The sequence below is a fragment of the Triturus cristatus genome, chromosome 11 (genome assembly GCF_964204655.1).
Source record: "Triturus cristatus chromosome 11, aTriCri1.1, whole genome shotgun sequence".
NCBI lineage: Eukaryota > Metazoa > Chordata > Amphibia > Caudata > Salamandridae > Triturus > Triturus cristatus.
In genome coordinates this window covers 361244856-361533213 of record NC_140594.1, presented here as the reverse complement: position 1 = coordinate 361533213, position 288358 = coordinate 361244856, and the positions used below count along the sequence as shown (strand labels likewise).

At 45.0% G+C, this 288358-nt stretch overlaps 1 protein-coding gene across 10 annotated transcripts; it reads right to left on the bottom strand.

The window, feature by feature from the left end:
• Positions 1–53761: 53761 nt before the first annotated feature.
• Positions 53762–282503, bottom strand: LOC146784177 (synergin gamma-like). 10 transcript variants are annotated; one of them, XM_085633592.1, is made up of 8 exons: positions 282357–282503; positions 170953–171036; positions 153787–153907; positions 123873–123923; positions 97839–97935; positions 92351–92511; positions 74260–74370; positions 56402–57163 (listed from the first exon to the last, which is right to left on the bottom strand). In XM_085633592.1, the coding sequence occupies exons 4-8, from the start codon at positions 123921–123923 to the stop codon at positions 56966–56968; spliced, it is 618 nt and encodes a 205-aa protein (XP_085489718.1). In that variant the 5' UTR covers positions 153787–153907; positions 170953–171036; positions 282357–282503; the 3' UTR covers positions 56402–56965. The 10 variants fall into 10 exon arrangements, with proteins under 10 accessions (XP_085489716.1, XP_085489718.1, XP_085489720.1 ...); XM_085633594.1 differs by lacking the exon at positions 170953–171036; XM_085633590.1 differs by lacking the exons at positions 153787–153907; positions 170953–171036; positions 282357–282503 and adding an exon at positions 149585–149929 and having other exon boundaries at positions 53762–57163.
• Between the last annotated feature and the right edge of the window lie 5855 nt (positions 282504–288358).

The following is a 288358-nucleotide window of genomic DNA, read 5'->3' as shown; positions in this document are numbered from 1 at the left end:
AAACTTGCATCCCAACTTCGCAAGACATCACGCAATTAATTCATCACCGCAATCTAACACACCACACAGTTTCATACTCACACTACCACTGTTTTCGCCGCACCATCAGCGTCCGCCGACCTCCATCAGTCTTCGCCGTTGTCTACTCCGTATCCAAAGCCCTATTGTTCTTCCAGTCCTATTCCTAGTTTCCCTTCTTCTCCCCTCACTTCTAGAGGCAACCATCCGTTACTGCTACCATTTGCTGACGGTAATTTTGCTCCTTCCCTACTAAGTTCAAGGCAGATGGTCTTTTATTGCCTGCTAAAAGTGTGGAAGCGAGTAAAACAATTCAAGATTATACTTTCAATTACATGCTTTGAAGAACCACAGACTCCAAATTCCAGTTTTGTGGATTTATTATAAGGCCAAGAATAATTGAATATAAACACATCTCAATATCAGTGTATATAGGTACATGAAAATCAATACATCTACGTATATAATTCATTCGGCATAAGAGGCATAATATGATGAACTCCACAATCAAAATACAACAAAGTATAGAAACTGAGTCCAATTCTCTTTTCATTTGAGAGAAAACCAAAAATATCTTTCCCTACTCTACTCTACATGAAAGTCCTACCTGATTCCCCACTATCCTATCCCAAAGGTGTCAGCACGTGTTGACTTCCTAAGAAGTACTCACGTCAAATGGGTCTGATAGCTTAAAGCTATGCAGCTTGTTCTAAAATGCTCCTTCTCCTCCGAAAATAAGCAGAAGTCACTTGAATCTGTCCTTGCGCATTATACAGAAAGACCATGTTCAACCCACAATACGTCATATTCATTGGCATCATCCTTCAGTAAGTTTCCACAGAAGCGTTTAATTACATTTCTTCTTTTCCAGTGGCCTTGGTTCCCAGAAAAGCCAGACACGAAAGGTGTCCTCCCTTCTCGCCTTCCAGACTTCTTCAAAGACATTCCAAGTATCTCCTTAAATCTAAGAATAACTAGGTCGAATTCCAGCACCTGCAGTAGGATGAGAACATACTGTCTTCGAGCACAAAAAGGATTCATTTAATTATAATTCTTGAGCAACCAAGGAGAAACGAAACTCAAAACAACCTACAATTTGGGCCTACAATTTAGTCAACTTAAACTAAATACGAATTACATTACACAAATATAATTTCATCCTACACATTACACATACAGGAATTATACATTTCTTTAATACATCCTAAATCTACTTAAAGGTGCACACCACATTCCAAAACTAAAATAACTCGAATAAATGCATCTTAATGATCATGAAACACTGCAAATGATAAAAAATACATGTGAGTGCGTTTAAACCATGAGTATAGCGCACTCATACAATTTAGAGTGCTACAAGCTCTCTATCCCATTCACAACACCAGACCCGCATACCTGAACAGCCGCCTCTCCTTCCACGCACCCAAAAGATACCTCCGATCAGCCCAGCTCTCTCTGGCCACCGTACCACGTATCAGCAAGACTAGGACGGGAGGAAAGTCCTTCTCCTACCTCGTAGCTAAAGCCTGGAACACCCTCCACATCCAGCAATCTCCCATACATCCCCAGTTCAGGAAGGATCTCAAGACCTGGCTTTTTGGAGGACCCCAGCACTCAACGAAGCCGCCCCCTTCTCCCCTGGACCTTGAGACCGTCACGGTGAGAAGTTGCACTTTACCAACCCCTGATTGATTGATTGATTCATGTGGCAATAAAAATGTGTTAATCTAGAAATGAGGCCAGGCCTTTTACAAAGCATTAAATATACAGGCAGTGTCCTTGCAGCGACAGGAGGAAGCGCATATAGGTGCATAACTTTAACAAGGAGGCACGTAATATGTTAGATGTATGCAGCAGTATAGGCTAATCAGAAGCAAGTTGATTTCTTCTCACATGAGCAGCATGCTTCTGAGAAGGCCTGTTTCAAGGTATTGTATTTCACAGTTTTAGGGACTTCTAGTCATAGACCTCTTTCGCTTCTAAAAGTGATGGCAACTCCCAATAACGTACGTTTGTGCAAGCAATCATGGCAAGCAAATTGAAAGAAGCAACTTGCTTCGAGCTGGAACCATTGGTAATCTTATAGCACTGGCATGCTGTGGTCATTGCCACTGATGCCAGCCAACAAAGACTGCTGCAAGCCTAGATTTAGGAATGCCAGCCAGAAGGACATTTCCATAGGCAGTATTGTTAAGAACCATCACGTGCACAACATATTTTAAGTCTTGTTTGGAGATGAGAGATTTTATTTAACTTGCATCCTGAATTGAAGGCATGCATAACTGAGAATATGTTCTGCTCTAGGATAAATCCCCAGAATTTTTCATTTTTACTAGAAAAAGGGGCTCTGCCAGGTATTTTGAGGAAGGTCTTTACATGGCCTGTTTTTGAGAGTCAGGCACACTGCTCTGTTAATTGGAATAATCCATATTAATATGAAGAACAGGACTCTTCCAGTTGAGCAATATTTGTTTTTGGTTAAAGTTGAAGATATAGAGTCTTTTTGGTAGGATAAAGGCTTAGTGTTTGCTACTGCTTTTCTGAAGGCGATTTTTTTAAAAGATGCAAAAGGTTACCATCAAGCACTCCACTTATTGCTTGATTTCAGTCATCAATGCTTTAACCTGTAACTTGTCAATGTCTAGTCAAATGTATCTGATTTTATCAATGAACAATTCCGCCAACATGTTTTAACCATCACCTGAAGATAAGTGTTTGACCGAGTGCTGTATGAGTCTGGGCTTTGATTTTGGCCTGGATAATCTAAGTCTTGAAAAAGACTGACTCAGCCATATATATTTATTTTTCTATGATCTCCTTCCCTGTCAAAAAGAACAAATGTCATGGAAGAAGAGTTTTTTTTAACCATTTCCATTCTAGTCTCCTGATGCTTTTCCACTGGGTGTTTGTTCTTCAGACTAGGGTAGGGCGAAGCATTTAGTTTGCTTCCCTCTCTTTGTATGAGAGGCTATGGAGTCAAGAGCAGAGCCCAAGTAGTGTGAGGTCAAGACAGGCCTATTTTCAGCTGAGGGTTTCATTTTGGGGTAATTTCTGAGCTGCACCAGAGACAATAATATCTCTTGGCCCAGCTACCTCCTTCTTGGACATAAGAAAATCAGATTTGATTGGGAAAGGAATATATTTCTGATCGGACCACTCAACATCAAGGGATTTTGAAAACGGACAAAAACTTTGTTTGCTAAGATGGGGTCCAGATTTCTGCTGATTGTATGGGTGATGTATGAATAGATTTGAGCGAGATCATTCAGCTTCAACGATTGTTTAGGACTTGTGACAGCTTATCTATTCTGTAATTACACCGTGAGATTGAACACTTTCATAAAAGTATTGGAGTTGGGTGACAAGAGATTTGTTGACATTAAGACTGTCGTACTTTTGAATTTGGGACCGCGTAGGAGGCAGGGCCCTACCCCTGTCTATCCTGGTAGTAGTGAACCGCGAATGGTTAATGCCGTATGTACGAGTGCTTTCTGTAACGTTTTAGCTATGAATGCACTTTGTACACGCTATTTCACATCACTACGTGGGTTCCATTTTGTATCGGTAGCCATCTTATGGTTGCCCTCACATAGGCTAAATAGCATGAAGCTAAAACGGGCCTTTTAGAGCACATGTGCCTTTCCTTGACTTTTCTGTGACCTAGGCAGCTTGGCTCCGCTGCCCCAGTTCAAACTGGTCTCACGAGTTCCCCGTCCTCTGGCCACCTGTGATTAGCATCAGGGCTTGACACACCATAAAGTCTTTTCATCCTACACAAGCTTCCGGCTTATCTCTTCCACACCTGACTGTTCCTGCTTTATTGCTTGTTTCCCAAAACAGGAGATGCTCATGTTTATTGTTATGTTATGTTATGTTATGTTATGTTATGTTAAAATGGGACTTTTATAGCGCAACGGCTACTCCAAAGGAGTGTCCCGGCGCTTTGTGCTCCAGACCTAAAGAAAGAACAGGAAAACATAACAGTAAAAAGACAGGAGCCTAAAAGAGGAAGCGGACTAACCAGAGAACAGCCAAGTTTTTAAGTCCTTCCTGAAGGCAAGCAAGTTCGAGGTAGTCCGCAAGGACACCGGTAGAGAGTTCCATAGCTGGGGGGCAAGGAATCTAAAGGACCGGCCGCCAAGACGAGCCCTTTTGATACGTGGTACCCGAGCCAGAGCCAATGTTTCCGACCTGAGGGATCGTGTAGGTCGGTAGAAGTCCAGCCTCTTCTGGAGATATTTTGCACCATTACCATGCAGGGCCTTATGGGCTAGGGTCATGGCCTTGAACAGTATCCTCTTCCGTACAGGAAGCCAATGGAGGGATAAAAGAAGGTTAGAGGCACTAGTGCGACGATGCAGGCCAAAGATCGCTCGAGCAGCAGCGTTCTGGGTCACCTGCAAACGCTGAAGGAGATATTCTGGCAGACCCAGATATAGAACATTTGCATAGTCCAATCTGGATCCTATAAGTGCCTGGACAGTTATCCTCCGATGTTCCTCAGATAGAAGGGGAAAAAACTTACGCAACATTCTGAGGATCCCGAAACATGTTCCCGTAAGAGTAGAAACCTGGGATTTGAGCGAAAGCTCATTGTCAATTTTTACTCCCAGGTTCTTAGCCCACTTAGATGACTGAGTTGGAGGGAACATGTCAGCAGGCCACCATCCATGCCAATCTGGTTCCGATGGGCATCCGAAGAATAGTATTTCGGATTTATCCGAGTTGCACTTGAGGCTGTTAAGTTGGAACCAATTAAAAACAGCCCCAAGGCACTCACGGATCCTTTCTCCATCGAACTCTTCGCTCTTACGGCAGGTGAACAGAAGCTGGGTGTCGTCAGCATAAGAGACGATCCGGGCCCCATAGGACTCTGCCAATGTCGCCAGAGGGGTCATAAGGATGTTAAATAGAGTGGGGCTCAATACAGAGCCCTGAGGCACTCCGACTCCCAATGGCGGCATTTCGGCAGATCCAGGTGGGACCCAGACCGTCTGCCGGCGGTTGGCTAGAAAGGAACGAAACCAGTTGAGCACCGTCCCCCCCAGACCGATGTCGTGTAGTCTAGTGAGGAGATCCTCATGGGGGACGGTGTCAAACGCCGCCGACAGGTCTAGCATAACTAACATCACCCTGCCTCCGGTATCCAGCACCTCCTTCACGATCTCAGAAACTTCCAGGAGCGCCGTCTCGGTGCTTAAGTTGGAGCGAAAGCCCGATTGGGATTCATGGAGTAACTCGTTTGACTCCAGGAAGTTAGAAAGCACGCTATAAACGTGTTTCTCCAGGATCTTGGTAAGTGCTGGAAGGAGCGAGATTGGCCTATAGTTGGAGGGCACTTCTGGGTCAAGATTAGGCTTTTTGATAAGAGGGATGACCATGGCCTGTTTCCAGGACTGGGGCAGAAATCCCTGACTCAGGGAAAGGTTAAGAATGGGATTAGCTATGGGGTTAACGGCATCTGCCATTCTCGCTAAGAATTTTGCTGGACAGGGATCTAGCGGTGAGCCCGATTTAAGGTTCCTCATCAAGGCTAAGGATGCGGCAGCCGAAAGGGGCGGGAAGTCTAGCAGAACTGGGCCTGGAGACGACAGGAGAGTTGTCTCAATCGGCAGAGTTGACGGGTCATCTATAGGTCTCAAAGGAAAGGAATCCTGAATTTGCCTAATTTTGGTGGTAAAAAAATTAGCAATGGTGTTGGCCCAGGTCTCCACCGGAGCGTCCTGAGCTGAGATTGACCGCGGGCTGGTGAATTCTCGCACAATTGAGAAAATCTCCTTACAGGAGTTTGCCGCGTCTTCAATCCTTTTGGCAAAATAGCATTTCTTGCCCTGAAGTATTAAATCATGATATGATTTCATCATGGTTTTATAAAGTTGTTTGGCCTCAGGTTCGTACTGGGCTCTCCAAGCCCGCTCAGCGACTTTGCATTGCCTACGGTGATGGGCCAATTCCTCCGTAAACCAAGGGGCCGAGACCCGTTGGGTGGCAGACCTGGGTGGCTGTAATGGGGCGAGCTCATTTAATCTAGCAAGGAGCCAGGATTGCAGGCTCTCCAGGTCTTTCTCCAGGTCACCCGTATAAGACATGGGGTGACCCACCAGAGCCTGCGCTAGCAGATCCGGAGTCACCCGATGGAGTGCCCTATAGCTGCTACCCGCTGTCTCGTGGCACTGGCCATAGAATTCGTAGTAGATGATATTTCAAAATGAACAAGACAATGATCAGACCATAAGACTGGCAGAAGTGTTACAGCCATAATAGGTGAGGTGGAAAAAACCTGGTCAAGTGTGTGGCCTTTATCATGGGTCGGGCCAAAGATATAGGGGGAAAGGCCCAGAGTAGATGTAATATCAAGCAGCTTGATAGCATCCTGGTCTTGGTGATCATCCATATGGAAGTTAAAATCTCCAGCCAATATACACCGCTCCGATCTTAGAACAAGGACCGACATAACCTGCTGGAGATCATCAAGAAAGGATCCCACCGGGCCCGGAGGTCTGTAAACAACAAGACCCTTCAGCGCTTGCTGAGGCGATAGGGAGATGGTAAAGGCAAGAGAGTCAGCCCCTACGATGGTATTTGTGTGCGTGACCGTGCTGTGGAAATGTGGATTTTCCTGATCAGTTATGTCCCCTATCTTGGACCCCAACGGTTCTATATGCATGTTACAAGTACATGTATGTTCCCTCCAGTTCCAGTTTCTAAGACGCAAACATATGTGTGTCTACCGTCAACATGTTCTCTGTCAGATCCGCCATCAATGGGCTGGATATTCGATTCCTAAGTATGAAAGGCCACCGACTTTATATGGCTAAGTTACTCCATTTTTACAGTTCAGGCGAGTAGGCCCGATTCTGTCCTCAAAGCCTTTCCCTGCTCTCTGTCTCCGGCAGCTTCAGCTTGAGCTCGCATCTGTGACCATGAACTCTGTCTCATTCTCTGCGCGGCCCACGAAGCCTGACATCAGCCTATTCTCTGCCAAGAGCTGTATTTCACCTTCGAATTATCTATTTTGCTCTTCAGCCGATGCATTCCTGTTCAGTGATTTAAGTAAACATTCTTCCAGTTACCAAGCAAAAGGCCAGGCTTCTCTGTCTTCGCACAAGTGATTCATAGCCCTGTTGCTATGGAAAGTTTCCTGCCCCTCGCATCTCATATAGACACTTAGACGCTTGTACACGCACACAGTCAGTATAGAATAGATTCTGCCCGAGAGTCTCTTCCTTGTGGATAACATAGTTCTTTAAACATAGGATGTTAGATATGATTTGGGATTAGGTTGACTTGACCCCAGACTTCTCGTCTCCACATGTAGAGCTAAATGTCAAGTCCCCTTCACCCCCTAGTTACACGTCAATTACACGTCATGCTGCCGCGCGCGCATCTATGCCAAGTATTATCTTATAGATCCACCTATGTCTGATAATGCTAACCAATCATGTTTCTTTTATTCCTTATTACGCCTAGTTTCGATTATGTCACTGTCACGTCATTTTTCTTATCAAATGTTACGCCTTCTACATTCGTTTCATTGTAATGCACTTATTATAAAAATGTATGTCGATCAACAAAATATTGTACTTCACTTCCTGAACCCTCGTGGTGACGGAACCTGAAGGCCGCCACTCGAGTCGGCCATTTTGAATGGAATAAAGCCCATTAGAGAACCTCTTATACCACGGATTCTGCCTCTTGTTATTTTGAGCTATTTTACTTTATTTTAAGACTCCGTACGAAATTCAGTCAGGTAATATTTATTTTATTTACCACATAATGGCGCCCGAACAGGGACACTTTCTCATCTCACGCGCCGGCGGTGCGTTGCAGGCCCGGTCTCCTGCCACAGCTGGACGGACCATAAACGCGTACCAGCAGGATTTCCTGTAAGCTCCCTCCGGTCAAGCGGGGGCGACTGAGGCTGCGATCAACCCAGACGAGGCGGTGAGAAGTGCGAAGTATCCCGACCAGAGCCTAGCTGAGAGAGCAAGATCCGAGGTATACAGAGGCCCACCAGGTTTTCCGAAATCCCGATGTGCAGAGGGTCCGATGTCCGCAGTTATCGAGTCCTGTCCATTCTCTAAGGCCTTCCGTTTCAAGGAGCTACTCGGTGAGTACCATCGCCGGGGAGGCGTGTTGACGTGCACATAGGTTGTGCCGGTCAAGACGGATTTGGGTACACAAATCCGGTCTGCACTGTTTAGCAGTGTATATGTACTGTTTAGCAGTATATCAAGTATTCCGAAGTATTCAGTTATTGTCAAGAATTCAGCGTGGTGATTAGTTAAGCAGACTGTCATCATTGTCGACCATTATTAAATGTTTAATGTTTAATGTTTAAAGTATTCCGAAAATGTCTTGCATATTGTGGTATGAATGACTGTTCATTGTTCACTGTTCATTATTGTGTTTCTCGTATTAAGTAAGTTCAAGAGTAAGTATCAGATCAGTTGTTAATATGCCGCTCTTCTCGAAGTTAAGACAGATTACCACCAGAAAAGGGGTGCTTGAAGAAGCAGTTCCTATTCCTCCTAGAGACACTCCAGGACATTTCATGTACCATAAACATGGCTTAGATGCCATATTGTTTCTTGATCTATGGGTAGATTATACCAAGGGATTACCGGAAAGTCAAAGGTGGCCCGCAACGGGAACCTGGGATGCAGAGTGCATCATGAAAGTGGAGGAAGAGTTATGGAAAAGAAAGGTCAGACAGTCACAGAAAGACGCTATTGAGTTATGGCGTAAAGAATCTCATAGACGAACAGAAAAAGCACGTAGACAAGAAGAGAAGAGTAAAGAAAGTTCAAATAAAGTTCAAGAAAATCTATTAATTGAGAAAGGGATCCGAGTGAAATCAGAACAAGTAAATAGACAAAGTAATGCTCTTATGAATGGTATGTATCCCCTTCTAGCCGAAGGACTACCTAAGGCTGCTCCAGAGAGGCCAAAAGACTTGCCACCCCCATTATTTCCAATTAAGGTACATCCAAAGGGGCATCCCAGAACCGCAGAAGATGTTTTTCTTTCCTCATATCTAGATGACGCAGCCCCCGAGTATGCTAACGCCACACCACATAGACCGTCTGGCGGAGGGGTTCAACGTCAGGTTCAAGTATCTGTCCCCGTGCAACAGCAAGTTCCGACACAAGCGTCGGCAAGCACATCTGTTTCCGCATCTGTCTCCGCAGTCGACTCTACAGGGGTAACAACACCCATAGTTGCTGTGTCACGTTCAACGAACCCATTTACACCCGACGCCCCAGATGGGGCCACGGGAGGTGCTAGCAGTACTTTTACACCACCTAGAATAAATAAACTTGTCTTTCAAGAGTCAGCACATTCACGTACACCTAAGTTCGTAAGTGAACGTGCGCTTAAGGAACTCCTTGTAAATTGTAGATATGACCCGGTGGTTGGTAAAGAGGATGAAATGGTTCTGGCATCATTACGTATCAGGCGAGCCGCAGAGTATTTAGCAAGGTTACCAGGGATGACTACGCATCTGGATAACATATATCATTTTGTCCAAACAGGACGAGATCCAGGATGTATTAACAGAGCTATGGAATTCCAGAAAGTAGAGATACAGGGGGAACTGTTACGTTTTCTCATAAACTGTGTGATCAGAAATCAAGATCGTCCGGGGGTAGACCGGAATGTAATGCTTACTCTTACAAGATGGAGTCAGAATATATCAGAAGGGAGACACGATAAGCAAAATTGTATAATAGCCATGTGCCGAAAAATCCGTAAAGAAATAGAACGTATTCATGAAGAGAGATTGGGAACAGACGAGTTTGAGCAAGATGAAGTGTCCGAATCAGAGAATTCCGCAAGACAGTCAGAAACCATAGCCTATGTAGGCAGAGGAAGATCCTGTGAAAATACTAGATGTTTTTCTGATCCCATACATTCTGTATGTCCAAATAATAGTAGAACGTATCCAACGCCTGTAATAAATCTGAAGTCTCCTGAACATTCGTTTCAAGCCGCAGATAAAATACTACGAGAACGAAGGGGTTACCACCTCCTCGATTCCATGGATGAGCAAGAATTAGCCAGATCAGCCGTTCACTGGATCATTAGTCCTGAAAAATACGGTGATGAGACCGTAGCACACACGTTTCTCAATCTCAGTACAGATGAACAACGTTTAGCTGGAATCTATATGATTCAGCAACTCCTCATATTATATAAGAGCCAACATGCTGATCCTGGTCCTTTACCTGATATATTAACGGAACTACTCACGAACAGATGGAGAGGTTCTAGTAACAAGTTAATTAAAGAGATATTAGTGTCACGTAAACAGTATGTCTTTTTTGTAAGTCCGGATTCTCTCTCGCTGCCCCATAGAGAAAGAACGCCGTACTATATGGATAGACAAAATCCTTTACGAGAAGTGCACCCAATAAAAGGCGAAGACAATGAGTTTCACCGTGTATTTGTTTACACACCCATATCAAAAATGGAATTATTAGAAATGAAGAAAGTAGTACCTAGCCATGATAAAGACCCAGCGGGTTTTCACCGAGAAATTAAAGACATGTTACTGATGGGAGAGTACACCTTTCCTGATATTATGACGATATTAAAGGTGCTTTTGCCTGCTGGCATTTATGAAAAACTGAAAGAAAAAGAGTGGGAAGTGGGAGACCAAAAGATAGACTGGACAGCATTAGCAGAGGAAGAAAGGGGCCGAACTGCAGGTTCAGGGCTCGGGGATAAAGTTAAACTGTTACCAGGTTTACTAGTACAGGTACTGCCACGTTTATTAACTACAAAAAAGGAAGATTGGGGTGCAATCACAGCCTGCAAACAAAAGCAAGATGAAGACACAAGCGATTATTATGCTCGATTTGAAAAATGTTTTGGTATAAATAGTGGTATAAAAGCAAGTAGTGACTCATATCCACATTTATTTGTGACAAAATTAGTGGAAAATGCATTACCTCCAGTAAAGAATAGAATATTGAAATTCGAGAGTACCTGGCAAAGTAACACTCCGTCGCAAATGCTACAAATGTTACAGTATCATCACAATAGAATTAGGGATGAACAAGAACACGAGCATAAACGCATGAAGGATACAAAAATGAAAATGCTAGTTTCTCAGACAGTACCAGCAGATGGTCACAAAAAGGGTGTGACACATTCTGGTGATTCTGCAGTTCCTGTAAAAGGAACCTGCAATTACTGTAAACAACTGGGCCATCATGTACACGATTGTCCAGTCCTGAAACGTAATATAGCTACAGGCATTACAAAGGAGAGACCACGATTAGTGAGACAAGATCAGAATGAACAAGGAGCTATGCAGCATGGACAGTCCATGCCAGCCTCACAGCAACCCATACAGTTTGTGCCAGCTGCACCACCGTTGCCTGCTACTGCCACACAAACCGCAACACGACAACTGTATCAGACTGCACAGTATGAATACCCTGAATACCAGCGTTACGCATGAACCAGCCTAGAGAGGGAAGTTGACTTACCGCTTATCGAGATTCCTGTAGATCAAGAAGGACCTTATGTACATAGTGAATTATTAGGTCAAGATAGAAAATTCTTACTCGATACAGGGGCAAGTCGAACAACTATAAAACGTAGCGAAGTTCCAGGGGCACCCCTCTCAGGCTCTCAAAATGTTTCCCTTGGTTTTTCAGGAAAACCTATTGTTAATGAAGTATCAAAGCCTCTACCACTCACAATAGGACCTTTGACACGAACTACAGATTTATTGCTTACTAAATCATGCCCAGAAAATTTGCTAGGAATTAAAACTCTGAAAGCACTAGGAGCCATAATATGTTGTTCTCCGGAAGGAGTAAGGTTGTTTTTACGTGATTTTAAAGGTCACTATGTGTCTAGAGACATGGATCCCCGACTACAGACTTTACCAGTACATCTATGGGCACAAGGCCCTACGGATGTTGGCTGCATGAACATTACACCCTATCGAGTCACACTGAAAGCAGGAGTGGTACTACCACGAATGCGACAATACAAGTTACCGCATGATGCTGTAGTGGCTTTGCTGAAAATCATTGATGAGCTAATTGCCCAGGGAGTAGTTGTAGAAACAGACTCCAATGTATGTAATTCACCGATAATTCCGATTCTTAAACGAACTGATCCTACTGCCCCACCAGTGTACCGATTGGTTATTGATTTGCGTGAACTAAACAAGTGTATTGTACCACAATTCCCTGTGGTCCCTGATATATCATCATTATTGACAGCAATTGATTCCGAAGCAACATTCTTTACTGTAATTGATCTCAAGAATGCCTTTTTCAGCGTCCCAATAGATCCGGAAAGCCAATACTTGTTCGGATTCAGTTTAAATGGGCGCAGCTTTAAATTCTCACGCGCTCCCCAAGGATTCACAGAAAGCCCCAGCATCTACAGCCAAGCACTGAAACGAGAACTTGACAGTATCCACATGCCAGTCAATACTGCACTGCTTCAATATGTCGATGATCTGCTGATCACCGCGAGAAGCGAGCCAGAATGTGAAAAAGCTTCTCTGACAGTTTTACATTTCCTAGCCGACAAGGGGCACAAGGTGTCCCCTTCTAAGCTGCAATTCTGTGTTCAGCGAGTTATTTATCTTGGTCACTCGCTGTCCAAGGAGGGAAGGCAGCTTACACCAGATCGCATCCAGTTAATTGCTAACATGTCAATACCCCAGACACAAAAGGAGGTGCGGGCTTTCATAGGCCTCACTTCATATTGTAGACAGTGGATCCCTCAGTACGCATTTCTAGCAAAACCACTCATTCAGTTAACCACACAGGAGGCAGCCACATCGACTGTTCTCCCTTGGACTCAGGAACATACACAAGCTTTTGAAAGCCTAAAGGAAGCTTTATGTCAAGCACCTGTTTTAGCAACACCATGTTATAGCAAACATTTTACACTCTTTGTTACAGAACGCGAAGGTACTGCCTTATCAGTACTCACTCAGGATCAAGCAGGATCACGCAAGCCATGTGCTTATTTTTCCAGTACATTAGATCCCGTAGCTCAGGCTTTGCCTGCATGCCTGAAATCAGTGGCAGCGACAGCTTTAGCAATCAGACAAAGCGATGCCATAGTTTTAGGACACCCATTGACAGTACAAGTACCACATGCAGTAGAGGTTCTTGTGAACCGAACACAAACACAACACTTGACCATAGCAAGACTTACTGGTTATGAACTGACATTGTTTCAACCACACATAGAGATCCGACGGTGTAATACATTGAATCCTGCTACACTATTACCTGTAATTGGAACAGACCCACTAGCTCATGATTGTGTTGAAATCATTGAAATAAAGACGAAACCTAGACAAGACTTGACAGACGTTCCATTGTTAGATCCAGACCTGACGTTGTATGTAGACGGATCGTGCATGAGAACAAATACAGGAGATTTAGTGGCCGCGTATGCAGTCACAACAGACACTGAAGTTATTGAGACAAATTGTATAGATACTCTGTCAGCCCAAGCAGCAGAACTTATTGCTCTAACAAAAGCCTGTATTCAAGCCACAAATAAGAAAGTTAATGTATACACTGACTCACGTTATGCATTCGGAGTTGTACACGACTTCGGCGTGCTGTGGCGAGAGAGAGGTTATTTAACTTCCCATGGTGCCCACATTCAGCACGGACCCCTCATTCATGCCTTGTTAGACGCAATACATCTACCCACTGCTATATCAATTATGAAATGTAAAGCACACACGAAGGTTACTGATACCATTTCTCAAGGCAATGACTTAGCTGACAGAACAGCTAAACAGACTGCTCAGAATCGCACATTAGACATGACAAAGCCAATAGTTCAGACACCAACACAGTGTATGACAATTAAGGATCCCGCACTTGACGTAATTGACATACAGACACATGCCACAGCAGAAGAAATAAAGAAGTGGACTGAACTAGGAGGGATCCAGACAGATCAAGGATGGATGACGAAGGAGAAATCTGTATGGTTTCTCCCTGATTCCATGGTTCAAGCCATTATAGCTACAGTTCACAGTCCAGCACATTTAGGAGAGAAGGCTATGCTAGACAGCATTCAGCACATTTGGTTCAACAAACATTTACGAGCAGCAGCTAAACAAAAAGTTCGTACCTGTATGATATGTTGTCAGTTTAATCCAGGAAAGAGTGTTCCCGTAGAGCAGGGTGGATTTCAGCCTCCTGATCATCCTTTTGAAGTCCTCCAGATGGATTATATTCAGATGGAACGTTGTCGAGGATTCAAATATGTCCTCGTAGTTGTCTGCGCTCTCTCCCGTTGGACAGAGGCGTATCCCGTATCAGATTACACTGCCCCGACTACTGCCAAACAGCTAGTTCGAGAATTCTTCCCACGGTACGGTTTACCACGTGTTGTATATTCAGATAACGGCCAGCCTTTCTCATCCGAATTAATGAAACATGTCTCACTTTTGTTGGGATATCGGTGGAAATTCCACTGTGTCCGACACCCCGAGGCAGCAGGTCTCGTGGAACGACATAATCAACTTTTAAAAATCAGATTGTCTAAAATATGTCAGGAAAAAGGTGTGGACTGGATAGTAGCCTTACCAGTTGCGCTATTCTACATGAGAATGGTAGCACACTCTCGAACAGGGCTATCCCCGTATGAGGTGATCTTTGGTAGACCACCGAATATGTGGGGGACGCCTATACCTCGTAAAATAACTGATGTTGACTGTAATATGCTGACAGATTACCTGGCTTCCTTGATGTCTGCACTACAATCTTCTCGTTCACAGGTGGTCGCAGCTTTTCCTGACAACACTGAGGTGAAACCCCATGACGTGGTCCCCGGGGACTTTGTCCTGGTTCGGAATTTTGATAGGAAAAGCCAATTGGATCCTAGGTGGAAGTTGCCTAAGCAGGTCCTGCTGACGACCAGAACAGCTGTGAAGATCGAAGGACGGAAAGGATGGGTGCATTCCACCCATATAAAAAAATTTCATGGACTTCCTCCTGACACAAACAGTACTTCCCGTGTGTCTTCCCCCATTGACTCAAAGCTACCTTTGGCTGAGGCCAGTAGCACCGAACTTTATAGACAAAAACTCAGGTCCAGATCTAAACTGTCGGACAATTTGATTGTTTAAGTCCTCTCCAAGGTGAAGCGGTTGAATCTGTCCCGACATGTATCCCTTAGGTCTGTATGATGTAGAGTCCAGAATCATAATGAAACGACATGTTTATTGTAAATTACTGCGTAACCACTGTATTGTGACTTTATTAATTTTGTTTTCCTTGAGTTTTTTAATAGTTATTGCAAGTATATTGTCGCATATGTATTATCCTGTTTCTAAACGTGTTCTCAATATAACTGATGAACATTCTTTTAGTGACCTACCGCCACATGAGTTGTCCTATAGACTTGCGCTGCGCAATAACACATTCATTAGTATGTTACATCATTCCCATCAGACTAGTAATGCCACCAATTGTTGGGTGTGTGGCCGACTCCCTCCCTATCAGAATAACAAAGGAGTTCTGCCTTTCTTTCCACATCCATTTACACGCAATGGCTCCTGTGGAGCATGGTTTAGTTTATTAAATTCCATAGACCCAGACACAGCAGTTTATCAACAACATTGGATATGGGGAAATCTGAATCTAGTTTTATTCAAAGTCTGTCACCCTAATAAGGAGGGTCACCCCAGTAGAACAGGAACTGATTTAGAAAATGAAGTGTATAAATTAGGTAATTTTACGCCTAATCTTATGATTTTGAATGTCAAATCCGAAGTTGAACTAATTCTGCCCACTATGTCAGTATTTCCAGTTAAGGGTGAATTATGTGTGAGAAAAGTTGGTTCCATACATATGGGCCATAGCCAATGCGTTACTACAGTAGAATATAGTGATCAAGGCAAATCTTCATTTAGAGCTTCTCGCCATTCTTACTTTATATGTGGTCAGACGGCATATATGCGTCTGCCTCTAGATTGGGATGGTACCTGTTACATAGCATTCCTTCTGCCACCTGTTTTCCTAGCTCCTCCTGATTATTATCGAAATGTTCATTTAGTACACAATAGAGAGCGAAGAGATCTCCCAGTTGTCGATTATACTGAGACGGCATGGGACAAGTATGTAGATTTCAATAAAGGTATCTTTCCCTATATAGGTACAATATCAAATAGTAAGCTGATACGCAGACTCACCAAGACTCTTGAAGCTGTAGTAAACGAGACTATAGCCGCCCTAGGCAATCTGACAGAGGAACAATCAGTGATGAGAATTGTTGTTCTCCAGAATCGTCTTGTCCTTGACGTCATCCTGGCCGATAGGGGCGGAGCTTGCAGGGTCATCGGATCCAGCTGCTGCATTTTCATACCAGAAAATTCGCCATCTGTATATAAAGCTATAACACGCCTTCATAAGATTGTAAGCCAGATACACGAAAATCCAGGCACTTGGACGTGGTCCGGGTGGTTTTGGAATGTGATATCAGCCTGGGGATGGAGAGTTCTATCCTTCCTAGGTATTGGCCTTCTTATGCTCTTCAGTTGTTGTCTATGCCTGCAATGTGGACCAGCGATTTGTGGTCTGTGTGCCACATCGTGTATTCCACATCAAGGTTTTGGTTCAAGATCCCGGAAGAAGAAAGAAGAAGAAATGATGCTCCATGAACAAATCGATGGAATGATGAAGATTGATATCTCTTGAAGGGCAAGAAGGGGACAAGGAGGGAATGTGGAAATGTGGATTTTCCTGATCAGTTATGTCCCCTATCTTGGACCCCAACGGTTCTATATGCATGTTACAAGTACATGTATGTTCCCTCCAGTTCCAGTTTCTAAGACGCAAACATATGTGTGTCTACCGTCAACATGTTCTCTGTCAGATCCGCCATCAATGGGCTGGATATTCGATTCCTAAGTATGAAAGGCCACCGACTTTATATGGCTAAGTTACTCCATTTTTACAGTTCAGGCGAGTAGGCCCGATTCTGTCCTCAAAGCCTTTCCCTGCTCTCTGTCTCCGGCAGCTTCAGCTTGAGCTCGCATCTGTGACCATGAACTCTGTCTCATTCTCTGCGCGGCCCACGAAGCCTGACATCAGCCTATTCTCTGCCAAGAGCTGTATTTCACCTTCGAATTATCTATTTTGCTCTTCAGCCGATGCATTCCTGTTCAGTGATTTAAGTAAACATTCTTCCAGTTACCAAGCAAAAGGCCAGGCTTCTCTGTCTTCGCACAAGTGATTCATAGCCCTGTTGCTATGGAAAGTTTCCTGCCCCTCGCATCTCATATAGACACTTAGACGCTTGTACACGCACACAGTCAGTATAGAATAGATTCTGCCCGAGAGTCTCTTCCTTGTGGATAACATAGTTCTTTAAACATAGGATGTTAGATATGATTTGGGATTAGGTTGACTTGACCCCAGACTTCTCGTCTCCACATGTAGAGCTAAATGTCAAGTCCCCTTCACCCCCTAGTTACACGTCAATTACACGTCATGCTGCCGCGCGCGCATCTATGCCAAGTATTATCTTATAGATCCACCTATGTCTGATAATGCTAACCAATCATGTTTCTTTTATTCCTTATTACGCCTAGTTTCGATTATGTCACTGTCACGTCATTTTTCTTATCAAATGTTACGCCTTCTACATTCGTTTCATTGTAATGCACTTATTATAAAAATGTATGTCGATCAACAAAATATTGTACTTCACTTCCTGAACCCTCGTGGTGACGGAACCTGAAGGCCGCCACTCGAGTCGGCCATTTTGAATGGAATAAAGCCCATTAGAGAACCTCTTATACCACGGATTCTGCCTCTTGTTATTTTGAGCTATTTTACTTTATTTTAAGACTCCGTACGAAATTCAGTCAGGTAATATTTATTTTATTTACCACAGTGCACGGAAAAGATTTTTTCACAGCCAGGGCAACTCCTCCCCCCCTACCCTTGTCTCTATCTTGTCGATGGATGATATAGTCAGAGGGAATGGCTGCCGCGATGTCCGGGTGGGAGGATTCATTGAGCCATGTCTCAGTGAGCATCAGACAGGTAGGACTGGTCGTCGAAAGGAGATCATAAATCTCTTGAGTGTGTCGGTGCAACGACCTTGTATTAAGGAGTAGACAAAGATGTTTAATGCTACAATCCTTAATAGAGCGGGGGGAAGGGAGATTGCGAGTAGGATGCCATTTACAGACAGGGCACTTATGTTTACCCCTATATCGGCCAGGAAAGACTGAGTGACAGGACGCATCCCCGTCACGCAAAGAGTAGAGTTCCTGAGCGGAGTAGGAAAGCATAATGGCCAGAAGTACCTGCCACGCCGAACGCCTCCGGGACGCTGACGGGCGCAGACGGGCAGGACTCTGGCACGACTCCGGCGCAGGTCCGGCGCGTCCGCAGTCCGCGTCCGCTGCGCGGAGGGAGGGGTGAGCTTTTTATAGCGCTACTAGAGCGCGAGGGCGGAGAGTCCTACCCCCAAGATGGCGGCCAAAATGAGATCCCAGCCCTCGGCGTCAACACTCAGCCGAGGGCGGTCTCACAGTCCCAGGCAAGGGAGAGGGAGCAGGGCAAAGCGCTTACAAGCGCTGGGAAGTCTAAGGCAGGCAGCGCTAGGCTCAGGCACGCTTATAACACAAGCGCGAGCACAAGCTGCACAAGACAAAAATTAAAATGACAAGCATGAAAGTCAAACACGCTAGGTTAAAAATGCCAAAGAATAGTAGAGAGACCTCCCGGCTTCCTCCTCAGGAGGGAAAGGTAGGTAGCAGTTGTTAATCACATGCAAGATGTTCCGTTTCCCTTTTATAGTGCTACTAGAGCGCGAGGGCGGAGAGTCCTACCCCCAATATGGCGGCCAAAATGAGATCCCAGCCCTCGGCGTCAACACTCAGCCGAGGGCGGTCTCACAGTCCCAGGCAAGGGAGAGGGAGCAGGGCAAAGCGCTTACAAGCGCTGGGAAGTCTAAGGCAGGCAGCGCTAGGCTCAGGCACGCTTATAACACAAGCGCGAGCACAAGCTGCACAAGACAAAAATTAAAATGACAAGCATGAAAGTCAAACACGCTAGGTTAAAAATGCCAAAGAATAGTAGAGAGACCTCCTGGCACCCGCCTCAGGAGGGAAAGGTAGGTAGCAGTTGTTAATCACATGCAAGATGTTCCGTTTCCCTTTTATAGCGCTACTAGAGCGCGAGGGCGGAGAGTCCTACCCCCAAGATGGCGGCCAAAATGAGATCCCAGCCCTCGGCGTCAACACTCAGCCGAGGGCGGTCTCACAGTCCCAGGCAAGGGAGAGGGCCTATCGATATCTGATGTGGGATCTGAGCTTTGCTGTGTAAATAATTGCGGGCTGGCTTAACTGGAATGTGGGATGGTCATCATGACTCTGCCTTTTCGTTTTGTAATGTATACGTGTAATGGCCATATCATAAACTAAAGAATGTATGCCTGAGGCAGGAAAATCTGTATATAAGGAGAAGCCCGTTTCTGTGATTTTCAGCAGTCTCCTGAGAACATGCACGCTGTTGTACTTCTAGGACGCCTGTAATTGGTCTGCAGCCAATAAACTGATCTTTGACTTCACCCAGAAGACTCTGTGTTTCTGTAGGTCTGAAACAGGAAGAACCCCGAAGTCATAGGGTGTGTTCCCCTGCACCGCTGGGCTTAAAATACCCAGTACTTCAGTTGGCGCCCAACGTGGGGCGATTTCAGCGGTACCGGTCCAAGCCAGAGGTTCGTGAGGAGCTTCGTGTGGAAATTCTGGAGGAAGGCCGCCACTTCATCGACCCCTGCATGTCGACGTGGTCCGAAAGTCTTTTCTGCGAGGTTCTCCGCGTCCCGACGGCTACGAAGGACTGCTGCCCTGATTAATCGCCCTGTTTTGGACCCTTGACGATTTTTGGTAGAGCGAAACAATCGAGAGAGTCTTCTGGTGACGCCATCGATCATCAATATTCAGTTAAGTATAAGTGGAGCGTCTCCCAGTTTGAATTTGGTCCCCTTCGGGATCATTTTGATTTGGTGCTTGCAAGTCCCAAAGCCAGAGGACTCGTGTATTCACGAGACTATCGTATTCGATAATCCTTTGACGTTTGAAACTAGACTAGTGAGCAAAGATGCCTGGTTCTAGTGTATTTTGTAGATTGTTTTGTTTGGGTTGTGGAAGGGATTTCCAGTTAGAGGATTCATGTCCGGTTCCTCCAATTGGAACTCCAACTTATGACCTTTATGTAAAACATGGCGTGGGCCCCATTGCATATAATGAAATATGGATCCGATACACCAGAAAGGACGGTGTTTTAAGATGGCCCCAAAATGGTAGTTTCGATACAGATATCTTAGATAATTTGGAAGTTAAATTGTTTAAAAAGAAAGCCCGGCCGGCGATGTTTGATTCTTTCCGCCTATGGCGAAAGGAAGCCAAACAGAAGGAAATAAAGCTAGCGAAAAGGGATAAGAGAGAGAGAGGTATATCAGTGATGCAAGCAGCTGTGCAATTTAAAGATAATGAGGAGGAACAAATGAAGGAACAGTTACATAGACAGCACAAACTAGGGATTGATAAATGTTACCCTGTTTTGTCACCCCTTGTGCAAGATGAGACAAAAGAGAATGAGAAAGATTCCCTAATGTCCCATTTGTTAAGTTCACCACCCCCATATGCGCAAAATGCCACCGCACCTCCACAGCTTGTAAATGCGCAGCATCTAGTAAATATGCCGCAAGCCTTCCCGCAGTTGCCAGCTCCTCTTCAGCTCGCTCCTATCCCTGCAGGGCAGCCCTCTCAAGGGCCGCCAGTTTTGCTACCTGTTACCCCCGCGCTTCCTGCGACTTTGCCTAGCGCACCAGCGGTTTACCCTGGCGCTCCTTCTCACACTACCCCGGTACCTGTATCTGAATATGTTTTTCTTCCCTCTGTCTATCCCCCCGTTTTCGCCTCAACTTCTCCTTCAGCACGACGACTGGCTAATGTAGTTACTAGTTTAATGTCGCCTCTCTTTGGGTCATCTAGTGCGACACCTGGTTTACAGCGTAAGCAATTGCGCAGTCAGCTACCTGGTCCCGAAGAGAAAGAGGTGTTAGATCATTTGGCGCGTAGGTGGATTGGTTTCCCTTCACTCTATGATGTGGAACAGGTTGTTAACGTTTTTCACCAATGGGATGCCCCAAAACAGAGGTATGTCTTTGATAAAATGTGTGAATTCCTCTGTGAGGAATTGGAGGATAAGGGTGCAAACCCAAACCCACAAGAATTGTGTCGAGTGCGATTTGATTTCGAAACAGGTGTAATTGTGGGCCCCAATGTAGATAAAGCAGTTGCGACTTTACTGTCCCTCAGAAATGGCGATTGTCAGCAATCATTGTTTGACCAGGATTTCCCTGTGGGGAAGGAGGGAAAAGCGCGACAATACCCCATGAGAGAAGTACCTCCGGTATGGAAGGAAGCTGTTGCGGCTGATGCCGCTCGAGGTATTGTTGCTGCTCCAGCACATTTTCAGCGTGTTTGGGTACATGTCCCATGGAAGCGATCTGAGGTGTTAGCACTTAAACAGACATTGCCTGATCCCCGTAAAAACCCTGCAGGATATTATAAGGAGTTGTCACAAACTGCAGAATCATGTGTAATGAATCTAGCCGACATAGATATGCTGTTTGGGAATGTGGTTCCACAGCCTTTATGGGGATCCATTCGTAATGTAGATCACGCTGCAGAACTAGGGGACACATGGGCTAATATCATTGCCGCAGACACTAGACAAGTTGGTGGTGCAAAACCTGAGCCCCTCATAGCAGCGCTCCCTGGTAGAATTATTACATACATGAAGACCATAATGCCCGCGATGCGCGTAAATTGGGACAAACTATCCGCATGTAAGCAGAAGAAAGATGAGACAGTGTCCGATTTCTTCACCAGGTTTGAAGAAACGTTTATCGACCACAGTGGTCAAGACATGAGTACTGAAGGTGGCCAACGGTTATTCGTTGATAAGTTTGTGCAGAATCTACTCCCCGAGTTGTGTAAGAAATTAAAAGACTCAGAAAGTTCTTGGGCTGTTTCCTCTTCAGCGCAAATACTGGCCACTGCACAGTATTATGAGAATAGGGACAAAGATGAGAAGGATAGAACAGATAAGAAAACGAAAGAACTAAAGACAAAGGTCCTTTTGCAACAGGCCTATCCGCCACGTGGAGGACAGAATAATTATAGGCAAACGCAAGGTGTCTATCACCAGCCCCAACAGTTTCAGAATAGTCCGCAAATGAATGGGTATTATCAACCACGAATTCCTGTAGGTCCCAACCAATGTTCATATTGCAAAGAGGAAGGTCATTTTAAATATAGTTGCCCTAAATTAATGCAGCGTAACAGTAATGCGTATGGCGCAAGAGGTAGAGGTGGTCAACAAGCTCCTAGAGGCAGAGGGCGTGGAAACGTTCTCCAGAACGCGCGTCCTCTTCCGCCTCAAAATACCATAAATAGCTTTGATCAGCAAGCCAACGCGACTGGTAATACAGCTCAGTATTACAATAATGATTATTATGCAGAAGATGACAATGTAGAAGATGATGATTACTAGGACAGCCGTAGACAGAGAGAGGGAGTTGTTTCAGTGCCAGTGGATCAGAGCGGACTTTATGTTAAAGTAACTACAGCAAATGTAACTGAGCCCTTTCTGCTGGATACTGGTGCTGCAAAGAGTTCAATCATGCATTCAAAACTCCCTGGCACGCCTTTGTCTGGCGAAATGAATGTCTCAGTAGGTTTTTCTGGCGCCCCAGTTAGGAACCCGATTTCTAGTCCTATGTCTCTTTCTGTTGGACCTTGTGAGCTAAAAGCACCCCTCATTCTAACAACAGGTTGTGGTGAAAATTTGCTAGGCTTAGATTTGCTAAAAAGATTGCATGCCACGCTATATTGTTCTCCTTTAGGAGTACAACTTACATTAGGCAAGAAAGTGATTTCCCCGATGTATTTGTCTAAAAATACAATGCCACCTGAATTGTCATCCCTTCCGGATGCCCTTTGGGCTACTGGTCCCAATGATGTGGGTCTCTTGGAAATACCGCCATATGTGGTCACTTTAAAAGCCAATGTCAGATTGCCACGTATTCCCCAGTACAAGATCTCCAATGAAGGTCAGAAAGCATTGTTAGCAATTGTCAGTGATTTGATTAAGAAGGGTGTAATTGAAGAGACAAGAGGCAACGTCTGCAATAGTCCTGTTTTACCTGTCTTAAAACGAACGGACCCTTCACAGCCACCTGTTTACAGATTTGTGATTGATCTTAGAGAGGTTAATAAGATTGTTGTACCACAGTTTCCAGTTGTCCCTGATATAACTGCCTTGTTAACCATGATTCCAGCCTCCGCTGCATGGTTCTCAGTAATCGATCTAAAGAATGCTTTCTTTAGCATCCCAATTGCAGAGGAGAGCAGAGACATTTTTGGATTCAGTTTAGGAGGTCGCAGCTTCCGCTTTAAATGCGCTCCCCAGGGCTACTGTGAAAGTCCATCAATATACAGTCAGGCTTTAAAAGCGCAGCTTGATGCACTTGTTTTACCTAATGGCGCTATCCTCATTCAGTACGTCGACGATTTACTGATCGCCGCGGATACTGAAAAGATTTGCAAAAACGCTACCTTGTCATTGTTGCGTCATTTGTCTGCCTCCCATCACAAAGTGTCTCTCTCAAAGCTGCAATATTGTCGACTTCATACTGTGTGCATTGGATTCCTAATTTTTCCTTGTTGGCAAAACCGTTGTTAGCATTAACATGCAAGGACACACCGAATCCTATTCCATGGTCTGAAGAGTGTCAGAAAAGTTTTTTGGAATTGCGTAAGGCATTGTGTTCAGCTCCTGTGTTGGGTACCCCTGACTACAGCAAGCCTTTTACATTGTATGTTCATGAGAAGGATGGTTGCGCATTATCAGTGTTAACACAGCCTTTTGGTGACAGACTGCGTCCATGCGCGTATTTTTCATCAACCTTGGACCCTGTAGCGAGGGCATTGCCAAGTTGTCTGAGAGCCACAGCCGCTGCAGCTATGTCTATTCGACAGTCTGCTGGCCTAGTAATGGATAACACATTGATGGTTATGGTTCCACATGCTGTGGACACATTGTTAAACAGGACCAAGACGCAGCACTTAACTAGTGCGCGATTATCTGGTTATGAGCTGACACTGTTAGCAAACCATATACACATAAAGAGATGTAACACGTTGAATCCAGCTACACTATTACCAATTCCAGCAGACCTAGATGAGATTGAGCAACATGATTGTCTGTTCAGAACAGAGGAAGAAACGAAAGGGAGAGTAGATCTCAAAGATACTCCCCTGACTGAGTGTGATGGTACCTTATGGGTGGATGGTTCGTGTTTCAAGCTTCCAAATGGTGATACGACTGCTGCATATGCTATCACGACTTTGCACACGATTGTTGAAACTTCGCGTGTGCCACAGAATTCGGGTCAAGCAGCAGAATTGATTGCCCTTTCGAGAGCATGCGTGTTGTCTGAAGGAATGAAAGTGAATGTATACACAGATAGCCAGTACGCCTTTGGCGTGGCTCATAGTTTTGGGCGATTGTGGAAGGAACGTGGGTTCCTGACTTCGCATGGAGCTAAGATTCAGAATGGCAAGTTGGTGAATGATCTCCTTGAGTCGCTGACCCTACCGTTGCAAGTTGCGATTATGAAATGCAGTGCGCACAAGAAAATCACTGATGATGTTGGTCGTGGTAATGCGTTTGCTGATGAAGTCGCGAAAGAAACAGCAAAAGATGTAAAGACTCGAATGTATGTTGCAGGCCCTGCCAGATGGGTTGGTGATGTTGGAATGTGTGAAAACACAATAGAAAGTGTAAAGTCCCTTCAAGCTGAGGCCACAGAGAAAGAGTTAAGCAAGTGGAGAGAAAGTATGGGTAAGTTAGATGAGAATGGTTGTTGGATTGATTTGTCAGAACATAGGCGATGGTTGTTGCCTGATGCATATGTGCTTCCAGTGGTTACTATGGCACATGGAATGGCACACATCAGTACGAAAGGAATCTGTAAGTTGTTGGCTCCAGTATGGCAGAATGCTGGAATTCCTAAGTGTGCAGAGAATGTGGTCAAGAATTGTATGGTATGCTTGAAGTACAACCCTGGTAGGGGAACCCCAACTCCAGCTGGTCATTTTGCGCCTCCATCATATCCATTTGAAGTTTTGCAGCTAGATTTTATCCACATGGAAAGGTGCAACAACCTGAAATATGTATTGGTGGTTGTTTGCGCTTTCTCAAAATGGATAGAGGCCTATCCTCTAAAAGATAACACTGCTCTGTCCACAGCCAAAGCCCTTGTGAAGGAATTTTTCCCTAGGTTTGGAATGCCAAGAATGGTGTGGAGTGATAATGGAAGTGAGTTTGTGGGTAAAGTGATGAAGAATGTGTGTGAGGGACTAGGTATAAGGCAGAAGTTTCACGCTGCAAATCACCCCCAATCAGCTGGACTAGTAGAGCGCTACAATGGCGCTCTGAAACTTAAACTGGCCAAAATCCAAGCGAGCTCAGGTCTTAAATGGCCTGATGCCCTGCCTTTAGCACTCCTGTCCACTAGAATGACGTGCATTCACGGGTGGGACTTAGTCCCTACGAGGTTGTTTTTGGCTGCCCGGCCAATGTATGGGGTGTGCCAAGACCGACGAAATTCAGTGAGATCGAGCATCCAGTATTACTTGATTACTTGTATGATTTGACGGTTAAACTGCGTGTTTTACATCAACAGGTGCATGATACTCTCCCTCCGGCTTCTGAGGCTCCAGGACACCCTATCGACCCTGGCACGTGGGTCTTGGTGAAAAACTTTCAGCGGAAAACCAATGAGGAGCCCCGCTGGATTGGCCCTCACCTCGTGCTGCTGTCGACAAGATCAGCTGTTCGAGTGAAGGGGAAGAAAAACTGGATCCACGGCGCCCACGTGAAGAGGATCCCTTTGCCTCTGCCGTATGACCAGTGGGTCCAGGAGGGTATCGCAGACTCTGAAACAGACACTGTACCTCGTTTTGTGCCGTTCAGTGATGCACGCATAAAAGGCACAGCTTCAGCGCAGGAAAGTGACGATATTTTACAAGAAGCTGTGCCACCGTCAATTCGATTGGACACCACAGAGCCTGAACTCTTGTTTCAAGATCAAACAGTGCCTGGCCGTTTTCGTTACAATCTGAGGCCAAGGCCCACGGACAAATAAATATTCTTTTTCTTTTACCTTTTCATTTTTTAATAACCATTGCTCTCCCATCTGAAGGACTTTCTTGATTTTTGTTTTTCGAACCACCATCCGGGTTCAGCCGCAGGGTCGCGGTGCCAAGACTTTGGGGTACAGGCCGAAGACGTTAGGTCGATGGTTCTGGTTGGTCTAGGGCGTTCCCTGGACTGACAGGTGTACTCCTTAGCAGAAGATACTCACCCGCCGCGAGCGGCACGATTAGAGGATGGAGTTTTGTAAGATGGAGAGACTCACTGAGGAAATGAACTTTAAAGCAAGAATATGTAAAATAATGAAAACCAAACGTTTTGTATTTTTATGCCTGTTTGTATTATGTAGTATGGTAGTGTTTACTGTAGGATTTGTATTCTTCTCCTCTCAAGAGCCCATTGCCCCCACTGTACAGCCTATACCTCTTCCTACTGTCTCCTCACACTCTTTTCACCCCCTGCCTGAACATGAACAAGCTAGACGATCAGAGTTTGTGAATAACTCGTTTATTCAGCTCCTGCACCAGCACCAACTAGTCATGAATACAACCAATTGCTGGGTGTGTGGTTTAATGCCACATACCATTAATAAGGGTATTCCCTATCTGGTGCTGCCGTATAGTTACAATGGATCGTCATGGGCATTCCAGACCATGTTTCTCTATGCACTAGATTCGTACTCCCCGCGACAACCGCGTTCCATCAGACCTAGCACCAATAATAAAGCTTTAATGAAAGGAGTTGCCGATATGAGTAGAGATATCGATGCATACTCATCCATTCCAAAAGAAGAGTTGAGAGCTTATGTAGGGTGGAACGCAATGGGGTATAGTATTAGTCTAGGTGAAAGACAGCGGAAAATCTCATCCCCAATCTGGGTCGTACCCCACATAGGTCGGTTCTGTTTGCAAGGTAATGGTCAGAATCCTAGAGCTCAACTGGGAAGAAGTGACTGTACTGAAACGTACACTTTTCCGTCACAGTTTTCCCCTGCGTTTTTGGCTGCCAAGGGTACATATTTTATCTGCAATGACCGAGCATATACATGGTTGCCCCCTGATTTCTCGGGCACATGTTATATTGCAAATCTGCTACCGCCAACATTTACTGCCGCCTCTGACTATCACAAGACCAGAGTTGTGAGAGGCGTGATTAGTAAGGAGGATACTGCCGGTCAGGAAGCGGGAGATTTCTTTTTGGGTTTCCTGCCGTTTTGGGGACCTATGGTCAATAGTAGGAACCTGAGACAGCTGACTCGTGTGGTTGAATCCACTGTTAATGTTACGGCGGGTGCCCTTGGTAATTTGACAGCTGAGCTCCAAGCGGATCGCCTCATGACTTTGCAGAACCGCATGGTTCTAGACGTCATACTTGCAGACCGCGGTGGGGTATGTAAGGTTATCCAATCCAGTTGTTGCATTTTCATACCAGACAACGCTCCAACAGTCTATCAAGCCATCTCCAAACTGCATAAAATATCTGAGTCCATACACGTGGATAAAGGAGATTGGTCACTGGTGGGATGGTTCTGGGAACTGATATCTGCCTGGGGTTGGAAAGTTCTGATGGTCATTGGAATGATCTTAGCCATCCTTTTCCTGTTCTGTCTGTGCATACAGTGTGCTCCTGCGGTATGAGGCCTCTGTGCTACATTATGTGTAAGGAAACCTGTATCGAGGGACGAGCTAAGTAATAGGATGATGCTACAGCAACATCTCCATGACTTCGTGAATATTGACCTAGACTCGGATTGAAATGAGTGTAGTTATTGCCTATGTAAGGGCAAAAGGAGGGTCTGTCGTACTTTTGAATTTGGGACCGCGTAGGAGGCAGGGCCCTACCCCTGTCTATCCTGGTAGTAGTGAACCGCGAATGGTTAATGCGGTATGTACGAGTGCTTTCTGTAACGTTTTAGCTATGAATGCACTTTGTACACGCTATTTCACATCACTACGTGGGTTCCATTTTGTATCGGTGGCCATCTTATGGTTGCCCTCACATAGGCTATATAGCATGAAGCTAAAACGGGCCTTTTAGAGCACATGTGCCTTTCCTTGACTTTTCTGTGACCTGGGCAGCTTGGCTCCGCTGCCCCAGGTCAAACTGGTCTCACGAGTTCCCCGTCCTCTGGCCACCTGTGATTAGCATTAGGGCTTGACACACCATAAAGTCTTTTCATCCTACACAAGCTTCCGGCTAATCTCTTTCACACCTGACTGTTCCTGCTTTATTGCTTGTTTCCCAAAACAGGAGATGCTCATGTTTATTGGGGCCTATCGATATCTGATGTGGGATCTGAGCTTTGCTGTGTAAATAATTGCGGGCTGGCTTAACTGGAATGTGGGATGGTCATCATGACTCTTCCTTTTCGATTTGTAATGTATACGTGTAATGGCCATATCATAAACTAAAGAATGTATGCCTGAGGCAGGAAAATCTGTATTTAAGGAGAAGCCCGTTTCTGTGATTTTCAGCAGTCTCCTGAGAACATACACGCTGTTGTACTTCTAGGACGCCTGTAATTGGTCTGCAGCCAATAAACTGATCTTTGACTTCACCCAGAAGACTCTGTGTTTCTGTAGGTCTGAAACAGGAAGAACCCCGAAGTCATAGGGTGTGTTCCCCTGCACCGCTGGGCTTAAAATACCCAGTACTTCAAGACATTGATCCAAAAATGTGTACTGCTACTGGGGGACAGAGAATGGTGAATTACACTGAGGGATAGTTAAGACTGAGAAAGTTAGCTGGATGTTAGGTACTGAAAGTTAGAGTAGAGCGAAGTGGGGATACACATACAGCACTCACTGCCTTGCCCTTTCTTTCCTTCTAGGTCAAGGCTCCTGATAGAGAAACAGTCCAATAGTGGAATCGGAGAAAGAGATAAATTGGGTTGCAACTAAAACTAGCAGGACGAGATTGTGCTTTAGAATCATCATGTAAACCAATGTGGTAAGCTATGGCTGAGCAGCAGTCAATACTGGCTGCTTTGATGTGTTGTGGAACTTTAGTAGTCATAGGTGTCTGAAGTGTCATGTAATTTTTGTGGTTGAGATTATTATTAGGCAAATGTTTTTTTTTTAAACTTTTTTTTCTTTGGTACAATACATTATTGGTTTTAGCAAGCAAGTAGGTGAATGTTTTGATTCAGTGAAAGTACTCCTTGCTAGCAGTATATGATTGCTTCTATTTTGGAGAGATGAGTTGTCTGTATAGTGGCTGTTGAACGTGACATCCTTGGCATGGTTTTCACCCACTGTTTCGCCTTCAATCCTCCTGTTTTTGCTGGCCTTAGGACTCTACTTTAGCACTGCTATCCAGTGCCAAAGTGCTTGTGCTGTCTCCCTTAAACATGGTAGGCTCTAAACAGACCACAGGGCAGGGTATAGTGTATTTGAAAAGTTGGAAATGTATCTTTACTTTTTACATACCTTGGTAGTCAAAAACTTTTATCTTCAAATTGTTTTCACTACTGCAAGTCCTACCTCCCCCATAGGATAACATTGGGGTACCTTATTACATTTAATAAGTGATAACTTTCAATTGAGAGTAGGTTGGAATGTTGAGGTTGGTCTCTAAAGAATTGTATTTTAAAACACTCTTTAAAGATAAAGTTGGATTTTCAATCCCAGTTTTGGAAATGCCACTTTTAGAAAGCTCTAATTTTCTTGTCTCAATCATCCTGAGTCACATGACTAGGTGTAGCTGGTGGTTGGTCTTTGTGTTTTAGTCCCAGACAGTGAGACAAAGAGGGAATAGATGTTGGCAGGATGGACCATCTTTGTAAGAATGAGGGAGAGGAGCTGTCCCCTATCACCCTGCACATCACTAAGACACTGCCTGAACACACTCACAAAGGATTTCACACTAGTCTTTTGTGCCCCCAGACAAGCTAGGGCCAGGACAGGAAGGAAGGAAATTCCAGACACCTCTGTAGGCAGAAACTCCAGAAACCTCCCCACTTCAAATCTGACACCAGCTATAAATATAGGACCCTCAGACCCACCTCTTTCAGTGCACATCTGATGAGAAGTACTAGACCTGCATCTTGAACCCAGGACCACCAGGGTGACTCCAAGGGCTCACTGGCTTGCCTCCTGATCAGTCAGAGCCTCAGGGATAGAAAAGGTTCCAACAACCCAGAACCCTGCACCCGGAATCTGCCAGCTGAGAGTCCTTTCCCCCAAGTGGTGCCACTTGGGTCCTGGACCCTTGGAAGTGGGCCTGAAGGTGATTTGACAGCCCAGATGTGGTCCTCGCAGAACTGACACAGTGCGATGCATCGCCTCGCAGCTTCACATCAGAACCCCTGCTGCACAACACACCCTCAATGCAGGACCTCGCATTGCAGCCCTGCAGTTCCTCAGGCCCACTGCTGCATGGCGCATCCTTGATGCAGGACCGCACACTGCAGTCCTGCAGCTTCTCAGAACTGCAGCTGCACAACGTACTCTCAATGCAGGACCTCATAGCGCTTCACAACCAAGATTTAAGATACTTTGTTCAGTGGGCCTAACTTGTTCCCTGTATCCAGCCCACGCTCCATCACGGTCTGCCAGATCTTGTGATTTTGTCCCGATCTGGCACGAGCAGATAACCACAGTTGGCCCTTTGTGCTTTCAAGCACAATTTTTTATCTAAATTTTCAATTACTGCATATCTCCAGTTGTACTAATTGGATTTTTGCGTTTTAGTATCAAATAATGTATTAAATCTTATTTTTTTATAATGGATATAGGATTTCTATTGTGTTATGTTTTCACTTTGTTACGGTTTGTGTGCTGCATTAATACTTTACACATTGCCACAAAGTTAAGCCTGACTGCTTCTGTGCCAATCTACCAGATGGTTAAACACAGCTTAATTTGGGGTTGCTTATGTTTCACCCTGATAAGAATTGTGGTTGCTGCAGGAGTTGGGTTTCAACCCCCTTAACCAGTAACCTAGTTTCCTACAGTGGCTACCTGGTCATGGGTCAATGTTGATATGGTGGTGGAGAATAGGTGTGTTTTGTACGGCCTTTTGCCAGTCCACAGTTAGAATCTAGAATACCTGCCTGGCTTGGGATCCACTTATAACAGGGTACTGAAGAATTAGTATATGGGGTATTCCAACTTCACACTTCCAGTTAATAGACCAAAGTGGGCTGGAATAGAATCATGAGAATGGAGGGCTAAGAAGGAGCCAGAAAATACATTGATTAGGTTTTGGACACCCAACTGTACCAGATGGAATTTTTGGTTTCACTTGGGACAGATAGGGAGTGTTTGCCAAATAGAGAGCTAAACCTGGAGATGTGACAACATTTGTCTTACATTATTTAACTAAGATGAAGCTATGAAGTATCTAAGAATTGTTATTTGATCATTTATTTCCCTGTGTAAGTTTGAAAGGGACACAAAAATAATGAAGAATTTGATCGACAACTTGTTATTGGGGGGAGATGTTCTGGTAAAGAGTTTGAAAAGTAGGGGATGAATGTAGGGTGGTTTGGTTTGGGTTAACTTGTCTGTGTAATGTGTGACTATTGGTGAGCTAGATGTATTCAATGGAGAATACATTTTGTCAATAATATCCTTGTGGACTTTAGTTCTGTCAGGATCCTGGTTTGAATGCACTGGCTGAGAACTTCAGCATCAATTGAAAGGCAACATGTGGCTTCGTCCTTGTGATAAGAGAAGAAAGCATTACTGGGCCTGGTGTGTCAACATGTGGACTGAGAGCCTCAAAATCAGCTAAAACATAAGGCAAGATTTATGTCTGTGAGTAGTTAGGATCACTAGATCTGGCATGTTGTTTTGTTGCCCGTGGGCTGTAGCATCACCTGAAACATAAGATGAGATTTAAATTGGTGTGATCTGAATAAAAAGGACCACTAGATGTGGTGTGTAAATGTGTTACCTGAGAGTTGCCCCATCTGCTGAAAGATATGGCAAGGTTTTGGTCATGTGACTTGATTAGGTATTCTCACTTGATCTAGTGTTTCAGTGTATTGGTTGTGTACCTCACTGTCAATTTCTACAAAAGGTGAGACTTGAGCACTGATCGTCCCACTTTTGGGGTCAAATTCTTCATTACATGTAAAACAGGCGGCACCCTAAAATACTAATGTTGACTTTCCAGCTCAACCCTAAGCATTTAAAAACAGACTGAAACTGGAGTTTGAGGCACGAAGCATACAAACAGAGCCAACAAAACAAGATTGAAATAATAGTTCAATACATGAAAATAAACATTGAAAAATAATATTACAATATAACAAAAGTTACACAATTCTCCCAAATTGTCCCTGGACATTTTTGTCACTGAGGTTCGATGGGCGTGGAGGAGTTAGGAGTCATTTGGCATGCTAGCTGAATGGATGCATTACTCTCACATTGGTGTAGTCACCATGAAGCCTCTCAGTGCATCACATGTTGGGTATTCCACCACCTACACCCTCGGGCCTTCACCCTTCTATATTGTACGTTTCTTCCTTCCCTTTACGTCTAAATAATTTGTTTCCTGCCATGCAGGGGATTCTTTCCTGCAGAATCGAGTGACAGGTCTAATGTCTTTGCATGACTGTGCTACTGTGATGTTTCTGGGAGCTTTCCAGTGGGTGCCAAAGCTATTGTGTCCAGCAGGACGTATTAGGGCCTCGTTGAGAGGCAGTGATGGTGTGCCTGCAGGGTGCATAGGTCTACTCTGGGTGAGAAAGGTCAGCCTAGGGTTTAGTGTCACCTTGTTTCAGATGCAATTTCACTACTTTTGACAATTATTATTTCTGCTGACTTTCAGGTATGGCTTTCCCAGTTATTGCTGGTGTTGGCTAAATATCTTGGGTTGTGTGAAGTAAATGTAGCGCAGTCCAGAGGTGCTAACAAAATTAAAAGGTGTGGCACTACAGTTGAGACTCTTGCAGTGCCTGCTCTCCACACTGTGGTCCTCTTCCAGCTTTAAAGCATGCTGCCTCAGAGCTTGCCACTAAAACTGAGACCAGGCTGGAGCATCCTTGCATACACAGACTACCTGAACCGCTAGGCTCCTATTCTAAGTCACTTTTTACAGCTCGTCTAAATGACGCTCAATATGTCACATCAGTATGTATGCTGTGCTCTGATAAACATTGGCTCCCAACCTGAACCCATTATGTGCGGGGTAGGCTGGGAATATTAACTACCAAATAACAATGGAACAGAATACCATAACATAAAAATTGGGGGAACAGAATATCGAAATAAATGTTTTTGTAAGTTTTCTATACCTGCCTCCCAACATACATACCTCAGTGATGTAAATATCTTCAAGGTACATAGATGTGGAGTTAAGAATAGTAAATCCTTACCTCTCTCCGTGCCCTTACATTTTAATATTGTATCCCTGGATATTGGTGGTAACGATATTCTGTCCCATCAATATTTGACTTTTGGTATTCCCTACTACCACTATTATCGACATATGGGACACACTAAAGTATAAAAGACTTGGATATTTTAATGGTGACAGAGATTTGGTTGGATTGTTTGTTAAGCTCTACACCAGGGATAACTCAATATACAGCACGGGGGCTGCTTGGGGCCCCTTCTGGTCTTTACATGAGGCCCCCACTCCTCGGTGAACAGCAGCACTGGGCTGCGGTTTACTTATCTTAGCACTAACATTCAGAAAGCTGCTAAATGGGCAAGCATTTATTTAGGGACACCTTCCACTTTAAAGACATTGTGTAACAAATATGTAAAATATGTCTCTTAAAAAAATAAGTCTCTTCATTCAAAAAAGTGTATATTTCATTAACATGCAGAAGTGTTTCACACTAGTACATCAGATTATATCACTGCATTGAGATGCATTTGATAAAAGTTATTGTTTTCAAATATGAATTTAAAAACATTCATGCTTCCACTGCCATGACAGCAATCCCAGTAGTGAACCAAGGGCCGGATTTACAAAGATTTCGCGTCAGGTTTGTGGTACTTTTATAACGAGGATCTGACGCCAAATCCTTTTCGTGATTTACAAACCAATGCAAATTGGGCTTTGCATTGGTTTGTAAGAAAAAGAAACGCAAACCAGCGTGAAGCGCTGTTTTGTTTTACTGTGCCTCAAGAAGGCATTCTATGGGTGGCAAATGGGTGTTCCAGTGTAACCACCCATGATTTTTGACACAAAACCCTGTCTAATAACAATAATAGACAGGGTTTTACACCAAAAATAAATGTCACTTCAAGCAGTCGTTTAAACGAACAAAAGCTTTTAAATCTCCTAAATTTTCCCACTTTGCATGTGTGCTGCACTGCCCAGCACGCATACGTAGTAGAAAAAGTGTTAAAGTTATTCTAAGCATAGTATTTTTTACTAGAAGGGCATGGTTCCAGTACAAAACCAATGCTAGACACAAACAAGCTCCTTTGCACCAAGGTGCAAATGTGTATGCATGGCGCTCTGCAGCCTGATTTTGTGCCGGCACAAAGGAGAGAGGAGGAGAGTGCCATATCTCTATAGATATGGCACTGTCCTATTATCTCCTTCTCATGCAACACAGGGCAGTAACTTTGGGTGCTGCACTGTGTTGTGTGAGGGATACCTACTTCTGGGCCCAAGAGTCAAGTCATTCGTCACGTGCACCCTTTGGGTGGGCTAGTTTGTTATTATACCTGGAAAAACATAATAGTTTATTAAATCAAACACAAGAGAAGGTTTTGTACCACCAACATCTTGAACACGGATATTTCAAGGTGCTCACATTTGTTAGAATGAGGAAAAAGGGGGTAACGTGAAATGAAACAATTTGCCTAGGATCACACAATTTGGGGAAGTGGGAACCAGGGATTGAATACAGGCTTATGGTTTTATACTGTGCAATTTAGCCACTTGATAGATATCTCTTTCGAGCTTTCATTTTACATCAAAAGTAAATGCTTTGGCTTTGATTCTTATGCACATGATAGCTAGAGCAGGGTTCTCCAAAGCCTGCCCTAGAGGGCCAGATCCATGCCAGATTTTTTTGACAACTACATTTATCTAAATTGGGATATGCTAACAATCTGGCATGGATCCAGCCTTTCAGGTCCGACTTTGGAGAACCCTGAACCAGAGCATGAGTGGCAAACAAAAGCCACAAGAAGACTTGGCTTGTTTTGGGCAGTAGGATCCAAGAGAACCTTGGGCTTAGCCAGAGCCAGGCACCTGGATTGAGCTTGGCCCTAAACTTTAGTGGCTCAGTTACCTCTATCACATAATGGCAATAAGGGAACAAAGGCAGAGGAAGGATAGGTTTAACCCCTTCGCTGCCAGGCCTTTTCCCCTCCTGTGCCACGCACTTTTTTGGCTATTTGGGGTAGTGCGCGCTGAGGCCCCTGTAACTTTTTGACCACATAAGGTATCCACGCCAAATTTGCATCCTTTTCTTCCAACATCATGGGGATTCTAAAGGTACTCAGGGTTTGTGGATTCTCCTAGAGGGGTCACAGAAATGAGCCAAAATACAGCAAAATGTTGGTTTTTTTTTGGAAAAATTGGAAAAACGGGCTGCAAATGAAAGCATCTGGGTTTTTCCCTGCAAATGTTATCAAAAAAGGGTTTGTGGGGTTGAAATCACAATTTTCCCAGATTTTCGGGGATACCAGACTTTTGTCAGAAACCCAACATTTTTTACACAGTTTTGGCATTTTTCTGGGACATAGCCTAATTTTGCTATTTTTTGTGCTTTTGACCTCCTTCCAGTTAATGGCAGAAATGGGTACAAAAGCAATAATGGATCCTCGAAAGCTATACATTTTCGAGAAGAAGACAACATTCTGAATTCAGCAAGGGGTCATTTGTGTAGATCCATCAAGGTTTTTTTATAGAAACTAACAGTTAAATATAGGATAAATTGAAAATTAGTTGAAAAAAACAGCCTTTTGTGTCAACGTTTTCACCTGTAACTTCTTCTAATTATGACAGCTCTTTAAAAGCAATATACCATTACATCCGCTGGACATTACTGGTTGTGGGGATATATAGGACTTGTAGGTTCACCAAGAACCCGACGAACCCAGAGCCAAAAACTGAGCAGCAACTTGCAATGGTTTTTTATTATGTACCGGGTATATAGTAATTATTCTGTAAAAATGTGTACATGGAAAAATCGGTATGAAAGACAACTATGTATTTCTGAAATGGGAACAAAATATAGAGTTTAGAAACAGTAGATATTTGCACATTTCTGAAATTGGGAATACTCATATTAGCATGAGAATTATCAGACATTTTTTAGAATGACTTCTTTTTTACACAATATCTTTCATTTGGAAGACAGAACTGCATCGAAAGTCAATAGATAATAACAGTTCCTTTACAAATCTGAATTACTCTAAGTCTCCCGATAAAAATGGTACCTCACTTGTGTGGGTAGGCATAGTGCCCGCGACAGGAAACGGCGCAAAACGCAACGTGGTCACAACTCAATATCGCAGTGAAAATTTACCCTTTTTTGGCAAAATGCCTAGCTCTAGTTTTTGAACCCTAGCTCTGCGGGCACCTTGGGAAACCTAGCAAACCTATACATTTTTGAAAACTAGACACCCAGGGGAATCCAGGATGGGGTGACTTGACTGCCTCCCACCAGGGTCTGTTACCCAGAAACCCTTGCAAACCTAAAAAATTGTCAAAAATACACATTTTCCCCACATTTCTGTGGTGAAAGTTCCGGAATCTGCGTGGATCCACAAATTTCCACACACCCTGCGTTCCCCAAAGTCTTACGAGAAAAACGGTACCTCACTTGTGTGGGTCGGCCTAGTGCCCGCGACAGGAAACTGCGCAAAACGCAACGTGGTCACACCTCAATTTCGCAGTGAAAAATGACCCTTTTTTGGCAAAATGTCTAGCTCTAGTTTTTGAACCCTAGCTCTGCGGGCACCTTGGGAAACCTAGCAAACCTATACATTTTTGAAAACTAGACACCCAGGGGAATCCAGGATGGGGGAACTTGACTGCCTCCCACCAGAGTCTGTTACGCAGAAGCCCTTGCAAACCTAAAAAATTGACAAAAAAAACAAATTTTCCCCACATTTCTGTGGTGGAAAGTTCCGGAATCTGCGTGGATCCACAAATTTCCACCCACCCCGCGTTCCCCAAAGTCTTACGAGAAAAACGTTACCTCACTTGTGTGGGTCGGCCTAGTGCCCGCAACAGGAAAGGGCTCAAAACGCAACGTGGTCACACCTCAATTTCGCAGTGAAAAATGACCCTTTTTTGGCAAAATGTCTAGCTGTAGTTTTTGAACCCTAGCTCTGCGGGCACCTTGGGAAACCTAGCAAACCTATGCATTTTTGAAAACTAGACACCCGTGTGCTTCCAGGGAGGCATGGCTTGCGTGGATCTCCCAACGTTTCATTACCCAGAATCCCCTGCAAACCTCGTTTTTAGCTGAAAAAATCACATTTTTCACACATTTTTGTGTGGGAAAGTTGTGGCATCACCGGGCTCACTCAAATTTCCCACCACCCAGCGTTCCCCCGGGTCTCCCGGTAAAAACGGTGCCTCACTTGTGTGGGAGGCACAAGTATCCGCGACAGGCAAGGGCCCAAAACGCAGTGAGGCGACATCAAAATTGCCTATCTCAAATCCACCTGGTTTTGCAAGGGGGGTCACTTGGGTTTTTGGCCCGGAGCTCGGCGGCTATCTAGGGAAACCTACCAAACCCACACATTTCTGAAAACTAGACACCCAGGGGCTTCCAAGGAGGTATGGCTTGCGTGGATCCCCTAACGTTTCCTTACCCAGAATGCCCTGCAAACCTCAAATTTAGCTGAAAAAATCACCTTTTTCACACATTTTTGTGTGGGAAAGTTGTGGCATCACCGGGCTGACACAAATTTCCTACCACCCAGCGTTCCCCCGGGTCTCCCGATAAAAACGGTGCCTCACTCGTGTGGGAGGCCCAAGTATCCGCGACAGGCAAGGGCCCACAACGTATTGAGGCGACATGAAAATTGCCTACCTCAAAACGGCCTGGTTTTGCAAGGGGCGTCACCTGGGTTTTTGGCCCGGTGCTCGGCGGCCACCTAGGGGAACCTACCAAACCCACACATTTCTGATAACTAGACACCCGGGGAATTCCAGGGTGGTATGGTTTGCGTGGATCCCCCAACGTTTCCTTACTCAGAATGCCCTGCAAACCTCAAATTTAGCTGAAAAAAATCACCCTTTTCACATATTTTTGTGTGGGAAAGTTGTGGCATCACCGAGCTGACACAAATTTCCTACCACCCAGCGTTCCCCAGGGTCTCCCGATAAAAACGGTGCCTCGCTCGTGTGGGAGGCCCAAGTACCCGCGACAGGCAAGGCCCCAAAACGTATTGAGGCGACATGAAAATTGCCTACTTCAAAACGACCTGGTTTTGCAAGGGGGTCACCTGGGTTTTTGGCCCGGTGCTCGGCGACCAGCCAGGGAAACCTACCAAACCCATACATTTCTGAAAACTAGACACCTGGGGGATTCCAGGGAGGTATGGCTTGCGTGGATCCCCCAATGTTTCCTTACCCAGAATCCCCTGCAAACCTCAATTTTAGCTGAAAAAAATCACATTTTTCACACATTTTTGTGTGGGAAAGTTGTGGCATCACCGGGCTCACTCAAATTTCCCACCACCCAGCATTCCCCCCGGTCTCCCGGTAAAAATGGTGCCTCACTTGTGGGGGAGGCCCAAGTACCCGCGACAGGCAAGGGCCCAAAACGCAGTGAGGCGACATCAAAATTGCCTATCTCAAAACCACCTGGTTTTGCAAGGGGGTCACTTGGGTTTTTGGCCAGGTGCTCGGCGGCCACCTAGGGGAACCTACCAAACCCACACATTTCTGATAACTAGACACCCGGGGAATTCCAGGGTGGTATGGTTTGCGTGGATCCCCCAACGTTTCCTTACTCAGAATGCCCTGCAAACCTCAAATTTAGCTGAAAAAAATCACTTTTTTCACATATTTTTGTGTGGGAAAGTTGTGGCATCACCGAGCTGACACAAATTTCCTACCACCCAGCGTTCCCCAGGGTCTCCCGATAAAAACGGTGCCTCGCTCGTGTGGGAGGCCCAAGTACCCGCGACAGGCAAGGCCCCAAAACGTATTGAGGCGACATGAAAATTGCCTACTTCAAAACGACCTGGTTTTGCAAGGGGGTCACCTGGGTTTTTGGCCCGGTGCTCGGCGACCAGCCAGGGAAACCTACCAAACCCATACATTTCTGAAAACTAGACACCTGGGGGATTCCAGGGAGGTATGGCTTGCGTGGATCCCCCAATGTTTCCTTACCCAGAATCCCCTGCAAACCTCAATTTTAGCTGAAAAAAATCACATTTTTCACACATTTTTGTGTGGGAAAGTTGTGGCATCACCGGGTTCACTCAAATTTCCCACCACCCAGCATTCCCCCCGGTCTCCCGGTAAAAATGGTGCCTCACTTGTGGGGGAGGCCCAAGTACCCGCGACAGGCAAGGGCCCAAAACGCAGTGAGGCGACATCAAAATTGCCTATCTCAAAACCACCTGGTTTTGCAAGGGGGTCACTTGGGTTTTTGGCCAGGTGCTCGGCGGCTATCTAGGGAAACCTACCAAACCCATACATTTCTGAAAACTAGACACCGAGGGGCTTCCAGGGAGGTATGGCTTGCGTGGATCCCCCAACGTTTCCTTACCCAGAATCCCCTGCAAACCTCAATTTTAGCAGAAAAAATCACATTTTTCACACATTTTTGTGTGGGAAAGTTGTGGCATCACCGGGCTCACTCAAATTTCCAACCACCCAGCGTCCCCCCGGGTCTCCCGATAAAAACAGTGCCTCACTCGCGTGGGAGGCTCAAGTACTCGCGACAGGCAAGGGCCCAAAACGTAGTGAGGCGCACTACGTTTAGGACCCTTGCCTGTTGAGGCGCACTAAGTTTTGGACCCTTGCCTGTCGCGGGTACTTGGGCCTCCCACACGAGTGAGGCACCGTTTTTAGCGGGAGACCCGGGGGAACGCTGGGTGGTAGGAAATTTGTGTCAGCCCGGTGATGCCACAACTTTCCCACACAAAAATGTGTGAAAAAGGTGATTTTTTCAGCTAAATTTGAGGTTTGCAGGGCATTCTGGGTAAAGAAACCTTGGGGGATCCATGCAAGCCATACCTCCCTGGAATCCCCCGGGTGTCAAGTTTTCAGAAATGTGTGGGTTTGGTAGGTTCCCCTAGGTGGCCGCCGAGCACCGGCCAAAAACCCAGGTGACCCCCTTTGCAAAACCAGGTCGTTTTGATGTAGGCAATTTTCATGTCGCCTCAATACGTTTTGGGCCCTTGCCTGTCGCGGGTACTTGTGCCTCCCACACGAGTGAGGCACCGTTTTTATCGGGAGACCCGGGGGAACGCTGGGTGGTAGGAAATTGGTGTCAGCCCAGTAATGCCTCAACTTTCCCACACAAAAACGTGTGAAAAAGGTGATTTTTTTCAGCTAAATTTGAGGTTTGCAGGGCATTCTGGGTAAGGAAACGTTGGGGGATCCACGCAAGCCATACCGTCCTGGAATCCCCCGGGTGTCTAGTTGTCAGAAATGTGTGGGTTTGGTAGGTTCCCCTAGGTGGCCGCCGAGCACCAGGCCAAAAACCCAGGTGACCCCCCCTTGCGAAACCAGGTCGTTTTGAGGTAGGCAATTTTCATGTCGCCTCAATACGTTGTAGGCCCTTGCCTGTCGCGGATACTTGGGCCTCCCACACGAGTGAGGCACCGTTTTTATCGGGAGACCCGGGGGAACGCTGGGTGGTAGGAAATTTGTGTCAGCCCGGTGATGCCACAACTTTCCCACACAAAAATGTGTGAAAAAGGTGATTTTTTCAGCTAAATTTGAGGTTTGCAGGGCATTCTGGGTAAGGAAACCTTGGGGGATCCATGCAAGCCATACCTCCCTGGAATCCCCCGGGTGTCAAGTTTTCAGAAATGTGTGGGTTTGGTAGGTTCCCCTAGGTGGCCGCCGAGCACCGGCCAAAAACCCAGGTGACCCCCCTTGCAAAACCAGGTCGTTTTGATGTAGGCAATTTTCATGTCGCCTCAATACGTTTTGGGCCCTTGCCTGTCGCGGGTACTTGTGCCTCCCACACGAGTGAGGCACCGTTTTTATTGGGAGACCCGGGGGAACGCTGGGTGGTAGGAAATTGAGGTTTGCAGGGCATTCTGGGTAAGGAAACCTTGGGGGATCCACGCAAGCCATACCTCCATGGAATCTCCCGGGTGTCTAGTTTTCAGAAATGTGTGGGTTTGGTAGGTTTCCCTAGGTGGCCGCCAAGCTCGGGGCCAAAAACTAATAGGACCCCCTTTGCAAAACAGGTTGTTTTGTGATAGGTAATTTTGATGTCTCCTCAATAGGTTTTGGGCCCTTGCCTGACGCGGGCACTAGGTCTACCCACGCAAGTGAGGTACCATTTTTCTCTGAAGACTTTGGGGAACGCAGGGTGGGTGGAATTTTGTTGACCCACGCAGATTCCAGAACTTTCCGACAAAGAAATGTGAGGAAAATGTGTTATTTTGAACACATTTTTAGGTTTGCAATGGATTCTGGGTAACAGAACCTGGTGAGAGCCAGTCAAGTCACCCCATCCAGGATTCCCCTCGGTGTCTAGTTTTAAAGAATGTACAGGTTTGCCTACGTGCCAACTGCGCTAGGGCCCAAAATCCACAGGTATGCACATTGCTAAAAAAAATCGGAGCCCAGTGGGTTTCTGCCTCCCTGGGGGGGAATCGGGGAAAGGGGTTTCATTCTGATATGCCACTAAAGGGGCAGAAATACTGTGGCTATTTTTTGTGGGGGTGGGGGCATTGGTATGACCATTTTGGGCAGCCCCCACCCCCACGCATAAAAAAAGCCTGCGTACTCGCTGGCGCCTACTGGGCTTTCTGCCCCCCCAGGGGGCAGATCAGGGGCCACTGCCACCATCTGCCCTCCCGGGGGGGCAGATAGACTGGAATTTCTCTGGGGGTGGGGTGGGGTATTGTCATGCCCATTTTGGGGAGCTCCTACCCCTACACTAATAAAACAAAAAAATCCATGGTTTCTAGTGGGCATTCTGAGCCCCCAGGGGGGGCCAGATTGGAGGCTACAGCTCCCATCTGCCTCCTGGGGGGCAGAAAGACTGTCATTTTTGTGGGGGGGGGGAGAGTGGGGGCATTGGCGTGCCCGTTTCGGGCAGCCAACACCCCAAAAACAATTGCGCAAAAAAAATCCCTGGTGTTTAGTGGGCTTTCTGCCCCCCCCGAAGGGGCAGATTAGGGGCCATTGCCCCATTTGCCCCCCGGGGGGGCAGAAAGACTGTGATAATTGGGGGGTGGGGTGGGGGCATGGGCCTGCCCGTTTTGGGCAGCCCCCACTCCTATTTTTTTTTTTTTTTACAATTCCCTGGTGTCCAGTGGTCTTTTTGCCCCCCCCGGGGGGGCAGATTGGGGGCCAATGCCCCATCCCCCCTGGGGGGGCAGAAAGGCTGTAATGGTGGTGGGTGGGTGGGGGCATTGGTGTGCCCGTTTCGGGCAGCCCCCACCCTAACAAAACAGAAAAGAAATCCCTGGTGTCTAGTGGGCTTTCTGCCCCCCTGAAGGGGCAGATTAGGGGCCAATGCCTCATCTGCCCCCCGGGGGGGCAGAAAGACTGTGATTATTGGGGGGTGGGGGCATGCCCATTTTGGGCAGCCCCCATCCCTATTGTTTTTTTTAAATAAATTTCCCTGGTGTCTAGTGGGCTTTTTGCCCCCCGGGGGGCAGATTGGGGGCTACTGCCCTCATCTGCCCCCCAGGGGGGGCAAAAAGACTAAACAATGCCCAAAATAAACTGGGGGGAGCAAAGGCCCTTGCCCAAGGGGCCGCTCCCCCCTCCCTGGTGTCTAGTGGGTGGATCCCTGCTTGGGAATCGCCCTCCTGTGGCGGAGGGGGAGGGGTACCATTGGAAAGGGGAGATTCTCCCCTTTCCAACGATACCTCTCCTGTCTTTCTACGTGCTCAGGGGGCTGAGATAGCCCCCTGAGCACGTAGAAAGTGAAACTGAAATGAGCCTCTTGGCTCATTTCAGTTTCACTTTCACTGCAATGACGTCGGCGCGCCGCGCGCGCCGATCGTCATTACAGTGAAAGGGGGGGGGGGGCCTCGGGAGCTGGGGAAGCTCTTCCCCAGCTCCCGAGGCTATTTTGGCAGAAAGGGAATCCCTCTGGTGCCCGCAGCAGAGGGATTCCCTAGGGAATGCCTCATGACGTGCTGGACACGTCATGGGCACACAAGGGGTTAACTATAAAACAATTTGGTGCATGGCACATTAGTCCTTGTTTCAAGATTCATAACTTTCCCACTACACCGAATTTTAGTGAGTGGACTAGAGACTGGGGGCCTGATTTACAAACTGCACTTTGTAGTTTTATAGTATTACAGTAGTTCTACAAAAAATACTACAAATTGCTATTCACAAACTGCACTTTTGTAGTAATTTACACTTGGAGTATGTTTACTACTTTTCAGTATTCGCAAATTGCACTTTTGTAGTAACTTACAGTAAATCCCTACCTCCCTTATTTTCTATGGGAGGGTATTGCAGTACCTGTGGTTGGCCTTGTGTAGTGCTGGACTTACTACAAAAGTGTAAGTTACTTCCAAAGTGTAAATTATTACAAAAGTGCATTTTGTGAATACCACAAAGGAAGTAAATTTACTCTAAAATGTAAACTTGCTCAAAATTGTAAATTCGCTTTGTCAATCGAGCTCTGGATGTTATATCAAATGATTGTTGGGTTACAGTTCAGTTTTCTTTTCACATACTACCAGTGTTTTATTTAAATGTTTCCCATTTATGTTAAAGGAACAGAGAAATATGTTCAAAAAGTGATTACCCAAGAACAAACAACTTGTCACAAGGGGAGATCGAGCTTAATAAAATAAATGCATTCTGCTCCCACAATGTCTGTCTTGCTCATTACACAACAATTGGGGTGTGAGGGGTTCTGATAGTGAGACTCAGAGACTTCTCTTACCAAGGAAATGCCACTGTGCTTTGGAACCTGCCCATACTTTGTGTACAGTGTGCCTGATTCAGAAAGGTAATTTACACTTTTGAGTAAGTTTAAACTTTCGAGTATATTTACTATTTTTCAGTATTCACAAACTGCACTTTTGTAGTAAACTTACTCAAAAGCATAAGTTACTACAAAAGTGCAGTTTGTAAATAGAACTTCGGAGTAAGGTTTTTAGTACTACTGTATTACTACTGTAGTACTACAAAGCATACTACAAAACTGTTTGTGAGTATGGCCCAGAGTTCACAATCAGCATATTTTGGCAAAGTGATAAAGCCAGGATTATACATCAAGTCTCTGGTGCCATGGCTAAACATTTTGCACTGTCCCAAGTCTAGCAGTGGAAGCTGGGTGCTTCTCTGCCCACCTCAGTGAATTAGTGAATTGCATACCTTGGTGAGGGGTCTTTGTCAAAGACTATGACTTGACTACATTTGAGAAAAAAAACTTTATTTAGTTAATTAAAACCACAAAGGTGTGCAATACCATCAGACATACAAGAACAGAATACATCAATACAATAAGAGTTGAAATTGAAATTTTAAAAAACAATACAATACCAATAAAAAAACTTCCAGGATTATAGGGCAAGCTTCACCTAAATGATAAGACCTCAAAGATAACCCTCAGATAAAACAGACATGTATGTGGACCTTTAAATGTGAAATCCCATTTCTGATATAGGGGCTTTACTATAGGTTATGTCCTATGTCACATGAAAGTCCGCTCCTTCCCCCTTGAGACTGTGTTGTAAATGTTAGCAGCATTACAAATAGGACCTTCCACCTTTGCAGTTATCAAGTTAATTGCCTGATGCTTGCATTTGACTAGGGCAAACAACATTTGCACACCTTTGCCCTTTAAGGCATACTGTTCAGTCTCATTCATCTTCCGACAACCGCCTTTTTAGAAAGCCCGATCTTAACCATTTAATCTTTCACCTAACTGTTGCAGACTTATACATACAATGTGTGTTAGAGATTCGGACTTATACCCACAAAAGCTACAGCTAATATTGGAGTGGTTATACATGGCGCAAGCTTGTCCAAATTCTAGAATTGGAATTAGAAGGAGCCGCAGGCGTATGCAGGAGTGCCTAACTGGCCTGGCCATGCTGGATACCAAATATGCCGGGGTTGAATTTTCTGTGTAAGAAGCAGCAGGTATAGAAGGATGGGGCATATTAGCATGGGCAGTATCGCCGCTTTAGCGGCACTTTTTGCCGCTAAATCGGCAATATTTCTATCACCCTATCAGCAAGCTGTCGCTAACAGCAGTTAAAATAAAATAAATTACAAATAAACGTTTTTTTTATTTTTCAACAGCACGTCCTGAACTAAGTGTCAGGATGGGGCAGAGGCAGTGCTGCCAAGTGGCAGCAGCAGGGAGCTGTGCGCTTTGAAATGTGCATTTCTCTTTGGCCGCCATCTTGAGATGCCAGCCAGACATGCACATTTTAAAGTTCTCTAAACTAGCTGTCTAAGACAGCTAGGGTAGAGAAAGCGCAGGCCTCCAGTACTCTTAGAAGTGCTGTGAGAGCCTGCTCCATCCAATCCTGGCACTGCTCTCATGCTGTGAGAGCAGCGCCAGGATTGGGTAGTGCAGTTTCTTGCTTTCGGAGCTTCCAGAAGACACCCGAAGGAGGAGGACATCGCGGTGCAAGTGTTGGTATGTCTATTTTATTTTTTGTATATTTTTTTGTGCCCCCTTACCCCACTACCCTCAGTACAAGCCAGCCACCACTGCAAATCTGCTGTGCAAAAGTTAAAAAGCAATGGCGCCATCACGCATCCCTGCTTCAACCCTCTGCTCGTTATTATCTTTTTGATAGATGCTCGTTATGTGCCAATTTCACTTGCGCCCAGGTGTTCCAATATAGAGACTGAATGACTCTCAATAACAGGGGCAGAAGCCCCTATTTTGGGAAATTAGTCCAAAGAATTGACTGGTCCACTCCGTCAAAGGCCACTTTATAGCCTACAAAGCAAGCAAACAGGCTAGTCCTTTTTACTTTTAATGTCTCCCGAATAATTAGAGAGTGACTGAGAATATTATCTGAGATGCTATTGGCTCCCCAAAAAACAGTTTATGTAGTGGGTATTAAATTAGTGGACTCAGTCCGGGTCTCCAAGTCTTTTAGAAGTGCTTTGGCATTGTATTTGACCGCTTCATCAAGCAAGGCAATCACCCTGTAGCTGCTAGATATGGCGAGGTCATCTTTCCAAAAATCGGATGAAGAATGGAGCCCTGCCATGATGTGGGAACACATTGTGTTTCAAATGTGTATTATTCTGCATTTTTAAGGAGTGGCAGCCAGGAGGCCAAATTAAATTACAAAAGATACTTCGGGAGGCAGTTAGGTTCCGAGGCACCATCCGATGTAGGACCCTTAATTATCAACCGCATCACGTCCTCCTCCACAGAGGAAGGGACATAGACTGGTGCAGCTGGGCAGGCCCACCCCTATGCCTGCAAAAACAACAGTTGATGTACAGAATGCAGAACAATGTCATACATTCCCCCCAGTACAGAGATCTGGGTCCAAATCCAGCGTTTTTTTGCTCACCATGCCATTCCAGTTTGAACCCAGCCATATGCAAACCAGTCTTGACCCTGTGCCTCATGGGAACAGTCCAGCCCGAACTGCCAAGCCAGTTCCTCCCTGGAACGGAAACAAGCATCCTAGGACCGGTTTCTGGGTTCCACCCCTCTTCAGCCAGGATAGCTTGACTCCAGTGGCATGGAGAGCACGGGACTCACGTCTGAGCATACCCGTCCCACTCGGGGTGACAAATGCAAAAACAACAGTTGATGGACAGAATGCAGAACAATGTCATACATTCACCCCAGTACCCCTATGCCTGGTCAACATAAAATAACTCTATATGAGAGATCAAAACAGGCTCGGAAATTATGCTACCCTGGTTTGCAGACTGCTGTGTGCTAGGCCTGTTTATGAATTGCCCAAAAAGTTACCCACTGGAATTCCATGTTGGTTTCCTTTGCCTCTCATATCTTCTGCTTGTACTATCACACAGTGTTCGGACACTTCTGATATTTGTCAAATCAAAAGATAAAGCTCTAACTTGTTTAACAACCTTGTTTACATTTTTCTTTAATTTCGCGGATAAACCAAGTGCTGTGAGGTTTGAATCCTTGGGGAACAAGGAGCCTGATTCTCATATTATGTAGGTAAGAGTGTAATAATGCGTTTATCAAGTGAGACCAACTATCAGACAGATTTTGCTGTAAATCAGTAGGGTTGCGTAGAGCATGTATAAGATCCTGAATACACTCATTACCAAGCCAAGAATCTTATCTGTGTGCCTATGATAGGAGACCACCCAATATCCAATGTGCCTTAGAAAGTGTGGGCCACTTGGAGCTCCAATAGATTTGAAAAGTTGAATGCCTTTTTAGAGAGTAAGCGGTACAAGGCAGTTGAGCGGCGTGGTCACCTTCCAATTGAAGGGTAATGATAAAAGAGAAGCTCTACAGAAACAAAGGAGTAGTCTAAGACTGAGTTTCAATGTCTAGAAAAATGAGTGTCCTTCATTGGAACGTCTCCCTCAACCCTGCAATTTACAGACCATAGATTATAGACATGTAGCATCCTACTGAGCAGGCGGCCCATCAAATCGCTACATTGAGCAGGTGGGGGCACCCAGGGAATGCCCCAGAGATGATCCATCTGGCTAAATATTGGGTACTCTGATAAATTGTATGCAAGGTTTAAATTAAAGTCACCTGGTCGTATGATGCATGTATCAGGGTACCCAGAGGCATGTTTGCTTATAATTGCAAGCAAGTGTTTAATAGCCACAGCTTTCAGCTGAGCAATAGGATGCAAACATACATTGAGAAGGAGCGGAGAAACAAAAGACCTCCTGCTTGATAGATTAATTCAATTAACTGTATATTCTCATTACAAGTGTCAGTGTTTGTGGAGTATCAGTCCTATGTGCTCGAAATAAAGACACACAGCCCCCCCCCCGCATTTTGCACTGCCCCCAAGTTACTCTTAATAGCATTTACATGAAGTGTACGGTAGCCAGATAAAGTAGGCGGCTCACAGAGCCAGGTTTCTTGAATGCAAATAATATCGTTCGGTGCGAGAAATGAGCAAGAATCTGCATCGTGCAATATCTTAGGCTGACCTGCAACACTCCATGATGACTGTTAGTGTGGGATGACGTAACCCTTGCTGGGGAGAGAGCCTTAGCATAGCTCTGGATGTAATTGTATTGCTACCCATGTATTGTTGACTCTTGGCTAAGGATTAATACCAACCAGCCCCAATCCTTCCTCATCTGCTGAAACTGAGACTGATTTTGAAGAATAGAAAAAAGCCTCTCTGACCCCCTAGTACAGTTTATTACCAAGTCACTAAATACCTGTGGTGGCTCAGATGCACCTATGCGTTTTCTAAAACCGATCTGGCGGAATTCCTTGCATGAGAGATTACCATAGAGATCTTTCTAAAAGGGTAGGGATACCCGGCCTGAGTCGGCAAGGATAGGATGATTCCCTAGGACTGTAATATAGCCCTCTGTTTTATGACCTTCTCTAGATCATCTTTACTCCTCCAAGTATCCTTGGTGGATTCTTTGTCAGGAATCACAGCCTCAAGCACAAATTCAATTTCTGTGGTAATTGGGTGGACATCTGGTAAATGGTTTACCAGCTTGAGAATATTCCCTCTGTTTAGTATGTCCTGTTGCCCCCCCTTGATTTATATTCTGGAGTGAGGATAAGAATTTGAGCCTGAACCTCTGTGGCACTATATGCATCTTACAATGCATTAGGGGCGGTAGTGACAGGGAGAGAGAAGTGCCCAAGCAGGAGCGGGACTCCAGAGGCGGGTTCAAATGTCTGCCTTATCACTGGGTGTTTGACTCCCTCAGATTGTGCAGGGTTTGAAGCCTCGGCGACTAGATTTTCCTTAATGTGAATGGCCTACCATCCCCACTGAATGGCTCCTCTTTTCAATTTACGGGGAGTTGCCAATTCACCAAAAGGTGGCTGTAGTGTAGTCACTTGTGAAGATGTTAAGACAGCAGCTATCTGGGGGTTTCTGGATGCCTATTCGCTGAACATTGCCATCTTTACGTGCTGCATTTAACTGTGAGGCATATCCAGCCTTTAGTGGCTGGATTAATATGGGTTTTATCAGTATTCATAGCCATTGTACTGGTGGGCAACGTAGTAGGGCCAGTTTTGCTGCATTCATCGATCGGATAAACTTTGGTGTTAGTTCTTAGGGCTCTAACGGAACTTGGCAGGGTCTTCTGGCGCTGGGACTTTGAGCTCTTGTGCACTTTTCCTTCGGTTTCGTTGTCAGAGAATTATAACCCTTAATAGGCTCTGCAAGGGGGTGTATAATGGTGAGGGCCTCTTTGCCATCCACCGGTTGTTCCTGTCAGGGGATTGAAGCCAAAGCCTTTATTTAATTCGTAATCACTCCCGTGTCAGATTGAAACATAGATGCAGAAAATAAAAATTATTATTTTACTCGGGTACGCAAGAAAAGAAAAATGTAATGAGCGAAAGTGTTCCAACCTTTCTGGAGTGAAAGAACGGTGTAGTAAGCACCATTGATTTAGAGAAACAGGGAATACAACCCACTAACAATGAGGTTTTGAGTTCCAGCCGTGAGATCACTAAATACAGAAGCAATGAAAGTCCTATGATCATGTCAGAAAGGAGGGCTAAGGAGAGGATTGGCCAATTCGCTACTTCCGTAGCGAAGTGATCTCATGTTTCCTCCCTCCCCCCTCAAAAACACTAAGCGTGGAAAAGAGGGAAACAGAGATAAAGCTTATACCTATTGGCGAAGAGGACCAAACACAAAGAAAAAAAGGTGCTCCAGCAATAGGAAGTTGAAAACAAAGGGTGCCGCTCGTCAAGTTTACTAGCCTATATATATTGTTTGCTGAATATTCACAGGAATGGTTTAGGATAACGAGTATTGGTAAATGCAGATATGATACCTGAATACACATCACAGAAAAGATGGCTCAGCATTTCATTTGGCCTAGAGCACCTTTAGAAAAAATATTGCACCTGCATCACAAAAAAAATGCACATTGTATAATGGATGACTTCTAGCAGCCTTAAACTCCATGGGGAGAAAATGGAAGTGATGGTGGTAGGAAATAACCCCTCCAGGTGGATGGAATTGAACTGGCCTGAATCCCTTGGCAATCAACCAGTTCGAAAATCAGAAGTCAAAAGCTTAGGTGTTTGGCTCGATGATAAAATGACTATGGCAATGCAGCCAAAAAACTGGCAACACCATGCTTTGGACATTGTGGAAACTGCTCAGATGGCTGCCAGGGCCACCACAATAAATAGCAGTACAGGGTTTAGTCATTTGCAGAGTTACCTATAGGAACTCACTGTTCCTAGGCAGCCCAAAGTCAGTCATGAAAAGACTGCAAGTTATACAAAATGCTGCAGCACGTATCCTACTTTAAACTCCCAAATGCCACTCTGCCACCTCTGCCCTGGCAAGCCTTCACTGGCTTCCGGTAATAACAAGCATTGGCATAGCCAATAGGTCTCGCCTTTGGAACCATATAAGTGTTTAGCCATGCAACAGTTGCATAAATAAATACTTATATGGTCCCAAAAGCGAGACCTATTGGCTATGCCAAGGGGGCGTGCGGCCGCGAAAGTGAAAGTAATCGCGGTAAAGCGCGGCACGCGCGCCCGCGCACATGCACTGTAGCTCTAGGCTGGCCTGGTAGCACTTTTTGGAGCCCTCTCAATAAGTCTCGCCAGACAAGCGCATGCGCTGGGTCAGGCGCGACCTAAAAAGGATACACTTTAAGGTATTGTGCATGGCCCATAGAGCAGGATTCAAAATTTACTTACTCCTTGCAACCCCACTAGACTGCTATGATCTAACACACAATAACTGTTTGCAGTCTCCAGGATAATGAGAGCCAGGAGTGGAGGAAGATCTTTTGCGTTCCTAGCACCTATACTGTGGAACACACTCCCACAATACCTAATTCAAATTAAATCTGTATTAGAACATTGGAATGTTGAGCGCTCCATTGAAGACCTTGGAGTGCTCCGGGCTTCTAATGGCTGGTAAAAGCCCGGAGCATCAACATTCCAATGTTTGTTCACAGCTGTTGGTGTGAACAAAGGCCTCACAGAGCACGAAGGGATTTCAACCCCCTCGGGCTCAGTGAGGCCTTTGTTTTACAAATGAGAACATTTTGCCCTCCAGGGGCGGAATGCTCGAATAGCCTTAGAGCCCTCCGTGGCGGCTCTACTGCCCATTAATGGCCTGCTCCCTTGTTAGAGGTCCTCGTCGAAAGCTGGAGCGGGCCTTTAATGGCCGGTAGAGCTGCTACGTCGGGCTCTAAGGCTATATTAGCTTTCAAGAAATTGGTTAAGACCACCCTTTTTTCACCATGATTTTATTTACCCTCTTTTACTCTGGTCTTTTCTGCATAAAACTTGGTTGTCATAGCACAGGGAGGCCCTTTTGGGTAGCCATGCGCTTAAGAAAATCTCAATGAATAGAATAGGCCAAAGTCTAACAGGGGCATACAAGATGGCTATGAAAAAACAACATGGTGCTGTTCATAAATATTTGGGGGGAGTGGGGGGTGATGGCTTGCCTGCCAGGTGGGAGGGTAATCTGCTCCCTTGTGCAGATGTCATGACTGGTGGAGGTCCAGACTGCCCCAGGTAACAGCCTTTAGTCCGGGATTCTGGTGTAGCCATGTGCGTACTCACACCTGGCCTTTTTACTTGGAGCCTTCCAAGTAAAACGGCCAGGTGTGAGGGAAGGCGTGGAGGGAGTTGTGGGGCAGACGACTGGTGAAGATGTGTCTGATTGGAGACCCTCGTGGTGCTGCACCCGTCAGTTGGAGGCAGGTTGCGCTCCTTCTTTCAGACCCTGCCCTTGCAATAGTTTCCTCTGGATGGACATCGCCACCTGGTGCCACTGAGCCCAGAAGTAGCAGGTCGGGTAACTGCAGAGTTGATAATTCCAAGTTCAGAAACACCGGACTACTCAAAATGGCCTCGAGACGAATCCCCTAATGGGATACAGTGCTTTTGGCCAATCACAATGATAGCCTTTCAACTTGTCTTTATTAACTAAGTGATGCTGAGCGAGAAACAAGAGTTCGTGAACTGCTAATGTAAAACTTGCCCTGTGCTGTCTGGTGTTCCATGAGTCAAGGTATCAATATAATTTCAAAATACTGCCGATTACATTCCTGTCTAGAAAGATGTACCCTAATACTGTGCTTGCAATATGCACCTATTGTTTTTGAGGAGACAGTGAGACACAGATGGCTACCCCAAAAGAAAGTTAGTCGCAGTTACGCAAGGAATAGTGGGCCATATGTATCAAAATAGAGTTTTGAAATCCGCAAATTGCGATTTTCAGCAAAATTTGAGAATCGCAAAATGCACTGTATGTGGGATTTGCTAATAATTTTGCGAATCCCACATATTCCTGTATTTGTGAATCGCAAATTGAGATTCGCAAATACGGAATACCTTCTTATTCATTCCTATGGGCTAGGAGGCCCATAGGAGCGAATGGGAAGGCATTCTCAAGTTGCGATTAGCAATTAGAGAATCGCAAATTGAGAATGCAATTTCACGGATGCCAGGTTGTCAAACAGACACCCTGTTGCACAACTGAAATGTGCATGTGTGCACATGTGGCACACATACATGCCCTAAGGGCATGTATGTGTACCACATGGCACTTAAAAAATGCAAAATAGTGCATTTTTAAGTGAAAATGCAATTTGCCACCAACTTGAAGATGGTGGTAATTTGCTATTCCTTAAGGCCAAATCGCACTTTCTTTTGTGCTTCTTACATTGCACTTAAGGAATCGTAATTTGCGATTCCTTAAATGTAATTGCAAAATAGGGAATCGCAAAATTTGCGATTCCTTATTTTGCGAGGGGGTTTTTATGTGATACATTGTTCACTGCTAATTTGCGATTGCAAACACTGAAATTCTGCGAATTTCAGCGTTTGCGATCGCAAATTGGCTTCATACATATGGCCCAGTATTCCTAAAGGATCACTAATTTTAACTTAAAGGCTACAACGAACATAAAAGCTCACCTGAAACGATTATTAGGGGATGTGGTTCAGCAAATATTACACAGTCGATTTAGGCACACCATCTGACTTATGGCAATTTGTTGAAATCACTACATAACATAAAATAAAGAAATAATTTTGCAGTCCTTTAAACGTATTGGACACCTGATTTTGCACTTTCAAAAGCAGAGGTATGGTCTAGAACCTTGGCGTACACCTGTACTACACACATGGTGTCTTGACACCTAATGTTAGAGTAGTTTCACCTACAATTTCTAGAAACAGACAGGGTCCTCCCGTGACTGCAGCTGATGAAATACCGTCTTCCCAATCTTATGTCATATAACAGAAATGAATACACAAGTTGTTAGAAATGTTTATACAAATTGTGAAATATTCCATAAATAAAATGTTTGTAACACAGGTGATATAGAATATAACATGCAGTGTCATGCAGCGTACGCTGATTGGTCAATACTTTCCTAGGATGCATGCTTTGTCTGTCACTGGTCACAAACCAAAGCCCCATTTGTTGATTGAATGATTGCCCCATGCTGAACTCCTCCATATGCCTCGCACTAGGCACCATTATCTCATTTTTTGCTGAAGCTTTTTGGAACTCACTCCTCAACCACTCCCTCCAACCAACTCCCTTCCGTAAACTATTAACACGCATCATTTAGCTTAATTTTTGCCAATCACAATTTTTGGAGCGTATAGGAATGAAGAAGTAAGACGCGATCATTAACCTCGCCCCCAATGAAAATACAACACACACTATGTTCATTCACAATTACTGTCTAACTCCTCTGCCTCTGCCAGTGATTCAAAGACTGCAAGACTACAGTTCAACTTTTCTCGTAATAAAATGTCGTAACATATACACAAATATAAATTTGCAATAAAAACTTTGACCATCAAGACTGTATTGGCCATTACATCAGGTGGAGAATTCCCCGGGGCAATTCCCCATTAGACTGGAAGCCTTGAACGCCAGTTTCAGCTCCCAACAGGGTAGTGGTGGCCAGTCAGTCATTTAAATTCCATGTCTAGCAGAATTTGAAAAAGCTAACATTTGGCTGCTGTGTAGTTGCTATATAATTTCTCTAATCAGTCAAATAGGAGGAAAGAACTTAGAAACATGAGTTGTGGTGGGCCTGGCTTGCAGACTAGTTTCAGCCTTCAGTGGGGGTCCCCGCCACAGCAATGTGAACTTCCCCAAAATGATCTGTGGGACCAGGCACTGAGCTGTGTGGCATGGTTTAGTAACCTCCTGCGCATTGATCATCTGATGTTCCCTGGAAACAGGATATCCTATCCAAAAAAAAAAAAACCTTTGCTTCTCCCACAAATGCCTCCCTCCCTCAGAGCACCAGCAGTCTTAATCTGCTGGCTTGATGTAATCTGGGCTGATATGCAAACTCTTACAAGGGCTTCCCAGTCCTTCCCTGATGACTATGAAAATTCAAAATAATTGACAAACATCTAGTACACAAAATGATCTCATGTCTATATAAAATCTACATCCACTTCTTAGTCACGCAGCGGGACGCTAAGGCGGCACTCGCTCACACACCGATTACATTCACAAGCATGGGCAATCTTCAACCCAAGGAGGACTGGTCAAAACAAGAGGCAATATCGGAACATGATTGCAATGTAAAGAGAACAGGTAAAGTGTTGCCACAGAGACCGACGGAACAGCCCTCCTCACTGTGCCTCACATGCACTTTTAATTCGAATGGACCCCAGACTCATCCATACACTAGGAGAGTTTAGCACACATTTGCCTCTTTGCAAAGAACCTCATCCAGAGAAATTGTAGTCAATCATCAACAGTCAAACATGAGTGTCTTCTGATGCGCCTACCATCCATAATGACAAGCACCATGAAATGAGACCTGTCCTACTGCTAGTAACCATAATCCAGACTTGAATGAAAATATCTTCCCGTTACAGAGGACAGTTCTGGACGGTCTATATATGCTTGAAGTGCAGGCGCGTCTCGTCTGACATCTGTCACAGCTAGGGTCTGGAAGCTTGGCTCAGACTTGAAAAAGTTTCTCTAGGATGGGGCAACAATTTCGTAGGTGTTTCTAAAGCACCTTTGCTGATTTCCAGTACTCAGGAGCAACCACAGACCAGTGGTCAACTGTGCAGTTGTTGGATGTGGACTTTACAATGAACATTTGTACTGCTCTGTTTGTGAATCTAATTCAGAGATTGACGGCCTGACTCTGAAAACATTTTTTGCACTAGAGTGTCATTTATGAGTGCAAAAAAGATGAGTTTGTCCTCAGAAAATGGAAATCCTTAATCACAGAATCAGAATTAGTGCTTTTCTCTCTGCAAATCCTACTCATGACTGAGAAATATGGCGATTTTTCCATAATCTGAAACGTAGGTTTATCAGTGGGTAAACGGGTGACCCAAGGTGGCCATTGGGGAAGCTGTAGACCCCCAGAAAGTGTAACTTTCTACTGACAAGCATTTTGAATATTGTTTTCCACCCAATCTGCAGAGGTAAATGTACTCTTTAAAAAAATGTAAGTGGGTCCGACAATGGTCTTGGGAACTAAAATAGTTTTTAGGGGTGTAGCGGAGTGGGTTTCACTACATAAAAATGTGTTCCAGACAGAGAGAAACAGAAAAAGTTACACACACCTATGCAAAGGCAAATGTGTACACTACCAACTTGAGTGGACTGCTCGCAGGAGATGCTTGGGAGGAGGAGCATGCATGGAAATCAACAATTAGGTTATATCGCCATGTGCCCACTCGGCGAATTTTGACTCCTGCAAAATTTAGAATTCTAAGCAAAAAGCTGGTGCTAACATACAGTGCAGGTATTTTCACCTTTTTCAAAACCTCATTGTGAATCGGGCACAGAGTGATATAAATCCAATACTTAAGCGGTGATGCTGGTCAGTCCTCGGACTGTACAGACTGCACGTAAAACAAACATTACAGGGCCTGCGAAATAAGTCAGAAGAGCAAATTCCCATTGTAGGTTATCGGAAGAATTTATATTAAAACTGCCACATCCTCACAGCACACAAATCTGTAGGTATGCGCATATCAAAAATACAGCTTGTATAAAATGACACTGTTTCACGGTTCATGCCCTTAGAAAAGTAGAAATATGGTAAACAAATGTTGGAGGTGGAGGTAAGACAGCACCCTGACATTTTCTGTACATTTGTAAGCTTGGGATTGTCTTTTATACTGTCAGGAATGGTGTGAAGTCTAGTGCAGGCATTATGCCAGCAACAAGCCACTCATTGAACAGAGAAAGGGATGTAAATATAATGTAGATTGGTCATTTCTCCAAAAGTAGTTTTCCACTTTGACCCACAGAACAGGGTTGTTAATATCCATTAAAGTGCAACGTTCTCCAAAGTAGTCAGACTCAATGTCAATTTTCATTAAAAGACAACATTCTCAACTCCACACTCCTCAGTCTTGCATGACAATGGCCACTGAAGGACAATGTTCTTCAAAGGGGACAGTCATCTGGTCTTGCGTCCATTTTGGCTCCTCGTCCAAGTATATGGTCAGAGAGAGGTGGTCAGGAAGGGCTTTCAAGAACGTTCATTGAGCAGGGGAACTCTGTTGGTGCTGGTCGTTGCGTACAGAGATCACATCTCTTTTGGCATGATGACGTTGGCAGTTCGGTATCCACGCAATTCAGCCAAAAGTTTGCACAGCTGACATGATACCGGTGTCCCTTATGCATCAGCAAATCTTTTCCGCTTTCTGAAGTATCCTGGGAACAAGAGAAAGGTGAAGAGCAAATGGAATTAAATCTTTGAATTAAGACATCCATGTGCAGAGGACCACAACTAATTCATCATAAAGGCAATTAACGTTTCCTAGTTGGACTGCATCATCATCTCATTCAGTACTAAACAAATTACTTGAAGATAGTGTCATCAACATATTTTATTTTATTGTGAGGTTTTGCAAAACGGAACATGAAAACACACGATAGACAGTAAACAAAGAATTATAAAAAAACAGTGGAATAAAGACAGAGAGGCACTAGAAGGTCCAATCAGGAAGCGCAAGCCTGGCTAGCAATTACACTTTAGTGTTCTGATGTTTATGGATGAACATTAGCGGAGGCTGGCGGTACTGTTGATGGATGCATACGTTTAGTTTTTTTATTTTACAGGTCTGGTCTTTCTGTATCCACACCAGTTGTTCTCTCCATTGTACTCAATTTGCAGAAATACTTGTGTTTTTGGATGAATGTGCCATTTATTTGCATCTACTGTTCAGGCTTTAAAGTTTTTCTCTCCTAGGCCCTTCTTCGAAGATTCAGCCTGCGCTGCTTGGAAGGGGATGAGGAAGAAGCCCAGCGCTGCATCAAAACTGCAAGCACAGAGACAGCCACACTCAAGCATTTGACAATGCACTCCTAAGTAACAGGAACAACTCTAGTTTCCTGGTCCTGCGTGATCTCTCCGTAGCCTTGACGCTGTCGATCATCCAACACTCTAAAAACTCGAATGGGATTTTCAAGAACTACCTTGAAATGATTCCCATCCTACCTCACCAATTTGGTCCACAAGATCAAAGACATTTACTCTCCCAGTGGAATACTCCCACACAACCTCCTCTTTCCAGCCATCTTTAACTTCTACATGGAATCCCTCGGATCCTTTCATGTAGACAGCAGCATTAGGATTCATCAATACACAGATATCTTTGTGCACGCTATTGCTTAGATAATCTGCATAACAATGGAGCGGCCTCAAATCTGGGGGAGTCAGGGACAGTGTTAACCACAAAGTCTATAAGGTAATGTGTCCCTAGAGACAAGATTCAAACAGCAGTTCAAAATGCAGTTAATAAGAAAGGGCTGATTCAAAAAGGGAGTTTGAGAACAGAAATTTAGAGAAAAACCATGAAGGTTTATTACAATTTTAAAGTGCAATACAGAAAAAGGGAATATGCATAGGCAGCATTGAACAAATTAAAGTACACAGAAGTTAATTGACAGAAACACTCTCAGTTACAGAAAAAATTAGGTAAATAGTCCAAGGGCTTGATTATGAGGGGGTCAGTTAATTCCGACCCGTGCATAAACGCCTGTTAACACATGGGTCAGAATTACGAGTTTGGTTGTATTTAAGGCATCCAATGATTATTGGATGTGTTAAATAACTCAACCTTCGTACATATTCAGCAGATCAAACCTGATGAAATTTAACAAGGGAAAGCATACAGTATTTACCATATTATGGGGATTTTGGTGTGTTAAACACCACATTCTGCATACTAGTCCCCACAAACTCATAACAGCAGCTATTTATCACACTCGAGAAATAACGTACCGTATCGTTATTTATCTGGTGCGATATATAGAACCTATACTTGTAATCAGGGACTAAGTCTCAAATGTGCGTCAAATCAATAGAAAATCAGGCAGCATTCCTAGAGGATCAGGAATTAATCATGGCTCACACACAGATTCAGGGGATTTTAATGGCCATTTTCAGCATAGGAATTCAGGGAAACTCCAAAGTTAGCATATTATGAGCATTTTTACAGCAAATCATATTTCATATTTTGTAAACGTAGCATGCACCTACCATCTTAGCACTACCCCCACTACATGAACACGGATTTGCCGCTTCTGACCTAATGCCATCCGAGGTGTCAGAACAAACCAGTCACATAAACAGCAGAAAACAATTGTGAATTAATGCAATGCAGTGTACAAGCAGAAAGAGCCTTGGAAAATTGCAAAAGGCTTCCTCCAGCGAGTTCTTCAAGAACAATGTATCATAAAAATAAACAGTGCACATCTAGCTGCATGTGGTGTCAAGTGAGAAATACAGATACAAAATGAACATCATGATTTGGCAGCCATTTTAACAAAGATGGAGACAAGGCCTGGTTAGCCTAAGTCTAAAAAACACACACAAAAATATTATAATGATTTTATTTCAAATGCAATAACTCTATGTTAATACACACATTTGTTTTTTACATTTCTTTAATGTTTTCATTAAACAGACATTATTCTCTTACATTTATGGATAGAGCAGCAAATGTATTATTTATCTTATTACAGTTTAGCAATTGTTTTGCTTTACATTCAGGTCAACTTTCCATGTATTGCTCCATAGACACAGAGATCATGAATTTAACCTCCCAACTCCCTCCCTAAACCAGCTTCATCTATCTTTTGTTTTGTTGGGTACATTAGGTGTCACTTCCAAAAGTCAGTGTTCTATTACTGCTCAGACTACATTCCTTTTATTCAGCATCATTCTGATTATCACTAGTTTGTACATTGATCCTTTAGGTATCCTCCGTTTCCTGTCGCTCCCCCCATCACGGTCTTGTTGTTTGGGGTCAGTCTTATTAACTCTTTCATCATCATTCCCCAAGTCTGCAGTACCTCTGGTAGTTTCTGGCCCCGGCTAGTTTTCCTCATGTGCTCCTCTTCTGCTGTTGCCCATTCTTAAGGTCCACTCTCCACGTATCTATGGCTGGTCCCTGTGGGGTTAGTCAGTGTATTGCTATTCGTCTCTTGGCCACCATGAGCCCTAGTATTAAGAACGTCTACTGGTTTTATGTTTTGGGTTTCTAGGTAACAATCCCAGGAGATATCTCCTTATTTCTAATGCTACCTTCCACCCTGTCACTCTGCTAAGTTGCTCTATTACTTTTGTCCAGTATTCTTGTATTGTGGGGCAGCACCAGACCATATGTATGAAATCAGCCCCCGTGTATCGGCACCCAGGACACCTCGTGTCTCACATTGTGTTTATGGTATGCAGCCGCCTAGGGGAGAGATATGTCATGTGTACAATACTGTAGTGTATCTGTTTAAACCTGGCACATATTGATACTTTACGTACTTCCTCATGTATTTTTGCCCAGTCTGCCGGGGTCAGTGGTTCTTCGCTGGCTGTTTGCCACCTCTCCTCTACCCTTAGTGGTTTACATTGTTTGTCCGCCCTTAGTGCTCTATATAAGTGGGTTACTAATTTCTGCCCCCGTCATTGTGATCATTATGGTTAGCATTTGCGTGTGTTCTGGAGCATTTGGGAATGTTGGCTAGAGCTGTTAGGTCGAGGCTGCCAGTTTTGCGTATTTAAAAAATTGTCCCTCGCCCAGCGCGAATGTTTCAATTGCGTCTTGGTATGTTGTGAACCTGCCCTCTGGATATAAGTCTGCCAACATTAGGCAGCCCCCTTCTTTCCATTTCTCGACCGACATTGTCTGCGCTACTTGGGCAAACTGTGGAATGATACAGATGTCTAAATCTGGCACGTAGGGTGCTTTTTTTCACACTGTCCTGTCCCTTATCCTGGCCAGTAACCGTATCAGTGGGGGAAGTTATTCATGTATACCCCGTCCTTTCATGAGCAGTGTTCCTAGTTGCTGCCTTCTGCAGGTGCCTGAGAACAAGGTTCTCTCCCAGGAGGGATCTGTGACTAGCCATTGTATTGCATGCTGTAGCTGCGATGCGAGGAAGTATGACTCTAGGTCTGGGATCTGCAGAGTCCCTCTATCCCACTGCTGCTTCATTACATCTAGTCCTACCCTGCAGCTATTCCCATTCCATAGTAGCTGTATCAGCAGAGCGTCCAATTCCTTAAACACTTATCTTGGGAATACCACCATCTTGATCAGGGCTACTTTGCCCATCAGGGACAATTTCAGTGTGTTCCAGAACTGTATACTAACGTGTAATTCTTTTACTATCCTTCCCATATTCAATTCGTAGAAACGGTCTTCCTCTCTAGTGATATGCATGCCAAGATATCGGACACTATCCGTTGCCCAAGGGAGTTCTAGCAGTGGGAGATGTGATACCGCGAGTCCCCCTGCTCGACCTATCCAGTATTGCTGAGATTTAGTCTTACTATTTCGGAGGCCCGAAGCTCCCCAAAGCTTTCCAGTGCTCTCATTAACACTGGTTTTGAGAGTGTTGGGTTGCTCAAACATACTATGGAATCATCCGTGTAGAGCTATACAACGTATTCCAGCTCGCCAATTTTTATGCCCCGTCCTTTCAATGCTTCTCTTAAATGGCATGCTAGTAGCTCTATTGCTATGGCAAATATCAGTGGAAAGAGCGGACATCCCCGTCGCATCCCTCTTTGGAGCGTCATACTTTCCGACACGTGTCTCCCTGTACGGACCCTGGCCGTTGGTTTCGTGTATAATAGTTTTACCCACTCAATGAATTGGGAGTCCCAGACCCATTTTATACAGTACTTGCCATATATATTCTCATCTGACCGATTTGAATACTTGCTCAATGTCCAAAAAGGCCAGTGCTCAATCTTCTTTACTAGAGTCTAAGGGCTGCATGATATGCATGAGTCTGCAAATGTTCCTAAGGGTATTCCTGCGGGTTTGAAACCTGACAGGTCTATGTGTATAAGTTGGGGAAGATATGGCAACAGTCTATTTGCCAAGACATGGCTTATTATGAGCTTAAGGTCAACATTTAGCATGGAAAATTCGTTATTGTTGGGTCATTCCCGGGTTTGGGGACTACCACTATACGTACTTCCCGCATTGTTCTTGGCAACTCTTTCATCTCCCTTGCCTTTGTTAACACCCCCATCAGCCGGTCTGCGACCAATCCAGGGTACTGCTTATAGAATTCAGCTGTGTTCCCATCCGTGCCTGCTGACTTTGCTTTTTTCATTTTTGGGATTGTGGCTTTTAATTCAGCTTTGGTCATTGGTGCACTGATGGCCTTTTGGGCTTCTGGATGTAATCTGGGTATTTCTATCTCTTCCAGGTATGTCTTTATATTCAAGGTGCATGTGGCATTTGAGGTTCTGTGTATACCTTTTCCAGGTGTGCTGCAAACACTGCGGCGTTAATTTCATGTTGTGTATAGGCCAGGCTATCCTCTCTCGTATCGCCAGTAGTGGTCTGGGTTGTGTTTCCATTTTAATCAGGCATGCCAGTAGATGGCCAGATTTGTCTCGCTCCATGTACCACAGTCTTCTGTTCTTATTCCTATCATACTTATCAAGTCTGTCCCATAATTCCGCAACCTTCTGTTGCTGCGCTGTCCAGCTCTGGGGGCCCTCTTAGTCTGTGGGGAGTGCTACTTCTAGTTAGGTCAACTCAAGCTCTTGCCTGCTTAGGTCTTGGTCAGTAGTTTTCTTCACTCCCACCTCTAATGACAAATATACCCCCCTTAGTACTACTTTCATTATGTCCCATTCTGCTGCCCTGCTACCAGCTGTCTTCCAATTTGTTTCAAAATAACCTTTCAGTTCAGCTTCTACAATAGTCCTATAGACCTGGGGAACAACCTTTACAACGAAACTTTGACAACGCGTGCAGTTACATCGCGGATTTTACAACGAACGCAATGTAACCACGCGATGCCATTACAACGCAAGTCTTTACATCGACTTGCGCTAGATGGCGTGCTAACATTACAAATAGTGTAGTTTACTATCCCAACACCTTCCCTACTGTTAAGTGGACTGGAGTTGGAATAGTAAATTACGCTTTTCTAATGTTAGCGCGCCATCTAGCGCAAGTCGATGTAAAGACTTGCGTTGTAATGGCATCGCGTGGTTACATCGGTTCGTTGTAAAAACCGCGATGTAACTGCACGCGTTGTAAACACGCGCGTTGTTATGTCATACATCCATAGACCTGATCGGTGAGTGCCTCTGCATTTATCCTCCATAGTGGTATCTTTGGCAAGGGTCTGCACAGTGCGTACACTATCTGTAGTGGGGAATGATCTGAAAGATAACTGGCCAGGTATTGTGCATCTGTTACTCTGTGTATGCCCGTTGCCTGTATGAAGAAGTAGTCTATTTGGCTATGGGTTTGTTGCCGAAGTGTGGCAAGAGTAGGCTTTTTGGTGTAGGTTACGGTGTCGCCAGATATCTGTGAGGTATAGATTGTTTGCATCTGGCGCATAGCCTCTCTCGCCTTAGGTTTGGCATCAGTTTTTTGGGGAAAACCTATCCAGTGACGCGTTAGCTGGGCAATTATAGGCCCCAGCCACTATGAGTTCCATTTCAGGCGTAATGTGGGCCTGTCTAAGGGATATCCCCAGGAAGTCCCAGTCATCGCTGTTTGGGGCATATACATTGAATAGGCACATATTATGGCCGTCTAGGTTACCCTCGACCAGTACGTACCGACAATTTGGGCCCAAGCATGTCCTCTCAGTTTTGAAGGGGAATCCCGGCGCTACCCATATTAACGTGCCTCTGGCATAGCCTGAGTAGGACGTCACGAAGATCTGTCCTCGCTAACAACTTTGGATGTATTTGAGACTATCACCCCACAAGTGCATTTCCTGAAGGAATGCTATGGAGACCCTATATCTTCTGAGATAAGCTACTATTCAGTTACGTTTGACAAAGTTATTAAGCCTTCAGACATTCCATGTTACAAACTTGTATTTTTGTTCATTACCCTTCATGTCACTGATTTATCACAAGGTCTCCCTCTAGTTTCCAAGGAAGGTTTTGTCTTGGGATGTATCTGAGATCGACACCTTTGTGCACCTTCCACTGCATATTATGACATACCTTCTTTCTGCTGGTTTGTAACTTCTTAACATAACTGACACATCCCGATCCCCTCCGCCCCCCCACCCACAGGCAGTAGTTCCACATTCCCTTAGCTCAACAGTTGGCCTAAGAACAGGTGACTCCGCCCCAGACCTATATTGTCCCTCCCCCTCCCTAATACTTCACCCTTATCCCTTCAAAGATTCAAATCAACACTATCCAAACTAAGTAGTCTCTATTGTGTGGCCGGTCCACCAGACACAGTGCTATCTCACAAGACCAATTGGGCTTATCAAGACTGTGGTAGCTGAAGTGTCCTTTGAATTCAGTTTAGCAGAACTCAGCTTTTCCTGCTCCTTCCTTCTCTCCCCCCCTCTTGCTCGTTACCGGCGGGGGTTTTGACTGTCAGCGCTGTAACTGCACATTATGTTTCCCCAATATACATGTCTACTCACAAGTTTTTGGTGCAATCTCCTACGATTTCTAGACCCACCCTACGTTGAGTTCAAGATCCGTGTCCCCTATTACTCTTCTGGGATCCCATCAGTCTGGGTCTCTTGTACCAAGCAGAGTGGGGAGTACTGATTTTGTAGTGGTATCGTTGCTGATTCCGTCTGTAGTGTTCAATCATCGCCGACCAGAATACACCCTACTGTGGAAATGTGCCTAAAAGTGGACACACTGGTGCAGGGTCACCCTATTGTCCACGGGTCCAAAGACCAACAAAATAGAGATCGGCACTGGAGTTGGAATAAATAACAAGCTTATTAATCACTCATGAGTGGGACCACGTCCACACAACACTCTCAAGTGCTGCAGGAGGTAGTACACTGAATTCACAAACCATCATCCCTTTTATACCGGTTTTCTGCAATGTAAGCATGTGAACCGAAATGGAAAGAACAGTTTTAGAAATAGCTATCAGCAAACAAGGGCAGATGAATAACCACTTGGCCAGCAAAGTGGGAGGGGGAGCATAAATGCTTATGGCAGCAGTAAATGGTCGGCAGTTAACATCTGAGACCAAGTGCACTGGCAGCTACATACCCCCAGCATGTACAATGCTTAAGTTGAATCAGGAAGTCAACTAAAATAGATAACACAAGCAGAGTGAAAAAGATGAGCAGCAGAGGACGGAAGAATTACGAAGGAAACTAAATGGACACCACAGCCAAAATGGCTGTCGCTTATGCCAAGTAAAATATTACACATTTCTACACTGTGATCTGTGCTTCTTGTGAGGTCAGTCTCCGCTCTTCTACATTCCGACGCTGACTACAATGTCATCTGTGCCTTCATTGCTCGTGCCATCCTTGATTTTGGTCTGGTCCAGCTAGTCCTAGGGAGTCCATCCAGTCTATTGCATCTTGTGGCGTTTCGTATAAGTGGACCCTGCCATCATATTGCACTTGGAGTCTCGCAGGGAACATTAGGCTGTATTTGTTATTGTCTTCCCGCAGTCGTCATTTAACTCCTAAGAATCCATGCGGAGATTTTGCACTTTCCAGGTGTAGTCTGAATATATTTGGATTACGCGGTCTTCGTATTTAGCAGGACAGTTAGCACGGATATGCTGGAGCATTATGTCCCTGTCCCTGTAATTGAATAAGTGCGCTATCAGGTCTCAGGATCCTGTGCTCAGTAGCGACCCCAAAGCCCTGTGGGCTCTTTCTATAATGAAGAATTCGGAAAGCCTGATATTGTCAAAAGCCGTTTTAATCCAATCTTCAAGAAACAATTCTGCTGCCAGTACTTCTGCCTTTTAACAAAAACCTATGAATCTGAGGTTATTACTCCTAGACCACCCTTCTGCATCTTCAACTCGCTCCTCTGTATGGTTTCACTGGGCTTGTAGGGTGGTCACCGTGGTGTAGAGCCTCTGGACCTCTTTGCATAGTGTCACAACCTCCTCTTCCACATTTGTGACCCTTTCGGCTACCTTACCTCAAGGCGCAAGTGATTTATGTCCATCGGCATAGTGTCCATCTTAGTCTCCAGAGCCACTCAGGAGTCTCTAATGGGCTCCAGTATGTCTGCCTTCTCTCGTGTCGAAGTGCCTTGGTTAGTTGTATCGTCCAAGTCTCCTCTCGCCTGTTCCGGTGGTCCAGGCTCAGGACTGTGTATTGAACAATTTTACTAGCCTGTGCGTCTCTCAGTGATTTGTCCTTGACCATTTTCTGTTTGAGTGTTTGTGTCCTTTTGTGCCTTTGCTTTTCTTTGCAGGAATAGGCACTGTGCCGTACTTCCCTGCATTGTTTAGTATTCTGTATAACATTTTAGGGGGGCCACCCTGCCCCTCTACGTTAGCTCTGTGACAGTTCTTTGTTTTCTTTTCAGACACGGCTGCTCTAGGCCCCACATTCTCTGCCACACTCTCAACAATGGCCGTAGGGGAGAGATATCATTTACATTGCATGAGATACATCGCATGCCATTACAACGCAGTCATTACAACGGCCGCGTTGTTACATCGCAAACCATTACAACGCAAGGCATTACAATGACTTGCTGTAGGGGGCAGAAGGTGTTGAATTTAAAATCCAACACCTTCCCTACTGTTGCACAGACTGGAGTTGGAATAGTACATTTTACTATTCCAACGTCCACCGACCCCTACAGCAAATCGTTGTAACAACTTACGTTGTAATGGTATGCGATGTAACAACGCGGTAGTTGTAACGGTCGCATTGTAATGGCATGCGATGTATCGCATGCTTTGTAACATTGCATGTTTGATGTGGGGGCGTGTTTCTTGTGCTTTCAGGGGTTAGTAGCTGTGCTTAGTCCATGCACCCCTGATTTCTAGCCACCTTCTATTTATTAAACAGGATGGGCTAAGATGCAGACACCATGATTAGAAGTGACCTGGGGTACCTGTTGCCTTCCGCCCCCAATATCACCTGTATGCTCTCTGTTGTTCTGCGGGCATCAATGCTCCTTGCCCTCCTTGGCTGCCCCCACCTCTGTATCTGCCGGATATACGCTACTGTTCATGTTGCCGAGATGCTCCCTCGCCGTCCTGGCCGTCTTTCTACAGGCCTCTGCACTTCACTACCAGTTCTCAATTAGGTGCCCCCTTTCCCTTGCCTTTCCCAGTTCTGGGACCCCGCCTCCTCCTCCGTCGGGGTCTTATTCCTTGTGCCTGGACTCACTGTTATTGTTTTTGCGGCCGTCGGACGGCTGCTTACTCCTTCCGGCCCTTCTCCAATTCTACGCCCTGCAGGCCACACCTTTCTAGGCCCGCCAGCGCCTGGACCACTCGCACCCCGTTCCCCTCACGCGACTAGCCAGGCACAACTAAGCGGCCTCTCAGCAGCCTCCGCAGGGGTCAGACTCACTTTTTCCCTTTTGGCTGCAGCTGCGGTCCAAGCACATTCGTGGGCTGCGTGGTAAGCGTCTTCGGCCGCCTCATATTTCTCCGGCGGTGAAGTAAGGCGCCGCCGTTTCTACATCAGCCATTACAAAAATGGGGTAACCCAATCGTGGTCACGGATCTGGGTACAGTATGATACAAAAAACAGTGGCCCTAGACCTTTTTTTTACAAGACACAAATCAGTTTTCCTGTTTGGAATATTCAGCAAATTATTTCATGAGCCAGCTTAAAAACAGTGCAATAGCTCATGGTACTCAATAGGTTATTCAAAATTAAACAGAAAAGTGCAACAACCCATAGTTCAGTTCACCATGCATTTTATTCTCATGTCAATTGGTGAAACAGTCTTGACTGTACGCTTATCATTTCATAGGAGAGGTTGCTCCAGAGGTAACGTGCATAAAAGAAGGGTGCTCTGGTGTAAGGTGATGAAGGAAAATAGTCAGGGTAGTGACATAGGGAAAACGAAAAACTTTTTTCATTTAGGCAGTTGGACTGGTTGTAATTCACCGTCCTATCGGGCCTGGCCACATTGTAATAAACATTACATTTTGTTACAGTTTTAGTTTACATAGAAATATATTCTTGTGTGGCACGTTGGGGGTGGATTCGGGGTCCAGGCCTATTAGAGGGGCATCGACGTTTCGATCCGACTTGTGGCCATAAGGGTGGTTTGAACCTTGAGGTTTGAGTATCCAGCCAGTGGCGGCAGAACTTGGATGTAGATCTTCAGCGGTTCAAGTTTTTGGAATTGAATTCCGCACTCATTGACGGCCATCCAACTATGTGGACCGTCTACCATTATTGGATTTTGACTGGCTAAGCTGATTGAAGTTTTCAGCCACTGCATGCTAGTGCGATTGCCAGTGGGATTTCCATACGGCCATAGAATTATGTGGACCGCCACCCCATCACCGTGACTAAGAACCCACAACCCACAAGTTTCAGCGGGTATGTGACAAGGCCCAATACCTATCCAGGTTGCCCCACCCAGTCCTGAACAAGACCCGCAAGGCCAAGGTTCAAACCACCCTTATGGCCACAAGTCGGGTCGAAACGTTGACGCCCCTCTAATAGGCCTGGACCCCGAATCTATCCCCAACGTGCCACACAAGAATATATCTCTATGTAAACTAAAACTGTAACAAAATTGAATGTTTATTACAATGTGGCCAGGCCCGATAGGACAGTGAATTACAGCCAGTCCAACTGCCTAAATGAAAAAAGTTTTTTGTTTTCCCTATGTCACTACCCTGACTATTTTCCTTCATCACCTTACACCAGAGCACCCTTCTTTTATGCACATTCCCTCTGAAGCAACCTCTCCAATAAAATGATAAACGTACAGTCAAGACTGTTTCACCAATTGACATGAGAATAAAATGCATGGTGAATTGAACTATGGGTTGTTGCACTTTTCGGTTTAATTTTGAATAACGTATTGAGTACCATGAGCTGTTACACTGTTTTTAAGCTGGCTTATGAAATAATTTGCTGAATATTCCAAACAGGGAAGCCATTTCTGCATCAGGCACGCCGCTCGTCTCTCACAATCATCAGCTCCGTTTGGGTCTGTTTCTTGGAGGTGGCCCTCCGTTTGCAGTGTTCAGGATACTTTCTGACAGCTTTGGGGTCATTCTTACGCTGGTTCTGCTAGGATATTATAAGGATTTATTATTTAGGGGAAGGAGCTCCATGCTACTGCGTCTACTCAACCATCTTGTCAGGCCACGCGCCCCCTGTTATTACACACGTGAATTCAATTCCAGAGGAACTAATATTAATGCACAGGTATAGTTCAAATGTGGAAAAGCTTTCAAAAACCCAACTGTCCTTAAAAATATCCTTTATCAGTGACAAAGGTTCACGCAAATTTTGACTTGGACTCATTCCATCTTGGATGTAAACTAACTTCCTTAAACTAACCCTCACAAAGATTAAATTCCTCCTTTTTGCCAAAAGTCTCAAACAACCCATATTCAAGTATGGCTCTCCAACAGTGGCGTCCAGGATCTGGGCCCATACGTATGCTGGACCCGCCTGGCCTCATACAGAGCTGTGCACTAATTAGAGGAAGCAGTCACTCTGCATTGGCCCCTGCTAGTCACTACGGGCGTCCCTTCATCAACCACCACCGTAGCCACTGCAGACAGTGTGAATGCCTGCCATCACTTGCTTCACCAGCAAGATGAAATTATTACTGGCATGTCTGGAGCAGCAGGGCAGGTGGGAAAGGAAAAAGAATAAACCCACCTAACCCGAGATGTGCAATATACTAAGTGTGGGCAGTTGAATATCCACAACGCCGCCTACCATCGAGCACCCATCACCACACCTTCTTGCAGGCATGCATACTGCTGAGAATCTCCGACACTCCAAAACCGAGGACCAAACAAGATTAGACAGAGCAAGTCGAACAAGACACATGAGGTGCTCACACTTGCTTTCATTCACGTTGGGGGGGGGGGTGAACCCTTTTTCACAAGGACTAAAAACACGCACTGCCCATTGAGAGAAGGTGATCAACTACATACAGCAGAAAGTCCAGTGTTTGAGCCTTATCTGTGATGCAGTGAGTCAAGCACCCATCTGATGGGCTACGGAACTAGACTGTAGAACATCATCGACATTGGCAGTGACAGCCATGCAGACTCTCTGATTTGGCCACGCCCGACCAAAGCTTAATCCCCATAATGGTAGATGACCAACTACTCACAAAATGCCCCAGCACCTAATCCAAATGGCAAAGTGAAACTCACCCAGACAGCATGGGCACAGACAGCCAAGCTTGAATAGACAGGTACATCATTGCACTCCTGTTAGAAATGGGATTCGTGGTTGGCGGAAGTATGCACCCAGGCCAGGGAAGAACCACCCCCTAGTCAGGGTACGCTAGATACACATTAAAAAAAATAATTGTGCTCACCTTCTGGTAGCTTGGCACAGAGCAGTCAGGCTTATCGAAAGAGGTATTGTGTAAAACATTTGTGCAAACACACACACACACACACACACAGTAACACAATGAATACACCCCAAAAAGACTCCATTGAGGTTTGGAACAATAGAGAATATTTATCTGAGCAAAATAGGACCAAAACGACAAACATCCAATCAGTAGAAGTGGAGATGTGAATTTTTAAAGATTAAATGCAAAAATGGTGCTTATAAGTCACTAGCGGTCAAAAAGTTACGAGGTCGCTAGGAACCAGTGCAAATCCAAAGTTCAGGCCAAACACAATGGAGGGCAGGCCAGCTACAGGACACTGCTGAGAAAGTACCTTGGATTGAGCAGAGTGTTGACGCTGAGGGCTCGATGCACTAGTCTTTTCCATGCAGTTGGGTCGCTGCATCGTCGTCAAGCTTCGGTGAAGTGAAGGCAATGCATTGTCGTTGATGTTGTACAGAGCATCGTCGTCAGGCCGCACACTGTGTGGAACTACTATCGACGAACAGCCTCTGCGTCAAAGGACGATGCGTCGGTTCCGTTTGATGCAGTGGTGATGATGTATTGGTTTTGAAGAAATCAGCTGCAGAACTCACATCTGAGGCCCAGAACTTACTTGGAGGGGCCATCTCAGGCAGGGGTAGGACTCACAGAAGGCAGAGTCCAGCAGCACCAGTAGAATTGTAGGCAGTCTTTTGTGTCACTTAGATTTCACAAAACAGGAAGCAAGCCCTTGGATATCACTTGGAGGAATGACAAAGTCCAACTCTCCGTTCCACAGTGTCAGGGAGCAGCAGGCAGCAGGGCAACAAGCAGAAAACCAGTCCAGTTGAGTCTTTTAAGGAGCACAACAGTCTTTATGACAGTGGGTCAGTTCAAGATCCAGAAGTGTCTGATTTTAGGCAGGTCAGAGACCCAGTACTTATGAGCAAAAGTCCCTTTGATGTAGAGGGTGACTTCAAAGTAACTCTCAAAAGTGCACAATGATCCCTTTCAACCCAGTTCTGTCTGCCAGGCTATCTGTGGGGGGCAAATCAGTGCTTTGTGTGTGGGCAGGACACTAACTGTTGAAGTGCAATTGTCAGCCCCTCCCATTCCTCCCTGCCCAGAAAGGCCCATCAGAATGCAGATGAGTGCCCAGAGTGTGTTTGAGGCTGTCTAGAGGAAGGCACAAAGTGTAGCTGTAACCCAACCCAGATGTGTATTGGAGACAGGCTGTTAGACACAAAGAACAGTAAGTACAGAGAAATGTCTATAAAAGTGCACTTTTAAAACAGTACTGTTAGATCCAACTGCACCAGTAAGGAGTATTTATCATTACTATTCCAAATAAATGAACCTTGAAAAAGCTACTCCTCTCTGATCAGGAATTACAGCTTAAAAGTGTTTTAAGGAATTCCCAATGCTGGCCTATGAGACGGGTAGGCCTCACAGGAGTGAAAAACGTAATAGGCCGTTTGTCACTACCAGGACATGCAAAACATAAAAGTACATGTTCTACCTTTTACTTACACATCACCCTGCCCTTAGGGTTACTTAGGGCCTACCTTAAGGGTGGCTCATATGTAATAAAAGGGGAGTTTAAGGCTTGGCAAGTAGTTTTAAATGCCAAACCAAAGTGGCAGTAAACTGCACACACAGGCACTACAGTGGCAGGCCTGAGACAGGTTTGAAAGGCTACTTCTGTGGGTGGCACAATCAGTACTGCAGCCCATTAGTAGCATTTGAAGTACAGGACCTGGGTATATGGGTTACCACTTAACAAGGGACTTACTAGTACAACAGGTATACACCAATCTCATCTTGTTTAGCGGAGAAGCACGTGCACTTTAGCACTGCTTAGCAGTGGTAAAGGGCTCAGAGTCCTAAGGCCAACAAAAAGAATCAGCAAAAACAGGAGGGAAAGGGCATAAGGTCGAGAGGTACACCATCCTAAGAATGCCCGATCTAACAACTCCTCAATGGGAGCCCTATGACCATTCAGCAAACTGACAGTGACCGCCATAGCACCTCTGAGATGGAAAACATGACTAAACAGACTCAATAATTACTTCCACACTACATAAATGACATGACATCACCACCACTGCCAACTGGGAGTGTATCTCTACCACTGACGGAAGATTAGGAGTGTGGACACAATGCGCCTGGTCCGGTGTGGATTGGCCTGCAGTGCGACGCACGGTATGAAACTGCAATTAATTCTATAATAACCTGAAGAGTCACAGAGAAAGATGAAAATGAGTCTCCCCAAATGTTCAGACGATGTGGCGATTGCCAAGCCTTTCATTCCAATATACTGGTGACACTGTGGCCTGAGAGAACGACCAGTTCAGTTTCATGTTGACACAGCAAACAAGGTCGCGCGTGCTCGGGGAGGGAGTGAAACTCACCCAGACAGTGCATGACAGTAGGTTAGCTCCTAAAGTGGTCTTTGGCTTCTGGACACTAAGCCATTATGATTGGAATAGACTGCAATATTTCAGCAAGTGCAGTGTATAGTCTGATTTGTTTTCCTTCTGGCTCAAGAGAAGCTTGGTACAACACCCAGTTTTCAAGCTTTCCTGCTTAACTCGTTATCCTTTTCTTTCAAATAAAGCACAAAGTCTCTTGCAGTATGAGGTCACCTTTACTCTACATGCAATTCTTAACAGTTCTTTGGAGTTTTCATTGCAGCGATCACCAAAGGATCACTGGCATACATTGCACGACTGGTTCCAGGCATAACAAGCAGTGGGAAGTCAAACTACATGAGAGTACTTTAGCAGACTCTATCCTAGTAGAAAAATAGAGATACAAAAAACAGGTAGAAACATTAAGAATATACCAGGTCAGAGTAAAAAAAAGGCAGATCCACACAAATCGCAGAAATGGCCAAAGGTAAGGTTGCGCCCCCGTAGGTTTTTGTCATTGGCTACATATACCGTATGGACACCACGTGATACAAGGATTCACATTAACAGCTTTAAGATACTGTTTCAGATGTTGCAGGGAGGTTGCAGGGCTCACAAGACAGGAGAGGTAGATATCCAGACACAGGTCCACTGCATGTTTGTATAGTCACTGTCTACTTGTGCTTCTGCTGTGACATTACCTGGCTGCACTCTCCTGCGTGGAGATACAACAGTTTCAAAAGTTCTCATCATACATATGTCTTTGGAATAACTTCTGTAGTCATCCAGATTTAATATGTGGAAAATGGCAAATAAAATTCCTCAGAAAATGTAAAAAATCCAGGAGTACTTATAAGTAATTCACAACACAAAATGTTTTTCTGAATGACTCGCTTGCAAGCCTTGCAAATACAGACATGCAGCTTGACTTTTCGTATGGCAATTAAAGTATCGTGTAGGCAGCGGATGTAAATGGTATGGTATAGGAAACATTATGTTATGCAGCGCTGTTCAATTCTGAAGCCTGAACTATGTACAGGCTTGAGAGTATTGCACCACTCGCCTCCCATACAAAGACAGATTTTGCCTTGGTTTGAACCTCCATAGCTCTATGCTGTGAGCAGTGAAGCTTTTATGCACTCAATTATAGCTAGTTAAATGTAGAAAAGAGACTTGCCGTGTATATTTGAGCTTTTCTTTTTTTAAATAAGCGTCCACTACATTTATTTTTAAGTTTTGAGCAATTTCGCTGTAAGGTGTGTCTTCTCTTGTCTCCTCTGCAATGTGCACTACCCTGTACTCTCTGTAGAAGTCTCTGTGATCTCTCACAAGGTCTGCCGTTCTTGGGATAATATGTTAAAGTCAGAGCTTCAAGAACCAGATCTTTGCATCCTCACACCCATCCCTAAAGCCACTGAGCAAAGATTGCCCACGCGTGAACATTGCTGTTCCCATCTTTTGTCTGGTGTCTATTTTAAGTCTGTGTTACTGGTGCTGCTACTTGTGGAATCACAGAAGCTCCTCTGTTTAATTTATATTAATAATAGCAATGCACTTATAACAGCTGTTTGCTCCAAATCATTGTTTGATATTATGATGGGTTTACAAAGAAATCTTACCTCTATGCTTTCAGGCACTTCCATGAGGCACACCCCACAGTTATGATGAGGGCATGGCACTGAATGAGGCTCTGGTATGGTAGCTTCACAGGACAGCTTAGATTCTGGAGGCTGTGAATGTCAAGTGATATAGTGATCAGCCTCTTTAATTAGTGCTAGATACCAATTGAATACAAGTAAATCGTTTTAACCAAATAGAGTTTTTGAACTGAAAAGGTTACTGATATGATAACATGCAAGCACCATTCAAGAAATGAATTAAATTAATATGTTTTTTCAGTTTGAACTGCAAATAACCATCAAAAACCACTATTAGAAAATCAGGGACATGGGTTGGAACTTATTTCCACTGACTGTCGAACACCAGTTGTGCAATTTTGACAACTAAGGGAGCAAACTCACTGCAAGTCCAAGCCGCCAGAGTGTTAAGTTTTTCTTATATGTAAATGTGGACATAATGCTGCCCAGACCTTTCCATTCATCAGGATGAGTTACGTCTTGTGTGTGTCCATGCCCTGTAGGTCCTAGGATCTCCCCAACCCAGATTGTGTAGTATGAAAGCAAGAAAGTCGTTTTGAACCTGCAATTATTGCCTCAAAATTGCATTGAAAATTGAACCTGATTCTATTATTCTTGCAGAATGGTCCAATGGCAGTGAGAAAATTAAACTCTTTAAAACTATAGATTGTCATGAGACCCCTATATCAGCTGCAAATTGTCTTTTCTGAAGCACTGAGTTTTGGTATGTAAATTAATTTACAAATATGCCATATTTCTCATAGAGCCAGCCCGTGCTTTATAACTGATATGATGAATTTACAATGCTAAATAGATTACAATAAAGAATGTATAGCTATGCACTTGTCCAATATACTAATCTTTGTGTAAGACAGCATACAGTGAGTTGATAAGCACATCAACCTGCAGTCTCCACACCTTCCTACTGGCTCTTGCAACCCAAAAACAAATTGGCAGCTTTAAAATTTTGATTGGTTGGGGTAAGGAAACGCCCTGCATAGATACAAGCCTACGCTTCAATGTAGAAGATGGGATGAAACTGAAAGATGTAAACGATGTTAAGGCTGTATCGTATAGGGGTGATGTATGACTTTAATTAGTAATTACCATGGAATGCGCCTGATAAGAAAATCCAAGATTGAGGTTTCATCTGCCATTCTTGAGCCAGAGCTGGGCTCCAGGAACGCGCCAAGTGGATCCTCCCTATTGTGTCGCAGTGCATGGTGTCCTCGTCGGACACATTTTGAAGCAGAGCCCATTTACTGTGTGCTTTGCTGCACATGCAAGTAGCCTGCTGGGGACATTGAGGGGTCCTATGTTCCTTTCCAGCTTGACTCGGCTGGAATTCCCTACACCCAAGTTGTGCCCTTGATGCGAACAGCTGGAGGCCAATCAGCACAACTGGACACTCTTTTTTTGCAAAAACAATTTTTATTGCATATCTTAAATACAACTGTCATCTGCAATAACCAAAGCATCATTGGCCATCTCTCAAACATCAACACCATCACGTAGTACCTTGTAGACCAGTTCCGGTTACCAAAGCAGTGACCCCAAACACCCCCCTCTGCCAAATCCAGCACAACTGGACACTCACTCATTGCTGTCAGATCCAGTAGCTCGAACACAGGAAAGAAAGGCTCAATCAGCTTGCGGCTTCAGAAGTTTTTTTTTGTTGGTATAAATATTTAGGCATTTGAAATAAACCACTACATTCCATGATAAAGTCAAAGATACAGCACCCCAACTGCCTCTCCACCCTCCTACTTTGCTTTACCGCAACTGCTGCCTAGGACTGATCACTGGATGTTCTCTGGGGACCACAAATTGTGGCTTCAGAAGATGTCAAGAGATAAACTTGATTCTCTCCAACTCTGCAGCTGGTTGCTATGAAGGTCCAAGTGTTTTCTCAGTGACAGGCATACCTGACACACTTTAATATGAAGCGTTCACATAGTACACAATAGAAACTGATTTTCATGGCGTTTTATCACTAGTGGTTATTTTTTATTGTTAACCAACAGAACCTATTTTATTAACCTTATTAAAAAAGAAATAATAGGGTAAACTCTTCAAGGATTTACATTTATGGTCTCGAAGGTTATATGCAACTGCACTGAATTGTAACTTGTGGCTACAGTAACACGGTTTCTACAGCAAAAACATTAAGGCACTTAGCTATCATATATAATATAAATCTGTGACCTACATATATTGCTCTGCAACAGGCAGAGCAATCAACTGGACTATTTTATGATGATTCAACAGAGCTCAAACACTCGCACTTCTTTCCAGCAAGTGCATTAACCACCTAAACTATGTGACTAGTACTTGAACTTTCTAGGTACATACAGATCTCTGCCACATGTACCTTACCCTACTAAACCATCATGATAGATAATCTGTTTGCGACCTATCAAGTTAGTCAGAGCACCATTACCATTGCTCCTACTTTTGACTTGTTTCCAAATTCTTCAAGGGGTGTTTGTAAAAATAAACTGCATACCCTGAGGGTCCTAACACCACACTTTGTGACTCCGCCTCTCATGACTCTGCCATCTATATTTTGCCTCTAGCACACGATTCCACCTCCAGCACTGCCACCTAGAGATTCCACCTTTAGCTGTGTATTACAAAATAATATCCAAGTTATTTTTCTAGTGAGCCAGTTACTTTTCAGTCTGTGTACAGCTGTGCTCACTCGAGAAGTGTGCTTCACAGGTAACTGCTTCTTTAAGCCAATCACTGTAAGTAAGCTAATAAAGTAAGAAACATGAGAAGTAAATACACTTGATGTTCCTGCTTCTCTGTACTCAAGGTTCCAAATAATTTCCTACTATTGAGGACTTCTCTGGGGTCGCCCTCAGCACATTAAATTGGCCTTAGAGTGGCATAAAACACAATGAGCGTCGCAGAAGACTCATTCAACAGAAGATCTAGCACTACCCTGATGTGTAGACAGTTCTATAGTGCACCTAGCAGGTCTCAGCAGCACTCCTCAACTCCAGACAACAAACCCAATCAACTGAACATGCTAGACGCAAAATTGTTCTCACATCCAACAACCCCCAGATATGCTACATGGGTGGGCATCACCCTTCTCACACAGTACTTATCCAGGAGAGGCATAGAATATTCTATAATGGAAAGCATTAAGGCTGAACTCCTAACATATGCCTGTGTAGTCAAAATATGCCACTAGCTGTCTGTTTCGGGGCTCAACTGCACTTTTTTTTTAATCAATGCCTGTTCACAAACACATTCATCTGTTGGACAATAAGGCATTTTAGCAAACCTCAAACTTCTAGGAAGTTAGTTAGGGCCATGAAAGGGATGGCAGCAATTGGACGCTAAGGCACTAATGGCTTAAGAATATTAAACATAAATAGGCTGGCATAAATGTAGCTCAGCCTCATGTAAACTGTATGCATTCTTCATGTAATGTCGGTGTATCAAGGAAACAACAATAAATTAAAAATGTGTGTACGCACCTAAAAAACACTATCCCCATTAGTTTTTATAGGGCAAGAAACTGAACACTGATAAGCACTTATTTTTTTTATCAAGTTATAAAAACACCAGAAAGACCTCATCAGAATTTACAACAAATAGAAACTGGAAACAGGAAAACTTGAGGTATTTGATGGTCACTAATTTCCCACAAACCTTGTTTGCGTTTTTAGAGATGGAAGTTTTGAGCCTTGCCTCGGTCAAAATCACCAATGAATGGTAGTAGCTTTGAGCTGAGTGATCAGTAAACCATTTCATGGCTCTCCATTAATTTCATAGATGCACAAGCCTCAATCTTTGACAAATACTAATTGGTCATTGGCTGCCAGCTTTTTGTTTTTCCCATGGTTTTTGTAAAACTGTATTGCTGAGGGAGCTGCTAGGCCCTAGCCAATACAAAACAATATCAGCTAAAACCCAAACACATTTTGGGTTTTAAAAAGCACATTGCCATAGTAGACCCTAGTATAGAAGGAAACTTCTTTGTGTGCCGATGTGCTCCTTGTGAAGGAGCAGAATGCCTTCACTCACTGTGACATTAGCCAGTGGCTGAAGTGGGCTGTTTGACTGCACCATTCTCTATTCTGTAGTAGGTGGAACAAAATTAAGATTGACAGGAGAACGATCCAATGGTTGAAGAGGACGATCTGAAAGCTCCTAAATTTAAGTATATTATGGATACAATTTTAGAAAAATCTGAAGCTCTTGGCTAATGCCAGACTTAATAATGCCCTTGTATAACAGCAACTCCATGGTTGAGTCACCATATCTAAATAAGTCTAGTACACACACCAATTTAGAGTATATTGAAACTCAAAAATATGCCACTGTTAGATTGAAACAGAGCTCATCAGGATTAAGCACTGCAGGAAATCTTGATTTTCTGCATGGTACCCCAGATGTTTCACCTCTTGCTGGACCCTATATTTTAGCTGGCTTCAAAACTCTGTGCACTTTACCCTTGCTAACCAATTGTAAAGTGCCTATGCGCCTCTTTTAAAAATGGTCGAATTGGCATATTCCTAATTGTTACATTTTACTTAGATATACATCCCTAGTATATGGTACAAAATTTACCCAGGGCCTCGGAGTTAAATGGCTCTAGTAGACTGCGGCACCTATCGTGCATCCACTACAGCGACAGTGTAAACATGGCTTCAGGCCTACCACTTAAGCCTAACGGTGGCAGATTAAACACTGCAGTTCGACCTCTCAAAATAAACCCCTTTGACTGGTCAAAACCTCCCTTTTAAATATTAAAACATCACCCCTATATAGGCCTTGTCATCCACAAAGCAAGGTGCATGGTATTTAAAAGGGAGACATGTAGAAATGCAGTGTTAACATGTCTTTACCGTGACTAGCATGCAAAATCTATTTTCCACTGTTGCAGACCCAGGCTGTTCTATGTAGAAAACTAGAACACAGATTAAAAATCCTAATACTGTATCTCGAAAATGTGACTAACTAGAAGAATAATTAAGGAACTATTTTTAGCAATTTTTAAAAATAAAAGTTTATGGTAAAGTCAGATTTGTAATAAATATTAAGCCAAAGTAACTTTTAGAAAGTTACCTTTTGCCTTCAAGTTCCTAAAGGCTAAATTTGCATGTGGTCTCCGACTTCTTCCAACCAGTAATTACCATTTGAATAAGTGTGAAAAGGATGTGAAATGTTTCCCATAAACAAGAAGGGGGCTGTGAGCATCCTGTTTGACTTTACAGTATCAATTCCTGCTTGAATGTCAAATCCTGCTTGTGGTGACACTTGAAAGGTAGGAAAAAAGGATGCCAAAACACTGCATATGTATCCACTGTCTGGCTGCTGGAAACCCCTACTTTTGTTCTACCAGACTTCTAGCTCTAGATTTATTGTAGGTACAGTGACTGCCCAAAATTGGATTTTAGTGGCAGATGTGGGAGAATACTAAGATTACCATTGTTCATTCCCCACACACACCCTAACCCTCAGAGCTCAAGGTTATCATGGCCAAAGACTTTTGCCATCTTGAAAATGCCCAAAGTGTTGAGGGTAGGCCCTGTAAACGTTACCGCCAGAATGTGCTCAGGAGTCACTCCCTTTCCCCTTGCTTGTGTAAGGCATAAATATGGCATCTCCAGGCACCCACTTCACAATACTTCTTCAGAATACTCCTGGACCTGAGGAAGAACAGACGAGGTCTGAAATTGCGGTCTGTGACCTGAGAGACGCCCTGAAAGGACCGGGCCTGCTCCCTCTTGTACCCAGGACAGAGAAGATGACTGCTAGTGTCTTAAGGCGGACCTCCTGTTCACGCCACATGGTCCAACAAGCTACAAGAGGACCTTCCTGCAACTGCCCAGGCTGATGAATGACAATTTGACTTGGACTGGACCCTGCCTCACACCTTGTGAGTCCAAGTGCCTCTCATGAGGTCATGGGGGGCTTTAAAACGGTACTTCTGTGGATCAGGGACTTAAAGGACTAAAGTCAGAAGGTATAATCTTTGACCAGGATGAACCTGCTTAGTGTATCCGACCCACGCTCCATCATAGTCAGCTTCAAATTGAGCCTAAGCCCCTGCCTACCATGACAATCGGCTATCATTGGCACTTGGTGTTTCTTGAAACTATTCCTCTTTAAAAGTATAAAAAAATCATATCCCTGGATTCCCTTATTAGATTTTGTCATTCTGGTGTCTTTTTGTTTATTACATTCTACTTTATCTTTCTAATTCAGTTTGGGGTCTTGGTTATATTGCATTTTGACTTTATTACTGTTTTGATTCACCTTAATTATTGCAAAGTGCTCTGATACCAGCAAGGGTCATGTTTGCGCCATATAATACTTTATAAATAAATAAATACTTTACACATAGCACTAAGTTAAGCCTGTCTGTTCTGTGCAATAGACCCCAGGGGGCTGAGCTCAAGTAAATGTAGTGGGGGTCCACCCTCACTAGAGTTGTGATTGTTCCTGGAGGCGGGTAGTCACCCACCCAAAACATATTCCAATTTATTTCAAGAGCTGTATTTTAAAATGTTATTTGGAAGCGACCTAGAACTCATTTGAGAAGAGTCTCAACCAGCATTACTTTACAGTGAGAATGCTGCGACACATAGGTGTTTTTGTTTTTTAAACAGCACCTGTTATAAAGAGGTTCACTAATTCGTGTGAAGGTTTGGTCAATGCACAATGCCTATTGAACCAATATAAATAAATTCTGAGGGCTACCGTACCCTCAGGTTATCACTAGATGCTTATAGACATTTACAAGTTCGCCATCATTAATACTATTGATAGTTAATGTGACATTTTGTATTTTTTCAGATATGTTCTATGATACATTTGAAAAGAAGGACTACATTGAATCTAAACTTATTAACAGAAATGTTCAGTATTTTCATGAAGTTAATTGAATAGATATTTTGCAAGCAATTTTCTGACTACATCACTGTTCCCAACTGCGTTTTCCTTTATAAATTGTATAATTTGAAACCTGGTAAAATGAGGGGAGGTTAAACATTTTAATGATTGATTTTTAAATGATATTTGCTATTGGATAGCATAGTGCATTGAACATTATGGTGCAGGGTGTGTGGGGTGGCAAAAGTAATGCTTTCTACAAAATAGAGCCTTAATCTTCCATATAAATAATGTGGTGAAAAAGTCATTTAATGAAGCCAGTTAAAAATGGTGTATACACTATGAATATTTTTTGTGTATACTGAACGTTAAAGTGCTGCGCAGATTTAATTTCCAAAGCACAAGGTTTTCTACTAAACAGTTTGGCTAAAAGACAAATAGATAAAAAAGCAACTGCATTATACACAGGCTATAAAAATATTAAGCACTAATCGAATAAGAAATAAGGTTAAGAACTACCTTTTTGAAGTTGATGTTTGGGATCCAACCACTGTATACAAATGATATGTATCCTAGTTATTGATAGGGAAAAATACACTATTGTGGGTTATGTGAACTTTTAGTTTTAGAGTAAACCAAATTGAAATCCAATTCATTCAATTTCAGCTTTGTTAATGGAAGTATTGTGAACTAAGTGCTCAACAATGCTTTTATCTTATGTTAATAATTATTTTGTAAAAGGTAGCAATAAGTCTTAAGAACAATGGAACTCTTTTGAAAGTATATGTACATTGTTATTGTATCTAAATGTTTGTCACTGTTATTGTATGTTCATAGTGTTAATCAAGTGAGTGTGAAAAATATTTTAGGTAATTTTTTTCCTTTTAACAAGGCAGCAGAAGAGAGCCGCAAAACATGTTTTGCAAGTGCTCTATTGATCAAGTTTAATTACAGAATATTAATTATTTGTAATGGCCTGAATGGATTGTTAAGCATTAACTTGTGATCTGATTCCACATACCTATTTACCATTAAAGTTAATCTGCAACTTAATAAATATTCTTAAATACCTCCTGATGTTTTCTGAGTATTGATAATTTGGCTACAGGGGGATTATTAATGTAGCCACCTTAGGAAAAAACATTTGCACTGGCCCATATCAGTAGCAACAAGCATTGGCAAAGTCAATAGGTTATTGATAGTATTAAAGAAGTCATGGCATCTGCATTTCCTTGCACTTCAAAGGCTGCAGTCTCTCAAGTACCATGTCCTTATTGATCCCCTACCATAACAGATACTGTCAGGGATCTGGCAAAGTTCGGGACAATCTGTCAAGGACACAAGAGTTTAGGGCAAGGTAATGGGGGTGCTTGCTCTATGCAGGATCACTTGCTTTCTAGAAAAAAGGTTAGATATAAACAAGAGAGTACTTGAAGGCTGGGAGCGAAGCAGGACAGAAGCAGGTTGGAACAGGCAGTGAATAGGGAACTGGATGTCCTTAGGGTAAACTACGAATCTAACTCAAGTTACAAACAACAGCAAGATAAAAGCAGGGAAACGAAACACAAACTATCATAAATTATAATTTGTCTGCTTCTCTGAGGTGATCTCTCTGTAAGGTTAAAAGGATCTTACAAGACGGCAAGGGGCAGATTCATATTAGAGTTCAGAGAGACACCCAACAGCTCCTATGGCAAAGGCGAGCTGGTGGTTCTCTTTGCCAAAGGCACAAGCCTTGGAGTCTAACTGCCACCCTTGGAAGCAATGCATATCAGGATAATCATATAAACACAAAGGAGAACAGTGGAAGGTACACAGTAATAGGAACTAGGCTCGGGGAAAATCTAGAATACTCTAAACTGAAAGTGCCAGTCTTAATTGAAATCTCTGAATTCTAGTCTCATCTGAAACCTTACACTGAATAGGAACAAACAGGAATATGCAGTCGATTCAGCAACACAGGAACACAAGACCAAGAATCTACATATACAAGAAGGGTCTGGATGTGTGTAGTCAGAATTAGAAACAAGGCAAACACAGGAACAAAGGGACAGGATAAAAAAATAGAAAGGGAACAGACACAGTTAATTATCAGAATAGGAACATGGAATCAAACAAATATTAAAACGAAACTCAAGGCATGCCTGGAGTATAGTAGCCTGATCAGCAGAGTTGAAGGAAACTAAGCAGTAAGGTCAGTTGTGAGTCGATGCACTCCAGGCTCATCAGGCAGAAATAGCGGAAGGCTCAGGTGAGGAGCACAGGTGCAAGGCGAGAGCCAGGTGCAAGGAATTGGGGAACCACAAATGAAGGGATGGCAGAACTGAAACCTGGAAAGGGGAAGACCCGGAAACAAGATTGGACACGGAAAATGCAGGAACAGAGGGTGGGTCATAGCTAAGAGAGAGAAAGGTCCAGAAGCAGGTATAAAGAGGTCAGAAAGCCTGTGAGATCCAGGAATCAAGAGAGAGACTAGAGCACCGCCACCAGGAGGTGATCGGGGCAGGGTTTGGTGACAAAAAGTACTACATGGACCATGACGTATCAGAAAAGTGGTGCAGAAGCCTTGATTCAAATATAAAGTGGATCTGGGAATGCAAGGTGTAGAAGTGTATTAAATCCTATTCAGAATTCAGAGGGCCTTTATGGGCACCACCTAGTGGCCAGATGGTAAAATCCTTACGGACACCTTCTTCAGATTGACTGTATTCTCACCTACTCCTGCTCAACAGGAGTGATATCTGGTGTTTCGAGCATGGATTCCCTCTCATCTGCTGTATACTACTGATGTGTGGTCCTGCAGTCTCAGGTCCATTTTCAGATCTCTCATCAAGCCTTCTTAGAGACTCACTGAGATTCAGCAACCATATTGCACTGCTGCTGTGCCTTGTGCCCTGGGCATAAGCTTTCAGCATCTTTTCAAGTGTGTGGCTCCTAAATCAACTCGTGGGCAGGACAAGACTTTATCTCTATGTCTTAAGTAAAGTACCTGGCCCCTAGTAGGAGGTTTCTGGCCAGCAGAGAGCAAAATGGAGCTTGAAGAAGAGCAGCTACTCCCCTTTTGTAACAGAATCTTGAAAATAGCTGAATAACGTAGGGTGGATTTACCCAATTCTTTGATTAAGGTTTGTAAAATCGTACAGTGTACCCATTGCCTAGGGGTTATATCGTTTGTAAAAGCATGAGAAGCCATACCTCATCTTAGGTGCGGGAATGCCAGAGCTCAAGGCCACCTCATTCGTTAATTCAAGGACTGGCCCCATTGAGATAGCTCTCTGACTCGCATCATGAGCACAACACTGTGATCCACTAACATGAGGACTTCAGCTATTCCCCATCATAACACAAAGGCAGAGAGGCTGTGCTAACAGCCAATAAAGTGTGCAGGCTCAAAAATTCCCTCCCTTCATTCTGCCCCATTAAAAACAGCCTTCCTTCACAAACAGTCTGAAATCTTAGGTTTCCCCCTCACATAAAATGAGAAACCCCCTCAAACTGTTTGCTCTACTAGACAATTGGTGGACACTTACTTTAACAAGTCCACCTACTCCATGTTCGCTTATCTCCCCGTGCAACGAGGATCCCTTGGACCATGCCCAACTCTCAAACACCCCGAAGATGCTAGGAAGATGGGGCCTCAAACAGGGCGGCTGATGGATTTTGAAACTGGTGGGGTGAAAAATTTGTACCCTTGTACAATGCGCGAACTGAAAAAGGAGGGTTTCCCCCCGCAAGAAAATTTTGCAAAAAATGTATTCAAATGGTGGATTTTACACCACATATTTACTGTAAATTTTTGCAAAAACGGGATCCAAATATAGCATTTTAAAGCACAAGTGTGAAGAAAACATAACAAACATATCAAAAATGTGCCCAATCCTCTAACTGTTCTGCTTGCAAAACGACCCCCAAGCCAAGCACACACAGCCAATGGGAAGAGGCCCTCTAAGTGTTTTCTACCTGTAACACATCTCTTCCTCTTTACTGTATTGGTTAATGAGGTCATCAAGGCTCACACCATTGGTAAGACCGTACATTGCAAATACTTTGAAAATTAGATGGCGAAAGAGATCCATCCCAGGATTGCAGTTCATCCTTGATGGTTTTAAGATTAGCCAGACAGACAGAAATTATATTTCAGCAAACTGTGTTTATTTTGCAAAATATAGCATTTATATACTATAAATGTACACTGACAGAAAGTCCACATAACAGAAATTGAGGTGCAAAACATACAAACCTGACGACAACATTTTGGGTGGAAAGCAAAGATATACTGAAAAAGACAGATATGGTTTATAAAGTGTTTCAAAATTTACAATAGAGAAAAAGGAGTTAACACAATAAGTTTAATTTTTAAATTGAAACATAAATAATAAAACATATAAATGTAGAGCATTACAAGAATTTTTTTTTAAATCAGTGAAGAAAGTAATTTGCATTTAGGGCCTCATTTATGAGGTTTTGCTGTAGGGCAGAACAGTAGGCCTTCATGCTGTCCTGCAGCAAAAAAATAGGGCACAAATGTACCATATCAATCAGCAGATACGGCGCATTCCTGTCCTTTCCCCATGCACCGGCACAAAATAAGCTGCTGTGCGCCATTGCAGGCACTGCTGCACCATGGGGCACTGGTGCCTGCATTGCGGGCAATTACAAGAGGCGTTTTCCTCTTTCCCTGTGTGCTGCAGAAGGCAATATGCAAAGAAAAAAAAAATGAGGCGAAATAAAGAGATTTCTCCGCGTTGTACCTCTGTAAATTTTTGGTGCTGCTTCAGATTACCTATTTCTCATAAATCTGGGGCAGTGTCAAAAAACCATGGATGTTGCTGGGAACGCCCCCAGCAACACGCATTGCACGCAGAAAACTGAGTTAAAGGGGAACATATTTACGAGGCAGCATTAAGCCAAAAAAAGTGGCTTAGTGCTGCCTCGTAAATAAAAATCTTGCACCACGGAACATCACAAAAAGAGACATTGCGGCAGCGCAAAGGGCCTCATAAATGAGGCCCGTAATGTACAAAAGAAAAGTGAAGTATAAAATGTAAACTTTAATTTGACATTAACAAATAAATAAAACCACACCAAGTGGTTAACATGGTTAAGAAAATATTGTTAAATAAACACATATGTTAAAGTGGCAAAGCTTGGTTTCCACTCTTTATATTGGAACAAGAATATTTAACGAGTAACAGTAATTTATAAAATGTAAACTTTTAAGCAGCATCGGCAAATAAAGACAACACACAGAAAAATAACTATGCAAATCCAAAAGACGGAAAAATGAAAAGTGCTCAAATCTTTTTGAGGAATACAAAAAGCTTATAACAGCAACTGATTGCGATTTGTAGAGCACTAGGAAAATGCTGACAATGTGTCATTGTGATGTAGCTGTATGAGTCAAACCCCTCCAAAAAGGTTATTGGGTGTCAACCATGTTCACTTTTTGTACAGAAATTTTGCACGGCGATCTTTAAGAGTGACAAACTTCTCTATAGTACGCTTATTAAATTCTGGAATGTCTCTGATAAGTTCCTGTTCCATAAACAACATGGCCAATGCATTCAGACGAGTCTCTATCATAGTGTTCCTTAAGAATGTTTTTATTCTCTTTAGCGTTGAAAAACACCTCTCGGCCTCTGCTGTGGTCATGGGTGTGGTGATCAGAATCTTCAACAGATTCATAGTCTCTGAAAATGGTTCTTGTAAATTGTTTTCAACAAATAAACCGAATAAGGGAATGGCACCACTAGCTCCTCGAAATTCATGCCTCCCATATATGATTGATAGTTCATAGTTCAATTTTTCTTTGTTTAGCATGGGATATGCCTTTATAGTTTCATTGAGTATTTGATTTGGAAATTATTTGTCATATTTTTCAAAGTGGTCACTTTGGAGTAAAGTAGCACTGACAAGATGTTTGGTAAATTCAAAGCGTTCTTTGGCGTGGACAATGATAGTATCACAAACTTCTTTGGCAACTTGGACCAAGACCTTTATATCAGTTCTGTGGCTTGAAAACACAGATTCCACCGGCAATCTAGCATCAAGATTGTCAACAGATGCCCTTACATGGGTGACAAAATCTGTTGTTTTTGTTTGCACATATAAGGCATCTATGGCTGTTCTAGTTGTCTGTGAGTTATTAAGTATTGAGGTGTGTTACCTTGAATTGGTTTGTTGACTCAATTGATTTTCTCCCCATCACACGTTCATGCTGCTTAAAAGATTTATCAGTTGGCATTTCTAGAAAGATCCAGTACAAATGGGCCCTGCCCTTTCACTACCATGGGGCTTACAGTATCTCTGCTAGATACAAATGATAGCCAGCAAGTAGTTAATATGAAGTAGGGAACAATGCAGCTAGAAATCCTGACTTGAAACAGCAGCGCCATAGACAGACCCAATCTCCAAGATCCAGCCCTCTCACATGGTGAAGACATTTTCTGAGTTGGCAGGTCTGAGTGACGTTCCACTTCATTGGTATGCATACTCTGTAAGGGTTAGTGTTTCGGCATTGGAAGCGATTAACTGCAAGTGCGTGTGATGACAGCAATAAATCTCACTCCTGAGTCAGGCCAGGCCTGGATAATGTTCTGTACTGGGAACCGAAGCACACGAGTACCATCCAACCCTCATATGTCCACTACACAGTTCCCAGGCATGCGGCGGGTATGACCTTTGGCCTTGCTTTTAATCTGTCACAAATCACTTCATCCTCTACCTCCCTCCCTTCTGTTGATTTACCCCCCCACCGCTTTACCCTCCAATTTTGGTTGTCCCAAAAAACACATTAGGTCAATTGTCAAAGCAAATTATCCTATAAATAATCACAATAAGTTGCTAAACCTCTGTAAAGCAAGCTTGCTCACGGCTCCTTTCAATTCAAAAATAAAAGTAGCACCTCCTGTGTTTCTCCAGTAGTGTGGGTTAAGCAGTTGGTTAGTGGTCAGGGTGAACCCAAACAGGAATTCTGAGCTCTGTGCAGTGTGCTTTACTGAAAGACCCGTGAATGAATGAGCACCTCAGACCCTTTTGACATACACAAAACACTTCTTTATATAGTAAATATTCTGCAAATCACCTAATGTTGATCACCAAAGATGTCTTTCCTTGAGACTAGAAATAGGGAACGAGACCTAAAAAAAAAATATGTGTGTAGGTTGATTGATGGGGGATATTAGCAAGCCAAAGAATACATACCTCACACTAGAGTTGTTGTCACAGTAAGTCAGATCACAACACTCCCACACACTGATGGATTTTCCAGCCAAACCTAACTAAGGTACACACTTTGCTGCATATTAGATATGCAAATAAATATATGTATACATTTGGATTTGATCATATGTAAGCCACACATTCACGTCTATTTTACCCTTTGAAGCATGGAATATTTTAGGCAGTCGTGAGCCTATATTTAAAAATCAATGCACAATAGCAGACATGCCAACCCTCCCGATTCAGGCGGGAGACTACCGATTTTAAGGCTAGTCTCCCGCCTCCCGATTCCTGCAAGCAAAAAACCCGATTCCTCGGGGGCACAACATTTGCATCACCCTCCCTCTTCCTGCCATTGCGCTCCATGCTTCTGAAATGTAAGAAAAAAAGTGCATTTGCGTTTCAAATGTCCAGTCCTGCAGCTGCAGCAGCACACTTCCAAAGCCCATACATGACAGTAACCCGATTCAAGGACCCAATCTCCCGATTTTTATTTTTTTTTTAAATCTCCCGCTCTTCTGAAATGTTGGCATGTATGGTGTTTTATCAAAGAGCCATCCACACAGTGGTTAATTTAAAAAAACAAAATAAGTGCCGGGGCTCTAGTCAGGGGGAAGCTTGCACCAGCCCATTTCTCTTGTTAGCCCCGCCTAAAACAGAACCAAACAACAATGAAAGTGGGGAGAGGATGTGGTATAATGGTCAGAGCTACCGACTTCAGAGCTGTGGAACCAGGTTTGAGTCTCGGCGTTAGCGCCGGTGTTGATTAGGTGCCCTGCTGAGCACCAAAAACCAGAATTCTGACGAGTCCAAATAGATTTTTCTCATGGAGAGAGTGCAAAGATCGTCGAAAACTTGCTTACATCAAGAGCTGATCCTCACAAATATCTTCTAAGACTATGAGTTGTAATCAATATCATTAGGAAAACTGCTTTTAAAAAGCACAATTATAAGACGAACACGAATGTTTTCTTAAAGGCGGTTTGCTGTCGCCTCTTGGTGACTTTAGGGCCCCTTTTTAAATCCTCAGTTTGGTGAAATGAAGTCAGTGAACATTTGTTTTCTGTATTCTCGCACCACATTCAAGTTCAAACAGCTTCCACAGTGAGCTCTGCCAGACTACACTGGAATTCAAAAAGCTCATTGAGAGCATGTGCACAATAAAGTCTTTTTTTTCTCGTGGTAAAAAAACATCGATCTAACCAGTTAAATAAAATCCCTACGAATATTTTCATTGCCTGTCCCGCTCGAATAAGATGACGTATATAAAAGCAGTACGGCTACTTTGAGCAAATGGACTGCAAGATAAAAATACACAATGATTCAATCAACAAGGACCTCTGAAATGCATCCAACTATTTTCATGTTAACATGACAGGTTAACACATTTTAGAAAAGCACATCATGTTTGAGGAGCCAGAGTATCAATGCAGAAGATAATTGCAATATTCTGCTAGTCTTCATTCGAAACACTTCAAGTTACTTAAGCAGACATGCCAACCCTCTCGATTCAGGTGGGAGACTACCGATTTCAAGGCTAGTCTCCCGCCTCCCGATTCCTGCAAGCAAAAACCCGATTCCTCGGGGGCACAACACTTGCATCACCCTCTCTCTTCCTGCCATTGCGCTCCATGCTTCTGAAATGTAAGAAAAAAGTGCATTTGCGTTTCAAATGTCCAGTCCTGCAGCAGTACACTTCCAAAGCCCATACATGACAGTAACCCGATTCAAGGCCCCAATCTCCCGATTTTTTTTTTTAAATCTCCCACTTTGCTCTTCGGAAATGTTGGCATGTATGCCACACACACCAGATGCCCTCCGTTGCCTGGGATCAATCCCAGCTTCAGGACTTGACCAAACTGTGTAATCTTGGGTCATTGTTTTATTTCACTTTGCTGATTGGCATTGTTCTCAGGGGAAGGGGAGCATGAATCATGTTTCCAAATTCATGCTTGAAAACTGTTACTTAAAAAACATAAAATGCAACGCACTTTTATAATCTGATGTACCATGGCGAAACGCTTCTTCTGCGGTTAATAATGCTTTGTAAAGTAAACTGCGGCCTGGTGCTGCTGCTCAACCAGGGGCCGCATGGGAAGGTCCCCGGCCTACTTTGAGTATCACTGGTTGAGAGTAATTAAGAAACTAGAAAATTCAGAAAAACAGTGGAGATATCGTGAGTGAGTAAGGAAACCCAAACATGTCATTTTCCCTACATTAACAGAACTCTAGTCTTCTGACAGCGCAATCAAATGTTCCAGTTGGGCAGCTCGCGCTTCTTTCTCTGCGTGGCATCTCAAGGCCTCCCGCGGCCTAGTTTCGGATTCTAGCAAAGGAACTACAGCGTTCACCGAAGACAGTGGCCCACTGTCTTCGGTGAACGCTGTATTTCTGGCGTCTAAGAGACATCAATCAAAGCCTATTTACTGTAATAGGTAAAACGCATACCACAAATCAGAGTGACTAAAGTCACAACAGAGAGTGACAAACAACTGCCCACGCACTCTCGACTCTCGGAGAGAGGGAGAGTGCTTCTCACTGAAAAGCCCCGAAGCCAGAGGGGAGGAGGGCCTGGTGAGAGGTTGGTGGGGCAGGGGCCGCGGGTCGGATACAGACACAGACTTGGTGTCAGGGCCACTGATATTTTACCACCCTCCCCCACTCTAGCAATGGGGCACAGAAAGCATATGTAAGTGATCGGTCACCCCGACCCCGATGGTGGGGCAGGTGGCAGCCATCTTGTCCAAGTCTTTGACCTGCACTAGAACTCACAACTTAAATTCCTCGAGTGGAGTGGCTGCACAGTACTTCAGGTGAGGTCTGAGAGGTTCGTTCATCATTGTACGGCCATACTCGCTTCGCTTCTCACTTTCACTTAGTTTCACTGACAGACTTACCCCCATGTTTTACCGACGACGACGTGATGATGACATGCTCGACCTGGCTGGCTCGATCGATCGATGTTCCTTCTCAAGCCGGGCTCCTCGTCGACTCGTTACCAAGACTCCCAAGAGGACTGCAGCAGTGCACAGCGTGGCAATACCAATGAGAGCACAAGCCCAAACTGGAAAATTCTGGAATTGGTCTTTCGATTTCGAATCGACTCCTCCCCCAGACCCCAGCAAACCAATCACTGAACAACAACAACTGTTGCTGGGTCTGGTGGAGGAGACAACAAAGGCCACTACCACACCCCCACAAACTCTAAGCCTGCCGGAATGCTCCACCCTCGGCCATTGGAATTAATGGAGGGCCTCCAGCTCCGCCCTGGGCCAAGGGAATAACGCCCAAAATCGAAATGCTATTCTGCTAGTTAGCAATAGGCTGCACCCACCAGTGTGTCATCACTGCCCTGCTTTCTGGCTCTAGGTCGAAGAAATCTTCGCCCAGCCAAAAGCATGTGCAGACACTGCAGAGCAAAGGCCATACCCACACACCCCCCTAAAGAAAACCCCAATTTTGTACATGTTTGTTCACTGAGCACTAGCAGCCAGCACACTTTATTCCTAGCTGCTCAGTGTTTTTCATCAGGCATTTTTTTTGTCCCCCAGGGTGGGAGGGCGACGCCCATCTCGCCCCTATGCACCAGCCTCCCCTGGCCTCAAATCTACCTCTACAAGCACAGCTCTGGCCATCTGAACTCAGATGGAGTAGATTTACGCTCTTTAAACCATGGCACATTCTAGGCAACCTACCCTGGGTAAATATTTTGCATGAGAGCTTAATGTCCTATGTAACCCTGGTATGTGATGCATGCCTTGGGACAGTGGGAGTCATGTGTGTAGAATACAAGTGCCAATAGGAAAATATGAATAAAAACTAAAGTGCTCAACCAGCCATAACTTGTTGTTGCAGTCAACACTTTAATCTATGATAAAACAATGAGTAGAAGAAAATGAATCATCAAGAAAATGTGTTTTGAAACGTTTGTATTATAAAACGCATGTTTTTAGGGTTTTATTGCCCTCTTTAGAATCTTAAAAAAATTATTATTTACCAGCATGTGAAGCACTGATGGACACAGCGAGAGAAAGGCTTGCAGGTTGTTCCAAGCCAAGTTGATGTCTCGAAGACAGAGATGCAGTGTTTCATTTGCAATATGTAGAGTTTTCATCCCCCCTTCAACTCTCTTAGAGACTCTGTAAACCTCTGCAACTCCTGCTTGTATGAAAAAAGAGAACAGAATTTCAGTGAAGCACTAGAAAAAGAAGAAAATAATGCATGCAGGTCACAGTGAAATTAAATGAACCAGCAATGCCTCCCCCCCCCCCTTACAGAACTAACTCAAGAAAATCCTGCACTTTCAGAAGCAATCAGGATATCCCCCCACCAAGCCTGAATAACAGTTGTAGTGCCCTGCAGGACACGTTCTAGTGTTTGGCACGCTATGAGATTCCCAGCCACTCTTTTGAGGGCTGGGTACACTAGCACTTCCACCCACCCATCCACCCACCCATCCATCCATCCATCACGGGTGTCACGCGTGACGTGGCCCCGACAATAAAAGGGCCTGGGTGCACATGCTTGTGGCCAGTGAATACGCTACATCACCCGGTGTCTGTGTCCGTTATTCCTGTCGTGCAGGCCTGAGGCCCGACACCACAATAGTCCCAACCAGAAGTGAAATATAGTAAGCATCTGGGAGCCACAACACCCATCAAGTAGGTTACAGCACCACTTAGACCCTGCTGAAGTTAAGCATTTGCCATAAGCCAGCCCAGCAAAAGACCCAACTATTGAAAGTTACACCAAGTCAAAAATAGATGCTATTTGGTCAGAGCAAAAGAAATCCCCATCATCAACCCCATCATAACCAACACAGAAATTCAGTGGGCTGGGGATCAGGAACAAGAACCACCAAACCAAGCAGAGACTGGGAAGCGAAGTTTCATCGTGATCACTGGCTCTCCAGCCCAGATCTTGAAAGAGTAGATGGACCCAGTCTTCAGGATTCACACCACTGCTGCACACAATAGGCACTTTAAGCCACCTTCATCAGGCTCTCTTCTTAATAATTCACTCTGAAGAGTACTAAAGAATACCTTTGTCAATTGTGAATTACGATTGGCCACTTAATTCCAGCAGTGGCAGTTATTTGCCCCATTGGAATTAAAAGTTCTGTGGGAACACTGCGGATTGTTTCCTTTCATCTGACGTTTCAGAAAGAAGGTCTGGGGCAAAAAGAGGAGTTACCAGGGTATAGGACCCAAATTTACTGATTCCCCAATAATTCCTAATTTCTTGGTGGACCTTGACGAACTAATAGATAATGGGTTGGATTTTACCCGTCCCTTAAATTACCTTTATCATTGTTATCAGTACCTGCAGGTGTGAGGAAAAAAAGCTAATTTCTGGGGCAACTTGTAATGAGGGCATAAGAACTTAAGACCTTCTACATGTTTCCCTAGTTCCTGGATGAGTATAATGATTTCCCATTTTCTCAATCTGTTATGTGGTTTGGATTACATGCATATTTTTAATCATTCCAGGGTGTCTGTGCTACCAGTGTGTTGCTCCTACTTAGAAACTGTCTCACATCCTGAAGACATACACTGTCCTTGCCAGCAAAAGCCCAAGCAAGGGGGAAGCAGGACACAGTGTCTGAAGGCAGTGGCAGGTTAATGGAGGGAAACAACGGGAAATCACAATTTAGGTCTTGCTGATTAAAGCAGGACACACAAAAAAATTAGCAACTGCAACAGAATAGGACATTACAAAAACAGCAGGAACAATTAACAATCAGAGAAGCTTCAGATTTTCATGGAGTGGTTCGACTACATTGGAGAGTGGAGCGCCGAGTACACGTAGAAGCTAGAATAACTGCACGTCGAAAGTATGCCAAAATAAGCCCTTCCACATCACATCCACCCAGAAGGAAGCTGGCTCAAATATGGAGTAGCTGTGACTAACTGAAATCTCCTCTCCAGCTATCTGTCCCAAGTAATGCATACAGATGCCAGAATGCAGCAGTTTAACAGAAGGAAACTCCAAACCGGAACATGGAATAATACAGCTTTATAGCCCGCCGTAGCGGGCTATACTGGCCATTAAAGGCCCACTCCAGCATTAACAAGGGAGCGGACCTTTAACGGCAGGCTATGAAGCTTTTAGAACGTTCAGCCCCATGAGGGCAGAATGTTCTTTTTTTTTTTATTTCAAGAGATTTTATTGATAGGTTTAAAAAAAGAACAAGTGTAGGAAAGAGGGATAAACAACAACGGAATACAAAAAGGCGCATTTTGAAAGGCCTAAGGCTGATAGAGAGACACGGGGAAGAAAGATGACGAAGAATCATCCTGAACACATATCTAAACTAAAGCGAATCGCATCAAGTCTAGTCAGCATAACATACAGGACCCAAAAGAAAATACAAATAATGAGGGGAAGTGGTAGAATGGAAAGTAAAGATAGGAACCAGTAGGCGAGTGAGTGAGGAACAGTGTATAGAGAGAAGCAACTCAACCAGACTACAGGTTACATGGTGTCAGATATCCTGCAGTAAGTATTCTCATGTTCAGACAGTTAGACAGGACAGAGCCAGAGACCGGGGGATCGGTGCTAGCCTGAATAGGGGGGCAAGCAGTTCGCTTATTCAGATCAGTGACAGACATGCAGCGATGAGCATCAAGGAACAGAGCGAGCTTCTCACACAATGATATTTTAATTATGACCGAAGAGGCATCACACTGGGTTCCTGCCCTACTACAGACCATAGAGGAGTATGCCCGAGTTTCAAACTATCAACTAAATAAAGAATAATCTGAAATCCTGGCTCTAAATAACCTTGGCTCCTGCGCCCTGTTCTCGAATACAGGCCTAGCCTGGCAACCAAAATGTATTAAATACTTAGGTCTGGAGTTCAACTCAGATGCAATAGATTCCCTACACCATAACGAGACCGTAACGCTGAAGAAACAGAGTCTCTCCTGGAGAGCAGAATGGTGGGGCCATATTGAGATCGTCAAAATGATGGTCACCCCTACAATCAACTATCTCACGAATATGTTTCCGCTTGCCCTATCGGATAATTTTCTTCAAAAACAAAATCGATAGATTATTAAAAAAATTATCTGGCAAAACAAATGCCCTGGAATCTCTATAAAAAAACTCAGCATTCCTGTTCAGCTAGGTGGTGTCAAACTGGCTGACTTCAGAAACTATCAAACTGCTTTACTTGCAAGACAGAGCTCCATCTGGTTCTCCCACCTACCGGACTACACCCCCTCTTGGTTATCAATTGAGGGAGCTTCTGGGTGAGCTCTACCCTATTTCCCCCCTAACTAGCCCCCCAAAATCCCCAGCCTCTTGAAAATACATCTTTAACACCACCAAAAGAGCCCTCCTGAAAATTGACAAGATAGTTGAGGTTCTGATCACTAATTCTAACTTCATCTCCCTCTGGAATAACCCTAAAATCAGAATCCAAGACATGCGGGTCTTCTGGCCGCTTTGGGTCTCTAAGGGCATTCATTTCTTAAAAAATCTCGGATCTACATAGTCCCCACTATCTTTTAGAGAAATAAGAACTCACTTCAACCTACGGGACTTAGACGTATATGACTTCCTCAAACTTAAAGTCCGTCTTTAACAACCAGCATAGCCCTAGGCAGGAGGGCTATTAGAATGTTCAACCCACTAAGGATAGAATCTTCCAAATTAAAAAGGGAGAAACATGTAGACAAACATTAGAATGTTGGAGCTCCGGGCTTATACCACCCATTATAAGCCCAGAGCTACTCCATGGTCTTCAATGGAGCTGTGAACATTCCAATGTTCTAATTGTGATTGAAAGGGTGCATGAGGGCTTGTAAATGAACATGAGACGTAACAGTTTCTAAACAAGTGTTAGGATTTTTGAAAAGTGGGGTCTCAGGAGATCCTGTCTCAATCAGCACCTACCGGTGGCGGTGTTAGGAATCAGGTTGTGCATATACGTAGAAGAGCTTTAAGTCAGCCTCTTCACCCAGTGGTCTGTTCAAATGTTATTCAAATTTGGCTTCTGACCAGGACAAATACAGAATGGGCCGCTGAGAAAATTCACAAATTACAATGTCTGTACTGCACGTTCAGTACCAGCATTTTTTCTGATCACATGTGCACGTTTACCTGATAAATAGTGTGCTTCAGTGGCAGGGCTGGTACACCAAGTTGGTGGGTCAATTTTTTCTTTGGTGAATTGTTTTTTTTGAAGCGCTGTATTTATCATCCCAAGAAAATTGTTCCGTGCACATGCAGGTCTCAAATTCAAACCATATCTTTCCAGGTTGTTTGTCATACTTCAGGTAGAGCTGGTGAAGCGCGCGCAGCCACGCACATAGCCACGCATAGCTACACCCTAGGCCAAAACTCCATTAGAGGAACCATCCAGTCACTATGCAACACTGCCACATGTGGAATATCTTGAATTCTGTATTAATGGACAGGTAAAGACCCACATGGCACCTTTTCCATAGTCCATGCGACTGCAGTTTTCTCCAACTGTTCTGTTTTCAACACATGCTTAATACTTTATCAACCAGTTCTTAATTTTTATTTGCAACTATGGTGTACTTTATTGTTGTGTATTTTTACATTCATTTTCAGGGCCACTGGTTTGTGGAGGATGATTTTATAGATTTACTTTTGATATAAACTGTAGTATGAAGACTAAACCCCAGTGAAGAACTCCACCCAACTAAGCCCTCAGTGGACCGCTGCCCCCGGAGGAGCAGAGAAAGGAGGCTCTCTGTCGAAAGGCTCCTCTGTTATAACTGGCTCTGTGAACTAGATGTACCATGTTTGTTTCGTTTCAGAATACGTATTTACTTGCATTTTTAAGGTTTTTTTTTTTTTTTTTTACTGTTTGATATTCAATTTATGCAAGTTCTATTTTCCTACCACTGCCTGGAGTTTTTATGTAAAACTTAACACTCAAAGCATTTAAATTCTTTGTAACCCTCTTATATCATCAGGAACAATTTCGAAATACTGCTTCATATGGTCTCTCTTCTTCTCATCCCATTCCCTGTGGAACAAATAGGGAACTCTGGGGACTCTCGCCAGGCCAGTGTGGCCTCTGGAATAACATCCCCCATTAACTAAAACAAACCATGAATCGTCTGCATTCTTCACACTAGTTAAATAAAGACCCATCTATGACAGAGGGTCTAATTAATTAGCCTGTGAATGTTCCCTTTTGGTCATGGCCGACTAAGAAAAAAGAAATTGAGTGGAAAGCTACCCGGAGCAATTCCAGTGACTATAAGTAAGTCCCGCATTCTATCCATGTTCTGCTTATCGTCCATTTTAGCAGTCATTACAGTAGGTATTACCCATCTGCAGCTTCGCTGGGCGTTTCTCACGCGCTCATTCACTCACTCACTCTCGATCCCTCAGTGCATGAAAGTTTCAGCTAGACATTAGGGAACAATTTAATATGGCACCCTAGTTCACGCATGTATCAGGTCAGTGGCGCGGAACAGTTTTGTCCCCATCACATACAATACCTAAGATGTAGGCAGTGCCTTGGGAGGAGAGCAGGACCTCGGAGCACACGGAGGGCTGGCTGATACTGCACAGGATGTCGTTGGCCTTTCCGATCACCTGTAAAGACAGACACATTCAAGCCCAGTAATCACTAGTAACGAAGACCAGAACGCGGTGCGCCATCGTGGAAGGTCTGATTGACAAGGGATATTGTTTGTATGTGTTTGTGAGTTGCATTGGTGAAAGTGGAGCTGCTTGTAGAGTTTTCCTGGAGTTCACTTTCTAAGTTAAGTTTTAACCTTTTTCTAAGTGGAAGATCCCATCACCTCCCTTTCCTGGAACCCAGAGGCCATAGTTTTTATGCAGTGCTTAATTTGTAATATTATATATATAGGCAGGCAGTTGAGAGAAAATAAAAATTATTTTCTGTTGCCACCAAGAGGAGTTCGCCTCGTTCATTTTCGCCGCACCAGGCGGTTCAAGAATGATGGGATTCAATATATATATATATTTGATAACTTTTTATTGAAAACATTATATCCATTATACATACACAGTCGGCTGGCAGGAAGGTTGAGCAGAGGTTATACAAATAATGCTTAAATGGTGTGTATAAGTTACACAGTTATTACTGATTGTTGTCACGGTAATTTGCAATTACAGGGTCATCAGGGAGGTGGGGGGCGGGCAAGAGGGGAAGCACCTATATCTCCGTGATAGGTATTCCATTTGGACCATACTTGGGACCACTTTTTCGGACACCCACGAGACACATACACCGTTTTTTCTCAAAACATACACCAATCCATGTCTTGTTTCCATGATGTCAGACCAGGGGTTGCGCTCGCTCCCCACAATCTAGCGATACTGCGCTTAGCCACCATGTGTCCCAGGGTTACCCAAAGCCTCTCCTTGCTGCTCAGAATTAGTAAAATATTAAGTGCCAGGGATCTCGTCAGGAGGTCACTGCAGCTTGCACCACTCAACGCTTCTAATAGCGCTGCCTATAACACTACCAACACAGTTACCATCCACCACACACCTAGCACTGTGACAGTTAGGACTATCCTAGGCGCCCCATAGCGATAAGAAGGGCCACATGTATTAGTCATTTTCATATATATTGAATCAATATAGAAATGTTGTTGTGATGATCTCTAAGTTAGGGCAGTCTGCCGTGAGGTGCGGTTGTTTGTCTAAGTGCTGGTGTTAACAATTAAGTGCTGATACTCAGAACCAGAAAACACCGGCTCAAATTAAGCACATGATGAGAATTCCAAGAGAGGTAGTACTCTGAGACGAGAAACTATACCAGATATTCCCTTCTGTACTACTGAAAAATTAACCATCGTACAATTCTTAAAACATATATATTTAATTTTCTTATTCCCGTTTTGGTTGGGCACTACTACTCACCTGCAAACGGCATCACCACTCCAAGGCAATAACTACACTGGAGTCTTGACATCATAATGTCTGCTACCAGAGCAAACTCAGAATGCAGAGTATTAAACACAATTAAATCTGACACTTAAACAAAAAAGTGATAAGTAGCTTTTCCACTCCCTTTCTTCTGAACTTTCCCCCTCTAAAAATATGTCATTAGGCTATGATGAGACATTTATGATTGATACAGTGTGCATTTATTGCACTGCTGGAGGTCTTTAGAAGGAAATATGGAATCTTCCGGCATGTTATGACACATTCTAACTTAGAGAGGCTTTTGAAAGAGGCCCACACTGAACGGATGAAAACATGTCTGTGCAACACCTAATCTGCATAAGAATTGCATACAGTTCACTAGAAGAGTCAATAGAGACCAAGGACTTCCAATGAATGGTTGCAGTAAATATGATGATGCAACCGTGTTTTTTAAGGACCAAAATACTCCCGCTTTATAATATTAGCGATAACGTCCCCCCGCTTTACATTATAAGGATATAGCATTTCACTGAGTTCGATAACCATATGGAGGAACGAGGCCGAAGGCCAACTTCCTTTATAAGGTTACATAACTCCGAAGTGACTTGCAATATTCTTATCATGTACACGAGGGGCTACTTTGTCCCATATAACACATGATCACACCATCACCTTTCCCACAACTCCCTTAAAAGCTTGTGAGCAACTCTTTCATATGAAAGAGCGAGCACTTTTACAAAACATGAAGAATAAAAATAAAACACCTAGTGCAAAATATATCACATCAACCCCTGTTAGATATTTGTTGCAAACAGATATTAGCAATAGTTCAATACAAGTCAGTGTATTTTTATGTTTTTTTTTAGTTTTTTTTTTTAAAAGCAGTAGCTCGGAATATGCAGAAACATGTAGAATGATTCTAGCTTTTCTTTATCTAAGGAGCGAAAAAAATAAAGCATTCTCTATGCTTGTCATTGTAAGCTTTTAAAATAGAGCAGAAGAAAGAAAAGGAATGTTCTGTTTGTTGCTTTAAACAGCTGCTCCAATTATGCTCCTGACCTGATCTGCCTTCCACCTTGTCATTTTGATGACTCAACTGTAATAACTTTTAATAGTCGAGTTCTGACCTCTTTTCTTTATAATCTGTGACTTGGTGCATTAGAAGTCGTCCATTATAAAGAAATTCGAGACGAGCGTTTATACTGGGATTGCAGAACCCCTTGTATCATAAAAGCGTTTTGCAAGTCATCCTAGCATTCCTTGATCTTATGAAGTCACTGTACCTTTGGTCTTGCTCCTTTGTGTAGTCAATAAACTCATTAATGACTCACATTATTCTTATATGTAAGGCCGGTGTTATTTATTCCATATGTAATAATTGGGAGTGGTCAATCTCCCTATGAATGGGTGAACTTTATTTTCTTGCTAAACGCACTCTCTGACATCAGAACACACCCATAATGTGAAAATCATGTCACTACTCACTTGTTATAACTAATTAGAAGTGAATAGTGATGTTAGGGCACAATCAAGTGTCCGCTGCTGGTTCGGATGTTCATCTCCTCCCTACTCCGCAACCTCAACAGAGGAAACAAGAAGCCCTCACCAGTTTTGCTTCCTAGCAGTGAGTGGAGAGACTACCAAACAAGATGGTGTACATTGTATGCCAGCCACATGCCACTGACAAGAGAGCCTGTGTCATGAAAAGTGGCTTGTGCCAGCCAAGAAAAACAAGCATTGGCAAAAAGAAATAGGTCTCACCTATGCAAGAACTATTGGCTTTGCCAATGTCTTATAGCCGTGTTATACACCAGCATGGCCATTGTTCAGCATGGCTGAAAGTTAGTGGGGTAGGTGATAGGGGTGTGAAGTGTTGTAGATTGGAACTGCGAAAAGTGGAGAAGAGTGGAGTGGGAGCGAGTGCCATGTATTGGAGTGGCATATTGTGCAGTCGCGTAGAGTGGTGATCAGTGGAATGGCGTAAAGTAGAGCGGACTGGTGTACAGTGCACTGGCATAGTGTTGCAGAGTATAGTGGCATAGAGTGCAGTGGCATTGAATTTAGGGGTGTACAATGCAGTGTTTTAGAATGCAGTGGGGTACATTAGAGAGGTGCATTGCGGAGTGGAGTGGGGCAGAGTGGCATAGAGTGCAGTGGCGCAGAGTGGTGCAGAGTAGACTAGCACAGAGTGGTGCAGAGTAGTGGACAGTGCCGTTGAGTGCAGATGCGTAGAGTGGAGTAGTGCAGAGTAGAGTGACAAAGTTCAGAGGCGGAAAGTGCAGTGTTTCAGAGTGGAGTGTCAGAGTGCAGTGGAGTAGAGTGGCCTAGAGAGCAGTGGCATAGAGCACAGTGATGCAGAGTATAGTGCACAGGCATAGAGTGCAGTGACAGAGTGCAGTTGTGTAGAATGCAGTGGGACACAGTACAGTGATTAAGTGTAGAGTTGCATAGATTAGATTGTTTCAGAGTAGAGTGAAGTGACTTAGAGCAGAGTGGTGCAGGGTAGAGTGCAGATGCGTTGAGTGGCATAGAGTGTAATGGCATAGAGTAAAGTGGTTTAGAGTGCAGTGGCATAGAGTAGATTAGAGTGGCTTACAGTGGATTGGCATAGAGTGCAGGGGCATGGAGTTAGAGTGCTACAGGGTAAAGTGCATTGGCATAGAGTGTAGAGTGGCGTAGAGTATAGTGGCGTAGACTGGAGTTGTGCAGAGTACAGTGGTGAAGAGTGCATTGGCATAAAGTAGAGTGCTACAGGGTAGAGTAAAGAGGCATAGCATGAAGTGATGCAGAGTGCAGTGGCATGGAGTGGTGTAAAATGGAGTGGTGCAGAGTAGAGTGCAGTGATGTGGAGTGCAGTGCTGCAGAGTGGAGTAGAGTGCAGTGGCATAGAGTGCAGTGGTGCACAGTGGAGTAGAGTGCAGTGGTGCAGAGTGTAGTGGCGTGGTGTAAAGTGGAGTGGTGCAGAGTAGAGTGTCGTATGCATGGTGTGGTAGCACACTGCCATTACAGACAACACCTTTTCAATTGAAATGACCATTATATTTGCACAGACATACAGTTTTACTAATAAAATTATACAGTGCACTGACGAAAATGTGTGGAAATTGCATCACCTCGGTGTAATGATTTGCTAATATTAAAGTATGTTTCCAACACACTTCAGAAATAACAAAACATGTGCACCATTTTTGTTCCTAATTCTGATATATTCTGAAATACTTACACAGTTGATTTACATGTTGTGTGCTAGACAAAATACTATTTTCTAACCCCTGTATCCAGCAAGATTATTACATATATCCTCTCACTTTGAAGTCTGAGAAAGAAAAGTAAACAAGCTCTCTTGGAAAACAGCGCCTGACATTTGACCTCAGTCTTTGAATGGGAAGCAAATGTAACGAGATAAGAACAAGATGTATGGTATGGGACTGTTTACAGAAAGGGAGTACTAGGAAGGAAAAGAGCAAGTTTTAAAGGCCTGTTTACTAAAAATGACTTTGTGGAAGAATACCTTAAACAAGGTTTAGGCAATGGGATGGACAAACTGAACCTGGAAGCATTCAGCAAATAAACCCAGCAAATGGAAAGCAAGAAAACCCGAGTTACAAACCACAAAGCCAATAGCACGCAACGGGTGGAATGCATTCCTAGGTCAACTTTCTGAAAGTCCCCACGATGTCTTTAGCAAACCAGACAGCTGCACTGTCTAGTAAGCTGTGACCTAAAATGAAAGTAACTGTTTCACAACGCTTGTTCACTGCAGAAAGATGGAATCTGCAGGCAGCAAATTTGAATCCAAGAAAGGCCGACTAAGGGCCTGATTTAGACCTTGGAGTTAATGGTCATGCTGTCACTTTTTGACGGACTCGCCGCCCACTTACTTGGTTGTCCACCCGGTCGATTTAGATGTTGGCAGATCTGTGAACAAAAGACTGCTAGAGTTCCACTGACTCAGGAATTCTCACCTGCGCCGATGGCACCATAGGCAGAAGTGGCTGTTGGCAGGAGTCCAGCCAACATGCCATCGAGCTAATCACGATTTGGCTTTCTATCAAGGCAACTGTGGCGGGATACCTCCTACTTTGAGTTGGCGGAATCAAAGGAAATTAGGCAAGAACTTACCTTTCTTGCTGTTTTACACTTCTGTTTTCGTATTGAACTCCATTGTCCAGGTTCTTTTCTTTGCTGCTCTGACTCCACCACAATGCCAAACGACTCCATTGTCGCCGGTATCTAAGGTAGGTAACTTTTACAACTGTCTGACTATGAATCGTGTGTTGACAATTGCTGTAGTCTCGTGTCTTTTTGGATTGCTCTTACATACAATTTCTTCTTATGTGTCTGTCGCTGGGTTCATGGACAAGCCCAGACCAGTGGCATTTTTAAAGGCAGTATATTAATGCACAAACTTGTTATGGCAATGGAACTATAGTCTCGCAAGAAGATCTGGCTTGGCAGTTTGGGCTGGACTGTTCCCATGAGGAACAGGGTCAAGACTGATTTCCATATGGCTGGGTTTGAACTAGGGTGGTGAAGTGAGGTAATGAAAGATGATTAATTCAACCCAGATCTGTGACTGGAGGTGAGTGTCTGAAAAGTTTCAGTGCTCCATCCATCATTTCCTCGTGTTTGCTTTGTTCACCCTAATTTGGCAGGGTATGCCCAGATGTGGGTCCCTTGTTCACTTTGCCACTGGATTCAAACTAGCTTGACTGATGAGGAGAGTTACCTGAAACCGGTTCCAAGATGCTTGTTTCCAGTCCAAGGAAGACCTGGCATGGCAATCGGGCTGGACTGCTCCCATGAGGAACAGGGTCGAGAAGACTGATTTGCATAGGGCTGGGTCTGAACTGGGGTGGCGAAGTGAGCTAAAGAACGATGATGGATTCAACCCAGATCTGTGACTAGGGGTAAGTGTCTTAAAAGTTTTAGCGGTACATCCATCATCTCCTTGTGTTTGCTCTGTTTATATGTATGTCAGATTCCAGCTGTGCACTGCTGTAGAGAAGTGTCCGTACTTTCAAGTTGGAATGGATTGCATTGCTGTATGGCAGAATGAGAAAGCCTACAGTACGGCAGAAAAGTACTTGTCCTTTTCATTTTAAGGGTCGCTGTGATGCACAGAGGTGCTAGTAGGCCCATGAGAAGGGATGTCTGTGCTTTTCTTCAGATAAGTAGGGCAAGCACTGTGACCATATTGTCAATTAGGTTTCCTCTACTGGCACTATATAATTTACTATCATTAGCAAACAATGATGTGCCAGTCAGGGAAAACGAAATTCCGGATGTGAATGCATACTATGAAAAGTCAAGATATTCTCATGCACTGGAGATGTAATATTGAAATCTTAGGGCTCAATTACGAGTCTGGTGGTCCACGGCCCGCCAGACTCGAGGGGGCATGGCGGTCTCTCGACCACCCTATTACGATTAGGGCGGTTGGAGCGCCATTGTCCTGCCACTGCCGCCAGGGAACCATCATTCCCTGGCGGTGTTGTCGTGGTCAGGAGACGTCAATATGCTTGGTGGGACCTCCCAGGTCCCGCAAAGCATATTAAGAGTTTCCTCTCCGCCATGGTTTTCGTGGCGGTTCCTCTGCATGAAAACCCTGGCTGAGAGGAAACAAAGGGGGTGCCTCAGGGCCCCCTTGTGCCTTTGCACCCTGGGGTGCAAGCAGGGGGGGGCACATCATGTGCTTCCCTGTGTGCATGGACCCCAGTTCCTGCACGGCATGGACATTTTAAAACTGAACTGTTTTCGGCGTTCTTATTGTGGTGCCCATTTTTAGAGGCACCGCTCTGGGAAACCCTAAAAAAAGACCGCCAGACAGGAGGAAACTCCTAATCTGGCGGAAGGCCCGGCCATGGGTTGGTGATGCGGCGGCGGGGTGGACCCGGGGCCACACCACCAAACTCGTAATCAGGTCCTTAGTAGACAAGCCGAGATTGTCCTTTTATAGTAGACCCATTTAATGGGGAACCAATGTAAAGCCTTGTACAGATATGGTTATTCCCTCCTGGCACATGCAGGATATACCTCCGGGTCCAGAGGCACAGGTATCTTAGATGAAAACTCCCTCCCCTTCCTATTAGATGCTTCATGGACAGACCCCTTGGGGAGATTCACCGTTATAAGTGGGATGTGGGAGGGCAAGAGGTTAAATATATGTTCCCTATATGCCCCTCCGGGACTAGAACCAATGGCGCTGAGAACTTGAGGATCTTCACTTACAAGCAGGGATACGCTAGCAAGGGTTGAATTGAAGGAAGACATAATGATGATATTCTATTGCTATATGACGAACAAGGTGAACCAATTCCATCTTGTTTAAGCTGCAACGACCAGAAACTTCAATAAACAAAGCTTTTGAATACTGATTTAAGAAATGAATGAAGGTAGAAAAAAGCAGAAAGAAAACTTCTGTTAACCAGGACCAGCGGGACAAGAGCTTCCCACCAAATTACATCCAAAAATGATTCTCATTGGCTGCGGAGAGGAATGGCCGCACTATAGATGAGCTCCGCTATGTCAGAGCATAACCTCACCATCCGACCAGCCACCCATACCAGAAATTGACTGGGAAAGGTTATACACTGTCGTGGGACCCCCCTGAGGCATCAGAACCCAACCAAAATGTGAGGAGAGACCACTGTGCTGGGAACCAGACGCGGAGGTGTGGCGGGCCTAACCGACGCCATTCCCGAAAACAAGATAGGGCGTCGGCTCCAGCACGACTTAGACCGTCTGAGGAATTGGTGGCGTACAGTGGGACAGGGCCTGGGGGCGCGTGGGTCCCCTCCTGTGATTGCAGCGGCGGAATTGGAACAGCCCCCGGGTGGTGCGAGGGCCTGCCGAGGAGGCCCAAAGAGAAGCTGGGGCTGGGGCGTCAGCGGTGCCACGCGGCTGAAATAGACAGTGGTAAGGTGGCCGGGTGGCTCCCCCCCTCCCGGAGTGACAGCGCTCGTATGGGGAAACGAAGTACCGGGAGTGGAGCCAGAGGTTGTGGATCGGCCCGCGGGGCAAAACGGACACCCCCTTGGGGGCGAAGGCTGAAATACGGACACATCCCCTCCCGGGATCCCCTCCCACCTCACTGAAACCAGCTAAATCAGACACGGAGCTAGATCCAGGATAATGAGGCCTAGTAGTAATATTTTGTATGACTCAGAGGTCTGAGAAAGGAAGCAAGGGCCTGGAATACGACGAGCTACGAGGACCCAATCTATGATAATTTCTGGCCATATCCTTCAACGGGCAGACACCTATGGAATTTATTGGGGGCCCTGCTCGACGTTTTGGAGGGCCCAGAAGATAGGGTGGAGACCAGGCACAAACAAAGGAAAAAGAAAGTAAGGAAAATACATAATTGTGCACTGCAGGAAGACACACTCTGGTAAACATTAGATCTCCCCAAAACACAAAGGAAACAACATAACCCAGGAGAGGCAGATTAAATCAGCAGCACCGGAGTGTGGAAGTTCTCCTCCCTCCAAGAACTCCTAAGTGGTGGGTGCGCTGGATTAAAATAACGCCTCCCTGGGCATCAATAATAATGGTTAAGCCCAAAAGTGCACTGCTCCCCCAAAGGAACAAAATGGACAGTTATACTTTCCCAAAACATTCACGGACAGCGAATGCCGAAGAAGCCATCACTGAGAGCTATAATGGAAGCCATCAGAGACCTGATGGGCACCTTGGAGCCCAAAACAGATACAGTGACCCTGGAGGTTAACCTGATACGGGCAGATATGCCTAACTTGAGGGAGAAGTTGACCGCGGCCGAAACACACATCACCCAATTATAAACCACAACCAAAAGACTTGAGGATCAGGTACATTCCTTAACTCAGAAGACAACAACCATGGCTACTAAACTGGAGAATCAGGAGGGAAGGACGAGGAGAAATAACATTAGAGTGGTGGGGGGCGCAGAAGGCCCTAGTGTAGACCTTTACCAAGAAAACGTAATTTTGAACACTCTGAAGCCCACAAGACTGACCGCCTTCTTCTCGGTAGAGAGGGTCCAGAGGGCGCCTAACCCCCCACCTAAACCAGGGGTGCCTCTAAGGACTATAATAGCAAAGATCCTAAACTACCGGGACCGCGATGCAATATTGCAGGCAGCCCTAGCAAAAGGAGACATTCAGTTTCAAAATGCACAAATCCGTTTTTTCCCCAGAGTTTACCCTTTTAGTTCAAAGGCAGAGAAGGAGCTTTGAATCTTTGAAAAGAGCCCTCCGAGATCAAAACATCAAGTATATGATGTTATTCCCTGCAAAACTCAGCATAATAGATGAAGGAAAATCCTGGTATGTCACTACACCGGAGGAGGCGCAGGACTGGCTTGATGGATGGCACACTAGGGGCCGGAGAGGGAGGAGTGGCACTGGCGCTGCTCCATTGCAGACAGAACGCAACAGGAGAAATGGAGAGAGATCGGAGGTTGATCGATCCGAGGGCCCAGAGCCAGAGGTGTATGGTAGGAAGGGACCTGAAAGCTGAGTGACTCTATGCAAATGGCCCACAAGAAAAAGGATAATTGGGTTCGGGCAGTGTAATTGAGAGACAAAGGAGGGAGGGGGAGGTTAATGGACATTGGTAACTGATCTCTCAGCTTCTCTATATTCAATTTTTCAACATGAGGTTGCAAAGAAGAGTGGTGTGGGGAGTTTCCTGTCCGGGGCGGAGCACCCCTCATAAGTGTTTTTGAAAGTTGTTTAAGGTGTGATAGGCACTCTGCAAGTAGACCAATTGGGGTATGTTTTGCCTATTTAGCAGGGTAGCAGGAATGGGGTGGGGCATCTGGGTCTGGGTTTAGTGTGGGGATATTATAAGAAGTTTAGTTTATTGTTAGTTGCTCATGGGTGGAATCTGCCACATAAATGTTGTATGATTATTCATGAGTCAAACAGGGATTATTTTAGAAGCATTGACGGGTGGGTGGTAGGGAATCGCCTGGCAAGCAGAATGGGGAACCCTAAGATGGACCAAAAGACAATGAAAATTTGATCTTGGAATGTTAAGTAATAAAAGAACCACGGTATTCCAATTCCTCAAACGACACTCCCCCCGATATTGTCCTTTTATAGGAGACCCATTTAATGGGGAACCAATGTAAAGCCTTGTACAGATATGGTTATTCCCTCCTGGCACATGCAGGATATACCTCCGTCTCCAGAGGCACAGGTATCTTAGATGAAAACTCCCTCCCCTTCCTATTAGATGGCTCATGGACAGACCCCTTGGGGAGATTCACCGTTATAAGTGGGATGTGGGAGGGCAAGAGGTTAAATATATGTTCCCTGTACGCCCCTCTGGGACTACAACCAATGGCACTAGACGCCATAGCCACAATGTTGGTCGATCTGCCAGAGGGGAGGTGGATTATTGGTGGAGATATTAACGTCATACATTCTTAACGATGTGGTCTAGTTCGATTATGATGTCCTGGGTGGACCGGTGACTGGCTGACGACTGGGACCGTTGCGGGAGTTCCTCTGTACTATGGGTTTGGGAGATATATGGTGGCATCAGCATCCACACACTAGGCCGTTCACATATAGTGCAACCTCCCACAGGAGTCACTCTAGGTTGGACTATATACTTACCTAGTCGCAGAGCTTGGGGGATTTGCACGCGGCAGCACATATTGCAAGGGGGGTCTCAGATCACTCCCCGGTAGAGGTAATTCTAAAGGGCCCGCAGGGGGACAAGACGCTACCCCCAAAAATTGACCCCTGGTATCTCAATGACCCTGAAACCAAAAAAGCAGTATAAACGGGGACCAAGCAATTTTTTGAAGAAAATACTCTCTGGGAAACCTATAAGGCTGTAATCATGGGCCACACCCAGGCATTCATCGGGGTTAAGAAAACGGAAGATAAATTGGAAATGTCAGACCCTAGAAGATGATATATCCGGGCTAGAGGCACAAGTGGTGGAAATAGGGATACAAAATACAGAGTTACAGCAAAGGTTAGAACTCCAACAGAGAGAGTTAAGGGACCAGATGAAAGACAAAGCTAGAATGCAGGCGAGGGCAATGCAGTACAAACTATATGAAGTAGGTGATAAGGCATCCAAACTGCTTGCCTGGTTGGATAAAAGGAGAAGTAATCACAATTAGGTACCAAGTATAATAGACGGAATGGGCCGGACCCATATTACAGTGAGATAAGTGAAGCTTTTGCCTCCTTTTATGAGTCCCTATGTTCCTTGACAGAATGGAAAACGGAGGAAGAATGTATAGAATTTCTTCAAGACATACAATTGATAACTTTAGCCTCGGAGCAGAGAGAGATGTTGGAAGAGCACCTCTCTATAGAGGAACTTAAAGCGGTGACTCGCTTGCTACAATCGGGGAAGGCCAGAGGGCCCAACAGACTACCTCTAAAATGATATAAATATACGCTGGATCACATGGTGGAACACCTCCATGACATGCTGATCGTGGCACGGGAGGAGTGTAAGCTCCCACTAGACCAGAGAACAGCCTTGATCGTGGTAATCCCTAAGGTTAAACCCCTGATGAAGTGCCAGTCATATTGCCCGATATCGCACCTAAATTATGAGCCCAAAGTCTTAGCTAAAGTCCTTTCAATTCGACTTAGCAAGGTTGTGACTTCCATCATTCACCCAGATCAGACCGGGTTTATGCCTCTCAAAAGCACCAGACTCAATCTGAGGCGATTATTTGGGGTACTCCACATAACTTCACAAAGAACTGCGAACCCTGCGGCACTACTATCGTTAGACGCCAAGATGGCTTTTGATAGCGTGAAATGGGAATATATGTACGCTGTCCTGAGCCGCCTTGCTTTGGATCTAAATTCGTGAGTTGGGTGAAACTTTTCTATTATAAACCATTGGCGAGAGTAAGAGGTAATTCCTCAACATCTCGACCCTTTGAGCTACAAAGGGGAACGAGACAGGGTTTTCATGTAAATTGATACTTGTATAGCGCACTACTCACCCGCAAGGGTCTCAGGGCGCTTGTACGAATACCGCTGTGGAACCCATCCTGGCTTTCCCTGTGAGGCATCCACTCCTGGGCACCCCCAAGGTGGAGGCCAGGCATCCTTAGCGTTGTGAGGGCCATTGTGGAGATTAAGCAAACTATTGCCTAGAGTTGCAGAGTGGGACTCCATGACTGGAATAGGCACCGGGGCGAGAATTATCATGTCCGTGGAATTTTTGAGCCCAAGACCCGCCGAGGCAGGGAATTGAACCCTGGTCCCGGGCTAGACATCTGCATCAGGGTCTGCCGCTCTAATCATTGAGCCACACTTCTCCACATCATTGAGCCACACTTCATCTCTCCCTGCTACTGTTCACCTTGGTCCTTGAACCATTAGCAGCATGGATCAGGCAAGATCCCTTGATATGGGGTATCCCAATTGGGGATGATTTGGAAGAACTTATATCCCTCTACACTGACGACGCACTCCTGTATGTGGAGAGACCCAGACAATCAGTTGATAGAATCCTTCAGATCTTTCGGATCTTTGGAGAACACTCCGGTTATTGCATAAACTGGGATAAGTCGTTCTCCCATTGGCGGGGGTGGGGGGGGGGGGTGACTACCCTTACCTCGAGATGTAAACTTCCGATAGGGAAGACCGGTTTAAAATACTTTGGGATATGCAACTAGAGATCAAGGCGAATTCTATTAAAAAAAATGCAGAAGTCCAACTAGCAGGGTTTCTTACAGATGCCAAAAGTTGGCGCTCTCTACCCCTTACACTTATGGGTCAAGCAGCATTGTTTAAGACACTCCCACGGCTATTATACACAATACAAAACACGCCTCATGAAATCCCTAGTGTTTTCTTTCAGAAAGTTAGTGCAGATTTGAGGTCACTCATTTGGAATGGCGAAGCGCCACGCATAGCCCGAAGTAAATTTAATAAAAGTATCTACGAGGGAGGATTAGCTGTACCAGATATTAAGGCCTATTATTGGGCCTCCCAGGCAGTGTGTTAATAACTGGGTATCTGTGGATAGATCTGATCCAGCGTACCGGCTTGACAGAGAGGCGATGGGAATTAGGGGTTACCCCTCTCTCCTCTATAACAGGTCGGCTCAGACATTGACAGTCATAAAAGCATTGACCAGATTTTTGGGCTGGGAAAATAATTGACTGGGATGACTCCTCTTTGGGAACGTGACTAATTGGCTGAGGTGGGACGGCTCAAGGGGTTTGAGAAGTGGAAGCTTCTGGGACTTGATAGTCTGAGAGACATCTGGCGAGGACAGGCATACATCACATTCCAAACTTTGCAAGTAGAATTCAAAATTGAGACAAGGCGAATGGCTGATATATTTTCAATTGATATTAGGTGAAGAACGGGTATTGCATCAAAACTGCTAAAGCAATACTTCTAAAAATAATACTTCTAAATTATTAGTTCTATCTAAACACTTTCTAAATTAACTAAATTCTTAATATGTATTATAGTAATGACAGTGTGTAAGGAGTTAAGGGTTTATTGTTAATGGTAAAGGGGTTAAGAGTACTGGTATAGGGTTCAAAGTATAAATTAAAAGATTGAGCTATAGGAGTTCGGCATTGAGATGTTAGTGCTTTGAGATTAGGAGTTAAGGGCATAAGGTTAAAGGTATGGGTTTTAGGATTTGAGGTAAGGGGTTAAGGATTTGGGGTTAAGGTATGTGGTTAGAGCTACAGAGTTGATGCTACAGACTAGGGGTTTAGGTTGCCAATCAATCAATCAATCAATCAGGGCATTTTAAAGTGCGCTACTCACTCGAGAGGGTCTCAAGGTGCTAGGGGGGTGCAGCTCCGACTCAGCTGAAAAGCCACGTCTTGAGGTTATTCCTGAAGGTGTGCAAAGCAGGGGAGTGTCTGATGTTGGCTGGGAGCTCGTTTCAGGCTGTGGCTGCGATGTAGAAGAAGACTCTTTCACCTGCTCTGGTTCTTCTGATGCGCAGGGTTTCTGCTAGGGTGAGGTCGGCGGAGCAGAGGTTTCTTTTGGGTGTGTGGAAGGAGACTCTTTCATTGAGGTATTTGGGTCCGGTGCTGTCGAGGTATTTGTAGGCGAGGGTGAGTAGCTTGAAGGTTACTCTCATCTCGACGGGGAGCCAGTGGAGGTCTTGCAGGTGTTGGGTGATGTGCTCATGTCGTGGGATGCCGAGGACGAGTCTGGCCGCGGTGTTCTGGAGTTTGCTTAGCAGGGATTTGTTGATTCCAGCATAGAGGGTGTTTCCATAGTCCAGTCTGCTTGTTATGAGTATGTGGGTGACGGTCTTTCTGGCTTCAGGGAGATCCACTTGAAGGTCATGCGGAGAATGCGGAGGGTGCTGAAGCAGGTGGAGGTGACGGCGTTGACCTGGAGAGTCATAGTGAGGGAGGAGTCGAGTATGATGCCAAGGTTCCGGGTGTGGTCTGTGGGGGTGGGGGGGTTTCCGAGGGCTATGTGCCACCAGGTGTTGTCCCAAGCTGAGGGGGTGGGTCCAAGGATGAGGACTTCTGTCTTCCCCGAGTTGAGCTTCAGGCAGCTGCTGATCATCCAAGCTGCGACGTCTTTCATTCCCTCCTGGAAGCTGAGTCTGGTGGTTTTGAGGTTCTTTGTGAGGAAGAGGAGGAGCTGGGTGTCATCGACGTAGGATACTATGCTGAGTCCATGCTGTCGGAGGATGGCGGCGAGGGGGGCCATGTAGATGTTGAAGAGAGTGGGGCTGAGCGATGATCCTTGGGGTACTCCACAGTTGATCTCGGTGAGTTCGGATACGAAAGGCGGGAGTCTGATCCTTTGGGTTCTGCCGGCGAGGAAGGAGCGGAGTGAGTCGAGAGCGGTTCCCTGTATGCTGGCGTCGTAGATTATGGTTATGGATATATGGTCAAGACTGTGATATGGGATCGGGGGTGAAGGGTTTGGGGAATAGTGTTACAGGTTTAGGAACTAGGGTTAAGCTTTTGAGTTATGGGGTTAGGGATAGGATTAAAGGGCTACAGTTTAAAGGTTGGGGATAAGGGTACAGGGCTCAGGGTTGGGGTACTTGGTTGGGTTAAGGGTTTGAATCGAGGGTAAGGCTATGGGTTGAAAGTTAAGGGTATGGGGTTAAGAATATAATTTTAATGGTTTATTGTATAATTGTACGAGTTAAGTGTTTTCAGCATAGGCATAAAGTCTATGGGAGTAGAAGTGATTAGTATAGTGTATAGGGTTTAGGGTATATTGTTAAGGGTTTAGAGCAGGAGGTTAAAGGTTTAGGGTATAGGAATTAACAGGTTAGAGGCTAAGGGTAAACGGTTAACTGCTATGATTACACTTGCTCAGTGTCACAGTTGGAAATATATAATTTACAGCGTTTTGATTAGTGTCATAGCTATTTTTAGCTAACCTATATGAGAATAGAAATTCGAAATATTTTTAAAGGAACACTCCTCTTTATATTTAATTTCAATGAAACACACTTCAGTTTCGCAGTGATGTAATTAGAAGTGTTAAAAACAAACTGATGCTATTTATCAGTAAAAAAATGAATTAACAAAGAAAAGCTGCAGAAGGATTGTAATGCCCTGTAAGATGGCAGTGCACTGCTGGGGAGTGGTAGATCTGTGCTGGAGAGCAGAATTGTGATGCTTGAAGTATTAGCATATTTCTCTAGGTGGCAGTATGGTGCTGGAGATCGGCAGTGAGGTACTGGAAGGTGGAAGTATGGTGCAATGAGATGGTAGTGTAGAAATGGTAAAGTGGCATTATGAGGTGGGAAATGACAGATGGAGATCGTTTTGCATGGCAATGGGGTGTTAATACAACAATAACAGGTGGTTGTGCAGCGATGGGCTGTAGCAGTGTTGTACGAGGAGACTGTAAGGTGCTTTGTGGTGGTAATGCATTCATGTAGCTCTAGTACTGTGGATGCATGGTTGTGCACTACTGGGTGTCGTAATTTGAAATTACGGTGGTGCGGACAGTGACGCATAGTACTCTAAATTGTGTAATATGGGAAGTGTCTGCGACAAACTATAAATGGCTACTGCTTTGACGCACGGGCCCTGACAAAGTTCCGTGTTTTCCCAAACTCTTAAATCTTTATATGAAGACTCCTGCTCCTTGACGACTTCTCAAAACTCAGAGATTCTCGGTGCTTACAATACATAGGTCTGTGTTAAAGATTCCTCTCCCAGTGAGGTCTCGCCAAAACAGTACAATTTGCTCAAGACTGGAAGAGGTCATATCACCTGAAACTCAATCTCTTAAAAATGCAGTTTTTCTTTATTTCATCTTCACAGTTGTCTTTACCAGTTGTATCCTAGATTGACTCATGAGGTGTCCTGAATTGTAAATCCGCCATCACTGACAATGTAAAATGCTTGGGCCTCATTCACGATAAAATACTGAATCTCAAAGCATGAATTAATCTGATGACCAGAAGTACGCATTTTCAAAAGCAACTTCTTTGTGGAAATTCATCAGTTTATTCCAGAACGAAGACTCTTGTTCAATCTTTTGTGTTGTCAATGACTGACAACGAGGATTCTCTGTTGAACACTCTCTGCTGCATAGACTTCCTAAAATACACCTCCCCCCTTGAAGGCAGTGTTACATGCAGCAGCAAGCTTTGCCACTTAAAAGAAAAGTATCACATCAATGTTGTTAATACTCCAGTCGCTCCCATGGAAACCAGAGCACATTACAAGTTGGTCTGTGTCATCCTCGAGGATTTACACACCTTTTCTACTCAACACAGTGCATCAAAGCTGAAACTCTCTGGAGGGTTTAAAATACTTCTCTTAGAACCAATATCTTTTGAAAAGGAATGCATCAGGGCACGGTCCTTTTTGTGCACTGCAACTAGAATTTGGCAATCTCTACACCCAGTCTTATGCACCACCACCTCTCTGGCCATCTTCAAGTATAAGCAGAAACTTCTCTTCCAAAGACACTTTCTGTCATGACTCCAGCTACACCTACTTTTTTGGATGCTTGCCTCCTTCCTGACACTTTCATTAAATTGACACTCTTTATTCTGACTCTTAGCCCACTACCTTTTATCCTCTAGATCCTCTTCCTTCCACGTATGTTTTTAGGTCTCACCTAGGCAGCGCTTGCACTGTCTCTCTGAGACTTGTTGTTCTCTGAATGTGGGCTTTTAGCTCTGACAATGTTCTGCCCATGTTTTTAATTGGCTCTTTTGACAATCTTTTGGAAATGCTTTTTTTCTTTGGTTAATATCTATAGTAGCCCCTCCTTATCTACTGTTTTAACTTCCAGGAGGACTGCCCGTGTTACATGCAACTTTACTCTGTACAATTTATTTTCAGTTTATGAGCACTCTTTTCTTAATAACTTCTTCGCCGTAGCTGGAGTTGCAGGAACAGCAGCAACGCACTTCCCCAACACACCATCTCTTCAGGCTGCCTTCTCCCTCCTGCTTCTTATTATTTATTTCCTGCTTTGGTGTGGATTACCTTCGACTCCCACCCGCCCTCACCCACCACCTCCTGCCCGATGAGTATTTTAGGTTGTTTTTTTAATTATATTATGCACGAGGGCTGCAAGGTTTGTTTTTTTCAAATGCTGTTCTGCCATTGTGCAGAATATATAAAAAAAAGTTCCAAAGCCTGAAACATTCATTCCATCTCCTCCCACTCCCCCTTGTATATGGTGCTGCCGTTCTCTACAGCAAAGCCACTGCAGCCACCATTAATGGACAGGTGGGTAACGGCTGACTCTGCGCGCTGTTTCCTCTCTTTGGGACGCTGTGCATATTGTCAGCAGGTATGTGTATTTCCCACGGGCGGAGTGAGTCCCACACACATTAGCACCACTTTACAGAGTTTACCAGTGAAGCGCTACTTTCATTTTCTCATCTTTCTTTGAACAACTTTGTTTTCCCTGGGTGCGGAAGTGCACCATTCCTGGAGGTACTGCAAAACCTAATTAATGCGTGCAGTGGAAAATGTGTAATGGGATCCTTATCAGATGTTTTTCTTTGCTGTTTACACTTGTGTTACAACATCCTGCTTGCTTAAGTTCCCTGCTCTTCTGCACATGCCTGAAGCCCTGAACACCCTCATGCTGCATACAGGCGCTAATCCCCTCGTTTTGAAACACAAAGATGATTTTTAGGCACTGCTTCAACAGCGCCGCAAAAATTAGGACGCATGCCCACTGTCACCATAACCTCACCACACCGACAGCGTTTGATGTTTTTTTTTTTTTTAAGGCATTGTCCTAGTAACAAATGTTCGGTGTTGTAACTACTGTTTTTTCCCCCAAAATTTTACATGTGACTCACTAATATAAAAAAAGACTCGGAAACTCTTAAAACCACAAGAAAGTTTGTTTTATTTATTTGTATCTGTTTGGTGACAATGCACGTCTTTGGTCCACTCGCAATAAATCCAAACAATTGCATGGATTTATCTGCCTCACCCAGGTGTAGGGCCACCCTTCTCAATATAATGAACCTCACCTCCCTCCCCCTCACCACACTCAAGCTCACACCGCCCACCTCCCTACAATGTTCACGTCTCCTGCTCTGCCACTGGCAGCTGCTCCACCCCCTCTCTCTTTTCTTCCTCTTATTCCCTCTCTTTCAGTCTCTGTCTCGCTCCTCCGTACTTGCTGAAAAACATCACTTCCTCACACTGCTCTTACTCTAACTTTCCTCGCCTTTCCTTTATTTGTGACCATGTGAAATGGATCCAAAAAATAAAAAAATAAAACTTTTGCTGCAAATGTAGTCTTTTTCTGAAATTTTTCGATTCCAAAGTGCAGCTTTGGATGGAGAGGAAAAAAAAGGTTCAAAGTACAAAAAAATAAATAAAGAAGTAAATAAAGCAAGACAGACTGGTCGCAAACAGGCCATACTGGTGTTATTCACACCCACACACATTGGCGCCACTTTAAAGAGTTTGCCAGTGAAGCGCGGCTTTTCTTTTCTCATCTTTCTTTGAACAAATTTGTTTTTCCCGGGTGAGGAAATGCACCATTCTTGGAGATACAATACTTGGTTGATGCGTAGAGTGATAACTGTTTACTGTGATCCTTATCAGCTTTCCTTATTTTACTTTATTAAATGTGTACCATGACTCAATGTTCTGGGATGTGGTCTTTTTAAACCATACTGCTTATGTTTTGTAAGGATACAAGCAATGGACATTGAAACAGTTCCCTTCCGGGCCCTGTAATCATGTCCTTAATATTTCAGGCAAAAACACTCAATGCTTTTACACTTACTATTCAGAAATCAATAAATTAACCATGTTCTTCCAGCATACATTTCACATGCTTCACTTAATCTTGCATTCCCTATGACTGTATGCTTTTTGCAGGATGTTGTTACTTTTTTTTCAGGCAGTATATTACTCGTCTCCCCTCCCTCATAACCAATTTCCCATTTTCTGGTTCTCCAGCTCCGCGAGCTCATACGAATGGCAAATACGCTATGCAAATATGAATACTCCACTGCAAATAAAAAAAACAAAACGTAAAAAACACTGTCATTTTCAATGCCAAATGCTCTAACTTTCACAAATGAGACCGATTGCATTGCAAATGCTTGTTAATTTAATTCTTCTGTTGTTCACAGTAGCACCCAGCCTGCTCAATCTTCACAGGGAAGCTCTCACACCTTTCATGTAGCACAGCTCTAATTTTCCCCTGAATCCTGCCTTATTGTGGTCTCTTTTTTTTGTACATTTCTCCTCTTTGTCATCTTTCCCATATGTTTAATGATTAAGTTTTGCAAGTGCTTCATTTGATTTAGGTCAAGGGCGGAGCCTCTATTAGAGCATTGGGGCGTTGCCCTACTTATATTATGGCCCCTGGACCCCCTACTAATGTGAGCAAAGTACCATTTATAAAAGTGTCCAACTGTTTACATTCTGAATTTCTGCCCGCAGTCTAAGGCAGTCAGCCTTTACGCGGGTGGGCCGCATAATCGAGGCTGAGGCGATCCTAAGCCAGTGCAAGCCTGAGGAAGGTAACGTCTCTCTTTAGTGACAGACACTCGTTAGAGGCACCAGGGCTCAAGTGCGCATGTTGGGTTGGGCGACTGCCTTTCTCCGGCCCACCCGACATGAGATCTAGAAGCCTCCCAGTCGCCTTTCCACCTGAGCTTTAATGAGCCGGGGGTGACGCAAAGCAGCAGCCCCCGGTCTCAGTGTGAGCATTGAGGTTGCCTGCTCTAGCCAATCCAGGCACTGCTGTAACAGAAGGAGCAGCATCTGGATTGGCTTAGAGGCACTTGGTTTAGATCCTAGGCCGGGTCTCTGTGCTGATGCTCGTCTGTGTGTGCACATGACTAAGGCAGCGCAGGGTGGGAGGAGGTTGTCCCTCTCTCCCACTTTCGTGCCCCACGGACAGACAGTCACAGGCATTGCTAGTTGCTGCTAGTTTTGCTAAGGACCTATGGTTTGAAAAGAGGTCCCCATCCGCAGTAAGTAAGTTTGAATTAATTGCCTGGTTTCCTAACCACTTTGTACGCTGGCAAGATCTCAGAAACTGCCTATTGTGTATTCCAGAAGAATCTGTGGTTCTTGGTGTGCAAGCCCTCTTTCGCACCCAGTCACTCACCCTCCGCCCCCACGTCTCCCAAGGGAAGCCCTCAAGTGTCACATGTAACGTTTTGTGTTCTGCTCTTGGCTTGTATTCGCATGCTGCACTGCTGCCTGTGCTAGACCAGTGGTTCCCAAACTTTTGACTCCTGAGGACCCCCATTGAGTGCCACTGGAAGCCGGGGACCCCCAAGAAATTTGTAGGATTTAAATTTCAAACATTAAAACAGTAATTAAAAAAAAATAAACAAACGTGTGCACACAAAACAAATATTCAAATTACTAAGGATTTTAGGGGCATATTTACAAGTCCCTATCGCCATGGGAACGTCACCTTTTGCGATGTTCCTGTGGCAATAGGGGCTTTGCCTTATTTACAAGACACAGTTAAGCCACTTATTGTGGCTTAACGCTGCCTTATAAATAAGGACCCCTTTCACCCAATGCTTGGCATGAAAAAGGTGGGCAGTGGGAGTTGCAGTGGGCGTTTCACTCCCAACACCCATTGACTTTGACGCTGCCCTCTATTTACAAGGTCAGCTTAAATAAGAGACAGCACCAGAATTAAGACCATGGAAAACCTGGTCTTGGCAAAATGAGGAGAAATGCCTTATTTCTCCTCGTTTTTGCTTTTTCCAATGGAAAAAGCAAAACACCTTTTGATTGTTTATGTTCAGGATGGTGACCCTTCCTGCACATAAACATTCTTTAATAAAAATGATGTTTTGTAACTTCCATGTGTGATGCATTAGGCAGCACACATAGAAGTGACAAAAAGGAATTACAAAATTGTTCATGTGCAGGAAGTGGGAACATAGCAGCATCAGGATAATGATAGACTGGGAATAAACATATGTTGCTAACTTTTACCATGCAGTTTGCAAGCAGCTCTTTGGCAGTTTATAGGACACTGTGCTAGATTACGATTGTCCCTTATGAATTGCACAGTGACAAAAGAATCTCTGTGACAAAATCAGTAGCCCACTGACCTATGCACATAAAATACTGTTTTTTGAAATGCATTGTACACGTTCTTTGCAGTAGGCATATTAACCCTCTGTGTCACATTAGATAAGTCAAAGCTGCCACTGGACAAAGCTCTCATCTCTCTCCAGCATGTACATTAATCACTGGCATTTTCTTGACACTTTTATAGTTGCTCGAAAACTGCTAATCTTACAAGGAACTTTGCAGTGCTTTTAAAACTGCTGCCTGCGGACCCCCTGGGAATGTGCCACGGACCCCTGGGGGTCCTCGAACCCCAGTTTGGGAAACACTGTGCTAGACCAGTGAACAGGGCAACCTTCATTTTCTCCAATGCACGCATAGAGCTTTGTCCTGAGCCATCAAATTATCCAAAAAAGGAACTTAACGTAAAAAATGAAAGGTGGGGGATTGGCCGTGGCAGTTTTGGACAATGCTTTGTTGCGTGTTTGTTGTGGTTTATTAAAGATTCGCGCGAGGCCTGTATAGTGTTACAAAGCCACCGTGCCTGTTTCCCTTCGGGGACTTATCTCTTATATACAGAACCCGGAGCAGCAGGTGAGATCTGGGCTGTATTATCGTGCCGCCCACTAACGGCGTTGGGCGGGGGAGGGGTGGGGACAGAGGTGCACGCGTAACTCTCCAAAGCTATATAGACAGGTGCCGCTTCTCTAGGGTGGTCCAAATTGTACCAGAGGTCAGCTGGACAAGTGTACAACCTGCCGTTCAGAGACATGGGGCAGTCAGGACATCTCTTGCGAACCTCACATGGGTCTTTTTAACATGCTCTCCACAAACATGGATTACAGAGCTAAGACCAGAATAACTAGTCTCCGTTTCTCGTCCTCATTGTTTTGTTATGCATGCTTTTACTGCCCTCTTAGAAACAAATCTTCATTTAATTTGTTTTGGAACAGCGGCTGCAGAGTGTTGTGCATCGCTGATTGTTCAAGTGACATAAATCATCCCTAACCGCCGGTACCAATTGCAGCATTAGGCAAGTCACGCGAGCGACTCTCTCTCTCCGTGAGGGTCGCCAAAAAAAACAGCTACTCTACTGTTGAACTATTAGTGTGAACAATTAATATACCTGCGAGCGAGAGCGGAGCCTGCAAGCATTTTTACACCTTTTCCACAATGGACTTGGGCTGTCGTGTCATTACCTTCACCAGGTTTCGCAGCCTCACCCCTGTGTGCATTCTCTGCCTCCAGCAGTTTTGGTCAAACAATACGAATGTCAAGATAACTCCGGTGATTATTGATTAATGTTCTCCCTGGAGTGAGATCAGAGTTTTGTCTAGAGGAACTTTGGACTCAGCGTAAGGTAGCGCAGAGTGTTAATATATGCCTTATGCAAAGAACGTGTACAATGCTTATCCCATAGTGTATATAATGTAAACAGGCCAGTTGGTTACTGCTTTTATCAGAGACCGTTTAGTAATTTGCAGTTTAAGAAGTACAAATCCTAATATAGGACAGTGAGCTATTAATTGTCAAAGAGCTGCCTGCAAACTGCAAGGTATAGTTTAGAGCGTTATGATTTCTCCCCAGTCTTTAATTATCTTAATTTTGAAAAAAGGGTTCATTTGCGTAGAAATCAGCTCTTATTATTAATGAGAACCCCCCCAACCATGGTGTTACATTTTAAATTCTGAGTTTGTGCTTTTCCAGACCAAGCACTCTTCAAATATACTGCCTACCAGTATGGATGACATGCGACTTCTACATATTGTAGTCCTCTGTCTTATGTACCGTTTCCTATACACTGATTAGCACATGTATGATTGATTGTCTCTGTATAATGTGTGTGAGATGTAAAGTGCTCTGACACCTTACACTGGTATGAGTGGCGCTATAAAACTAATTAAAGGCATGTGTGAGAGAGAGAGAGTTTACTAAAAGCAGGCTCTATCAAATGCAAGCAGTAAAATTCATGCCATTTGTCAGGACATAAACTAACAACACAGTGCCTGTCTGGGGACAGATTCCATGGATGGCACCGACGTGTTGCTGCAGGTTGTACTCTGATCTAGTGGTGCTGAAACAAGTTTTAGAATGGGATGTGCTGTCATCAATGCTGCATGCCTGACGGATGTCTTTGGGATTTTGAAAAATACAAGGGTAGTACATAGCAGCGCACAAAGAACAAGAGTTGCAATATGATATCACAAGAAATCTCTTTATTGATGTCATAACTACACTTTCACAATTGCTTTATCAACTTTCTTGTTTTCTCGAATTTGCTTGAAAATGCACCATGTGTCCACTTTTTTGTTTCAAAATTTCCAGTGGGGGGAGAATCCCCCCGGACCCTCCCCTTATGGCAGTCGGGTTTGTTCCATCGACACGGGGAAGTCATCCCAAACCTTTACGCCTCACTAATTTAAAAGTCACTGGGTTTGTATATATTCTATTTTAATTCTCTTCTGTGGTTAACTGGTCTCTTTGTACGTGTAGTTTTTCACTGCAATTGTACTTGCCTCACTTTCTATTGTAACATTTCATTTCTATTATAAAGCTATCTAATGCCTTTTGGAAATGTGCACACTATATTAAACTTCATAAATTAAAAAAAAAAAAAAATACTTGTTTGTACGCCTGACCGTCAACATGGTAGGAGCACTGAATATATAGTACTTTCGGTCAACAGATACCCTTGTGGTGCGGCATAACGCTAATCAGAAAATGGTGTACAATTAGCCAGCATGAAGGCTAGAATACTTGACTGAGCAGAGTCTACCTAAGGTTCTTCTTATTATCGCTGAAAAAAATGAAAACTTTCAACAGACAGCCCTAAAAGCAGCGTATCCTTAATACAAGTCACTCTGTACAGAAAGTCACATGCCTGAAATTTAAATAAAAAAAAAAAAAGCAAGCACTGACGAAGTCAGTAGGTCTCGCCTTTGGTACCTTGCGGCTTTGTAAATTTCTTTTGCCAGTGATGTATGGTGTCCGGACGCATGCACGCACCAGCAGAATGACACCAGCACCATTTGTATTCATTTTTTATTTATCCATCCAAGATGGCGAATACCACTAGGATCGGCAAATTAAAAAAAGTACAATTATTTAGCATAAAAGTGCCATGTAAACTAAGAGAACCATGGGTGTTTCTAATGGAGGATCTGGTGGGGGAAAGGGAAGAGCAGCACACGTTGGGAGAGAACACCACAGAAGCATACAGGTGAGAAAGAGCAACAGGGTGTGTAGGGTGTGGGAGAGAAGCACATGATTGAGAGAGAGCAGCGTGGAGGGAAGGAGGCACATGGTCAAGAAAGAGCAATACTGGGAGAGAGGGGAAAGAGAAGCTAACAAGAGAGACTCCTGGAAAATATATGCACTCTTGTGGAGTGTTTAAACAAAAGACATTCCCCAATGCTGAGCAGTAAAAGGACAGAAATAAGGAGGCTATGCTTGAAGGGAGGAACAAACAAGATCGACAAAGTAATACAATTGAATAAGACACCAGCATTGAAAGTGGAAGAGACAACCAATCGTAAGCATTCGCTGGGCTTTGAGTCTACTGTAAAATCCCAGTAAACTGACAATGGGTCTTTTGCAACCTGACAGCTAGCACTGCCTGGTTGGCTCAACCTAAAAATGCTACAGTTGATCCATTTTAACAGGTAGTACACTGGCCATCAGTAAAGCATGTCAGACCTGCAATATGTTCCTATCATATAATCCATATCGTTTAGCATTTACGTATTTACTCAGCCCTCTGCCTCTTCTCCAAAGAGTTAATGTGCTAGATTACATTTTTTTGAGATAATGCGTTAATATCACAGATGGTGGTGATGGTGATAAAGGGTGTTGTGGGGGAAATGTCTGCATAGGGCATGCTGTTAGAATGGATCTTAGATGGAATATACCAAATGTACAACATGACGATAGACTAGGCAAGGCTTTAATGGCTCATATTAGATGCAGATAACTTTGTGTAATGAGGACAATAATGAATTGTTAATGAGACGAGATTTCAGAGGCCATGTTTGGAGTAGTGTGTGCTAATAGATTCGGTATTAGATTATTATGATTCTGAGCAGGCTGCTGCACCAATACAAACGTTCTTAGGTCAACCTGACGAGAAGTAGAGGACTAAAGATATACTTATTGTTACCTTATGAATATTTTCCAAACACGTTTTCATCTTTTCAACTTCAGATTCCATCTAAATATCAGGGGAAAAAAATCACATTAAGAGCTATGGAAATATTGCACTTAGTTCAGTTTATCAGGTGAGCCATATAAGAAACCACATATAATGTATCAGTATTTCTAAATTAGATAAACATGTGCATATAAATAATGTCTGACAGTTCTGTCCAAGCATAACAAAAGAACTAGTACATACATTTTGAAAGGTTTTTCTGCAATGTTTTATCATTTATTGACTCTGCACTTCTCAATTGCTCTATAGGACTTCACCATGAATGCAACTCTTAAAAACCTCTACTTTGTTACGGAACATAAATGAGGTTAACACCTTGTTGTGACATGAATACAACATCTATCCTACAGATTGAGTCATCCAGATTTCTGAATCTTGCTTCTCTGTTGGCCATCTTCGTTCTCCTGTCAGAAGAGCCAGCATTGCAAATGTTTACATTGCTCTAGAAATGACGTGTGTGTGTACGCCTCACACATGATTCAGGATTATAACTTCAAACAGCCAGTTGCAGTAAAAAAACAAATGAAACAAGAATTGCTTTCTAAGCTTTTGAGATGTAAAATAGTCCCTTGTGCATTGCAATGCACGCCCTCCATTGGAGGTAGAATGATACCTCAAACAGCCAATAGCATGAGATGAGAAAGAAATACTCAACTGGGTGGAGCCAAAGTGCAGTCTATGAATATTTTAAAGTATTGCTAACAATGGGTATAGTAAACATCTGTACTGTCCAGCCAGACCTAAAAAGATGACCAAGTGTGAAATTAATGACTTCATTATGAGACAGAGCCATCCTCTGACAGGAAAGGTTTTCTGAAATTCGAAAATGCACTTCTTTCAGTCAGGTCATGTGGGATTTCAACAGTGAATGCCTGGTCCATCGTGGAGACTATGAAAATGGCACTTCAACATCACACTTCCATGACAGGAGGTACCCTCATATTAATAAGAGCACAGCTAATTCCACGAGTTTCATTCCGAGCCAAAAAATAAATAAAAAGCCTCGAATTCTGCATACCAGACACAAATCCATTTCTGTACATCCAATAGGTTTTACATGAATGGTGGCTAAAGCCCCATTAAAATTAAACCTGAACATATCAACGGTTTGAAGCTCAGGTTGTCATTGGCAGATGTGCTTCTGCCTTGTTTTAGTTGTTAACTGAAGTTTCCCGGTGGGGCTTCTTTGTGGAAGGTATGTAGAGAAAAAAAATACCAGTTGACCAAATCACGTTTAAACCAGGTGATCAATGGTACTTTATAAATAGCAGAGCAAATGAAAAGTCAAACTATCAATAAAAAATGTAGCATGGACATTAAAAACCTACAGACCTGTACTGAAACGTTAAATTGACAGGGGAAAAAACAAGTTAAGCAACACAAAAAAATGTGATAACCCTAAAATTCATTGGCAAAGCCAATAGGTCTGGCTTTTTATTAAGGGGCATGTCGGGTACCAGTTGGGCCTCATATTGTGTGTTGCTAACAGTTGTTCTAGAAAGAAAACTCAATAGAGAATCAACATCTTCGGCTACAACAATATGGAAGCTGGGAGAAGAACCACTTTCCTGAAGAGACTACATTAGCAAAATTAAGCTGAAACCCTAAAGAATTATTAAGGGATTCACAAAATTGAATTTGCAATGTAACAGATTAACGTAGTAGGCATAGACAGCTAAATGTTGCATAGGAAATAACTTTGCCAAACTGCCAGTATTTGCATTCCCTCTTTAAGTGTAATCGCTGGTACTTCTTTACTTTGACAACAAAAAAAAGTGGTAAATCTACCATTGTATTATGGCAGCTAAGTGATACAAATGAACATGCACTGTGCCTTAGTGAGAGGCCAAGGCATACACATCCCTGCACTTCCGCAAAAAGCCATAAATCAGCAATTATCATGCTGTTGTATTATCAATGAAAACATATCCAAGGTCACACATTTGGTCTTAAACTACATGTTACAGCTGCGGCCAGTTGGCGGCTGGCACGGATCGGGGGTTGAGGGGTGGGTGGGGCAAGGGGTTGTAAAAAAAACAGGAAAAAACCCGGAAAACTTACCTTTTGCCGCGTCTCTCCTCCGTCTTCTCTCCCAGCCGTACAGGAACCAGGAAGAACACCCAGGCTCCCCTGGCCAATTACAACGCTGCATGAGGCATTGTGACTGGTAAGCACCCAGGCACCCCTGACCAATCACAACACTGCAATGCAGCATTGTGATTAGTCGAAGCACCCTGGTTCGGCGCTCAGATGGGGAATTGGAGCCTGGGCATGTTCTCCACCCAGGCTGTAATGCAGCCTGGGTGGAGAACATGAAAAGTGTGCATGATGTTTTGGCTGGCCCGAGATGGCCTGCCAAACAGTCATGTGCACTTAGGAGCGGGCAAACCACTCCACCCCTGCCATCGAAGCAGCCCCTCCCCGCTATGCAAAGCTGCAGCAGAAGGAACATAAAATGATGATAACCTCGAGTTATTATCATTTTATGTTTGGCAGATTCAAGATGGCCACCAAAAGCTAGGACCTCACGGGGACTGCCGGGCTTGGGATCATTTACTATTGAATATCCCTTTTTAGCCGGTTTCTCTAAAGCCTTACTGCTGCAGACACGTTTGACTTACCTCCTTGAAGAGGCTGGGAAGTTGCGACGCCCAGGCTTTGCCCGTGTCCGTGCTCTTTGGTCACATCCGGTTACGATTCAAGGATCCTTGCTGTGGTTTTGAATGACGTGGAGCGGTGTATCCCGTAGAAGAGTTGGAGCCCAAGCCCGATTAGGCCTGCAGGCTTTGCCCGGACCCGCTGAATTGATGTTGTGAGCCCTGCTGTTATTTTCAAGTGTTGCACTTCCTCTGTGCCCTGGATGGACGTACTGCTGATGTCTTGGTGGTCTGGGTCGGCCATCTTGGCGGAGGCTGCTAGAGTGGTCCCCCGTCCTTTTTTGCTGGTTGGTGCTGGTCACCGACACCTGAGGCTGATAGTTTGTGGAATCTTCTCTGCGCAGGGCCCTGAAGACCTGATGCTCGGTGACTCCTTGTGAGCCCGTGCCGCTTGCTATGACGTGGCTGTGTCTCCTTCACAACTCGAGTCCTATTTGACTGTGTTGTGGGGGCGGTGAGTTTGTCCCTGATCCTGGACTTGCTGTTGCACCTGACTGGTGTCTTCGGCCACCTCCGGTGGTGGTGCTGCAAACCCTTGAAGACCCCGACGCCCGTTGATTCATCGCTGAGCCCCCACCACTTTTCACAAGGTGATGGTGACTCCTTTATGTCTTGAATCCTCTTGCTACACAATGGTGCAGTGAGTTTGTGTCCCTACTCCCTGACTTGCTGCTGTGCCTGATTGGTGTCAGCGATCGCCTCCAGTGGTATGGAGCTTTTAGGGCACAGTTGACCCCCACAGTAAGACACGTAGCTCTCTATTCTGGAGTGCTATTGAGGTGCAGAAGCCCTGGTTCGGCCGGCGGCTGCATCAAGTGGCGTCGCAAGCCTCCTCCCTGACAATTGCTTCTGCTCCTCGTTCCACAAATCCGCTAGACCAGTAGCTCAATGCGCTTGGAGGAGGTGTGGCTTTAGTCTGTTGTGCCCGTTTGTTTGGAAATTTTTTGCACATTGTTTTCCCTGACTTTTTGTTTGGGTAAAATGCGCTCTTCCATTTTGGGGTCATTTTCTAGTTTCATCCTCCTCACGGAGTCTCCTCCTCAAGATGGCGGCTGAAGTTGAGGGTGTGAAAATACATATAGGAGTTGCATCCTTTCCCCTAAGTAAACAGTTTTGAAAGACTTTTTCTCCTCCTCAAGTAGGCGGCCCAAGTTGGGTGTGTGAAAATAAACATAGGACTTGCATCCTTTCCCCCTTTCCTCTAAGTAGACAGTTTTGATGGACTTTTTAGGTCTTACCAGTGTTAAAGTTAAGTCTTCCCTCTGAGACTGCTGTATTTAATCATATGACTTACTCACCTCCCCTCTCTTTTGAAAGTATAATAGGTTTTGTAAACTGAGGCCCAGGGTTCTAAATGAAAAATAGGACCTCTCACTCATTCTCACTTAAGCAGCAGTCATCTTGGAATGGTGCTAGCTCTTGGTTTATAGTGCACCAAATGCTTTGTATCTAAACATGGATATTCCACTACTCTCTGGTGACATCTCAACAACGAGCAAGTGTTTCATTACACAGTGCACCGATTGCTTGGAATCTAAAGCTGAAATATTATACTACTTTCTGGTGACTTCTCAACATCCAAGATCCTCTCACAACCACTTTAAGCTGGTCGCTATCCTCAGCATGGGACAATCTATCATTAGCTCTTATGACATCCTGGCACAGGTAGGTCTAAATGCTTTTAAGATTGCCTATTCCCGTAAACTTTCTAAGAAAGCAGCAAAGACCTTCAAACACATCTGCTCAAATGTTTACCTGAAACGCTCATCTCTGACACCTATTTCTGCACGTCAATGGGTGTTGTGGTAACTGACCTAATTTTCTACACAACCAGAAGAGCTCAATGGTTGGAGAGTCTTAACATCAATGCTTCGTTCCAAACCAATGAGCAAAACCCCTCATGGGGTCCGAATAACCATATTACCCTCACCTGACTTCAATGCTGATCTTGCCTTATCTCTCTACAACAACGGAAACAATCTTATATAAGCTTCAGACCAGAATCTTGAATGCTTTGACAGAGTCTTTATAAAGATTAAAAATACACTTGATAATTTAGTCCCTGCTAGTCTACCTAATTAAAGTCTACCTTCAGCTGCGGAACCTTTTGTTTCTTCCTCCTCCATCTTCACCCACTCCACCTGCCCCTCACCCCCCATGATTCGGGCTGACAACTCCCCCAACACAGATGGTGAATGAAATACCAACAAACCGGACCCTGGTATATCAACTCAAGTCTGCCTAAATACCAAAATGGGAGCTCTTCCTTCCCCTCACCCAGCCTCATACACCAGTACTTCTTCCATGAACCCTCAACATCCCGTCTCCTCCCCCAATACTTACCTCCTCACACAGGATAAAGCCCCTTTGCCCGCCACCATTCCGCTCCAAGGGGTGTCTCTTCAATTAGTCACCCCTAGACCTGCGTCCAGAATGCCAACCCTCCCCCCATTGAGGATATTATGGCTAACCTCAACTGGATCACTCAATACGTTCTCTTGCACTTTAGAGGAAACTATTCTGCCTTCCAACATCCCTGTCAATAAGGGATCCTATCCACTATCTAGTTTTAGACTGGCCACTGACTGTGATAGCCTGCCCTTCATTGAGAATAAGTTGGCCGACCTCAAGCAGGATCTCCAAACTATTAAGGATAGCCTGCAGACCCTCCTACATTTCTCTTTGAAGATGGGGAAGTTTTGGAAACTCTATCCTACCCTTGAGACTAATCAACACCGCCCTCCATCAAGGGATAAACACCATAGGAAGGAAGCAACTTCTTCTAAAAATCCACTCAGCATGCTCTGTAAAACAGGGTCTCTTCCGAACCACCACTCCATGCCCCATAGGTCTACTCTCCATATGTCTGATTATGACACCCTCTCCCTACTTCTATCTTACAATGGCTCTTGCAGTGTCCCCTCACACCTACATCTCAACATCCAAACTATTTCCTTCTGCCCGTTTAGAGAACCAAGTGTTAACCTGAGATCTGTGAACAAGAATAACTTACTACTGGTCACCACTTCTCACCTAGAAGCGGTAGCAACTAACTTGCAAATCAAATCGATGCTGCTCAACTGCAGGTTAGCAGTGAAGCATGCAGCGGATATTTCTGACCTCATACTTATCCAAAAACTGGACCTCCTGATCCTAACTGAAACCTGGCTTAATGATACCTCCTCCCCTAATCTGGACATCTTAGTCCCTCCCGAATATGACATTATCAGACTCGATAGACCTATTAAAGTTGGGGGTGGCATTGCGTGCATCTATCGCTCTATCTTCACTTTGAGACAAGTTCAAATTGCTATTATGTCCTCCTGTGAACACATAGGCATTGAAATCTGGTACAATGGCAAGATAGTCTGTTTGCTCCACACGATATATCATCCCCCAGTTGACAGTCTGCTCTTCATTGAGCTAATCATGGAGTCCATTGCCTAATACTCTGACCAACAGCTCAACCATATCTTCCTCTGGGTTTTTAACCTACACTGGAATGACACAAATGATCCCTTATTGTGCTCCTTCAAGATGTTCCTCTCTGACCTCAACTTCGCCCAGGCCTGCCAGGGACACACCCACAACAAGGGCTCCACCCTTGATCTAGTCATAGCTAAAGATATCATACAACTTGATGACATTTGACCCTGCAACTGGTCGGATCATTACCAAACCTCATTTCACATCCTGGAAAGGGTTATGGTCAGATGAGGTCAACCGCTCAAAACTAATCAGCTGGCTCGAAATCTGAGAGACATCAATTACCTAATATCCATTAGCAATAATCTACTTCCACCACCCCCTAAAATGACAAACCTCGATGATCTTACGGATCATCCCATCCACACCATGACAAATATATTCAACACAATTACACCAAAGCTACTCAGAAGGTTACCGATCAAAGAGTCCAAACCCTGGTTTACTGGGTCTCTTATTGATGAATGTTGCAAACTAAGGCTTACAGAGAGACTATGCAGAAACTCACCCTCCATTACAAAAGTCAAACAGTTGAGGATGACTAGAAGTGCACATAACAAGAATAACCATAGTGCAAATACTGATCACATGAGGGCACAGCTTGACAGTGCCAAAACAAACCCAAAAAACTATTTGAAATAATCAAACAACAAACTAACCACTCCTCCAACCAACTCTCTGTGCCCAAGATCTTTTGTCCCCGTGCGGAGGACTTCTCAGCACACTTCACTGACAAGGCAAGGAAAATTGAACTTGAACTGAAACGCGCCTCACCTAATCAACTGCTTCTGACTTCCCTCTCACCATCATCTTGGCTAACGGTAGCGCGAGAGCACCAACTTCCTTCCCCACAGATTACCCTCCAAAAGACAATGCATCATGGAATTCCTTTCTACTTTCAGATGATGCAAAGCTGCTCCAATCTATGGCTTCTTTAAAACTTTCCAATCACTTCAGTGATCCGCTACCTGCCAAGTTTTTCAAAGAACTCAAATTGGCCATTCTTGCACTCTGGTCCCTGATGATTATTCATGAATCTCTCGTACAGAGTAGGATTCCTGATTGCCTCAAGATGAGTCAAGTCACCCCCATCCCAAAAAAGCCAAAAGCAGAGTTAGCTGATTCTTACAATTTCCGTCCCATTACTAATATCATGACTTTGGCCAAATTGCTTAAGAAATGCGTTCACACACAGCTGTGCAACCACATTGAGAAGTTTAAGCTCCTTGACCTATACCAGTCAGGTTTCAGAGCGGGTCACAGTACTGAAAGAGTCCTAACACACATCTTTGATGACGCCTTGAGATCGCTTGACCAGAATGTACCCTGTCTACTGATCCTTCTTGATCTGTCCTCAGCGTTTGACACAGTCAAACATGAAAACCGGATTGATCTTCTTCAAAAAAGGGTGCGGCTATCAGACCCTGTCTTAAATTGGTTTACCTCATTCCTACGAAACAGAACACAAAGAATCAGAGTCACCCACTCCCTGGCAATCCAGTACCCCGGTCGCAATTGGAGTGCCTCAAGGCTCCACACTCTCGCCCACGCTTTCAACCTTTTCATGGAACCACTCTCTGAAATTCTGAACTGCTCTAACATTCAATACCTTATGCATGCCAATGACACTCAATTGTATTTGAAAACGTCCTCGCCAGATGACATAAAAACTCTAAACTGCGCTGCAAAAACTCAACAATGGTGAATTCATAATCATCTTCTGCTAAATACTCCCAAGACAGAATTCCTCCTGATTTCCCCCCCACCCCCCCAATCACTCTGCACCCACTCAAAACTGGCCCAAACAACTCACAGCTCTCAACTGCATGCCTCATTTTGTTGACTCTGCAAGATCTTTAGACATAAGTCTTGACAAATACCTGAATATGCAAGATCACATCAGTGCAACTATAAGGAGAGCCAATCATCAGCTCAGCATGTTATGGAAAATCAAGCCATTCTTGCCTTCTGAGGACAGTCAGTCTGCAGTCCAATCCTTAGTTATCCCTTGGAGTATGGAATGATGACCCTAGCTGGGTTACTTAAAGTTAGATTGGCACCTGTAAGAGCCACTATTAACTCTGTGGCCGGACTCATCACTGGTTCCAGAAAACATGACTGCATCACACCAGACCACATTCAACTAAACTGGCTATCTATCAATGCAAGGACCTGTTTCAAGATTGCCTGCCTGACGCACAAAGCTATTCACTACAACACCCCTGTCTCCCGGGCAGAAAAAGCTTGAACTATCGGGTTTGAATTTGACCCTAAGAAGCTCTAACACCCTACTGTTAAAACTTCCCAAATTCAAAAAGAAAAGAACCTACATTCATGCATTCTCTGGTCTTCCACCAAGAATATAGAACACTCTTCCTCCCGAGATCAGATCAAACCCCTCTACTGCCTCATTAAAAAAAACAAGTCAAATGGTTACTCCTGAATGACCATCTACAGCAATAGTTCCGAAGCCATCTTAGCTAACTTTTATTTCCTGTTGATACTCTTTGGTACCTCTGTTCAAAAGTCTTAATTTTGTCTTTCCATGTCCCTTATAAGATTTGTTGCTCCTCTGGTTCTTTACATGACCCACACAATTGATTGTTACCTCTGTACAACGCTGTAAATGTGTCTTTCCATGTGGTCCATAAGACTTGTTGCTTTTCTGGTACCTCACATGTCCCACAAGATGGGTTGCTGCTTCTGCTTGTTTATGGCCCTTTGGTGTTGTATTCATGCTTTTCCCTCCTTTTGCTTTTGCTCCTGTGTACAGTGCTCTGATACCCGTATGGGTCATGTTCGCACTTTTAAAAAACTTTTCTAATGAATAAATAAAGAAAAATGTTTCCTTTATTTCACTACTAAAAGCAGTGCAGTGACACTACTCCACCTTAGCTGAGGAGCGATCACTGGCTGCAGCCTAACAAAAGAACTACTCGATGGCCCAATCACTAAAAGCTAATGGGAACACAAATGAGGCAATGCATCCATCCTCAAAACACCACGGCGTAGATAGACAGTTCATTCAAGCAATGACAAACTATGAAAAACATCCGAAAGACAGTGGCAGAAGAAAGCTGACCCAAAACTCACTCTTTCCCTCACTCTACTTCTTATTGTAGATCCGAAGTTGGACATATCATAAAAAAGAATGGAAGAAGGATTTGTTGAGACATTTGGTTGCAATTTCTTCATAGCCTTTCCATGGAAAACGATGACCAGATGATGCCAAAGAGCACAGATTTGAAATGGAGATATAAAGATATAATAAGAAGGTGGCAGTGTGTGGGAGAAGTCAAGTGAGGGGGATGAGAAATAGAAAAGTAAAAGAGTAGAAAAACATTCCTCACGGAGGGTGGTATGGGGTGAGTAAATAAAAATAAACTAATCAAGTGGAAAGATAGAAGGGTATGTCAGTGGATAAAAATAAAGAAGATGGAGAATGAGGCATAATGATTGAAAGAAGCAAAAAAGAATCAAATGTAAGACTGGAAAAGAAGCGACGTACACCAAAACGGAAGCAGAGGTATAAAATAAAACGAATCTGTGGTGCAACAGCAAAACCCAAATTGCCCCACGTGATGGTGAGAATTTCGGCAAAGTCTGTGTTTTGGGTCATGTCACAACTTGAAGTGCAAGAGTAAGAAGGGAGGTGTCTGGCGATCGCCAATGGACATAGGTCAATGTCCTGCATCTAACCATTGCCTTCCCTCCCATTGCAACAGCAAGTAGTGTTAACAGACCTACCTCCAATACTGGTGTAGCTATCGCGACTTGAGGGTGAAAGGCTTTCCCTTGCAAAGATTTCTGGTGATCCTCAGAGGGCAGATTACATTTCCTCACTCGACCTCAAGCCTTTATACAGAATTCGGCTAAAGTGGTACCAAACAAATGAAACCTTGCTGCGAGCACTCCATTAATGAATGGAAACAGTCCTCTAAGCAACTTTAAGGAATGTTTTAATATATTCACAAAGGCTTTTTGTCAGACACCACACTAAGCAACCTGCACAGATTGGCTCCTCATCTTGCGACAGGGTACAAAGGAACTTGTGGTCCACGTGTGTCACTTTCAAGAGCTCAGAGCGGAGGTCAGCTGGACTAGTGAGCCCGTGGCAGCTGTCTTCTAGAACGATTCACGTGAGGAGTAAAAGGATGCTTTAGCTTTAGTGGGCAATAGACCTACTATGTGCGATGCATGAACAGACTAAACCCACCAAACAGAAGCCCAACACAGAACTCATTATGCAGAAAGAAGATGGGGCTTGAGGCTAACTTTTCCCCAATATTAGCCTGAAACCTTTAAGTCAGAAAGTCCAGTGAAGAACCGATGCAGATTGGGCCAATCCATAAAACGCTCCCCAAAGAGTGGGGATGGAAGGAGAGGATGTGTTCATATTGCAAAAGGAACGGATATTTTTTCGGAAACTGTCCTGCCTTGGGGATACCAAAAAAATCTACCTTTGATCTGCAAACGCCGAGGGCGGAGGGACAGGAGGAGGGGGAAGTCTCAATTTTTATAAAGAGCTTGCATCTAAGAAATCACACTTCTCCCAGCAGTTACAAATCACTATTTTGCGAGGCCCAAAGAAGATCATTGTTTGGTTGGATTGTGGGGCATGTTGTTGTTTCAGTGACATCGATTTTACCAATCAACCAGATTTAACACTACAAAAGTGACCTTTTGCAGAAGTTATGCAGAGTACATATGGGGGCCGTTAAGTTCAGGAGGTGCAAGTTGGGAAACAAAGTTGCTAGTGATGTCTTAGAGACTGCACATGTGGAATCATTGACCATTGAGGACATAGAGTTTGCATCACCCATCTGCACAAGAAGTGACATCACTGAATTTTCAGATCATCCATCTGGACAAGAAGTGATATCACTGGATTTCCCCATCGTCCATCTGTACAGGAAGTGACATCGCTGGTTTCCTGCTCATGGTACCCTGCACATGTTTACTGATGCCTGCAGCGAGGACATGCGGCTGGCACTCCGAAGGCGACCCAAAGGCAACCTCATCTGCACCCAGCTGCACCAGCACCATGGTTAGCGCCAGGAACCCAGGTTCTTCCTCTACCCACCTGCAATCATTTGTGCTCTCGACCCCGGCCTCGGCTCACTGCATTGCTGCCACACGCCACCAAACAACAAGAAAGCAGCATTCACAGGCACCTCCCACAAGTTTTTATGACCTCTCCCAAACCCTACACCCACAACACCACCCTACTCGCTCACACTCACACAAACCAGCCACCCACTTACTCTCACACAGATCAAACATTACCCAGACAACACACCACACTTTCATGTATACTCCTCAACACCCGCTTGCTTACCAAACATTCCACTGAGTTATGGGGCCACCTGCACACCCTGGACCTGCTCTTCCTAACATGAACATGGCTAAACCCAACCTCTGCACCATACATCGCTACAACCATCCCTGCTGGCTACAAGATTGCCAAGCAAGACTATCATACCAAGCCCGGAGGTAGAGCCACCACTATATTCAAAGATACCATCAGCTGCATCACCTACACAGACACCTGCACTAGCTACATGGAAAACCTCAACACTCAATATAGGCAACTTAGCCTACTTCTCTCTGGTTGCAACTTTTGTAAACAGAACACAAGAACTCCACACCAATTTTGCCAATGACAACACAGACTTCATTGTACCCCTCATCATCAAGGCCAGCACCTTCATCTTCATCTGAGACCTCAACTTTCACCTAGAAGACCACACCAACCCAAACTCTACAGCCCTTCTAGAAAACCTAGAAATCCTTGGCCTCACCCAGCACCACCGGACACCTGTTGAACCTGATATTCTTCTTACTCAGCAACATGACAGTTGAAAAGCCAGTGTTACCTGGATAGATCAAGCCCTGGTCAGTTTCAGAATACCCGTCCTGCACCACCAAAGACCATCAAGCACCGGAACCACCTGCCACAGCTGGAAAAGCATCACACAAGAGGAGTAGGCTTCCACCCTCTCTGGGCGCTGGCCCGAGCACACCAGCAACTTTCCAAAAGCAAGATTCTCAACACCTGGATCACCACATGCACTGATGCACTAACTTTCGTTAAGCACAAGCCAACGGCAAGAGCCCAACTACAGGTCATCTGGTGCACAAAGGAACTCAGGCTGACAAAACACCTCTGCAAGTAACTGGAGCGTAAAGGCATAACAAGTCAAGAGTCTGCAGATAAAGACATCTTCAAATCAGGCGTAAGACGCCTCCACAGGCAGATACGGGTCACAGGCAGATTAAAAAATCACTTGACGTAGGCTGATGCTGCCTACTCATACTCCTTGACCTATCAGCAGCCTTTGACACGGTTGACCACAAACTTCTCATAAACTCCCTCCGAGAAAGAATTGGAGCCGACGAGGTGGTCCTACAACGGTTCATCTCCTTTTTACAAAACCGCTCTCAACAAATAAAAATTCCACTTCTGACATACTTTCTATAACCCAGGGTTTCCCACAAGGGTCAGTTCTCTCCCCCTCTCTGTTCAACATCTACATGGAGCCCCTCACTGTCATACTCAAAAAAGCCAACATCCCCTTCCACCTCTATGCGGACGATACCCATATCTACCTGGAAACATCCTCAGTAGGTGACATACATAGACTAAATTACACTAAGAGACGTCCAGCACTGGCTAGCACACAACCACCTAAAACTCTACCAAGATAAAACGGAAATCTTTCTCATATCCGATAATAAACAGACCCCCCCCCCCCCAAGTTGAAGAATGGCTAAAATCCATTGATGCTCTAAACTGCAATCTTACCCTGGCTGACTCTGTAAAATCCCTGGGAATTACTCTGGACCCGTGTTTGAAAATGAACATATAAAGAGCACTGCAAAGCGCACATTCTACAACCTAAACCTCCTCAACAAAATCAACCCCTTCATCCCTCCCAATGATCTGAAAGAGGCTCAGCAATCTCTGGTTCTGTCCTGATTGGATTACGGCAATGCAACCCTCACAGGCACGACAAAATCTCACCCAGCCCCCCGCCAAACAAGGCTGAATGCAGCTGCTAGGATGGTCACCGGAGTAAAGAAATATGACCACATCTCACCCTCTCTAAGAGAAATAAAATGGCTTCTGATTGAAGTGTGTTCCAACTTCAGAACTGCATGTATCACTCACAAAGCTCTTTACACCGGCAAACCTGCTTACCTGGCATCCAAACTTAAAAATGAAGGCCAGACGAGAAATCTTAGGAGCACAAACACACTACTTCTCATTCCTTCCAAAACTCGCAAACAAAAAGCCTTGTCACGCTCCTCTGGAAATGCTCCTCAAATTTTGAACTCCATTCCAGCCCATATCAGGACCAACCCTTCCTTCATAAACTTCAAAAGACAGCTCAAGGACCTCTCAATGCTGTTTACTGAAACAGTGCGTGTCTGTTATCATCATGATAAATGTTGTAAAGTGCTCTGATACCTTTGGGTCTGGCCAGCGATATATATAACTATTAAATAAATAATAATACACCAAGCGCACAGCTCTTGCAGATTGCATCAGTGCCAGCTCTAACATCAGCAAGGAAATCTTCGCCATCATCAAAGATTTCACCACTCCTCTTGCTGCCTCCAGCAACATCACCTCTTCACAAGACCTTTGCAACAAGCTCTCGGAATTCTTTTCTGTATCAAAATCACCTCAATAGACAGCATGTTCGACCCTCAAACGGACCCTGTCACAACTCAACTTCCCATCACAGCTGATGAACAATTTCTCACCTTGTGGCCTGTTGTGCCCACCATCGATATCACTGCTACCAAGAAGACCATTCACTCAGAGGCTCCATCTGACCCTTGCCCCACTACGCCTCCACCAAAGGGCTCCTACAGATTAGTGAAGCACTAGCACCCTTCCTGAAAGCCTCCATTGAGTCAACCACATTCCCAGACACTTGGAAACTGTCTAATCTTATACCCATGATCATGAAACCATCCACTGACCTAGCAAAGCTGTCCAACTACACATCCTTCTCCCTCCAATCATCCATAGCTACAGTCCTAAAGAAATGAATCCACAGATGACTCACTGACCACCTCAGCAACCACCAGCTCCTCAGTGCCACACAGTCCGAATTCAGGCCCAACAACAGCACAGAAATAGCCCTCATTGCCACCACAGATTACATCCCATGATCCTCGACAGAGGACATATGGCAGCCCTCACTATCCTGGACCTCTCAGCAGCATTCAACAGGGTCTCACAGCCCATCCTCATCAGGCGCCTGAAGGAGTTTGACATCCAAGGACTTGCTCTCCACTGGATCTTCTCCTTCTTAACAGATAGAACACAAGCCGTCAGTCTGGCACCTTACTCCTCTGGAGCCAGCAAACTCATGTGGGGAGTGCCTCACGGTTCATCGCTCAGCCCCACCCTCTTCAATGCATACATGATACATACGGACTACGTCATCTGCATACACAATAACAACACCCTCTCCTCTGCCAACAACACACAACTCACAATACTCCAGATTATGACAAGACCATTCATGAAACTATATTCGGTCTTTCTTTCTACAATTTAAGACGACAACTACATATACTCAGGCTTGAAACAGTCCATTGGACAAAACACGTGCTGTCTGCCTCTTTCTCCCTTGTCGTCGTTGACTGTACCAGAACCTGTAGGAACTGAAGAAAAGAATAAATAAAACAAGCAAATCTATGGACTTTGGACTACTTTGCAATCCATCCATATACTACATTTAATGGACTGCCTGTGTGTGCTTTGTTGCATGTTATTGATTAACTTTCAGCCAAGGATGTGGTCCTAGCCAGGCTTAGACACTACAGATTGCAGAGCGTTTGCATGAATGCATGTTATTTTTACTGACTAACATTGTATGTAAAAACTGCATTCCCAAATGTTTAAAATTATAGATATGTAACAATTAAGGTATAGCCACCGTTCTTGTTAAGACAGAAGTAGTGGACTTTGGCAAAAACACCTCACTATGGGACTCCAACTGGTGACTGGCTGAACTCGGATACCCAACCTCACCCAGAACCCACACCAGGAAGTTTGGAACAATCATCAACAGCAAACTGGACATGACAGCACAAGTCTTTGTCGCCATCACTGCAACCTTCCACACCCTGAAGATGCCTAAAAAAAATAATCTTCAAATGGCTCCCAAACAACCCTTGAAAAACTGTAACTCATACCCTAGTCACCAGAAAGTTGGACTATGGAAATACCCTTTACACCTGGATCACAACGAAACTCACTAGAACACTATAAATCTTTCTCAACCTTCCACATTGAACTCATATCACTCCATACCTCAGGGCGCTCCAATGGCTGCCGATACACAAACATGCTTGATTCAAACTCTTCACATAAACATTCATGCCTGGCGGGTCTAGTGCATCCGCACCTGGAGCTAACCTGGGGGAGGGGGGAGCTGGATCTGGAAATACCTGATGAGTTTAAAGGCACCTGCTGTAGAGCTCCTTATGTTTCCAGCAGTTTTAGGCAACAATAAGAATGGCAAGATATCTCTGTTTATTAATGGTCCTGCTGGAAAGACATATGAGTTGTGTCTAGTAGCAGTTCTAACTCATTAAAAACTAGCACAGAGGGTTAATATGCCTGTATTTTATGTAGATAACTCAGTGGGTTACTGCTTTTGTCACAGAAATGCTTATGTAACTTGCATAAGTTATAATCCTCATATAGCACAGAGACCTCATCAGAGCTGCATGCAAACTGCACAGTTTAGGTTAAAACAATTATGTGTTTACCAAGATTTTAATTATCTTAATATTGCTAAAAAGGGTTGGTATGGGTAAAAATATATTATTATTTGTAAAGTCAAGTACTGTGGTACATTTTAAATCCCGAGTTTGAGCTTCTACAGAAAAAGAAACACTCTCAAAATATACTGCCAACTAGTATGGATGACATATTTATTTAATTTATTTATTTAGATAGTTTTATAAAGCGCAAACATGACCCGTTGCAGGTATCAGAGCGCTGTACACACGGTGCAAGCATGAATAAACTCTGTACAATAGAGGTCAGCACAGTGACACCACAAGGAGTACGCAATCAGGATCAGGGACCTGGTAGTGGGCTACACTAGATCCATTTCTCCTAGGGTGTAAAATATTTCCTGTAACATTCAGCGAAACAAGCAAAAGTGAACTTGACATAACATAATAAAATAATTGACAAAACTGTAGGGTGAGGGCCCTCGGGTAACATAACAATTAACAACCAAACAAGAAATAAATGGAGAACGCTATGTTGGGATAAATGTCAGGTCTGTCAACAAGGGGACAAGTAAAAGAGAACACGATGATGCATGTAATGATCAATCAGGAAATCAATTTGGCATGTTTCGTGAAATAGGCAGTGGAAGCATTGGCTCTAATCTGAGTAGGCAGAGCGTTCCAAATTCTGGGTGCAAGGCTGGAGAAAGCACATTTGTATGTACTTTTCTTCTTAAATTTTGGCGGTTTCACGAGAAGTGTGAACGTACTTCTTAAGTTCCGACTCAAGCCAGAAAGAACAAACTTGTTCACTAGACAGGCTGGAGTGTTATAATGCAAGGCTTTATGCGTGAGGCAAGCTATTTTAAAACAAATCCTTGCTTCAATAGACAGCCAGTTAAGCTGCACAAGGTCCGGTGCAATGTGATCGTGTTTTTTGGAGCTGTGATGAGCCTAGCCGATGCGTTGAGAGTAGCTCTGAGGGGGGCCAAGCCCGCTTTAGGCAGCCCGGTAAGGGTCACCAGCCCATATTCAAAACGTGAGATCACCAGTGATTGTACTACAGGTTGTATGTCTTCGGTCAGAAGTAAAGGTTTGATTTTCTTGAGGGTGTTAAGATGAAAGTTAGCACCCCTAATAGTGGCACTGATGTGAGCTTGCATAATAAGTAATTTGTCCAAGTTAATGCCTAACGATTTAGCTGAATCAACCACTTGAGGGGGATGCAGTTAAGGCTGCAAGTTGCTTTAGCTAGTCCAGGGTGGGTGCAGAGTGACTTTGGGGGGAAAATCAGCAGGAATTCAGTTTTGAGGGTATTCAATAAAAGATGGTTCCGGGGTAACCATTGTTGAGTTTGCGAAAGAGCCTCATTTCAAGTTTTAATGTCATCTAGAGAGGTGATCTTCAAGTAGAGTTGCGTGTCATCCACATATATGTGGTAATAAATGTTAGACTGATTTAGAATGACAGTGAGAGGTTCCATAAAAAGGTTGAAGAGCGTAGGCGAGAGTGCGGATTCTTGCGGAACTTCGGACCTGGGTACTGGAAGCAAGGGACTAGTTGAGTTTAATCCTTTCAGTGCGGTTGTGTAAGAAAGGGGTAAACTACTTTAGGACCGGTCTCATCCTACGTTGTCGAAGATTAATCAAGGTTTAATGTTTGATGGTGTCTAAAGCAGAAGACAGGTCAAGAAGGGACATTATGATCAAGGGATTTCAGAGCGTCATCCACAATGTGCGTTTGTGCAGTTTCAGTACTATGCCCTGCTCTTAAACCGGATTGATAGAGGTCCAGTAATTGGAATTTCTTTATATGGAAGCAGAGCTGTTTGTGGACACATTTTTCGAGAAGTTTGGCTAATGTCATGAGGTTTGTGATACGTCTGAAGTTGTTGGGATCAGATAAATCTGAGTTGGGCTTCTTAGGTATGGAAATGACTTGCCCGATTTTGAGGCAATCAGGGATGTTCCCCTGCAGTAGAGATTCATGAATAATCCGCGACCAAAGAGGTAGAATGGCCAAGTTGAGGTCTTTTAAAAATTTAGCAGGAAGTGGATCATTGAAGTGATTGGCCGGTTTTAGAGTTGCCAACTCGTGGAGTAATTCTGTGTAATCTGGCAGGATAAAGGAATTCCAAGAGGCATCATTTTTGGGCAAACCGCCAAGGAAAAAGGAGCCTGCCGAAGGAACCACCGGCTCCTCTGGAGATGTGGTGAGGATTAGAAGCGGCACCAAGGGAGTGACAGGTTGGAGCTCTAGTTCAATTTTCCTATTTTTTTCATAGAAGTGCACTGTGAAGTCCTCCCTGCTCGGAAGTGGAGTCACTGAGGACAGGATTGATTGGAAGAGTGGTTTGCTTGTTGTTTTAAGATTTCAAATAGCATCTTGGGTCTGTTTTTGTCGCCGTCCAGTTGCGCCCTGAAATGGTCAGTTTTAGCAATGCAGATTTTTTTATTGTAAGTGCTTCTCATTTTCCTTAGCCGATAGAGGCTGGAGGTGGATGGCTCATTTTTCCAGGACCTCTCTAAAAGCCTAGGTTTGAGGCGTTCGTCATTTATGAAACCATTAAACAAAGGTTTGGATTGTTTGAGAGGAATCCTTTTAAATTGTTTTGGCGCAAAGGTGTCAAAGATATCAGTCACAGTGCTAATGTAATGGTTAGAAAGATCATCCAGGTTAGTCATGTTGGGGTAGGGGGCTGAAGTCTATTCATGGTGATGGAAGTAAGATCATTGATGTTGACGTCTCATGTTGCGAGACCATTGTTTCACTTTAAGAGGTTGTCCCGTTCTGCTAGTGGTCTTTTCCATTATGTGGAAGGCAATTTGATGATGATCCGACCAGTCGCAGGGTAGTATGTCTTTCATTTGAATGAGATTGTCTCTAGCAATAATAAGGTCAAGGGTGGCGTCTTTGTTGTGGGTGGGTCCCTTACAGAAGTGGGAGAAGTTGAGATCGGAGAGGAAAGTCTTAAAGGAGGTGACTAAGAGATCATTGGTGTTATTCCAAGGGAGGTTAAAGTCTCCAAGGAAGATATAGTATGGTTGATCAGAAGAGCTAATGAGCTCCATGATTTTCTCTATGAAGATCAAATTGTCACCAGGAGGATGGTAAATCGTGTGGAGCACACAGATAATCTTGCCCTTATTCCAAATTTCTGTCATTAGTAGCTCACAGGAAGATGGTGGAGCCTTCTGAGATTGCTTTAGTGTTAGGGTGGAGCGATTAATGCAGGCATGCCACCCCCCATTTTCCCTGGTCGATCACATCGGATAATGACATAGTCAGGCGGTACTAAAATGTGGAGAACAGGAGAGGCAGCATCATTGAGCCATGCTTCCATGAGAATAAGTAGGTCCAAAGCTTGCGCTAAGATGAGTGCAGAGATGTCAGCAGCATGTTTCACAGTCGATCTGCGATTGAGTATCATAGAATTAATGTGAGGGGAGGTGTTAGTCTCTTCAATATGAGCAGTTGTTATTTGGAGTAGGTTTTTCACTTAATAGCCAATCTGGAGTTAAACCTGGGTTCCCTGTCAGGGTAAATAGCGGGGATGTTACTAATGGAGTTAGAGGAGGTGAAAGATTCCCGGACTACTATATGAGAATACAAGAGCGCGGATGTCTTCTGCCGACATCTGGGGCTAAAACTGACGAGGTCTGTAGTGATGGTTAGGCAGAGGCCTTGAGAGCCACCTGGAACTAATTGGGGATCGGGCAAAGGATTCTTCGTCCCCAACACCGCAGACTCCAGGTGTGTTGCAATGCACATTCAAAAGTGGAGGATGTAGATTCCATATCCTCTCCATCTTCATGGAGAACTCTAGAAAAGACCTCATGATCTCTTTGCCAATCAGGCGATCCTGCTTGAGGTCAGCGAACTTCTCCTCCAGGTAAGGCCCCTTAGAGCATTCCTCTGCAGGCCCATTAAAAGAAGAAGGGTGGGAACCCAAAGTTTGCAGGGAACTGCAAGGTACAGTAGGACCCTTATCACAGTTGCAAGGGTGGCTAGTTCTGCTTGAGCGTGGATTTGTCATCAACCAAGTATAGACTATCAGCAAGAAATGATGCGAGAGGGAGCTGCGCCAACCAGGGTAGAGCTTGGTAGCCGGGATGTTGGTTTCAGAACAGGCAATAGGAGAAGCACATAAGATTCCTACCCCTTGTAATCCTCATTGTTACATAACATTTGCTATACACTGATTTACACACATACGATTCATTGTCTCTGTATAATGTGTGTGATGTAAAGTGCTCTGACACCCTACAATGGTATGAGTAGCACTATAAAACAAATTAAATGCATGTGAAATGGGGGCTATGGAGAGATGAGAGGCTCTGTTGGAGGGTGATAGTGAGGGAATTCGTGGAGAAGGAGGTCATGGGAGCAAAAAAGATTGTTGCACCGGGCTCCACCAGCGATAAAGCCAGCCCTGTACGACTCATGCGCCACTTTACAAGTGCATCTCCTATAGAGACGCAACTAGAGCCAAATTTCGAGAAGGGCTAATAAGACTTTTGGGGGGGGGGGGGGTTAATTCTTCCAGCTAATAGGCAGAGTGGAGATGCAGGGGCTCTAAGAAGGGTGAAAAAACAACAAAGCCTTGTTAACAAGTAAATGGTCTTTTAAAGACCTGTGAAGTACTCAGGTGCGGCTGCAATAAGACGAACGCCAGACCAGCCAGCCTCCAGCAGCTCAAAAACGGTCTGTGTGTGTGCCAGGGAAGCTGTCTCAGCCCAGGCTGACACATGACGGGGTGGGGAGGGCTAAAGCCCTTTGAGCCAATGGGCGTTGCGCACCTGATCTCCTACCACCACCCACCTAGACACCCCTGCATGGCAGGGCTCCTACTCTCACACACCCCATGCGTACACAGAACCAGATCAGGGGGACAGCGTTCTCTTAAATTGCTCCTGAGGTGTGGAACAGCCTCCCACTCCACATCAGAGCTGCCCCCTCTCTTCTTGAATTCCGCAGGCAGCTGAAGACCAGGCTTTTCAATAAACCAACCTACCATAGGCAGGGCTAGGCACACACCTGCTCATGACCAGGATTCTCCTGTATATAATAGTACACTTTACAAATACACATAACATAACCACACCTACATTCCCAACAATATCGGGCACCTCTTAGCTAAAAACACATAATTCTCCCATAAATTGGAAAGAAAAATATATGGATTATCATCAGACTATGGTCAACACGTGTTGGTTGTGACCTGGGTGGCAACTCCGCAGTCCTTAACTTGTTTTATAGTCCAAACCAAGAAAGAACACCTTCTCCCTGCAGCCTATGAAGAGTTTTTCAGCAAGCCGCCGCTCACTGGAGTGAGGATGCCTCATTTGTTATGGTATGAAGGTGTTTGTACATTCAATTCAAGTGCCTATATGTGTACCTGAAGAATAAACTGTTACCGCACATACTGGAATTTTTCAGGCACTCGAATGAGGAACATACACAACCAGGGCACGAGTCTGGGGTACACGAGGGTGGACAGCGTCCACCCACTTTTTCACAGGGTGAACGCTGTCCACCCTGCCATGAATTTGGGCCCCACCGAATAATGTGTTGAACTCATCCTGTTGTAATTTCAAACACCTGGACACTTTCAGCAGCGCCTGCACGTTGTCTGCTTTCCATCTGCAACAAGCAACAACGTGCAGGCAGGGACGGGGCTTTCTTATTTAAGAACCCTGCTGGGCCCATAACAAAGGCCGAATTTGAGGGGTCATCAGGCCTCCTTCTGTTGGAGTCTCTTGGCTGGGAGCAGTCAGAAGCCTAACACCTGATGCAAATGAAGCGGAATGGGAAACAAAGGCTCAAACCTTGTTAGCTCTTCACCCTTACTTAAGAGAGGCAGCTTTTCACTTTGTTCAGTCTCTGTTTAGGAGATGTGCATGGCACTGAAAGAATATCAGATGTGTTGGTCTTTTCCAGTATTTACACAAAGCAAATTGCATTTATATAGAGCTTACTTCCCCTGAGGAGGCGTTGAAATAATTTAAGTAACACTATTTTTAGGTCTCGCGCCTAGCGTTGCAGTGCGCAGCCTGCTCACGCAGCGAGAGACCTCTTGTATGGGGTTCAGAAATCGAGCCAGGCATTGCACACGCTCGTGCGTGTGCTTTTCCTTTTGTGGCCCGCTATATTGCCTTTGCGTGCATGTTTTTTACCAAGAGAGCACGCAATAGGCCAAAGGCGGGCGCATTGCTCCGCCCATGGCCTATTGGTGTCTATTACGCTCACCAAAGGCCATGTGGTTTCAATTATCGTGCCCAGACACTGGCGCGATAATTGAAACCACATGTTTTGCTGTGGCGCGCGCACAACACTCGCGGGCGTGTTTGTTTTTAGGTCTCATTTGCTCCTCTGCTCTCATGTGTGCACTACCCTACTTGTTAAATAAGATATTCTCCTTGCCTTTTCGTAGAGCGCCTCTGCCGTGTCAAAGCACTCTGATTCCTGAGGGTTGCGTTTGGTGATCAGGCTGCGCCGACGATCCTCGAAGGTGCCGTTAGTCTGTTTTCTTTAATGTGGGACGTTTAGTTTACTTTTCCCATTATACAAGCAGGACTACAGGTCCCATAATGCAATTTTCTTCTTGATATTAGCGCGTTTACAACTCACACCGGACAACTTGAGCACAGGTCCTCTCTCGTGAGTGGAGACCGACCTCACAGGTCACTGCTTTTTGCCCAAATCCGTTGTGAGTAGCCCAAGACGGTGTATGCATTCCTGGACTTGTCAATCTGGATTTATAAAGTATGGGGTGTGGGGTCTGGCGTGGTCTCAAATAACCTTTTAATGAGTACTTTTTGATCAAGTGTTTCCAACGTAACTTTGTTTAAAGCAAGCAAAAGAATCCAACTGTATATAGTGAGCACACAAGTATTCAATTTAGAAAAAGTGAAGGTTCATTTTTTACTGCAAGTTTTGTAGATTTTGCTATCTCTTCCCACAGGTTTGGGTCTGCCTCTGTAAATAACCAAACACTGGACAGAGCAGTAAACGGGGGAAGTTGGTGAAGCTAGTGACTTCGAATTATACATTATGCACTGAGCGTTATTTTATACTACAGCACAGTGCTGAGGTGCTGGACGGGTTTCAGCCCTGAATGATGCTGTTAACTGATAGTATCTTACAATGTGGGTATGTCTGAGAGGTATCGCATACTGTGGTGGTATCCGTGCAGTGTTTTAGGATGGGTGGTGTCGGAGTTATCGCATACTCTGGTGGTATCCATGCAGTGTTTTAGGATGGGTGGTGTCGGAGGTATCGCATACTCTGGTGGTATCCATGCAGTGTTTTAGGATGGGTGGTGTCGGAGGTATCGCATACTCAGGTGGTATCCATGCAGTGTTTTAGCATGGGTGGTGTCGGAGGTATTGCATACTCTAGTGGTATGCAAGCAGAATGTTAAGGTGGGGTTTGTGCCCGAGAGGTATTGCATACTCTGGCGGTAGCTCAGTTGTAAGCGGGATTACGGACCACAGAGCCGGTCAGTAACTGTAGTTCTTGGCCCTAAAGTGATGCCTGGCCCGGGGGGCGAGGGGGCTTGAGAATGGCGAGGCACAATCATTGTTACCCCTTCAGATGTGAGTGGCGGGAGCTTGAAGCTGCGCCCCCAATGGTCAGTGTAAATCCACCTTGTGGTAATGGAATTCGAGATTTAATCCCTTTCTGTATGTCCTGGCTGGTCACGGATTCAGCGTGGTCACGAGGCCAAAGGAAGTGATTCTATCTCCTACAAATGAGTTTGTCTCTAGGTGTATTCACATCTTTAAAATGTTTTAAGACTTTAAGTTAGGACTTTATGGCACTGTTGCGTTTCGCCACATTTGCACAATTCGTTTTGTTGGATGTGGGTTATTTTCATTAACTCTGTAAGGGCTAATTCAAGGTTGACTTAATCTCTAGTTTATCAAGCCCCCCGCCCCCTCCTCCTTACCCCCCTCACCCCCACTACAAGACACCTCCTAGTGCACCTTTGCCGCCCCCTGCTGGTGGAGAACACGCTATAAGCCATGAACTGTCTGCCCAGGGATCCCACTGGCCTTGAAACCGGGGAGTGCCCCCCAGGCATCCCCATGTGGTGTCACCCTCGCACCGAGGGTTTATTCTCTGCACTCTGGAGCTCTGTGCTCCTGGGGCTGTGGGGACAAGCACACTACTGGTACCAGAATGCACTGCGCCTCTTGACTTGAGGAACTCTCGGACGCTGCCCTGCTTCCTCACAGGCGAGAACGGACTCCCTATTCTCATTAATGCTGGAACAATGTGGAGTGTGGGGGGGACTGCCATCAGTGTTCTGTCACTGAAGTTACAGGATTGTTAAAAATCCAAGCGTTACACAAAGGAGTGCAACAAACCGCCCTTCAACTGGGCAGTGGTGCGGGTGTGGTATGTAGCGTGGTGCATTGTGGGACACTGTCGCAGATATTACTAAAGTATGCGGTCGGCGCACTGCCATTCAGACCGCACAAGCCGTTCATAGGGCAGCTGCACGTGCACTATCTCTACCGCACAAATGACGTGTGCACATCGAGATTCAGAGAATGTTTATCACTTGCGCATCACCAAGTAAAGTGGATCCATTCTTGGTCCTATTAAAACATTTCCATCACACTTTAGAATACAAAAATGCCCCATTTGTGGTTTTCTAACTGATAATATATTGAAATATGTGTACAGTCCAAGTTCTTGTTCATTAGAAAAAAATAACCGCCTACGTGTTCTCACTCGGCAAGATGGTCACATAATGCCCATTACAAAATCCTCACTTACAGTCCGAGAAAGAGCAGGATACTCCGACCCATCCAAGGCCATTCAGACTGAAAAGCAAGCGTTTTCAACATTAATGTTTCACAGGGGTGTGCACTCCTGTGGGCACGCCCTTATTGGTTTTTAATGAGTAACACTATTAATATAGGGTACTTTCAGGCCTGGGGTGAGGTGTGGAGTCCCCGGAGTTTAGTAGCTGCTGATACACAAATGACCAGCACTGAATTAAGATCCCGGGCTTATTGCATGGTATTTTTAAACGTAAATGCTTTGCAAAGTAAAGCTGCAGGAGTTTTTAACAAGCATTTCCAATGCAATAGGTCTCGCATTTACACGAGTTTAAGCTATTGGCATTATAAATGACAATGCCTTTTAAAAACTAAAACAAAAATAAAAGGCTTTGTTATTTGCAATGTCAATAGCTTTGCTAAATAATGCAACACCAATAGCTCAAACTTTAATAATGCGAGACCTATTGCATTGCAAATGCTTGTTTCTTGTATAGCCCTACTCATTCCAATGCAAGGTGTCAAAGCGCTTAACATCAACACGTGCATATTACATGTACAATAAATTATATACGTTTGTAAATGAATGTACAGGATGTGTTACATAAAACTGGAGAATTGCAAAATGTAAATGTCACATATCATCTTCCATAGCTTACTGTGCTATTATCCTCGCAATGCGCTACACATAGTAGACCTGCTAAACATATATGTGAAGGCTTTAGATCAGATGTCACTTCTTGTGATCCCACTTCCTGTAAAGTCGTGGCTTGTGCTGCCACTTTCTATGATGTCCATTCCTGCGAAGCCATGTGTGATGTCATGCGCCGTGATGTCACTTGCATACTGCCTAACTAGGTTAGTCTGCCCCTCCCCCCCCCCCCTTCTGTTTTTTAGGAATGGTGCCCTGTATACAACACGTTTAACTGTCTATTATTTTCTGGTATTTCGTGTAGCGTACCTTGTGCCACTGGCTTGACTTCGTAGCTCTTTTACGAGTCGAGTGAATTTCCACCCGGTTCCGGATTTCCAACCACTCCTTAGGAGCGCTGTGTTGGCAACTCAGTAACTGAGGTGCGGGACTCACTGGGGCGAAGGCGGAAGGATCGCTGAACTTAGCCACAGCCCGTGGGATCCACGCGCCACGTCAGTTTTCCTGCACCCGCTCGGGACGAACACCGATGCACAGCGGTGTGACCTCAAGTGCCACCCAGTCATGCCGCCGGAGGAGGGCGCGAGCCTCTCTGCACCCGAAGACAGAGCAGGGACAGCAAGACGAGGAGCGCGGCTGCAGATAGGCGAGTTCTGGGAGGAGCCTGCCGCAGGTGGGAGTCAGGGCAAAGGCATGTTTGCTCTCCACTCCTTGGCATGTGATAGGAACTGGTTCACCTGCTTCACTACACAAAGACACGCGCAAAACTCCCACGTTACTCTACACAAAAGGCCTTAGGTATTAAATATTCATCAACAATGAAGTCTATGCTCGCTCGTTGCTATCAACTGATGGCAAGCAGCTGCCGGTCCAGAGGCTAGATAACTGCAGGTGCTGTTTTTTTTTTTGCTTACCTGTGCGTGTGGAAGAGACGTATGTGTGATCTGAAAAATGAAACTACAAGACCCAGGGTGCTTTGTGCTGGTGGGTAAAAACCGAGATTGAAAGTCTAATCCGTCCCCTAACTTGAAAGTTCCCAGCAGTACTATGAAATAATGCGGTAAAACAGCAGCAGAAGTATGAATAAAACAGGTTAATATGAAATAATGCGGTAAAACAGCAGCAGAAGTATAAATAAAACAGGTTAATATGAAATAATGCGGTAAAACAGCAGCAGAAGTAAAAATAAAACAGGTTAATATGAAATAATGCGCTAAAACAGAAGCAGAAGTATAAATGAAACAGGTTACTATGAAATGATGCGCAAAACTGCAGCAGAAGTATAAATAAAACCTATCCGCTGTACAACTTCAGCAAAGGCTGTGTTTTGTGTCACGTCACGACTACAAGTCATCCAAAGAGTATAAACTGACGTGTCTGTGGCTGATGATCCCGCAGCGTGAACTCTGAAGCATATCCTACCTCCCGGTTTTAGCACTGAGGTCCTGCTCCCTCGCTCACTCACCCTGCAAGGTAAAAGCGTTTTGTTTCAGTGTATTATGTATTCAGGAATGTTCGCTCGCGGCCAATCACACATATGAAATGATCACATGGTCCCTGGGGCATCTCCAACTAAATGAATGCATCTGTCAGGCGTGCACACAGGACACGTTTGGGCGAAGTAAATGTTGGAGCAATCCCGTCGCCGCACCGTAATTAAGAGAGATCTTGACGTAAGCCACGGTAGTTTGGGTGCTGGGCACAGAGCGATTTCCTAATAACAGCCGACGCCACGTCTGACAGACACCTTGCGCCACCCTGGATGTTCGGCCAACAGCAGTTAGCATTCGTGGCTTGTAGTTTCACATTTGATGTTCTAAGTGTGGACCACTCAGAATCAGCTTAAATAATATCATATTTGGTAAAGCTGAAAGTGGCTTGCAGTGTCGCTGTGGATAACCACACAGGGGTACTCTCTGACAGTATGTTCTAGCATACCAATTGTGTGTGCAAAGTGTGTATAACACCCAGCACCATAGATCTGTGGAATACATCACAACACATGGAGCCACACGTGTGTGCTGATGAAAAAGGTACCAACATAGATAGCAAGCCTTTGCCTACCAATGCACTGCACCACCATTCTGTGCAATGGTAGTACAAAGAAGCACGCGGCAACACTAGATTATGCTGAGAATATGCATAACACCTCAAGATTACACAATGAGAGCACTTATCAATGCACAGCCCCACTGGTATGTGTAGCGGGAATATGCAGGGTTGGCCCCGCTGACAGCGCTCTGAGCACACACCAACATCGGCACTACAAGTCTGTAAGGAATATGTTAGAGCGCAGATCTTGCTCCTTCATTTGTAGGGGTGCATTATAATCATGGGTAGTTTGCACTTGCATATTATCCTTTATTGTGTTAACATTAGGTAATTAGAACATGTACTGTAATAACGTGAAAGGTGCTGTGCTAGGGATATATTCAATGTAGACGTTGCAACCAAATGTGATTAGATGAAAACATTAATGTGCAAGAATTTGTACATGTAGCTAACGAGCATTCACACAATTAACGTGCTTATGTAACGTGTTAACTTAGATGTGCTCATTAAGAATATTCATATTGTACGTGTAATTTCATGAGGATGTGTGCCATTTTTTATGTTGACTGTTTTCTGTAGGCCTGAATTGTATTTTTCCCCTGGAAACTCTTGCATTAGACTCGCTGGTGAATTTCATGGGCATGGGGAATTTGTTCTTTTTCATGTTTCTGTTGCAGGTGGAGAATTAATCCTTGTTAGCTAGAATAATGTCTTTGTTTTAGGAATTAGGTTTAGGGAGGATAGGATACATTGAATGGCGATACTGATAATAAAGGTCTTTTGTACTTTGTCATCGGAGTGAGCCTTGGAATCAAGGTCATCTAGCCAAGGCCTGGGAGCATCGCTGCCCTGTGGAAAGTTACCTACAAGGAGGTGGCTTTCTTGGATGGTGTGATGTCACAATGCATTTTGGGATATTACTTGCAAGTTCATGTATTGAAGTTAGGGACAGTGCCTTGGGACTTCTGCCTTCCCTTGAGAGAGAGAGCATCTTAGAACAAGCTCTATAGCTTCATGCTACCTGACCCATTCAACGTGAGTGGACTTCTTAAGAAGCCTACACGTGCTTACACCCTTTATCGCGCATGGCTTGGGAAAAGCTACGTATGGATGTCACGTTAGTGGTAGTGTAGGGTCAGACTAATGCTTTATATCGAAGAACCTCCAATGAAGGGGAATCTGGATATTGGTGCCATCATTTTCTGTATCCTGATTCTAGAACTGGTTATTCTGTGCATGTTGCACCGTCTTAACTTCACCCTTAGGTTCAGCATTGTATTATTTCCAATGTATCTTTACACCCTTACCTTGAGGTGCCTGTATGTCCAACTGTTCTTGGCTTTGTAATAAACAAACTAAACTCGATTGGGAGCCTGATTCTTCGGACATAGTTCATTGGAACTGTAATGATTTGATTGGCTAACAATTTCCCTCCCCTCCACACTCCCATGCTGAGCAAAAGAGACATCGGCCTGGGGTTCCAGAGTAAATCTAGAACGTGGAACCCGGTCTCCATCAAATACATAGCATCGTGCAGCAACACAAGAGTGTGCTTAGAAAGACGGTGCCAACACAGCTCCACATGTGCTACCATATGATTGAGCGCGGCAATTCACTGCTCTAAAATTCTGTGTAATGGTAGTACATAAGAGCAACACACAGCACTACAAGTTTACAATTTAGGAGTACTTATCAACCACAGCACCATCATACATGCTATTATTCTGGCCTGTACACTATGCTGTGCACTATCAGCACATGCCAACGCATTACCACTATAATTAGGTACAGAATACATAGCAATGTGCAGCATTACTCGGTGAGGACTTGAGAAAGTAAGTACCAAAACAGCACTACATGCATGCCTACACACTGCCAGGTGATTGTGCTATGAGAATATATGCAAAAACACCACATCACACTTCTTTGTAATGATACTGTATATAAACACACACACACGCCAACACTATATGCCATGCCAATACAAATGAATACTGAGGCAAGCCAAACATGATTGTGCTCTGTGAGAATGCCTCAACACACTGTACAGGTGTAAGCAATTAGAATACAGACCAACATGCAGCATTTTTCAAGTTATGAATAGCATCAGAAGTGTGTGCTGCGAGAGTATATGCAGTATTTGTCATCTGTCGTAAAAATCTCTGCTAACCCCTGTGTATGAATGTTTGCATTGTAGTATTTGTAAAGCATTTGCCTTGAGCCTCACTATAGAGCTACAGAGTGCTGAATAACTGCGAGAGCCGAGTTACAAATCAGGATTGTTTAAGTTGAATCAGGATGTTCGTGGGTAGGGAATCCCACCAAGGGGACATGTAGGGGGTCTATTCACAAAGGTAAGTATACACATGTATGTTTACTAAATTATATAACCTACTACACAACAGGTTTTTGCTATTCACCATTCTTGAGTTTATATTTACATCTAGATGAAGACTTACCTGTCACTACCCCTCAAATCAGGGGTTGGAGCCTTCCACAACTGAATGTTTGAGTGTAGTGCTATTATTAGTGACTTTGCCTACACACATGGAGATCTCCATTTCTTTGGCAGAGAAGTCCCTATGGGAAAGTATAAGAAAAGTTATTATAATGTATTGTTTTTTTAAAAAAAATATTAAACATGTCATTTGAGGTGCAATCAGTGATGTCACTGACCATGTTATGATGATGTAATATGCGAGGTGATAAGCAGTGCATTGTGGGGGCAGAAGTTAAAGTTAGCTCAGGTAACTGTACCTGCTGAATTTCACTGGTTTTGTATGAGTGAAATGTGAGCATAACTCTAACGTCCCTGTAACCTTTGTTTTTTCAGTGAATTTCCAAGGTTTGTTTATTATTGTTTTCCTAACTATAATGTCCCTGTACCCTTTATTTTTAAAAATAATTTTTGTAGGTTTTTTAAGTTGAATTTCCTAACTGTAACCACTAATTTTGACAGTGAGTGTGTGAGTGAGTGAATGAGTGTCTCAGTAGTACTGTGAGTGTGAGTGAAAGTGTCTGAGTGGGTCTATCAGTGGGTGTGTGAGTCTCTGAATTGGTCTGTGAGTGAGTGCATCAGTCTCTGAGTGGGTCTTTGAGTGAGTACATGAGTCTGAGTGGGTCTGTGAGTGGGTACGTGAGCCTGAGTGGGTCTGTGAGTGGGCACATGAATGTCTAAGTGGGTCTGTGAGTGAGTGCTTGTTTTTCTGAGTGGGGCTGGGAATGAGTGTATGAGTGTCTAAGTGGGTCTGTGAGTTAGTGTGTAAGTCTCTGATTGGGTGGGTCTGTGAGTGCATGAGTCTCTAGGTGGGTCTCTGAGAAGGTGCATGAGTATCTGAGTGGGTCTGTGAGTGGGTGCATTAGTCTCTGAGTAGTTCTGTCAATGGGTGTGTGAGTCTGTGAATGGCTGTGTAAGTGGCTGTATGGGTCTGTGCGTGGGTGCATGAGTGTCTGAGAGTGGGTGTATGTGTCTGAGGGGGTCAGTGAGGGGTTGCATGAGTGTTTGAATGGGTTTGTAAGTGGCTGTGTGATTGGCTGTATGGGTCTGTGCATGATGTCTGAGTGAGTGTCTGAGTGCATCTGTGAGTGGGTATGTGTGTGTCTGTGTGGGTTAGTTTAAGTGTGAGTGACTCATCCACAAAGGAACAGCACCTGCCCTTGTATGCAACAAGAGTCTATTTGTGTACAAAATATCTACACAACTGGAGTTCTTTTTGCCTCGTTGGTTAAATGTCCATTACATATTGTACACTACAAGGAGATGTCACCAGTGACCTTGTGTGCATTTTGGCAATATGATTGTTCCTAGTGCATCTTTATCCAGAAATATGTGATAATATGAATCCTCCTATAGAGAAGACAACAAGTCTACGAAGACGTAAATCTCCACCAAACAAGAGTCCTTCCTCTTCACTATATGAAGTAAGTGCTTCTTTGTTTGATGGAGATGTCCTCATATTCCTCGGCATCAAGAACTCCTCACCAAAATCGGCAGGTAACCCGCTGGGGAGGCCGCTTGTTAAGATCTCCATCATCCTGGCAAAAAGCAGGAAAATCTTTGGATACTATTACGGTGGGTAAGGCCACACAGGGAAGTACTCAAGTGATTTCCATATTTGCATACTCCTAGCAATTTAAAGGGAGAACCATGGACTCTGCTCCTACCAGGACAGGACAACAAAGAACCCACTGGTCACAGTCACATACTGATTGTGCTCGAATAGACAAACCATGCAGTCACCTCCACAAATGATTTCAGATCAGTTTTCAATATGGAATTACTAAGAAAACACACTTGCCTTGCCTTCACCAAGCCCAGGAGTTAGGATCATTTGTTCTTCACAGAAGTGGAGCTTTAAGGGTGGCACCTGCTATGTTTATATTTTTAAGTACATCATGTTGATGGTAAAATTTTGTGAAATGAGCAATATGGCCAGAATGAGTCCGGTGACCCCATCTTCCGGGGCCCGGCATTAAAATATATATATTTTTCATTGGGAAGGGCCAAGCGGCCCGCCTGCTTGGGCCCATTTTGACATCGGGAACCACATCCCCCGGGCCTGGCCATCAACAAGTGGGAGCGGGGGTCAGCACAGCCCCTCTCCCTGGGCTGATTTTGGCCCCGTGGGCCCCATCCCTGGGGGCTCTGCCATGTCGCCTGGGTGCCCTGGGCACCCAGTGTGCAGCATGGAAATGACAGGGGGGGAGCCTCAGGGCCCAGTGGTCTCAGCCAGCTCCCTGCCTCCTGTGGGAGCCAGCATTGCTATTGTACACAGGGAGCTGCTGGAAATGCAGCTCCCTGTGTGCAAGAGCAATCATTTAATCTCTTTCCCTTCCCACATGTCTGCAGGCACGGAAAGAGATGAAACCTCTGCTTCCAGTGGGCCGGAGCAATTTGACAGCTCCCGCCCGTTGGAAAAAGAGTATTTGCTTTTGCTTCAGCTCCTGGCAAGCAAAAGCAAATAGCTATGGCCCCGGGGTGGGCACCCCGGGACATAGCAGGAGCCAGGATTTGGCCGGGTGCATTGTGGGAATTGTAGTCTCAACATCCCAAGGACCATCTCAGACCTTCTCGACTCTTGGATTGGTGTTGGGCACTTTGAACCCTCAAGAGGAGCTTCAGGAAGAACGTCCAGAAGTTTGGTGCAAATTTTGGAAAATGCTCCATAAGATGACCGGCCTGACTTCGAGAGTCAAACTGCGACCCTGTCTGGAATCCAGGTTTGCCCTGCTAAAAAGTCCGTAACCCTCATTGTCGAGGAGATTTCTCAGAGTTGACAGAGGCCTCATGCTGGGCCAAGCCACCATCTTTGACTCCAAACCCGGCCTGCTGGAGAGGCCTGCTCGACGTCAAGAGAAAATCCTCCAGAAAAGTTTCTAAGTGTGAAGGTAACATTTTGACCAAGGCCTCCCGCTTAGTGTTTCTGACCAGGTCTTCATTGTGGTCAGCCTCAAACTTTGACTTTGTCCTGGTCAAGCGTGATCAGATGTCCCAAATTGGCGCTATTTGTTTTTAATCACTAGAAAGTGTTTATTCTTTAAAAAATCATATCTCTGGTTCCCTACATTGGATTTTTGTCATTTTGGTATCTATTTGCTCATAAAAATATAACCTATTTTCATAAATAGGTGTTGGATTTTTATTGTGTGTTGTTGTGTCTTATTTAATATATTGGTGTTTTTAAATGATTTACACACCTGTCTCCTTAATGAAGCCTGCTTGCTCATTGCCAACTACCAAAGGTTGGGCAAAGGAATAATTTATTGAGACCTTGACTGAACATTATATTGTGATTGTTGCCTTATTACTAGTGGTAAGTCCCTACTTATCCCTACTAATAAACCACTTTCTAACATATATATTCATTGAAAAATCAAAGGTTACAGGGACGTTATAGTTAGGCTGTCATTTCTCTCGTACAAAACCAGAGAAATTCAGCAGTTATAGCTACCTGAGCTAACTATAACTTACGGCCCCGCAATGCACTGCTTAAGACCTCACCTATTACATCACTCATGATATGGTGAGTTACATCACTGATGACATCTCAAATTACATCATCCAGTGAGTGTGTTTCCTAAATGTTTCTGAGTGTTGAAGATATATACTAAGATACTACGATACTTTAATACGTATAGTGCTGTACTACTAAAGAGCAATACTATTTGTAACACATATTATGTAAGTGGCTGTGTAACTGTGTGTATCCATGTGTGAGTAGGTGTCCAAGTGGCTATATGAGTGTATAAGTGGTTGTATGAGTGAGGGGGTGGCTTTATGGACAAGTGAGTTACTATGTATTTGGTTGTGTGGCTATGTGGGGGAGTGAGTGGGTGGGTCATTGGTGTATGGGTGAGTAAGTAGGTATATGAGAGGGTGTATAGGTGAGTGATAGGGTGTGTGAGTGGGTGTATGGGTGAGTAAATGGGTGCATAAGTGGTGTTTGGATGAGTGCATGGGTGTGTGAGTGACTGTATGGGTGAGTGAGTGAATATGAGAGTAGCTATATTGGTGATTTTTCGCTTGTGTCAGCGACTGTATAGGTGAGTGAGTACATGTGTTAGTATATGTATGAGTAAGTGAGTGGGTGTGTCAGTAATTGTATGGGTGAGTGAATGGTTATATGGGTGACTGACTCAGGGTATGAGTGGCTGTGTGGGTGTATGAGTGGGTGTGTTAGTGTCTGTATGGCTGGATGTGTGAATGGCTATATTGATGAGTGAATGGGTAGATGAGTGACTGTGTGAGTAAGTGGTTATGTGAGTGGCTGTAAGAGTGAATGGATATGTGAGTGGCTCTATAAATCAGTGAATGGGTGTGTGAGTACTTCTATGAGTCAGTAAATGGGTTTGCGAGTGATTGTTTGGGAGTGGGTGTATGTGAGGTTGTTTAGGGGTATGAATGGGTGTCTGAGTGGTTCAGTGGATGATGTCGTCAATGATGTCATCAGTGATGTCATTTGAAATATCATCAGTGATGCCACTGACCAGGTCATAAGTGATGTAATATGTGAGGTCATAAGCAGTTCATTACGGGGGTGTAAGTTATAGTTAGCCCAGGTAACTATAACTGCTTAATTTCTCTGGTATTGTATGAGTACAATTTCAGCCTAACTATAACATCCCTGTAACCTTTGTTTTTTTCAGTGAATTTCTTAGGTTTTTAAAATTCCATTTCCTAACTGTAACATCCCTGCAAACTTTGATTTTTTCAGTAAATTTTAATGTTTTAAAAAAAATGTATTTCCTAACTGTAACCATTTGAGGTTTAATTTCTGTGAAATGAACACTGTGCCAGAATGAATCCTGCTTTGCGTATTAATCAAAAATAGGCCACCGTTGTGTGCAACACCTCTACCCAACTGGAGTACTTTCTACTGGCTAATTAGTAAATGCTTCTCAGCTGGGGAAATGTATAGTGCACTTTCTACACTACAGCTGTGCAAAGAATGCACAGGAAATGTCTTCAGTGGCCTTGTGTGGCATTAACTCTGCGAATGTGATTGTTGCTTGAGCGTCTTCAACAGATAACCTTACAAGATGGAGTTGCAGAGAAAACAGAAAACAGTTTACAGAAGTAAGTGCTTGTTCATTTGGTGGAGATGCTATTGTATTCCTAGGAGTCAAGGCGGGAAGATGTTGCATACCGCTAATGTATATGGTCTTAGGAAGTTTACATTTTTCTACTTTTTAGAAGTTTAAAGCACAATCTCTGGTCTGAGCAGCAGATGACAAGAAAGAACCCCCTCATCACAAAGAAATAGTGAGATATAGTGCTCAAGTAAAGCAAGGATTCAAACACCTCCATCACAGATAACGTTTCAATGGAAATGCAGAGAAAACACGCTTGCTTTGCCTTGGCCATGCAAACCAAGTTAGGATGATTAGTACTTTACAGAAGTTGAGTTCCAACATGGGTACCTTCTTTGTTTATATCTGTAAGTGCTTGCCGTTGAGGTAAAAGTTCTGTGAAATTCGTATCATGCCAGAATAAATCCTGCCCTGCATATTTATCCAAGAAGACCCCACCATTTTGTGCAACACCTCTACCCAACTGGAGTACTTTCTACTGGCTAATTAGTACGTGCTACCTTGTTTGGTAAATATATAGTGCATCTCCTACACTACAGCTGCTTAAAGGATGGCAAGGTAATGTTGCCAGTGGCCTTGTGTGTCTCTAACTTCACCAACGTGATTGTTACTCGAGCGTCTTCAACAGATAACTTTACAAGAGGGAACTGCAGAGAAAACACTCTTAGATAATTTGTACTTTACAGAAGTAAGTGCTTCTTTGTTTGATGGAGATGTGACCATATCCCTAGGCATCAAGAGCCCATCTCCAAAATTTTCAGGAAACGCACTAGGGGTGGGGCTTTTAGTAAGCTGCCCATGATCCTGAGAAAAGTGCAGAAAGACACTGCATAGCGCTAATGTATATGGGGTCGGGCCAAATGAGCAGGGTTTCTAGGCAAGTTTACACACTTCTAGTTTGTAAAAGTTTAGAACACGATCTCCAGTCTCAGCAGCAGATGACAAGAAAGAGCTCCCTCATCACAAACACTATGAGAGATATTGTGCTCGAGAAAGGCAAGGATGCAAACACCTCCATCATGGATTAGAGATAACTTTTCATGGTGGAAATTCAGAGAAAACACACTTGAATGATTTGTATTTTACAGAAGTAAGTGCTTTTTTTTTACTGGGCTGATTTCAGGTCTGGGTACCCCATCCCACGGGGCCCGGCCATGTCGCCTGGGTGCCCTAGGGCACCATGTGTGCAATGACACCATGGGGGGAGCCTCAATGCCCCAGCAGTCCCAGCCAGGTCCCCACCTCCTGCCGGAAGCAGCATTGCTCTGACAAACAGGGGGCTGCTGAAAGCTAGCTCCCTGTCTGTCAGAGCAATGTTTTCATCTGTTTCCCTGCAAGCATAAATTTATGCAGGGAAACAGATGAAAACTCTGCTTTCTGTAAGACAAAGCTGTTTGACAACTCCAGCTTTCAGAAAGCAAAAAGCTACCTCCCCAGAGTGGGCACCTCGGGGAGGTAGCAGGAACTGGCCCTGGGGGTGGCAGTCCCCAGGGCCTTAAATGGCTCCACGAGGGGGTTCACGCAGCCCCCCTCCAACATACAAGTTAGCCCCGGGGAGGTGGTGGTCCTTAGGGCTGGGGGGTCAGCGACTGACCCCCCTACAATAATTTATTTCAGCCCCGGAGAGGTGGTTGTCTCCGGGCTGCAGAGGGGCTGGTTGCCCCCCCCCCCTTTATTTTCAATAAATTGCCCTGAGGAAGTGGTGGTCCAGGGCTTTCATAAGCCCGGGGAGCGGGGACCTGTGCACCCCCTCCTATTTTTATGTTGTGCCCCCGGAACCTGGCTCACCCAAGGGTCATTTAAAAGCAAGTTTTTTATTTTATTTTTCCTGTGAATTTGAGGATATCGCGATTTGGCAGCAATGAAAAAAAAAAGCTTCTTTTGGCCTGGCGAGGGTATTCCTACCCTGGCCCCGTTTTTTTTTTTTTAATGTTTTTTTGTGGGAGTCGGCTGAAGCAGAGTGCCAAGCTGGCTGCTAGTACTTCCTGGGTGTAGTGTTGGCACCCAATCAGAACTCTGCATTTCTCTGCACAAGCTCATTATTATTCGTGAAGTCATCGTGTCCACTGATATCACTAACTATACTCTCTTAAATTTCTCAATACCTACTGAACGGATTCACACCAAATAACAAAAAGCACAATCTGCTTAACCACTTCTACTTTTATGCCAAATTTGGTGTAATTCCATCCAGCGGCTCTGGTTGTAGACATGTTCAAATGTCCTATAGGAATTAACATGGGAAAATTCACTTTTTTTGACACCCCTTTTTCTCTTCTCTGCCCCAAAACTTTCCATGGACAACAAGACCCAATGTAACACTTTTTATTGTGGAAAATTTCATGAAGATTTGTCAACTGGCCCCAAAGTTATAGTCAGAAAATACTTATCCTATGGAAAAATTGTCCTAACTATAACTACCTTCTGGGGACCGCCATAGGAGATTTATATATTTTCAAACAGAATCACTCCATTCAGGAGGCAAATCAGGGCATGCAGTGGATTGACTGAGCTGCCTTTATTCCAACAAGCATAACACGTTTCGGCAAAAGTGCTTTTCTCAAATGCAAATGGCCCTGGGACTCAAATACACCATTTACATACACGCTTCCTCGCTCCTATTGGAGGAAACAGTGTGGCCAATATGGGGAACACTACATGTCCCAGCATTCACCATCTCTTCCTCATGGTGCTATTTATCATTTGCTTTCCTTGTGCCAGCCCTTTATTATTTATTTATTCATACTATTTCCCCAGTGAGTACAGGCTTGTTGGAAAGTAAGTTATTAGTAGTCATAAATATATATCTACCACTGGCAATAAGGCCACAAACACAATATAGGGCTCAGTACAGGTCTTAGAAAATTATTCCCATGCTCAACCCTTGGTAGTTTGACTGCGAGCAGGCAGGCTTAACTTCAAAGACAGGTATGTGAAGCATTTAAAAACACCAATTCAGTAAAAAAAACACATGCACAATAAAAATCCAACACCAATTTATAACAAGCTTTGGCAAAGCCAATAGGTCTCTCCTTTGGGACTTATTCGCATTGTCGATGTTTTAGCCAATGCGGATGCTTCTTTTCTTTGTAGTTACCGAATAATGTTTGATGGATAACTAAAACTGGATTAAAATGCAAAGGATTTATTTAAGACGATGAAGGGAAAGCAACAAGGAGTCTGGGCAGGAAGCAACACGGTCGCAGGTGGGGGAAGCAGACAGATGGGAAAAGCGCAAAGTGGAGCACAGAGGGGAGCAAACGGGAAAAAGAGTGAAGTGGAGCAGGTGGGAGAATGCAACAGGGGAGCACACGAAGCAGAGAGCAACGCAGAGGGGGACAGGGAGAAGCACAAAGGCGACAGAGCAACACAGTGGAGGGGAGAGAAGTGCACGAGGAAGGGATCTGGAAACACAAGCTCTTGAATGGAGTGCTCAACCCAAAAGAAAAAAGGTGTGCTTATAAAGCAATCATTAGAAGCATAGAACACAGCCAATCAAAAGAGACAGTGAAGAACCTATGTTCCATGGGCGAGAGAAACACAAGACTGACAGGCTGGGACAAGGATATGAAGCAGGCAAGTGAGAATGACAAGACAGCCACCCAATGGTGTGTACTTGACGGGCTCTAAGTGCCTGTAAGGACTTGTAGAGGCCACTATAGGTCTGCAGAACATGGTCCATCTTTTGGAGGAGCAAAGGCAGAACAGGGCCCGTATTGTAGAAGGTGCAATGGCAGAACAGTTGAATGTAAAAATGCAGAACATGGCCCATCTTGTAGAAGGAGCAAAGGCAGCACAGGGCCCATCTTGTAGACGGTGCAATGGCAGAACAGTAGAATGTAAAACTGCAGAACATGGCCCATCTTGTAGAAGGTGCAAAGGCAGAACAGGGCCTTTCTTGGAGAAAGAGCAATGGCATAACAGTAGAAGGCGCAACTGTAGAACATGGCCCATCTTGTCGATGGTGAAATGGCAGGACAGGGCCCATTTTGTGGAAGATGCAATGGCAGAACAGTAGAAGGAGCAAGGTAGAACAGGGCCCATCTTGAGGAAAATGCAATGGAAGAACAGTAAAAGGTACAATGGCAGGACAGGGTCAATCTTATAGAAGGTACAATGGCAGAACAGTAGAAGGTAAAACTGCAGCACATACCCCATCTTGTAGAAGGTGCAAAGGCAGAATATGGCCCTTCTTGTAGAAAGAACAATGGCAGAACAGTAGAAGGTGCAACTGTTCAACAGGGACCATCTTGTCAAAGGTGCAATGGCAGAACAGGGCCCATCTTGTCACGGTGCAATGGCAGAACAGGGGCCATCCTGAGGAGATGCAATGGCAGAACAGTAGAAGGTGCAATGGAAGGACAGGGCCCAACTTGCAGAAGGAGCAATGACAGAACAGGGTCCATCTCGTAGAAGGTGCCAGAGTAGAAGGTGCAATGGCAGAACAGGGCCCATCTTCTAGCCTGTGAACTGTCAGAATAAGACTTATTCTGTAGAAGGTGCAGTGGCAGAGCAGGGGCCATTTTGTAGAAAGTGCAATGGCAGAACAGTAGATGGTGCAATGCCAGAACATGGCCTATCCTGTACATGGTGCAATTGCAGAACTATGATATTCTTGTACAAGGTGCAAATGGCAGAAATAAAGAGCTTTGAATATAGCACACTTAGCGACAGGTAACCAGTGCAAAGCCACAAGATGGTGGTAACAGAGAAGCTGTCTCGGCCAAACAGTGTCCTGAATACAACACTGAACAAGAATGAGCTGGGTGGTTGAGTTCTGGATAATTTAGAAACGTTGGACCAGATGGGGAGGCTCAGATCCACCATATTCCCATAATGGGCTCAAAAAAGAAAAACTGACTGCAAAATAATTTCTATCACTTGTATTTTCTGTTCAGGTAGATGCGGAAGTAAAAGAAACACGTGCCAGAACCACAATTAACCCATTAGTTTGTTAAGTGAGGGACTGCTATTGATTAAAACAAAAACCAAGGTTTTAGACACACGGTGTAGGAGCAGCACCCAGATTGGGCAGAAGGCCACCAAAGAGTATGTCCAATGGTGGCATACGGCCCACACATTCATCAGCACTTCTCTTGTCTGAATTTAGTTTTGAAGAGTTAGATTTCCCCTAGAAGACAGCCTCGGAAATGTAGCTATGAAAATTCGTATAGTCAGTCACGCCCATATCACCACCAGTACTTAAAAATACATGTGTGTGATTGATACTATTGCAGCCATTCTGCAACTGAAACTCTATTATGTGTTTGCTTTTAAGTACTTTGCAGATAGCTAAGCAGCTATAAAACTTTCCAAAACACTGGAGTATAGATGGAATGCCATACAAAATAAACTAAAAACTAGAAAAAGCGGTTAAAATAAAAACACGGAACAAGCAAACGAGAGCACAACAGCTCACGCTGTTAGGGGCCACATTAAACTAACAAACGATCTGTTTACACAAAAACGAGCACTGACAAAGCATGCCTGGTCATGGAAAAACAGCACATACCAACCCGGGGCCCAGTTCCCAAGGAAACAGAGCGCTGCATACATCATAACACAAGAGTCTCTGGAAATATTTCTGGTTCAAGATAGTGCCCGGAGGAAGGAAAGACAGCCAAGAAACGAATATTCTGGCGGCTGCAGTATTGTGTTCTTCGTTTAAAATCCTGAATAAATATTATCGTAGATAAGCGGTTTTTCCCCCTCATGCAGTTTCCTGAAGTGCATCTTCTAGGAATCAACTTGTATTTCACAGGAGTGAAGGGCACAGCACATTTCTGCAGGTTTAAGAGATCGGGAACGGGAGGCAGCTGTTAGCCGATCTCTAAACCACCACATGGCTATTCAAATCAAGCGAGGACATGCAAAATGTTAACTTCAAAGAAGAGCGACGCTTGAGAGACTTAAACGGCGCTACATTTGCAACAACCCCCCGAGTGGTGTGCGCGCTGCAATGAATTTAAGGAATGCAGCTGCCAGCCTGCATGCCGCTGCTCGCTCCCGCAAGCAAAAACGCTGTGGGAGTGAACATTTGTAAAAGAGGTGGGACATGCTCCCGCTTTTAACCATTTCAAGCCTCCCATTTAAAATTGACACAGCCAACAGCCAACCAAATGCATGGGGGAGTCAGATCCACACACAAAAGTTTACAGTGATTACATAAAGACTCCAATAGAGTAGCGCATGCGTGTTCTGCTAGGCTCGACCAAAAAATAGGAAAAAAGCCAATGTAAAAAACCGGAGATATAAATTTTTAAAGATTTAGCACTATATAGCCCATAAATACCTATAGCGCCTATTGGGACATCTGCTTATTCCTTCTTTAATCCTAGCATCTGGCTGGGTTCAAAGAGCAGAGGTGTAAATGAAACCGGTGTCTTCTGACTGTCTCCTCCTTTCATTGAATGATATAGTTTATGACCCCTCCCCCTGCTCTGGCATTCCTATGTCGAAGAGGAGCTGGCTAACCCCAAGAGCTATTTATGACCTCTTCAAAGGAGCCTGGCTAATCCACTCAACTCTGACCAATCAGGACAGACCACTGGAAGGCAGAATTTTGGTTTACAGACAAGAAAGTCTTATAACTTCTTGTCTATAATCTTTAGGAGAAATTCAACAATACCATATTGTTGGATTTATTAATACCATTCTAGAAAGTCATTGAATGGCATTTTTTGCATTCTCCTAGCCATAATTATTAGTTAATAACTTCTTGCCGTGTTAACCTATGTGGCAGGGGATTTGCACTGAGAAAAATTACTATTTTTCCAGCACCAGGTCTTATAAAAACATCTTTTATAAGGACCCTTCATCCCTGAAAAACCTAGGGGAGACTTTAGGGGTTCTAAATATGTGAAAATATTGCAGATCCTCACTCCACAGTGCTCCTAGTGCAAAAGTCGATTTTGTGAAGCCCTTTATCACAATGTGGGGAGTGAAATGTGCAGTTTCACTTAACCCAGGGCATCTAAAACTAATTTTATAAAGATCCTCCTTATAAATACCTGCTCCTGCACACTTGGGACACCTAGGGGAGACCCTTGGGTTATCTAATATGCTCCAATATTGTATTTTATAACATTGTAAGTGCCCCAAACACCAAAGTCAAGTGTTGGCACAATTTGCATTTTAAAAGCAGAAAGGGCTGCTGTCCTCTAAACTGCCATGCCCTATCATATACTAGGGACTAAAAGGTAGTTTCAATTCCCCTGCCCTATTATATACTAGGGCCTTATCGGGGAGGTCATGCCAATCATAGGGGTACCCTAACCTATAGTGTACCCTAGTGTATATAGGTGTTTTCACTGTATCATATGCATCTCTTTCAGCACAGCATTGGCCATGGGCTTGGTTAGACAGAGCCCAGGGTCAGTCAGAGTCAGTTACCACCAGTACCAGTCAGCAAAAAAGTTACGGGGTACCTAGGGCACAAGATGATTGTGCAACAGGGCTGTTGTGCACATAACAATTTCATTCTCACACTTCCAGTACTTTTCAATTTTATCATTGGTGCCCCAAAGTCAAGTTTTAAGATAAACTTGTTTTCTGTGATCTCCTACACCCAGTCGTATCTCGCCAGTATAAACTCATCTGAAAATGTAGCTTTAAATAAACTGTGCATCTCCATGCAGTCATGGCTCGACATTGTCAGCATTTTCCCATTACTTCCAGGCTGTGGTGGTTTAGCAGCTTTCAATACCTTGAAAGAACTACAAAAAAGAGGTTGCCACTCCTTCCGCCAAACAACTTGAGGATGGGTGCCCGAGCATGCCAGTGGCCTCACACATGTATCCAAACAGCATCACTCCATTGAGGAGACAAATCAAGGCATACAGCGGATTCACAGAGCTGCCTTTATTCCAACCAGCACAACACCTTTCAGCAAAAATGTTTTATATATATATATATAAATATATATATATATATATATTCACTGAAAAAACCATAGGTTTCACACATGTTATAGTTAGCTGGACATTTCACTCGTGAAAAACCATTGAAATTCCCCCGTTATAGTTAGTGCAGGCAACTATAACTCACGCGACCGCAATCCTCTGCTGATGCTAATACTGTATTTAGACACTTATTTGTCTATGTCTTCTTCCATTAAATTTTAGCTATACATATATTACAAATATTATTTTTTCATAAAGACACATATGTCATCAGCAGAGGATTGCGGTCGCGTGAGTTATAGTTGCCTGCACTAACTATAACGGGGGAATTTCAATGGTTTTTCACGAGTGAAATGTCCAGCTAACTATAACATGTGTGAAACCTATGGTTTTTTCAGTGAATTTGCAAGGTTTTTTAAATGCTAATTCCTAACTATAACGTGTGTGAAACCTATGGTTTTTTCAGTGAATTTGTACGTTTTTTTAAATGCTAAGTTACTTTACGCCGTTCGTGGCGTGCGCGCCCACTTCACGCAGTTCGTTCCGTGCGCGCACGGTGCACAGTGAGCACGCGGTGCGCGCGCCCACTTTACGCAGTTAGTGCCGTGCACGCACGGTGGGCACACGGTGCGCTATGCGCACCGCGTGCCCACGTTACGCAACACTTGGGCAACCTCACATGAGGAAAACCGATGCACTACTACATGGACCAGAAGGCCTCAGGGTGGCCACACCCACTGGGGGCAGATCCATAAATATGACTAACAGCGCATGTTTGCCTCAGTTTTGCCTGTATCAAACGCCACTGAAGAAGGGGAAAACCTGAAACGCGTATGGCGTAATGACTAAGAAGCCAATTCTTGCCGAATCTAAACTGCTGCTTTTCATTAAATTGGTGCAACACGAATCTACCTGGAGGCTCTTCCTTGGAGGCAACTCTTGTGTTGGAATATATATATATATAAATATATATATATATATATATATATATATATATATATATATATATATATATATATATATACACACATAGAAATGCCGTAACTCCTTGTTGAAGGTAATCAGCAAGCCGCGAACACATTATGCTTTCAAGCGATGATTTATTTAGGTAAAGGCAGACCAAACCGACGCGTTTCGGGAAACACTCCCTTGATCACGAGAGTGTTTCCCGAAACGCGTCGAGTTGTTCTGCCTTTACCTAAATAAATCATCGCTTGAAAGCATAATGTGTCCGCAGCTTGCTGATTACCTTCAGCAAGGAGTTACGGCATTTCTATGTGTGTTGTGAGGCTCGCCCTCTCACCGCGGGCCACGTCGTAAGAGGAAGGGGGATTGGCGTTGACAGTGCGCCGCACTGTTTGGCAGGTTTGATATATGTATATATATATATATATATATATATATATATATATATATATATATATATATATTACCTACTGCCAGTCGCCGGTAGGTAGTTATAGTTCGGACCTATTTCCATAGGAAATCCGCAACATTCTATTTGGAATAACATTGGCGCCGATTGACGAATCTTCGCAAAATTTTCCAAACTTTTGGCCAGCTCATAGTGATTCGTCAAGCGGGGGCCCAGAAAAAAGGGGGGTCCCAAAACACGTTTTTCCCATGCATTTTCCCATAGGACCTGTTGACGCAGCTACAGCCCGAACTGCTGAACGGAATTACACCAAATTTGGCAAAGAGGTAGTCCTCAGTTCAGACTGGTGCCTTTTGCTTAAATGGTGTAAATCCGTTCAGTAGTTCCTGAGAAAATTAGAGTGAAAAAGATAGATATTTCTTGGCGGAGCCTAACCACACATCTCATCGTGAGATCTGATTGGCTGTCAGTACTTCATCCAAGAAGTGTTGGCAGCCATCTTGGGACCAATATATATGATAGCACCTCATTAAAAAGCATTGCAGTTAATAGAAGGTTTTAAGACTTTAGTTACATTATAAATCATTTGCTGATGGTACCATACTCAAATGTAGCCCAAATATCACCCAGATGTAGCCCAAGTATAGCTCAATGACAGAATGTCCCAGAGTGTTCTTAAGAAGAACTAGAATGAATGAATGAATGAATGAATTCCGATTTCTAAAGCGCACATAGCTGCCCTGAGGTGTCCAAGCGCTGAGCATACCAACTGAGGTTTGGGTTAGGAGGAGGCAGATTCAGCTCCACAGTTATGTAGTGAACAGGAGCGTTTTCAGCTGTTTGCGGAAGGAGAGAATATCAGGATTGGATCTAAGATACTGGGGCAGAGCGTTCCACTTCTTAGCTACATTGTAAGAGAAGGAGCGGCCTCCGGACCTTGATTTCTTTATTGGCGGCATAATGGCTAGATTCGCAGTGGTGGAGCGCAACTGTCTTGTGGGGATATAGGGTGTGATGAGGGGGAGATTGATTGCCGGTCCTAGGGACCAGAAAGTCTGGTGAGCAATGCAGAGTGATTTGAAGTTTACTCTTTCCTTTACAGGGAGCCAGTGCAGTGTCCTCAGTCCGGGTTTTGCTGACGATCTGCGGGGGATTTGTAAGAGTGTTCTGGCTGCGCAGTTCTGTATTATTTGCAGCTTGCGCAGGGTGGAGTCCGGAGCTCCAAGATACAAGGCATTACCATAGTCCAGCCGCGATTGAATCAGGCCCAGAACCACGGTTTTCCTTGCTTCAAAGGGGAGAAGAGGCAAGATCTTCCTGATCATTCTCAGGATGCCGAAGCAGGTGGCAGATAGTTTTGTTGCCTGTTGATTGAAAGACAGGGACCTGTCAAGCCAGACACCCAAGCTTTTGATGGCGTCTTTGGGAACAGGGGCAGGGCCTAAGCTGGGAGGCCAGAGAGTGCCTATGGTGGATGGTACGTTGTGACCCAGGAGCATGAGCTCAGTCTTGTCTCCATTGAGTTTGAGACAAGACTTGGTCATCCAGCTCTTGACCATCTCCATACAGCCGGCGAGGTCTACATTAGCTGAGGGTCCACCTGCCCGTGCCAGAGAGATCACCAACTGGGTATCGTCCGCGTAGGTAACGATCTTAATACCATACGAACGGACGATCCCAGCCAGTGGCCTCATATAGACGTTAAATAACGTCGGGCTTAGCGATGATCCCTGCGGGACTCCACACCTTAGAGGCTTGCTAGTGGAGGTGACATTACCTTCATAGACCTGGAAAGATCTGTCACTCAGGTAAGATCTGAACCACTCCAGAGCTTTGTCATATATTCCGATGTCCAGGAGGCACTGCAGGAGGATACCGTGGTTCACGGTATCAAATGCCGCGCTCAGATCGAGGAGGATGATTGCCACCAAACCTCCCCGATCTAAGATTCTCCTGGACTCCTCTGTGACTGCCAACAGTGCCGTCTCAGTCCCATGCCTTGGGCGGAAACCAGTCTGGGAGGGATCGAGCAGATGGTGTTGCTCGAGAAAGGTTGTTAATATGCTGTTTAATAGAGCACTTACTGTCTTACTTATGACAAAAGTATGGCACATCTGAAGTCATCTTGATTGGAATAAACTGGTAACACTTAACACATTTAATTTAAAAAGGAACACAATGAGGGGGTTCATTTTGCCATAGAAATTATGATTAGTGCTGAAGAAAGAAAAATTAGGGCACATTTTGAGGGACTTCTCAAATCCTCTTCTATTTCATAAAAAAATTCTGATATGCAGACTGAAACATGCACTTTTAATACCAGCAGCAGACTTCCGTGGTGAGCAGTAGCTAACATTCAGAATTTATGGCAAATGTGTGACATAACTGAATACCTTATTGATGGAATCTAAGTAAAAAACTGAAAGCATTTCCTACTGAGGAGACTGCAGTAAATGAGGAAATTAGGAGACTTCATAACAAATAAATCTCCCAAGATGGCCACCAGAGACAAAAGAGCCCAAATGCAGCACAAATATTCCCCAGATGTAGCCCACATGTAGCCCAATGACAGAAGTGTGCAAAACACTTATTTTTTGTGTATTTGCAGTTTTATATAGTGCAGATTGTCAGGTATTGGAGTGCTTTACATGAGCATTGGTTACATCACACAAGATCAAATTCATTTTGGTTGTAGACATGGGGAGATTAAGTGATTTGACCAGCATCACAGAATATTGAGCTGAAGCAGAAACACTAACCTGGTTCCCCAGTTGCAAAGTCTGCAGTTCTGGAAGTAACACCACCTCCTCTCCCCTAAGAGCAACATTTAATCAAATGGTCACCTGGATAAAAAAAGATAAAGAATAAAAATAATTTAATAGTTCTTTGTCGCTATTTGAAAACTCAGAAAATATGTCCTCATTTTAGTTTTTTAGAGCACTAACTATAATTTTGATGCAAATAAGACCCTCTCATATATGTAATTTCTAAAGGAAATGCTCTAGGTATTACAGTTTTGATTACATCAAGATGACGTCAGGCGTTCCACACTTTTGTAATAAATATAGAATGTTAGCAATCTAGTTGTTCATTGGGATACTGTTGAGAGGCAGAGGCCATGGGCACGGACTCTGAAAATTGAAGGCAGGAAGGAAGGGCAGTGGCAGCACAACAGACTATGGAGGGCAGTGGAAAGGGGGGCAGAGGCAACAAACCAACAATACAGGACTGGCAAGATAGGCTGTGGCAATATAATAGACCATTGTGGGCCGAAGGAAGAGGCAGTGGTAGTACAACCATACATGCCAACAGACCCGTTTCAGCCAGGAAACGTCCAATGTTTTTAAGCTCAAATGGGCTTTATTTGATCTGCCTCCTGTCTACAGTCTCCTCTTTTTCAATGTAACTCAAAGGGGAAAATCAATACCCCAGTTGTTTTTCAAAATCTCCCTCTTACCAAGTTCAAAATGTTCACAAGTATGGTACATTGGATCATGGTAGGCAGGAGGAATTGGGGTAGGGTCATGGACTCGGATAACAGAGGACAGGAGGGACATGGAGAGGTGCACCAAACTGACCCTACAGGGCAGGCATCAGGGTTTGCATCAGCACAATACATCACACAGGGCATGCGGGACAGGAGTGCAGCACAACAATCCATAGAAAGCAATAGGGAGGGGACAGGACCATGCACATGGACAACAGAGAACAGAGGGGAAAGAGGCAATGGTAGCTAGCTGACCATAATGGACAGACAGGAGAGAAAGCTGCAGCATAACAGACCATAGAGGGCAGGAGGGAAGGATCAGGGGCATTACAATGGAACAGACATGCCAGGAGGGAGGGAATAGGGGTCTGCACATGGAAACAGGGGGCTGGGGGCAAGAGGGCTGGGGGCAAGGGGCGGGCAGGAGCAGCAAGATGACCACGGAGGTCAGGCAGGATGGGCACTAGAAAGAAGACACACCATGGAGAGCAACAGTGAGACTATGATGACATACACACAGACCATGGAGGGAAGATGGGAGAGGGTCAGGGGCAGCTAGCTGACCACACAGGGAAGGTGGGAGGGGCCATGGCAGCACAGAAGACCATGCATGGCAAGCGGGAGGGTTAGTGGCAGCACAATGGCTATGATGGGCATGAAGGAGGGTGCAGGGGCATGCACAAAGGACCATGGAGGATAGAAGGGAGGGTCAGGACCTGGGCACAGACAAGAGAGTTCAGGGGAAGGGGCCTCACAACAGACCGCGCGGGGCAGGCAGGAGGAGCAGTTGCAGCACAACAGACCAGGGAGGGCAGAAGGGTGTGGCAGTAAAATGGACCATGGAGGACAGGAGGAAGGGGATAGGGGCGTGGCATGTGGACAGGCATGGTGGAGGTGGCTGGGACAGGTTACAGTCATCTGACAATGATAGGCAGGTGGGAGGGGAGTGGCAGCTCAACAGAACACTCAGATTAGATAGGAGTGGCAGGTCAATGGAACATGGTGGGCAAAAAGGATGGAGCAGGGGCATGCACAAAGACATCGGAGGGCAGGGGGAAGGAGAATAGGGGCAGCAAGCTAAGCACAGAGGCTAAGCAGGAGGTCAATGATGGGCCATAGAATTGGGCAATGGGGGGCAGGTGGAGTGGACTGGTACATCATGCTAAATGGAGGGCAGCGGCAGCACATCAGACCATGCATGGCAGGAGGAAGGAGGCTAGTCCATGGATTCAGACAACAGAGGATAGGGAGGAGGTGGATGGGGCAGCAAGCTAACTGTTCAGAGAAGGTGGGTATTAGGAACTTTATTGTTTTTAAAATGTGTGTCTGTGCAAACTACTTAAAATATGAACAAGTATGTAGCATAATATCACTTTTATTCAAGAAGAAGAGGACGTTTGTGACTGTAACTCCAGGCTCACTTGGCAGAAACACCCCCTGACCCTCCACCCCACTTCGCAAAATGTAATGCCCGTGAAAAGGGTAGGTGGACGCAGTGTTTTATAGAACATAGTCCTGAGAGCACGATTGAAAATGAAAACTAGATATAGTATATGGTATAAACTATACAAAAAGTGTGATATAAGATGAACCGGGGCGTGAAATATAATATGCAATACATTGTGCGCAATGACAGATTCATTGGAGAGCGCAAGATAGCACAGGCACTAGCGCGTGCTATGCGATATGCGCCTTTGAGTGTAATATGCACAGGGCAGTGTTGTGTAACCTAACTAGTCTCTAAAGCAGTAATATAAAATATGTGCTGGGGAGTGTAACGTTGCATATGCACTGTGACAAAGATATGGATCCCAGATTCTAATATGTATGGCATAGCGCTATGCATTATAACATAGGCATTGAGGAAGACACGTTAGATGGGGCAATATAACCCGTGCGAAGGCAAGTGTGGCATGACATATTCACGGGGTGGTGTTACATTGCACATGGGCTAGAGAGTGTCATAGCATACGTACTAGCTGGTGGAATACAACACAGAGGTGTGTGGCACTCGGCGGGCACTGGTGGGTGTAACACAGCATTGGGCTCAGCCAGGAGCACGCTGTGACTCTCAAGTGAGGTTTGTCTCCTTTCCACAGAGTAACATAAAAAGTATTACACATCCGGCGGTGGATGTGTGTTTTATTAACCGTGAGGGGGGTTTCTTGCATAGTTTGGTAGAATTTTTGTCGAATCCCCTTTGAATGGCTTGGTGTGCGTGTGTATTAAATGGGCCCGTCAATAGATACCCATGTTTGTATAAATAAATGACAAGGGTGTCTACTCGGAGAGTTCCCACCGGCGGGGGCGCCGGGATTAGGCACGGTAGGGGGTCAGACACGTCAGAGCTTCACTAGCGGTGTAAATACATTCCACGTGGATTCATTGTATGCATAGTCGCCTTTTAATGAATATCACGCAAATCGTCATGGTGATAGGTACATACGGTTTGTCCAGCATGTCCTAAGTGTTTAAATAATAAAAAACAAAGGCCGGCCCCGACGGATGGGGTCCCCGGGGCCATAAGTGGCCTGAGAAGGGGGGCAACGCAGCCCCCCTCCTAAAGATTTTTTTTTTAAAAAGGCCATGACCCAGGGGTTGGGGTCCCCGGGGCCGATTAAGGCCTTAGGAGGGGGGTCACATGGCCCCCTTCCAAATTTAATTTTTTTCAACAAAAAAAATTAGGGTGCAGTCCCTGGGGGATGGTGTCCCCAGGGCCAATAAATTAGAAAAAGAAGGGGGGCCACACAGCCCTCCTTCTTAAAAAAATAAAATAAATAAAAGACTGGCATCGCGCCGGAGGCCACGCCCCCTCCTTCCAGCACTCTGCAAACGTGCCCCCTGGCCAGTTGTAAGTTGGGGAATTAATTCCCCTCCAATACTGAGGGTCCCTGAGGGCCAACTAGCCCAACAGGTATCTCCAGTATGCGCCAGGGAGCTGTGTTGCAGACAGGTGTTCTGAGGCCACGCCCCTTTTTACACCTCTATGCAACGTAGCTCTGTGGCGCTTACTAGAGGTAGCTAGTGGGCTAGTTTGACCCTAGGGACCCTTAGGATTCAAGGGGACTTTATCTCTCAACTTAGAATGGCCACAGGGCATGTTTACACAGTGGTGAAGGGATGGGACGGGGCCTGAGGTGACGTGTGCAAACACGCCCTGTGGCGCGTTTTAAGTTGGGGAAATAATTCCCTTTCAATCCTGAGGGACCCTGGGGGCCAACTAGCCCACCAGGTGCTTCCAATAAGCGCCACTGCTCTGCGTTGCAGAGAGGTGGTGCAGGCCGTGCCCCTTTTTACACGTCTCTGCAATGGCGCTTACTGGAGGTACCTAGTGAGCTAGTTGGACCCTAGGGCCCCTCAGGATTCAAATGAACTTAATCTCCCAACTAAAAACGGCCACAGGGCGTGTTTACACAGTGGTGAAGGGAGGGGACGGGGCCTGAGTTAACGTGTGCAAACACGCCCAGTGGCGCGTTTTAAGTAGGGAAAATAAAATTCCCTTCAATCCTGAGGGACCCTGGGGGCCAACTAGCCCACCAGGTGCTTCCAGTAAGCGTCACTGCGCTGCGTTGCAGAGAGGTGGTCTAGGCCGTGCCCCTTTTTACATCTCTCTGCAATGCAGCTCTGTGGCGCTTACTGGAGGTACCTAGTAGTCTAGTTGGACCCTAGGGACCCTCAGGATTCAAGGGGACTTAATCTCCCAACTTAAAACGGCCACAGGGCGTGTTTACACAGTGGGGAAGGGAGGGGACGGGGCCTGAGGTGACGTGTGCAAACATGCCCTGTGGCGTGTTTTAAGAGGTAGTTTTAATCCCCTGCCCTATTATACACTAGGGGATTACAGAGGAGGTCATGCTAATCACAGGGGGACCCCAACGCATAGTGTTCCCAAGTGTATGTAGGTGTTTTCACTGTATTCTGAGTGTCTATTAACATAGCACTGGCTCTAGGACTGGTTAGTCAGACTCAGTTACCACCAGTATCCGTCTGAAAAAGTTGAGGGTACAGGATGATTTTGCAACAAGGCTTCTTTCTGCTCTTCTGTTTGTTCTTTCTGCACGTTATCCTTCTTCCTGCACTTTTCTTCGTCTTTGAGGACTTCTGTTGCTTCTTTCTGCATTTCTTTTTTTTCTTTCTGTGCGTTTTTTCTTCTTTCTTCACATGTCCTATCTCTGTAGGCATAGTTAGAAATTAGCATTTAAAAAAACTTTGAAATTCACTGAAAAAACCATAGGTTTCAGGCACGTTATAGGTAGGAATTAGCATTTAAAAAACCTTAGAAATTCACTGAAAAAAACATAGGTTTCAGGGGCGTTATAGTTAGCTGGACTTTTCACTCGTACAAAACCATTGAAATTCCCCCGTTATAGTTAGTTCAGCTAACTATAACTCGCGCGCCCGCAATACACTGCTGATGACGTCACATATTACATCACTCATGACATGGTCAGTGACATCACTGTACGAGTGAAAAGTCAAGCTAACTATAATGCCCCTGAAACCTATGTTTTTTTCAGTGAATATATATACAGATATATATATATCACTTCTCCAATACCCCACAGAGAAAGAGAGAGGCACTCAACTAAAAGCATCCAATCTATTTATTTTCGCCAGGACATAACACAAAGAGTGTCTCCCCGACACGTTTCAGTCTCCTGACCTTACTTATGGGTGTAGCAGGCAAATCAACTTATCATGTGACTGCTGTCCTTTATACCAACGGTACTTCTGATACACCAGCCAATCGGAGTTGCGAATGATGCATTATGGTCTAAATAGAAAATCAAAACAATCATGTTTTTAGAAGCAGCAATCTGACTGGAATACATGTTTAGGTATAAATGTCACAGTTCTTATAATTACTTGCAATCAGTGCACTTTAGTCATGTCCATAAAACAATCCCTTTGCTTGCTGTCCCATGTATAGCCCTACTCCAAAGGCAAACATGGGTCGGAGACAAGAGGCAATTCCAAGTTTATTCCATCAGGCAATACAGAAAAGATGCACTTGTTAATGCTTCAGGAAACTCTGAAAAGAGATGCGCTTCGGCTGATCAACAGCCTTTTTAAATCTAATAGATTGACATTTTGGTTGCTCCATATATACTTACAGTACACTGAATATAGGAGAAATACTTCCAAAATACTCATTTGAGGCAATCACAAGTAATATCCTAATAAACTGGCATTATAGCTCCCATGTGTGCAGTATCATTCGCAGTTTCGGCAACAATAAATTACACATACATGTTTATATACGGGCCGAAAATAGATAAATATAACGATTACCTCCAAACTGCCTAAATAGCTTTTGCTGCATTGCCTTCAAGATTACAAAGATTTGATTTCAATTTAAATGTGCCCATTGCTGCAGCGGAAAATTAATTGTATGAGCAAACAAAGCAGCTGTTCCAAATGAGCCTGTGCCATCCACGATCAAAGACATCTGCTTCCGATGTGGTTCTTAGTTGCCAAGTATCTAGCAAACATTTTTTTACTTTATGCGTTTCCTTAAAGTTCTCCGTGTTGAAATGAAAATGATCATAACTTGATAAACGTCTGGCCCTTCTGGACCTCGGTAAATGATAATTCATTCACAGATAAGGCAGCAGGGAACGTCACCCAACAACAACAGAATTCAATTTTCATGAGCTACAAAGAATAGAAAAGGATCCGGATTGGGGGAAGCGCTTAGTCTTGAGACTCCGCCAAGCGGAAGCAAGATGGATTAACAAGCTAAGAGTGGTAGAGTTAGGACTGAATGTGGAAAACGAGATGCATTACTTTCTGTAGATCTGCTTTAGCTACAGACCATTTAGTGTTAAGTTGATGACATATATACATATATAACTCAGATTGACACAGCTTGAAAGTTCAGGTGAATATGACCTTATGACTTTTAAGTTTATCCCTGGGTTAGAATGTGCAATGAATACAGGTTAATTAGTGAAAGAATATGGGGATTTGATCGCATAGCACCTTTACCCCATTAGGACGTCATTTTCCATATTTTCTCAGTATGTGTGCATTTCAGGTGAATTAATTTTCACCTGAATACTTTGTATCAAGAAATACATCGAGGCGAATTTACTGGTATGTCTGTGTAGTTGGAGTCACTCCACTTGGGCTTTTGGTAAGAGGTAATGGATGAATATGGTTCTATCAATAGGAAACTTGCAGTACTACTGTATTTAAAATTTTCACAATTGGTGCTATTATATCGGATGGTGCTAGGTGTGAATTTAAAGCAACTTGAAGTGTAATTAAGTGGATATGGATTGAATAGGGGACTAGACGCTCAAAAGGTAGCATAGATGTAAAGGGTCTTATTATTGGATGGTAGGTCTTTCAATTATGAAGACACACGATTACACAGTCCTCCCTCATGTTCATGCTATTTGTGTATTCGAGCAACTATAATGAAGTGTGCTTGGAAAGAAGAAGCAGTAAATATACGGAAATTCTGGTGTTGTGCAATATCTGGTCACCCCATTGTATCGTGTATCCCCTGCTCTTTCGCACTTTTCGGAAACGAAACTCAGCCCTGGCAGGTTCAGACAGAAGTAGCTGATCACTGCTCGGGCTGAGTTAGGGGATACACAATTCAACAGGATACTTACACTCAGCTCTGGCGATAAATCACCTGATACTTTTGCACGAGGAGAGTCAGACAGAAAGCGCAATATATACAGAGAATGAATCGTAATGGAAATATCAATTAAGTTAATAAACGTGAAAGCAAAGAAACTAATGCTAAAGCATATCGAATCATTAACGAAATAACATGAGGGGAAGAAAATAGAAACAACAATGTAGTATTGGGCCTCGTGAGAGCAGAGGACCACGTGGCGAGATGAAGCCCGACCTTCCCAGCAGTCACGGGTGGCGGCTCATTTCCTCCTCACGAGGGAGACGACAGAGCAGTGAGCTGCAGGCGTGCGGGGTTGGCTACCCGCCTCGTCGCCAGTGTAGTATTGGGCCTCAGGCCCACATGATGTGAAATGACAGACACTGACACGCGGCAGTATAGTGAGATAACTGGCCACGAGCACGTGCACCTGGGCCCTTTTATTGACTGGGCCATGTCACTCGTGGCACCTGTGATAGATGGGTCTGGGGGTGCAGTGTGCCCCGCCCTCGAGGGAGTGGCTGGGATAACAGCTTCCTGCGGGACACTAGAACGTGTCTCGCAGGACATTACATTCCTCCCCAACTTTATTGAGGAACAAACAAAGTGTTAGTCCAACCTGTGGGGATAAAACAAACAGTTAACTAGATACCACAGGGTCCATCAGTCTCTCGAGTCAGGTGGCTAGACGACATCAGACGTGGGCTGGTGACTTTGCCTGCAGCAGAACTTTCTCGGTGGGCACCCGTAGTTAAACCTGAGGGGTGCAGGACACGACCGCTGGCTCGGAGACGTCTGCTGCATACCGTCAGTTCGCTGACGATGACATGTCTTGCCTGGCTTCCACTTTACTGACGTCGGTGATGGTCTGTGGTGGGTTCTAACAGTTCCTTTTAGTGGGTTCAGGGGTGTAACACAGGCCCACGCAACCCCTGCAGTGCGGGAGGGCCCCCAAGCTCCAGGGGGCCCCCTCAACATAATTCTCCAGCCCGGGAGGTCCTGATTGAGCCCTGAGGGGGCCCCTCCACATACCTTGCAGTGGGGCCCCCTCAAGTTTTGTTACGCCACTGCTCTGAGCTGGCCCCAACTCAGCAGACGGTCAGCAGAGACGAGCGGGGGCTGCAGGTGGCCGACATGGTAATGCAGCTGCTCTTTTAGCCGTCGCTGCATAAAGTGTGTCCAAGGCAAGCCCTGGATTAATAAAATAATTCATTGAAGACAAAAGTTGCGGATAAAGTTTAAAGTTCAAAATGTTGTAATTGCCTTAATTTGCAGCCTCTGCCTGTTAGCAGTTCCTATTGCTTAAGAGCACAAATTATTGATGATTAAGGACTTCGAGCGGTGGTCCAAGGGAGCGGTGAGTAACCAACAAATGCAGCTCATTCACTATTTCTGCAAAATCAGCGCCAGCCACGTCACGTGTCTGCACAGAGTGCAGCTTTTATTATAGCGCAATGACAACATACCTCTCTTTTTTATTTAATTTGTTTAGAACTATACATGTTGTGTGCCTCAGCCTAACTCTCCTGAGGCTTGCCCAGTGCCAGTCTGTGGTGGCTTTGGTGACTCGAGTCAGATGAGCGCTGTCGACGTATTAGGCAGCTGACGAGATGGGGCCTTTCACATCCTGGGAGACTCGGCCCGGATCCACGTGGGACAGAGAGGCCCTGAAGTAGACTGATGCTACTTGATTGGTTGCAAGGGGCCCCTGACATTTACACTATGTGCTTTATTTACCTAAGTCAGCCAGATACGCACACTGCGACCTTCACTGCACTATTTGAGCCCTGTGCTGTGTAGACACACACACACACAGCCTGTATACACAGCACACTTGCATTGATGAATGCAGCCACGAGGCAGAGACACAATCTCTAACCGCTATGCTATTTTTTTATGTTGTGCACTGTGCAAGCTATTGCACAGACAGGTTGTACCTTGACGATATTGTATGGTAATTCGCTTCTCCATGGAATTGTAAACGGTTAAAACTTGGTTATTTTTAGCATTTGTTCAGATGACTAGGTAAACTCTTCTTCCTTGCTTGATTTTGCTCGCGAGTATCACTCATAGTCGTTGAAATGTCACTCATAATTATACCGAATTTATGAAAATGACACACATAGCAATTTCAAACCTTGGCAGCTATGCAAACATGAACCTGCCGTGGAAGATAAGGGCACATACACTCACACAAACAAAACAAAAACATGCAGGTGCCCAAACACATGCACATTCACATAATGCATGCCCTCACAAATGCACACACATGCAAACACACAGAAAAGTGCCATGAAAGACAAAGGCATACACACAGACACAGAAACAAGCAAAGGCAGGTGCTTGAACTAAAGTAAGTAGATATACAAACATGTGTGCCCGATGTAGTGTCCGTGCATGGACACGTTCTAGTGTTCTAACTCATTGTGATACACTGCACACCCACCCACCACAGACGTCACTGTGTCAGGTGACGCTGTTAATAAAAAGGGCCGAGCGCACGTGCTCGAGGCCATTCCCACTACACTAACTATGTGTCCTGCGTGATTCTTTGCAGCGCAGCATGAGGGCCTAGTGCCCATCGTTACACTGGCGACGAGGGGGCTTTGCCCTGGCGTTCAGCAGCCAAGCTATAAACAAAAGGAGAGAGCTGCCTGCCTGAAGGCCCCCAGCAGGCGAGAAGCGCCTGACCGCCTGCGGGCATGCGAAGAGCCCCAGGCGCGAGACGGTGACCGGGAGCCCACCCCGCACCGCCGCGAAGACCTGCAGGCGTGCAAGCTGCCCCAGAGTGAAGGCGAGGAAGTCGGGTGCCCACCCCGACCCCGTCAAGCCTGCCGCTGTGCCCCGTGGGGAAGTGCAAGCCGAGCGGAGCCCACCCGCATCGGCCGCGATGCCGTGGCCCTGCAGGAGAAGGTCGGGTGCCCACCCCGACCCCGTCGAGCCTGCCGCCGTGCCCGGTGGTGAAGAGGTGAGCCCGAGAAGTAAAGGAAGGCCAGCGGGAGCCCACCCCGTGCCTTCAACCCCCGAGACCAAGCGGGGCCTGCCCGGAGCGCGACACGGTCCGCGGGAGCCCACCCCGCACCTACAGAGCCAGCAGTGCGCGAGAGTGAGAGGCGATCATCGCAGCGGAGCCCACCCGCAACAGTAGCGATGTCCTGCCGTCACCCGCGACCTGTGCCCGTCGAGAGAGGCCGCCCCACAGCAGCCAGCAGGAGAAAAACACCCCATCCAAAAGCGGGAGCCCACCCCGCGTGAGCCACCCCGCGTGAGGACACTCGTGACCAGAGGCCCAGGGGAGTCAACCCCACCTCCGCGATCGTCGCTAAAGACGAGGGCGGGGTGGAGTAGCCAACCACCCCCCACCCCCATTGCCAAGTGGATTGAACCAAGCGGAGCCCACCCGTTTGGTGGCGAAGTCCTGCCGGGTATGACCAGCCCGTAATGGAAGGTGGCCCGATGAGGTGGCCAGAAGCATCGGAGGCGGAGCCCACCCGCGCAGAAGGAGCAGCGTGACAAATGGAACCAGCGGGTGCCTACCCCGCATAGGGACAAACATGCCGACACACACACACCTCCCTCCCTGCCGCGCGAGGACTGCAGGAAGCTGCCGCGGGCAGGGAGGGCGATCAGAAAGCGAAGAACGGCCGCCGCCGGCCATTTGGGTCATGCCCCACCTCGCAGGAACCCCAGCGGTACAAAAGAACTGCAGGCAAGCGGCCAGCGCCGCCAAAAGTAAACCAAAACGTGTGCGCGATGGCACTGACTGCCACTATGCCCCATAGAGTGATGCCTCATCCCCGGGCAGCCCACTAACAATGCCTGTGCCCTCCTACACGTTCTAGTGTTCTAACTCATTGTGATACACTGCACACCCACCCACCACAGACGTCACTGTGTCAGGTGACGCTGTTAAAAAAAAGGGCCGAGCGCACGTGCTCGAGGCCATTCCCACTACACTAACTATGTGTCCTGCGTGAGTCTTTGCAGCGCAGCATGAGGGCCTAGTGCCCATCGTTACACCCTACACAGCTCACGATAAAAGTGGCACAAAGGCATACATGTTTTTTTGCAGATGGACAAACACCAATATATGCTCACACACCACAGACATAGCGCACATCAACTTGAATAACATTTCAAGAAAGATTTTACTGTAAATCACTTTTTAATCGTGCTTCCTAAAAGGACTCTTCATACGGACAGCTAATAAGAATATGTTTAGCGCTGCTGGCCCAGAAAGGAATTGTAATATGAGCTAATTTCAGGACGCATTCTTTCCTTAATTATTTCCTGTCCTGTCTCCAAGACATAAGGGATTCAAATGCTGTGTAAGAATCGCCCATCGGTAATGTGTGCATTTCTAGCAGTAGCTCTGCTCGGCGCGCTGCTCATTTTGCCTGCTGGAGCCAAGGTTCTCCTCTCCTGGGGGGGCGTGGCTGCTAGGGGCTCGTCCAATAGATACGACCTCCGGAGTCTGTCGAAGGGCATGGGATACCATATATTATACAACACCGGCATTGGCATTTGGAGCCTTTTCATTAGATAGTGGATAGTAGCCTATCCAATCAAGATGTACTGTGAGGGTTCCCTCTCTGGTCCGCAGATCGGGTGAACATATATATTCTATTGTGATCAAACACTCTTGAATGGGGTATATATGGATTGAGTAGGGAATTAGATGATCGAACGTTAGCATAGATGTAATGGGTATTTTTATTGGATGGCAGGTCATTCAATTACGAAGTGACACAATTCCATGGTCCTCCCTTAGGTCCGCACTATTTGTGAATTCAAGCAAGTATAGCGGAGTGTGCTTGGATCGAATAAGCAATAAGTACAGGAAAGCCGGCATTAGGAGCACTTTTATTGGAAGGTAAACTATCCATCTACATGCACTTTACTGGTTCCCTCTCTGGTCCGCACATTGGGCGAGCTTTATATTCTATTGTGCCTGAACATTTTTGATTACGGATCGGCCACGAGAAAGTTGGTGTTAGCATGTAGGGTCTTTTTGATTGAATGGTTTATTATCCAATTATGAACCGATTCAGATTGTTCTCTATCTGGTCGGCTTAAGATGCAAACCGTATTCTTTTTTCTGACTAAATGTCCATGGCTAGATGACGTTGGTGGCTATCATGGAATGGAAATAAATAGCAGCCAATCGGCACACGATTTTTTGACTTACTTCGAGACGTTGATTGTTATGCATTGGAAGTATTCTTCATCCAATCACATTCTTTAATTGTGTGGTTTCCTTTCTGATCTGAAAGGAAGAAATAGATTTCAGGTGGTAGATTGTGAGTGATTGTCAGATTGGGCAATTTAAATTTTGGAGTAATATGAGTGGTCAGATTTGTGCTCAAATACGAGCTGGGGGATATTGAATAGTACACCAGAAGTCTCCACGTGGAATGAATATCGCGTTCTTCTTTCCAATATGCACAGGTCAGTGGAGATTGGTTCTGAATGTTGCCATGGCTGAATGATCTTAATGCCTAGACAAAGGGAGCACTAGTGGGGAGATTTATTATCTATGTATATATGTTTTAATAATTTGTGGTTGAGTGATTCTATTACAGGACCGGAGGCTTCGTATTATGCTTCTCTTTCTTATTTATTGCTACCCACAGCAGCCAATGAAACTTGTATTGTGTAAAAACAAACTACATTTCCCATGATGCATGCACCACATCACTTCCTGCAATGCGCCATAAGAGCCAGCAATACCGGAACCAGTCCTCTTTCTTTGCTGCTCACGTAGAGAGTTAAGTTGCACAGAGCTTTCTTGATAACTATATCGCTAGCATTGCATTATTTTGATGTTGTGATTTATGACTGCTCAAGTGGCGCTTTGTGTTTAATCGTAACGCGTAACTGAACGCCGCTTTGCTCTGTATAAATATATGCCTTAATCATTGCCTTGGTTAACGCCGTCAGGCGGCTTGAATTCCGAGCCCGTGGCACTGCGGGGCTCCCGCTGGGAGCGCGTGTGTGGAATGGGGTCTTCCCCGAGGATTTGGTTGCACGCTGATCGACAGTGCTCGGCCGCATCGTTGGTGGTCTCCCAGCGCGTTCAGCGCTTCAACAGGGAGTGTGTGCAGGTACCGCCCCGCCTTCGGCGGGTAAAATTACCGATTTAAATCAGCGCGAAGGCTCCCCTCTTATGCCGGTGCGCTTGGAGCCAGTCACTTTTGCTTTCGTTTAAATTTCCACATGCGTAGCCCAATTGGGCTATTTTGGTAGGATTTGGGCTACACACGTTGTTACAGCCCGTTTTCTATCGTTTTCTTTCGTTTCTTCTCATTGTAATCTCGGATTTCCACAGAGAGCATTGTTTGAAACCTGGCTGGCTGCAAAAACAACCTGGGCCTGGAGGGAGCACACCTCCTTGGATTTTTCTGCTCTTTTTGGCTCCACTACGCCCTTTGGTCTGTAATAATTGGGACACAGCTGCTGCTGAGGAGCTAGGTACCTGTACTGTTGTGCTGTGGGTTGGCTCCCCCCCTTACTCCTCCTTACTGCTGCCTTTATGAGCAAGTACGTTTAGAAATTTGGCTCCACAATGGAAAATTGGGTGCACTATGAGGAGGATGACACCTTATATGAGGAGGAAGTAGGTACACCTTCCATCGAGGAAAATATTGTTGAGGCCCTGGACGCTTACGTGCAGGAGTCGGTCAACAAGGCCCTGGAGAAGGCAGTTCCGGGAACTGTACAGCAGGCATTGGCGACTGCGTTGAAGCCTATTACTAGGCAATTGGAGAGGTTCGCGAAGCATCATGGCTTCACTACCCCAGCAGGGGCTCCGGCAGAAGGCCCACAGCCTAAGCCTTGGTCTCATTCTGCCTCTTACTCTTCACTTCCGCGTCCTGAGACGGAGAGAGAGAGGGTTCAGGATACCGACTCGGAACCTGGTTCCACCTCATCGGACACCCCAGATGATTCCCCTCCCAAGAAGAAATCTAGGAAGGCTAAGAATGTGGAAACTCCACAGACAACCCCTACGCCTTTCACGTTCAACCCCTCGGACATTGTTCATCCTAGGTCCTCTGATTGGCTGCCTGCCCCAGAGGTGGCGGCGTACCTGCATGAGAATTTGCGCAAAAGTTTTGACAAGGAGGTGCGCAACAGACTGCGGTCTGAATGTCCCTGACCGGATCTTTCGGACAAGGTGGCTGAAACGCCTGAAATTGACTCTAGTCTACTAACTTTCCTTAAAAAGTTTGCCAAGGACCCTAAGAAGGGTATAGATCGCGCCTGGCGAGGGTGTCAAGACAAGCTTCTTGATGTGGTCTGTCCCTTGGCCAAGATCTTGGAGATGGCTCTGGAGGCGCAGGAATCGGGAACCACTATTGATTCCCATGTGTTGGCGGGCTGGACCCAGCGGGCCATCTGCCTCTTAGGTAATGCCAACTGCGCAATTTCCACGGAGCGCCGAAAGTCCATTCTTATGCGCATGGACTCTAATCTAACGGAGTTGGCGGCGGCAGAGCCTGGCCCATTGGCGGACGGAAACCTCTTTGGCGACCGTTTCGTCAAGGATGTGGCGAAATACGTGGGCACTTTCACGACCCTGGATAAAGCGCAGGCAGGAATCAAACGTGTATTTCAAGCTGGGGTTTTCAACAGGGCTGGACGAGGCCGGGGACACTCGTTTGGCCGTCAATTCTCCCAAGGTCCTCAGTGAGGAGACTTCGGTCGCGGCAGGGGAGAGTGGGACTCTACCCGCGGCAGCACCTTCTACCCCACCAGGCAGCGCTTCAACAAGCGACGCTTTAACAAGTGCTCCTATCGGGGAGGATTCCAGAACACCGAGTCTTCAGGTGAGCGCTCCAGACTTGTTCCTTCTTCCATTGGGGGGACGTATTCAGCAGTTTTATCACAATTGGGTTCAACTATCGCAGGATGCCTGGGTTTTGCAGACAGTTCAGGGGTTTCATCTAGATTTCTTCCAGACTCCTTCTCAGGTTCATCGGCCCAGACAGCTTTCTTTTTCCCGACTAGAGTGCGATTTCATAGATTCAGAAATATAAGGATTGCTGCAGAAACACGCGATAGCTCCTTGCGACGAGGGCCCTCGCGGTTTCTGCAGCAATATTTTTCTGGTACAGAAGAAAGGCGGTGGTTACAGGTTGGTACTCAATTTGAAGGATTTCAACCAGTACATGACTTACAAGCACTTCAAGATGGAGGGCATCCATCTGTTGGCAGACCTACTGAAGCAGGGGGACTGGTTGGTCCGTCTGGACCTGAGGACGCCTATCTGTCCATTCCCATATTTCGCCCCCATCGCAGATTCCTTGAATTTCAATGGCGGAACCGGTGGTACGAATATTTTGTCCTTCCTTTCGGACTTTCCTCAGCACCGTGGTGCTTCACCAAGGTTCTGAAACCTGTAGTAGCTTACCTCAGGGAACAAGGGGTTCGCATGATTGTCTATTTAGACGACATGCTCATCATGGCGCAGTCTCAGACATTGGCGGTTCAGCATTTGCGCATGACCATTCGTATCTTGCAGAACCTGGGGTTTGTGATCAACGAACCAAAATCGGTTCTGTGCCCCACGCAGACAATAGATTTTCTGGGGTTCGTCATAAACTCTCAGACGGCCCAGCTCAGTCTTCCACGTTCCAAACTTCGGGATATCAAAAAGGAGCTTTGCTCCCTCCTAACCAAACAAATGGTTTCTCTCAGGGTGATTGCGTTCTTGCGTCGTCCATTCAAGCAATATTTCCGGGACCCCTACACTACAGGGCCCTTCAACGACTCAAAATTCGACACTTGCAAAAGGGTCTTTCATACACGGACTTAGTCCCTCTATCCCCGGAAGTGCGGGAGGAGATACAGTGGTGGCTTGCCCACGTGGAAGCGTGGAACGGCAGAGCAATTTTCGGCTCCCTACCGGAAGTGGTCATAGAATCTGACACCAGCCGTTGGGGTTGGGGAGCGCGCTGCGGAAATATTTCCACAGGGGGACGTTGGTCCCTAGAAGAGTTAAATCTTCACATAAATTGTCTAGAACTCCTTGCAGGGTCATTTGCAATCAGGACCCTATCTCCCAGACAGGTGTCATGTTGCATCCTTCTTCGGATGGACAACATATCGGCGGTACGGTACATCAACAAACGGGGGGGGGCACGAGGTCCTCAATGCTGGTAGAGATAGCGAAGGATTTTGGCATTATTGCCTGAGTCATCAGATTTCGGTCATAGCCGAATACATTCCGGGTCAGTCGAATGTAGTGGCGGATTGGAACTCACGCCATCTCAAGGACTACAGTGACTGGCAACTGCTTCCACGAGTAGTTCAGTGGTTGCAGGAGATATGGGGTCGTTGCGAGATCGACCTGTTTGCCTCCAGACTGAATCGTCAAATGACGAAGTTCTTCAGCTGGAGGCCAGACCCATTGGCTCTAGCGACGGATGCCTTTGCACAGGATTGGACCCCGACTTTGAATTATGCGTTTCCACCCTTCATTCTCATTCCTCGCGTCTTCACATAGGTGATGCGCCAGAAGGCGGAGGTGATATTGGTGACTCCCTTGTGGAAGTCGCAGCCTTGGTTCCCGTTACTGCTGGAGGCGAGTTGCGACTTCCCCAGGAGGATCCCTTGGTCCTTGACAATGCTCCAGGACCCTCATGGAGAAATGCACCCGATGGTACTATCGGGGCAGCTGTCTCTGATGGCCTGGAGACTTTCTGGCAGCGTTGGCAAATTCCAGGTTTTTCGGCGCAAGCTTCAGGCTTCATCAATCAAGCGTGGGCCCCCTCTACCAGGAAGCGATATTCTTCAGCCTGGGGGTGCTGGGTTCGTTGGTGCATGGGACAACATGTGGATCCCGTGGGGGCAGAATTACCCTTTATTGTAAATTTCCTGTCCGAAAAAGCATATGAAGGTTTAGCGTATCGCTCTGTTAATAATTTCCGTTCAGCCATCTCGGCGGGTCACTCTCAGATTGAGGGCAAACCTGTCGGGATGCATCCCTTAATATGTAAACTCTTAAAGGGTATCAGAGTAGCTAATCCACCCAAACCACAATATTCTTCCTTGTGGGATGTCTCGCTGGTTCTTTCCCTGTTTAACAGATGGCCCAACAACAATATGTTGTCCAGGAAACAATTATCGGCCAAACTGGCCATGTTGCTATGTCTGGCGGCTTGTAGACGTTCTTCGGATGTTAAGGCTCTGGATATTACAGGTAGAGTATTTACTCCGGAGGGAGTTTCGTTTAATATTACGTATAGAACTAAAACCATGTCACGCAGCGTAGACTATCATGCTTTTCCTGACAATGCTAAACTTTGTGTGGTTCAATGTCTTAGGGCTTATGAAGAATGTACCAGGCCTACCAGGACTGATGGCGTGGTACAATTATTGATTGCTTTGCAGAAACCATACAAACCTGTTACTGCGGCTACTGTAGCCAGATGGTTAAAAAATGTTATGCAGGAAGCAGGTATTGATACTCAAGTCTTTGGTGCACATTCTGTTCGAGGTGCTATGGCCTCTAAGACCTTCATGTTGGGTTCTACTGTTCAAGATATCATGCATTCTGTGGATTGGTCTTCTGAGTCTACATTTAAACAGTTTTATTATAAACCGGTGGGTGACATATCCTCTGTAGTTTTTAATCAGCGTTAAACTAGCATAATACGAAGCCTCCGGTCCTGTAACGGAATAAAAAATTAGCTAGCATTCGCGCCAAGAATTTTCAATTCTATTAAGGACACGGAGGCGAGGATTATCCCACCCGGTTAAATTACAGTATTGTAATTTCTTGCCCACCCGTTGCATATATACTCTGGTTATACAGAAGATACAGGTTGTTCTATCTCTGATTTTTTCCAGGATCCGATAAGAGGATGGATTGGACGTAATCCTGCTTGAAGTTGATGTTCCTCCCAGCTGGTCTGGTTCTTCCACGTTGGAAGCTGTTGTTGGACTTTTGTTTATATTATGGGACTTTAAGGTTCGAAGCAAAGAAAGAGGACTGGTTCGGTATTGCTGGCTCTTATGGGGCATTGCAGGAAGTGATGTGGTGCATGCATCATGGGAAATGTAGTTTGTTTTTACACAATTTTCATTGGCTGCTGTGGGTAGCAATAAATAAGAAAGAGAAGCATAATCCTCGCCTCCGTGTCCTTAATAGAATTGAAAATTCTTGGCGCAAATGCTAGCTAATTTTTTATTCTTGTTGATGTCTTTCTATAGAAACATGTGTTAGCAATGATCTGAGAGTAGAATCTGACATTACTCCATCCACATAGGTCTCACTGAGGAAAAGGAAACACAATTGTCGTTTGAAGTATACTATTGACAATGAGTTTTCGGATAAACTGGATAAAAGTAAGTGAGGACAGGCTGTGTACTTGCTTGTTTAAAGAAATAAGTTTGGCACTGATTTGCATATAGTATGATGTTAGAAAAATAGGAGCTATTAATCTAATTTTCTACGCTGCTTCGGAGAAAAAAATATTTTAAAGAAATGTTATGTAACATAATATTTAATAACATGATAGCAATATTATGTTACCAATGAGTGAGGTTCACAGGGTCATGATGATCATGCTATAAATACTAATTATACAAGGTCAATGATTAATGTATGGGTACTTTTTGATTTATATGTGTAGAACACATACATGATATATACTGTCTAACATGAGTAATACGCGACCAAGGATGAAAGTGATATAAATGGAGATTTATGACAGTTATGAGGTTAAATGTGTTGGTGATTACGCTTGATGAAATTATATATTTCTGTACTTTTGTCTGGGAGGGTATAAGGGGCCATGATCTGTTTTATTGTAAATAACATTTGATGGATTGCTTATACTGTGATGTTTTATATCTTTTTTGTTCTTTCTTTCTTTTATTTGCACATATATGTATATTTCATTTTGCTTTCAGCCCTGATGACGTCCCATTTTGGGGACGAAACTCGTTGGCTGGGCTGATGTTGGATGATTACCAAAAATTTGGCTTGAAACACAATTTCATGGCTCCCACTTGATTGGATATCTATGAAGGACTGTATTTTCATGAGCTAAAGCTCTTAAGCAACATTTTCAACATTTGACTGAATTTTGAACATTCAAAAGAATTTCTTTCGGACTTCTTAAGCACCCTCTTTTATGTCAGATTTTTGTTATTAGGAATATGGTCTCCGAGCAGTAGGGCCATTGAGAGGTTGAGTGCTGTTCTAGTAGGCTCTGAGTAATAACACTTGCACAGCTGTCATATTGTCAATACTGCTCCTTCTAGTGGTTTTTGTAAGTCATTTGGAAATATTTCTTCTATATTTAATGTATTGCTATTATATATGGAGCGAGTAAAATAGCAATCTGTTAGATTGAGAAAGACTGTTGATCAGCCTCAACACGACTCATTTCAGGGTTTCCTGAAGCATTAACAAGTGGATCTTTTCCGTGGTGCCTGATAGAGTAAACTTATGGATTGACTCTCGTCTCTGAGTATAGGCTCTCTTTTATTTTGAGAAGTTTTGAAGTTTTGTGTCAGTTAAAAGGCATTGGTGTTAATGCCCCTCCTTGCACCACCTGAGTTTAGGTGCAAGACTGCACACCGTAACTTCCCGGAATATATATGTTTGTATATATCTTATATCTTGGACCTCTCAGAAGAGCTCGAATGAGAACAAACACATGTCAGGGGTTGCTTTTATTCATTTCAGGTTGGCTCGGATTGTATTTTACCAATCCAAAGCTGTAATACTGTGCCTGGAGTGGTAAAAGGCTTTGCCATTTTACAGCTCGGTGTGGATAGCACTGACCTAATTCTATGCTTAAAGACTTTGCTGTAGGAATGGCAAAAGACTTTGCCCCTTTCTATATCGGCGTGGATGGCACTGTGCCAATCCTATGCTTAAAGACCTTGATAGAAAAGCAGACATTTGAGGTGAGCAAATTCAGAGTGTCGCTGGTGTGGAGAGTGCTCTATACTGGAGCTGCTTTCCAACTAAACTTGAGAACTACCCAAAGTTCTCTGCTTCCTTTTTTGCATAATTTACGCGTCACTTTACGCCTGAAAGGGAATAGTTTTGATATATATTTATAATGTGAATGGATTGAGAATTATATTATATATATGGTATGCAGACATAATATCAATGTCAAAATATCGATATACCATTATATCGATGTTTATATATCGATATGACAGAATATCGACCATCAAGAATATCGTCAACCAGAATATCGACATGTAGGTAAGAAATATTGTTTTAATTAATATCAATGTTAGTAATATCGTTAGTAAAAATATCATTGTTAATAATATTGATTTTTTTTGTGTTTGTTTTGTATCTTAGTATAATTGTTAAAAGTATAGCTTATTTTTGTAATGTATGTTTGAATTTTTTACATGTAATTAATTTTATGTTAATTAATTTTTGCATATTTTAGTTCCGTGGTGAGTTGTGGGTTTATAGGGGAATAGGGTGGGAAGTAATTTAATTTTAATATATTTAAAAATAATTTTTTAGAAGTTATTAATTTAAAAAAACATAAATATTGTGTTTTAGTTCCGTAGTGGGTTAGTGGGTTTATAGGGGAATAGGATGGGAAATAAATTAATTTAAATTAATTAATAAATATTTGTATTAATTAATATTTTTGGATTGAATAATTTATATTGTTAATTCTGTTAATTTATTTTTGGATTATTAATTGGTTCTTAATAATAGTTAAATATGTTAATTGTGTAATATTTTGAGGAGTGGGTTGTGGTTTTATAGGGGTGTAGGGTGGGAAGTAATTTAATTATAATTAATTATTAATAATGTTATTATTTAATATTTATGTAATTAATATTTTATATTGTTAATTGTGTTAAACATGTGATTATTAAGTTATTGGATATTAATTAATTGGTAAATATGTTAATTGTGTAATTTTTTTAAGAGGGTGTGGGTTGATAGCGGAGTAAGGTTGGAAGTAATTTAATTTTAATAACATTTTAATTATTTTTTATATAAAATATTTATTTAAACTTATTTTATAGAGTTAATTGTGTGAATTAATTTAGTTTTGATTGTTTTTAATTTGCTTGTTAGTCGGTATTCGTTAATTAATTTTTAAATAGTTAGGTTAATTGTGTAATATTTTACAATATTGGTGGTGACGTTTATAGGGGATTATAGTGGGAGGTAAATTATTTTTGAGAAATTAATTATTTGTTAATTAATGTTAATTTTTTTGCAGGAGTGGGAATACTAAATGATTCCCCTCCACTATCCAACACTTTCCCTACTGTTACTCATGGTGGAGTGTGGATAGTAAATTATTCCCACCCGCTATCCAACACTTTCCCTACTGTTGCACTCGCTGGAGTGGGAATAGTAAATTTTACCCAACCGCTATCCAACACTTTACCTACTGTTGCACTCACGGGAGTGGGAATAGTAATTTTTACCCACCTGCTATCCAACACTTTCCCTACTGTTGCACTCGCTGGAGTGGGAATAGTAATTTTTACATACCCGCTATCCAACACTTTCCCTACTGTTGCACTCGCTGGAGTGGGAATAGTAATTTTTACATACCCGCTATCCAACACTTTCCCTACTGTTGCACTCGCTGGAGTGGGAATAGTAATTTTTACATACCCGCTATCCAACACTTTCCCTACTGTTGCACTTGCTGCAGTGGGAATGGTAATTTTTACATACCCGCTATTCAACACTTTCCCTACTGTTGCACTCACTGGAGTGGGAATAGTAATTTTTATCTACCAGCTATCCAACACTTTCTCTACTGTTGCACTCACTGGAGTGGGAATAGTAAATTTAACCCCCCGCTATCCAACAATTTCCCCACTGTTACACTCATTGGAGTGGGAAGAGTAAATTATTCCCCTCCGCTATCCAACACTTTCCCTACTGTTACACTTGGTGGAGTGGGAAAAGTAAATTATTCCCACCCGCTATCCAACACTTTCCCTATTGTTGCACTCGCTGGAGTGGGAATAGTAATTTTTACACACCCACTATCCAACACTTTCCCTACTGTTGCACTTACTGGAGTGGGAATAGTTATTTTTACCCACCCGCTATCCAATACTTTCCCTACTGTTGCACTCACTGGAGTGGGAATAGTAAATTATTCCTCTCCGCTATCCAACACTTTCCCTACTGTTGCACTTTCTATAGTGGCAATAGTAGTTTTATCCCCTACGCTATCCAACATTTCCCTACATTTATAGTTAATGTAGTGTAAAATATTTTTTTGAATAAATATTAATTTAATATTTCAATTTGTTTCTAACATTTTGGGGCCGATTCCGATCCTGTATTTTTTTTTCCCGTACGACTCGTATCCGTATTTTTTTACGTACGAATCGTACAAGTACCGTACGAACGGTGAAGTACGATTCGTACGGGAAAAATACATACGAACCGCCTCGGGAAAAGTCTACGAGAAATCCCCGGACAGTTTTACGTACGAGTCGTAAAACTGAAGTCCGAGCGCACAAGTCAGATCCGTATCGGCGTTCCGAATGCACAAGCGTATGGTAAACGTCCTTTATGGAGCGAACTGTGTACGACCCCCTACCCCGGGTACACTTGTGCCCGGGGTACGAGTCGTACAGCCCCCCCACCCCAGCCCTGTATGTACGCGCCGTACCCCCAGCCCCGTATGTATGCGCCGTACCCCCAGCCCCCGAATGTACGCGCCGTACCCTCAGCCCCCCGTATGTACGCGTCGTACCCCAACCCCACCCGCAAATGTACGCGCCGTACCCCCAGCGGGTGGGGGTACGGCGCGTACATACGGGGCTGGGGGTACGGCGTGTACATACGGGGGGCTGGGGGTACGGTGCGTACATACGGGGCTGGGGGTACAGCACGTACATACGGGGCTGGGGGTACGGCGCGTACATACGGGGCTGGGGTGGGGCTACGGTCCGTACATATGCAATGTTGGGGTACACACCATACATGATGACACGTACGATGTGGGTGATGGTGTGTACGGCGCGTACCGGGCCCCCTTTTCCTCGTGCATCGCGGCGTACTTAGCTTTTCCGGCACTTTTTGGCTCCCGTAAAAATATAGCCGTGCGGAGTGCTGTGGGTACGAATCGTACTTGCTGGTCCGTAAAACGCTGCCTGACTCCGTGCGGACGTCGCGTACGCGCTGTCCAGGATCGGAATTGTATGTATTTTTTAGCCGTACGGTGTTTTTTACGATTCGTACGGAAATGGTATTTCTGTACGAATCGTACTTGCTGGTTTGTATGGTGGGATTCCCGGGTACGAGTCGTACGGAGAAAACGCTCCGTACGACCATTTGTACCCGGGTTTTACAGGATCGGAATCGGCACCTTTATAATTAAATTAAATAATTATTTATTAGTATTATTGAGTTAATATGTATTAAAAAATGTATGTTTTTAAATTACAGGGTAACACACAAAAGGGAATTGAGGGTCCAAGGGAATAAGTTTAAAGACCTGCAAGAAGTTGTACCACAATAAGTAATCACAGAACACACAAATAACTTCTTGGGTCTAAACAGCCTTAAAACATAGGCGTGGAAGGGAAGAATGCTATGATCAAACTATGTCTACAGTAACAGTGCCTAATTAGGAAAAGCATCCCTATGCATGTCGCACATTTGCATGCACAATGTTGCAGGCACCGTACGGTGCCTGCCACCTTGTGCATGGAAATGCAGGAGGGTACCATTGGTACCCCCGTACCCCCCATATGCATGCCCCAAAGCCCTGTGGGCCAGCAACGGGCCCCCAACTGAGAGGACCGCATGGCTTTCCGTGGCGGCAACGCCACCACGGAAAGGCTGCTCCCCGCTGCCATAGTAATATGGAAGACGGTGTCTAGCAGACACCGCCACCATATGCAACCCTTTTCCACCCAAAAGCGGCGGACGGTCTTCCCGTCCGCCGCGGTACCCCCCGCCATCATAATATGGCGGGAGGGAAATGGGAGGCGGGCTGGGGACCTTGCGGGTGTTGGCGATCTGCCCGACATACTAATAGACCCCTTTTTGTCTAAGGAATCTGAACAACTCTCACAACACAGTAAAATGTTGATTGAAATGGTGGAATTCTGCTTGAAAAATAATGTTTTTATGTTTACTAATATGCTCTACCAGCAGATCAGGGGAGTAGCCATGGGTGCCAGCTTCTCCCCAAGCTATGCATGTTTTCACATGGGCTAGTGGGAGGAGCTGGTACTCGCAACCGAATACAGTAGTTCCATTCAAAATAATGTCAAAATGTGGCTTATAGGCGAGCTCATCCCTAACAAAGTGTACTGGCTATGCAAGTGAAGTGGAATGTGGCGTACCAAAGTCAGTGAATGAGCAAACGTTAGCAAGCTTATAGGCGAGTTCATCCCTAACAAAGTGGACTGGCTATGCAAGTGAAGTGGAATGTGGCATTCCTAAGTCAGTGAATCAGCAAATGTCAGCAAGGGTATTGAAGGGTTGAGCATGCAACTGTTGAGCTGACAGTCAGAGGACTGGTACCAACAGTCCATCCCCTTCAAGTAAGAACCGTGTGGGGAGAGCCAAGGGAGCATGAACGCTGACTGAGACTGCAAGTAATGAGCTCAGTAATGCTGATTATCTGAACACAACTGACTGAGCATTTTGAAATTAACTCATAAGAACAAGAACTTATTGCTTTGTGTTAACATGGCTGCCGATACTGAACGGCAGAGACAGGATGCATCAAATAACACTAGTACGGCTGTGTGTATTACAAAATTAGACGACCACAATGAACTAAATTTGAATGTGAAATAAGAACTACAGAGACTAGAGAAATTACTCAAACTTGAACTAAAGATGAGGTGTGAAAGCACTTCATTACAAAAGTACTTGAAGGTGGGGTAGGTACTGAGGGGCCTGGGCATCCTGATGATGCCAAGTTATCAGAACCCTAACCCAAAAATGTTAGAGGAGTGAGCTGCAAATAATGTCACAGACTCTGATGGAGTGTTACAGCTAACGCCCAATGTGTGGTCATTGAGAGGAAGAAGGCACATAATGAATCTGCAAACATAATGAGCGATCTTCAAAAACATGACAATCAGAACATGATAATATTTATAGAAAATATGGAATTTAATTGGAGGAAGAATTCAAAACAAAGAACACATACATTTCGTAAGGACAAATTTGGCTACCATTTCTATGCATTGAAAAAATGTTTTGATAATGTGAGGAAAGAACAACTAATTATCAAAAACATGAAACCGCCATTGCTGATTCAAGCTCTGATGTAAATTCGAATCAAGAATTAGACTTAATAGAAGGTACATCCATTGAGCAAACAACAAATATATCAGGGTCTTTTTTGAGAAAAAGATTCAGTTGATGTGATTGGGCAGGAAACCAAGAGAGAGACTTCGAGGGGAAGGAGTAAAAAAAGACACAAACAATTCCAACGATAAGGCAGCAGTGCCAGAAAGAGGCCAAACACCAGAAAGGAAAGATGCATGCTGACATCTGTGAGCCAAAATCTTCGAACAATGATAATAAACGTTTCCAATAGAAGCCTAGGTACTGCAGAGAAACACATATTAACCATAGGACTTTCATACTGCCCAGAGAATGTTTTTCACTATGTCAGTGTTAGAAATGGGACTCCTAGTTAGCGGAGGTATGTAGCCAGGCCAGGCAGCAGTGCTTAATTTGAGCCGGTGGTTTTAGGTGCTCAGCACCGGCACTTAATTGCCGGCACTTGGGACAGCATCTCATTTAAATATGAGCAGAAAAATAGTTATATATTAATTCAATACACGTTTAAAACAACTAATACCTGCCACCTAAACCATTCTTAAAGCTTGGGGGCCTCGTACAGTTGTAATCCTCACACTTTTAGCAGTGTGATGGTTAGTAGTTGTGTAAGTTCTGTCATTGCAGTGCTGGCAGTGGCAATGTGTGGTGAAAACTGTGGTGGCCTCTTCACGAAAGCCCTGGCACTTATTTGTTTGCAAATTATGCACTGACAGGCAGGAACCACCACTCTAGTCAGGGTAAGCTAAGTACACACTAAAAGATAGCCTGTGCTCACCCTCTAGTAGTTTGGCATAGAGCAGTCTGGCTTATCTAAAGAGGTGATGTGTGAAGTATTTGTGCAACACACTCATACAGTAACACAATGAATACACCACAAAAAGACTACACACAGGGTTAGACAAATAGATTATTACATTCTGAAGAAAACAAGACCAAATCGAAAACAATTCAATGTATAGCAATTGAGATATTGAATTTTAAAAGAATAAATGCAGTAAAGTGCTTAGAAACAAGTAGCACTGGAAAGTTTACAGAACCCACGCAGGCCCCGGTGAACAAAGTATGCACAATCTTACCCACACAGTGAAGGTGATGCATCAGTTCTGAAGACAGGTGCCGGACTCAAGAGGCATTGAACGATGCGCCGGATTCTGCCATGAAGTTGAGGGGATGTGTCAGTTCTGAAGACAGGTGCTGGTGTCAAGAGGCATTGAGCGATCTGTCAGATTCTGCCATGCAATTGAGGGGATGCATTGATCTCAACAAGCTGTACTGGCGATGATACGCTGTCCAATGCGTCAATCTCAGGAGGCAAAGCAATGTTTCCGATGCAATGCGACGATTTTACTCCCGCACATGGGTCTATCTGTCGGTTCTGCTACAGGCAGACAGGAGTTGCATCGAAATTCATGTTGCAAGTATCTGGGCCACTTTCAGTGAGTGGCTCACAGGAGCAGGGGTAGAGACTTTTAATTTACCTGAGTCTCAAGCAACAGGAGGCAAGCCAACAAGCCCTTGGAAATCACTTGGTGGGAAGGCAGAGTCCAGCTCTCTTTCAGCAGAGACAGAGAGCAGCAATCAGCAGGGCAACAAACAGAAAAGCAGGCCTTCCAGCTCAGAAGTCCAGTTTGGTCCTTTAAGCAGTACAGCAGTTCTTAAAGCAGAGCTTAGTTACAAGTCCAGTAGTCTCTGGTTTTAGGGGGTCAGAGACCCAATACTTATACCCAAAGTGCCTTTAATGTGGAGGGTTGGGGTTAACTTCAAAACAACTCTCTAAAGTTCACAAAGATCCCTTTCATCCCAATCCTGTCTGCCAGGCTATCTGTGGGGGTAATCAGTCCCTTGTGTGGGAACAGGACACTGCCTATTCAAGTGAAGTTTTATTCCCTCCCTTCTATCCTCCCCAGGCAAGGTCATCGGAATGCAGATGTATGTAGATGGGTACTCAGACAAACCTATCCTTCCTCTGATGTAGCTGTATAGTAGGAATGCACAAAGTGTAGCTGTCAGCCACCCTAGATTTGTATCGGAGACAGGCTGTCAGGCACACAGAGCAGAAAGTTAGAGGATGAGGCTTAAACGCTGTCAACCTCGAAGCTGGGGAATCGGGTTCGAGTCTCAGCAGGGATGCTCAACATCCTGTTATTCTGGGCAAATCACCTAATCTCCTTGTGCCTAACAAAAACAAAAAAATGAATGTTTCCATCTGTTACGCAACTGGTGCTCATGTAAAGCACCCTGATGCCTTCGGGTCGAGTTCACCCTATATAAAACTCCCCCCCCCCTCCCCCCCAAAAAAGTACAGAGAAATGTCCACTTTCTAAAAGAGACATTTTTAAAACAGTAATGTTAAATCCAGCTTCACCAGTAAGGAGGATTTATCATTACCATTCCATATATATGAAACATGAAAAAGCTACCCCTCTCTGAGTTATAGCTTAAAAGTGTATAAGGAAATTCCCAATGTTGACCTGTGAGAGGACTAGGCCTCACAGTAGTGAAACACGAAATAGGCTGTTTGTAACTACCAGGACATGCAAAATATGAAGGTACATGACCTACCTCTCCACCAGTGCTTAATTTGTAGACCAATAAGTGCCGGGGCTCTAGCCGGGAGGCCACTGCAGCTTGCACCACACATTGCCCCTGCCAGCTGGCAATGAGAGTACAAACACAGCTACTAACCATCACACACAGCTGTTGTTGTGCTAATACCTAAATTAGCCTGACAGCGCCACCATGTGGCAGACTGTCATGAGCCCTGGTGCTGGCAATTAGGTGCTGGTGCTGAGCACCGGAAACCACCGGCTCAAATTAAGCACTGCTATCCACTTTGCAGCTGCTCAGGAAAACCTTCCCATGGCTCCCAGTGTCATCAAGAAAAACCCTAATCCAGGCACTGGTTACCTGTCGCCTCTGCTATGGGAATTCTCTGCTAGTAGCAGCATACAAGTCATTGCGGACCAGACTCCAGGTGGTGCAGAACACCGCAGCTCGACTAATCTATAACACCCCCCCCCCCATTCCACCACTGCTCCCATTTTGAGGACCCTTCATTGGCTCTCCATCAGGAAACAGACTATATTTAAACGATGCTGTCTAACACACAAAACATTATTGTAGGAAGCTGGCTCTGTGTATATTATACCAAAATAAGGTATAGAGTGCACGGAGTCCAGTGAAACTCCAAAGGTAGGCAGAGGTAAAAGTAAATAATACCTTACTCTCTATTTGTGGTAGTGTAGGCGAGCAGTAAAGCTTTATCAGAGGGTAGTGTTAAGCATTTATTGTACACACTCAGGCAAGAAATGATGTTACACACTCAAAGACTGAACTCAGACCAATTTCGTTTGTATAAAAATATTATTTAGTTATATTTTATTTTCTAGAACCAAGCCCGACCCGGTACAGGTAAGTATAATAACACCTTGCAAGAATTATGCCGTTTAAATACAGTTTAAATGCAGTTGGGTGCAATTGGTTTGGTTACAGGTAAGTAATTTGTTTGTATAGCAGTTTGAATTACTTTTCAGTTACTTTTCACATTACTTTTGACATTACTTTGCAAGTTACTTTTTCTACTCAGTGTGATATGCCTAGATATCACACTGGGACAATTCCTAGAGATAGGTACTAAATCAGTTCTTGTATATTTGCAGTTTCTTAGAGTTTCATACAAACCAACTCTACACTGAAATTTTTTTCACAAGAAAGCAGTTCAATGCAGTCCTATGGGAGAATTTTTTTTTTATCGACTTAACAGTAAATACTTAGGTTTGAGAGTTGGTTTTCTGGATTAAGAACCAGGTCCCCCAGGATCGAATTTGCACTCTCAAAGCACCCGCAGCGGCACTAGGGTGGCCGGATGCAGAGTGCTGAGGCCCAATTTTATCCAAGGTGGAACAGGGGCTTCCGGTTGGTGGCTGCTCATCAGCAGGCCACAATGTTGTGGGAGCAAAGCTCCTGGAATTAAGTTCAGGGCACAGGGGGGTTCAAGTTAGCACTGGGGCGGCCGGGTGCAGATGCTGTTTTGGCGTCGGGTGCCCTGTTGTTTTCAATAGGAGTTGCCGGTTTTGGATTTTGGCTGCAGGCTGCAGGCTCAGTCCAGGAAGTCTTCCGGGAGGAACCAACAGCTGGGAAGGTAAGTTGGAGGGCTCAGGATGTAGATGCACCTTAGGTCCTCTTCTCCAGGGCGCAGGATGCAGTGCCGTCTTTTGAGGTCGGATTTCACCTTACCGGGCCACTCGCGGTTAAGGGGGTCTCCGTGCAGAGGCTGCAGGTGACATCGGTTAGTCCTGGAGGGTTCAACCCATGATGGACTTGGACTCTGGAGCACTGGGGACCTCGCTGGGACCGGTGGACCACTCGGCTTTGGGCCGTAGGCATCTGGTGCAGTGGTGGTTCCAGTCATCGGGTTTCTTTGTCCTCAGCAGGCTCAGAGTCATTCTTTGGTATTTCTTTTGAACAAAGCTGCTGTTCACAGGAGATCCAGTCTTTGTTGAAGGCTGTCTGTCCTCCCAGGGGTTCTCAAGGTCACTGGCTGCAGGACAAGGTGAATTTTGGCGCAGGATCTCTGGAAACTGAAGACGGGCCGGTAGGACTGGGGCCAAATCAATTCTTCTCTGCAGTCTTCTCTGCTGGGCATCTTCTTTCATCCTTCTTCTTTGTAGGTTGCGGGAATCTGCCTTCTTGGTTCAGGGCTCCCCCTAAATACTGTATTTAGGGGCGTTTTAGGGGTCTTGAGGTCAGTAGCCCCTGGGCTACTGACCTTAGGGTGGCTACACCCTTGGTGTTCCCACCCCACGTGGGGGAGTTGGCACAATCCCTAATACTGATTGGAGACTGCCTGCCACCTGCAAGATGGTGGGCACTGAAGAGTGGGCTTCACCTCGCCTCTCCCACCTGAGAGGTGGGGTTGGCAGAGTTGGGCACACCTTCTTGGTTGCTCTAACATGTCTTGTGGTGAAAGGCTGGTGTTTACCAGTCAGGGAACCCACCAGACGCTGGTCATTTTTTCAGGGGGCCTCTCTAAGATGCCCTCTGAGTGCATTGTATAATAAATCCCACACTGGCATCAGTATGGGTTTATTATGGTGAGAAGTTTGATCCCAAACTTTCAAGAATTCACCATTATGGTGCTGTGGAGTTCATAATGACAAACTCCCAGGCCATGTACTCGTTTAGGACTTTACTTCACTTACAATGTCTAAGAAAGGACTTGGACACTGTAGGGGTGCAGTGCTCATGCAACTGTACCCTCACCAGTGGTATAGTGCACCCAGCTAGAGAGGCGTTTTACCTTTACCATAGGCAGTGGGTTGCAGGCATGGCACACAGGTACGTGTGCCATTTCGACTCTTCATTTTTCTCTGCACCAAAGTAGACAGCCTGCAATGATAGTGTGTGTGTGTGTGTGTGTGTGTTGAGGTACAGGACCTCTAAGGGTGGCACAATATGTGCTGCAGTCCTTAGAGGCCTTCCCTGGTCACAGTGCCCCTGGTACCCATGGTACCTTTTACAAGGGACTTACATGTGGCCAGAGAGGTGCCAATTGGGAGTACAAAGGTACAGTTTTGAGAAAGAACACAGGCCTTGAAACCTGATTTGCAGGGACCCAGGGCACATGAAGTCAAAGTGAATCACAAATATGGCAAACAGTGGGGGCTTACTGCAACAGAAACCCAGCTTCCTACAATTAACTACCCAGCTTCCCTCATTCCTGTTTAACAGACTCAACTTATACCAGTCAACACTTTTGCTCAGATCTGCGAACCAAGCTCTTTTAAAAACTCATCGCATTCCCACTGCTAATTTCAGTGGCTGATCTTTCTCCCACCTTTCCCTGTTCAACTGGAACAAGCTTCCTTTACAGAGTTGTGTGATTCAGGGTCATTCTACTTTAAAAAAAAAATTCTAAAAACATGGCTATTCTAATAAGTTGTCTCCACTTGCCGCCTCGGGTTGCTAGTGCTGAGATGCACCTCCGGGTGTGATTAATTCAGTGTTATAGCAAATGCCTAAAACATAACATAACCTATTACTTACATAGCACCTTGATCTTAGGGTTTCTTAGGGCTTAACTTAGTGGTGACATATGTAATAACAGGAGAGATTAATGCTTGGCAAGTAGTTATAAATGCCAAGTCGAAGTGGCAGTAAACTGCACACACAGGCACTGCAATGGCAGGCCTGAGACAGGTTTGAATGGCTACTTGTGTGGGTGGTAGAATCAGTACTGCAGGTCCACTAGTAGCCCACTAGTAGCATGTGACTAACAGGCCCTAGGCATATGTCAGTCCACTTTACAAAGGACTTATCAGTAAATCAAAAATGCCAATCAGGTATACACAAATACCACCATGTTGAGGAAAGAACTACATCCACTTTAGCACTGGTCAGCAGTTGTAAAGCTCTCAGTCCTCAAGCCAACGAAAAGTTCAGAGAAAGAGGAGGAGAAAGGCAAAAAGTTTGGGGTAACCCTGCAAAAAGGGTCATTTCCAACAGTCAGAATATAAATTGATGCAGTTAAGTGTATTCATAAATTAAAACTTCAAAAGGCTTTTGTATTAAAGAAAAATTGGAAACCAGCTAGTAAGAATGATGAACCTAATTTAGTCACAAGAAAACTGGAAATAGGAGCTTCAGAATTTCTATGTGACTTTATTATATAGGAAGGACGGGATCGGGTGGAAGGAAAAGATTATTGAATTATGTTTTGAGTCCTATGGTAAGACTATTGATTAAACTATAATTCTCAACGTAGATCAAGATGCATCGAGTGCAACTTTCACATGACTATTAGACAATTTTCTTGACCTATTCATAACAGATCGAAAGGATCTATACTGATAAACCAGCAGAAAGGTACCAGGATGGGGCAAGAAGACAGAACCTTTTATCTAAATGTTTTCAATGAAAAGAAAAATAAGAAGTGAAGGATTGGTAATATAAATGTTTAATGGCAAGTCATAAAAAGAGATTAGTAGATGTAGGTAAAATGTTTTTTTGTTAAATGACGCTATTATATCATACTTACTACCAAAGGTCAACAATGATAAGGGGAAACCAACAGGAAGAACAATAATTGCCCCCAAAGAGTAGTGGATTGGAAAATGTCTCTTGATATATAGACAACTTTTTAGCTCCATAACTGGATGTCAGATGCTGTCTTCTCATAGAAAAGACTATAATTATCAAATATTTTAATGTACAAGTTTATTCTAGACATGTCTTATAGATGGAATCCCAAAAACTAGAGAAATGGAGCAGAGAAGATATGCTGTTCTCAGAAATCGATAGGCCACTAAAGATTTTCCTTCAAGAGTAAGATCGATTACTTCACATATGGCCTAATTATGAGTCTGACGGTCCAAGGACATGGTGATCCAGCCAACGACACTCTGGCGGTCCGACCACCCAATTACAATTTTGGCAGTCAGACCGCCATTGCACTGCTGCATCCACCAGGGAACTGTCATTGCCTGGAGGTACTGCGGTCCATGACTCGGCAATATGCTAGTGGTGCTGCTGCGGCACCGCCATGCATATTATGAGTTTCAGAACCACCAACGGTGTCATGGAGGTCTTACCTCCTTGAAAAGGCTGGTGGTCCTGAAACAAAGGGGCCCTGCAGTGCCCCCTGTTGCCCATGTGCATGGGGATGCATGCAGGGGGGGCACAACATGTGCCCCCAGTGTGCATGTACCCCAGTTCCTTCCCGGCATGGTCTTTACAGTCCATACCGGGTAGGAACTATTTTTGGTATTCCCATTGCAGTGCCCATTTTCAGAGGCACCACCGTGGGACTGCCCAAAAAAGCCTGCCAGACACGAGGAAACTCGTAATCTGGCAAGCGGTGGGCACACGGGTTTGGCGGTGCAGGAGTGGGCTGCCAGCATGGCAGTCTGCTCCCGCACCACCAAGCTCATAATTAGGCCCATAGTAAAGATGGAGAAGAATAAGATGAAAATTGAAAAGGCATTGGAGCGTCCTTGAAATAGATCCAGTAACTGGAAATAACATTGGTAGAAACACTTATATTACATTTAGGAGAGCTAAATCCTTAAAGTATGGCTTTGTTTGTAGCTATCCAAAGATTCACATAGGAAAGTTGGTTAATAAAAGACACCGGGTTTATGGTAATGTAATAAATTCAAGTCATGTGACAATGAAATTAACTGCACATCTTATAAAATTCCTTTTTCCAAAATCCTCAAATGATTTAAACTCTTGAACTGCAAAGGCGCTTTTGTGGTGTATGCTCTGACTTGTACATGTCCAACAAGATATATAAGCGACAACATTTTTCCTGTGCCTAAATGAACACTGGTGTTTAATAGGCCTGTAAGAAATGGTGATGAGAATATCCAGTTGCCAGAAACGTTCAAGCTTTGCATGATGGAACTGCAGAATAACTCATGTATTTTGTAATCAACTGTATGTCCAGATATGTACGTGCTGATGATAATACAAAAACAGAGACAAGTGGTCTCAACACTGAAGAAGATTTCGCTGTTTATCTCGAATTCCACCAGCAAAGTACATGCATATGGGTTACCTGACATTCTGGCTGAAGTTAAATTGGGTAATACATGTGTCTATTTTTTTCTGTATTCATGTTTTTATGGGATAGACGGAGACAGAGATAATACACAATAATGGACCTGCTACACCTACTTGGGTGTGATTTGAAATTACACATAATGGACTTTGTAAAGCCTATTGTATGGCCTTTTGATCCTGTGGCATAATGGTTATGATAGTAACAAATTATACAATGAACCTCTAAAGACCCACTTGGGTAGGAATTAAGATTTAAAAAATATAGTTTGTATGCACTCTGAAATAAAGATTTTTTTTTCTCAAAATGTAGAGATCATCTAAGTATTTTGTCTGCATCTCCAATGTATGTATATTCACTTTAAAAACACAGTTAAAGTGAATCAAGGTTTCTAAGCAAAACCTAAAAAACGCTTCAATTCGCCATTCTAACCACTCCTCGAGCCCCATGTCCCCAACTTTTTTTGATCTCACATATGGCATCACTTATGACATCTCAAAAGACTTTGATGACATCACACATGACAACATCTATGATACTGCTGTTGACATTAATTTTGTATGTATTATTGATGTGAAAGATGAGTTTTGATATATACATTTAGTTTTAATATGAGTAAACTCTTTTTCGCTATCAGGTGTTTAGGAGTCACTGTTTTATGTTGAGACAGTATTTCTAAAATAAGTTTTTCATTATGTTTACATTTATCAGTGAATGTTCTGGTGTACTGTTTATATTATATGGGAGTGTTTCTAAGTCGCAAAGAGTGTGTTCTTGCAGAACCTTGGGTGTAGTCAGTCACATGTTAGGTTTATGAGTTTATGTTGTCATGGTACTGTAGAAATGAAAGAAGTCTCGAAGACAGCACTATTAGTAAGTTATTTATTCTTCAGTTATATCATTACAGGTTCCAATATAAGTCTTAATGTAAGCCCCACCAGGAGCAGCCTCCTGGCTGCTCAGCCCATCTTCTCCAACTGCCACCCTTCAAGTACCAACATCCATAACATTCTACATGACATCACATAGCTAGACAGAGAACCAGGGCAAGGGAAATGCATAACATTAGAAGCAGATCACTACATATCTTCCCCCTTTTAATATTAACAAAATGAAATAGTGTACAATTATATAAACGTAGGAAGAGAAGATAAACATCCTAGAAATAAACGCCATATAACAACAGTACTAAAATGAGAAAAACTCTTCTTTTGTTGTAATAATAATAATGTAAAATGTAGTAACAGTAATGCAATCATAATAAAGCAAGAAATAGACTGTAAAATAGAAACAAATAAATGTAAACAAGTAACAGGACCAGGGAATATCACATGCCCTCTACTGCACGCACAGTAATATAGTATACACTCACACCTACTGCACACTTTTGCAAGCTCACAATAAAAGGGAAATGCACCTCCCTATAGACCTTACACCACAGTAACCTTTAAAAAGGGGAAATTCTCCTCCCTATACATCACAGTTACCTCTGAAAGCATTGTAAAGGAGGAATCCACCTCCCTATAAACAACATACTACATTAACCTCTAAAAGGGGGAATCCTCCTCCCTATAAAACATACACATGCAATAACCTCCCAAATCATTGTAAAGGGGGTAAACCATTACACACAGCAACTTTCCAAGGAGGAATCCACCTCCCTATAAACCACCACACACAGTAACCTCCCAAATCAATGTAAAGGGGGAATCCTCCTCCCAATACATCCCAGTTACCTCCGAAATCAATGTAAAGGGGGAATCCTCCTCCCTATACATCCCAGTTACCTCCGAAATCAATGTAAAGGGGGAATCCTCCTCCCTATACATCCCAGTTACCTCCCAAATCAATGTAAAGGAGGAATCCTCCTCCCAATACATCCCAGTTACCTCCGAAATCAATGTAAAGGGGGAATCCTCCTCCCTATACATCCCAGTTACCACCTAGGCCTTGGAACTCCATCTGAACGTATTCTTAAAGGCACCAGTTGTTTGTTTTGTGCACAATAATAACATTTTAACTCATCGTTGTTACTTAACATTAACATTCAACATTACTGTGAACGCTACTTAACATTCAACATTACTGTGAACACATGTCCCTGACGAGCAGTTTTGATCAAATTAAGACACCCTCAAACTTGCTAACATTTCAAAACTTCACCACCTTCCTTTACAAGCTCTGAGTTTACAACGTAATCAGAGAAGCAGACTCTGGTCAAATTACTTCGTGTGTCTGGTCTTGCATATCAGTTCTTGATACTGGGTGCCTCTGTTCATCACTGACTCTTGTACTTTGGGACAATGTTTTAGCTTCATCTTTAACAAATGGACTAAATGTTACATCCATAGGCACAATATCATTGGCTTTTATGAAATACCACCATGTCCACAAGATGTCACTCTCGTCAAGGATTTCACCAGTACTGACTTTAAATGCACCTACAAGTGCATACATCACGGGATGAAATTGTGGTTCTTGTTTTGAAGCCCCAGAATAAATATTTTAAGAAAACAGATTCTTTAACTCAACTGGTGAAAGGTTTCTCTTATGTGTGCGCGTTTGACAACAACTTAAATCAACACTTCTCAGCAGCGTGAATGTAAACTGTACAGTCTTGCCGATGATGTCAAACTCCTATAACTCCGTCACGTAACTTGCACATTCTATTTTTTGCGCTTTTTGTAAGTGAGGTTCTTTTTTTTTTTTTTATAAACATGCCCACTTACTAGCATCAGAAACAGGCCCAACAGAGTGTGAAGAAATAGAAATCTTCCTCACTCCACTCGCTTGTGATCTGTGTTCCCGTAACCAAGGGAACAAAAAACAACAAGATGGCTGCCTGACGTCGCATCCTGACATTCAACCTTACGTGATGGCATGTCGAAAGCACGACGAAGACACAGCCTCTCCGCTAGTACCCACGGAAGTTCTACGATGTCATCAGTGTGAGAATGACAGGACCATGAGAAGGATCTCTCCACACAGCAACGGTAAGAAGGAATTTGGCACGCTTCACCGAGGGAGTTCAACACATTTCACCTCTCTCATCACATTATGAATGAATGAATGAATGAAAGGAGATTTGTAAACGCGCTACTTAGCCCGAAGGCATCAAGGCGCCTAACCAAAAGCAATTCAAAAGAAAGGCAAAAATCAAGTCTAAGTGTAGGCATTGGCAAATAGCCACGTCTTAAGGGCCTTCCTAAACGCATGCACGGAGGGAAGAGATTTGATCTCCAAAGGCAGAGTGTTCCACAGCTTAGGGGCCAGAGTTGAAAAAGCTCTGCCACCCCACTTAGCTTTACGTATCCGGGGAACTAAGAGCAAGGATTTATTGGCCGACCGGAGGGTTCTAGAAGGTGTATAAGGGACCAACAAGTCCCTCAAGCCTCCGGACCTGTTGGTGGCCAGAGCCCTGTAAATCAGAGACAAGGACTTAAAGGATATCCTGGCCTCGATTGGAAGCCAGTGTAGGGTCCTTCTAGCAGTGTGGGCAGAGGCCCGTTTGGGCAGGTCCAGAACCAATTTAGCAGCATCATTCTGCACCATTTGGAGACGGGTTAACAGGCCATTGTTAATGCCTAAATAAAGAGCATTGCAATAGTCGAGTCTGGAACCTATCAGTGCCAAAACAATTTATTTCCTGGCCTGAAAGGACAAATAGTGCCTGATCTTCCGTAGGATGTTAATAAGGCCCCAACAGGTGGAAATGGTCCTCTTTACCTGTTGGTCCATCCTCAGGAGGGGGTCAATCAAGACTCCTAAGTTTTTGGCCAGGGTCGTCGGTATAGGACACAAACCCATAGTGGAAGGCCACCAGTCAGCCGACCAAAAATCCTCCTTTCCCCCAAACACCAGAATCTCTGTCTTTTCCCCATTAAGCTTCAATGAATTACAGACCATCCATTGAGCGACTGCCTTCATACAGTTATTAAAATTGGAGGCAGCAGAGATGACAGGTTGGGCAAAAGACAGCAGTATCTGTGTATCATCGGCATATGAGATTACCTCCATCCCAAAAGATCTAATGAGCCTGGCAAGTGGGGTCACATAGATGTTAAAAAGGGTCGGACTTAATGCCGACCCTTGAGGGACCCCACAATGCACAGGAAGGGATGGAGACAAAAACTCCCCCAGCTTTACTCTCTGTTCCCTCTGATTCAGGAAAGATGCCAGCAAACTAAGTGCCGGCCCTTCCACCCCTATCTCTCTCAGCCTCGATGTTAGGACTGAGGGAGACAGGGTATCAAACGCAGCCGAAAGATCCAACAGGATGAGGAGAGTAGTCTGTCCCTTATCTACCCTGGTGCGGATGGTGTCAAGCACGATGGTGAGGTCAGATTCGGTACTGTGTTCTCTCCTAAATCCGTGCTGCGAATGATCTAACCGATCAAAAGTTTCCAGAAAGTCGACAAGATGCTGATTTAGGTGAATTTCCAGCATCTTGGCGGGAGCTGGGAGCAGCGAGATAGGGCGAAAGTTTTTGAGCACGCCCGGATCAAGTGTGGATTTTTTTAAAAGAGGTTTGACCACCGCTTTCTTCCATTGAGGGGGAAAGGTCCCTTCCTTCATTTCCCCGTTCATAACACCCAATAAGGGAGGCAGAAGACAGTCCTTACACTGTTTAAGAAGTTTCAGAGGGCAGGGGTCTAGAGGCGACCCCGACCTAACCTTAGACAGGAGGACTTCAAGTTCCGATAAGGAAAGGGATGGAAAACTGGACAAACATCCAGGGGGCACCTCCTCGGGTAATGGTAACGGGGTAACGGGAGAACGTGAGGAGGTAGATAGAATCACCTTTTGTAGCTCTAACGCTGAGTGAATATCCACAATCTTAATATTAAAGAATTGTGCAATATCGTTACAGAGCTGTTGTGAGCTGACCACCGGGTCTGGCATCTTTAGTGAGATGAGCGTGTCTACGATTTTAAAGAGGTCTTTAGGTGAAGAAAGAGAGGAGGTGAGAGAGGTGAAATATTCTTGTTTAGTTCTTATTACCTCCTTCTTATATTTCTTCAGAAGGACTTTGTGTCTGTCCCTCTCACGCAAGTCCCAGCTAGACCGCCAAAGACGTTCCTGTCTCCGTAATCCCTGCCTGAGCAGTCTTAATGATTCAGAGAACCAGGGAGCCGAGGGGGTTCTTCTAGCAGAATAGCACAGAGTGGCCGGTGCCAGTTCATCAAGAGCTGTTTTGAAACCGTTCTCCAACCTCTCCACTGCCGAGGTTACATCCTCCCCAGGGGAGATCAGTAACCCTGTAAGTCTAGGGGCGAGCACGTTGTTCGTTAGATTTTTTAAGTTGCGTCTCAGTTCAAACTTACTAGACTTATTTCCCTTATTGCTCGCCGAGGTGGTCGTTAAAACCAGGGGGATCGCATAGTGGTCGGACCATGAGAGAGGAAAAGGCATTTCAGTGGCCAACCGAGTGTCGTTGGAGAATACCCCATCAAGCGTATGTCCAGCCGTGTGGGTGGGGCCTTTAACTAGCTGTATCAACCCACACCCAGAGAAGATATCCAGAAGAGATTGAGTTTCAGTTAAATCCAAATTCTCCAGATAAAAGTTTACATCCCCCAGGACAGTGAAGTGGTCACAACCAAAATGTGACTCTAAGATCTTAAGCACCTGTCGGCCAAAGTCGGTTTTGGTCCCTGGGGGTCTGTAAATAAGAAGGCCCTTGAACGGCACTCCGTATGCTCCATTAATGGAGAATTGGAGAGCCTGAAAAGACTCCTGGAGATCCTCTAAGGGAATAATATGGCAGGACAGATGGTCCCTATGAAGAATGCCAATCCCTCCCCCCATCCGACCCACTCTGTCCATTCTCACTAAGGTGTAACCTTCCGGGACTGCCTCCACAAGATCCGGACCTGAGGAATCCTTTGCCCAGGTTTCAGTTATAAAAACCCAGTCCGGGACTCTAGACAGTACAAAATCCTTAAAAGCGAGATTATTTTTAATTAAGGACCTCGCGTTTAAAAGAAAACCCGTGTTACTCCTCACCTTAGTGTCGAATTTAGGCCTTGAAACAGCAGCTGAAAGAATCGGTCCCCGAGCGGAAGACCGGAAACATTGACAATTGGGGGAGGTCAAGAACCCCTCCGGGACGTACCCGTAATGGCATGGAAGTTTGGACGGTTTTAAAGCAATGAACTCCTGCCTCGTATATACTATCCTGGTATTCTCCCGGTCATTGTAATCTATCCTAACGCCGTCCAGCCCGTCCTTAGCGCGGACGGGCGCAGACGGGCGCAGACGGGCGCAGACGGGCTGGACTCTGGCGTGACTCCGGCGTGAGTACGGCGCACACGCTGCCCGAACACGCTGCGCGTCAGCATGACGGAGAAATATAGGGCTCTAATCAGAAACCACCTGCCAGCTGGAGCGCTACGTCGGGTCTGTTCCTGCCAGCCTCCCCTATCCAAGATGGCGCCGAGAATGCAGTAAAGGGCGCCGAACGCGCTGGGGATGACCCGCTAAAGCAGCGGTGAGGGCCCGATGTAAAGTGCAGGTGAGAGTGACATTTAAAAACAGGGAAGAATGAGCAAACAATTATAAACACAAATACTAAAAGGGGTACTTTTAAAAATGTAATCCGCGCCTAAATATCCAAGCGCTACGCTTAGAAGTAAGCAGCCTTAAAATGCTGTCGTACCTTTGAGGGCACCTTTTAAAGGCTTCCCCCGGTAATTGCCTCTAATCAGAAACCACCTGCCAGCTGGAGCGCTACGTCGCGTCTGTTCCTGCCAGCCTCCCCTATCCAAGATGGCGCCGGGAATGCAGTAAAGGGCGCCGAACGCGCTGGGGATGACCCGCTAAAGCAGCGGTGAGGGCCCGATTTAAAGTGCAGGTGAGAGTGACATTTAAAAACAGGGAAGAATGAGCAAACAATTATAAACACAAATACTAAAAGGGGTACTTTTAAAAATGTAATCCGTGCCTAAATATCCAAGCGCTACGCTTAGAAGTAAGCAGCCTTATGGCGGCGCCGAGTTACTTCAGCATGCCTCAGGTTTTAATTTAAACCGGTACATTACTTGTGAAACACTCTTCCTTTGAATTATCTTTGTTTAAAATCATAACATGCACCTTTCCTTGTTTAAAATCATATCATGCACTTTTCATGCTTGTTGACTTGTAATGTCGAGTCAATATTCTTTTGACAAGATCTGGACTCCGATTTAAACAGGATATTTTGGCTCAGGATTGATAGCAGTGCGCATGCGACCAACAGTCATCTCCAAACACTGAGGCTCGATGAGTGCCCCCGACTAATACACTTCAGAGTAAAACATTTGTGGCACTCTTAGATATGGAGCGACTTTTCTTGGGATCTGTACTTAAAAGAACTGTCACAAATTCCACCTCATGAGACATCCATCTGTGAGGCATCAAACACGCACCATGACTTATCAGCCAGTTTCAGGGAGAGCGCCATAATTTCCCTGCACCGTTACAATAGTTCAGTTGTTCAGCTTTTCACTCAGCTTTTCACATCAAATCAAGATTGGGAATTGACAAGGTAGCTGAATCTGGCACCTTTAGTTTCCAGGGCGACCGATCTCAGGGTCACTGGTGGGGCGGGTGCCAGATAAATTAAATAGTTCAATGTCTTTAATAAAATCACCTTTAGTTGCAGTTCCAAAATTGTTCTCCTTTCCACGTGTAAGTTCTTTTCCAAATCGTCGCCAATGGAGAAATGAAAGAAGTCTCGAAGACAGCACTAGTAGTAAGTTATTTATTCTTCAGTTATATCATTACAGGTTCCAATATAAGTCTTAATGTAAGCCCCACCAGGAGCAGCCTCCTGGCTGCTCAGCCCATCTTCTCCAACTGCCACCCTTCAAGTACCAACATCCATAACATTCTACATGACATCACATAGCTAGACCGAGAACCAGGGCAAGGGAAATGCATAACATTAGAAGCAGATCACTACAGGTACGTGTACGGTAGTGGGATAATGGGTGTATTTGTCTATGTTGTTTTTTTTAATAGTGGTTTATGAAAGCTGGAATTTGTATTTTTTTTAAACTAAATTATTTTTATCTGATTTTAGTGATTTAGTTTGTGAATTTGAGTAATGTTTCTGTGGTAATGGGTACAGTATTATTACATGGTGTATTGTTGTGGAAAAATATGTGGATTACTACTTCTGCAAGTAAGTTAGGAGACACTTAGAAAATATGAATCTACTTATAAATAATTTTCTTAAAGAGGAATGTGTAGTGTATTGGCACCAAAGGATGATGCCATTAGTAATGTCATCAATGATGTAATTTCAGATGTCATCAGTAACATCATCAATAATGTACTTTAACACATTTAAAATTTCCCATTTCAACTCCCACAGGATAATTTGCTTCCGCTATAATAAAAATGGTTGAACATAAATATACCAAGTTTGGCATTAAAGTAGAACTTTTCTAAAGGAAGCGCCTTTATTTTATTTGGTGTAAATCCAATCAGTAGTTTCTAAGAAGTTTTTTTAAGCCAGCTTGAAAGGGCTTAAAAATAGTCCTACCTGGACTGTTAATGCATGGATCAATTGCAGATTTGCAAATTCACGCATCAATCATAAATCCATTAAAAAACAAAAGGGCTATGGGAACTTTTTTCTCCCACCGTCTGCCATGATAGGCTGATTGACTTGCTGGCAGAGAAACATTTCTGTTGTGGCCTCCGTTACGCAAGATAGTGCAATGGACAAAGTGCTGAGAAAAAAGGAAAATGGGCATAAATGGGCAGAGGTAGCCTAGCCAGACCCACAGGCCTCCCAACACCCGAATTTAATATAAAAATGCTTTTATGACAGTTTTCAGGAATCCTGGTTTGAGAGAGCTCTGTTCTTAAATCCGGCACACGGTTCACAATTCTTGAAAATATATTTTTTAAAAGACTGTACAGGACCACAGGTAAACTTTTCAAAGGCTATACACGCAGGCTGACCGTCAGTGAGGATTGGACACAGAGTCTAGTTGGAGACCAGGTTCTGTGGTCAGCCCACACTCTGCTGCTCAGGCTTTCAGTCTTGGCAGCAGGCTACCAGCAATGGGCTGGGTGCAGTTCAATGCCCTAGTGGTTTCCAGATTTGCTAATCTGGCACAGATTTTGCGATCCTGAAAAACAAACTAATTTAGCGTGCTGCAGCTGTGCTTGTCCAAAGGTCCCACTCAGGGACTTTCTGCCAGCAGTAGTTGGGACAGGGCCTGCCTAAAGCCAGGTCCTGCAGCTACCCCTGCTTTGCAAGCCTTCAGCCATGTGCAGCAGGGTTTGGATGCCAGCAGTGAGTCTGGCAGAGAGCCTGGCTGTTGAGGTCTCATAATTTACAAATCCTGAAAAAAACAAATTAGCATGCTTCCTCTGCACTTGGCAATAGCCACACATGGCCAACCCAAGCGGTGCACATCCTCTGGCCTTGCACTGCGGGACTCTGTGATGTCTTGCTACTCCCAGTGTAGAGAGTCCTGATGTATTTGGTGTGATTTAGTGATTCCCAATATAGTCACTTACGATGTAATGACATATATCCCCTTCAGCCAGTCCTGGCTTCTTACCCAACATAATTTTGCTTTCTGATATGTTCGCTTTTTAATCTTTAAAATAGTGGTTCGAAAGTCCCAGCATGCATAGTTCTGTTGGCTAAAAAGGCTAATGGGCCTTTCTGAGCTAGAGTGGTGGGAGGAGTTGTCATCGACACCTGAATAGGGCTGTGCCTGTCCTCACACAAAGCTGTCTCTGCCCCCCTGTAGCGTGTCTGGAGCCCGGTCAGCGAAAGGCAGGGTCTTGTGCACTACAAAGACTTTCCTTTGAAGTTTGCCTACTTCACAGGCAGAAAGGAGTGTAAGTATTGGACCTCTAACACCCCAAAATCAGAACACTAATGGACTAAAGGACATTCTGCCCGGAAGATGAGCCGGATGTTGTGGAAACACTCTGCCTGTTGCTTTTTTTGTGCTGACCCACTGCTTACTGCTTCTGTCCTGGGAGTGAATGGACTGTTAAGATGTCTCAGGGCCATCAAAGACTACAACAACCAGCACCTGGAGTCTTCTGCTGAGAGCCCTGACTTGCAAAATGGTGCCAATACCAGTTCTGGGCACTTGAAAGTGTAATTTGGTAAGAAAATTCATGCGTCAACTCGCAGCACCCGTTTTCTTAATGAGGCACCGCCATGTGGCCGAAGAATCGATGCAGCACCTGTAGTGCGGCTGAAGAATCAACACATTGCCTGCTTTGTGGTTGAAAGATCACCGCATCATGAGTCCAGAGTACCGTGTAACTGACGTCCGTGGCACCCCGCTCCAACTCCAGCGTAGTCCCTGCACTGCGGTTGAAGAAACGACGCAGTCCCTGCACCGTGGCTGATGAATTGATGCAGCACCTGATTTTGGATTTTGGCAGCACGTCTGGATTTTTGAAGCATTGTCCCTCAACTCCGTCTCTTCATCGACGCTGGGGTGCAGTAAGAAACCAAGGCTGCATGTCCGGAGATCGATGCATCACCTCCCCTTTCACTAAGGAACCAGCCCATCACCTCCGCTGACAGTAAGGAACCGATGCATCACCTCCCCTGCCTAACAGTAAGGAACCAACGCATTAGCAACCCTAGTAGTAAGGAGCTGACTCATCGCCTTCCCTGGGCCTGTTTTTATCTTTGATTTTGACGCATCTAAGGTACTTCGTGCTACAACAACCGCATCCATAGATTTCAATGGACTGAAATTATTTAACCTTTGAAAATGTATATCTTTCCTTGTTTATGTTGGATTTTTGTTGTTTTGGTCTTGTTTAATTCAGATAAATATTGGTTATTTTTTTAAACTGATGTGGACTCATTTTGTAGTCCTTTCACTGTGTTACTGTGTGTATGTACAAATTCTTTAGACATTGCCTCTGAGATAATAAGCCTGATGCTCCTGCCAAGCTATCAAGGGGTTGAGCAAGGGTTATTTTAGCTGTGCGACTCCATTACCCTGACTAGAGTGAGGGTCCCTACTTGGACAGGGTGCAAACCACTGCCAACTAGAGACCTCCTTTTAAACAAGGGATTTGTAACATTATAGGAAATACATATCATATTTGCAGCCGTGGCCCATGCAGGTACGAGTGGTGGGGCCGGGTGGGGGGGCTTTCAACAGATGCAAACAAGGGAAAATAAATAAATAATTAATGCCCCTCGTCTTCGTCCGTCAAAATCCCCCCTAACCCTGCCTAACCGCCCCACCGCTCTTACCTGCACGGGCCACAGCTGCACATTTGTAACACTAAGTTAACACATTATGGCGAATAGGAAAAAATAGACTGAACCCATCTAGAAATAAGAGTACAGAGATTAGCGTGCGATTAGGCAGCCAGATGCTTATCTTTCCGAAGCAGCAGATCCCTGTGTGTTGTGCACCCTCGCAAAAACCGAATGCTGTCTGAATTAATACACCCAGACTACTGTACCATAGTGTCCTTTATTCTCCCTAGCTTAATACATGTTGTTCTTCATGGTTGGAGCTTGTCTCCAGGCATCCTCAGTCTTCCCCGCTCCTGACAACACTTCATGTCTCGCATGAAGTGTTGTCCGGTCCCCAGGACCCACCACCATCTCCTTCTCACTTGGGAGTGATTCATACATGTGAAAAGTAGGATCCCTGTTCATATGAAGAGGGAGGGCATTCTAGATTTTGGAACCATTGCAGGAAAATAACTGTTAAGCATGGCCTTCCTCTCAAAATGCTGAGTGGAGAGAAATGTTTTGGTCATATAGTGCATTCTGTGTGTGACTCCAGATGTGGGTAGCTTCTGGGAGATCTAGCGAGGATTTTGGAGGGTCAAAGTCTAGTATGTAGGGTATAGAGTGGAATGTGGGGTCTAGGAGTGTTCTGAGGGTTCTAGAAGAGGCGATTGAGACTGAAGAGAAAGCTTGTGAGAGGAGAGAGCAGTTGGATGGCTGAGGCGTTTATAACTCAAAGCTTTGTATGTGAGGCATCTGATTTTCATGGAGTGGCAAGCCTCATTTGAGAGCCATTTGAGCTAGGCCAGAGCAGGGGTGATATAGTCCCATTATATGTGTAGTGTTGGTGAGAAACCTGGCAGCAGCATGTTAAACAGCTCTTAGTGGAGCCAGTCTGTTTTTCATGTCTCAGACGGGAGGGCAGCCAAAATTTGGGACATTAACATGGCTTGAAAAGTTAGCTTTAAGTTCTTAGATGAAATAATGTGTTTCAAGTTCTAATGTTTGGACAGATGAAATCTAGTAGATATAGCCATTGCTTGAGTGTGCCTATAGAGGTTTACATTGGCACCCGGAAGGAAACCTAGAGGTTTAGCATTGTTAGCTAGTATGGGGGTAATGGCAGAAGAAGAAGAGAAGACTGGCTTTAAGGTCAGTTTAATGTCTGAGTCCTTAGTTACACATCTATGTAATTTCAACGTTAGTGTTGAACTTCTCTTTCATGTGCATTTGTGTTTCATTATTTGCATGGTTCATAACACACACATTGCAAACGCGATTGCCTGTAGGTGCAAAATCCCTCCTGGGTGTGTTTGTGCTTTAAGCTTGAAGTGTGATTCTCACTGTCTCTTAGGGCCAGATGTATGTAGCTTTGTGTTTGCGATTGCCTATTAGAGAATTTTTGCGATTCGCTATTAGGTAATAGCAAACTGCGATGTATAAAGTGTGTTGAACACATTTAGCGAATCCCAGTGGGTCGCAAATAGACCTACTTCATTAATATTCATGAGGTAGGTCGCAATTTGTGACCCACTGGGAATCACTAATATCACAGGGATGGTGACCTGCTGGGGTCAGCAGACAACCATGTCTGTGATTGCTTTTTAATAAAACAATGTTTTTTTTTTTTAATGCAGCCCATTTTCGTTAAAGGAAAATGGGATGCGTTTCAAAAAGAAAAATGAAAACTTTTCTTTTCATTATTCAATACATTACAGTCACAAAACATTCACACTTACCACTGCGAGAAACTATTAGGAAGAGACACCCTTAACACGCCCCTTCCTAATAACAAATCACAAACCCATTTTGCAATTCTGTAATAGATTACCGAGTCACAAAATAGGGTACATTCAAAAAGGCTTTTCTGCGGTCGCAAACGGCCCAATTCTGCGAATCGGGCCATTTGTGACCTAAAAAAACCTACGTACATATGGCCCTGAGTCTCCATGTCAGAACCTTCTTGACAGGACCTAAAAGAGTCTTATTCAAGACAGAGTACATTATTGTCCAGAAACCCTGATCATTTACCAGTGGGTCTGTCAATTCAGTGTAGTAACACATCCTCTTTCTGTGACATCATGAACTTCTCAACAGACCTGGGCAGGATCAGGGATGTTTTGTTTCTTTTTGTGACAATATCACTGTGTCAATAAGGACAGATTCAATCAGGCACGGCTCCAGGAATTTGTATTTGGGTGGGCCAAGGGTGCTTTCGGGTGGGCCACTGCAGCAGTCATGGCTGGCATGACGGGGGGGAGGGATAGGGTTCTGGGGGGTGTCGCTCAGGGGTTTAATTTTATAAAATGTATTTTAATTAATCCACATCGAGAAGGACAGAGTGTGCATGACTGGTCTTTACGCACTCAGGAGTGGGCACACCACTCCTCCCTGCTCGCAGAGTAGCCCCGCCCACCCACAACCAAACATAAAATGGTAATAACTGAAAGTTATTACCATTTTATGTTTCTGCTTCTCTCACTGCGAGAAAGCAGTGGGGCAACACTCCTCCGCCCTAGTGTAGGAGCCGCCCCTGCACTGCGGGCCCAATTTGTTGCTTCTGGAGGTAGCCTACAAGCACTAGATGACATCATATCTAATTGCAAACAGCCACCATGATACAACGGATTGCTTCTGTGTGCATACAGAGCATGTGGAGAGTTATTTGAAAGAAAGAGCAATTTCTAGACCTAACTGCAAACCCTCGAAGTCCAGCAGGCCAGGCTTCAATACAAGTACTTGAATACCAAGCATATTATAATAGTTCAAGATTAAGGAAGTCCCTATTACCACACGAAAGCCTTGACATCATTGTATTAGAAAGGCTGGCTATTTACTTGTTGCAATTTGTCAAACACTTATTTCTCAGCACAAATTTAACTTGATACATTTTACTTTCTTGTCATTCTTTTGCAATGTACTTTCAAAGACACAAATTCTTGAAAAACAGTAACTCATTTGAAGAAAGAGAAAGGAGTATTTTATGAAAACTGCCAGTAGTTTTCACACCGACCATTTCAAAACTAGCAGCCCAGTCATAGAGGTAACCTTCTATTATTCTTTGAAAACTCCCTTATAAACTCATCCATACATAGGTTTCCGTGAGCTCCTTTCTCATGTGCTAAAATAATCAAATTATGAAAGATAAAGCATTAATCTGTAAGGCAATTCAGGAGAATTATACACCCATCTAGTTGCTGAATTGCACAATGTGAAACTAGAAATCCTGGGATCAATCCTGGCTTCCATGCTTGACCAAATTGTGTGATCCTAGCCAAACCTTTATTTCCCTGAGGCTCCTTTATTCATCATCACATAAGAGGGCACCTTCAAATACATGTGTTCTAGATGTACACTGTACAAAACACATTTTCTGTGAGAACAAGCCCAAGCTTTATTGATTTATAATTTTATTTTTTATCACAATGAGATTGTATTATTTATGAAAGTGACTGTATTACATTTGATAGTGTTGGCATATTGTATTGTACAATATTTTTGTATTTGGACTTCTGTCTCAGCTAGGTTCTGAAATAAAAAATAAAAATAAAAAAAAAGAGAACAAGCCCAAGCACTCATACATCATTTGATGTATGAGTGCTCAGGCTTGTTCTCACTTGTAAGGTAGATCCCTAGGGGTCACATATCAGGGGTGTGGGGGATATCCCCCTCCCTTGAGCACCATAGCAACTATTTATGAATTAGGATAATACCGCTAAGAGTGAGCACCAATACCACACGGGGCCCTAACACCCAACATGGAGTTTATTTAAAAACACATTTTCTGTTTGATTTAGTCTACTATAATAGTGCTTCATCTGCACTTAGAATCTAAGCCACAAGTAAGGCACACATAACAACAGACTTGCCTTTTAGTTTACTAAGGGCCAGATGTACAACCATTTTTTGCAGTCGCAAACGGGCAATTGACCCGTTTGCGACTGCAAAAAAGGGTGTTGGTATGTACAAATGCTATTGTGCAAGACTGTATTAGGAAGAGGCGTTGCAAGGGCGTCCCTGCCTAATAGCGAGCCACATTTGTATGTATCATTGTTTTGCAACCGCAATTGCAGTTGCAAAACACTTGCAGTTTACCACCTACTTCAAGTAGGCGGTAAGCCACTCTGAAAGAGGAAGGAGTTGTCAGGGGATCCCTTTCTCTTTGTGAATGGATGCAAAAATATTTTTTAAGAGCAGAGAGTGGTCCCTTGGACCACTGCCTTCTCTTAAAAAATAAAACCACAAACATTTCATTTTTCTTTTTGAAATGTATCCCATGTAAGGTCCCTTTGATGGGAAGAGGAGTTTTCTGAGGTAGGAGTATAAGGCAAGTAACACTACTCTGCCTCCCTCATTGCCCGTCTTCAGTGAGACTCTCTCTTCATTACTACCTGCAGAGACCCCGGACTCTGCAGCACACTCCCTTACTGGCCTGATTATCAATTTTCTACCATCCATCTCCTGTGCACCTTAGCTCACAGCTGACCTTGGGCCCCAGCCCCATATCAGCCACCATCCGACTCCATTTTCAATATTCCCGGTTAAAAACATTAGGAAATCTACCCTCAAACTTAAATCATTGAATATAACAGTAAATAAAATGAGCACACACTTTAAAATGTTTCCACAGTGGCCCTAATGACCCGACTGTTAATTAAATAAACAAAAAAAGATTTAGCGCTGGTGCAAAAGACTTAATTGGTGCCCCACCACTGACCTCTTTCTCCGTAGAAACCTTTACTACCACCCTCCAACAGTGCCCTACATCTCTCTATAGCCCCTCCCCCTCATGCCCTCCTCCTCGGATTACCTCACTGCCACCCTCCAACAATGCCCCACATCTCTATGTAGCCTCTCCCCCTCATGCTCTCCTCCTCAGACTCCCTCACTACCACCCTCCACCAGTGCCCCTCATCTCTCTGTAGCCGCCTTACACCCCATGTCCAACTCTTTGGATTCCGTCACTGCACCCTCCACCAGTGCCCCTCATCGCTCCATAGCCCCTCCCCCCCATTACCCCTCCTCGGATTCCCTCACTACCACCCTCCAAAAGTGCACCTCATCCCTCTGTAGCCTCTCCCCCTCATGACCTCCTCCTTAGACTCCCTCACTACCACCCTCCACCAGTGCCCCATATCTCTCGGTAACACCCTACACCCCATGACCACCTCCTTGGATTCTGTCATTGCCACCCTCCACCAGTGCTCCTTATCGCTCCATAGCCCCTCCCCCCATGACCCCCTCCTCAGATGCCCTCACTGCCACGCTCCACCAGTGCCCCTCATCTCTCCGTAGCCCCTCCAACTCATGACCTTCTCCTCAGACTCCCTCACTACCACCCTCCACTAGTGCCCCTCATCTCTCTGTATCCCCCCTACACCCCATGACCCCCCCCCCCCCACGGATGCCCTCATGCAACTCCTAGAAGAAGAGAAATAACATTCAGAGGAATGTTTTACATTTCAGTGGCCATTTTCTGTTGGCCTTTTTAATGTCGCTGCCAGTGGCGGCTAGTGACATTTGAAAGTGGTGTGGCGTAAAGTGATGACTTCAGTGGCAAGCAAGCACTGCATTTTCTTTTACTCTACTTTAGCCTTATTATTTTGAAGACTGTGTAGCCCCATCAAAAGGGTCTCATCACACCCATTTCAACAGAATCACAATTACACCCGCTAGAACCGGGCCTGGATTCAATGTAGGGAATAGTTGAAGATGCACCTCTTCAAAGAACACTATAACGCAATGCAGTAACACACACATAATCCACTACCTCTCCTGTTACTTGTCGAATGTAAGCTCACCTTTGACCCTGTGCAGCTAGCTCTTCGCTGCCATATCAGCTAGGTTCGCGCTATGCATATACCACATAGATACATACATTCATACGTATGTTGCATTCCCTGCCTACTGTCACTCCCAGATATATAGTCCTCCCATACATTTTCTAGGTTCTCTGACCTCGGTCATTTATCTTCCCCAAGATCACTGTGGCACATTCCAAGTGTTAAGCTTCCATCGTATGTTTTTCACTTAGTCAAGATAAATGACAAACCAGTTAGTTTCCAACTGGACTTTTAAGTTTGGATGTAATTCTGTTTATGACCACTAGGTGGCAATACTGTATTTAATTTAAACCTGTGACATGCTATTTCAGACTGGATAAACAGCAATATTTTTAGGTCTCGCTGAGCCAGCGCCTACGTTGCTCTGCGAGAAATTTAGTGTGTGGGTTTTCAAAGTGCTGCCACAGGCTTTTGGTGGCATAGCGCTTGCATTCACGCGAGCGTGCATGCGCGCAGCCACCATGTGGGTTTCTGTCAAGGCTCATTAAGCCTTGCGTGCCTCTCTCCGTGCTTCAATTCCCACACACAATTCCCCAGCAGGATAATACCTCCTCCTGACCCCTGCCTAGTCTGTATGCCAAACCGAAGCGTGAAATGGCGGCCGTCAACCTCCGGTGGCGCTGGCGAACTGTGCAGTTTTTTACATGTAAACACATATATTTACAAAATCCCCCGTGCGACTGCCGTTCTTTTACTTCCCACTGCCACAACATATTTACAAACTACCTTCACGGCATTCAGTTCTTTGGGTAGTGAGAACTGACATATTGTATGATTAGCTACACATCTGCTATACTACAGTCTTTACCTAACATTTGTTTCGCGATCACTTTCGCTTGTTACTTCCCGTCACGTTTTTGTCTTCATTAAGCTGTGTTTATTCTCTTCTTCACGTCCGTCTTCATTATCGCTCCCGTTATTTTACGTTGTTGTCCTCCATCCTGGTCCATGTGTCTGTCGACCATTTCCTTTTATCCTTTCCGCCCCTTGCCTGATGATCACTCCCCTCCTCAAAACAGGGTATGGGTTTACAGGTTTTCGCCCTTTCCTGTTCCTTTCGTTTCAACGCCTCGTCAGGGGTAGTAAGCGCTATATAAAGGTAATCACAAAACAACACCGTCTCTCTTCTTTTGTTAGCCTCCCTCTAAGCATTAATAGTGTGTGTCTATGTTCGCTCGTGCAGGGTTTTGTATTTATTTTGTCATTTCATGATTAATTACATTTTTTTCTCCCATTTTATGTGCTTACTTATCTTCCACCTATTCGCTTTTTTTGTCTTTCCTCCTTTTGCCACTGTTTCTCTGCCCCATTTCCCCTCTGTTTCATTGTCATTTGCATGTTTATTTATAGAAGTACCACTAACTAACCGACGGCTGCTGGACTTCCTAGGTCTGGATCTGTGAGCCCACTGGCTTGATACTTCTTTTGAGTATATTCCTTCATTTGGTTTCTTATACTGCCATTCCTTTTTCAAATCCCCCCTGTATGTTTCTTCTGCCCATCTTTATGATTCTTGGACCTGTCTCTCATTTCCCTATTTCAAATGTTCATCTTCAGTAACCAGTGCTGCCACAACATATTTACAAACGACCTTCACGGCATTCAGTTCTTTGGGTAGTGCGAAGTGACATGTTGTATGATTAGCTACACATCTGCTATACTACAGTCTTTACCCAACATTTTTTTTTATTTCTTATTAAGGAGATTCTTTCATTCATGGGCATTTCAGACTATATCATTTTGGGATAGAGGAAGACAAACCTATTTCACTTGTATAAAGAAAATAGGTTTCCAAAATAGCGAGTCCTGCACCCTAGGAGTAGTAAGCAACCTGAGTGAGTGTCAGGTTGCATGGTATTTCTTGCTCCATTGTGGAACCCCCGCTCATTTGTACTTATATCATGTGAATTTATTTGTAGTGTCAACATTGCTAGTGACTGACGAAGTTCTGTACATTTTGATAAAGAAAAAAACACGTTTACTATAATCACTGGCGTTTTTCAGTGCGGTCTGTGGCTTAGGATATGACAGGTTCTATCAGTAGGGGATAACATGCTCTTTGAAGAGCTGGAACTTTCACAGCTGAAGAAATAACTGATGAAGTCGGATTTGCGGGGCATTGTTGTTTTCTGTTCTTCTGCTTTTAGCATCTCTTGGTTTCCAATTGGTTAAATCAGTTGCTACAGGTGTTGTGTTGGCAGTTTACGAAGTTGTTTTTGTTTTCCTGCCAAAGGGTGATTTGATGGAATGTACTGACTCGTATGTATTGAAGCGAGGCAAGTATTGAAAGTGATATGGGCTGGGAGGGGAGCCAATTACGTTTTTTCATGGTGGAGGCGATGTGCTTGCACTTCGATCTCTTAATGAGTCTTGGTTCTGCCCCTTAGACACTCTTCAGTAGGGCGGAAGTCTGAGTTTGCTGTTAGCAGGTCATTGCCACCTTTCACATGTGAGCAGGGCTAAGTTTGAATGGTTGTTCTAAAGTCTGTTTAAATAAAGTATGGTTTTCTTTTTCTTTTTTGCAGTAGAGACTGCTGGTATCATTCGTTCGCCATTTTTCTTGGATATGTGTGTCCTCAAGGAGAGACTTTTGGTAATGATAAAACCAAGCTATTTGGAATTATATAAATGCTATTGGGCGAAGCCTTCCTGGTTCATCCTATCGAAATACTACTGGGAGAAGCTTTCCTGGTTCGTCTTGGGAGAGGTTCTTGAATCTAGTCTCTGGGGATACCTCACACATTACGCACCTGCATGGATCGTAAAAAGGAATCTTAGTGGATTCAGGGGTCCAGTAGCAGCGGAGGAAAGTAAAGCTGCCTTAAATGAACAAGCATTGGCATAGCCAATAGGTCTTGCCTTTGGGACCTTATAAGTATTTAGTTATGCAGCACAATATCCTTGGTGCAACAACATTAACTGTTGCATGGCTAAACACTTATAAGGTCCCAAAGGCCAGACCTATTGGCTATGCCAATGTTTGTTTTCTTAGCTGTTGCACTATATTTATTCCTTTTATAATTATATTTGAATAGTGCTTCATACCACAGTGCCAAGCACTGAAGCAAATCATGGGTCGCAACCCATAGATGAGCACAATCAAACTCAGTCGGCAGCACGCCTGGGTGCCTTGTGGTGGCTCTGCGATTTGTCGGTGATACATACATTCACCGCCACAAATAAGTGGAAAATTCAAGTCACATCTAGAGGCTCACTTTTAAGCAAGGTGTCTGCATATAAGCCTCTCATGATAACCTCAGAAGATATGAAGTCATTCTCACCATGTTAGTACACGTGGTGGTGTTTATGTTTGTAATTGTGTCCAACTCCTGTCCATTTTGCACTGTACCACTTTGATTTATCAGTGGGCTTGACAATAATATATTTAATGTATGATTGAATCGATGGCAACATATCCAAAATCAGATGCATTGCTGCTTTTGAATTTCTGTCTTTTCTACTGTGTGCAAACATCAGTTACACGTCAAATTATTGTACATCACACCATTCCATGAATATTAAATTACCCTTCACGTAAGGGTACTTCCCGAAGGAACCATTGTTCTTTCTATTACATTGTCCAGCTTCCCGTGATTAATGTCTATCCCAATATGATTGTAGGATACAGTAATGAGACTTGTCCACACTGTGGATCTTGTACTTTAAAGAGAAGACAGATAAGATGGAGAGAAGGCAGAGATTCTCCTAAATACTCTGCATCACAGTCACACTCTACAGAAGCTGTTATTATTCGAGGTTGTCCAGATATGTAGGGCTTTTTTCTTCTCTCACAGATGATGGCCAGCATGAGATATATATATAAAACCAAAGGTTGCAGAGTCATTATAGTTAGGAAGTAGATTTTAAAATTCTTAGAAATTCACCGAAAAACCCAAAGGTTACAGGGTCGTTATAGTTAGGCACGCATTTCACTCATACAAAACCAGTGAAATTCAGCAGTTATAGTTACCTGAGCTAACTATAACTTACGCCGCCGCAATGCACTGCTTCAGACCTCACATATTACACCACTCATGACGTTGTCAGTGACATCACTGATGACATCTCAAATTCCTGAGCTCAGGTAACTATAACTGCTGAATTTCACTGGTTTTGTACGACTGAAATCTGAGCCTAACTCTAACAACCCTGTAACCTTTGGGTTTTAAAGTGAAATTCTAAGGTTTTTCACATTCTGTTTTCTAACTATAACATCCCTGTAACCTTTACCCTGTCTCAGTTTGGGCCCTGGGGACCCCATCCCCCAGGGCCAGGTCTTTTTTAATGGGGGAGGGTGGGCTGCTTGGCCCTCCTCCTGTGCCAATTTTGGCCCTGGTGACCTCATACACCAGGACCCTGCTTCTGTCCTCGGTGCCCTGGTCTCACCCAGGGTGCTCAGTTACTTTTTTGTGGACCACAAGGGGAGCCTCAAGACCCCCCCGGTCACTGCCGGTTCCCCTTCTCCTGCAGGAGCCGGCGTTGCTTTTACAGAGAGGGAGCTGTTAATATGCAACACCCTCTCTGTAGAAGCAATTGTGCTCCATTTTCAGCAAGCGAGAGCATTCTTAATGCTCTTGCTTGCTATGGCTACTGCCAAGCCATAGCAAACAGCTATGTCCCAGGGGTGGGGTCACCGGGATATAGCAGGAGCCGGCCCTGCGGGGTCGAGGTCCCCAGGGCCATTTACGGCTCCAGGAGGGGGTTGTGTGGCCCCCCTCCATTGTAGAACACAGCCCCGGGGAGATGGTGGTCCCTGGGGCTTTATGAGCCCTGGGAGGGGGGTCCCATGTGCCCTCCACATATATATTTTGCACATGCCCCGGGACCTGGACGTAGTGGGGGCTCAACATTACAGAAGTGCGAGAGGCCATGCTTCTGTTTTTTAAACATTTTCAGCAGAATCCACAGATCGAGCGTGACTCCCGCTGAAAAGGTTTTAAAAAGATGCTTTTTTGGCCCTGTGGGACCCCCCTTAAGAGGCATAGGGGATTAGGGGGTTTCTACTCTGCCCCCTTTTTTAAAAATTTATTTTTTTAGTTTTTTCTGTGGCTCGGTTCAAGCCGAGTCACAAGATGGCTGCCAACGCTTCTTGGTTTTAAGTGTTACAGCACACAAACTGTTGGATCCACGGATAATCCACGTCCCCAGATATACACATTTTTTTTTTCCCATCAGGATCTACTAAACTACTGAACAGATTTACACCAAAAGCACGATCTGTGTACCAAGATCAAGCTTCCTGCCAAATTTGGTGTAATTCCATCCAGCGTTTCGGGCTGTAGGCGTGTTCAAAGGTCCTATTGGAATTAACATGGGGAAACCGCGTTTTGGGACCCCCCCCCCTTTTTTTCTTGGCCCCTGCTTGATGAACCACCCCAAAACTTTCCAGACACTGTCTTAAGTACCAGGCAATATTTTGGGGAACATTTCATGAAGATTCATCAACCGGGACTAAAGGTATAGGCACCTGAAAATGACCTCTTCTTATGGAGACTAGGTCCGAACTAGAAAAATAAATAAATTAAATAAATAAATATATATATAAATATATATATATATTTATATATATCTCAGAAAGCATCCCATGACGTTCTCTGCCAAAATTGCCGCTCGCAATGCAGCGGGTGCCCCAGATCGCAAGGACGAACTCGCGCTTGATGCTCCAAAGACAGTCAATAGACAATGCTGTGCACTCTCGGGCTCATTAAATTCGATGATTATATCATTTCATATTGTGCCACCAAAAATCCAACTGACAAACGCGTACGGCCTCTTAGCCTTTGCCAATGTCAGTAACCATGCATGAAAAGACACCTTTTAACATAATTCACTGGGCAGCAGTTCAATCAAAGAAAATAGAAAATGGACTATGGAAACATGTTGGTTGATACAAATTATCCTTGGTGGCCATCTTATACATGCAACTATAGCCTGAAAGCAACAATTTTTATCATATAAAGATTATCCTTGATCAGCATTAAATGACAAAGTGCATGCCATATGCGACATACAATAAAGAATGTAGTAAAAGATATATGAACACCCCTATCAGTCACATTTACAGGAATTATAGAGTCATACGTTCTGATAAACAAATCTAAATTCATCGACATGACACTGGTGTTACAATATCATCGCCGGATGACATCCGCCTACACAACACAACTTTACAAAAAAAACACATCTGGGTAACAAAAAACCACCTCAAACTCAATGCGCTCAAAACTAACTGTCTCCTAATCTCCCCACCACAAGGACAAGGTGGCAAAGTAAACTGGATGAAACACCTAACAGCCCTCAAATGCAAACCTCACATTATCGACTCCACAAGATCACTAGGACTAATACTCAACAAGAAGTGTGCCTATAGAGGTTTACATTGGCACCCGGAAGGAAACCTAGAGGTTTAGCATTGTTAGCTAGTATGGGGGTAATGGCAGAAGAAGAAGAGAAGACTGGCTTTAAGGTCAGTTTAATGTCTGAGTCCTTAGTTACACATCTATGTAATTTCAACGTTAGTGTTGAACTTCTCTTTCATGTGCATTTGTGTTTCATTATTTGCATGGTTCATAACACACACATTGCAAACGCGATTGCCTGTAGGTGCAAAATCCCTCCTGGGTGTGTTTGTGCTTTAAGCTTGAAGTGTGATTCTCACTGTCTCTTAGGGCCAGATGTATGTAGCTTTGTGTTTGCGATTGCCTATTAGAGATTTTTTGCGATTCGCTATTAGGTAATAGCAAACTGCGATGTATAAAGTGTGTTGAACACATTTAGCGAATCCCAGTGGGTCGCAAATAGACCTACCTCATTAATATTCATGAGGTAGGTCGCAATTTGTGACCCACTGGGAATCACTAATATCACAGGGATGGTGACCTGCTGGGGCCAGCAGACAACCATGTCTGTGAGTGCTTTTTTATAAAACAATGTTTTTTTTTTTTTTTTTTAATGCAGCCCTTTTTCCTTAAAGGAAAATGGGATGCGTTTCAAAAAGAAAAATGAAAACTTTTCTTTTCATTATTCAATACATTACAGTCACAAAACATTCACACTTACCACTGCGAGAAACTATTAGGAAGAGACACCCTTAACACGCCCCTTCCTAATAACAAATCACAAACCCATTTTGCAATTCTGTAATAGATTACCGAGTCACAAAATAGGGTTTTGTACATTCAAAAAGGCTTTTCTGCGGTCACAAACGGCCCAATTCTGCGAATCGGGCCATTTGTAACCTAAAAAAACCTACGTACATCTGGCCCTGAGTCTCCATGTCAGAACCTTCTTGACAGGACCTAAAAGAGTCTTATTCAAGACAGAGTACATTATTGTCCAGAAACCCTGATCATTTACCAGTGGGTCTGTCAATTCAGTGTAGTAACACATCCTCTTTCTGTGACATCATGAACTTCTCAACAGACCTGGGCAGGATCAGGGATGTTTTGTTTCTTTTTGTGACAATATCACTGTGTCAATAAGGACAGATTCAATCAGGCACGGCTCCAGGAATTTGTATTTGGGTGGGCCAAGGGTGCTTTCGGGTGGGCCACTGCAGCAGTCATGGCTGGCATGACGGGGGGGAGGGATGGGGTTCTGGGGGGTGTCGCTCAGGGGTTTAATTTTATAAAATTTATTTTAATTAATCCACATGGAGAAGGACAGAGTGTGCATGACTGGTCTTTACGCACTCAGGAGTGGGCACACCACTCCTCCCTGCTCGCAGAGCAGCCCCGCCCACCCACAACCAAACATAAAATGGTAATAACTGAAAGTTATTACCATTTTATGTTTCTGCTTCTCTCACTGCGAGAAAGCAGTGGGGCAACACTCCTCCGCCCTAGTGTAGGAGCCGCCCCTGCACTGCGGGCCCAATTTGTTGCTTCTGGAGGTAGCCTACAAGCCCTAGATTACATCATATCTAATTGCAAACAGCCACCATGATACAACGGATTGCTTCTGTGTGCATACAGAGCATGTGGAGAGTTATTTGAAAGAAAGAGTAATTTCTAGACCTAACTGCAAACCCTCGAAGTCCAGCAGGCCAGGCTTCAATACAAGTACTTGAATACCAAGCATATTATAATAGTTCAAGATTAAGGAAGTCCCTATTACCACACGAAAGCCTTGACATCATTGTATTAGGAAGACTGGCTATTTACTTGTTGCAATTTGTCCAACACTTATTTCTCAGCACAAATTTAACTTGATACATTTTACTTTCTTGTCATTCTTTTGCAATGTACTTTCAAAGACACAAATTCTTGAAAAACAGTAACTCATTTGAAGAAAGAGAAAGGAGTATTTTATGAAAACTGCCAGTAGTTTTCACACCGACCATTTCAAAACTAGCAGCCCAGTCATAGAGGTAAACTTCTATTATTCTTTGAAAACTCCCTTATAAACTCATCCATACATAGGTTTCCGTGAGCTCCTTTCTCATGTGCTAAAATAGTCAAATTATGAAAGATAAAGCATTAATCTGTAAGGCAATTCAGGAGAATTATACACCCATCTAGTTGCTGAATTGCACAATGTGAAACTAGAAACCCTGGGATCAATCCTGGCTTCGATGCTTGACCAAATTGTGTGATCCTAGCCAAACCTTTATTTCCCTGAGCCTCCTTTATTCATCATCACATAAGAGGGCACCTTCAAATACATGTGTTCTAGATGTACACTGTACAAAACACATTTTCTGTGAGAACAAGCCCAAGCTTTATTGATTTATAATTTTATTTTTTATCACAATGAGATTGTATTATTTATGAAAGTGCCTGTATTACATTTGATAGTGTTGGCATATTGTATTGTACAATATTTTTGTATTTGGACTTCTGTCTCAGCTGGTTCTGAAATAAAAAAAAAAAAAAAAAAAGAGAACAAGCCCAAGCACTCATACATCATTTGATGTATGAGTGCTCAGGCTTGTTCTCACTTGTAAGGTAGATCCCTAGGGGTCACATATCAGGGGTGTGGGGGATTTCCCCCTCCCTTGAGCACCATAGCAACTATTTATGAATTGGGATAATACCGCTAAGAGTGAGCACCAATACCACACGGGGCCCTAACACCCAACATGGAGTTTATTTAAAAACACATTTTCTGTTTGATTTAGTCTACTATAATAGTGCTTCATCTGCACTTAGAATCTAAGCCACAAGTAAGGCACACATAACAACAGACTTGCCTTTTAGTTTACTAAGGGCCAGATGTACAACCATTTTTTGCAGTCACAAACGGGCAATTGACCCGTTTGCGACTGCAAAAAAGGGTGTTGGTATGTACAAATGCTATTGTGCAAGACTGTATTAGGAAGAGGCGTTGCAAGGGCGTCCCTGCCTAATAGCGAGCCACATTTGTATGTATCATTGTTTTGCAACCGCAATTGCAGTTGCAAAACACTTGCAGTTTACCACCTACTTCAAGTAGGCGGTAAGCCACTCTGAAAGAGGAAGGAGTTGTCAGGGGATCCCTTTCTCTTTGTGAATGGATGCAAAAATATTTTTTAAGAGCAGGCAGTGGTCCCTTGGACCACTGCCTGCTCTTAAAAAATAAAACCACAAACATTTCATTTTTCTTTTTGAAATGTATCCCATGTAAGGTCCCTTTGATGGGAAGAGGAGTTTTCTGAGGTAGGAGTATAAGGCAAGTAACACTACTCTGCCTCCCTCATTGCCCGTCTTCAGTGAGACTCTCTCTTCATTACTACCTGCAGAGACCCCGGACTCTGCGGCACACTCCCTACTGGCCTGATTATCAATTTTCTACCATCCATCTCCTGTGCACCTTAGCTCACAGCTGACCTTGGGCCCCAGCCCCATATCAGCCACCATCCAACTCCATTTTCAATATTCCCGGTTAAAAACATTAGGAAATTTACCCTCAAACTTAAATCATTGAATATAACAGTAGATAAAATGAGCACACACTTTAAAATGTTTCCACAGTGGCCCTAATGACCCGACTGTTAATTAAATAAACAAAAACAGCTTTAGCGCTGGTGCAAAAGACTTAATTGGTGCCCCACCACTGACCTCTTTCTCCGTAGATACCTTTACTACCACCCTCCAACAGTGCCCTACATCTCTCTATAGTCCCTCCCCCTCATGCCCTCCTCCTCGGATTACCTCACTGCCACCCTCCAACAATGCCCCACATCTCTATGTAGCCTCTCCCCCTCATGCTCTCCTCCTCAGACTCCCTCACTACCACCCTGCACCAGTGCCCCTCATCTCTCTGTAGCCGCCTTACACCCCATGTCCAACTCTTTGGATTCCATCACTGCACCCTCCACCAGTGCCCCTCATTGCTCCATAGCCCCTCCCCCCCCATTACCCCTCCTCGGATTCCCTCACTACCACCCTCCAAAAGTGCACCTCATCCCTCTGTAGCCTCTCCCCCTCATGACCTCCTCCTTAGACTCCCTCACTACCACCCTCCACCAGTGCCCCATATCTCTCGGTAACACCCTACACCCCATGACCACCTCCTTGGATTCTGTCATTGCCACCCTCCACCAGTGCTCCTTATCGCTCCATAGCCCCTCCCCCATGACCCCCTCCTCAGATGCCCTCACTGCCACGATCCACCAGTGCCCCTCATCTCTCCGTAGCCCCTCCAACTCATGACCTTCTCCTCAGACTCCCTCACTACCATCCCCCCCCACGGATGCCCTCACGCAACTCCTAGAAGAAGAGAAATAACATTCAGAGGGATGTTTTACATTTCAGTGGCCATTTTCTGTTGGCCTTTTTAATGTCGCTGCCAGTGGCGGCTAGTGACATTTGAAAGTGGTGTGGCGTAAAGTGATGACTTCAGTAGCAAGCAAGCACTGCATTTTCTTTTACTCTACTTTAGCCTTATTATTTTGAAGACTGTGTAGCCCCATCAAAAGGGTCTCATCACACCCATTTCAACAGAATCACAATTACACCCGCTAGAACCGGGCCTGGATTCAATGTAGGGAATAGTTGAAGATGCACCTCTTCAAAGAACACTATAACGCAATGCAGTAACACACACATAATCCACTACCTCTCCTGTTACTTGTCGAATGTAAGCTCACCTTTGACCCTGTGCAGCTAGCTCTTCGCTGCCATATCAGCTAGGTTTGCGCTATGCATATACCACATAGATACATACATTCATACGTATGTTGCATTCCCTGCCTACTGTCACTCCCAGATATATATAGTCCTCCCATACATTTTCTAGGTTCTCTGACCTCGGTCATTTATCTTCCCCAAGATCACTGTGGCACATTCCAAGTGTTAAGCTTCCATCGTATGTTTTTCACTTAGTCAAGATAAATGACAAACCAGTTAGTTTCCAACTGGACTTTTAAGTTTGGATGTAATTATGTTTATGACCACTAGGTGGCAATACTGTATTTAATTTAAACCTGTGACATGCTATTTCAGACTGGATAAACAGCATGATTTTTAGGTCTCGCTGAGCCAGCGCCTACGTTGCTCTGCGAGAAATTTAGTGTGTGGGTTTTCAAAGTGCTGCCACAGGCTTTTGGTGGCCTAGTGCTTGCATTCACGCGAGCATGCATGCGCGCAGCCACCATGTGGGTTTCTGTCAAGGCTCATTAAGCCTTGCGTGCCTCTCTCCGTGCTTCAACTCCCACACACAATTCTCCAGCAGGATAATACCTCCTCCTGACCCCTGCCTAGTCTGTATGCAAAACCGAAGCGTGAAATGGCGGCCGTCAACCTCCGGTGGCGCTGGCGAACTGTGCAGTTTTTTACAAGTAAACACATATATTTACAAAATCCCCCGTGCGACTGCCGTTCTTTTACTTCCCACTGCCACAACATATTTACAAACTACCTTCACGGCATTCAGTTCTTTGGGTAGTGAGAACTGACATATTGTATGATTAGCTACACATTTGCTATACTACAGTCTTTACCTAACATTTGTTTCGCGATCACTTTCGCTTGTTTCTTCCCGTCACGTTTTTGTCTTCATTAAGCTGTGTTTATTCTCTTCTTCACGTCCGTCTTCATTATCGCTCCCGTTATTTTACGTTGTTGTCCTCCATCCTGGTCCATGTGTCTGTCGACCATTTCCTTTTATCCTTTCCGCCCCTTGCCTGATGATTACTCCCCTCCTCAAAACAGGGTATGGGTTTACAGGTTTTCGCCCTTTCCTGTTCCTTTCGTTTCAACGCCTCGTCAGGGGTAGTAAGCGCTATATAAAGGCAATCACAAAACAACACCGTCTCTCTTCTTTTGTTAGCCTCCCTCTAAGCATTAATGGTGTGTGTCTATGTTCGCTCGTGCAGGGTTTTGTATTTATTTTGTCATTTCATGATTAATTACATTTTTTTCTCCCATTTTATGTGCTTACTTATCTTCCACCTATTCGCTTTTTTCGTCTTTCCTCCTTTTGCCACTGTTTCTCTGCCCCATTTCCCCTCTGTTTCATTGTCATTTGCATGTTTATTTATAGAAGTACCACTAACTAACCAACGGCTGCTGGACTTCCTAGGTCTGGATCTGTGAGCCACTGGCTTGATACTTCTTTTGAGTATATTCCTTCATTTGGTTTCTTATGCTGCCATTCCTTTTTCAAATCCCCCCTGTATGTTTCTTCTGCCCATCTTTATGATTCTTGGACTTGTCTCTCATTTCCCTATTTCAAATGTTCATCTTCAGTAACCAGTGCTGCCACAACATATTTACAAATGACCTTCACGGCATTCAGTTCTTTGGGTAGTGCGAAGTGACATGTTGTATGATTAGCTACACATCTGCTATACTACAGTCTTTACCCAACATTTTTTTTTTATTTCTTATTAAGGAGATTCTTTCATTCATGGGCATTTCAGACTATATCATTTTGGGATAGAGGAAGACAAACCTATTTCATTTGTATAAAGAAAATAGGTTTCCAAAATAGCGAGTCCTGCACCCTAGGAGTAGTAAGCAACCTGAGTGAGTGTCAGGTTGCATGGTATTTCTTGCTCCATTGTGGAACCCCCCCTCATTTGTACTTATATCATGTGAATTTATTTGTAGTGTCAACATTGCTAGTGACTGACGAAGTTCTGTACATTTTGATAAAGAAAAAAACACGTTTACTATAATCACTGGCGTTTTTCAGTGCGGTCTGTGGCTTAGGATATGACAGGTTCTATCAGTAGGGGATAACATGCTCTTTGAAGAGCTGGAACTTTCACAGCTGAAGAAATAACTGATGAAGTCGGATTTGCGGGGCATTGTTGTTTTCTGTTCTTCTGCTTTTAGCATCTCTTGGTTTCCAATTGGTTAAATCAGTTGCTACAGGTGTTGTGTTGGCAGTTTACGAAGTTGTTTTTGTTTTCCTGCCAAAGGGTGATTTGATGGAATGTACTGACTCGTATGTAGTGAAGCGAGGCAAGTATTGAAAGTGATATGGGCTGGGAGGGGAGCCAATTACGTTTTTTCATGGTGGAGGCGATGTGCTTGCACTTCGATCTCTTAATGAGTCTTGGTTCTGCCCCTTAGACACTCTTCAGTAGGGCGGAAGTCTGAGTTTGCTGTTAGCAGGTCATTGCCACCTTTCACATGTGAGCAGGGCTAAGTTTGAATTGTTGTTCTAAAGTCTGTTTAAATAAAGTATGGCTTTCTTTTTTGCAGTAGAGACTGCTGGTATCATTCGTTCCCCATTTTTCTTCTCAATGAGAGACTTTTGGTAATGATAAAACCAAGCTATTTCGAATTATATAAATGCTATTGGGCGAAGCCTTTCTGGTTCATCCTATCGAAATACTACTGGGAGAAGCTTTCCTGGTTCATCTTGGGAGAGGTTCTTGAATCTAGTCTCTGGGGATACCTCACACATTACACACCTGCATGGATCATAAAAAGGAATCTTAGTGGATTCAGGGGTCCAGTAGCAGCAGGTGAATGTAAAGCTGCCTTTAATGAACAAGCATTGGCATAGCCAATAGGTCTCGCCTTTGGGACCTTATAAGTATTTAGTTATGCAGCACAATATCCTTGGTGCAACAACATTAACTGTTGCATGGCTAAACACTTATAAGGTCCCAAAGGCCAGACCTATTGGCTATGCCAATGTTTGTTTTCTTAGCTGTTGCACTATATTTATTCCTTTTATAATTATATTTGAATAGTGCTTCATACCACAGTGCCAAGCACTGAAGCAAATCATGGGTCGCAACCCATAGACGAGCACGATCAAACTCAGGCGGCAGCACGCCTGGGTGCCTTGTGGTGGCTCTGCGATTTGTCGGTGATACATACATTCACCGCCACAAATAAGTGGAAAATTCAAGTCACATCTAGAGGCTCACTTTTAAGCAAGGTGTCTGCATATAAGCCTCTCATGATAACCTCAGAAGATATGAAGTCATTCTCACCATGTTAGTACACGTGGTGGTGTTTATGTTTGGAATTGTGTCCAACTCCTGTCCATTTTGCACTGTACCACTTTGATTTATCAGTGGGCTTGACAATAATATATTTAATGTATGATTGAATCGATGGCAATATATCCAAAATCAGATACATTGCTGCTTTTGAATTTCTTTCTTTTCTACTGTCTGCAAACATCAGTTACACGTCAAATTATATGAATATTAAATTACCCTTCACGTAAGGGTACTTCCCGAAGGAACCATTGTTCTTTCTATTACATTGTCCAGCTTTCCGTGGTTAATGGCTATCCCAATATGATTGTAGGATACAGTAATGAGACTTGTCCACACTGTGGATCTTGTACTTTAAAGAGAAGATAGATAAGATGGAGAGAAGGCAGAGATTCTCCTAAATGCTCTGCATCACAGTCACACTCTACAGAAGCTGGTATTATTCGAGGGTGTCCAGCTATGTAGGGATTTTTTCTTCTCTCACAGATGATGGCCAGCATGAGATATATATATATATATATATATATATATATATATAAAACCAAAGGTTGCAGAGTCATTATAGTTAGGAAGTAGATTTAAAATTCACCAAAAAACCCCAAAGGTTACAGGGTCGTTATAGTTAGGCTCGCATTTCACTCATACAAAACCAGTGATATTCAGCAGTTATAGTTACCTGAGCTAACTATAACTTACGCCCCCGCAATGCACTGCTTAGGACCTCGCATATTACACCACTCATGACGTGGTCAGTGACATCACTGATGACATCTCAAATTACTGAGCTCAGGTAACTATAACTGCTGAATTTCACTGGTTTTGTACGACTGAAATCTGAGCCCAACTCTAACAACCCTGTAACCTTTGGGTTTTAAAGTGAATTTCTAAGGTTTTTCACATTCTGTTTTCTAACTATAACATACCTGTAACCTTTACCCTGGGTCAGTTTGGGCCCTGGGGACCACATGCCCCAGGGCCAGGTCTTTTTTAATGAGGGAGGGTGGGCCGCCTGGCCCTCCTCCTGGGCCAATTTTGGCCCTGGTGACCTCATACACCAGGACCCTGCTTCTGTCCTGGGTGCCCTGGTCTCATCCAGGGTGCCCAGTTACTTTTTTGTGGACCACAAGGCGAGCCTCAAGACCCCCCCAGTCACTGCCGGTTCCCCTTCTCCTGCAGGAGCCGACATTGCTTTTACAGAGAGGGAGCTGTTAGTATGCAACTCCCTCTCTGTAGAAGCAATTGTGCTCCGTTTTCAGCAAGCGAGAGCATTCTTAATGCTCTTGCTTGCTATGGCTACCGCCAAGCCATAGCAAACAGCTATGTCCCAGGGGTGGGGACACCGGGACATAGCAGGAGCCGGCCCTGCGGGGTCATGGTCCCCGGGGCCATCTACGGCTCCAGGAGGGGGTTGTGCAGCCCCCTTCCATTGTAGGACACAGCCCCGGGGAGATGGTGGTCCCTGGGGCTTTATGAGCCCTGGGAGGGGGGGGTCCCATGTGCCCTCCACATATATATTTTGTACATGCCCCGGGACCTGAACGTAGCGGGAGCTCAACATTACAGAAGTGCGGGAGGCCATGCTTCCGTTTTTTAAACATTTTCAGCAGAATCCACAGGTCGAGCGTGACTCCCGCTGAAAAGGTTTTAAAAATATGCTTTTTTGGCCCTGTGGGACCCCCCTTTAAGAGGCATAGGGGATTAGGGGGTTTCTACTCTGCCCCTTTTTTAAAAAATTTATTTTTTTAGTTTTTTCTGTGGCTCAGTTCAAGCCGAGTCACAAGATGGCTGCCAACGCTTCTTGGTTTTAAGTGTTGGCAGCCAATCAGATTACAGCACACAAACTGTTGGATCCGTGGATCATCCACGTCCCCAGATATACAATTTTTTTTTTCCCGTCAGGATCTACTAAACTACTGAACAGATTTACACCAAAAGCACGATCTGCGTACCAAGATCAAGCTTCCTGCCAAATTTGGTGTAATTCCATCCAGCGTTTCGGGCTGTAGGCTTGTTCAAAGGCCCTATTGGAATTAACATGGGGAAAATGCGTTTTGGGACCCCCCCCCTTTTTTCTTGGCCCCTGCTTGATGAACCACCCCAAAACTTTCCAGACACTGTCTTAAGTACCAGGAAATATTTTGGGGAACATTTCATGAAGATTCATCAACCGGGACTAAACGTATAGGCACCTGAAAATGACCTCTTCTTATGGAGACTAGGTCCGAACTAGAAAAATAAATACATTAAATAAATAAAATATATATACATACATATTACCTACTGGCGGTCGCCAGTAGGTAGTTATAGTTAGGACCCCTTTTCCATTGGAAATCCGCAACATTCTATTTTGAATAACTTTGGCGCCGGTCGATGAATCCTCGCGAATTTCTCAAAATAGGTGGGGCGCTACGCTCCGCTCCTACCCTGAAAGTCTCGGGGGGATTCGTCAAGCGGGGGCTGAGATAAAAGGGGGGTCCCAAAACGCGTTTTTCCCATGCATTTTTCCATAGGACCTTTAGAACGAGCTACAGCCCGAACGGCTGAACAGAATTACTCAAAATTTGGCAGAGAGGTAGTCCCTAGGTCAAGGAAGTGCCTTTTGTAGGTTTGGTGTAAATCTGTTCAGTAGATTCTGAGAAAATAGCCTTTAAATCAATATATATATCTGAGCCCGCTTACGGTACGCTTACCGTACGCTTACGGTAAGCGTACGGTGGCGTGCGCGAGCGCGATTCTGATTGGCTCTTAGATCTTAGTAAACATTCGAATCGGTCGAAACCAGGAAGCGGCGGCCGCCATTTTGTGTATTTCACTCTGAAAAAAAAGAGTGAAAACAAGGAAAGGGGGCAATGAGGAGAGTTACAGACCCCCTAACATTTGTAAGGGGGTCAAAGAAGGACAGAAAAGTACAAAAAAACATTTATTGATTTTAAAAAAAATCACGGGGTACGCGTACGGTAAGCTTACGGTAAGCGTACGGTAAAAAAAAAAAAAAAAAAAAATGAAAAGCAGATTTAAGAGTTTAGAAATTAGGGAGCTCTAAAAAGAGCTGTTGTGTTTATGAAGTCATTTTTTTAGTGGTACCTACAAGTAAGTACCGATGCAGAGTCTAAGGTTCAAGAGGAAGACTCTGTTCCCTTCATCATTGAAGTGCACACCATCTCCTCTATAAATGTCTTGCATGTCATAACGCAAGTTGTTGTGGTAAATGGCACCCATACCATAGTCACGGAGGAAAGCAGAAACAGATTTGTTGACGTGCTTTCTTGCTTTGTCAATCTGTGGACAGAAATGATTGGACCAGTTCCATTTTTGCCATTTGGCATATGTTGGAAAACACAAAGGCAGTTTTAGGGTAAAGTGTAAACAGTTGTGCAAAGGTGTCCTTCATAAGCATTTCCAGACCTACCCCAGTCAAAGTGCCTAGGTCATTGCCACCACAGTGCACTATTATGAGGTCAGGGTGTTGGATTTGAATGAAGGATTTCACCAATGGCATCAATTGGTGCCACTTTAACCCTCTCTGACCAATCCATTTAGGTGCCAATTCCGATCCGGTAAAAACCGGGTACGAACCGTCGGACGGAGCCTTTTCTCCGTCCGACTCGTACCCGGTGCGAAATCCATCCGAAAATGCAAGTACGATTCATACGGAAACACCATTTCCGTACGATTCGAACAAAACACCGACCGAACAGAAACTAAACACAATTCCGATCCTGAAAGGAGCCGACGTGACGTCGGTACGCATCCAGCCTACGTTTCACGAACCAGGAAGTACGATTCGAACCGACGTCATCCCGCACGGAAAATATTTACCGGCTGCCAAAAACTGCCGGGAAATCAGGACGACACACGCAAGGAGCAGCTGGACGCGACGAACAGACATGGACCCGAACCTACGTGCCATCCCTGCCCTCCTAGCAGTCCACCTGGCGTACAGGAACCGACGCAGACGCCGCAGAAGGTCAGCACAACAACCAGGGGCAAAGGGGGGGGCAGGGGCAGGACACACAACACCAACACATGGTACCAAATCACACATGGCCTGGACATACCTGACCATCAGGGCCTGGTCACTTCCAGGGGGTGGGGGCGAGGCCAGCAACGCAAGCGTCCGCCACAACGGAAGTGGATGGTCACGCGAACCGGTACGTACCCTACCCAGGCCGCAAGAGCGTGGGTACGGAACGTACCACGCGTCCCCCTACGTCACTCCAACAATAGCGGTACGGCCCGTACCCACGTCAGAAAGGCCTTGGTACAGCTCGTACCAGCATTGCTGGGGTCATGTAGGGGTACGCGTGGTACGACCCGTAGCCACGCCCCCAAGGCCTGTGTACGGTGCGGACCCCACGGCCCCGCAACAATGGTGGGACGCACCGTACCCACCCACCAAAGGCATGGGTACGGCCCGTACCCAGGCACGCAGAGCGTGGGCAGGGGTATGTACGGACCGTACCCCCACCCGTGGAAGTACGGCCCGTACCCCCACCCGTGCATGTACGCCCCGAACCCCCACTCGTGTATGTACGCCCCGAACCCCCACCCGTGTATGTACGCCCCGAACCACCACCCGTGTATGTACGCACCCAAGCGCCACCCGTGTATGTACGCCCCGAACCCCCACCCCACCCTGGTATGTACGCCCCGAACCCCCAGCCGTGTATGTACGCACCAAACCCCCACCCGTGTATGTACGCACCTAACACCCACCCCAGCCGTGTATGTACGCACCGAACCACCACCCGTGTATGTACGGACCGAACCCCCACCCCAGCAGAGTATGTACGCCCCGAACCCCCACCCGTGTATGTACGCACCAAACCCCCACCCGTGTATGTACGCACCAAACCACCACACCAGCCGTGTATGTACGCACCAAACCCCCACCCCAGCCGTGTATGTACGCACCAAACCCCCACCCGTGTATGTACGCACCAAACCACCACACCAGCCGTGTATGTACGCACCAAACCCCCACCCCAGCCGTGTATGTACGCACCGAACCACCACCCGTGTATGTACGCACCGAACCCCCACCCCAGCAGAGTATGTACGCCCGAACCCCCACCCGTGTATGTACGGACCGAACCCCCACCCCAGCCGTGTATGTACGCACCAAACCACCACCCGTGTATGTACGCCCCCGAACCCCCCCCACCCGTGTATGTACGCCCCGAACCACCACCCGTGTATGTACGCACCCAAGCGCCACCCGTGTATGTACGCCCCGAACCCCCACCCCACCCTGGTATGTACGCCCCGAACCCCCAGCCGTGTATGTACGCACCAAACCCCCACCCGTGTATGTACGCACCTAACACCCACCCCAGCCGTGTATGTACGCACCGAACCACCACCCGTGTATGTACGGACCGAACCCCCACCCCAGCAGAGTATGTACGCCCCGAACCCCCACCCGTGTATGTACGCACCAAACCCCCACCCGTGTATGTACGCACCAAACCACCACACCAGCCGTGTATGTACGCACCAAACCCCCACCCCAGCCGTGTATGTACGCACCAAACCCCCACCCGTGTATGTACGCACCAAACCACCACACCAGCCGTGTATGTACGCACCAAACCCCCACCCCAGCCGTGTATGTACGCACCGAACCACCACCCGTGTATGTACGCACCGAACCCCCACCCCAGCAGAGTATGTACGCCCGAACCCCCACCCGTGTATGTACGGACCGAACCCCCACCCCAGCCGTGTATGTACGCACCAAACCACCACCCGTGTATGTACGCCCCCGAACCCCCCCCACCCGTGTATGTACGCCCCGAACCACCACCCGTGTATGTACGCACCCAAGCGCCACCCGTGTATGTACGCCCCGAACCCCCACCCCACCCTGGTATGTACGCCCCGAACCCCCAGCCGTGTATGTACGCACCAAACCCCCACCCGTGTATGTACGCACCTAACACCCACCCCAGCCGTGTATGTACGCACCGAACCACCACCCGTGTATGTACGGACCGAACCCCCACCCCAGCAGAGTATGTACGCCCCGAACCCCCACCCGTGTATGTACGCACCAAACCCCCACCCGTGTATGTACGCACCAAACCACCACACCAGCCGTGTATGTACGCACCAAACCCCCACCCCAGCCGTGTATGTACGCACCAAACCCCCACCCGTGTATGTACGCACCAAACCACCACACCAGCCGTGTATGTACGCACCAAACCCCCACCCCAGCCGTGTATGTACGCACCGAACCACCACCCGTGTATGTACGCACCGAACCCCCACCCCAGCAGAGTATGTACGCCCGAACCCCCACCCGTGTATGTACGGACCGAACCCCCACCCCAGCCGTGTATGTACGCACCAAACCACCACCCGTGTATGTACGCCCCCGAACCCCCCCCACCCGTGTATGTACGCCCCGAACCACCACCCGTGTATGTACGCACCCAAGCGCCACCCGTGTATGTACGCCCCGAACCCCCACCCCACCCTGGTATGTACGCCCCGAACCCCCAGCCGTGTATGTACGCACCAAACCCCCACCCGTGTATGTACGCACCTAACACCCACCCCAGCCGTGTATGTACGCACCGAACCACCACCCGTGTATGTACGGACCGAACCCCCACCCCAGCAGAGTATGTACGCCCCGAACCCCCACCCGTGTATGTACGCACCAAACCCCCACCCGTGTATGTACGCACCAAACCACCACACCAGCCGTGTATGTACGCACCAAACCCCCACCCCAGCCGTGTATGTACGCACCAAACCCCCACCCGTGTATGTACGCACCAAACCACCACACCAGCCGTGTATGTACGCACCAAACCCCCACCCCAGCCGTGTATGTACGCACCAAACCACCACCCGTGTATGTACGCCCCCGAACCCCCCCCAGCCGTGTATGTACGCACCGAACCACCAGCCGTGTATGTACGCACCAAACCCCCACCCGTGTATGTACGCACCTAACACCCACCCCAGCAGAGTATGTACGCACCGAACCACCAGCCGTGTATGTACGGACCGAACCCCCACCCCAGCAGAGTATGTACGCCCCGAACCCCCACCCGTGTATGTACGGACCGAACCCCCACCCGTGTATGTACGCACCCAACCCCCACCCGTGCATGTACGCACCGAACCTGCTATAAGAATGGGGTGTGCAAAACACCCCCAGCAGTGCCCAGACACAGGAGGGGTGGGTGCAGGGTCCTCCCAGCAGTGCCCAGACACAGGAGGGGTGTGTGCCTATCACTCCCAGCAGTGCCCAGACACAGGAGGGGTGTGTACCTATCACTCCCAGCAGTGCCCAGACATCGGACAATATACCCCATCAACAAGTTCAGTGACCTACAAGGGTGATACCCCAGATGCAGGCGGAGCCATCGCTGAGCCAGCATGGCTATATTGAAAGGCAACCCTCACACATCCAGGAAATGTAGACACAGCACAGCACAGCATTTGGGAGACACCCTGCAGGAAAAATGGCCTGGGCCACAGAGGATGGAACACACCTTGGGACAATGTCACCATACAGTGAGAGCAAACATGACCAAATACCATTTGCAGAGACCTTTGTGATGGCACGCAGATGGCAGGGTACACCCCATGAGCAGCACACTCCAACATTTCACAGACCCCTAACACATTATCACCACCCCAACGCAGGGAGCACCAGCACCAACAGCAAGTCCAGGAAAGCATCAGTGTGCAAAACAAAAAGAAAAGGCTTTATTCAGCAGGAAAATATATCAGAGAAAATGTCCACTATGTACAAGGGCCATGGGCCAGCCCAGCAGCAATGTCCGGGGGGGGGGGGTACACATCGGGACGTGTGTCCCCTAGCTTGCCTGCACAGTTCACAAGTCCATTTCATCCACAGAAGAGGGGGCATCAGGGGGGAGGGTGGAAACAGGCACCGCAGGGACAGGAGGGGAAAGGGTAGGTGTTGTGGGTGCAGGGAGGGATGAATCTGCCACAGGGGGGGTGCCAGCGCCAAAGGTGGAGGACAGAATGGCGCTGCACACGTCGGCAAGTTCCCCCAGCGACTCCCCCGTACCCAAACCAACCACAGGCCCCAAGGAGGGGGGGGGGGCAAAGGGATGGGTCGCAGCGCCACTGGGGGAGGGTGTGGACAGGGTGGGGGACTCAACTCCCCTGGCCGGGTCCCGCCTCCACCGCTTGCGGGGTGGTGTCATCCTGGGGCTGGGGGGCACACTCGCAGTGGATGATGCTGTCACTGACTGTTGGCCAGGAGAGCTAAGGGGAGTGGATTTGGAGGGAGTGGGTTGTGTGGAATGCGGACTCCCACTGTGGCTGCGTGTTCTACGTTTCTCCCCCGACCCAGTGGGTGTGCCTTCCTCACCCTGTGTGTGCGTGACAGGAGGTGTGCGCTTCGCCTTCCCTGGTGGTGTGGTGCCTGTGTCTGTTGGGGTGCGTGCACGCTGACGTCTGGATGTGCGTGGGACAGGCACGGGAGTGGGAATTGTGGATGGGGCAGGGGTAGGGGTGTTACGCAGCGCTGCAGGAGATCCAGTGCTGCAGTCAGTGTGGAGTCTATGGACCTCAGCAACTGCCGTTGGTCAGACTGCGCAGCCGACATGCCCTCCATGTATGCCTCCATCTGGGTCAGCACCTGGGTGTGGGCATGGAGGACATTTAGCATCGCAGTCTGACCAACCTGCAACTGCCTCAGGATGTCCACAGACTCCGCACTCACCGCAGCAGTGGTGACAGGGGCAGGGGGTGCGGTGCCTGGCAGGAAGGAGACATGTGGGGACCGAGCACGGAGGGAAGGGCCACGAGCATGTGGGAGGCCGGTGATGGAACCTGAGGTGGCGGGGGGATGTGGAGGGCTGCCATCAGCTGGGGGGGCAGACTCCGCCACCTCTGGGAGCTCAGCCTCGGACCCGTCTGCGTCATAGTCTGTGTTGGCAGTCAACAGGTCCTCCGCCTCACTCCCTTCGGCCTCCGTGCCACTCCATGTGCCAGACAGGACAGCACTGCTGGTACTGGTGCTCAATCTCTCCTCCCGGTCCGTGCTAGTGTCTCCTTCCGTGTCCCCCGGCGATGCTGTGGGCAAGGTGAAGAGACAGGAGAAAATCAGACACCTGTACACTTATGTCACATGAGTCAAATATACATAGGTCACATTGCATAGCCTGAAAAGCAACAGGAGTAACACCTACAAAACAATGTACACATGTAGGCCATGGAACACACAGTTTTTCTACCCACCATGCCACTGAGACACAATGGAGATCATGACACAACAGCAAATCACTGCACCTGAAATTTTAGAGAGGAGTCAGCCTCTGGGGACAAATGTGCACAGCACCTGCACCACACTGCGTCGTCAAAAAGGGATGAGCATGAATCATATCCATTTACTCTTGCCGCATGCTGCAAAGGCAATACATGAAACCAGGCCACACATGACAGGGTCACTGCACCTTGAGCGTATGTCCAGTCAAACATCACACACAGGCTAAACCCAGCAAGGAGGATGAAGCTTCTGACATGTAGGCCTTGTACGCACAAACCACCCACACCTGAGACAATCTCATTGAGACGGAGGAAGTATGTACACCTCTTACTCTGGGATGGAAACACATGGCCTCCACTAATTCATGACTGTACACACACAGCCCCTGGTGGCCATGTCCACACATCATTGACAGGCAAACATCATCAGATTGTCTCAACAACACACACAGGTAATGCCCACTATGAGTATGCACAAGCAAAATGGGTCCCCCTGTACAGTGGACACATGTAGCAACCTGTAGGTCCTAACAGTTGAGCCCAGGGTACAATGCCACCCTACGCAACCCATGGCAAAGACACAGTGAATGGCCATATTGTTGGATGACGCACATGATACCTAGGAAGAGGTGCCCCAGGGCACAGTAGTGCCCACACTCCTCCATGGTCCAGGATGGACATGACTGCAAATTAAGCAACCGTCCCTGCACTTAGCAGGCCTCCCACTCAGGCACATCATGTCAGAGGGCACACAATTGGACATGCATGCTGGAAGGCTGTACATTTTGGAGACACACCCCTATGTCGTGATTCACAATCAGTGCCAAGTGACATGGACACCACAATGACTGAAATTGGCCATGGCACACGCAAGGTCCCCATACCTGTGGCACATCACCCCCACACATGATGCTGATAGCATAGGGCACCTGCATGAACTGCCTGCCTAAATAACCGTGTGCAAGAGTGGCGACAGACCAGGGAACACATTGCAAGGAGGGGAAGGGAGGGAGTGAGAACAGCACTGTGCTACTTTGTGGAGAAGTTGACGCACTGCACAATCAAACCCTGGCAGTGTATCCATGCAACTGCACACTTACATTGGCTGGGGACACACACCTGACACACATGTACCTACCCCCTTCCTGCTGCTGCCTCTCCTGTAGGCGCCTGTCCATATCGGGGAAGACCACCGCCAGCACACGCTTCTGGATGTGGGTCAGACGACGGCGGCCACGGTTCTTACGGCTCTCAGGTGAGTCCCCCAGCAGGAGCCGTGCAATCCTCCTCGTCCAGCACCGGATGTCCTGCCAGCGTTTCCTCACCTGAGACAGGCTCCGCCTCCGACCCTCTGTACCCCTCACGGCACTGACGGCTTCCCTCCAGATCTCCCCCTTGGCAATGGCGCCTACCTGTGAGGATGCAAAAGAGAGAATACATTAATCCACATGAGCAAAGACACAGAGACACACATATAGAACAATCCTCATTATGAACAGGCCATGGTATGCATGCAACTAATTGCACCTTTGTCATAGGGACATTATCCACTGTGGAAGGCCAAATGCACTACGTGCCAGTGGAAGCACACGGGTGGCATGAGGGGTACCACACACTCACTGACCAGGGATCACACTGTGCCTCACAGGCTACACCAGGATTATGTACAGCACCTCACAGCAGTCACCTGCCCCAGCACACTGATGCTACCTCAGCAGAGTACACAGACACACACAGGTACAGGACAATCACATGGCATTGCCAACTGCGGGTACACACCTCACTCTGCCCATGTGCCAGTAGACGGGGGTGTCACAGGTGTGGGGCTGGCTCAGCACGGCATGCACACAGCACTGCTCCCTGCTCACATCCGATGGCCAGGCCATATCCATCCCTCATGCTGCTTGTGTGCAACACTCCCCATATGCACTCACCCACATGACAGGGGACTAACACACACACCAATGTGCAGGGGACGAACACGGCCTTTGGACACTCACAGCACAGGTACACTGAACAAACACACATCCATGGGTACTGACACCTGTCACACTGGGGGGAACACAGGATCACATCAGGACTGTGGAAACAACATCCCCAGGAGGAGTATGCAGGCAGAATGTGGCATGCACCTTGCATTCATTGTCACAGTAGGCACTATGCAAGTGAGGAGTGCACACAGGAAACACAGCATGCTCTGCATGGGTGACATGAGGCCTTCCACACCCTGGGACCCACTCCAAACAACAGTGCATGTCTGTCACACATGGACACAATGCCAGAAGTCACTGTCACACAAAAGGGGCACAGTCTAAGCTAGTGGAGTCTGCACTCACCTGAACCCCTGGTCGACCATACAGGCTCTGGAACTGTGGGAGGATCACATCTATCAGGGCAAGGTTCTCCTCCTGGGTGAATGGCTGTGACCTCTCCACAGTCCTGGACATGGTGCCAGAGGAATCACTATCAGCAGCAGTGGTCATGGATGAATGGATGTGCAGGCAAGTGCTCTCTCATGGGACCTGGCTGCCTTATATATGCCTGGCTGGCCTGTTCATGTATAGGAGTACAGATTGATTGGTCAGTCACATTAGCATCCTACGTTTCATCCAATCCCTTCAAACCTACCCCAGTGTGTGGCTTTGCATGGTTTCAGTTTTGATAATGATGTCAAGTCAACATCCACATTGCAACAATGTAGATGCTTTCAAACTGACTTCTGCTGTGCACCTGGTGCTCAAATTCAAAAATTTAACTCAGTCTCCATGGCAACCATCAGGCATTTAGGCCCTTATACTTGTCCCTCATGTGTCCCCTATGTGTTTTCATACATTTACACACAGGTACGGTGCGTTCCACGCCCTAGGCACCCCACAAGCAGTGATACCGACCGTACATGCGCTTGTACGGTCCGGATCACAATATGGGCGCTGGCGTATGCGTACGCCACAGTAGTACGGACTGTACACGCGCTTGTGCGGTCCGGATCACAATATGGGCGCTGGCGTATGCGTACGCCACAGTAGTACGGACTGTACACGCGCTTGTGCGGTCCGGATCACAATAAGGGCGCTGGCGTATGCGTACGCCACAGTAGTACGGACTGTACACGCGCTTGTACGGTCCGTACTACTGTGGCGTACGCATACGCCAGCGCCCTTATTGTGATCCGGACCGTACAAGCGCGTGTACAGTCCGTACTACTGTGGCGTACGCATACGCCAGCGCCCATATTGTGATCCGGACCGCACAAGCGCGTGTACAGTCCGTACTACTGTGGCGTACGCATACGCCAGCGCCCATATTGTGATCCGGACCGCACAAGCGCGTGTACAGTCCGTACTACTGTGGCGTACGCATACGCCAGCGCCCATATTGTGATCCGGACCGCACAAGCGCGTGTACAGTCCGTACTACTGTGGCGTACGCATACGCCAGCGGCAATATTGGCCCAGGGACCCTATACACGCGCTCCGAGCGTATGTACGGTGCGTATAACAACTGTCAGTGGTGACAGGCGGCACACAGACAGGAATGGAGCGGACAGGTATTGCCAAGGGTGGACACAAATGCATTGTCTGTGCAATACCACCTGTGTGTGACACAGGTGTGTCAGGATGTGATGTGGCACTTTACCCCTGAGGTGTGGGCAAAGCACATGTACGATGAGCTGTGTACACATGTCGTGTGTGATGGTGCGCATTGTACCACACATCCCCTGCACTCCTTTGACATGTGTGCATGTCGTACACACTAGTGGAGCCATGAGTCACTTGCATGTCCCAGTCACGGACACCCGCACCTGTCCCCTGATGCCAGGTACACGGAATATTACATATGACACGTGTATGGCTGCGTTGCATGCTGCAACCATGTCATGTGTGTGGCATGTCTTTCCATGATTTTGCTGTAGGTGTGTGGTTCAATGCGTCAGCAGTTGCTGCTGCCAACATGTGTCTGTGTGTCGATGGGCATGGCACACTGTTCCGCACACCAGCCCACATATGTGATTTGCCATGAGGTGTGTATGTATCCAACTACACGGAGTATCAACACAAGTACATATCCACATGCTCCCTATGTATGTTCTGTCTCGACATGTACTCCTCAAAGGCAATGTGTGTGGCCTGTCCTATTCCTATGACATGTGACCAGTGCATATCGCATCCAACTACCTGTCTGTACCATACGCATACTACTTCTGCACATGTGTGGATGTCTGTGAATCCTGTGATGCGTGTGCATGTTCACTTACACTGGCCCACAGCTAGTCTCATGCCATGTCATCGTGATCTTGCCCCCCTCCGTTAGTGGCTGTCCCTTGGTAGGAGTGTAACCTGACTGGCGTACGTGTCCAGGAACTGGGGCACAGACCTGACTCACAACGTGGCATATGTGTATTGGCTGTGTAACATGTGCTCAGTGCATTGACGATGTTGTTGTACAGTGCTCACTCTTAGGTGTTCCTTCCATTTCACTGCAGGGCTCCGCCTCTCCCTCGACGTATGCCAGACATTGCTGCCCTGCATGAACGGGACTGTATACGCCGCTACAGATTCAGCCAACGGTTGATTGATGAGTTGACTGGCCGGCTGGAAGCACAACTCCTCCCGCGCCACAGGTATCCAAGTGCACTGACACCCAAGTTGAAGGTGATGGCAGCCCTACATTTCCTTGCCACGGGTACGTTCCAACATACCATTGCTGATGTCGGGGGCATGTCCCAGACGATGTTCAGCCGTGTTCTGCATGATTTCTTAGAGGCCATGTTGGTTCACCTGGATGAGTACATTAAATTCCCAAATCGTGAGCAGTTGACAGATGTCAAGCGTGAGTTCTATGCCCTGGGAGGGATGCCCCATGTCATTGGGTCCATAGATGGGACACATGTTGCGTTGGTACCACCACAGGCACAGGAGGTGGTGTATAGGAATCGCAAACATTATCACTCCATTAATGCCCTTGTGGTGTGTCTGTCCAACATGGTGATTTCACATGTCTGTGTTCGCTTTCCAGGATCAGCACACGATGCCTTCATCATGAGGCGTAGCAGGGTGCCAGAAATGATGCTGCAGCTGCGGAACGAGCGAGCATGTATTGTTAGTGGGTAGACTCTGGCAGTTCAGTGTTTGGCGTCATCTTCCAATCTCACTGCCTGTGCTGACACACTTCTGTCCATGATGTTTCCTTGTAGGGGACGCTGGCTATCCCAACATGCCATGGCTGATGACGCCTGTCCGCAACCCCAGCACGGCTGCCGAGCACCGCTACAACAACGCACATGGGCGGACCAGGAGAGTCATTGAGAGGACGTTTGGACTTCTGAAGAGCCGATTCCGGTGCCTCCACAAGACCGGCGGAGCACTCCCATATGCCCCGGTGAAGGTGTGCAAGATCATCATCGTCTGCTGCATGCTGCACAACATGGCAGTGGAGGAAGCTGTTCCACTCATACTGGATCAAGATGACCAGGACCATCCACCCGTGGAGGATGAAGGGCTTGGTGACGGGGCAAGTGATGTGGAGGAGGAGGAGGCTGTGGAGGACATGCGGAGTCGGCTCATACGCAACTTCTTTGCTTAGTGGTGAGTTCCAGTGTCTGAGTGTGCACGCATTGGGCCGTGTGTGGCATGTGTTGCAATGTGTGTGTCCATCTGCATGTCTGCCAAGTGAGTCAGTGGTGTGTATTGAAGTGTCACTCAAGTGATGGCGCAATGGAAGGATGTTGTCTGAGGGTCATCATTGTCACCTGTCATGTTAACAACATGATACGTGTTAAGTACATGCTTGCGGATGTGCTCCTTTGTGCTGAATCCTTGTGTGTCTCTCTTCCACAGGTCCATGTGCATGCTGTCTGCTGGTGGCATTGTTGTGCTCCTGCTACTCCTCATGAACACAGCGACATGTGCTGATTCAGCGTCACATGCACGGGCAAGTGTTGAAATCTCCTCAGGGTAAGGGATGCCTCACGTCGTTTTGGGTGTGTGAATTGTTTGTAGTCTGTGTGCACTTCTCCGGTTCATGTGTGTTCCATTTGCATACATGGTGATCCTACATGGGGAACATGACATGGGGCAGGCTTCACCTGGAGCCATGCTCAGACTTGGTGACTGTCATGTGGCAGGGGATTGGGGATTGTGATGAGGCCATCATTGTGTGTAACACTGGCCTCGGAAACATACAGGTTGCACCGGGTTGACATGGTGTGTGATTGCCCCATCAGGGCCTCAATGGTGTATAGCGGCCTCTCCGTGGCAGCAGGGGGTGTTTAGCTGTTATCCGTCACTTGTGTGCCAGGTCAATGGGATGCCAGCATCTGTGTTGCAATGGGGGGTGCCAGTGTTGCTCCCACATGTACATCCACATGACCTGTGTATGTGTTGACAGAGTATCATTGTCATTCCAACACACATGACTAATAAATTTGTCCCTCTGTCTCCAAGGTGCCTCTTCCCTGTCAATGGTGCCCTGTTGCCACTGTGCGTGCCGCAGGTCTGGCATAGTTTTCATAGGTGGTGCATATGTGTCTATGTGTAGAGTGACAAGATGCTAGGGGTTTGTCAGGGAGTGGGAACTGTATTATGCACAAGATGCACAGTTCCATCCACCTCAAGGCAAGAGAGACCATCCCCCAGGGCAACTACAACATCCGTGTCGAATCCTACCCTGCAGTCTACGGACATGTGCCTCACGACTCCCATGGTACTTGTCCATATCCGGAGTGCATCTGCACAGCTCTGCTACTGCGTCGGGCAACCAGGCCACATCAACGTCCTAACGGGATGGGGGGAATGTTTCACAGCCAGCTGCAGGATGACCTTCTAGATCCACGCCCACACTCATGATGCAGCCCACAACCCCAACACAACCATGTGGCACAGTGATCCTAAACTGCATTCTGGCATCTCCATGCATCCAACCTTGGCCTAGCCACCATTCTCAACATCCGCCTGACGCAAGCATGCTGCACATTGTAGGGACACATGTCTAGACATACCTGGGAGCGGCAAGCCAGGTCACTCAACATGATCCCTGACCTCTGCGCATGACTGTTGCTCCCCTGAATGTGTCTGTAGCCACAGTTGTGCGGGAACCACTCAGCTGGTTGGGCCCAGCACAGGTGAGTTTGGTACTCCATGTCTGTATCAGATGAGACATTGGGACCCATGTGTGTCCTGGGCAAGACTGCGACCCCACGGTTTGGATGGTTGGAGTTAATTCTGAGATCAGGCATGCTTTGACTGTACGACACACACATGTATTGTAATAATGTAGAATCACGGCATCATCTTGTAAGTGTGATTAATTTATTTGTGGTGGGGTACGGGTTTGTGGGGATGACAAGAGGTGCACAGCGGGAGTGTAGAATCCAAAGTTCACTGGGGGAGTTGGTATCCTTGTCGTAGCAAAATGTCAGAGTCCATGCCACAGTCTTCGTCAACATAGGTCAGACAGTGACCAGCAAGTCCATGTGGCAGAGAATGTCATGTGCTGCTATTGGGCCAGAGGGCCAGGTGCCAGGCCAGGTGACCTGGGAGATGGTGATGTTCTGCTGACTCTCACAGTCTTTTTCGTGGACGACCCACCTTCCTGCGGGGACCCTCGGAAGCAGTCCGTGACGATGTCTGTGACGCTCCGTCGGATGAATCCTCCTCCTCCTGATCCCTCCCTGTGTCTGGTAATGGCCTTCGCCTGGTGCCACAGGGAGGGTTGCCCATGTTGTCGGCAATCCGACGGAGTACACCGGTCATTTGGGTTTGCACCGCCACGAGCTCAGCCTGTCTATCCTCCATCCTTCCTTGGTGTTGCAGTTGACAGGCATGTTGCTGGGACTGCAGGGTCTTCATCTCCTGGAGGGTCCCCTTGATGTCATTGAGGGTGGACGCAATCTGGTCCATGCCCCTGGTGTCACGCCGGTATGTATCCAGGATGTTGCTGACCTGGGACACTACCGGGTCCTGAGCTGCCTGGTCAGGTTCGCGCCTCCGCCGTCCTCCACTCCCGCCACCCCTGCCCACGTGCACCTGGCCTGCCGTTGTGGGTGCATCGGGTCTCCGGGACCCCTGAGGGATGGCATCTGCGTTGCCGCCTGCCTCCTCCTGGGTGCCCGGAGGACCGTGTCCCTCCTGGGCAGACTGGCTGGGTGGTCGTGTGCGGGCAGGGCTCCTGGACGTCTCCTGGGATGTGGCAGGAATGGGGGTGGTGGTTGGCACAGTTGTACCTGACGCAGGTGCTGCAGGTGGTTGGACACCAGAGGGGCCAGGTTGGTCTGGGTCATCCACGGAGTGGTGAGAGTCATCGCTGGCGGTGGGGTCATCATCCCGCGGAGCCTGGTCCTGTGTGACTTCCCCCCCAGTGTTGGGGGGTGTTCGTCGACGTTGACCTGTGTGTGAGAGAGACAATGTTAACAGTGTCACATGTGGCATCCATGTTGCATGCATTTCTGATTTGGCACTCTTCCTCTGGGTAGTTGGATCTGTCCTGCATTCCTCTCACAGTGCACTTGTGCATGGCTATGTCCCTTGGCCACAGCTGTCAGGGCTTTACGCATGTGTGAGACACTATCTTAGTTGATGCATCTATTTGGGTACACAGTCAGCAGTGTGGTGTGCGGGCGTAGCGAGCCATGCAGAGGCGCCTTACGTGTTGCACTGTACGTGGCCAAATGGTGTTTTGGCAAGGCAATTTGATGTTGCAGGTAGGGGACTGAAGCATTTGTGACAGGGTTCTTACCGACACGGTGGGTGGGTATACTGGGTGTGTGGTTAGGTCTGTGCCTGCAGCACGGATGGACTCGTGCACAGATTGACACATGGACCGGTCTTCATCTACGGAAGGGGGGGTTGAGGCACTGCCAGACCTGGTCTGCATGCACACAGTCCACCGGCTGACGAGTGGACATGGCCACACCACCCAAGGGTGATTTAGTCTCCCTGTGTCTCCCTTCCTCCCTCCCTCTGTCACCCTCCTCCCTCCCTCTGTCGGTCTCCCTCTGTCACCCTACTCCCTCCCTCTGTCTGTCTCCCTGTGTCCCCCCTCTGTCTCCTTCCCTCTCATTCCCCCTCTCCCTCCCTCTCTTTGTCACTCTCTGTCACCTCAGGCCAGCTTCCTGGGCACACACAGTTAGCCGGTCTTTGAATGGCCATTGGCTTGTTCATGTGAGTTAGTCCCTGTTCTCCGGGCACCCATTGGGCAGTGTGTCTGAGTGTAGGCTGCTGCTGTGGCGGTGTGTGCTGAGACTCTATCAGAGCGATGCATCTTCATTGTCTGCTGTTATGTGCAAATTGTGCCTTCAGACCCATGGCATCCTGCATGGCAGCCATCATTTGCAGGCAAGACAGTACTGTGTGGGTACACACAGTTTGTATGGCTGTGCCCTGGGCCATATGGGCTGAGGGCATTGTTGTGTGCTTGTGAGTTGCTCAATGTTAGTTTTGCTGCCCCCACTCCCAGCATCGACCACATCCTGTGTTGTGTTGGTGTTTTGTGTGGCCTGTGACTTGGCATGGCCCTGATTGATGCATGGGGCATGGAGGCGCCAGTGGCATGTGTGTGTTTGTGGAGTGTTGTTGTGTCCGGTGGTGGCTTGGGGGGGGGGTGGCATGCATGATTGATTGTGTATGGCATCCCCCCCATGTGAGGTGAGTTGTTTGTGTACTCACCAGGGTCTGGGAGTCCTGGCAGTCCGTGTAGTCCCTCCACCGCCAGCGTGGACATCACCTTCTCCTCCCAGGGATGGTATTGTACCGGTCTGGGGGGCGGCCCTCCTCCAGTGATGTTCCCCTGGTTGTGATTGTCAGTCATCTTCCTCTTGACCGTCCTCCGCAGATCGTACCACCTGGATTGGCACTCGTGCCTGGTCCTTCTGGTTGTCCCAACAGCATTCACAGAATCGACGATCCTCTGCCACATGGCGGTTTTTTCGGATATGCTGGTCTGTCTGACCAATGTCCCAAAGAGCTGTGGCTCGACTCTGAGGATTTCGTCGACAAGGATCTCCAGCTCCTCCTTTGTGAACTTTGGATTCTTGGTGGTGGACATGGCGTGGGGTGTGGTTGTGGGGGTGTGGGTGTGGATGGCTGTGGGTGTGTGGGTGTGGTAGTGGAGGTGTGTGTGTGAATGTGATGAGGGGGTGTTTGTGTAGGTGGTTGTGTGAAGGTATGCAAGTGTGAGGTTCAAGTATGGTGGTGTGGGTCGTCTGTGGGCTCTGGCAGCAGTGGGTCTGTTGCAAAGGCTCATGGTTTGTGTGTGTGGTCCATTTTTATTGGTCCATTTGTGGGTGTGGCTGTGTTTGAAATTTGTGTGGGTGTGTTATGAGGAGTGATTGAGTTTTGGGCCTCTGTTTGGCAGTTTGGCAGTTGCAGGTGAGTGTATGTGATGTTTGTGGGGTTGTTGGGCCTGTTTGGTGGTGTGGGGAAACTCTACTTGACTCTCCTTGTGTAAATATGGTTTGTCCGGGTTCAGTACGTGTTTTTTTGGCGTCAGTACGGTCCGTACATGCACTGGTGGGGGTGCGGTCCGTACATTCCCTGGTGGGGTGGTGGTTCGGTGCGTACATACACGGCTGGGGTGGGTGTTTGGTGCGTACATACACGGGTGGTGGTTCGGTGCGTACATACACGGCTGGGGGGGGTTCGGGGGCGTACATACACGGCTGGTGGTTAGGTGCGTACATACACGGCTGGGGTGGGGGTTTGGTGCGTACATACACGGCTGGGGTGGGGGTTTGGTGCGTACATACACGGCTGGGGTGGGTGTTTGGTGCGTACATACACGGGTGGTGGTTCGGTGCGTACATACACGGCTGGGGGGGGTTCGGGGGCGTACATACACGGGTGGTGGTTCGGTGCGTACATACACGGCTGGGGGGGATTCGGGGGCGTACATACACGGCTGGTGGTTAGGTGCGTACATACACGGCTGGGGTGGGGGTTTGGTGCGTACATACACGGCTGGGGTGGGGGTTTGGTGCGTACATACACGGCTGGGGTGGGTGTTTGGTGCGTACATACACGGGTGGTGGTTCGGTGCGTACATACACGGCTGGGGGGGGTTCGGGGGCGTACATACACGGGTGGTGGTTCGGTGCGTACATACACGGCTGGGGTGGGGGTTTGGTGCGTACATACACGGCTGGTGGTTCGGTGCGTACATACACGGCTGGGGGGGGTTCGGGGGCGTACATACACGGGTGGTGGTTCGGTGCGTACATACACGGCTGGGGGGGGGTTCGGGGGCGTACATACACGGGTGGGTGTTTGGTGCGTACATACACGGCTGGTAGTTCGGTGCGTACATACACGGCTGGGGGGGGGTTCGGGGGCGTACATACACGGCTGGTGGTTCGGTGCGTACATACACGGCTGGGGGGGGGGTTCGGGGGCGTACATACACGGCTGGTGGTTCGGTGCGTACATACACGGCTGGGGGGGGGGTTCGGGGGCGTACATACACGGGTGGGTGTTTGGTGCGTACATACACGGCTGGTGGTTCGGTGCGTACATACACGGCTGGGGTGGGGGTTTGGTGCGTACATACACGGCTGTTGGTTCGGTGCGTACATACACGGCTGGGGGGGTTCGGGGGCGTACATACACGGCTGTTGGTTCGGTGCGTACATACACGGCTGGGGGGGGTTCGGGGGCGTACATACACGGCTGGTGGTTAGGTGCGTACATACACGGCTGGGGGGGGGGTTCGGGGGCGTACATACACGGCTGGTGGTTAGGTGCGTACATACACGGCTGGGGTGGGGGTTTGGTGCGTACATACACGGCTGGGGTGGGGGTTTGGTGCGTACATACACGGCTGGGGTGGGTGTTTGGTGCGTACATACACGGGTGGTGGTTCGGTGCGTACATACACGGCTGGGGGGGGTTCGGGGGCGTACATACACGGGTGGTGGTTCGGTGCGTACATACACGGCTGGGGTGGGGGTTTGGTGCGTACATACACGGCTGGTGGTTCGGTGCGTACATACACGGCTGGGGGGGGTTCGGGGGCGTACATACACGGGTGGTGGTTCGGTGCGTACATACACGGCTGGGGGGGGGTTCGGGGGCGTACATACACGGGTGGGTGTTTGGTGCGTACATACACGGCTGGTGGTTCGGTGCGTACATACACGGCTGGGGGGGGGTTCGGGGGCGTACATACACGGCTGGTGGTTCGGTGCGTACATACACGGCTGGGGGGGGGGTTCGGGGGCGTACATACACGGCTGGTGGTTCGGTGCGTACATACACGGCTGGGGGGGGTTCGGGGGCGTACATACACGGGTGGGTGTTTGGTGCGTACATACACGGCTGGTGGTTCGGTGCGTACATACACGGCTGGGGTGGGGGTTTGGTGCGTACATACACGGCTGTTGGTTCGGTGCGTACATACACGGCTGGGGGGGGTTCGGGGGCGTACATACACGGCTGTTGGTTCGGTGCGTACATACACGGCTGGGGGGGGTTCGGGGGCGTACATACACGGCTGGTGGTTAGGTGCGTACATACACGGCTGGGGGGGGGGTTCGGGGGCGTACATACACGGCTGGTGGTTCGGTGCGTACATACACGGCTGGGGGGGGTTTGGTGCGTACATACACGGCTGGTGGTTCGGTGCGTACATACACGGCTGGGGGGGGTTCGGGGGCGTACATACACGGCTGGTGGTTCGGTGCGTACATACACGGCTGGGGGGGGGTTCGGGGGCGTACATACACGGGTGGGTGTTTGGTGCGTACATACACGGCTGGTGGTTCGGTGCGTACATACACGGCTGGGGGGGGTTCGGGGGCGTACATACACGGGTGGTGGTTCGGTGCGTACATACACGGCTGGGGGGGGTTCGGGGGCGTACATACACGGCTGGTGGTTCGGTGCGTACATACACGGCTGGGGGGGGTTCGGGGGCGTACATACACGGGTGGGTGTTTGGTGCGTACATACACGGCTGGTGGTTCGGTGCGTACATACACGGCTGGGGGGGGGTTCGGGGGCGTACATACACGGCTGGTGGTTCGGTGCGTACATACACGGCTGGGGGGGGTTTGGTGCGTACATACACGGCTGGTGGTTCGGTGCGTACATACACGGCTGGGGGGGTTCGGGGGCGTACATACACGGCTGGTGGTTCGGTGCGTACATACACGGCTGGGGGGGGTTCGGGGGCGTACATACACGGGTGGGTGTTTGGTGCGTACATACACGGGTGGGGGTTCGGGGCGTACATACTCTGCTGGGGTGGGGGTTCGGTCCGTACATACACGGGTGGGGGTTCGGGGCGTACATACGCGGGCGGGGGGTGGTGGGGTGTTCGGCGCGTATGCGGGCACATGTCTCCATGGTTGCTATGGGAGTTCGGTTCGGACGGTGTTTTTTGCGTACGGTTGTGAAATGGGGAGGACGGGAGGGATCGTACTTGCGCAGTCGGACTTTATTTTTCCGCACGGTGGGTTTCTCGCCCGGGGACGTGTCGGTGACTTTTCCCGACCCGAGGACGTGTGGGGAAATCTTCCCAATGCGATTCGTATGGACTTTTTTCCGTTCGAATCGTACTTGGCAGTTTGTACGCTACTTTGACGATTCGGACGGAAAAAAATCCGGATACGAGTCGGACGAGGAATTTTTTTACCGGATCGGAATTGGCACCTTAATGTCTACATTTGGCAAAGCAAGGTCTCTCACCATACCTGTTTTCTCTGCAAACTTTTCACTCCAGAAGACATAGCTGTGCCCTACAATCCACACTGTGAACATCTTCAAAGGAGAACTGGATGCACTCAGGAGGTGTCTTTCAGTAGAATGGCAATATGAAAAGAAAGACAGTTTGGAAATGGAGGCATACATATTTTTTTCAAAACAAAAAGAACTGATTGGCTGTTTCATACCATTCTAGAATAAAAACTAGGCTGTATGTGTAAATTAATAGAAGCATGTTTTATATTGGTAAAAAAAAATGTGTAACCAAAGAACAGTACTATGGATTTGCTGTTAGGTTTGAAAAGTCAAGCACTCTTGCTCTGTGGAATTGAAACATTGTTTGGCGAACTTCTGACCTAACTCAACACAGCAGTGTTCCATGAGCTGTTGCTATGGTAGCAGGCAGAAGTCAAGTTGGGGGAAGGGTACTAGGCAGAAGTCAAGTTGGGGGAAGGGTACTTTTGGAAAAGGGTTGGTTTTCAACCAATAGAAATGTGTGATTACATTTGAAAAAAAGGGGGAAGCACTGAGATTTGAAACTTACAAGTATATGTGTGGAAAAATAGAGGGAAAGTTTGCCATTATCTGGTTCTGCTGAGAGGAGAGAGGTGAACACAACAGAGATCCTGGCTCTGATAATCTGCTGTTTGAGTGTCACATTTCTTTCACAACTAACTAATTTTAAAGGTGAGTTTACAGTTTGAGAGGGGATGTATGTGGTAACTTAAGAAATGAATAATAGAAATGGAAATTGTTTTTGTTGTAGTTACACATGGTGGTTTCATAATGTGTCAGTCTGTAAAAGTGATTTTCACTTGCCCCGAAAAAAAAAAGAGCAGTAAGTGTGCTTTCAAATTGGCAAAGAAATTTCGTTTTGGGACTAATGTGAAAACATGACTCTGTGTGCAGAGAGGAATTATAGGCAGAGATTTATTGCGTCTTGCTCTGGTGATTTCACAGTTGCATTAGATGGAAAGGGGGAGCGAATTTTTGGGGGAAGAAGCAGAGTCTTAGCACACACCCATGTGCTTGCCATGTATAGTCATGCACAGTATTTACAAGCGAGTGGGGTTTTCAGGTTTCAGTCTGTAATGCAAATACATTCAGCATCACTAAGGCTGGTTGCCCTTGCTGTAGTGTAGCAGTCTGGACATGGGCTTTTTAAAAAATCTGAAAAGTGGATTCATAATGTGACAGTTTGTAAAAGTGATTTTCACTTGCCCAAAAAAAAGAGCAGTTAGTGTGCATTCAAATTGGCATAGAAATTTCGTTTTGTGACTATTGTGAAAAGAAATGTAGTTATATATTTAAATACAATAAAGGAATTGTTACAGAGAATCGGTGAGATCTGTACAAATAAAACTTTAGAATTTTATTGGATTACCATTGGAAATTTAATCAAAAAAGAATTTTAAAATTACTATTTGGTCTAAAGGAAATGAAATCAGATGTATTTTGGAGTTATTTGAGATATAATATTGTGATTATACTTCTGAAACAAACATATCAGACGGTATTTTAAAGAAATAAGTATTGGTATTAGATGATATTTTTTTAGAATATTATGCATTTCTATAATGTTAAGTTTAAGTAAAAAAAGAATCAGGGCTTTTTTAATACAATCTTTGTGATTGTTATTTTTTTTTGCCCGCTGTAAAATGATGAATGCAATTGCTTTCACAATTTATAGTGAAATGCAATATATTCTGAAAACAGCAAAAATAAGGCAAAAATATTTTATGGAAAAAAATGTAAATATGTGTACTGTATTATAAAATGTTTTAAAAATATTAATACTTTTTTCTTTTTTTCCAGATAGATATAGAAAATTTTCGAAAACTACAAACATTTTTAAAACTATTTTTAAAAAAAACAAATGAATAAATATTTTTTCAGTGAATATGGTAAGTCAATAATAATAATTGTAGTCTCTCAAGGACCTTGTAATGTGTTTATTGATTTTTAGTGTTTTTTAAAAAAAAAAAAAAAAAGTACGCGCACCGTACGCGTACGGTAAAAAAAAATAAAAAAAAGTTTTTAAAAACATATGTAAAAAAAAGATGAAAGATAAGGTTGGCTCTTAAAAGAACCGTTGTGTTCATGCAGGGACAGAGGAAAGGAAGCATGGGAAAATTATTCAAAGCGACAAATGTGTTGATCTATTTTGTTGTTCACTAGGGAAACACTGGTCTCCCTATAGCAAATTAGATCTTGACAAAATGTGCATCGAATATCAACCTTCCGAAATCGAGGGTTGATTTCCAGAGGGCCAGCAAAAGGAGATTCTCCCCCCACAGATGAAGGGCTCACCTGACCTGCAGAAGAAGGAGTCAGCCCTGCAGATGATGGTTCAGGCTGAGCTGCTGTGGATGTACTGGCTTGTCTTTCTGAAGAGTTACCTCCAAAAAGATGACCATGTGTCCTTCTGTGTACATCCTGGAGGTGTCTCTTCATGGTGTGATTCCCAAAGGAATACTTCCTGTTAGGATTACCTCTAGAAAGTACACGCTTACACAGCTTACAAGTCACTAAGGGTGCATTTACCTTTTGCTGGCCTTCAGGAAAAGTAAAATAATCCCATACATAAGAGGGCTTTTGTTATCTCGATCTCTGCCTCAAGACAGTGCTGCTAGTGCTAGCCTCACTCTCAGAAGAGCTCTGCTGTTCTGCCATCGTATCCCAAAGACAAACCAGCTCCTTCTCCCAAGGGATCACAAGCAGAAATGAGGGGAATGGGTGTGGTGTAGGAGAGTTCTAGAACTGAAAGTAGTTTCAACCAATCAAAAGTTGTGTTTCATGATCACATGACCTACCGTACGCTTACGGTACGCTTACGGTACGCTTACGGCAAAAGTGCGCATGCGCGTAAAAAAGACACGCGCTTGCGCGCATGCGCATAACAGTCACTCCCGGCACTTCCGCGTAACGTGCGCGTGTAGCGTACACGCGTACGCGTCCCACGCGGAGTACGCGCGGCTACGCAAATTGCGTAACTATACGCAAGCAGCGTAGGAAAATTACGGACGTTGCGTAAACCGTACGCTTACCGTGAGCTTACGGTACGCGTACTAAAAAAATTAAAAAAAAAAAAGAAAAAAAGTACTGCAAATAAATTTTACATGTTTATTTTAAAAAATATATAAAAAAAAACATATTTAAGAATTTTAAAAATTTAATCATAGTCTTTATAAAAGGTAAGAAAATTAAAAAAAAATATGTTAGAAAAAATAGAAGAAAAAAAAAAATTAGCATTTAAAAAACCTTGCAAATTCACTGAAAAAAACATGGGTTTCACACACGTTATAGTTAGGAATTAGCATTTAAAAAACCTTGCAAATTCACTGAAAAAACCATGGGTTTCACACACGTTATAGTTAGGAATTAGCATTTAAAAAACCTTAGAAATTCAGTGAAAAAACCATAGGTTTCACACACGTTATAGTTAGGAATTAGCATTTAAAAAACCTTAGAAATTCAGTGAAAAAACCATAGGTTTCACACATGTTATAGTTAGCTGGACATTTTACTCGTAAAAAAACAATGAAAATCCCCCGTTATAGTTAGTTCAGCTAACTATAACTCGCGCGCCCGCAATGAACTGCTGATGACGTCACATATTACATCACTCATGACATGGTCAGTGACATCACTCATGACATCACTGATGACATCTCAAATGACATCACTGATGACCTCACTGATGACATCATCCTTGTGATAGAGTGGCAGACCTCCTCTTCCCCTAATAAAACCTTTGATACACACATTCAAAAATAGAGACTAAAATTTACAAAACAATGGACATACCAATAACAGTTACAACAACCTCTTCAGTAATTCTAAGATCCACATACACATCCACTCATTCACCAACAGTCCAATACAGTCACTCATACATGTACTCACTTATCATATGTACTCATACACCTATACATCCTGTAACACAATGCCACTCATCCATAGAGCTACTCACACACATAGTCACTCATGCTAATAAAGAATCAAACATACATTTACTTGCATATACAGTTATACACACACCACCACACTTACTTCTACGGAAACTTACACATACTTAGTCTTTTAAACAATCACTTATGGAAATACATACTTATTCATACAGGAACTCTTTCAATCTCTCACTCTCACATATACTCACATATATAAACAAATAGTCACATATACTAGTTTTAAACATATGTAGTTACTCATAAAGACACTATTGAGACAGTCATTCACTCACTAACACACCCATACACACACTCATCCACCCATGCAGTCCTGCACACATGCTCTGTTCAACACATACAAACAGTGAGTCACTCATTCATGCACCTATGCACTACGTCATACCCCCCACCGAACCATGCAGACACTCAGACTGATACTCAAAAAACCAACTAATAACCTATATAGACACCCATGTAGCTACTCACCAACCCATGCAGCCACTTATACACAAAGTGAAAAAATGATACAGATATTTATATATTTAAACATTACTCACTAAGCCATGTATTCACTATGATACACTTAATCAGTCAGTTACATAATCAATTTTTCAAAAAGAAATCATCCATTTAGACAGTAATATACCCATTTATTCTTCCATCAACCTTGAGATATACATATATAAAACATATTTAATTTTCAGAAAAACACACATTCACTGGATGATGTCATCAGTGAGGTCATCAGTGATGTCATTTGAGATGTCATCAGTGATGTCATGAGTGATGTCACTGACCATGTCATGAGTGATGTAATATGTGACGTCATCAGCAGTTCATTGCGGGCGCGCGAGTTATAGTTAGCTGAACTAACTATAACGGGGGAATTTCATTGTTTTTTTACGAGTAAAATGTCCAGCTAACTATAACATGTGTGAAACCTATGGTTTTTTCACTGAATATATATATATATATATATATATATATATATATATATATATATATATATATATATATATATATATATATATATTTATGTATTCACTGAAAAAAACATAGGTTTCAGGGGCGTTATAGTTAGTTAGACGTTTCACTCGTACAAAACCAGTGAAATTCCCCCGTTATAGTTAGTTCAGCTAACTATAACTCGCATGCCCCCAATGCACTGCTGATGACTTCACATATTACATCGCTCATGACATCTCAAATGATATCACTGATGACATCATCCAGTGAATGTGTGTTTTTCTGAAAATTAAATATGTTTTATATATGTATATCTCAAGGTCGATGGAAGAATAAATGGGTATATAAGTGCCTAAATGGATGATTTTTTTTGAAAAATTGATTGTATAACTGACTGATTAAGTGTATCTTAGTGAATACATGGGTTTGTGAGTAATGCTTAAATATATAAATATCTGTATCAGTCTCTCACTTTGTGTATAAGTGGCTGCATGGGTTGGTGAGTAGCTACATAAGTGTCTATATAGGTTATTGGTTGTTTTTTTGAGTATCAGTATGAGTGTCTGAGTGTCTGTATGGTTCGGTGGGGAGTATTACGTAGTGCATAGATGCATGAATGCGTGACTCACTGTTTGTATGTGTTGAAGACAACATGTGTGCAGGACTGTATGGGTGAATGAGTGTGTGTATGGGTGTGTTAGTGAGTGAATGACTGTCTCAATAGTGTCTTTATGAGTAACTACATATGTTTTAAACTAGTATATGTGAGTATTGGTGTATATAAGTGAGTATATGTGAGAGTGAGAGATTGGAAGAGTTTCTGTATAAATTAGTATGTGTTTCTATAAGTGATTGCTTAAGAGAGTAAGTATGTGCAAGTTTCTGTAGAAGTAAGTGTGGTGGTGTGTGTCTAACTACATATGCAAGTAAATGGATGTTTGATACTTTGTTTGCATGTGTGACTAACTCTATGGATGAGTGTCGTTGTGTAACAGGATGTATAGGTGTATGAGTACATATGATGAGTGAGTACATGTATGAGTGACTGTATAGGACTGTTGGTGAATGAGAGGATGTGTGTGTAGATCTTGGAATTACTGAATAGGTGTGTTGTAAGTGGTATTGGTATGTCCATTGTTTTGAAAATGTTAGTTTCTATTTTTGAGTGTGTGTATCAAAGGTTATATTAGGGTCAGAGGAGGTCTGCCACTCTATCACAAGGATGATGTCATCAGTGATGTCATTTGAGATGTCCTCAGTGATGTCATCAGTGATGTCACTGACCATGTCCCGAGTGATGTAATATGTGACTTCATCAGCAGTGCATTGCGGGCGCACGAGTTTTAGTTAGCTGAACTAACTATAACGGAGGAATCTCACTAGTTTTGTACGAGTGAAATGTCCAACTAACTCCAACGCCCCTGAAACCTATGGTTTTTTCAGTGAATTTCTAAGGTTTTTTAAATGCTAATTTCTAACTATACCGTGTCTGAAACCTATGGTTTTTTCAGTGAATTTCAAAGGTTTTTTAAATGCTAGTTTCCAGAGGTAGGACATTTGATGAAGGAAGAAACAACGCACAGAAAATAAAAAAAATAAAAAATGAAATGCAGAAAGAAGCAACAGAAGTCCTCAAAGACGAAGAAAAGTGCTGGAAGAAGCAAGACATGTGCAGAAAGAGCCAACAGAGGAGCAGAAAGAGGCCTTGTTACAAAATCATCCTGTGCCTACAACTTTTTCAGACGGTATTGGTGTTAACTGACTCTGACTAACCAGGCCTAGAGCCAGTGGTGTGTTAAAAGACACTTAGAATTCAGTGAAAACACCTACATACACTAGAGAACACTATGCGTTGGGGTACCCCTGTGATTAGCATGACCTCCTCTGTAAGCCCCTAGTACATAATAGGGCAGGGGGATTAAAACTACCTCTTATAACGCGCCATAGGGTGTTTTCGCACACTGGTGAAGGGAGAGGGGGGGGCCCTGAGGTGACATGTGTGCAAACACGCCCTGTGGGGATTTTAAGTTGGGGGATAGAGTCACCTTGAATCCTGAGGGTCCCTGGGGGCCAACAAACCCACCAGGTATGTCCAGTAAGTGCCACAGAGTTGCACTGCAGAGAGGTGTAAAATGGGGCATGGCCTCGGACCACCTCTCTGCAACGCAGCTCTGTGGTGCTTACTGGAGGTACGTGGTGGGCTAGTTGGACCCAGGGACTCTCAGGATTGAAGGGGACTTAATTCCCCAACTTAAAATGCGCCACAGGGCATGTTTGCACACGTCAACTCAGGCCCCGTCCCCTCCCTTCACCACTGTGTAAACACGCCCTGTGGCCGTTTTAAGTTGGGAGATTAAGTCCCCTTGAAAGCTGAGGGTCCCTAGTTTCCAACTAGTCCACTAGGTACCTCCAATTAGCGCCACAGAGCTGCGTTGCAGAGGGGTGTAGAAAGGGGCACGGCCTGGACCACCTCTCTGCAACGCAGCACAGTGGCGCTTACTGGAAGCACCTGGTGGGCTAGTTGGCCCCCAGGGGCCCTCAGGATTGAAGGGGAATTATTTCCCCAGCTGAAAACGCACCACAGGACGTGTTTGCACACGTCACCCCAGGCCCCGTCCCCTCCCTTCACCACTGTGTAAACACGCCCTGTGGCCGTTTTAAGTTGGGAGATTAAGACCCCTTGAATCCTGAGGGTCCCTAGGGTCCAACTAGCCCACTAGGTACCTCCAGTAAGCACCCCAGAGCTATGTTACAGAGTGTTGTAAAAAGGGGCATGGCCTGGGCCACCTCTCTGCAACGCAGCGCAGTGGCGCTTACTGGAGGTACGTGGTGGGCTAGTTGGCCCCCAGGGACCCTCAGGATTGAAGAGGAATTAATTCCTCAACTTAAAACGTACCACAGGGTGTGTTTGCACACATGTCACCTCAGGCCCCGCCCCCTCCCTTCACCACTGAGCAAAAACGCACCCTGTGGCACGTTTTGAGTTGGGGGATAAAGTCCCCTTGAATCCTGATGGTCCCTGGGATCCAACTAGCTCACCAGGTACCTCCAGTAAGCTCCACAGAGCTGTGTTGCCGAGAGGTGTAAAAAGGGGCGTGGCCTCTGAATACCTCTCTGCAACGCAGCTCCCTGGCGCATACTGGAGGTACCTGGTAGGCTAGTTGGCCCCCAGGGACCCTCAGTATTCAAGGGAAATTAATTCCCCAATTTACAAATCGCCAGGGGGCGAGTTTGCACAATGGTGAAGGAAGGGGGCGGGGCCTAAGGTGACATGTCTGTAAACAAGCCCTGTGGCGCGTTTTAAGTTGGGGGATGAAGTCCCCATGAATCCTGAGGGTCCCTGGGGTCCAACTAGCCCACGAGGTACCTCCAGTAAGCACCACAGGGCTGCTTTGCAGAGAGGTGTAAAAAGGGGCGTGGCCTGGACCACCTCTCTGCAACGCAGCCCTGTGACGCTTACTGGAGGTACCTGGTGGGCTAGTTGGCCCCCAGGGACCCCCAGTATTGACGGGGAATTAATTCCCTAATTTAAAACGCGCCCCAGGGTGCGTTTGCAGAGTGTTGCTCGGAGGGGACAGGGCCTCTGGCACTATCGCGGTTCTTTTTTTTTAAATGCATTTTTTTTTAGAAGGGGCAGTGTGGCCCCCCTTCTTTTCCCTTTTTGTGGGTCCTGTGGACCCCATCCCCAGGGCCTGACCCCTTTTTAAAATAAATAAATAAATAAATGAATGGGAAGGGCGCTGCGTCGGCCCCCCTCCGTGGCCAATTCTGGCCCCGGGGACCCCATCCCCCGGGGCATAGCCACATTTTGCTTTTTTTTATGTGGAGGGAGGCTGCGTGGCCCCCCTCCTGAAGCCTCCATTGGCCACGGGGACCCCATCCCCCGGGGCCGGCCTTTTTTAATAAAAAAATGTTTAAATGTATTTATTTTTATTTTGGGATGGGTGGCCGCGTGGTCCCCCTCCCTGGCCACTTCTGGTCCCGGGGACCCCATCCCCGAGGCCTGGCCACTCGTTGGGGACCGTAGGGGGAGCCCCAATGCCCCCACGGTCCCTGCCGGCTCCCCGCGTCCTGCAGGAGTTGGCATTGCTTTTCCACATGTGGAGCTGCTGACATGCAGCTCCCCGTGTGGAAAAGCAATCTGGTTTGGATTTTGGAAGAGAGAGCAGGGAAATGCTCTCTCTTCCAAAATCCAAACCAGTGTTTGCTATGACAGGGTGGGAGCTGCGACGCTCCTGCCCTGTCATAGCATACAGCAGTGTCCCGGTGTGGGCAACCCGGGACACTGCAGGAGCCGGCCCTGGGGTGTGGCGGTCCCCAGGGCCATCACAGGCTCGGCCCCCCTCCCAATCTGTACACAGCCCCGGGGAGGTGGTGGTCCCCGGGGCTCAGGGGTCCTTCACGGACCCCCTTATTTACATATTAGTGCCCCGGGAGGTGGCGACTGCCAGTAGGTAAAATATATATATATATATATATATTCACTTAAAAACCATAGGTTTCACACATGTTATAGTAAGGTGGATATTTCACCCATAAAAAACCAATGAAATTCCACCGTTATAGTTAGTTCAGCTAACTATAACTTGCGCGCCCGCAATCCTCTGCTCATGACGTCACATATTACATCACTCATGACATGGTCAGTGGCATCACTCTTGACATAACTGATGACATCATCCTTGTGATAGAGTGGCGGTCGCGCGAGTTATAGTTATCTGAACTAACTATAACGGAGGAATTTCATTGGTTTTTTTACGAGTGAAATATCCACCTAACTATAACATGTGTGAAACCTATGGTTTTTTAAGTGAATATATATATATATATATCCCACACTTGTAGTTTCCAAAGAATCCGTATCAACAAAGAAAGGAAACCACGCAGATCCAAGTAAGGCACAGTTGTTGTTACTTTATTTAAAGCTGAGTTTCACCAATCTGACACGTTTCGGGCATCCGCCCTTGCTCACAGACAGTCAGTTCGATAAATTAAGCCCATTAAATACCTTAAGGTTTTGAATTGGTTGCATTTTTTTCACTATTATTTAAACCATGTGACATTTAAAAAGTGAAGACACACTACCCAGAATTACATAGTCTGTTTTCCAAACATTTTCATTTCAAACTACAATGTATGTAATAAATAAATAACAGGTTAAAATCCAAAACCATAAAGCATAAGTTAAATACTCAACTTGTATCAATTATTTTAGGTTGCATATAATGCAATTTGTCCATAATTTTTTATCATATTGGTATCCATATTAAAGTGCCTGTGCAAATAATGCAATAAAGTGCAAATATTTCAGAATAAAATTCATTATATCATTTCATTTGTAGTAAAAATTATACAAAAATTTCAAATGTGCAAATTACGCAAAGATGTAAACACAAGAAAAAATAGTGCAAATTATGCAATTTTTCAAGTTTTTAGTTTTTTAAATATGGATACCTAACCATAAATGTTGTAAATGAGATTTTGCCTGAATGCATAATAATGCAATTTTATGATATCAGAACAGAAATGTTTATGTATTTAACGCTTAAATGTTTGAATTCTAAAATATTATAAAACCAAACACTGTAAGTGAACTCACTGTTAGTGTTGAGTTTAAGGTCTGGACAGACACATCACTGAGTCTATGTCAAATAAGTAAAGTGAAAAAACACATTTGTGCATCCCTGAATTGTGCAATTAAACACACACAGGGAAAAATAAAAATATAAAGAAAAAGAAAAAGGGGAACAAATGGAGATTCATAATATATTTACGTGAAAGCAGGCATGGCAACACACTCTAAGGAAATCTGACCAAAAACAATATATATTAAGATCTTAAAGAAACACGTGCAAATCCTCCATTGTATTTAGCCCAATAGGAAATCTGCTATCTAATTTTAAAATGAATTCAGATTCTAATCTTCTTAGCATTTTATCGCGGTCACCTCCTCTCTTGGTTTTTGGAACCGAGGCGATAACAAAATAATTGAGGCATTGCAAATTATTGTTGTGGCAGATCTTAAAATGCCTCGCCACCGGATATGATGCATCATTGTTTACAATGGCACGTAAGTGCTGAAGAATTCTAACATGTACTGGCTGCCGGGTACTCCCAACATATCTAAGATCACACGTACATGTTAGTACATAGATGGCAAATTCAGTTTTACAAGTGAAAGATCCACGTATATCAAACGGATCTGGGCCAAATGGTGTACAATATTGGGTGGTGTTTTTTCCGAATTTGCACGCTCTGCATGTGGAGCAGCGTTTGAATCCCGGCCGGGATTTCAACCACTCCTCTTGTTTTCTAAGCTCAGGAAAATCATGACAGACATGGGTTCTTAGAGAGGGTCCTTTCCGGTAATTAATCGTTGGTCCATCCGGTAATCTGGGTTTTAAGACTAAATCAGTTTTCAAAATTGGCCAACGTTCTTGAATAATTGACCTGATTTGTCTTGCCTGTTTGCTATAGGCTATGATAAGCCTGGGGGATTGGCTAGTGTTGGTAGACTCACTATCTATAGATATATTAGATGTGGATAGTGGTTCACGGGTTCTAGCTTCCATTTTGAGAACTGCCTCCCTCAAGACTGATTCCCTATAGCCCCTTTGTCGGAACCTTTCCAGCGCTTCCATTATACAAATTTTGAGATCACTGGCTTCACTGCAAATCCGTTTGAGCCTCAATAATTCCCCAAACGGAATATTATCAATAATATGTCTAGGATGCGCACTGCTGGCATGAAGAATATTATTGCCAGCAGTGCTTTTCCGAAAAAGTTTAGTGGCCAAATGATTGTGATGTACAAACACTTTAACATCCAAAAATTCAGCTTCACATTCGCTGATAGATGAAGTGAATCTAAGATTCTCCTGATTGGTGTTAAGGGAAGTAATGAATTCAATTGCACTGGCATGGTCACCACGCCACAAAATAAAAACATCGTCTATAAAACGCATCCAAAGTACCACATGTTTGTTGTAAATCTCATAATGTGCTTGTCTGAGGACATGCTCCTCCCACCAGCATACGTGTAAACACGCATAGCTGGGAGAGAAGCATGCCCCCATCGCAACGCCACGTTTCTGAATGTAGATGTCATTACCAAACAAGAAAAAGTTGTTATTGAGACACCAACTGGTAAGTTCCATCAATAATTTGTTATGATTATAACAGTTAATGGGCCTTTTATCTAAGAAGAATTCCAAAGCTCTGAGCCCAGATGCATGGTCAATACTTGTATAAAGCGATTCGATATCTAAGGTGATAAATAGCATATCGTCGCTCCATCCAGCATTTTTAATCTTACCAATAAAGTCCTCAGTGTCTCTAATATAAGTAGGAAGACCTTTCACCAAATCTTGCAGGAAGTAGTCGATATATTCAGTCACATGCGCCGCTACTCCTGCAATGGCGAAAATAATTGTCCTCCCAGGCACTGGAACAACTTGCTTATGGACCTTGGGTAAAAGATACAATTTGGGTAATAAAGGATGCTCAACATGTAAAAACTCAAATTCTTGTTTAGAAATCATGCCTTCTCTCTTCCATTTCCACAATAGCTTTTTCAGTGTCTCTCTGGCTTCATTGAAATCTTTGATGGTACTCTTGGAATAGCATGATTGATTGTTAAGTTGATTCATTGCTTCCTTAATATAGGCTTCTTGTGGCCAAATAACCACGTTACCTCCTTTATCCGCGGTGGCCACAATGATCCTATGGTCTTCACCCAATTTTTTAGTCAGCAATAAATAGTCCTTTTCATGTTAGCTCTTGTATCTTTTTTTATGTTTTATCCTGTGGTACAGTTTCTTGAGATCATCCACAACTACATCTTGGAAAACATCAATTGAATCCCTAGGCATTGTGGGAATAAATTTAGATTTTGGTTTGAATGGGCTCAGGTTTGCTCCCAGCTGCTCAACCGAGGCCATTCTCAATTCCTCCTGTGTGGATATTGTATCAAGATCAATCGTATCATTTGTTGCCAGTTGATGCAGTGTCAAAAAAGTTTTGGTATCTTTAGCTTGTAAATTCAAATGGTTCTTTGCAGCAGCAGTGTTAATGGATGAATCCTTTTCATTTTCATTTTCATTATATATATATATCAGAAAGCATCCCATGACGTTCTCTGCCAAAATTGCCGCTCGCAATGCAGCGGGTGCCCCAGATTGCAAGGACGACCTCGCGCTTGATGCTCCAAAGACAGTCAATAGACAATGCTGTGCACTCTCGGGCTCATTAAATTCGATGATTATTTTATTTCATATTGTGCCACCAAAAGTCCAACTGACAAACTCGTATGGCCTCTTTGCCGTTGCCAATGTCAGTAACCATGCATGAAAAGACACCTTATAACAAAAACATAATTCATTGGGCAGCAGTTCAATCAAAGAAAATAGAAAATGGACTATGGAAACATGTTGGTTGATACAAATTATCCTTGGTGGCCATCTTATACATGCAACTATAGCTTGAAAGCAACAATTATTATCATAAAAAGATTATCCTTGATCAGAATTAAATGAAAAAGTGCATGCCATATGCGACATACAATAAAGAATGTAGTAAAAGATATATGAACACCCCTATCAGTCACATTTACAGGAATTATAGAGTCATACGTTCTGATAAACGAATCTAAATTCATCGACATGACCACTGGTGTTACAATATCATCGCCGGATGACATCCGCCTACACAACACAACTTTACAAAAAACCCACATCTGGGTAACAAAAAACCACCTCAAACTCAATGCGCTCAAAACTAACTGTCTCCTAATCTCCCCACCACATGGACAAGGTGACATAGTAAACTGGATGAAACACCTAACAGCCCTCAAATGCAAACCTCACATTATCGACTCCACAAGATCACTAGGACTAATACTCAACAAGAATCTCAACATGAGTGAACACATCAGCACAGTCACCAGAGGCGCTAACTTTCATATGAGCATTCTCAGTAAACTAAACCCCTTCCTCAACAACAACGACCTAAAAACAGCAGTTCAATCTCTAGTTCTACCCAGAATAGACTATGAGAATACAACCCTATGTGGCTCGCTGAGATCCAGTCTGGCTCCTTTAGGAGCCTCAATCAACGCTGCTGCAAGACTCGTCACTGGCTCCAGAAAGAACAACCACAATACCCCTGATCTAAAGGAAATGATTTGGCTCCCTTATGAGTCAAGAGCACAGCTAAAAATTGCATGCATGACCCACAAAGCCCTGCACCTCAATACACCAAATTATCTAGCCAATAAACTCGAATTATCAGTCAATAGTGGAACTCTGAGAAGCACCAACACCCTGCTATTGAAACCACAAAAAGTTAGAAAAACGAAAACCTAGACACGCACCTTCTCTGGCCTAGCACCGAGGATATGGAACGCCCTGCTCCAAGCAATCAGAATGAACCCCTCCACCACCTCCTTCAACAAGCATTTGCAATGCAATAGATCTCGCATTCACGTGAGTTTGAGCTATTGGCATTGTAAATGACAATGCCTTTCATTTATGTTTTTGTTTATAAAACATAAATAAAAGACATTGTCATTTACAATGCCAATAGCTTAAACTCTCGCAAATGCGAGACCTATTGCATTGCAAATGCTTGTTTGCTTTGACTGTGAAACATGCCTAGAAGTGATTCTCATGCCGCTACCCAAAAAGCCCTTTCCTGTATTGTCTGATGCACTATTTTAACAAATACAGCAATGCGCAACTATTAAGCGGCCAGTCAATTTTTGCGAAAAACATTCCCCTGCGGGAGAACGCGTGTTGCGATTTTTTTTTTTTATTCACTTTTGTTCATTTTGGGCTAGAAACATCTTTCTTGTTAAAATCTGCAGATTACGTAGCAGATGATGGATTCTGAGGAAAATGCGGAAAAGTAGTAATAATTATGCGGAAAACGCGGTGGCCGCAGAATCGCGTAGTTCAAGTGGCCTTAAATATAATTGCTTAGAAACAGTTTTACTCTTGATCTCGAAAGATTTATTAATGTAAGTTTTAGATGTACGAGTATGACATTTCATTGCACTTTTACACAATTTATAAAGTGCTCAGAAGGTTCCCTGCGCCTTTTCTGTGCTTTGTAAAAGGACAAAACTAATTACTCGTCCGCCACTGTATCTTCAGTCATGATGGGAAAAGTGTGGGACGCTAATGAGCACATGATGCAGCCAAGGTTACAGCGGGCATGACTTCTTTGAAGGAATTTTGACCTTTTTAGCATCGTTTTTTGTACCTTCCACTAGATGGCGATGTTTCCACACATTATTTCCAGGTTTATGATAGAGAATACTGAAGCGACTAAACACGAAGAGCAGCTCGATTTTATATGGGTTGTGAGGGTTACCTGTAGTAAATCTAACTAATATTTTGGCAATACATGAGGAAAGGACAACGGTGTGGTATGAAGAATTGTCAGGTTTGTGTTGTCTGAGGTAGAGATATGAGAGAGACGCATACCTGCCGCAACATGGCAATGTGGCATGGACTGTTTTTTACTGGGGGTTCTGTGAAAATAAAATAAAAAACGGGCAGGATCGAAACTATATTAAAGTTAGGCACTTACTGTAAGAGCTTGCGTGCACAAAATTCGACAACTAGAAAAACAGAACTGCAGTGACCCGAAGACGTGCGAGACGCAAGCTGCAGATGTCTTCTGTTCTACAGCACAGAGAATGTATCCCGTACCGCACAGCGCGCTGTGACGCTATTAACATAGACTACACTCATCTGTATCGCCCGATGCACACCACCCTTTCACCCTTTGGCACCAGATGCACAAACTACACTTCCCTGAGTGGCCACCACTGGTGTACAACACCCAGCGCAGCCTGGTGCTCAGCACTCCTCTGTCCTTCATGCGCTTTACCGTGGGCTCCCCTAGTACACATCATCCTGTGGTCCCCTAATGAGGACAACAGCGTTCCCCTTTTACACTCCACCCTCTACTCCCCTGGTGCACATCACCCTGTGCTCATCTACGGACCATCACCCTATCAACCCTACTGTGCATCACTCTGTGCACCCCTATGCACAGTAACCTGTGCCCCCTGAGTGGTATGTGTGCATACTTACTCAAGTGTGCACGGGTACCTGTGCTTATTTTGGCCTGTGTTTATGCTTGTTTGTATATTTCTTTGTTCTGTATGCATAAGTGTTAGTCTGCCGTAATGGGTGCCTGTAAGTGTGTTTGTCTGTCTGCTCGTTCTTGGGTTTTATGTTCGCAAATGCTCATATACGTTGTGGGGTTGTGTGCCTTTCCTATACAAGAGCCAGTCATATTGCCCTTGTCCATGCTTGTTTTCGATTAAAGTCTATTAAATGGACGTGATTTTTCATTGTAAAATACGATAAGCTTCTGCATTTGCACTAAAAAATACATGGAAAGATAACCGTGCAGTTTGTGATTGTCGGATAAACAACTGAGTGAAAATGATAGAAGACAGAATGTAATAGTGACAAAATATCGGAAAGCCACAATACCTAATAATATATAAGAAAGAGTGTGTAGGCTATAGAGTTGGATCCCACGGGGCCACCTCTGTAAAACATAAAACAAGCGCGTTCCTCGCGCTAAAAGGAGGCAGCAGGGGGAGGGGCAAGAGGAGGGGGCGAGTGAAAGCGTTTCACTTGCGGGAGCGTGCAGCGCCAGGAGCGATAATTGCTACCATATGGCGCCGCGCTCTCCCGCAAGTGAATCTCCAGACGTGCACGCGTTGCCATTGAAGGCAATGGAACGCGTGCATGTTTTTGACTGAAAAGCCATAGCGATCGGAAAAGGTCTTTTTGCCTAAGCAGCGCATGCGCACTGCGTAGACGAGACCTAAAAAAGAAGTCAAACTACTTCTAATGAATAAAACTCTCTCCTGATTCCAGCCCTGATGCAAGTTGCTACCAACCAGAAGCTGCTCATCTACCAGGATGCGTGATAATCTCTAAACGAGACTGATTAACACATTCCTGACCTTCAACGAGAACTTACAACATATATAATCTCATCTTAGATACTCATTTATATGTGACTAGTGCTCAACTTTTCTTTTGATGTAACTTTTGTAAAGTGCTCTGATACCCTCATCGGGTCTAGTCCACGCTATATAAAACTTTATAAATAAAAAAAGATAAATAGATAGACAATGTTACATCTACTAAAGATATATAAATTCTGCCCTAAATGGGCCTTCATTTTTTCAAATTTTTTGAAAACATGACCTTATTTGTAAAGCACTCATAAAAAAATCATCATTTATGAAAAAAATTCATTAAGAAATTGGTGCTTCACTCAATACTGGCTTTGATTGATGGTAAGGGTGCTGAGTATGCCCTGAATGGGCTCACGTCCCGTAGGCACAAATATTTAGAACCTATTTTGCTGCTGGACAACCATGTTCTCTAAGTTGGATAAATCATATTATTTACTGAACTTTCCTACAGAATTCTTGCTGGGAACAAACCATGTTCAAGAGACCAATTCTGTTAACCTATGGAGATGGATCATAATTAGCCGATGTGTGACCATAGTTCTTCCTCACTGTTCAGCCCCCAAGGAGTACTTGTTCTGAGGTCCACTATGTACTTCAACTCCAATTGCCTAAGGAGCTTCACATGATCCCCGCCTCTTTCTTTGTTGATTACTTGATCAACATAAGTATCAAAGGAGGGAGTGGAGAGAGGAAGTGTCCGGAGGGACACAGGGAGTGGATTCAATCTCACCTGACTATAATTATTAAACAAATGGAATCCACCCACAAGGAATAGGTGAAACAAGATATATGGTCTTGGGTGGGATGTGTTTCCTACAATGGTGGGAAGCACATTGTGTTCTTTAAATACCCCTCACACACCAAAAGGGCCCTTGGTGTCATGCTTCATCATAGGGGTCTTCGCACCCCTCCACGGAGCGCGGCGTGCTACTAACCAACGGGTACGCGGGAGCACTTGATGTAACTACTATGTGTAGTGTGTGAGGGTGTGAGTGGTAGGGTCAGGAGTGGATAGTGAGTGAATGTTAAAAAATACCTCCCTGCTGGTATTGTTAAAAACAGTGAGGTGGAGGATTAATGTATTAATGTACAATGCCTCCTGCGTGTGTCTGTGTCAACATGTTTTGAAGCGTGGAAACACATCCCACCCAAGACCATATATCTTGTTTCACCTATTCCTTGTGGGTGGATTCCATTTGTTTAATGATTATTTGATCAATGCAGAAGTAATGTAACCTGTCACTTCTGCCCTCATGCACATCTGAAAAATGGCTGGTAACTGGATATGTGTTATCATGATTGATAATGGCTCGTGTATGTTCCAACACCCGCTTTTTTGCCTGATGTATTGTGCTTCCAATGTAAAGGAGGCCACAAGGACATACCAGGCAATAAATCACAAAACTGGAATTACAGTTTAATATCTTATTGATACATCTTTTTTCTTTTTTGTCGGGGATCTGATAGTCCTTAATCTTTGTGCTGTTTTACAGGCTTTGCATCTAGTGCATGGAAAAAAGCCTGTAATATATCCGAAAGCAATGCGATCATTAGCGGCGCGCTCTTACTGCTGGTGCGAGCGTTGAGATATGACCAGTATCCTCAAAATATTGAACAACAAAGAATTAATGACGTTGCACACCTGAGGGCTTCAAAATCACATGGATTTATTTGGCATCTGCACTTCACCAAACAATAACAATGCATTTCAACCCTTCCGGTCTTGTTCACGGCAGCTGTGTCGAGATTTGCAAATTACATCATAAGCTCTTGTGCCTTTTATGTGCATAGACCTTCTGGCACTTGTAGTTTTTTTTTTATTATGTTGCATCACTTTAACATACATGCTGGGTTAGATACACCCTTGCGCATCAATTAACAGTCATTTTTATAATCCATTTAATCACTATTTTCATAGGAAGGAGTGTTGGCTTACATTCTCATAGCTTTTACTCTCCATACTCCTAATTAAGTCTTTTACCGAAAAACTTTAATCAGTCCACGCAAGTGATTTAAAGTTTGTTTCCCAGGCTTATTTTCTAATCAAAAAGGTTTCCACACTGTAACCAGTCTCTCTTCCCCCCCCCCCCCCCCCCCCCCGGCACTCGTAATTGCCTGTCATGCCACAGTGACATAAGAAGCCCCGGACCCCTTTATTATGGGGTTGCATTGGCAGTAAAGGTTACTCAGCCTAAGACACGTACTCATCTCTGTCCATGAGGCTGTCGACGGCATAATGGTGGCTGCAGAATTCCCCAAGGCACCTGTGGAAGTTATGGCCTTACCGGCCTGTAATAGTCTTCAGTGTTTAGTACACGTGTGAGGATTTGTATCACTTGTTCGTTTCTGCACCGCCTGCTGGAAAGCAATGCAGTCATTAGCGGCGCGCTCTTACTGCTGGTGCGAGAGTTGAAATATGACCAGTATCCCCTAAATATGCAACAACAAAGAATGAATCACGCTGCACTCCTGAGGGCTTCAAAATCACATAGATTTAATTGGCATCAGCACTTCAGCATAACGCTACCAACAAGTTTCAACCATTCCAGTCTTGTTCACTGCACCTGTCTCTTGATTTGCAAATTACATCATGTGCTCTTGTGCCTTTTATGTCCATAGGCCTTCTGGTACTTGTAGTTTTTTGATTATGTTGCTTCACCTCAACATACTTGCTGGGTTAGATGCACCCGTGTGCATCTTTTAACAGTCATTTTTATGATCCATTTAACCAGTATTTTCATACAATGGAGTGTTGGCTTACATTCTCATAGCTTGGTGCTGATATATTTCACTCTCCATACTCCTCATTAAGTCTTTTACCGAAAAACTTTAATCAGTCCATTCATGTGATTTAAAGTTTGTTTCCCAGCCATATATTCTATTCAAAAGGATCTGGAGACACACCCTTCTTCGTAAGATCTTCGAGTGGTTACCCTATACACGAGACCCACAGTGATACAGGCCTTCATCACCAGCCAACTGGACTAAGGCAATGCCTTCTACGTAGGAATCGCTACACACCTGCTACAGACACTTCAAACCATACAGAACGCCGTAGCCAGACTCATCCTTGGCCTTGCCCAAAGAACCCACATCACACCCTACCTGAGGCAACTCCACTGTCTCCATGCACAGAAGAGATGCCAATTCAAGCTGCTGACCCATACACACAAGACTCTACTTAACCAAGGGTCTGCATACATTAACCACCGCCTGAACTTTCACCAACCATCGAGAAGACTACGCTCTGCCTCCCTTTCACTTGCCCATATTCCCAGCATCTCCCAAAGCAGAAGAGGAGGGCACTTCTTCTCACACATCACAGCAAAGACCTGGGTCAACCTCCCCTCTCACCTCCTGACCATCACCTCACTTCCGGAATTCCGAATGGCCATTAAGACCTGGCTGTTCGAATAAGCCTCTGGGACCTGCAAGCACCTGGATACCCTATCGGTTGATTAACTGCGGTTTATCAATACTGATTGATTGGTTGATGCAGTGGAGTGGCGTAGAGTGGAGTGGTGTGGTGTAGACTGTTGTGGAGTTGAGCGTTGTGGAGTAGAGCGAAGGTGTGTAGAATGGAGGGACGTAGAGTGGAATAATTGTCTTTAAGTGGCGTACAATAGAGTGTCTTAGAGTGTCATTGAGTGGCATAGAGTGGATTAGAGTCATGGTGTAGCGTGGAATGGCGTAGTAGTGGAGTAGAGTGTCGTAGAGTAGAGTGACATAGAATAGAGAAAAGTAGTTTATCACAGAGTTGAGGGGCGTAGAGTGGAGTGCTGTGGGGAGTAGGGGAGTAGAGTGGCATAGCATAGAGTGGAGTAAAATGTCATAGAGTGGAGTGGCGTAGAATAGAGTAGTGTGGCATGGAGTAGAGTGGAGTGTCATAGAGTGGAGATGAGTAGATTGGCCTCTGGCTGTAGGGTGGACTCCACCAACTCCCCAAGGTGTGTAGATTCAGTTTCAGTGGATGTTACCCTGTCAGTCTTCTTTGCCTCTAACGGCCTGGTTGCCACCTTGTCCTTGGACATGGAGCGCATATTGTACCAGCGCTTGCGCAGGTCAGCAACAGAGCGCTGGGTCACACCGATGGCATTGACCTTTCCCTGGATGTCCAGCCATATGATTCTTTTTTGTGACTCTGGCACATGGAGTGATTTTTTGCAAAAGAGCAACTCATGGCTCAGGACCATTTCTTCTATGAGCACCTCCTTCTACCCCTCACTGATCATTTGCTTCCTTTATCTCCCAGCCTTCCCCTTATCCTTCTCTTTCTCCTGGGGATCCATTTGAAGTTGTTGGAGTTGCAGTACAAGTGGTTTGCTTCTCCTCCCAGCCTCTCACACAGCCTCAGGCAATCAGGAACAGCATGGGCAGTCACACTTCCTGGGTGTGATGTCATCAAGCTGCACCTGAATTTGCAGATTCTCTATTTTTGTGACTCCTTATTTGTGATTTTGCAAATAAGGAATCGTTAATAGCAAGTTCACAAACTAATTCTGCACATTTTTGGTAAACGCAAAAATTTTGAGTTTTTTTATTTACATCGCATTTTGCGATTCTCAAAATGTGATTCGCAAAAAAATCGAATTTTGAGAATCCCAAATTACGATTTTCATACATATGCCCCTAAGTGATTTGCGCAGAATCACAGGACATTGAGCGTCCCTCCGGAGACCCAAACCCCGTTCCCCAGCTACCACATCCTCTCACATGGGTACATCCACTTCAATTTAGGACCTCGGAGCAGCACTATTTTCGTCAGCTGTCCTCTGATTCACGATCGCACAGGTATCCTCATTTAAAAAAGCAATATCAACCTAACCTTAGAGCAGGAGCTCCCAGAGCCCGTGGTGGGTGGTTGGTACCCTTGGACCCATCAATCAAACAATACATCTTTCCAATCATGAAGCCATATAATGACATCAAACCACTGTGCGAGCCCTAGTTTTATGGAAACAAGAATGAACGGACACAATGGTCACAAAAGGTCATAATTCTGCACTCTTTGGTCCATGTCTTTGGATGGGTGCAGATCTGCAACTTTCAGGAAATCCTAAACGCTTCTAGAAGTGCAGGCATCTGTTACAATCACAGGTTATCAGGAGTAGCCTTAAGTACATTCTGTGAATTTCCATATCTCAAGAGGAAATATGCAAAAATCTTCTCACCGAGTGCAAATATGTTTCTTATGGAGGAAGCCTTCCCAATTTCTGGGTGTTCCTTTTCCCCTTTCTTGTTTGTTTTTTGCAGATTTATAGAGCACAAACTCGACCCGAAGGTATCGGAGCGCTTTATATGAGCACCAGTTACGTTACACAAGGACGGTACAAAATGATTCAGACCTACACTTGTCATGAGTAAATTTCTGACCTTCTCCATGAAGGAAGATCAAAGTGCAGGTAATACATAGCCACAACCATGTAAACTGAGCACACACTCACCTCTTTTTCCAGCCCTGTAAAGTCCTTGTTAGAAATTTGCCCTTCATGCGTTTTTTTTTCCTTTTTATTGAACCCTATTTTTGTTGGCTGTAGAACTATGTGACAATCCTTTCTAAGCTCTTTCCTCTGACTCTTCCACTCCATGTAATGATGTAACATGGCTCCATGCCAGAACACTGGGCATGGAACCAGCTTGCTCTGAGGTTCTCTCATGCAGGGTTCTATGCATGACAGTTGATATATGCTGGCTGTTGGTTGAGGCTGTAATAAATACCTCCTACCGTATATCTTCATCTGGTGTGGATTCACTTTATTACACTGGCGACGATTGGGCGGAGAAAAGAACCCAGAGGAAGGGACAGCCTCAACAACAACAAAGAAGGAAGAGCTTGGATTATTTAAGAGAAAAACGGTGATAACTTACAGAGACGTGCTGGATGAGGATCGAGCGTCTTGCAGCATGTTCTAGCGGAGAAAAGTGGGAAATTGCGGTTGTAGGGGCTTTGTGGAAGGCTGTTTGAGCATGTACTGAGGATCGAAGTGGTCTCTGTATGCTTCACGACGTAAGAAGGTCAGTGAGCAATTGAAAAAGGACTGAAGGCTGTGGGAATTGTTGGCGGCCATCTTGAGTGTGGTGAAAGGAGAAGAACAAGCCAGATTAACTAAAGAAAATAGACCGGATGTTTGGTTGCGGCCATTTGGAGTGAGGAAAACGATCCGAGATTGCTCAAAGAGAAAGCAAGCCCAACTGCCTGAAGAAAACGGACCAAATGTTTTGTGGCAGCCATCTTAGATGAGGAAGAAGGTAAACGATCCGAGATTGCTCAAAGAGAAAGCAAGCCCAACTGCCTGAAGAAAACGGACCAAATGTTTCATGGCGGCCATCTTAGATGAAGAAGAAGGAATTTTTTAAAAAAAAAATTTTTTTTTTGCAGCACATTTGTTGGAGGACATCGAAGAAGATCATCGACGGTCTATTCGAAGTTGAAACTTAGACGGAGACTGGATAAGGATCACTATATTGGTTTGTGGTCACGGGAATATACATTTCTTTGGAAACTTTTTTGCACTTGTGGAATACAAATATTTGAGCGTTGTAAAATGAATTAAACTGAAAAGGTCATCTCTGCGGTGACAAACACACCTCAAGAAACGTTGTTGATATAGCGGTATCGTGCTGGGACATACGGTGACTGCCACACCTAATGGACTTTAAGTACTTTTAGCAACTAGTAGGGTTTGGAATATATTGTGGGGAAGAAGTGTTTTACACCTCTTGTGAGCATGCAGAATGTTACAGCGCCGCCGTTTTTCTTGTCAGATCCAGGAGAACCGGTTATTAAGTGGAAGAAATGGAAAAAGATTTTTGAGAATTATGCAAGGGTGTGTGGTACGAATTTGAGTGGTGAAAGGAAGCAGGCACTTTTGTTACATTGTTTAGGGGGTGAAGGACAGGAGTTGTTGGAAAATCTACCTCCATTGTCGCAAACTGATCAGAGGGGGTTGAATGAATATGAAATATGTGCAAGACAACTAGATTTACATTACTTGCCAAAGATTAGTACTATTATGGAAAGGTACAATTTTGGTTTGCGGGAGCAAGGGAAAGAGGAGAGTGTTGAAGAATATATTACGGCTTTACGGAAGTTGGCTTCAAGTTGTAAATTTGGGGCGTTGGTAGAGGAAAGGATTAGAGATCAGTTTGTGCTGAGGTGTTGCAGTGATAAAGTGAGGGAAGAACTCTGGCTAAAGGACGAGCCACCGTTGGATGAGGTTGTTAGTATTGCAAAAAGGGTAGAGCATATGTTAAAGTGTGTTGGAGAACTAAGTAAAGAACATAAAGAAGACAAGGTCAGTGTAAAAGCACAAGAAGTGGAGTGTCGAGTCATACAAAAAGATGAGAAGGAAAAAAATTATGAGGGTGTCTGTGAGAAAGGTGTTGTAATAGAAAAAAACGCAGGAAAGACACAAGGGAATAGGAGGTTTGCAACACCTTTTCAGGGAAGTTGCTACAGATGTGGAAGATTTGGACACATGGCTAATGCAAGTGAGTGTCCTGCTAATAGGGTTACTTGCAATGTTTGTGGGAAAAGAGGAAATTTTGGAAAAAATTGTAGGATGAGGAATAGGAGAGATTCTAGATCAGAAATAAAGGAAGTCAGTTTTCAAGTTAGTGAGAGTGAGGTGGAACATCCTTCTGAGTGGGTTTTGGTGGGGGATGTTAGAGTGAAAATGAAATTTGATTCGTGCTCTCACATCACGTTTCTCTCAAAGGATCTTTTTATGAAGAATTTTCAAGGAAGGAAGAAACTGTTCAAACCTAATATTAAACCTACGGGTTATGGTGGGTTGCCAATTAAGTTATTTGGTTATTTTGATGACTGCATTGAGTACAATGGTAGGTTCACTGATGCTAGGATTTATGTTGCTGAGAGGGGCGATAATTTGTTGAGCTGGAGTCATCAAGCACGTTTGGGTGTCATTCTCAATCCTAATGCACATCCATCTGTTCAGGTACAATCTATTGAGGGTGACGAAAACAAGTTTGTGAGAGCGTTTGGTGAATTGTTCAGTGACACCTTGGGGTGTTTAAAGGGGTACAATCACCATATTAAGTTGAAACAGGGTGCAGTACCAGTTGTGGCAAAAGTTAGATGCATTCCCATTTGTATCCAAGATGCTGTACAAAAAGAGATAGATAAATTGTTGTCCACTGGTGTTATACAGCCTGTAGAGGCAACGGAGTGGTTAGCTCCCATTGTTGTGGCACGTAAACCAAATAATGAAATCCGTTTATGTGTGGATCTTCGTGCCTTAAATAAAGAAGTGGTGGTTGACAAGTTCCCACTTCCCAATATTGAGGAATTAGTATCATCGTTGGATGGTGCTGGTTATTTTACCACTCTGGATATGGCATCAGCATACCATCAGGTTCCGTTGAGTAAAGAGTGTCAAGAATTAGCGGCTTTTATTACGCCAATGGGGGCCTTCAAGTTTTTGCGTATGCCGTTTGGGCTGGTTTCTGCGGCTTCAGTATTCCAGAGGATTATGGAAGATCTTTTTAAAGGCATTTCAGGCGTAAAGTGCTACCAGGATGATGTATTAATATGTGGGAGAGACGTGAGAGAACATGATGAGAGGGTGCATGCTGTGCTTAAAAGGATGCTTGATGCTGGGTTATCTCTTAGGCGAAGCAAATGTAAATTTGGAGTCACTGAACTGGACTATTTGGGTCATCATATTTCACGGCAGGGGGTGAGTCCTAAAAAGGATTTGGTGGACACTATCGAAATGTTAAAAGAACCGTGTACAAAAGATGAGGTTTCTTCATTCTTAGGTATGGCAGAGTTTTATAACAAATTTATACGAAATTTTGCAGATAAGACAGTAAATCTAAGGAAGTTGTTGTGTAAGAATGCAGAGTTTGTTTGGACGGAAGAGTGTGGTACAGAGTTTAAACAAGTAAAAAATGATCTCAGGAATGCACCAAACTTACAAGCTTTTGTACCTGGGAATCCCACTTTCATTGTTACTGATGCGAGTATAAAGGGGCTGGGTGCTCTTCTCTTTCAGATCAGGAAGGGCCAAGAGGTGCTAATAGCTTGTGCTTCAAGATGCTTGAAAGGGGCGGAGATAGGTTATTCTGTTATAGAGAAGGAAGCGTTGGCAATTTTCTGGGCCATAAACAAGTTCAGAAAATTTGTGTGGGGATCTTCTTTCGTAGTCAGGTCTGATCATAAACCCCTGAAAGAAATTTTTGAGAAGAAGGGTTTGGACTAAGGGTGAGCGTAGTTCGCGAAGTAGCACTTCGCGAAGCTACGCAAAGTGAAGTTCGCACTACGCGAGCTACGCGTAGCACTTCGCGAACTGCGTAGTAACATGTTCGCACTGTGCAAGATGTTGTTTTCAATGATTGCACAGTGCGGACAAGCAACCGGCACTGTGCAATCATTGAAAATGACATCTTGCACAGTGCGAGCTGTAGTTTTCTGCTGCTCGAGTAGATTTTTACTCGAGCTTCAGCTTTCTCAACGCGAACTGGTAGTTTCTCATCGCGAGCGGTCGCGAGCATACGCGACCACTCGCAACGAGAAACCTGACCTCCTCGCGTTGGGAATCTCGCCGGGAGATTTATTTTCCATGCTCGCGATCGCCAACTTGCAGTTGCTGATCGCGAACAAGGAAAAAGTCTCGCCGGGATGTCATTTTGCTTGCTCGCAGTCGCCAACTTGACGTTGAGGACCGCGAGCAAGCAAAAAATGACCGCAGCACTACGCAACACTACGCTACGCGTGTTCGCACTGTGCTACGTGCAGTTCGCGTAGCGCGAAGTAGCGCGAACTTCGCAAACTACGCTAGCGTAGCGTAGTGCTTCGCCCAGGCCTAGTTTGGACTCAATTTCCTCGAGGATCAGGAGATGGGTAATTTCCTTACAGGAGTATAACTTCATGTTTGAATACATTCCAGGAAAGGCAAATGTAACGGCAGACTGTCTGTCGAGATTGGTGGAGGTGGTAGAGAATGATAAATCTCAGGATGAAAATGATCAATGTGATGCTGAGTGTGGCATAAGAGTTTGTGATGTTACGCTGGGGGCTGTAAAGGAAGACGAATGGAGGGATGAGTTGCAAAAGGATAGTGAATTGTGTTCTGTGATGTCTCTTTTGGAACAGCATAAGTCTCGAAGTCTGGTTAAACCTTGGTCGTTAGTTGCGAATGAGTTAGCCGTTGTTGATGGTGTTCTAATGAGGGGCACAAGAATGATTCCCCCATTGAGTTTGAGAGAAGTCATCGTGAACATGGCTCATGAAGGGCATATGGGCATTTCTAAAACCAAAGAGCGCATCCGTCAGGATTTCTGGTGGCCTGGATTAGATTTGATGGTGGAACGTACTGTTAGGGAGTGTACACCTTGTCAAGCAAGTGATAAGGTGCTCAAACCAAGATGTTCACCTATGGTTTGTAGAAGTTTACCAAAAAGTCCATGGGATGAATTAGCTATCGATATTGTGGGACCATTGCATGGAGAACATCAGACTCCTTACCTGTTGGTGTTGCTGGATTTGTATTCACGATGGGTGGAGGTGAGTTTGGTGAGAGAGATCACTTCTCATTCTGTGATCAGTTTTTTAGAATCTGTGTTCAAACGCGAGAGTTTTCCTAACTCTATTCTTTCTGACAATGGTCCGCAGTTCTGTTCTGCTCAGATGGAGGAGTATTTTGTAAACTGTGGAATTGTACATAAAAAAATTGCGTTATATCATCCAGAGGCGAATGGTGCTTTGGAGAGATTTAACAGGACTTTAAAGGAGAGTATACAATTAGCAAAGGTAAACTGTTTAGATTGGAGAAAAGAAGTGCAGGTTGTATAACAGCCTACAGGTACACTCCTCATGCATCAACGGGGAAGACTCCTTTTGAACTGCTCAGGGGAAAGTCTCCAAATACTTGTTTGTGTCCTGGCTGGATGGTTGCTGGGAAGGGTTTGAAAAACAATGGTATTGGGGAATGGAGAGACAAAGAAGTGTCTCTGCAAAACAAAAGGAAGATTTATGTTGATAAAAGGAATAATGCGAAAGTTACAAATTTTGAGGTTGGAGATAAAGTAAAGGTCAAAGCTCCTGTTGGGTGTCAAAATTGGTCAAAATATACCTCTCCAAAAACTATCATTAAGTTGTTTAAAAATGCTGTCAAGACGGATGATGGTCGCATCTGGAATCATAGTCGTGTAGCACATTTTGGGGGGTGTGGTGTGGCCGACAGGAGGGATGATACTTCTTATCGTTTTCCCTCTGACATTGATTTAAGGTCTGATAATACTTGTAGGAGTGTCAGAACACGCAGGTTTCCTTTACATTTGCGTGATTTTGTGTAGTTCTTTCTACCCTCTTTTTCTTTCTGTTCAAATGTGTTTCTTGTTCTCATGTTACTTTTGTTCTAATGTAAAGAGGAAGAAGTGTAATGATGTAACATGGCTCCATGCCAGAACACTGGGCATGGAACCAGCTTGCTCTGAGGTTCTCTCATGCAGGGTTCTATGCATGACAGTTGATATATGCTGGCTGTTGGTTGAGGCTGTAATAAATACCTCCTACCGTATATCTTCATCTGGTGTGGATTCACTTTATTACACTCCACACCCCTTTTTATACATCCCAAGCCTCCTCCTACTGCTATGACCTCCAAAAAAAAGTCTAAATCCTTCACTCTTCTATTCCTCCACTATCTTTTTCAATCAAAATAACAGACTAACATGCCCACTTCTCAAATTTCATATTTCACTATACTAATTCACCACTAACAATTTATGGATTCCAGAGTAGCATGCTACTCGCCGAAAAAGCGCTTCAACACCTCATCAGGGATAGCAAGCACTATATAAATGCAAACTTTTTTCCCTCTTCTATCCCTCCGCTACCCTTCTCT

Bases quoted from the DNA above. Each gene is read 5' to 3' on its own strand.
- LOC146784177 (XM_085633586.1), bottom strand. From the start codon at position 150,690: ATGCTTCAGAGTTCACGCTGCGGGATCATCAGCCACAGACAC. The intron at 123,924-150,648 runs GTCAGTTTATAC...CCTGATATTTAG, and splicing joins GGATCATCAGCCACAGACAC to ATGGAATCTGAAGTTGAAAA. The intron at 92,515-97,838 runs GTATTGTATGTG...TTTTCATACAAG, and splicing joins AGGCACTGCCTACATCTTAG to CAGGAGTTGCAGAGGTTTAC.